General features: G+C 41.0%; 4 protein-coding genes across 4 annotated transcripts in view; 1 reads left to right on the forward strand and 3 right to left on the reverse strand.

Annotated features, from left to right (window-relative positions):
* Window positions 1-67,538, reverse strand: part of LOC123499320 (general transcription factor 3C polypeptide 3-like) — a 414,223-nt gene extending 346,685 nt beyond the window's left edge. Inside the window, 2 exon segments of the mRNA XM_045247142.1 lie at window positions 39,340-39,453; window positions 66,979-67,538. Coding sequence (XP_045103077.1) covers window positions 39,340-39,453 — 114 coding nt within the window. The 5' untranslated portion in view covers window positions 66,979-67,538.
* A 7,400-nt stretch (window positions 67,539-74,938) lies between these two features.
* On the reverse strand, window positions 74,939-76,016 carry LOC123499306. The gene is made up of 2 exons (XM_045247115.1): window positions 75,091-76,016; window positions 74,939-74,983 (listed from the first exon to the last, which is right to left on the reverse strand). The coding sequence occupies exons 1-2, from the start codon at window positions 75,522-75,524 to the stop codon at window positions 74,977-74,979; spliced, it is 441 nt and encodes a 146-aa protein (XP_045103050.1). The 5' UTR covers window positions 75,525-76,016; the 3' UTR covers window positions 74,939-74,976.
* A 19,559-nt stretch (window positions 76,017-95,575) lies between these two features.
* LOC123499068 lies at window positions 95,576-96,031 on the reverse strand. Its single transcript, XM_045246670.1, has one exon. The coding sequence runs from the start codon at window positions 96,029-96,031 to the stop codon at window positions 95,576-95,578; it is 456 nt and encodes a 151-aa protein (XP_045102605.1).
* A 10,449-nt stretch (window positions 96,032-106,480) lies between these two features.
* LOC123499069 (reticulon-4-interacting protein 1 homolog, mitochondrial-like) lies at window positions 106,481-239,770 on the forward strand. Its single transcript, XM_045246671.1, has 10 exons — window positions 106,481-106,686; window positions 160,797-160,942; window positions 171,479-171,662; window positions 172,653-172,748; window positions 173,161-173,300; window positions 181,216-181,413; window positions 229,844-229,953; window positions 230,896-231,043; window positions 231,333-231,458; window positions 239,605-239,770. The coding sequence occupies exons 2-10, from the start codon at window positions 160,808-160,810 to the stop codon at window positions 239,710-239,712; spliced, it is 1,245 nt and encodes a 414-aa protein (XP_045102606.1). The 5' UTR covers window positions 106,481-106,686; window positions 160,797-160,807; the 3' UTR covers window positions 239,713-239,770.
* Window positions 239,771-279,224: the final 39,454 nt, after the last annotated feature.

A 279,224-nucleotide genomic window follows, 5' to 3' on the forward strand; every position in this document is an offset into this window, starting at 1 on the left:
AGGCACACACCACACACCGGAACAACAAGGTCACAACTCCTCGATTTACATCCCGTACCTACTCACTGCTAGGTGAACAGGGCTACACGTGAGGAGACACACCCAAATATCTCCACCGGCCGAGAATCGAACCCCGGTCATCTGGCTTGTGAAGCCAGCGCTCTAACCACTGAGCTACCGGGCCGTATGTGTGTGTGTGTGTGTGTGTGTGTGTGTGTGTGTGTGTGTGTGTGTGTGTGTGTGTGTGTGTGTGTGTGTGTGTGTGTATTTACCTATTTGTATTTACCTATTTGTGTATTACAGGGCCCAAGCTAAGCTCTCTGTGTCCTGTCTCCTTGTCCATTCCTGTCATATCTCTCTTTCATCTGATTGACACACACCGCGTCAACGACATCACTGCTCAGTTTACTCCACTTATCAATGCTACGATGCGGGAAACTGTATTTTCTCACGTCATTTAGACAGATGTCTTTTATTAGCGTTTTTCCATGTCCTCGGAGATGATTACTTGTGGTCACCTTTATCAACTCTCTGTCCAGTATGTCAATCTTGTTCACCAATTTATACATAGTTATCATGTCTCCTCTTGTTCTTCTCTCTTCTAATGTGGTCAGCCCCAGCTTCCTCAGTCTTTCCTCATAGTCTAACTCCCTGAGTCCTGGTACCATCCTTGTTGCCAGCCTCTGTACCCTTTCTACCTTTTTCACATTTTTCTTCATATGCGGTGACCAGACACAAGCTGCATATTCTAACTGGGGTCTTATTAAGGTACATAATATCATCTTCTTCATTCCTTCATCTAGGTAGTGGAACGCAAGGCCAATATTTTGAAGCATGTTATATGTTTTCAAAAAAATGTTGTTAACCCCTTCGCGCCGGATGTTAAAAAAGCCCGCCTGTATGATATACGGGTGGTAATACCACACGCCCGAGCGCGAGAAACTCGTGCAAGCTTGTCATACTTGTCGTCTTTGTGTATTATGCTGCTATATTTTAGTCACTATATCGTCTTCGAAGAGGAAAGTGGACGCTTCTCTCTTCAGAGAGAGAGAGAGAGAGAGAGAGAGAGAGAGAGAGAGAGAGAGAGAGAGAGAGAGAGAGAGAGAGAGAGAGAGAGAGAGAGAGAGAGAGAGAGAGAGAGAGAGAGATGCGAACAGTCTATGCCATTGGGTAATTTTAGACACAAGGCGGGACGCATGTAGCTTATCTTTAGTGATTGGTGGAGACAAGGATGGTGGAAGGAGCACTAGGATTTCAAGGACAGCATACGGCATGTGTAGTTTGTATCCAACACACTATACGGGACAAATGAACTGAAGAAAGCTCAGAAAAGAAATATGACGTCTACGTAGGCATCACCGTATTTGCTACTGGGGCTTCATGACGCCCACATAGGCGTCACCGTAGTGAAGGGGTTAATGTGTTTCTCCGGTGACAAATTGTTTTGCACGGTTACTCCTAAGTCTTTCTCCTCATTGGTCTCTTTAATTTTCTCATCACCCAGCCTGTAATCCCTGTTTGGTCTGTATCTACTTCTTCCCATTTTCATAACATGGGTCTTGTCTATATCAAATTCCATCTGCCACTCCTTACTCCACTCATATATTTTATCAAGATCTTCCTGTAACTTGTTACAATCTTCCACATTCTTTACTCTCCTCATAATTTTAGTATCGTCCGCAAACATGTTCATGTAACTGTCAATTCCTACTGGCATATCATTAACATAAATCAAAAACATGATGGGACCCAGCACTGACCCTTGTGGAACTCCACTGGTTACCTTCTTCCACTCGGACTTCCTTCCTCTCACCACTGTTCTCATTTCTCTTCCCATTAAGTAATTTTCCATCCATTTTGCTAGTTTATCATTTACTCCTCCAATCTTCTTTAGTTTCCACATCAGTCTATTGTGTGGTACTTTATCAAAGGCCTTTCTCAAGTCCAGGTAGATAGCATCCACCCATCCCTCTCTATGTTGTAGTATGTCAGTCACTCTTGAATAAAAACATAATAAATTGGATACGCACGATCTTCCTTTTCTGAAACCAAACTGTCTTTCACTCAGAATGTTTTCACTTTCTAGATACTCACTCCACTTAGCTTTAATTACTTCTTCACATACCTTGCACAATATACTAGTCAACGATACTGGTCTATAATTTAGCGGTTCCATTCTACTACCATTCTTATATATAGGCACAATGTCAGCTCTTTTCCACTCTTTCGGGACTAATCCTGTTCGTATGGAGGTTTCCACAATATCAAATACGGGGTTCAACAATTGATCCTTACATTCATTTAGCAACCTCCCAGATATGCCATCAGGCCCCATTGATTTATTAATATCCAGATTGCTTATAATTTTCCTTACATCTTCCTTAGTAACCATGATGTCCTGCATTTGCTTTATTTCCGTAGGCCTTCCTCCCATAAAATGCTCCTCCTTTGTAAACACTTTGCAAAAGTTGTCGTTCAAAATTTCAGCTATATCTCCAGCATCCTCATATACTTCTTCCCATTTTTACCTTTACTATTGCCTCCCTTATATTTAGTTTTCCATTTATGAATTTGTAAAACATTTTGGGTCACTATCACAGTTTTCCACCACCCTCTGTTCATATTCCTTCTGTGCTGTTCTCCTTACTTCAACATATCTATTCCTTGCTGTTTTGTAAACTTCTCTTGATAATACATCACTGTTTTCTTAAGTTTCTTCCATGCCTTTTCTTTGTTCTTTTTTGCTTCTTCACAATTTCTATTAAACCACTGTTTATTATTTAAAGTCCTCTTTCTGTAATATGGCACAAACTTTTTCACAGCAGAGTTATACAAATCCATAAATTTATCGTATTTCAATTGCATATCCCTTTCCTGGTATACCACGGACCAGTCAATTTCATTAAAGAACTCCCTTATATGGTTATAATTTGCCCTAGTATAATTTAATTTTTCCTCCCTGCGTTCCACAATCTTATTCGTGCTTAATTCCGTATCCAGCTCAAAGCTTAGGACATCATGATCGCTTCTCCCCAAGGGACATTTATGTTCAATTTCCTCTTTTAGAGAGATACCCCTGGTAAATACCAAATCCAACCTTGCTGCAACATCTTGTCCCCTGCACCTTGTTGGTGATCTCACCCACTGTGTCATCAAGTTATTTGTTGCTACCTTTAACAATTCCTCTGCTATAATTAAAGTCTCCGACTATCATCACTCTATCCTTTCTGATGAGTTTTTGCTTCATTCTGTCTAGAGTATTTCTCATCACCATTTGGTACTGTTCATATTCCCAAGCACTGGTTCTGGGTGGTATGTATATTGTTGTAATATTAATGTCCCTCTTGCCATCTGTTATAAGAATACTTATCACTTCCTCATTTCTCTTAGTATAGTTCACCTCCTTCACTATCAGATCTTCCTTAGTAAGAACCATTATACCACCACCTCCTTTAGTTTTTCTATCATTTCTCTATACTTTGTAGTGTTTCACAACAAACTAGTCTAGCTTTATTTCGGGCCTTAACTTTGTTTCCACTGTACACATTATGTCCGGTTCGTTATTTCTTAAGTAATCCATACATTCTAGCCTCTTAGACAGAAATCCATCTATATTCATGTAAGTCACTTTTATTCCATTCCTAGTCTCATTCTTCCATGTAATGTCTATTCCGTCTGTTTTATCCACCACTTCTTTAGCCTTCCATTTCTCATCCTCCAAAAAAACTTGGTCTTTTCCTCCTCTGTTCTTTCGTCATTCCTCTCCTTCACTTCAGTTACAAGCTTTCATTTTCATTCACTCATCCTGTGACAATTTCTTCTTATGTAAATTGTTTTGATTTCCTCAGAGTCCTTAAGTTTCCAAGCCCTCCTCAACAAGGCCTCAGCTGCCACCTGAGACTTTAATTTAAATTTTAATGGTCTATTCTTGCCTTCCTCAAAAGCTCCCAATCTCACACTTTCTTCTACCTCAGCATATAGCTCCTCTTCCTCCACAGAGATCTTATTCAGTAAAGACTTAATCCTGTCATTTTCCTTATCCCTCCTATCCTGCCAGTTTCTGTTAGTTTCCTCCCTCAATCCTGTTATGATCACACATTTTTTTCTTTTCAGCAATATCTCTCACCACCTACTCATTTTCTTTTAGTGCCTTTACCATTTCACTCTGTGTAATCACTTTATTTTCATCTTCCTGCTTTTTCACTATCTCCCTAAAGGACCTTTGTACCTCCTGATGTTCATGGTTCACTTCTTTCATCTTGGCATCAATTAGATTAAGGCATTCCTCCTTCTTCAAGTCCCCTTCGGATATTTTCATCTCCATTTCTAGGAGTTTAGCCTTCATCTCTTCACATTGATTCCGTAGTTGTTGGTTTTCCTTCTCCATCTCTACTTTTTCCTTCAATAGCTCTTTATTCACTATCGTTAAGAAATAGATCTCTTTTTTGAACGAATCATTCTCGGCTATAACTCTATCCAGTTTTTCTTCTATGGACAAAATGTTTAGGAACTTACTTTCCAGTGCCTGGATTCTTGCATCCATATCTAATTTCTCCAGTCCTCTTGGAGTAGTTACAAAACCTTCAAAATCTTTGGGTTGTCTAGGAGTAACCGCCATGTTTGTTATCGTCAGCTGATTACGGCCAAAACAATCACCGCCCACACTCTCATCTCAGGGACCACCCTCCATATCCCTCACTTTCAACACTATGCGACAATAGGACATCAACAGGACACTAACTCAGAGGTACCCGGGCCCTGTAACACCATAGGTATTTTCACTTCTTCCGTCCGCGGCGAGACGAGCCGTCCTCTCAGCGACGGCAGTGTGTGTGTGTGTGTGTGTGTGTGTGTGTGTTGTCTGTGTGTGAGAGAGAGAGAGAGAGAGAGAGAGAGAGAGAGAGAGAGAGAGAGAGAGAGAGAGAGAGAGAGAGAGAGAGAGAGAGAGAGAGAGAGAGAGAGAGAGAGAGATGATACCTACATGTTATTTGCTTGAAACTTGATAAGAAAAGGGTGAAGAATATTCTCTCTCTCTCTCTCATTGAAGTGTACAATTTCTCTTCCAAGATGAGAGAGAGAGAGAGAGAGAGAGAGAGAGAGAGAGAGAGAGAGAGAGAGAGAGAGAGAGAGAGAGAGAGAGAGAGAGAGAGAGAGAGAGAGAGAGAGAGAGAGAGAGAGAGAGAGAGAGAGAGAGAGAGAGAGAGAGAGAGAGAGAGAGAGAGAGAGAGTATGTTTGCGCGGTGTCATCGCTCACCGAGCTGTTTCTGCTTGACGGATCACACAGCGGGTGAAGGAGGAATCCTTGATAAGGCAATAACTAAACTTTCAGAGGTCACATCGAGCTAGAAAGTACATCATTGTATTCAGAAAAACAAAGAGAAAATAATCATTAGTATTCATACAGTCTTCTGACAATTTCTAGGTTTACCATTTTTACCCGTCATGGGATATTGGAAAATAGTTTAATAACCGGAACATAAGGGTTAAAAAAAAAGAATTCCAAATTTTATGAGGTGAAAATGTAGCAGCTTCATTGAGCTTCAAAATGATACCTCAAAATTGAAAATCCGCTGAGAAATGTGGGAGAAGATTCAATTTGAATGACAAAAAGTGGAAACTGAGAAAAAGGCAAAAAACCCCAGAGATGTCATTTTCGTCCTCTATGACCCTGTACATTTATTTGGGTTGGATATTTTGTGCTCATACACCACCATGTGCATCATATATCCTTTTTAGGCATGTTTAGAATATTCTGTACGACTCATATGGCACCTGGCCGCCCCTACAATGATTGTAGTTATTAGTTGCTGGAAGGCGAGGGTGTCTCCCATCCATGCATGTTCGTTACAACTTGTAATTTCCACTTGCACCATTTGTTTAGATATTGTAAGGCAAAAAAGGCAGGTAAAATAGGCTGGATTGTGGCTTGCAAGGTGTGAAATAACGGGCGAGATACTCAATAGATCCTCCTCCCATCGCAGTCACATGGACACTGAGAAGGAAGGGGAGACTCAGGGAGAGGGTGTGTTCCTGTGTACGGCATAGTACTGATTTGCCAGCGCCCACCTTTCCTTACCAAACAAACCACTTTCCATGGCTTTTGCCATGCTTATTATCATCATTTATGGTACAGAGAGTGGGGTGGGGGGAAGCCCCGGGCTGCGGTGGGCGTGGCAGGGGCCCTTTAACCCCTTCCCCAACAATTTCTTAGTTAAAAACATTTCTTTTTCAGACAAATTTTTTTTATTTTGGTTCTATATAGTATTTTTCATGCTGATTATGAAAACAGCTTGTAATTACTGTTGTTCCCCATTTTTGTGGTTAACTTTTTATTTTGAAAATAGCTTTGTAGACATATACGAGTCAACTCGTCTTCCTACAAACTACAAGCTCACCCTTCAACTCCCTCCTCCTCCTCCTCCTCACTTGTCGAGAAATATTCATTGCCTGATGAACTGGCAGTGTCATCAGAAGTATTCAAGCTTCTGAGGGAAGGTTCATATTCGCTATCTTCTTCAGGACTAGACATTTCGAGTGTAAATTATTTGAAAAGGATACAAAAAAATAAGTGGTAATGTGGATGAAAACAACACCCATGTGAAGACAGTGGTTGCCGGAGCAAGTTTAGTAAGAGCTCCACCCTGTCGCCCCTGCCAGGCGTACGATTTGACGAGAATACTCGTTTCACACGTAGAATGGCTTAGAAAGGCTCAGAATCGACGAGTATATACGTCTGTAGCTGGTTTTCGAAGGTCAGGTTTTAGATTTATATACTCGGCACTAAAACGGATCATTTAGTGAAAACGAATATATACGTCTGTAGCTGGTTTTTGAAGGTCAAATTTTAGACGAGTATACTAGTCGACGACTGAAAATGGAACATTTAGTGAGAACGAGTATGTATACTCGTTTCTGCCGAGGAAGGGGTTAAAGTTTAAATACCCCATGTATTTTAGCGTATTTCCCAAAACTACTCCATCACTATGTTGCCATATGTTTGGGGATGCTCTGGTGGTGTTTTCGGGATTTTCAATTTTTTTCAGATTTTTCGATACCATGGCCACCGGACGGTCCCCTTAAACCACTCAACAAATGGCAAAGTATCAAGGCAGTACATGGTGGGATTCAAACCTACACATGGACGTCTGCCCGATCCCATGCTCACCACCTTATCCACTAGGCCACCGCCTCCCTGAGGGGTTCCACTCACACCCTTTTATTAGATAGGGTGGAATCAAAAACTTTTTGTCTCATCAACTCCCTTCCTCTGATTGACTGTCTTCAGCCTCTTTCTCACCACTGAAATGTTGCATCTCCTATCTTTTTATCACTATTTTCATGCTAACTGTTCTACTCATCTTGCTATCTGCATGCCTCCCTTACTCCTGCGGCCTCGATACACAAAGCTTTCTTCTTCCTCTCATCCCTTTTCTGTCCAACTCTCTAATACAAGAGTTAACCAGTACAGGCAACCCCCGCTTAACGAATGGGTTGCCTTCCAAAAAAAACATTCGCTGCATGAATTTTCGTTAAGCGAACCAATTATGACAAGTTTGACTTGAACTTCTGTTGAGAGTAAACAACACGAGAGTGCATCATAATACAGGTAACTCTTGATTTACGCGATAGATGCGTTCCAAGAGGCATCACGTATATCAAAATTTGCATAAAACAAACATGTTATTCTCATAAGAAACAATAGATAATATGGGATGTGATCCAAAAAAATTTGTACAAAATACTTTATTTATTTGGCTAAATGAACATGTTTTTATTATTTACCATTCTAGACACTAGAAGTGTATTTAACCTTTAAAGTATGGGGAGTTGATTTACTTTCCGTCTGTTACAGCGGGGAAAAATCACACCGGACAAAAAATGCTAAAAAAAAAATTTCCTTATAAAAGCATATTTCTTTGTGTTATTCTAAGCACAACGATGTAGTTTTCGACGTGTTATGACTTCCGACAGCAAAGTTATTGCATATCAAAAAATTCTCCCCGAACCCCTGGCAGAACCCACCGCTAAGAAATACCCACCAAGCTCCGATAACACAGCGCACGCACTCCCTCTCTCTCTCTCTCTCTCTCTCTCTCTATATCCTTTCAGGCATTTGAATTTGATGTAAAAGTAGGAACTTTTGCACTTTCATGTCAAGAAAATACAAACTCAGATATATGAAATGATGTGCAAAACAGGAAAAGAAAAAGAAACCACAAATTACAAGTATTGTGGATTTATATAATAACTGGAATCTGGCAGCTCTTATTAGCAATGGGATTCACATGACTTGGCCGACAAGCACAGTCCTGTAGAGGCAACCATGGGTGACACACACCAGCGCATTGCTCGAGGGGAGTACGTGAGGAGGTTTATGAACGTCGCTGTGAGAGTTGGTCTCTGTCTCCCAGATCACTATCAAAATCATTACTGGAGTCTTCACTTTCTTCTGTCTCAATAAAAAAATCACTATCTTCATTTTCATCACTGCCTCAATGTCATTACCGAGTAACACTGACATAACATCACTCGGAGTACCATTTCCTCCCTACGGGTGACGGGGTTGGCCAGATGTCGCCTCGAAATGGGAAAAGATGACCTATTGTGAAGGAACATATGTCTCAAGGCTCGAGGAGGCGAGTAAGAAAAGATGCCAGATACCTCCACTTGCCCCAGAACCAATAGTGAGAGGGAGAGATTCATACGTTTAGTGTGGAAAAATCATGATTCCCGGAACGATCCCTGCCTCTCCGCACGTGACGCTACAATCTGCCCGAAACAATCATCATACATTAAGGGTTAACCCTTAAAGTACGGTGATCGTATATGTGCGATTGTAGCATCCCGCAGGAGAGGCGGATCGACTGCAATCATGATTTATCCGCGCTAAATGTTTGAATCTCTCCCCCTCACTATTGGTCCTGGGGCAAGTGGAGGTATCTGGCATCTTTTCTCGCTCGTCTGCTTGAGCCTTGAGACATATGTTCCCTCACAATAGGTCATCTTTTCCCATTTCGAGGCGACATCTGGCAACCCCCGTCACCTGGAGGGAGGAAACGGTACTCTAAGTGATGTTATGTCAGTGTTACTTGGTAATGACATTGAGGAGTGATGAAAATGAAGACTGATTTTTTTACTGAAACAGAAGAAAGTGAAGACTCCAGTAGTGATTTTGATAGTGATCTGGGAGACAGAGACCAACCCTCACAGCGATGTTCATAAACCTCCTCACGTAGCCTATTCCCCTCAAGCAATGCGCTGGTGTGTGTCACCCATGGTTGCCTCTATAGGACTGTGCTTGTCGGCCAAGTCACGTGAATCCCATTGCTAATAAGAGTTGCCAGATTCCAATTATTATAGAAATCCACAATACTTGTAATATGTGGTTTCTTTTTCTTTTCCTGTTTTACACATCATTTCATATATCTGAGTTAGCATTTTCTTGACATGAAAGTGCAAAAGTTCCTACTTTTACATCAAATTCAAATGCCCAAAAGAGAGAGAGAGAGAGAGAGAGAGAGAGAGAGAGAGAGAGAGAGAGAGAGAGAGAGAGAGAGAGAGAGAGAGAGAGAGAGAGAGAGAGAGAGAGAGAGAGAGAGAGAGAGAGAGAGAGAGAGAGAGAGAGAGAGAGAGAGAGAGAGAGAGAGAGAGAGAAGTGGCCATCTGCCTGAAAGAAGCCTGTGGTTCCGCCCACAAGAAAGACTCCAGGACGGACCCGAGCCACTACCGACCCATCTCCCTGCTGTCGGTTGTTGGCAAGGTGTTTGAGAAGATGTTGGCTGCCGCCCTAGAGAAACACCTTGCAGACAACGGTCTCCTCTCGCCTCACCAATTTGGGTTCAGGCCGGGCCAATCCACCTCAGATCTGCTTCTCCTCCTCTCACAAGAGTGGCAGGACTCCCTCGACGAAGGCCGGGACACACTCGTGGTGGTGCTTGACATCGCGGGCGCCTATGATCGGGTGTGGCACTCCGCCCTGCTGGCAAAGCTGCGTGCCAAAGGCGTAGCCGGAGCCTGCTGTCTCTTCTTGATGACTACCTCCATGGTCGATCTCACGGGTAGTCATCAATGGACGGTCCTCAGCGCCTGCCCCCATAGAAGCCTCAGTTCCACAGGGCTCTGTATTAGGGCCAGTCCTGTGGAACATATATATAGACGATTTACTTCGCCAGCTCCCACAGTCAAAGCCTATGCTGATGACTGCACGGTGGCCGTCTCCTACTGCCGCCAGGACAGTAGGCGCGCTGTTGCTGCAGTCAACAGGCAGCTGAAAACTGCAGAGGAGTGGGGGGCGCTATGGCAGGTCAACTTCGCGCCTGAGAAAACACACGCTATGGTCGTCTCCCGGTCTCCCGCAGCTACCCAGGCCGTGGAGGGATAAATAAGGTTTGGGGGTGTCCACCTTCCCCTCCAAGACGACATCAAGATCCTGGGTGTGGCCATTGACCGGGAGCTGCGCTACGACCAGCACCTCGCGTCTGTGGCCCGCCAGACCTCTCAGCGTGTGTCAGCCCTCCGCAGGGTGGCAAGCAACCTGGATCCCCAAGGCATCCTGACGCTGTACAAGGCACAGATCCGCCCTTGTATGGAATACGGAGCCTTGACGTGGATGTCCAGTGCTGTCACCCACACCAGGCGACTCGATGCGGTGCAGAGGCGCGCTCTCCGACTGCTGGGGGACGATGAGGAGATCGCCGACGGTGTGACATCCCTGGAGCACCGTCGCGATGTGGCAGCTCTGACAGTCTGCCACAAGACACAGGTGCTCCACACTCCCCACCTCACCCGCCTGTACTTGCCGCCTCACCACGCCCAACGCACGACGCAACAGGCAGCGGCCGGAAGACGTGTGATGGTGCCACGTTCACACACGTCACAGCATCTGAGGACGTACAAGGCCAGGGCAGCGCGTCTCTGTAACGGCTTCACGGAGGCCACGCCTGGTGTGGCAGACATGTCAAGTCACCAGGCGAAAGTGGCTGCCAACACCTGGAGAGGCACACTCCCCACACCGTTCCTGTCCAGCTCCTCCTGTACATAATGTATATAAAGTATATATATAGTGTATCATGCTAGCTGGCGCGGTTACCACCTCAGGTACCTGCCACTCACATAAACTTTTAGAATGGTTGCCTAGTGCCCACTAGCAACTTTAAGTTTATTATGTAAATATTGTAGTGGTAACTAAGTTTAAAAAAAAAAAAAAAAGAGAGAGAGAGAGAGAGAGAGAGAGAGAGTGTTATCTGAGCTTTGGGGGGTATTTCTAAGCGGCGGGTTCTGCCATGAATTTTTTTTATATGCAATAACTTTGCTCTCAGAGGTCATAACATGTTAAAAATTACATCGTTGTACTCAGAATAACATAAAGAAATATGTTTTTTATAAGGAAAAACATATTTTTTGTATTTTTGACAGGTGTGATTTTTCCCCATTGTAACAGACGGAAAGTAAATCAACCCCCTGTACTTTAATGGTTAAAGTAAAGGGAAAAGCAAGAAATAATAAGAGAAAGCAAAAAATAATAAGAGAAAACAACAAAATAAAGAATACATAAACACAAACACTCACTGCGTCACTGCCTTCACCACTCACACCACAGTCAGTCACCATCTTCCTTTGAGCTTTTCCACTTTATCAAAAATCCACTTATCAAAAATAACCCCACATACAGAAGATGAAGGACATTTTGGGTCCATCTTGGTGAATTATAGGCAGACTGAAGAGATTCCATCTGTACTCAGTGCTGCCAGACAGCAAATAATGCATGAGAAGAGCGGAGCTCCCACCTATCGACCAGCTGTGGAACTCTCTGGCGTGCAGTTTGAAATTGCGTCTGGTGCTCAGTTTGAAAATGCGGTTGGGCCAAATCGTGTATAAGCAAACCATTCGTGCAAATTAAATTAATTATAATATTTTTTTTGTCGTGTTATAACAAAAACGCGTAAATCAAACAATCATAAATCGAGAGTTGCTTGCACAATAACAGGTTTAACGAAAGTAAAAACTATGAAGTTAAACATTTAAGCAGTTTAATTTAAGACCAAGTCATTATAATGTACACTAATGTATGTATGTAAGTATGTTGATGATCTTAAATTAATGAAGGGAGGGAGTGTGGAGCGGGAAAGACACTAGTCGGCAACCTATGGAATGTAAACAAAGGACGCATCATTGTACCGCATACAAAACCTATGTACCACATTTCCACAAGGCTTTCCATTTTATTCATTGCAGAGTCACGAGTTCGGGTGGTTCTTTTAGCTTGCAAGGAAGATATGGTCTCACCAGCCTTCTTAATAGAGTCTGCTGACTTGAAAATAGTAGAGACAGTAGATGGAGTGAAGATGGTGGTGAGCAATGCTATTAGTTTTCTTGCCTCTCTCATGTCTGTGAATAATATCCAGCTTCACTTCAAGAGTAAGAGACTTCTTGGTCTTCTTAGCAATGCTAGGCAACATTGCATGGCTGGTTGCAGGGCGTTTTGGTGTCATGTTGAGCAAAGGAAGACGAGCTGCTGCTGGACTCTGTTATTGTTTTGAACTAAGAGTAGGGAAGGTAGGGGAGTGAGTGGTGCACGTTTTGTCCACAAGAGGCTCTGGTGTATTTGAAAGCCTGTCAGCTTGCGTGATACGGCAGGGCTTTCAAACTTGGAAAAAATTACCTGGATAAAATTTCGTTAAAGTGAGTTTAGTGTTCGTTATACGAGCAGATGGTAGTAAAAGGAAACGTTCATTGTAGTAAAATTTCATTGTGTGAACGTTCGTTAAGCGGGGGTTGCCTGTACTCTCAATCATTCACACCTTTCACTAGTAAACTCTGGAACTCCCTATCTGCCTCTGAAGGCATTTGCTCCCTAATTTTGGCTAACCCTCTACAGGCAACTCCCGCTTAACCCTTTCCTTCCGGCAATCGTATATATACAATTGCATCAATGCGTCCGTAGCGACAGCGATCATACCGTAATCAAGAATTTTCACGCCTCAATTTTGAGCTCCAAGCGCGGTTTCTCGAGTCAGATGGTTAGTGGAAGTGTCTGGCATGTTTCCACATGTAGTGTTGTCACTATAGCTCTGGAAATTTAGCAGTAATTAAGCTATTTTCCCTTTCTCCGGGCGACACTTGGCAACCCCAGCGACCCACCAGGTGGAAAGCACCAGGATAAGTGCGAAGAGACATCCTGATAAGAGCGAAGGATCTCAGATCATAACTCACCATGGAGCAGGACAGAACATATGTATTTAGCATTGCTTCTGAGTTTGAAGACAGTGACAGTGAATATTTAGAAGAAGAAACTGAAGAAAGTGAAGACATTAGTGAGGACTCGGAAAGTGAAAAAAAATATTACCTATCATTCTTTCATGTTAATTTTTTCATTATCTTCGATTTTATAATAAAATGGTTGAAGGTAACTTGAGAGAGAGAGAGAGAGAGAGAGAGAGAGAGAGAGAGAGAGAGAGAGAGAGAGAGAGAGAGAGAGAGAGAGAGAGAGAGAGAGAGAGAGAGAGAGAGAGAGAGATCAACTAACAGGTTGGCGCATGAAAGCGTGTGTAATTCATCTCGGTCGCCTGCTGGTCACCCAGCCAGTCTTCCCCATTACGTGTGTGTGTGCGTGTGTGTGTGTGTGTGTTTGTGTGTGTGTGTGTATTTACCTAGTTGTATTTACCTAGTTGTAGTTTTACAGGGCCTGGGCTTTATGCTCGTGTGGCCCCGTCTCCATATCTACACTTATCCAATCTTACTTTAAAAGTGTGCACACTCGTTGCAGACACTACTTCTTCATCTAAACTGTTCCACGTCTCAATACATCTCTGCGGAAACTATATTTTTAATATCTCTCAGACATCTTCCTTTCTCAGCTTTTTACTATGCGATCTTGTGCTTCGGATGTCATATTCTTCTCTCAGGATCAGTTTCTCATTATCCACTTGGTCCATTCCGTTGATCAATTTATAGACTTGTATCAGGTCTCCTCTCTCCTTCTTTGTTCCAAGGTTGGTAGATCCATAGCCTTTAGTCTCTCCTCATATGTCATCCCTTCAAGTTCTGGGACCATTCTTGTAGCCATTTTTGTAGCCTCTCCAATTTTCTTATGTGTTTCTTTTATGAGGGGTCCACACTACTCCTGCATATTCCAATCTGGGTCTTATTATAGTATTTATCAATTTCTTCATCATTTCTTTGTCCATGTAGTGAAATGCTACTCCAATATTCCTCAGCAAATTATATGTTTCTCTAAAAATTCTATCAATATGGCTTACTGGTTGATTGTTTTCTTCCATCGTCACTCCTAAGTCCTTTTCCTTTTGACTTTCTCCAGTTCTACTCCATCTCCCATCTTATAGATTCCCACAGGTCGTCTTTCACTCTTTCCCATTTCCATGACATGGCTTTTGTTCACATTGAATTCCATTTCCCACTTCTTACTCCATTCCCAGATCTTATTTAGGTCTTCTTGCAGTATTTCACAATCCTCCTTTTGCTTTATAACTCTGCACAGTTTCGTATCATCCGCAAACAAATTTATGTAGCTGTTCACTCCTTCTGGCATGTCGTTAATATAAATGAGGAAAAGTATTGGTGCCAATACTGACCCCTGTGGCACTCCGCTTTCTACTGCTCTCCACTTGGACTTCATATCTTTAACTACCGTCCTTATTTCTCTCCCCCTCAAATAATTTTCTATCCATCTCAATGTGCTTCCTTTAAGCCACCCTTCTCCTCTAACTTCCACAGTAATCTTGCGTGTGGCACTTTGTCAAACGCCTTTTTAAATCCAAATAGATGCAGTCAACCCATCCTCTCTCTCTTGTACTCTATCAACTATTCTAGAATAGAAACTCAATAAATTAGTTACACAAGACCGTCCTTTTCTAAAACCAAATTGGCTATTTGATATTAATTTGTTGTCTTCAAGGAACTCGATCCATTGTTTCTTTATTATTCTTTCACACATCTTGCATATTACACTAGTTAGTGATACCGGTCTGTAATTTAAAGGTTCTTCTTTCCTTCCGTTCTTATATATGGGAACCACCTCAGCTCTTTTCCATTCTACTGGCACTGTTCCATTTTCTATTGAGCATTTTATGATGTTGTATATAGGACTTGCTAGTTCTTCCCTACATTCTTTCAGTATTCTGCCTGAGACTTCATCTGGTCCCATTGTGTGTGTGTGTGTGTGTAATTGTATTTACCTAATTGTAACATACGGAAAAGAGCTATGCTCGTGTTGTCCCGCCTCCATATCTATTAATGTCCAGCTTTTTCTTAAAATCATGAATATTCCTTGCTGACCACTTCCACGCCTAAACTATTCCATGCTTCCACCCTTCTATGAGGGAAGCTATATTTTTCACATCTCTCCTATAAGTGGCCATTTTAGTTTTTTCCCATGCCCTCTCGACATTCTTCCATTCCACATACACAGATCTTCCCTATCCATTTTTCCATGCCAATCATCACTCTGTATATTGCTATCAGGTCTCCCCTTTCTTCTGTTTTCCAGGGTTGGAAGTTGCATTCTTTTCAGTCTGTCTTCATAAGTCAAATCTCTTAAGTCAGGCACCATTTTCGTTGCAGCCCTCTGTACTTTCTCTAGTTTCCTTATGTGTTTCTTTAAGTTCGAGCCCACTGTATTGTTGCATATTCAAGCCTCGGTCTTATCATTGCAGTAATTATTTTCTTCATCATTTCTTCATCTAGATATACGAACGCCACTCTTATGTTCCTCAATAAGTTGTTAGCTCTTTTCCAGTCTTGGGGCACTACGCCTGTGTGTGTGTGTGTGTGTGTGTGTGTGTGTGTGTGATTCATAGCCTCTGCCATTTCCTGGGAGAGATACTCCATTTACTTCTAAACTTTCAATACTTTCTCTATTTTTGATGTTGTTGTTCAGAGAGAGAGAGAGAGAGAGAGAGAGAGAGAGAGAGAGAGAGAGAGAGAGAGAGAGAGAGAGAGAGAGAGAGAGCCAGTGTCAATAGTGTATTTCCCATGTTGAGAGAATGTTATTTGCCTGAAACTTGATATGAAAGGGATAAAATCTCTCTCTCTCTCTTCATTGAAGTGTACAATTTCCCATCCAAGATGAGAGAGAGAGAGAGAGAGAGAGAGAGAGAGAGAGAGAGAGAGAGAGAGAGAGAGAGAGAGAGAGAGAGAGAGAGAGAGAGAGAGAGAGAGAGAGAGAGAGAGAGAGAGAGAGAGAGAGAGTGTGTGTGTGTGTGTGCGTGCGGTGTCATCGCTCTCTGGGCTGTTTCTGGAAGACGGATCACACAGCAGGAGGAGGAGGAATCCTTGATAAGGCATAAACTGAACTTTCAGGGGTCACATCAAGCTACAAAGTACATCATTGTATTCAGAATAACAAAGAGAAAATAATTATTAGTATTCAAACAGTTTTCTGACAATTTCTAGGTATACCATTTTTAGCCGTCATAGCAAACGGGAAAATAGTTTAAGCGCCGGAAGGAAAGGGTTAACAAAGGTTCACACAATGAAATTTCGCTACAACGAAGGTTTCATTTTACTACCATCTGCTCGTTTAACGAACACCACACTCACTTTAACAAAGTTTTATCCAGGTAATTTTTTCCAAGTTTGAAAGCCCCGCCGTATCACGCAAGCCGACAGGCTTTTGAATACAGCAGCGCCTCTTGTGGACAACACATGCAACATTCACTTCCCCTGATCAAAACAATAAGAGCGTCAGCAGCAGCTCGTCTTCCCTCGCTCAACTTATCACCAAAATGCCCTGCAACGTTGCCTAGCATTGCTAAGAAGACCAGGAAGTCTCTTACTCTCGAAGTGAAGCTGGATATTATTCACAGACACGAGAGAGGTGAGAAAACTAATAGCATTGCTCGCCACCATCTTGACTCCATCTACTGTCTCTACTATTTCCAAGTCAGCAGACTCTATTAAGAAGGCTGGTGAGACCGTATCTTCCTTGCAAGCTAAAAGAACCACCTAAACTCATGGCTCTATAATGGATAAAATGGAAAGCCTTGTGGAAATGTGGTACATAAGTTTTGTATATGATACAATGATGCGCCCTTTCTTTACATTCCACAGGTTGCCGGTTAGTGTCTTTACTATTTCACTCTCCCTCCCTTCATAAATTTAAGATCATCAACATTATAAAGTTACTTACATACATACATTAGTGTACATAATAATGACTTATATTAAACTTTCTAAATGTTTAACTTCATAATTTTTACTTTCATTAAACCTTTCAGTGTACTATGATGCACTCTCGCTTTGTTTACTCTCAATGGAAGTTCAAGTCAGGGGTTAAACTTGTTATAATCGGTTCGCTTAACAAAGTTTCGCTTAACGAAGGTTTTTTTTAGGAACGTAACCCCTTCGTTAAGCGTGGGTTGCCTGTACTTTTCTTATAGAGAACCAGCATTGAAGTGGGCCTTTTTTTTTTTATTTTGTTGCCCTTGGCTGGCCCTCCGTCCTCCATAAAAAAAAAAAAGAAAAGAGCCACATCCCTCCACTAGTAGGTTCACAGGAATCACACCATAAGTTTTCATGGATGGTCACTCGTCCTCCGGCAACCTCCCTCCTCCTCCCTTCCTCTTCTACATTATCCATTTCTTCACTTAAAGCATGTACAAATCAAAATCATAAAAAAGAAAAAAAAAATTGCATTGAAATTTTTTTAAACTTGATATTTTGCTAAGAATAGAACAAATTACCTGATTTATAGATATCAATAGTCAAACTTTTTGATACTCGAACAGCCATTTGGAATGAATTAACCCTTCAATACGGTGACGCCTATGTGGGCGTCATGAAGCCCCAGTAGCATATACGGTGACGCCTACATAGGCGTCATATTTCTTTTCTGAGCTTTCTTCAGTTCAGTCGTCCCGTATAGTGTGTTGGATACCAACTACACACGCCGTATGCTGTCCTTGAAATCCTAATGCTCCTCCCTCCTTGTCTCCACCAATCACTAAAGATAAGCTACATGTGTCCCGCCTTGTGTCTAAAATTACCCAATGGCATAGACTGTTCCCATCTCTCTCTCTCTCTCTCTCTCTCTCTCTCTCTCTCTCTCTCTCTCTCTCTCTCTCTCTCTCTCCTCCCTCCCCATCTCCCTTCCTCCCTCCCCTCTCCCTCTCGAAGATAAGTTACATGCGTCTCGCCTTGTAACATTCGTGGCACACACACACACACACACACACACACACACACACACACACACACACACACACACACACACACACACACACACACACACACACACACACACACACACACACACACACACACACACACACACACACACACACACACACACATAAAAACAACAAATTTTCTAATCTCTCTCTCTCTCTCTCTCTCTCTCTCTCTCTCTCTCTCTCTCTCTCTCTCTCCTCTCCTTCCCTCCTCCCCTCTTCCTCTCGAAAGATAAGCTACATGCGTCCCGCTTCTGTCTAAAATATTAGCAAATGTCACACACTCTCTCTCTCTCTCTCTCTCTCTCTCTCTCTTTCTCCGAAGAGAGAAGCGTCCAATTTCCTCTTCGAAGGCGATATAGTGACTAAAAAATAGCAGCATAATACACAAGGTCGACAAGTATGACAAGCTTGCACGAGTCTCCCGCGCTCGGGCGCGCGGCACTACCACCCATATATCATACAGGCAGGCTTTTTTAACATCCGGCGCGAAGGGGTTAAGTTCAAGTATTGAGCCTCCACTGTACTTGGTATAGTAGAGAATGTTGGTTGGCTCTTTTTCTTGTCTATTGGCTGTTTTCTTGTATCTGTATATGATCTTGTGCTTTTAAATTCTACTGGGACTCATGACTCTATTTAACCCGTACAGCGTCAGAGACGTACGAGATAGAGCCCTTTTATCGAAAGTTAGATCTATTGGTATTGGTGGCCGCGTCCATCAAGTTCTGTCAGAGTTCCTAACGAGTCGAAGGCAGCGTGTGACTGTTGATGGCTGCCTTAGTTCTTTTAGTCCAGTTGTATCCGGTGTTCCGCAGGGAAGTGTTCTGGGACCTCTTCTTTTTATTATTTATACATCTGACATGTGGTGTGGGATTGAATCTAATATGGTTGCTTATGCTGATGACACCACTATATATGCGACAATTTCTTCCCCACAGGATAGGCAGAGAGTCGCTAATGTACTCACTCAAGATGTTTCAAGGATTCTGTCATGGTGTGATCAGTGGGGTATGAAACTGAACCCGAGTAAATCCCATAGTATGGTTATTAGCAGATCAAGGACACCTTTCCCAGTTCACCCTGATATTGTTGTCAACGAAGTACCTATTCCTAATTGTTCGTCTCTGAAGTTACTCGGAGTCACCCTTGATCCCAAACTTACTTTTGAGTTGCACTTGCGTTCACTTGCATCATCAGTCTCATGTAAAGTTGGTTTGTTACGCAAATGTAGGCGGATATATTCCTCTGATGATATTGTAAGAAATTGCTTTTACTCTTTCATACTGCCTCATTTTGAATATTGTCACTCTGTGTGGATCTCTGCAGCAGAGTCTCACTTAAAGCTTTTAGATAGAGCATTCAACCAGATTAAATTTCTTCTTCCTAATCTTGAGATTAATCTTCGGCATCGTCGTTTGGTTGGATCATTGTCCTATTTCTTCAAAATCATGTCTAATTCCAACCACCCGTTGCATTGTCATTTGCCTGCCCCTTCACTACCAGCACGTGCTACAAGACAATCCTTGATCATGAATGACCGTTCCTTGTCTGTGAATCGATGTAATACTTCACAATTTTCCGGTGTTTTATCCCAGTATCTGCTAGACTCTGGAATACAATTCCCAACGAGATTGTTAATTCTAGTAACATTGAAGCATTTAAAAAACGTGTGAATACCTTTCTTCTCTCTGAACTCACTACCTCTTAGATCTCTACCAATCTTCCTATTCTGTTGTTCATTCCTGTTACTTCCTTTCACTTATCGGTGAGGTGCCGCCCACTGGGCCTTTGGGTTTATGCAGTTATTCTTTCCAGTGGGTCGCCTTCATTGACCTCATAATAATAATAATAATAATACATCGGCTACTCTGAGCGAACCGGGCGTCAGAGACGTATGAGATACGTCGGCGAGCTTCCTCGTATTTTCGGAGATATTGCGTCCTCAAAACCTACTATTATACTGCCATCATGCACTGTAGACATTGCTCATGCTGCCTCCTCGTCCCTGCTAATATGAATGTTTCCTGTATTTATTTATTTCATATCTGAACTTTTGCAGTTTCTGCTGCCTTTAGCTCGGTGCAGCATGAAACTGACGCCTCAACTCCGCTAATATGAACGCAGCGTAATTTCCATTACTTACTCTTACCATTTCAGAAGTTTTTGATAACTGTTATATTGTGGTAGTGAAAACTTTGTATGACATAAATAAGAATTTTCTAATCGCTTTGTTATAAGGAAATACAAGTACAGTAAGGTCCCGAGTTACGTCAGAGTTACATTCCTGAAACATGACGTAAGTCGATTTTGTACGTAACTCGAGTTTTTGTACTTTCAAAGCATATTATCGAGTTTTCAACCAATAATTTTTTTATGGTTATTCAGGTAAGTAAAAGGTTATATTGTTATATTGGTATATTATTTACAACTATGTAGGAATATATTGATTAGGGCCACGAACGCGAAGGACTGCAGGTTGCCGAGAGGGGCGGCCTGAGGCCGCCAGGAGGGTGGGCAGGTCGAATGTTGTGACGCCCAGGGCGGACAGCTGGGAGCTTTGTGGAGTGCGGTAGGAGTAGAAGCGTTATATAAGTAAAAGGTTATATTGTTATATTATTTACAAGTATGTAGGAATATGAAACACAAGCTTGTTTTTGTTGTTGATTAAGGCCGCGAACGCGAAGGACTGCATGTTGCCAGAGGGGTGGACGCCTGAGGCTGCCAGGAGGGTGGGCAGGTCGAATGTTGTGACGCCCAGGGCGGACAGCTGGGAGCGTAGTGCAGTGCGGTGGGAGTAGAAGCGTGGGCAGCGGGGCAGGAAATGCAATAGGAAAGAGCAATAGGGATCAGCAGACAGGCGCAGACGGTGCAAGTGAGCTGCGAGTGTCGTGTGGCCCAGGCAAAGGCTCTGGAGTTGTTATTGTTGTGATAGGTGCGTGAGCCCTCAAGGTCGTCAACCTCCCCATTGTCATGGTAACGGGCTTCCCATTTTCATCTTCACTTCCTTACACACAGCTGCTGCCTCCTTTCTCATGTCTTTTAATTATGTCCACTTTTTCTTCTAGCGTAATGGTTTTCCTTTTCTTAACATCACTGCTATCACTCAGGAGTTTTCTTTTTGGTGCCATTGAGCAAGATACTAAGATAGTCAGCAAACGCAGATGTAGGAACACTCTTGCCAGGGGCGACGGCGTGGTGGAACTGAGGTACGTAGAGTGTTATATTGTATTCAAGCATGAGGTGGGCGGTGTGGTGGATAACCACTAGTGACGCCTGGCGGCCAACAATAACAATAAACCCCGCGCTTTACGATTTATAAATTTTCAATTTTTTAAATCTTAAATTCCCTTATAGTGGACTGAAGTAAGTGCGAGTTTGACGTAACTCGAGACCGACGTAACCTGGGACCTTACTGTACATATTACTCGGAAAATATTTGCACCGCGAAAGGCAACACTCTCTCGCGATATCTCGTGTCTATTTTTAGTCACAAGCACTCCCAAACAGCAAAACATGACATGTTTTTCTTTCAACTCAGGAACGATATTATGCATGTGTCCAACTTGGGCATCGACTGGTGAGAAACGAGGAAGCGAATAAACTAGTCACATAAGGCTTTGCTAAGTTGCTAACCTTAGCGCAAAACATCTCTCAACAATTAATACCACTTCCAGTCAGTTCTGGGAGGAATGACTGTCATTTTCATTTGTTTCACATCATTTAAATAAATTTTTAAAAAATCCATGATGTGGCCAGCACTGGCGAAATCACAAAGTCTCAGATCTGCTGATGCTGTATGGGTTAAAGACTAAAGACCCAGAGGAATACAAATTTTCTATCATGCAGTAAAGTTTACTCTCTCCTCAACCCCTGGCAGTTCATGAGTGATAAATCTGTCTTCCAAAATGCTGTAAATCAACACAGATCCATATGATCAGGACATAACAGTCTTTGGGCATAGGTGGTCTACTCCAGTGGAAAATTACTCACAGATTATCAAAACCCTCTTTAAGTGTGTGTCCTTTGTCATAATTGTCCCTTTCTAAAATGTGGCAAGTAGTTCTTTCTCAGCGAGTTGAAGTTACTTTTGACGCATGTGATATCTCCCTGCAGGTAGGTGAAACTGGGCGGCAATCTCATATTTGTTGTATCCTGCACTGAACTATGAAGGAGCTAATCTGAATTGGAGGTAACTGGAGAGGGACAGAACCTGGTATTACAAAAGTTGTTAAGTCCCTACAAGAGAACAAAAGGGCACTGTAAAGTTGACTTAGAGCCATGCCCCAGACTACATAGGTGACAAGCTAAGAAAGCTAGCCAAGTTCAAGGCAATTGTAAGAAGTGTGGAATCTCTGATCATAACAACAAAAAGTATTATTGGAATCTTCTTGTTGAGAGTACTTGCTGCTGTCACCTTCATTATGCCGGCATGCCTCACTATTCGATATTTCAATTTTCTGATTGTTATGAATTATGTCCACTCACTCATTTTTTGTTGTGCAGGCTCATTTATCCATTTTTAACCAATTACCAGAATGTAAACAAACCAAACACTGCAATCGCATCGCCATCCACGCCAGAGCTGCCACCCATCAAAACTCATTATCGCTATAAGCAGGGATAATTAGTGAACAGGATACTGCTTTTTTCATGCTTGTCTTTTGTTTGTCCTCTGTAGGAGCTGCCAATCCAAGGTTCAAGGTTCCACCATAGCTTCTGCAATGGCAGCACTGGATAAAATCGTTTCTTCCTTCATTAATACAAATGGTTCTTCCATATAAATGTTTCATTTTCCTTTCTTTGGTCTCAGATAATTATGCACTATTGTTTTTAGTAATCTTTTATTGGAAAGCTGGAAAGTGATCTCAAGCCACCTAGAGCATCAAGATCAAGATCAAGATCAGGCTTGTGTTCAGTTATGAGTGTTTGTTTTGTTAAAAATTCAGATTTATTGTTGGGTTTTATGAGTGATACAAGCGTGATGTCTTCCAAGCAGCCTGCAATACCTAGTGCTGGTGAATTGAAGACCAAAAGACCAAGGAAAAACTTATCTTAAGAGAAAAAGCTTGAAATTGTTAAGCACCATGAGGGAGCTAGGGAACCAACTTCATCATCCAATGTCTCCACCATCATCCAAACAAGCAGCAAGTGTGAGGAAAGCAGGTGAGACAGTTTCTACATTAATGGTAAAGACACTAATGAGGAAGAGAGAACTAGTAATGGAGGACATGGAGAGACTCTTAAAGCTGCGGATTGATGACCAGACATCCCGCTGAGTGGTACCTGCTATAGTCTGTTCCATCTAAGAAGTCTGCTCAGAGTAGAGCAGGTCACGTCGTTTACCTCCAGCCATACTGCCTAATCAATCTTCTTACATGTGTCTCTCTCCCTTATTTCCAATCCAAGTGCTATTTAAAAAGTTATATTTTATGTATGCTGTATATAGTAAAGGAGGCTACGCAGTACAGTGAGTGTTGATGTTTAGGATTATAACAACAATTTATAAATATTCTGTGACATGTGGCAGAGGTTTTTTTCAAATGTTGCCACGAAGTGGTCGTGGTGGTCAGTGTGTCCCCTTGAGTCCCTATCCTGGTTCCAGTCAGGTCAAGTGTCACAGTTCATGCCTCACTTCCTTTCTGGTTATCAAGCAAGATGGAAGCTACAACCCCAATTTCACTTCACAACATTTAACTGACGTCACTAGTAATAGACGAGATGCTCATATTGCCAGTTCCACGTCAGTTCACTGCTAGACTCCATGTGGTCCACCTGCTCTTCTTTCTGCACTTCAGTTGATGTGGTTTTCACTTCCGGATTTTTCAAGTCGTCCTGGTTAGTTTTCCGGGTGCATGTACATATATGATCCAAGGACATATATGTTAGCGCTGCTATGATGATACACATATATGATCCAAGGACATATATGTTAGCCCTACTATGATACACATATATGATCTAAGGAAATATATGTTAGCACTACTATGATACACATATATGATCCAAGGACATACATGTTAGTGCTAGTAAGATACACATATATAATCCAAGGACATACATGTTAGCACTAGTAAGATACACATATATGATCCAAGGACATATATGTTAGCACTACTATGATACACATATATGATCCAAGGACATTTATGTTAGCGCTACTGTGATTACACACGTGATCCTAGGACACATATGTCAGCCAGCGCTATGGTGATAACACTTTTGTGGATAACACATGGATGATCCAAGTACATATTTTGTTTACCTGTTGTTTTATCCGGCATTTTCTTCATTTTCTTTTCTGGAAGAGTTATGTCGGACCAGGACAAGGGCCATGGAACCCCGCAGCGTCATTCCTCCTCTTTCTCCAAAGGGAAAAGTCGTGAGAAGGACCCCCTGGACGGTACAGCCAAGCGGAGGAAAGCTTCCGGGGAAGGTAACAGTTCCCTGCCTCTGACCGTCTTGGTCGTCTTCCCCCCCTGTGGCTGGCCCAAATAATGTAAACATACCAGCCGCATCTCCACTGCAAGACGCCGAGTTGGGCCGTCTGTCTTCTTTGATTAGTGGCCTCATCGAGAAACTAGACAAGTCAGCAGGTCCTCAGGTGTCCCCGGGACACAGTGCCAACTTTAGTGGTTTCCAAGACGTCTCTTCATCGGAGGATGAGGCCGTTACAGCTCCTGACTGTCTGTCTCAGGCATCTGTGTCTGATCCACTGGATGATCTCGACACGTTCACCACCTCTCAACCTCAAGGTGATCCTGTTGCTGACATCGCCTTCCATAAAGCTCTCGAGGAGTTCACAGGCCATTTCCATGGCGAGGAGTTGGGTGACCTTTTGTCTGAGCACCTGGCCTCCATCCTCAACCTGAGTCTGAGATGCCGGTCCTCTTCTGGCAGTGTTAAACAGACATGTGACAGGATCAAGCTACCTAACAATGTGCTGAACTTAAAGGTGCCAGTCACCAACTCTGCTATCACCAAAGCTATGAGCATTGGGGCTAAGTTAGTGGACACCTGGCTTTCCCTCACTAATGGCCTGCTTGTGAAGGCTTTAGTCCCTATTGCACGTTGCATAAGCAACATTGGTGATAGACATGTTCAGCCCATTACCTGCTACCTTGAGGGCATTAATAACAGCTTCAGACTCCTTGTTTCTACTGTCAACTACATTAATCAGCTGAGGAAAGATGTGGCACGGATTCATGTAAATGACTCTGCTCTTGAAGAGTTCTGCAAATGGGAGTGTGAAGTGGGCCAGGATGACTTGTTCCCTTTCGACATCGTCAAGAAATGTGAGGAAATCCACAAGTCTAGGAAACTTGGGAGGCCCTCCTTCCATCCTCACAAGGGTCCTGGAAAACAGTTTGCCCCACCTTGCCAGATGAGTAGACACCCCTTCAGGCCTTCCTACCCACAACAGGCATGCCCACAGTCCCAGACAAGGCCTATTTTAGGCCAGAGACCTCCCCAGGGGAAGGGGAGGCCTGTGCACAGAACTCTCCAGTGAGCTCACTTTCGGTAAGCCCTCTTGTATCTACTTTGATTAACACTCCTGCAAATTTCCGTGGGGGTAAGATCTTTAATGCTAAGTTACAGTGGTGCCTTTTGTCTTCTGATAAATGGATTTATGGTGTGGTTCATGGGAAACTTCTAGTTTTTGTGAATGTTCCTATACAGAGTAAACCTCTGTATAGGACTCCGTGGCAGTGAGTGATATAACATAACATAAATAACATAACATAAATAATAGGATAACAAAGGGCCATCAGGGCCCATCTAGGTTATCCTGTATCAGTCGCACAGCGACCTCGTCATTAGTATTTAAAGATACACTTACAAGTACACAATACATTATATACTAATTCTAAATATTTGGCCCATTAAGAGGGCTAAGTCCTGCAGCGAAATCCTCTACAATTTGTGGTCCCCATACATGGGGATCATGTCTTTTTTAACTATAGCAAATTTCTTATAAAAACTATCATGCAGCGCTATACATAATTATAAATCTAATAAATTTAAGTACTTATCTAATCTGTTTTTAAACATTGTCAAACTAGTGCTATTTACAACCGTCTCTGGCAGTGAATTAGTAATGAAATACCGCGGTATTTCATTACTAATTCACTATCACTCAGTGTCAGAGAGTCCAGGTTATCCTCATGGCATGAGCATATATGAATACTATGATATGATATCCATTATAGCAGGCAATAGAGGAGTGAAAACAAATTTGATATCGTGGTGAAAGACAACCCGCCAAGCTAAAAAGGTCACAAGAAGAAGAAGAAGCGGCCAAGTCGCTGGAGTCTCCGCCGTCTGTGGCCGATCTCATCATCTCTGCTTTATTTTTTGGTATTCCATGTAAGATTTCACTTTATGCATTACAAAACAATCCTTTCTTGGGGGCAAGGCTTGTAAAAAGCTAATAGAAATGTTTTGTGAACATATACATATGCATATATAAGACAGTAACACCACCTCCAGAGGTGGTGTTCCCAGCAACCTCAGAGCAATCTCGTCACCGTCCCTCAGAGCGTTCATGGAAGCCATTTCACGGCAGGAGGTTGCTCTGAGGTTGTTAAAGAATCTTGGATCCAGCTCCAGGAGTGCTAGAAACAGACGGGGAGCCAGACAATCACAGCGAAGCTGCCGCATTCGGTCCCTCACCCAGCAAATTCAAACCCAGAAAATTTGCTAAAACGGATGTGGTTGTACATTATGCGGACTTTTTGGTCTAACTTTATATAGTACATTAAACCGGAAATTCATTAGACGAACGTTCGTTACCCGAAGTATTACTGTACTGTGTCACACCTATGACTCCTGAACTACCGAAGCACCTATCGCCACCACCACCACTCCTTGCCAGGATCGGAGCTGTGAAGCCGCCGGAGCTCGTATGTCATCAGCCACGTCAGCCACAGCCACGTATACTTCCCCCTCTCCACCCAGTTACTACCCCTCTACCCGAGTCTACTCATAGAGGTGGTTTTGTCGGGTTGAGAGAGAGAGGCTTCAGGCATCACCAGGCGCACCTGTTCTCCATTCCTCCTCTGTTATCGGGTATCATATTTTCTCCAGTGGTGGCTCTTTTATTAATTTGGGTTCTTGTTTACTTATTATGTTATGTGTTAGGACATTGCTGTTGGTATGTGTCACGTTCTGGTTTGGGATATTTAAGTTTTGGGTTGTTGTTTACTTATTATGTTATGTGTTGGGACTTTGCTGTTGGTATAATTTTCAATGTGTCATGTTCTAGTTTGGGATATTTAAGTTTTATTTGTATGTAGATTTATTGTAAGTAAAGTACTTTAAGTGTTTTGCCCCTTTCAACTTCACCTTTACCTGGAAAATTACTAACTTCAAAACCACTATACGATCCATCAGTTCTTTAATGTGTTACATGCCCACCTAGGGGCTCTGATTATGTATCTGGCACATGACATATTAATTTGGTGCCATGACCAGGATAATGACTAGTTGATTGCTTTTCACTACTACTTATATTTCTTTTAGCCAGTACTTTCATGTGTTATATATATATTTTTTGTGTGTGCGTGTTTGGGAATTTTTGTGGCATCTGGGTTTTTTCAGTGATTTTTTTTTCTGTGGAAAATTTTTTTTAATGTGTTTGTTTCAAGTGATTTTTTTTCTAGTGTTCAAGTGACTATTTGTTTGTTTTGCCACCATTTCTACCTTTTGTGTTTTTTTTTCCTCGGTGCTCTAATTCAGGAGTGTTTATAGGAATATATCCGTGGCAGTTGGTGAATTTCCTATCGCTATAGTGTTGTTCTATCCGGATATAATTTGTGTTTTGCCGTAATATGACTCTGTCGTTCATCCAGATTTCTTTTTGTTATGCTGTCCAAACTTCACTATCTAATCAATTGCGTTGTTCACTCCGGTTATCCAGGCCCTTCGAACATCATTATTGACTTATTTTCACTAAATATCGTGCCTGCTCTTTTCCAAGTATCTCTGTGCGTTGCCTTCAGAACTATCTTTTGCTAGGGAGTCTCAAGCTTAAAACTCATTCTCTCAGGAATCGTACCACTGTGTACCTCTCGCCTCTCAAAGACTCGCTAATAGTTCCACGTAACGTATCTGTAGGTGATTTAGGTCACTGATCACTGCCTTAAATATTTTTTTTTAAGCTTGCTGCATTAATCAAGCCTGTGTTCAATCTAAGTGCTTTTTGTACACAGCCAACGGTTCAGGCTCTGATAGGCATCCGGGAACTGGATTGGCTTGACCTCGCTGAACGCTATCAAATCTAGTGTAATCCTCGTGCGAAAAAAGAGGTCATAAAGAATTAGGTAACTGAAAGCTTAGTACAAGTGGGAGTGCTTCCTGGAGAAGCCATAGATGAGTTAACACCCTGTACATCCTCCGGTGATCAGACTCCTGGTGTTTTGACCAGCGAAAGAATCAAATTCAGATTGCCTCTTGCGGAGGGAATTCGAACCCCTCCCGCTATGGAACTTCAAAACCCTTCTAAAGGGGAGACCCAAACAACTCTCCCAGATGACAAACCGGCTGACATAGACAGGTTACAATCAGAATACAAGTTGCAGATAAGATGTTTGGAAGCAGATGAGAGGATAAGGCTTCGTGAACTTGAGGTCAAAGAAATACAAATAAGGCAAGAGCTAGAAATAAAAGGAAAAGAATTTCAAACACAAGAACTGATAAGTAAAACTAAGAATAGGTTCAAAGCTTCTGAAGCCACCACACTTTTACCTCCTTTTGACGAAACCAATGTAGATGGCTATTTCCGAACTTTCGAAAGTCTCGCCGCAATTAATGACTGGCCCGAAGCTCAGTGGCTCAAAATTCTGTACCCAAGGTTCACCAGGAAAGCTCAAAGAGTGTTCAACACCTTGGAGCAATTCGAGGATTACCAAACTGTCAAGAACAGTATAATCAAAGCATATGAAATAATTTCTGAGGCGTATCGACAAAAGTTTCGTGGTTTAACTAAGGTGTTTGCTCATACCTTCATAGAGTTTGCCACCGAGAAGAAAAGATTGTTACAAAAATGGATGGACTCTACAAACACTACAACTTTCAAAGATTTAGTAAATTTAATAGTTCTGGAAGAGATAAAAAATAAGATGTCACAAAACATCCTAAAACATGTGGAGGAGAAGGGAGCCACCACTTGGGAAAATGCTGCAGAGATTGCAGATTCCTATCCACTTTTGATGCGTAATCTTGGGAGGACGGAGAATAGGAGCCAATTTGCTAGGTCTTCCTCTGGCTATAACTTTGAGACTCGGGGTGATACAACTCACGGTTACGAAAACAAAAGTCACAGCTCAACCATCGTGTACACATATTGCAAGAAGCCAATTGCCCAATGTAAACACCCGAATTGTAGGATCGCTAACAAGCCCTCGACTAGTACAAAGCCGTTACAATTGTCAAAATCAAACAAACAAGTTTTCACTTGTAACAGTAAAAACTCCTCCCACCTCTTCAAACCTTTCCTACAGCAAGGACAAGTATCACTAGGAGACACAAGTACCCATTTTGACATTACTATTCTACGAGACACTGCTGCAGCTCTGACCGTTCTCGTTCTGGATGCTTTACCTGACATCAAAACTGTCTTCACAGGTGAAAAAGCTTTACTCACTGATCTGTCCCAAGATCACCCATATCCCCTTGCTAGTATGTACTTGAAGTGTCCTATACTGGTTGGATAGGTTGAAGTAGCGGTAGGAGAAAAACCACTACCTGTTCCGGGAGTACACATGTTGCTCGGTAACGACCTGGCTGGGGAATTGGTGGTTCTTACTCTTCGTGTGTCTGATACACCTTTACCCGCTAACTCCACTGCTAATCCTCTTTACCCCGCTTGTGCTGTTACTCATTCTCAAAGCAAGCTCCAGACTCCTGTTGCCAGCAAAGCTCTTGGGACTTCGCTGGAGAGCCTTAAGGTGGAAATTCGATGACTCGATATCAATATCGGTTTTTTGGCTCTCCCATTCCTATTTTTTCACTGAATTCAATAATATTTATACACAAGGTGTACGTTTATGGTGTACATCTTCAGTGTTAATTTGGTACAGAAATGTGGCATAGTTTTTTTTCAATAAATATTTTTTCGGCGATAAGAAAATAATTCAAAATACCATTATAAAATCAAAACTAATAACAGTGTGGCAATTTCCTCTTAACCACATATAATATACATAACAACAAATAAATGTCAGCATCGGCATACACATAACCTATGTTATAAAAATTTCATTACACGCCAAATTGTTACCTTTTTTTTCATAAAAAAATTTGAGTTTATAAGCCTGTTGTAAATTTATTTGAGTGAGTTCATGCATTATCATGCTGGCATTTGTTAAGATGAGGTTGTTGATCATTTTGCTGCAAAAAGTTTTGAAATTGACCAATTACTGAAAAAGTTATTCAACAATATATGCTGAAAAACTGAAAGTCGAGAAAACGCATTTTTCTGTGAACATCTTCAAAACCCCCACATAACTCACTCCAATATGTACCAAACTCAGATATGTACTTACATAATCCCTTGACAACTGTTTGGAGGCTGGTAGTGGCTGTTTAGATAGTTTCAGGCCATGTTACATCATGGGAATGTCGTCTATATAGCCTCTCTGAATGGTGAGCTCTCACTTGCCTGTCAGCCTTACAGGCTCCTGGTCCCGTTATTATCATATTAGAATATATAACATATCACTGATAGGTTCTGAATGGTGAACAACACTGTCACATTTGTCACACCGAAGATTTATAGTACAATCAAACAAATAACTTGTCACTTTTGCGGTGATTCCGTTGCCACATTCACATTTCACCAAATTGAAAATTGTTTGCAGTCTTTGTAATGATATCACTAACAAGGCACTATCCTCACTAGTTTGGTGAACTTCACTCTCCTCTGGTGGCAGGAGACTATGCCTGTAGCTTGCAGCAGACACGTGAGGGTCGGGAGTGGCAGGGGTGGTGGCGGCGGAGGTGGAAGCCTCGCCAGTACTACCACCACGTGTCTCAGGCTCCTCACTTTCTTCTCTTTTCCACCTTTTCAAGGCTTTCTGGCGGGCTGTTTCAACCTGAGTCTTTCTTTTACCACTTACACGTGGCATTGTCACAATTTGGGGACTCAACACGTGTAAAGTACGATCAACAGGTAGGCTGCAGGCACGCACACTTCCTAAGGCTGTATCAATTAGTACTGAGGATTTAGCATCTTCCTCACCCTCACTCAGGCTCACTGCCTGATCCTAAACTGTCGTACAAGTACATCACGCAAAAAAAAAAAAATAAATAAAACAGCTCAAAAAAGGAAATAAATACAAGCAAAACAAAGACTAGAAGAAAAAGGGCGTGTGCGCTTGGGTATTTAAAGGGCCGGCCCTTTAAACCCGCCATTACCAGGTAAGCAGTGCGTTATGCGCCTGGCAACTTCGGCCATAGCTTCCCTCTCCAGAGACGAACCCAAGTACCAAGTTTCCAATTTTTCAATTTTTTTGACCAAATTAACGAATTTCCCCCTTAACAGCAGATGTATTACAAAGGATGAGCTAGTAAAAGCACAACAAGAGGATGACTCACTAATCAAAATTAGGAACTCTGCTGTAGAAATTAAAGACCGGAACACTCTCCCCTGCTTCTACTATAATGAAGATGTCTTAATGCGAGCGTACAGATCTCCTGAGTTTAGAGATTTGGATTCATGGGCTGAGTTTCACCAAATTGTAGTTCCTCACTCTGTACGCTCTTCCCTGATTAATTTGGCACACGATGGTTTAGCAGGTCACTTTGGGATTAACAAGACCTACAAAAAATTGCTGATGCACTTCTATTGGCCTGGGATGAAACAACAAGTAAAAACTTATATCAAACAGTGTCACACTTGTCAAGTGACCAGGAAACCTTATGAGGTTATTCCACCTGCTCCTTTGAACCCTATACCTGTAACCTCAGAGCCTTTTGAAAAGGTGGTGCTGGATATAGTAGGACCTATTCCTAAAACCCGCAAAGGAAATCAATATCTGTTAACTATTATGGATGTCACCACCAGGTACCCTGAAGCTTTTCCTTTGAAGACTATGAATTCCAAAGCAGTATTAAAGCCTTTACTACACTTTTTTACCACAGTTGGCATTCCTAAGGTAATACAAACAGATCAAGGCAGCAACTTCACCAGCACCATTTTTCAGGAGGTTACGAGGGAGTTAGGGACGACACACATAACCTCGAGTGCCTACCACCCTCAGTCTCAAGGTTGTTTGGAGCGTTTTCACCAACCTTAAAATCTGCTACCAGGAAGTTTTGCTTTGAGCATGAACTGGAGTGGGATGAGTGGTTAGATTTTCTCCTATTTGCTATACAGGAATGCCCACAAGATTCCCTGGGGTATTCTCCTTTTGAGCTGTTGTTCGGGAGACAAATTAGAGGTCCTCTAAAAATCATAAAAGACAAATGATTTGACACTACTTCTACATCTATCTCAGTAGATACCTACATTCAAAATCTTCGAACGAGACTTGATAGCGCTCATTCCTTTGCTCTCAAAAACCTCATTGACTCCCAACAGAGAATAACCAAGCAACAGCCAAAAGTCATTCTAAAACCATTTAAGCCAGGAGATAAAGTTCTACTGTTCCTACCCATTTCAGGCTCACCTCTAAAGGCAAAGTATAGTGGTCCTTATCTAGTCCAGAAGAGACTGGGGAAGGTCAACTATATTATTTCCAATCCCGATAGACATAAAGACACTCAAATGGTTCATGTGAATCTACTAAAGGCATATATTTCCAGAGAGACAGACAAAGACCAAGCAGCCTCTAGTGTTTTAGCGGTGGAGAGAATGAATCACGAACCACATTCACTTGAACCTGAATCCGAAGTCGACACCATTTTGGAAGATTTACCTCCTGTTCTGGGGAACCCTCTCAACTCATCTTGGCTGAGGAACCAGATGGAGTACTTAAAGAATTTATCTATCTCTTAAGTTAATAATATACAGGCAACCCCCGTTTAACGAAGGTTCACACAACAAAATTTCACTACAACGAAGGTTTCATTTTACTACCATCTGCTTGTTTAACGAACACCAAACTCGCTTTAACGAAGTTTTATCCAGGTAATTTTTTTCAAAATTTGAAAGTCCCACCATATCACGCAAGCTGACAGGCTTTTGAATACACCAGGAGCTGCTGGTACTAAGGCCTGCCTCTGGAAAATTCCTGGGATCCCTATAGAATAAAGATCAAGATCAAGCCTCTCGTGGACAACACGCGCAACATTCACTCCCCAGTCAAAACATAACAGCGTCAGCAGCAGCTTGTCTTCCCTAGCTCAACTTACCACCAAAATGCCCTGCAATTGGCCTAATGTTTGTAAGACCAGGAAGTCTCTTACTCTCCAAATGAAGCTAGATATTATTCACAGACACGAGAGAGGCCAGAAAACTATAGCAGTGCTGGCCACTATCTTGACTCCATATTATACTGTCTCTATTTTCAAGTCAGCAGACTCTATTAAAAAGGCTGGTGAGACCGTATCTTCCTTGCAAGCTAAAAGAACCACCTGAACTCGTGACTCTACAATGGATAAAATGGAAAGCCTTGTGGAAATGTGGTACATAAGTTTTGTATGCAGTACAATGATGCGCACTTTGTTTACATTCCACAGGTTGCTGGTTAGTGTCTTTCCCGTTTCACTCTTCCTCCCTTCATAAAGTTAAGATCATCAACATTATAAAGTTACGTACATACATACATTAGTGTACATTATAATGACTTAAATTAAACTACCTAAATGTTTAACTTCATAATTTTTACTTTCATTAAACCTTTTACTGTACTATGATGCACTCTCGCTTTGCTTACTCTCAGTGGAAGTTCAAATCAGGGGTTAAACTTGTTATAATCAGTTCGCTTAATGAAGTTTCGCTTAACGAAGTGTTTTTTAGGAATGTAACCCATTCGTTAAACAGGGGTTGCCTGTATCTTCTCTTCTAGCACAGTTCCCAAAAGTAACAGCTGATCTTCCTAGGACTTGTAACTTCATGCTTCACGACATTGAATTAATTCCTGGTGCTAGACCAATTAAACAAAATGCCTATAAACTCAACTTAGAGAAGAAAGAAATAATGAAAAGAGAAGTAGAGTGTCTTTTAACTAATAATTTGGCTGAACCTAGTTTGTCTCCATGGGCTTCACCCTGTATTTTAACTCCTAAACCTGACGGTTCATACAGGTTCTGTACTGACTACAAGAAGGCGAATTAGGTCACAGTTCGAGATTCATTCCCTCTTTCCCGCATCGATGAGATTGTTGATTCTATAGGTAGGAGTAAATTTATAGATTTATTAAAAGGCTACTATCAAGTGCGCCTCACTCCTTGAGCCACCAAAATCTCCGCATTTGTGACCCCCTTCGGCTTTTTCCAATATAAAGTGCTCAGTTTTGGTTTATGTAACGCTCCTGCAACCTTCCAGAGAATGATTACTGGTATTGTTCAGGATTTGGAGGGTACAGCTGCCTACTTAGACGATATTGTGGTCGTGGCTGACACGTGGCGGGAACACCTGGTACGTCTACAAAGGCTGTTCTGCAAACTACAGGATTCCGGACTCACCATCAACCTGGCCAAGTCCCAGTTCGGTCAGGGCTCAGTGACATGCTTGGGCCACATCATGGGTCGAGGCGAAGTGATTCCCAAGGCAGCCAATGTGGAAGCTCTCCTTGCCCTTCCCACTCCTACCACACATAAGGAGCTCCTGAGGTTCTTGGGAATGGCAGGCTTCTACCGACGGTTCTGCAGTAACTTTTCTACAGTAGCTGCCCCTCTAACTGACCTCACCAGCACCTCGGTCCCGTTCAAGTGGACTCCTGCTTGTGTCCAGTCCTTCAGTCGCCTCAAGACCCTGCTGGCTTCTCATCCTGTAGTCCAAGCTCCCAACTTCAGTCAGCCTTTCCATCTCCAGGTAGACACTAGTGGAGTCAGGGTTGAAGCAGTCCTTCTCCAGCCTGATCATTCCACCAGTGTGCTTCACCTTGTTGCCTACCATACAGCGAAACTGAAGAAGCATCAACGAGGATATTCTACCATCGAGAAGGAAGCTCTCGCTCTGGTGTCAGCCATCCAAAAATTTGACTGCTATCTTCATCTCGCTCCTCACACCACCATGGTATTCTCCGACCACAACACTCTGACCTTCATCCATTCCATGAAGGACAAGAATCAACGCATCTTGAAATGGGCCCTCTACCTCCAACCCTACCACTTGTCAGTCCAGCACATCAAAGGCGTGGATAACGTCCTCGCTGACTTCCTGTCTCGAGCTCCCGTGTAATCGACTGGCAACTCTTACCTCCTTCTCTGCATTACGGAGATCTTTGGCGGTGGGGTGTCACGCCTATGACTCCTGAACTACCGAAGCACCTATAGCCACCACCGCCACTCCTCGCCAGGATCGGAGCTTCGCAGCTCGGAGCTGTGAAGCCACCGGAGCTCGTATGTCATCAGCCACGTCAGCCACAGCCACGTATACTTCCCCCTCTCCACCCGGTTGTCGGGTTGAGAGAGAGAGGCTTCAGGCATCACCAGGCGCACCTGTTCTCCATTCCTCCTCTAACTGCTGAGACTCTGTCATCGGGTATCATATTTTCTCCAGTGGTGGCTTTTTTATTGATTTGTGTTCTTGTTTACTTATTATGTTATGTGTTAGGACTTTGCTGTTGGTATGTGTCACGTTCTGGTTAGGGATATTTAAGTTTTGGGTTGTTGTTTACTTATTATGTTATGTGTTAGGACTTTGCTGTTGGTATAAGTTTCAATGTGTCATGTTCTGGTTTGGGATATTTAAGTTTTGTTTGTATGTAGATTTATTGTAAGTAAAGTACTTTAAGTGTTTTGCCCCTTTCAACTTCACCTTTACCTGGGAAATTATTAACTTCAAAATCACTATACAATCTATCAGTTTTTTAATGTGTTACGTGCCCACCTAGGGGCTCTGATTATATATCTGGCATGTGACAAATGCCAGTCATACTGAATCTAAAAGAACTTGACGATCGTGTTGAACACATTCACTTTAAACTGGACACTCTCAAGGATGTGATACCTCTAATCGTCCCCAATTGTTTTATCATGTCTATAGATTTGACAGATGCCTATTTCTCAGTTTATGTTCGGTCAGAGGACAGGAAATGGCTTCAATTTATCTGGCGTAACAAGAAGTTCCGCTTCACTTGTCTACCGCAGGGTCTGACTTCTGCACCCCACATCTTCACTAAACTGTTAAAACCTGTCCTCTCGCACCTTTGTAAGCTGGGAATAACTATGTTCTGCTATCTGGATGACTGTCTTTTTATTGCTGACTCCACTGAGACTCTGAGGGTTCATATCACTTATGCCTTGCATCTTCTTGACTCCTTAGGGCTCACTGTGAATCTTAATAAATCAATTCTAACACCCACCCAAGAGATAGAATTTCTTGGGGTAATTTTGAACTCTGTAAACATGACTTCCACCCTGACATCCTGTAAGAAAGAACGCATAAAGGCACAAGGTTTGCTCCTTCTGTAAAGGGATGTTTCCTTACTTGCGCTCTCCTCTTTCATAGGTATGGCCGTAGCTTCTGACCCTGCTGTAGAGTTGGCCCCACTCAAATATAAGTAACCTAGAAATATTGCACAAAAGTGAGCTTGCTAACCACCATGGCAATCATAGCTCACCTGTTCTTTTGGACTGTCATGCCCGGGAGTTGGTTGCCTGGTGGGTTAATAACATAAATTCTCAAGTAAAGTCCCTACGATCCTGTCCCTACCAACTTGAAATGTTTTGTGATGCTTCCCTGACTGGTTGGGGTGCTGTGGTCAGGGATGCCAAGACTAGGGGTCACTGGGCTCATGATGAACTGAACCACATCAATTGTTTGGAATTGAAGGCTATCCTCTTGGGTTTACAGTCCCTTTGCAGGGATAGCAAGGACACTCACATCCACATCCGCTCTGATAATACCACCGCAATTGCCTGTTTAGATTCTTGTGGTAGTATCAAGCTTAGTCTTAACATGATAGTCGAACAGATTTTTGCCTGGGCCAAGTCGAGGGGCATTATCCTGTCAATACAACATATACAGGGATTACATAATTCAGAGGCAGACAAGGAATCTCATGTGAAAAACTTAGATGCTATTATCATGGAATCCTTCACTAGTCAAGGCTTATCATCAGACGTTGCCCGATTTTTGCTTAGTTCCTGGAAAGCAAGCACGAGGACTCAATATGGGCCACATATAAAAAAAATGGCAGTCTTTTTGCCTCGGCAGGGAAATTAATCCATTTCAGCCACCTTTAAAGGTTCTCTTAGACTACCTCTTATCTGAATTTAAGAAAGAAACAGGCCGAACTTACAGCTCAATGAATACAATACAGTCAACTATTTTGGCAGTAGCCAGTATCAATCATCAGCCTGTGTGACAGCATCCCTTGGTTGTCAGATTTATGAAGGCAGTCTTCCAAGAGAAATCCCTCACTTGGTCTCAGATTACATTGCAGGTCTTGGACTCAATGAGGAATTATCCAGTCATCGAGAAAATGAACTATTCTAATGCTTCTACTCTCTAGTCAATGTAGTCAAACTTTGCATTTATTAGACATTAGGAACATGACTATCTCAGAGCTTAGAGTCTCTTTCAGAATAGCTGACCCTCTAAAAACATCAAGACCGGGTGACCATATATCAGAATTGGTTTTTGTGGTTTATCCCACTGACAGGAGAATGTGTATAGTCACTTCCATTGTGAGTTACCTCAAGCGCACTTGTCTTTCATAGCTCTCTGATTCTGTGTACCATGCTACCCCTTTGTGGGTTTCCTTGTTCGTTTTGTTACTTTGGTTTTGTTTTGGGAGAAATAGATTGTTACTCCTGTTTTTGGACTCCTATTTTTCCTTATTCCTTTTCACTGGCATAGTAGGTTTGAGGAACCACTCTAAAGCTCTTGTCTACTATCAGTGACATCAGTTAAATGTCATGAAATGAAATTGTAGATTAAACGAATACTTACCAAGTGTGAAGTTTGATCTTGATTTCACGAACATTTAACTGCGTCACTGAGGTAGTAAATGCCCTCCCTGCCCATCCTTTTACTCTTGTTCGATCTGTTTGGAACTATAGCCTCTTTGCACACGTGTATACTGGCTGCTTCCTCAAAACTATGCTCTAAAGGACTGACGTGGAACTGGCGATACAAGCATCTTATTTACTACCTCAGTGATGCAGTTAAATGTTCGTGAAATCAAAATCAAACTTCACACTTGGTAAGTATTCGTTTAATCTAAAATTTTTACCTCATCTAGATGGTGTGGAAAAAAGTACAAAAATGAATATTAAATAAATAATATAAATTATATAGTATACATAAGAGAGAGAGAGAGAGAGAGAGAGAGAGAGAGAGAGAGAGAGAGAGAGAGAGAGAGAGAGAGAGAGAGAGAGAGAGAGAGAGAGAGAGAGAGAGAGAGAGAGAGAGAGAGGCTTACAGATAGGCAGGTAAGGAGACAATTTTAATCTGATAATTGGTGGTCGAAATGACAATGCCACACTCATGGAAGTTCTGGAATCTGCCACACCTAGAACAGACTTCATGGATGGAACAGACTATAACTTAACTGAAGATTGCTTTTTTTTCCTCTTGCCAGTGGATATAGGCCTAAAGGGGAAACCACTATATAAAAAAAAAAAATAATGAGCCTATAACACTACCTCTTTAGCTGGTGCAAAAAAGTGTTCTCTATCTTTCAATACAAGTTAGGCTTAGGTTACTCTCCTCATTAAATTAAATCCTATTGAACCTGAAGTTCACTATTTAATCATCATTACTCAATCTGGTTTTCAGAAACGTAACCCAATTGTAAAACGAGGGAAATCTGTATATTCACCCATTAGCTCCAATACCCATGTGTGTAAAACACAGAAACTAGTTTGACAGTAAATCCCCATCTCCTCTCACTTTGAGTCACAAGCTGCTAACTTCATGATAAGGGAATCTTATGATGGTGATAGCAGAATGGTATAGAACTTGTGTTTGGTTATGTGAACAGTGTAGTGGTGATGGTGATAGTAGTGGTGGTGGTGGTGCATGGAAGATGCAGAGGCTTACAGAGAGGATGTCCCTGTAGTGGTGGCCAGTGCCGCCCCTTCGCCCAATATCTATCATCTCCACCTCCACGTGCTCCATCTTCCCAGCCTCAGAGATCTTGACAGTAGAATTCATCTGGAAGTAGTAAAATTACATTTCATGTTAACAAAAGGCCATTTCTTAATTCTTCAAGAAATAGCACCGTTCCCAAATCAACATGCACTTGACACTCATTTATCCGGATTTCAATTAATCCAGACAGTGTCCAGTTAATAATTTAATAATTCGAGTCCAGACGGTGAATAAATGAATTGAAATATTGCACACCTTGCACACTTCCAGAAACTGCCAATAGATGGCAGCGCTGCTGTGGCAGGCAGTTGTAAATAAGTCTGGCTGATGCTAGTGAACACTGTGTATTGTCTGGTATCAGTGAGTAAGTTTGTGCATTTTCAGTGCCTTAGAACTCTTGATTATGCCTCCCAAGGGTGTTAGTTTTAACTTAAAAGCTGCAATTAATAAGAAAATTACAGGAAGAAGCTAGTGTTTTGATTGTTTGTGAGGAGTATGGTATGGCCAAGCAAACTATGTCAGACTTAAGTAAATCAAAAGATAAACTGGTAGAATATTCCACCAAGTACTGTGAGGATGCATCATCAAGTAAAAGTGGTGAAAATGGACCAAGGAAAAATGTAAGGAGTGGAAAAGATGCTGCATTAGATACTGCCTTTATAAAGTGGTATGTGCAGCAGCCAGAAAGCTGGCATAAAAATAGATAGAGAATTTCAAGGGGGGAACAATGCGGATACACCCAGCATCGCATGGCATGGTTGCATGATGTGGTAGTATATTAATTGTACTTCACGTCTATCTATCTTTTTCTTTTTCTGTGCACTCGGTAATTATTGTATATTGCGACCTATAAGTAGAGTTTTTAAGGTCTTTTTTTTACGGTCAAAACTAAAGGTTGACTTACAGGGTAGGTATAATACAGCAACCTTCAAATATGTATTTGCACCAGTAACATCAGCATACCAGAAAACTGCTACTGAACTTGGCCTAAGGGCTGTGTTTACATGTTATTCTAGTAAGACACGGTAAAAATCAGAAACTGCTACTCATGAGGACTGCACATACAATAATTGCCCGGGTATCCTGACTACAGCAGCAAAGGCCCTGCTGGATACGTGAAATATCCAGATACACAAAATTTCCTCTCCCAACCCCATATAAATTGAGAAAAGCATGTACATAACCCAAATTGGTATGAAAACAATGTATGCAAGCACATTAAATGTATACCATGATGACATATGTCACCATGCAAAGAAACAGTAGGCACTCCAGCCATGCTGGAATGATGAAGAATGCCACAAACTCGCCAAATAGTGTCACCATTACTCAAGCTGTCTGCGGGTGAGAGCGGGAGAGCATGGGAGTAAGTGTCGCTGCCTAGCGAGATCGATGGATCGCGTGCACGGCAGGTTTCAATACCCTTTGGGGGTAGCTCCAGATAGTAGCGTATTCTGGATATTGGCGATTCGGATACGCAGGCAATTACTGTACTGACAATCCGTAGTAAGTAGGAAGAATAACGTACCTACACAATAATGTAGTTTATTACTTTAGAATATCTTATTGATACAAAACACTGTGAACACTGTGTATTGTCTGGTATCAGTGAGTAAGTTTGTGCATTTTCAGTGCCTTAGAACTCTTGATTATGCCTCCCAAGGGTGTTAGTTTTAACTTAAAAGCTGCAATTAATAAGAAAATTACAGGAAGAAGCTAGTGTTTTGATTGTTTGTGAGGAGTATGGTATGGCCAAGCAAACTATGTCAGACTTAAGTAAATCAAAAGATAAACTGGTAGAATATTCCACCAAGTACTGTGAGGATGCATCATCAAGTAAAAGTGGTGAAAATGGACCAAGGAAAAATGTAAGGAGTGGAAAAGATGCTGCATTAGATACTGCCTTTATAAAGTGGTATGTGCAGCAGCCAGAAAGCTGGCATAAAATAGATAGAGAATTTCAAGGGGGAACAATGCGGATACACCCAGCATCGCATGGCATGGTTGCATGATGTGGTAGTATATTAATTGTACTTCACGTCTATCTATCTTTTCTTTTCTGTGCACTCGGTAATTATTGTATATTGCGACCTATAAGTAGAGTTTTTAAGGTCTTTTTTACGGTCAAAACTAAAGGTTGACTTACAGGGTAGGTATAATACAGCAACCTTCAAATATGTATTTGCACCAGTAACATCAGCATACCAGAAAACTGCTACTGAACTTGGCCTAAGGGCTGTGTTTACATGTTATTCTAGTAAGACACGGTAAAAATCAGAAACTGCTACTCATGAGGACTGCACATACAATAATTGCCCGGGTATCCTGACTACAGCAGCAAAGGCCCTGCTGGATACGTGAAATATCCAGATACACAAAATTTCCTCTCCCAACCCCATATAAATTGAGAAAAGCATGTACATAACCCAAATTGGTATGAAAACAATGTATGCAAGCACATTAAATGTATACCATGATGACATATGTCACCATGCAAAGAAACAGTAGGCACTCCAGCCATGCTGGAATGATGAAGAATGCCACAAACTCGCCAAATAGTGTCACCATTACTCAAGCTGTCTGCGGGTGAGAGCGGAGAGCATGGGAGTAAGTGTCGCTGCCTAGCGAGATCGATGGATCGCGTGCACGGCAGGTTTCAATACCCTTTGGGGGTAGCTCCAGATAGTAGCGTATTCTGGATATTGGCGATTCGGATACGCAGGCAATTACTGTACTGACAATCCGTAGTAAGTAGGAAGAATAACGTACCTACACAATAATGTAGTTTATTACTTTAGAATATCTTATTGATACAAAACACTGTGAACACTGTGTATTGTCTGGTATCAGTGAGTAAGTTTGTGCATTTTCAGTGCCTTAGAACTCTTGATTATGCCTCCCAAGGGTGTTAGTTTTAACTTAAAAGCTGCAATTAATAAGAAAATTACAGGAAGAAGCTAGTGTTTTGATTGTTTGTGAGGAGTATGGTATGGCCAAGCAAACTATGTCAGACTTAAGTAAATCAAAAGATAAACTGGTAGAATATTCCACCAAGTACTGTGAGGATGCATCATCAAGTAAAAGTGGTGAAAATGGACCAAGGAAAAATGTAAGGAGTGGAAAAGATGTTGCATTAGATACTGCCTTTATAAAGTGGTATGTGCAGCAGCCAGAAAGCTGGCATAAAAATAGATAGAGAATTTCAAGGGGGAACAATGCGGATACACCCAGCATCGCATGGCATGGTTGCATGATGTGGTAGTATATTAATTGTACTTCACGTCTATCTATCTTTTTCTTTTTCTGTGCACTCGGTAATTATTGTATATTGCGACCTATAAGTAGAGTTTTTAAGGTCTTTTTTACGGTCAAAACTAAAGGTTGACTTACAGGGTAGGTATAATACAGCAACCTTCAAATATGTATTTGCACCAGTAACATCAGCATACCAGAAAACTGCTACTGAACTTGGCCTAAGGGCTGTGTTTACATGTTATTCTAGTAAGACACGGTAAAATCAGAAACTGCTACTCATGAGGACTGCACATACAATAATTGCCCGGGTATCCTGACTACAGCAGCAAAGGCCCTGCTGGATACGTGAAATATCCAGATACACAAAATTTCCTCTCCCAACCCCATATAAATTGAGAAAAGCATGTACATAACCCAAATTGGTATGAAAACAATGTATGCAAGCACATTAATGTATACCATGATGACATATGTCACCATGCAAAGAAACAGTAGGCACTCCAGCCATGCTGGAATGATGAAGAATGCCACAAACTCGCCAAATAGTGTCACCATTACTCAAGCTGTCTGCGGTGAGAGCGGGAGAGCATGGGAGTAAGTGTCGCTGCCTAGCGAGATCGATGGATCGCGTGCACGGCAGGTTTCAATACCCTTTGGGGGTAGCTCCAGATAGTAGCGTATTCTGAATATTGGCGATTCGGATACGCAGGCAATTACTGTACTGACAATCCGTAGTAAGCAGGAAGAATAACGTACCTACACAATAATGTAGTTTATTACTTTAGAATATCTTATTGATACAAAACACTGTGAACACTGTGTATTGTCTGGTATCAGTGAGTAAGTTTGTGCATTTTCAGTGCCTTAGAACTCTTGATTATGCCTCCCAAGGGTGTTAGTTTTAACTTAAAAGCTGCAATTAATAAGAAAATTACAGGAAGAAGCTAGTGTTTTGATTGTTTGTGAGGAGTATGGTATGGCCAAGCAAACTATGTCAGACTTAAGTAAATCAAAAGATAAACTGGTAGAATATTCCACCAAGTACTGTGAGGATGCATCATCAAGTAAAAGTGGTGAAAATGGACCAAGGAAAAATGTAAGGAGTGGAAAAGATGCTGCATTAGATACTGCCTTTATAAAGTGGTATGTGCAGCAGCCAGAAAGCTGGCATAAAAATAGATAGAGAATTTCAAGGGGGAACAATGCGGATACACCCAGCATCGCATGGCATGGTTGCATGATGTGGTAGTATATTAATTGTACTTCACGTCTATCTATCTTTTTCTTTTTCTGTGCACTCGGTAATTATTGTATATTGCGACCTATAAGTAGAGTTTTAAGGTCTTTTACGGTCAAAACTAAAGGTTGACTTACAGGGTAGGTATAATACAGCAACCTTCAAATATGTATTTGCACCAGTAACATCAGCATACCAGAAAACTGCTACTGAACTTGGCCTAAGGGCTGTGTTTACATGTTATTCTAGTAAGACACGGTAAAAATCAGAAACTGCTACTCATGAGGACTGCACATACAATAATTGCCCGGTATCCTGACTACAGCAGCAAAGGCCCTGCTGGATACGTGAAATATCCAGATACACAAAATTTCCTCTCCCAACCCCATATAAATTGAGAAAAGCATGTACATAACCCAAATTGGTATGAAAACAATGTATGCAAGCACATTAATGTATACCATGATGACATATGTCACCATGCAAAGAAACAGTAGGCACTCCAGCCATGCTGGAATGATGAAGAATGCCACAAACTCGCCAAATAGTGTCACCATTACTCAAGCTGTCTGCGGGTGAGAGCGGGAGAGCATGGGAGTAAGTGTCGCTGCCTAGCGAGATCGATGGATCGCGTGCACGGCAGGTTTCAATACCCTTTGGGGGTAGCTCCAGATAGTAGCGTATTCTGGATATTGGCGATTCGGATACGCAGGCAATTACTGTACTGACAATCCGTAGTAAGTAGGAAGAATAACGTACCTACACAATAATGTAGTTTATTACTTTAGAATATCTTATTGATACAAAACACTGTGAACACTGTGTATTGTCTGGTATCAGTGAGTAAGTTTGTGCATTTTCAGTGCCTTAGAACTCTTGATTATGCCTCCCAAGGGTGTTAGTTTTAACTTAAAAGCTGCAATTAATAAGAAAATTACAGGAAGAAGCTAGTGTTTTGATTGTTTGTGAGGAGTATGGTATGGCCAAGCAAACTATGTCAGACTTAAGTAAATCAAAAGATAAACTGGTAGAATATTCCACCAAGTACTGTGAGGATGCATCATCAAGTAAAAGTGGTGAAAATGGACCAAGGAAAAATGTAAGGAGTGGAAAAGATGCTGCATTAGATACTGCCTTTATAAAGTGGTATGTGCAGCAGCCAGAAAGCTGGCATAAAAATAGATAGAGAATTTCAAGGGGGAACAATGCGGATACACCCAGCATCGCATGGCATGGTTGCATGATGTGGTAGTATATTAATTGTACTTCACGTCTATCTATCTTTTTCTTTTTCTGTGCACTCGGTAATTATTGTATATTGCGACCTATAAGTAGAGTTTTAAGGTCTTTTACGGTCAAAACTAAAGGTTGACTTACAGGGTAGGTATAATACAGCAACCTTCAAATATGTATTTGCACCAGTAACATCAGCATACCAGAAAACTGCTACTGAACTTGGCCTAAGGGCTGTGTTTACATGTTATTCTAGTAAGACACGGTAAAAATCAGAAACTGCTACTCATGAGGACTGCACATACAATAATTGCCCGGGTATCCTGACTACAGCAGCAAAGGCCCTGCTGGATACGTGAAATATCCAGATACACAAAATTTCCTCTCCCAACCCCATATAAATTGAGAAAAGCATGTACATAACCCAAATTGGTATGAAAACAATGTATGCAAGCACATTAATGTATACCATGATGACATATGTCACCATGCAAAGAAACAGTAGGCACTCCAGCCATGCTGGAATGATGAAGAATGCCACAAACTCGCCAAATAGTGTCACCATTACTCAAGCTGTCTGCGGGTGAGAGCGGGAGAGCATGGGAGTAAGTGTCGCTGCCTAGCGAGATCGATGGATCGCGTGCACGGCAGGTTTCAATACCCTTTGGGGGTAGCTCCAGATAGTAGCGTATTCTGAATATTGGCGATTCGGATACGCAGGCAATTACTGTACTGACAATCCGTAGTAAGTAGGAAGAATAACGTACCTACACAATAATGTAGTTTATTACTTTAGAATATCTTATTGATACAAAACACTGTGAACACTGTGTATTGTCTGGTATCAGTGAGTAAGTTTGTGCATTTTCAGTGCCTTAGAACTCTTGATTATGCCTCCCAAGGGTGTTAGTTTTAACTTAAAAGCTGCAATTAATAAGAAAATTACAGGAAGAAGCTAGTGTTTTGATTGTTTGTGAGGAGTATGGTATGGCCAAGCAAACTATGTCAGACTTAAGTAAATCAAAAGATAAACTGGTAGAATATTCCACCAAGTACTGTGAGGATGCATCATCAAGTAAAAGTGGTGAAAATGGACCAAGGAAAAATGTAAGGAGTGGAAAAGATGCTGCATTAGATACTGCCTTTATAAAGTGGTATGTGCAGCAGCCAGAAAGCTGGCATAAAAATAGATAGAGAATTTCAAGGGGGAACAATGCGGATACACCCAGCATCGCATGGCATGGTTGCATGATGTGGTAGTATATTAATTGTACTTCACGTCTATCTATCTTTTCTTTTCTGTGCACTCGGTAATTATTGTATATTGCGACCTATAAGTAGAGTTTTTAAGGTCTTTTTTACGGTCAAAACTAAAGGTTGACTTACAGGGTAGGTATAATACAGCAACCTTCAAATATGTATTTGCACCAGTAACATCAGCATACCAGAAAACTGCTACTGAACTTGGCCTAAGGGCTGTGTTTACATGTTATTCTAGTAAGACACGGTAAAAATCAGAAACTGCTACTCATGAGGACTGCACATACAATAATTGCCCGGGTATCCTGACTACAGCAGCAAAGGCCCTGCTGGATACGTGAAATATCCAGATACACAAAATTTCCTCTCCCAACCCCATATAAATTGAGAAAAGCATGTACATAACCCAAATTGGTATGAAAACAATGTATGCAAGCACATTAATGTATACCATGATGACATATGTCACCATGCAAAGAAACAGTAGGCACTCCAGCCATGCTGGAATGATGAAGAATGCCACAAACTCGCCAAATAGTGTCACCATTACTCAAGCTGTCTGCGGGTGAGAGCGGAGAGCATGGGAGTAAGTGTCGCTGCCTAGCGAGATCGATGGATCGCGTGCACGGCAGGTTTCAATACCCTTTGGGGGTAGCTCCAGATAGTAGCGTATTCTGGATATTGGCGATTCGGATACGCAGGCAATTACTGTACTGACAATCCGTAGTAAGTAGGAAGAATAACGTACCTACACAATAATGTAGTTTATTACTTTAGAATATCTTATTGATACAAAACACTGTGAACACTGTGTATTGTCTGGTATCAGTGAGTAAGTTTGTGCATTTTCAGTGCCTTAGAACTCTTGATTATGCCTCCCAAGGGTGTTAGTTTTAACTTAAAAGCTGCAATTAATAAGAAAATTACAGGAAGAAGCTAGTGTTTTGATTGTTTGTGAGGAGTATGGTATGGCCAAGCAAACTATGTCAGACTTAAGTAAATCAAAAGATAAACTGGTAGAATATTCCACCAAGTACTGTGAGGATGCATCATCAAGTAAAAGTGGTGAAAATGGACCAAGGAAAAATGTAAGGAGTGGAAAAGATGCTGCATTAGATACTGCCTTTATAAAGTGGTATGTGCAGCAGCCAGAAAGCTGGCATAAAAATAGATAGAGAATTTCAAGGGGGAACAATGCGGATACACCCAGCATCGCATGGCATGGTTGCATGATGTGGTAGTATATTAATTGTACTTCACGTCTATCTATCTTTTCTTTTCTGTGCACTCGGTAATTATTGTATATTGCGACCTATAAGTAGAGTTTTTAAGGTCTTTTTTACGGTCAAAACTAAAGGTTGACTTACAGGGTAGGTATAATACAGCAACCTTCAAATATGTATTTGCACCAGTAACATCAGCATACCAGAAAACTGCTACTGAACTTGGCCTAAGGGCTGTGTTTACATGTTATTCTAGTAAGACACGGTAAAAATCAGAAACTGCTACTCATGAGGACTGCACATACAATAATTGCCCGGGTATCCTGACTACAGCAGCAAAGGCCCTGCTGGATACGTGAAATATCCAGATACACAAAATTTCCTCTCCCAACCCCATATAAATTGAGAAAAGCATGTACATAACCCAAATTGGTATGAAAACAATGTATGCAAGCACATTAATGTATACCATGATGACATATGTCACCATGCAAAGAAACAGTAGGCACTCCAGCCATGCTGGAATGATGAAGAATGCCACAAACTCGCCAAATAGTGTCACCATTACTCAAGCTGTCTGCGGGTGAGAGCGGAGAGCATGGGAGTAAGTGTCGCTGCCTAGCGAGATCGATGGATCGCGTGCACGGCAGGTTTCAATACCCTTTGGGGGTAGCTCCAGATAGTAGCGTATTCTGAATATTGGCGATTCGGATACGCAGGCAATTACTGTACTGACAATCCGTAGTAAGTAGGAAGAATAACGTACCTACACAATAATGTAGTTTATTACTTTAGAATATCTTATTGATACAAAACACTGTGAACACTGTGTATTGTCTGGTATCAGTGAGTAAGTTTGTGCATTTTCAGTGCCTTAGAACTCTTGATTATGCCTCCCAAGGGTGTTAGTTTTAACTTAAAAGCTGCAATTAATAAGAAAATTACAGGAAGAAGCTAGTGTTTTGATTGTTTGTGAGGAGTATGGTATGGCCAAGCAAACTATGTCAGACTTAAGTAAATCAAAAGATAAACTGGTAGAATATTCCACCAAGTACTGTGAGGATGCATCATCAAGTAAAAGTGGTGAAAATGGACCAAGGAAAAATGTAAGGAGTGGAAAAGATGCTGCATTAGATACTGCCTTTATAAAGTGGTATGTGCAGCAGCCAGAAAGCTGGCATAAAAATAGATAGAGAATTTCAAGGGGGAACAATGCGGATACACCCAGCATCGCATGGCATGGTTGCATGATGTGGTAGTATATTAATTGTACTTCACGTCTATCTTTTTCTTTTTCTGTGCACTCGGTAATTATTGTATATTGCGACCTATAAGTAGAGTTTTTAAGGTCTTTTTTACGGTCAAAACTAAAGGTTGACTTACAGGGTAGGTATAATACAGCAACCTTCAAATATGTATTTGCACCAGTAACATCAGCATACCAGAAAACTGCTACTGAACTTGGCCTAAGGGCTGTGTTTACATGTTATTCTAGTAAGACACGGTAAAAATCAGAAACTGCTACTCATGAGGACTGCACATACAATAATTGCCCGGTATCCTGACTACAGCAGCAAAGGCCCTGCTGGATACGTGAAATATCCAGATACACAAAATTTCCTCTCCCAACCCCATATAAATTGAGAAAAGCATGTACATAACCCAAATTGGTATGAAAACAATGTATGCAAGCACATTAATGTATACCATGATGACATATGTCACCATGCAAAGAAACAGTAGGCACTCCAGCCATGCTGGAATGATGAAGAATGCCACAAACTCGCCAAATAGTGTCACCATTACTCAAGCTGTCTGCGGGTGAGAGCGGGAGAGCATGGGAGTAAGTGTCGCTGCCTAGCGAGATCGATGGATCGCGTGCACGGCAGGTTTCAATACCCTTTGGGGGTAGCTCCAGATAGTAGCGTATTCTGAATATTGGCGATTCGGATACGCAGGCAATTACTGTACTGACAATCCGTAGTAAGTAGGAAGAATAACGCACCTACACAATAATGTAGTTTATTACTTTAGAATATCTTATTGATACAAAACACTGTGAACACTGTGTATTGTCTGGTATCAGTGAGTAAGTTTGTGCATTTTCAGTGCCTTAGAACTCTTGATTATGCCTCCCAAGGGTGTTAGTTTTAACTTAAAAGCTGCAATTAATAAGAAAATTACAGGAAGAAGCTAGTGTTTTGATTGTTTGTGAGGAGTATGGTATGGCCAAGCAAACTATGTCAGACTTAAGTAAATCAAAAGATAAACTGGTAGAATATTCCACCAAGTACTGTGAGGATGCATCATCAAGTAAAAGTGGTGAAAATGGACCAAGGAAAAATGTAAGGAGTGGAAAAGATGCTGCATTAGATACTGCCTTTATAAAGTGGTATGTGCAGCAGCCAGAAAGCTGGCATAAAAATAGATAGAGAATTTCAAGGGGGGAACAATGCGGATACACCCAGCATCGCATGGCATGGTTGCATGATGTGGTAGTATATTAATTGTACTTCACGTCTATCTTTTTCTTTTTCTGTGCACTCGGTAATTATTGTATATTGCGACCTATAAGTAGAGTTTTTAAGGTCTTTTTTTTACGGTCAAAACTAAAGGTTGACTTACAGGGTAGGTATAATACAGCAACCTTCAAATATGTATTTGCACCAGTAACATCAGCATACCAGAAAACTGCTACTGAACTTGGCCTAAGGGCTGTGTTTACATGTTATTCTAGTAAGACACGGTAAAAATCAGAAACTGCTACTCATGAGGACTGCACATACAATAATTGCCCGGGTATCCTGACTACAGCAGCAAAGGCCCTGCTGGATACGTGAAATATCCAGATACACAAAATTTCCTCTCCCAACCCCATATAAATTGAGAAAAGCATGTACATAACCCAAATTGGTATGAAAACAATGTATGCAAGCACATTAATGTATACCATGATGACATATGTCACCATGCAAAGAAACAGTAGGCACTCCAGCCATGCTGGAATGATGAAGAATGCCACAAACTCGCCAAATAGTGTCACCATTACTCAAGCTGTCTGCGGGTGAGAGCGGGAGAGCATGGGAGTAAGTGTCGCTGCCTAGCGAGATCGATGGATCGCGTGCACGGCAGGTTTCAATACCCTTTGGGGGTAGCTCCAGATAGTAGCGTATTCTGGATATTGGCGATTCGGATACGCAGGCAATTACTGTACTGACAATCCGTAGTAAGTAGGAAGAATAACGTACCTACACAATAATGTAGTTTATTACTTTAGAATATCTTATTGATACAAAACACTGTGAACACTGTGTATTGTCTGGTATCAGTGAGTAAGTTTGTGCATTTTCAGTGCCTTAGAACTCTTGATTATGCCTCCCAAGGATGTTAGTTTTAACTTAAAAGCTGCAATTAATAAGAAAATTACAGGAAGAAGCTAGTGTTTTGATTGTTTGTGAGGAGTATGGTATGGCCAAGCAAACTATGTCAGACTTAAGTAAATCAAAAGATAAACTGGTAGAATATTCCACCAAGTACTGTGAGGATGCATCATCAAGTAAAAGTGGTGAAAATGGACCAAGGAAAAATGTAAGGAGTGGAAAAGATGCTGCATTAGATACTGCCTTTATAAAGTGGTATGTGCAGCAGCCAGAAAGCTGACATAAAATAGATAGAGAATTTCAAGGGGGAACAATGCGGATACACCCAGCATCGCATGGCATGGTTGCATGATGTGGTAGTATATTAATTGTACTTCACGTCTATCTATCTTTTCTTTTCTGTGCACTCGGTAATTATTGTATATTGCGACCTATAAGTAGAGTTTTAAGGTCTTTTACGGTCAAAACTAAAGGTTGACTTACAGGGTAGGTATAATACAGCAACCTTCAAATATGTATTTGCACCAGTAACATCAGCATACCAGAAAACTGCTACTGAACTTGGCCTAAGGGCTGTGTTTACATGTTATTCTAGTAAGACACGGTAAAAATCAGAAACTGCTACTCATGAGGACTGCACATACAATAATTGCCCGGGTATCCTGACTACAGCAGCAAAGGCCCTGCTGGATACGTGAAATATCCAGATACACAAAATTTCCTCTCCCAACCCCATATAAATTGAGAAAAGCATGTACATAACCCAAATTGGTATGAAAACAATGTATGCAAGCACATTAAATGTATACCATGATGACATATGTCACCATGCAAAGAAACAGTAGGCACTCCAGCCATGCTGGAATGATGAAGAATGCCACAAACTCGCCAAATAGTGTCACCATTACTCAAGCTGTCTGCGGGTGAGAGCGGGAGAGCATGGGAGTAAGTGTCGCTGCCTAGCGAGATCGATGGATCGCGTGCACGGCAGGTTTCAATACCCTTTGGGGGTAGCTCCAGATAGTAGCGTATTCTGGATATTGGCGATTCGGATACGCAGGCAATTACTGTACTGACAATCCGTAGTAAGTAGGAAGAATAACGTACCTACACAATAATGTAGTTTATTACTTTAGAATATCTTATTGATACAAAACACTGTGAACACTGTGTATTGTCTGGTATCAGTGAGTAAGTTTGTGCATTTTCAGTGCCTTAGAACTCTTGATTATGCCTCCCAAGGGTGTTAGTTTTAACTTAAAAGCTGCAATTAATAAGAAAATTACAGGAAGAAGCTAGTGTTTTGATTGTTTGTGAGGAGTATGGTATGGCCAAGCAAACTATGTCAGACTTAAGTAAATCAAAAGATAAACTGGTAGAATATTCCACCAAGTACTGTGAGGATGCATCATCAAGTAAAAGTGGTGAAAATGGACCAAGGAAAAATGTAAGGAGTGGAAAAGATGTTGCATTAGATACTGCCTTTATAAAGTGGTATGTGCAGCAGCCAGAAAGCTGGCATAAAATAGATAGAGAATTTCAAGGGGGAACAATGCGGATACACCCAGCATCGCATGGCATGGTTGCATGATGTGGTAGTATATTAATTGTACTTCACGTCTATCTATCTTTTTCTTTTTCTGTGCACTCGGTAATTATTGTATATTGCGACCTATAAGTAGAGTTTTTAAGGTCTTTTTTACGGTCAAAACTAAAGGTTGACTTACAGGGTAGGTATAATACAGCAACCTTCAAATATGTATTTGCACCAGTAACATCAGCATACCAGAAAACTGCTACTGAACTTGGCCTAAGGGCTGTGTTTACATGTTATTCTAGTAAGACACGGTAAAATCAGAAACTGCTACTCATGAGGACTGCACATACAATAATTGCCCGGGTATCCTGACTACAGCAGCAAAGGCCCTGCTGGATACGTGAAATATCCAGATACACAAAATTTCCTCTCCCAACCCCATATAAATTGAGAAAAGCATGTACATAACCCAAATTGGTATGAAAACAATGTATGCAAGCACATTAAATGTATACCATGATGACATATGTCACCATGCAAAGAAACAGTAGGCACTCCAGCCATGCTGGAATGATGAAGAATGCCACAAACTTGCCAAATAGTGTCACCATTACTCAAGCTGTCTGCGGGTGAGAGCGGGAGAGCATGGGAGTAAGTGTCGCTGCCTAGCGAGATCGATGGATCGCGTGCACGGCAGGTTTCAATACCCTTTGGGGGTAGCTCCAGATAGTAGCGTATTCTGAATATTGGCGATTCGGATACGCAGGCAATTACTGTACTGACAATCCGTAGTAAGTAGGAAGAATAACGTACCTACACAATAATGTAGTTTATTACTTTAGAATATCTTATTGATACAAAACACTGTGAACACTGTGTATTGTCTGGTATCAGTGAGTAAGTTTGTGCATTTTCAGTGCCTTAGAACTCTTGATTATGCCTCCCAAGGGTGTTAGTTTTAACTTAAAAGCTGCAATTAATAAGAAAATTACAGGAAGAAGCTAGTGTTTTGATTGTTTGTGAGGAGTATGGTATGGCCAAGCAAACTATGTCAGACTTAAGTAAATCAAAAGATAAACTGGTAGAATATTCCGCCAAGTACTGTGAGGATGCATCATCAAGTAAAAGTGGTGAAAATGGACCAAGGAAAAATGTAAGGAGTGGAAAAGATGCTGCATTAGATACTGCCTTTATAAAGTGGTATGTGCAGCAGCCAGAAAGCTGGCATAAAAATAGATAGAGAATTTCAAGGGGGAACAATGCGGATACACTCAGCATCGCATGGCATGGTTGCATGATGTGGTAGTATATTAATTGTACTTCACGTCTATCTTTTTCTTTTTCTGTGCACTCGGTAATTATTGTATATTGCGACCTATAAGTAGAGTTTTTAAGGTCTTTTACGGTCAAAACTAAAGGTTGACTTACAGGGTAGGTATAATACAGCAACCTTCAAATATGTATTTGCACCAGTAACATCAGCATACCAGAAAACTGCTAAAAAACTTGGCCTACGGGCTGTGTTTACATGTTATTCTAGTAAGACACGGTAAAAATCAGAAACTGCTACTCATGAGGACTGCACATACAATAATTGCCCGGGTATCCTGACTACAGCAGCAAAGGCCCTGCTGGATACGTGAAATATCCAGATACACAAAATTTCCTCTCCCAACCCCATATAAATTGAGAAAAGCATGTACATAACCCAAATTGGTATGAAAACAATGTATGCAAGCACATTAAATGTATACCATGATGACATATGTCACCATGCAAAGAAACAGTAGGCACTCCAGCCATGCTGGAATGATGAAGAATGCCACAAACTCGCCAAATAGTGTCACCATTACTCAAGCTGTCTGCGGGTGAGAGCGGGAGAGCATGGGAGTAAGTGTCGCTGCCTAGCGAGATCGATGGATCGCGTGCACGGCAGGTTTCAATACCCTTTGGGGGTAGCTCCAGATAGTAGCTTATTCTGGATATTGGCGATTCGGATACGCAGGCAATTACTGTACTGACAATCCGTAGTAAGTAGGAAGAATAACGTACCTACACAATAATGTAGTTTATTACTTTAGAATATCTTATTGATACAAAACACTGTGAACACTGTGTATTGTCTGGTATCAGTGAGTAAGTTTGTGCATTTTCAGTGCCTTAGAACTCTTGATTATGCCTCCCAAGGGTGTTAGTTTTAACTTAAAAGCTGCAATTAATAAGAAAATTACAGGAAGAAGCTAGTGTTTTGATTGTTTGTGAGGAGTATGGTATGGCCAAGCAAACTATGTCAGACTTAAGTAAATCAAAAGATAAACTGGTAGAATATTCCACCAAGTACTGTGAGGATGCATCATCAAGTAAAAGTGGTGAAAATGGACCAAGGAAAAATGTAAGGAGTGGAAAAGATGCTGCATTAGATACTGCCTTTATAAAGTGGTATGTGCAGCAGCCAGAAAGCTGGCATAAAAATAGATAGAGAATTTCAAGGGGGAACAATGCGGATACACCCAGCATCGCATGGCATGGTTGCATGATGTGGTAGTATATTAATTGTACTTCACGTCTATCTATCTTTTTCTTTTTCTGTGCACTCGGTAATTATTGTATATTGCGACCTATAAGTAGAGTTTTAAGGTCTTTTACGGTCAAAACTAAAGGTTGACTTACAGGGTAGGTATAATACAGCAACCTTCAAATATGTATTTGCACCAGTAACATCAGCATACCAGAAAACTGCTACTGAACTTGGCCTAAGGGCTGTGTTTACATGTTATTCTAGTAAGACACGGTAAAAATCAGAAACTGCTACTCATGAGGACTGCACATACAATAATTGCCCGGGTATCCTGACTACAGCAGCAAAGGCCCTGCTGGATACGTGAAATATCCAGATACACAAAATTTCCTCTCCCAACCCCATATAAATTGAGAAAAGCATGTACATAACCCAAATTGGTATGAAAACAATGTATGCAAGCACATTAAATGTATACCATGATGACATATGTCACCATGCAAAGAAACAGTAGGCACTCCAGCCATGCTGGAATGATGAAGAATGCCACAAACTCGCCAAATAGTGTCACCATTACTCAAGCTGTCTGCGGGTGAGAGCGGGAGAGCATGGGAGTAAGTGTCGCTGCCTAGCGAGATCGATGGATCGCGTGCACGGCAGGTTTCAATACCCTTTGGGGGTAGCTCCAGATAGTAGCGTATTCTGAATATTGGCGATTTGGATACGCAGGCAATTACTGTACTGACATTCCGTAGTAAGTAGGAAGAATAACGTACCTACACAATAATGTAGTTTATTACTTTAGAATATCTTATTGATACAAAACACTGTGAACACTGTGTATTGTCTGGTATCAGTGAGTAAGTTTGTGCATTTTCAGTGCCTTAGAACTCTTGATTATGCCTCCCAAGGATGTTAGTTTTAACTTAAAAGCTGCAATTAATAAGAAAATTACAGGAAGAAGCTAGTGTTTTGAGTGTTTGTGAGGAGTATGGTATGGCCAAGCAAACTATGTCAGACTTAAGTAAATCAAAAGATAAACTGGTAGAATATTCCACCAAGTACTGTGAGGATGCATCATCAAGTAAAAGTGGTGAAAATGGACCAAGGAAAAATGTAAGGAGTGGAAAAGATGCTGCATTAGATACTGCCTTTATAAAGTGGTATGTGCAGCAGCTAGAAAGCTGGCATAAAAATAGATAGAGAATTTCAAGGGGGAACAATGCGTGAAGCTGGCAATGTGGATACACCCAGCATCGCATGGCATGGTTGCATGATGTGGTAGTATATTAATTGTACTTCACATCTATCTTTTTCTTTTTCTGTGCACTCGGTAATTATTGTATATTGCGACCTATAAGTAGAGTTTTTAAGGTCTTTTTTACGGTCAAAACTAAAGGTTGACTTACAGGGTAGGTATAATACAGCAACCTTCAAATATGTATTTCCTCCAGTAACATCAGCATACCAGAAAACTGCTACTGAACTTGGCCTAAGGACTGTGTTTACATGTTATTCTAGTAAGAGACGGTAAAAATCAGAAACTGCTACTCATGAGGACTGCACATACAGTAATTGCCCGTGTATCCTGATTACAGCAGCAAAGGCCCTGCTGGATACGTGAAATATCCAGATACACGAAATTTCCTCTCCCAACCCCACATAAATTGAGAAAAGCATGTACATAACCCAAATTGGTATGAAAACAATGTATGCAAGCACATTAAATATATATCTAATTTTTAATACTAAAATTAATTTCTTCACTTACCTGTTTTTCATACAAAATATAGCAGTTCCACTGCTCCACATACCTTTTCGCCGAGAAACCACCCGCTTTAGCGCTACGCCTGGCAGCGCGGCGCTCATTGCTGCCGCTAGCACACTGCCTGGGCAACCGTCAGTTATTTCTCAAGAACTTGACTGGGGGAGGAAGGGAGGGCAGTGAAGTTTTGTATGAAAAACAGGTAAGTGAAGAAATTAATTTTAGTATTAAAAATTAGATCTCTGTCACAGACACCTGTTTTTCATACAAAATATAGCAGACTCCAACATTGAAGGAGGCAGGAGTCAGAAGAAAGTGCCAGGCGTAGAGGGTGAAAACAAACTGTCCATATGTAGATACTAACCTCTTGGCTGAGGCCGGGCAGCATATGGGTGCCAGCGGGCTCGGCTGAGGGTTTGGGAGGTCCTCCTAACCCATGTGTCTAAAAGGGAGCAGGCCTTAGGGGTCAGGGGATGAGTGTTCCAGGAGCGTGCTCAATACCCTGAGGCAGAGGAGAGAACCCCGGCTACTGACCCAATCAACTAAGACGAGCAGTGTAAGTGAGCACTGGGGTGTTCACCTGAGGGAGCCAAAGCGTTACCCCAGAGCAAGGAGGACCTTGTGGTAGTTGTCAGCCCACAATGTGACCAGCTGCAACAACTGGACCCAGGGAAAAAATGTCGCCTTCCTTCCACACTATATCGCGGAGATAATGGTCGGCAAAGACCGAGTGAGTCCTCCAGCGTGCTGCCTTCAGGATGGTCGGAACCGAGCAGTTTTCCCAGAGGAGCATGGAGGCAGCAATGCCACGGATGTCATGGGCACGGGCATTGACCTCGAGGCAGACAGAGTCAGAAACAGCCTCATGGGCAGACTTCATGGTATCCCTGAGGAAGTATGAGATGGCCGCTTTCGACATAGGTCGAGAAGGGCGTTTAATTGCAACAAACAGATTCCTGGGCTTTGTCTCTGAAGCAGTCCGTTGTAAGTAGTGGCAGAGAGCCCAAACAGGGCACAAAAAGCGCTCCTCATCCATGGAACCGAGAATGGAAGTAAGGCTCTTAATATGGAATTCCCGGGGCGTGCTGTGAACTCCCATATCCATCTTAGCAATGAACTCAGGGAGATAGCAGACCATAAGATTCTGTCCTTGCCAGCTAGTCCGGGAGGAGAGGGCCTGGATCTCCCCTATCCTCTGCGCTGTAGCTAATGCCAGGAGAAAAAGAGTCTTCCTGGTCAGGTCCCTGGAGGACGAAAGCCGAAGGGGCTCGAAGGGGGCCTTGGACAGGTAGCGAAGAACTACATCCAGGTTCCAGGAAGGACTAAGATTCCTAGTAGGTCTGCGGGGTTGAGAAGAGCACGCCTTGACAATAGCACTCAACACCCGGTCATTGTTGAGGTCCACGCCCCTGATTGCAAAGACTCCATTCAGCATGGCCTTATAACCCTTAATGGCAGAGGTAGAGATTGCAATCCTGGCGCAGGTGAACGAGAAAATCTGCGACCTTTTGGACCGTGGGATTGGAGACAGTGTGGCCGTGATCTTTGCACCACTTCCTGTACACCTTCCACTTGTGCTGATAGTTGGAAGCAGAGGAAGGCCTCTTGTCATGAGATAAGAACTGGGCCACCTTAGAGGAGAAACCCCTGTGCCTCAGAAAGCGCTGGATAGTCTCCACCCTGTCAGCTGAAGCCCGGGGAGACCGATGTGGAACTTGTGGATGTGTGGCTGTCTCAATAGATCTTTGTGAAGAGGGAGGCGACGGGGAGGCTCCACCGATGCCGCCAACAGATCTGGAAACCATTCCTTCTGAGGCCAGTAAGGGGCTATGAGGATGAGACAGGTGTTCCAGGAAGCCCGGAGTTTGTTGAGAACTCTCCTGATGAGGGGGAAGGGTGGAAAGGCGTACAGATCCTGGTTGTCCCAATTGTAGAGGAAGGCGTCTGTGGCGATGGCCGCCGGATCCTGAAAGGGGGACACAAAGTTCGGAATCCGGTAATTGAGACGAGTGGCAAACAGGTCGACTGTCGGGTAGCCCCAGACCCGCCACAGCAGGTGACAAACATCCATATGTAAGGTCCACTCTGTGGACAGGGATTGGTGTCGGCGGCTGAGGCAGTCGGCCACCACATTGACTGAGCCCCTCACAAACTGGGGCAAGATCGACACTGCATGCGCTTCTGCCCAGTCGAGGACCTGGCGTGCCTCGAGGTTGAGAAGGATAGAGTGAGTACCCCTCCTGTGCAGGTAAGCGAGGGCCGTGGTGTTGTCCGAGAAGACAGCGACAACTGAGCCCCTCACCACCTCCGTGAAGTGCTGGAGGCCGAGGCGGATCGCACGGAGTTCTAAAACGTTCACGTGGGCGTCTGTTCCTGGATGTTCCACAGGCCACTCACAGAAGCCTGGAGGAGCGACGCACCCCAGCCGACTGTAGAGGCATCCGTGTAGAGAAGGTGGTCCGGAATGGCAACCTGAAGAGGCTGACCCTGCCCCAAGTTCTCGTCCTCCAGCCACCATTCCAGGTCCTGACGTGAAGCACTGTCCCAGCTGACCGGATGGTCGTCTAGCATCGACCACCTGTCCCATTGCTGGTTCAGTTGGATCTGCAGGAGACGTCCCGCCTCCTGGATCCCGGCACTAGATGTATGAGGGAAGACATGTGCCCCAGAAGTCTCAACCAGTGCTCCGCTGGGGGACGGGCAACTGAGGAAGGAGCGGAGTAAATCCTGGAGGCCTCGAATCCTCCCCTGGGTCGGGAAAACCCTCAAAAGAGGGGAGCGAATCACCATCCCGAGGAAGGTCTTCCTGTGCAGGGGTCAGGATGACTTCTCCCAATTTACTCGGATGCCCAGGTCCGAGCAGAGCCTGAGCAGACAAGCTGTGGCGTGTCGAGCTTCTACCGCTGAAGAGGCCAGTACCAACCAGTCGTCGAGGTAGCGAAGGATGCGGAAGCCCGACGATGGAACTCCGCCGAGACAGGAGCCATCAGACGAGTGAAAACCTGCGGAGCAGTGGAGAGACCGAAGCAGAGGACTCAAAACTGAAAGTGGTACCCCTCCCACACAAAGCGCAGGAACTGACGGCTGTGGGGATGAATGGGCACCTGAAGATATGCGTCCTGAAGGTCCAGTGACACCATCCAGTCGTCCTGTCGGATGGCCGACATTACCGTCCGGACAGTCTCCATCCTGAATTTGGTGGTGATGACGTACTTGTTGAGGAGGGAGAGGTCGATGATGGGGCGGAACCCACCTGTGGCCTTTGGAACGACAAACACATGGCTGTAGAAACCTGGGGGAGGGAGGCGCTTCCTCTATAGCCCCTTTTGTCCAGAGACGCTGGAGCTCCATCTCGAGGGGCGAGACGCTTGGGTGACCCTGGGGCATAACCCCTGCGATCCTCAAAGAGAGAGGTCAGGGGTGGAGGGGAAGAGAAGGGGATCTGGTAGCCTTCCCGCAGAACGCTGAGGACCCATTCCTCTGCCCCGATCTTGAGCCAACCTTCCCAGCAAAGGGCCAGACAGCCCCCCACCACCCCATGGTGAGAAAGACTGTCATTTCCGAAATGGCTTACCCCTCCGTCCTCCTGACTGCCCACTAGGGCGGGCAGAGAGCGGTCCGGAAGATCCACCCCGAGGAATCCCAAGACAAGGGTGAACTTGTGCTCGCCGGGGAGGAGCAGCCGGAGGCCTCGAGGCTGAGGGGGCAGGAAGATGAGAACTGTGCTCCACCAAGGGAGTACCGGTGGCCGGACATGGACGAGCCAGGGCCCTGAGAGCAGTCTCATGGAAAGTCATGGCAGCATTACTCTTGGAAGACTGGAATGCCTCCTGCAGCTTGGCCTCATCAAAGAGGAGAGGAGAAAAGATGGCGGACCGTCTAAGGATGCCCTTCTCCACCTGAGAGAAGGTGGGTCTGAGGTGGGCAATGTAGGACTCCCTTCTCCAGGCCAGAAGATTGGCATTGACGTAAGTAGAATCACGGCAGATGTCATTCAAGGCCAAACGAACAGCCTTAAAGAGCTGTCCCTCTAAATCCAACAGGTGTGAGGGGAGATGCAGTACCGTCAGTAGGTGAAGGGCACCTAAGCACCAAAAAGAGTAGTTGAGTGCGTCCAGAGAACGACCAACCACTCCCTCCATCCTGGCGACCTCCTCCTGGTCACGGATAACCCTTGGCTCACGGGAGCCCGAGTTCAAGGCATGGTGCAAGTCCTGGTTAACGGCAGTAGCCTTCCCTGAGCCTTCCTGGTCCAATACTGCGTACATCCTGGCAAACCTGCCTGAAGGATAACCAAGAGAAGCCGGCTTCCTGTCATTGGCCTTCAGGTAAGCATTGTTGGCTTGCTCCCTGAAGAACTGGAGGGGTTGAGCCCTAGCGAGGAGAATTGGCCCTCCCTGTGACTCAGGTGCACCAGCTCCAGGCGCGAGAGGACCCTCTTGCTCAAGCCTTTGGCCCCTCGCATCCTCAAACACTGAATTGATGTAATCCATCATGCGATGGTACATGGAGGCCGATGGGGGCTGGGTCTCATCCTCCTCCAGCACCCCCGGGATGTGGAGGGACGGGGCAGGTCCTGGAGACAAGGAAGCCAGGCCCTGCCACCCCGAACAAGAAGGTCGGGGAGAACCATGGAGTACCTGTCTATCAGTGCTATCCATGAGGAGAAGGTCACTACCCAGGAGACGGGCAGTCCGGGGGGTGCCTCCAGGAGCGGAGACACCAGCCTCAGAGGGGAAGCGCACACCTCGAGGGGAGAGGAGGTCCTGGTGCCTCTCTAGCGTAAGACAGTGGGTTTGGTAGGACATAGGGGGGTCGGCTGACTCTGAGCCCCTAGCGGCCGAAAGGACATAGGTGGCAGCCCGTGGAAAGGGCGTGGGCAAGCCACCTGGTAGGCGAAGGGGCAGAGCATCACCCTTGCCTGGGCCCTCACCCTGGGCCTTGGGGGAGGGGCCAGGAGCAGTGCACTGGTCCACCCTCTCCCTGTCCCCCCCCACCGACCGGGCCTGGGAAGGAGCCAGGGCACCGATCACCACTGAGGTGGGGCAGGACTTCTTGATCCTTCTAGCGTCATCCTTAGGAGGCCACCTCAAGCCCCCGGACGGCCCCCCCATGGCCCCCTGACTTGATGTGACTGCACACACCTTTTTGCGTCAGGACTCTGGGGGGGCAGGACACTGAACTTCATCAGGTCTCTGTCCGAGGACGAGGGGAGAGCTGAAAGAGGTGGGTCAGTAGCCAGGGAAAACACAGGGTTATGTAACTCTCCCAACCGTGAAGACACCAGGCTGTCAACAGAAGCAAGGAGTTGCTCCTGCCAGGATTCCAAAAACAGGGAAAGATCTATAGAGACTGGAGGCTTAGACCCCTGCTGAGAAGCTGAATCATCAGCAGTGAGCTCATCCTGAGAAATTACACTGCCTGCCTGAAGGGCAACACCTCCAACAGAACCAGCAGAGGAGACCTGAGAGCTAGAATCCCCAGACATATGGCTCGTGTCACTGCTGATACCAGACCGGGTAAGAGAGCCCTTAGACTTACCCTTTAAGTTAGCTTTAGCCTCCTGCTTGCGCCTCAACCCACATTGATACTTGTAGGCGGTAAGAATCTTATCCTTGCTCCAGCCAGAACACTCATCACACCTCTTACCTAGGCTGCAGAACTCCCTGCACTTGATACAGACCGAATGAGGATCATGGAGGACACTACCCAAGACCCTGGAACAGTCAGGCCTAGAGCAAATCCGCCTCGTGGGCTGTGGCAAAGGAGACGTAAACACTGCAGAAGGACCGGCAGGGGCGTCCATATGGCTGGCCAAAACACCCTCCAGGACGGGAACAGACAGCCTCGGAGACACAGGAACATCCCTAAAATCTTCCTCCATAGAAACAGGAGGAGAAAAGAAGGCGAAAAAAAGGCGAGGAAGAAAGGAAGCAGCGGCGGAAACGCAGGTCTACTCGCTCTGCGCGCCGAGAAATAACTGACGGTTGCCCACGCAGTGTGCTAGCGGCAGCAATGAGCGCCTCGCTGCCAGGCGTAACGCTAAAGCGAGTGGTTTCTCGGCGAAAAGGTATGTGGAGCAGTGGAACTGCTATATTTTGTATGAAAAACAGGTGTCTGTGACAGAAACCATGATGACATATGTCACCATGCACAGAAACAGTAGGCACTCCAGCCATGCTGGAATGATGAAGAACACCACAAACTCGCCAAATAGCGTCACCATTACTCAAGCTGTCTGCGGGTGAGAGCGGGAGAGCATGGGAGTAAGTGTTGCTGCCTAGCGGGATCGATGGATCGCGTGCACGGCAGGTTTCAATACCCTTTGGGGGTAGCTCCAGATAGTAGCGTATTCTGGATATTGGCGATTCGGATACGCAGGCAATTACTGTACTGACATTCCATAGTAAGTAGGAAGAATAACGTACCTACACAATAATGTAGTTTATTACTTTAAAATATCTTATTGATACAAAACATAAAAACGATCGTTTCATAACAAAATGATCATGGTTGACTGCTCAGTGTTGTCACCTAGTGACGAGCATTCCATTTGAATAACTGTTTACGCACAAAAGTTTAAATATCATTTTATGTTTTTAAATATTTTAGATTATTTTAGGTATCATGTTTTAAGCTTTTGTATCAATAAAATACTCAATAGTAATAAACTATGGTATCTGTGTAGGTACAGTAAGTCCACGATTTACGATAGAAGTACGTTCCTTAAAACCTTATTGTAAAGCAAATTAGCATAAACTGAACCTGACTTTTACATGTATTACCGAAAAAAAAAAATTGAACAACAAGAATACTGTTTTACTTAGCTTTCTTAATGTTAATCTTCTGTATAGGTCCTCTCCGAGGCTAGAGGTCTATTTGTGCCCTTCCTTTGTCCCTCCCGAGGCTAGGGGATAGCAAGGACCTCACCTGCCTTACTCGGAAGGAGGGCTCATGGGAGAATGATCAGCTGATGTGGCAGATGAAGTGGGTAACGCACCGTCCGAGTGTGAAGCAGGTGAATCATATCCTTCAAACTCATCACTTGAAGTTGATAACCCAGCTTTAATTGATAAAGATGAAGGTCCAGTGGGTGAAATGGATGGTCTAGCTACAGGTTTGAAAAAAGCTGAGATTGTGGACTATCTCGCCTTTTTACGTTTCTCGTCATATACAGGCAACCCCTGCTTAACGAAGGGGTTACGTTCCTAAAAAACCCTTCGTTAAGCGAAACTTTGTTAAGCGAACCGATTATAACAAGTTTAACCCCTGACTTAAACTTCCATTGAGAGTAAACAAAGCGAGAGTGCATCATAGTACAGTGAAAGGTTTAATGAAAGTAAAATAAAACTGAAAGCTTTTTGCAGTCTTAATGTCTTCACCACAATCTAAACTATGTTTCTGTGACATTTTGGACAGGGATTGGTATTAAATGCGAAGAATAATGTAAGTATATCACCGAACACAAGGTTTCAGTGTGTTTGTAGTGGCGGTGTGAAAGTGACTAGTTCGTAGTTGACCATGGTGCGGCACCACAATCACAGCAACAAGTTTGGCAAAAATTTTAAATACCGTAACAGTTAATTTCTTATTGTAAATTGAAAAAATGGTAGTAATTGTCAACTATCGTTTCTGCAAATTTATCGTAAACCAAACTATTATAAAATGAGGACTTACTGTACGTTGTTGTTCCTCCTTACTACAGAGTGTCAGTCCCCAGCACAACATAGCGGAGAAAGAAACAGTCTCCCTGAACCAGGAGTCCTATCTGGCCTCCCTGAGTCCCTTGCCTATGAAATATTCACATCACCCTTGAACATATTCCTTTTGAGAATATGTGCAGTCCCAATGAGTAGTAGTTATTTTCGTTTCTTTTGTTCCAGTGTTTGAAGCAGGACTGTAGGTGGTTGGACACTTACCATTAGCTTAAAAACATGAATGTTTGTCTGATATCATAGTGAAACAGGTGAGTAGTGAAAAAAAGTAGAAACTGACAGTTCGTTTATGTTGAAATGTTTGAAGTTGATGTTTTCAATATGTTTGAAATGCTTTATTTAATTTACTGTTGATAAAACTTAATTTACCATCAAGTACATAGTGATTCAGGACAACTTTGGGCCAGGCTAAGTAATAGCTTAGGAGGGTCGACTTATCTGCAAGGTAAATCTATAGTACAATATCATATGAGGTCGACTTATGTGCCAGATTGACTTATAAGTCACAATATTCGGCACTGTTAGGTTGGTTTTAGTGTTAGGTTAACTTAGATTAAATCTATTTTGGTTTGATTGGTCAGGGAAACCAAAATAAATAAAATTTCACATTTTCCACAAAAGTCTAAGGTGTCAATATCCACATTTGTTAAAACAAAGGAACCATTTGCATTATCCAGACTGGTTCCTGCACCATTTAGTTCAGAAAAATGAAGGTTGAGTGTATTTGGTATATTCAAGGCAAACTAAATAGATAATATAGAAAGATCAGCCTTCACTTTTTTTAAGCATTTACCTAAACTGAACATATGGTCTTCAAAGTATGCCACTATCCACAGCTTTAAGCCTGAAAAAGTTAAAATTTTAAAAAGACAAGAAGGAATAATATTAAAATAAAATGGTTAATGAATAGAGTAGAATTAGTAATTAGGTTGTTAATGTTGAGTGATAAGAGATTTTAAAAGAAAATCAGATAAAACTATGGAAAGAAATGATAAGTTAAGTAGGTAAGCATGTTTCATACAGGAACTGCCATGTGTAGGCTTGATGGCTTCTTGTAGTTTCCCTTATTTTCTTCTATTCTTATGATTATTATTCAGAATATCTGCCAACCCTAAGTTACTGTAAGAGGTGTTGATTGACAATAAATGTATAGGCAAAAGCAATTATGCACAACTCCCAATATTCTCTTTAAAATGTGTAGCGAACTGTGGCATCATGAACAATATAAGACCTGCTGTCTCATCATATGGTGTGTCAATAAGGTTGGTAAGCATGGCTTGATGTAAAGCTGATATGTTGATCAATTTCCCAGGTCCTAATATATAGCAACCATCATAGTATGTACTGTGCAGGGCTGCCAACCTTCACTGTAAACAACAAACATGTCAAATAATATCGTCCACTGTGTCAGAACATAATCTTTTATAAATGATAGGGAGCTACTGTACACAAGTAATTTACATAATATAGTCTCTTACCTATAACAGAAGCATGGAACTACATTTTGAAACCAAAGTTCCCAACACCTTCATATCAGAAACGATTCTTATTCTCTAGCATGGCAGACAAAATTTTTCATTACTTACACAGTTAAAATATTCACTAATGATATGATTTATTCTATAAAACTAATTGTACTACATTAAACCTAATCCAATCAAACAAAACATACTTACATTTTTTTTTTCCTATTCACATAACATTTGACATGAATATGACGTCCCTTAATTATAAGTGTTAATCAAATTCTAAGATCACCACAGAAACTCCTGCATTTTACCATATTTTGTACATTAGAATAAGCCTTTAAGAAATACCTAAGAGCCTGCATGCAATGATCCAGTCATGGGTTAGCCTCAAAGCCACATTGTGCACCTCACTAACCTGTTCAAAACTGCATACTGTCTGTTGGTTAATAGAGAGAATGCAATCAAAGTAGCACCACCATTTTCAGGACAGCAGGCAGGCATAGGCTTACTGGAATTACTTCACGAGCCACAGTATTTCTCAAATATCAGATTGCACGCTGTCAATTCTGCTGCCCCAAGACTGTACAATAAACTCCCTCTTTGTATTAAATTGTGGAGCTCTCTAAATTCAAGAAAGACAAAAACTTTCCTGTTTTCCGACTGTTATGACATGCAAACACAGAAGATCAACATGGCATACAAAGTGTGATCAATATATTATAAAGTTAATTCATTAAATTGTGGGTCCTGCAGAGCGCCTTGGCGGAAATGGAGCCAGATAAAACAGAAAACACAAGTAACAAGTAAATACCTACCTATGTTACTCCTTCTTTTCTGATTAAATTACACAGAATGATATGGTAAATTTTTAGTTACACCAACACAAGATGAGAAGGGTAACATAAGCCATGTTGCTGTTGGTGTAAGTAAAATAATATGATAGTATCTAAATGATGAAATAAACTAGTGTTAGTATCTGAATGATGTTTACCTCACCTGCAGCAATTAGGTCGGCGAGCGCCTGAAAACACTGCATAATACAATCCCTGTATCCCTCAGATCCACATCTTCTCTGTGTGATCTTTTTCCTGCTGTGCGTTTGATGGACCCAGCACAGCGCCGGCTTAGATACTTTTTGTGTCCTTTTGGTTTCATACGTTTTGAATCAACTGTTGTTGTTCAGGCCGCAAAGATCTATAGATTTATCCTTATGAGCCCTGGGGTAGTCCTGTGTGGGTATCACAGGCGTGGGAACTGGCCAGTGTTCCTCAAGAAGGCACAGGACAGCAAATTGCCAGGAGGGATGGGCAGCTGGACGCCTGAGGCCACCAGAAGCGTGGGCAGGTAGTGTTGTGATGCTCAGGGCGGAGAGCCGAGACCGTAATGCAGGAAATCCAAAATGCTCGATGGTCTCTAGGGCAAGAGTGGATCAGGAGAAAGACATAGGGAGTGCAAGACTTTTTTTTTTTTATTTGAGCTGGTTGATCTTGATCTTGATCTTGATGGTACAGGTGACGCAGAATTTCTTCTGGGTCAGGCCTTTGTATCGGCAGCTCCTGTAGGGAACATAAAGAACACCAGACAACAAAGAGGGCAATCACCATCTTTCACACCACTAGTTCCTGCATCTGACACGCCACATTCTCTCCAGGAACTCTTTCACAGCCTCAATCATCCTTGTTTTGTTTGTTTTGTTTTGCTTCATTAAACTTGATCTTGATCTTAATGTTACAGGTCTTGATCTTGATCTTGATGCTAAAGGTGACGCAGAATTTCTTTTGAGTCGTCAGCGCCTGTAGGGAAAATAAGAAAAAAAAAAACAAAGAGGGCAATCACCATCTTTCACACCACTAGTTCCTGCATTTAGCACGCCACATTCTCTCCAGGAACTCTTTTACAGCCTCAATCATCCTTCCATTCGTCTCCCCACAGAGTCCCAGCAGCACCACCATCCATTCCCTTCCTGTCATCTCCACTCTGTCCTGCCCCAGCTCCCTCAGCACCACTTGCATCATCTCATACCTGTCTCTGGCATACTTCACACACTCCAGCACCACATGCTCCACTGTCTCATCCTCTCCCATGTCACACATCTGGTACACTTTGCTGCGGGACTCAAACCATCTATAATTCCTTGCATTCACATCCATGTACTGTGCCCTAGCACGGAAGAGAAGGACCCCACCCAGGCTTCCATCATAACCACTTTTCATACATTGGGGCCTCTTTCTCTCTCTATACCATTCCAAGGTACTCTTTTGCTCAATCCTATTTCTCCAGTCACTCAGTCCCACTCCTTTCACTACTCTGTCTATCTCACTCCTCTTCCTTACACCCCATTCTCTACCCTCTCCATTTCTAACTATCATACTTCAGTCCTTCTCTAAGTGCCTTCCTTCTACCTGCTGGAAAGCCCAACTAGCTATTAGACCACTCTTCACCACCATCCTGACACACTTTTTTCCCAACTTGCTACTCCTGACATTCCACAGAAACACTTTTCTCACTATTCTAGCGTCATTCATTCGCTCTAACCTAGCCTTATACCGTAGGGTCGCTTTTACATACCTTTCTCTAAAAGTGCTCCAACCCATGTCTCCCCTAAGAGCCTCTACTGCTGCATATCTAGGTGCATTAAGTGCCATTCTTGCAACTCTATTCTGCCCTATTTCTAACTTTTCTAGTTCACTTTCATTCCATGCAATCACATCCATACCATACATGATGCTCGGAACAGCCACGCTCTTCCAAACTTCTCGCAGCACGTCATATTTACTCGCTCTCATCCTTGCTGCACTTCCTAGCCGACCTACCCACTGACTCACCATGCTTATCTTCTCATTCTTTGTCTTACACGCAGCCAACCGGACTCATCCACATCCCCAGGTACTTGTATTCATCTGTCTGTTGCATCTCATTCTCACCTAGTCTCCACACTGAGTTCCTCTCATCCTCTGACCCATTCACAACCATTACCTTGTTCTTTTCACTGATAAACCTCACTCCAAAGTCTCTTCCATACCCATCTACATCAAGCAAACTCTGAAGCTCTTCTGCCGACTCACTCATAACAACATCATCTGCATACAAGAGCACACATATCTTATCATTCCCCACATTTACACCTGCATTCATTCTCCTCAATCTAGCAGCCAGTTCCTCTGTATATAAGCTAAAGAGGGTTAGTGATAATATGCAACCCTGCCTAACTCCTCTTTCACTCTTCACCCAGTCTGTCTCTACATCTCCTAGTTTATACTTAGCTCTTGTATCCACATACATACTTCACACTATGTTAACTATCTTTGCACTTCACCCAATCTTTTCTAGCACTCTACCTAGCATTTCTCTGTTCACCCTATCATATGCTTTCTCTATGTCTAGAAAACCTAAGTATAACTTGCTATCATCTTTTTTCTTTCTCTCAATCAATTCATTCATCACAAACATATTGTCTTCAGCTCTCCTGTCCACACGGAACCCATTCTGCTCTTCACCTAACACTCCATCTCTCTCAATCCACTTACACAATCTTTTATTCAAAACTGCACTGAACACTTTTCCTACTGTGTTAACTAACACAATCGGCCTGTAGGTGACTCTGGACAGCTTCTTGACAGGCCTTTGTAACGGCCTCACCTGTTAGAATGATAATGATGATGATGATGATGCTACACTTATTGTTGCATTAATAAATAAATACAACAAAGTAGGAGGATGGACCTTGCCACCTACCCCCTAGGCAAAGACTTAAGGTTAAAGTATCAAAAATATATAAATAGACAGTATACATAACAAGAGTACAAGTACTTAAATAAATAAATACACATATTGCACACCTTATTGCATAAACATCCTACAGTCTGGGAGCAAACTGAGGATATTCCTTGAGTATATCCCTAAGAGTGGTGGAGTCTAGGAGGTGGTCGATGAGGCACCTGTTAGGAAAAAGAGAAAAATGGCAAACAGAAAATAATCACCAAAATTCACCTTATTGATTCACATATCTAGCACACCATATTCTCTCCAAGAATTCCTTCACAGCTTCATTCATCATGTCATTCATCTCTCCATACAATCCCAGCAGCAACACCATCCATTCCGGCCCTTAATTCCTATCATTTCCACACTAACATTCCCCAATTCCCTCAGCACCACTTGCATAATTTCATTCCTGTCTCTCGCATACTTCACACACTCCAACACCACATGTTCCACTGTCTCGTCCTCTCCCATGTCACACATCTGGCGCACCTTGCTGCAGGACTCTGACCATCTGCAACTCCTTGCATTCACATCCATACACTGTGCCCTCACTCGGAAGAGGTCACCACCCAGGTTTCCCTCATACCACTTTTCATACATCGGGGCCTCTTTCTCTCTGTACCACTCTAAAGTACTCTTTTTGTTCCATCTTATATTCTTCCATTCACTCAATCAATCCCACATGTTTCACTACTCTGTCAATCTCACTCTCTTACATCCCACTCTCGGCCTTCCCCATTTCTAATAACCATGCTCCAGTCACTCTCAACATACCTCCCCTCAACCCGCTGAAAAGCCCAACTAGTTTCCAAACCTTTTTTTACTGCCATCTTGACACACTTCTTCCCCCACCTGCTACTCTTAACATTCCATAGAAACACTTCTCACTAGTCTTGCAGCCGAACATTGTCCATTCGCTCTAAATCTACCTTGTACCTCAACATTGCCTTTACATGTCTCTTTAAAAGTACTCCAGCCCGTGTCTCCCCTCAGAGCTTCTACCGCTGCATACCTTGGTGCATTCAATGCCATTCTTGTTGCTCTATTCTGTCCTACTTCTAACTTCTCTAGTTTATTTTCATTCCACACAATCACATCCATACCATACATAATGCTTGGAACAGCTACGCTCTTACAAACTTCTCGCAGCACATCATATTTGTTTGCTCTCATCCTTGCTGCATTTCCTAGTCGACCTACTCACTGGTTTACCTTGCTTATCTTTTCATTCTTTTCCTATACATAGCCATTTGAACTCATCCTAATCCCCAGATACTTGTATTCATCAGTCTGTTGCACCTCATTCTCCCCCAGTCTCCACACTGACTCTCTTTCATTCTCTGACCTATTAACAATCATTACCTTGCTCTTCTCACTGCTAGATCTTACCCCCAAAGTCTCTCCCACACCCATCTACGGGATTCAACAAGCTTTGAAACTCATTTGCTGATTCATTCATAATTACAATGTCATCTGCCTACAAGAGCACGCATATCTTATCATTCCCCACATTCAGCCGAACTGGTACTAGCTATAGCAAACAGAGGTCTCAAATATAGTGGACGGCTTGGAGAGACTTCCTGATTGATTGATTGATACATTTATTGTTGAATTAATAAATAATTACAACAAAGGAGGAGGATGGGCCTTGCCAACCCCTCCTGGGCAAAGACTTAAGGTTAAAGTATCAAAAAAATAACTCTGGACTATATACACAACAAGAATACAAATATTTCAATAAATAAATACACATATTGCACACCTTATTGCCTAAGACATCCTACAGTCTGGGAGCAAACTGAGGATATTCCCTGAGTATATCCCTGAGGGTGGCAGAGTCTAGGAGATGGTCAATGAGGCTGTACAAGTCATGCTGACCTTGTGGCCTAAATTTAGCAATGAGAGGACATTCCATGATATAGTGACGCAGAGTGTGTCCCCTTGGTGTAGCACACAGCACACACCAGGAGAAGCACTGACTTCCCAAAAGTATTTGTAGCCTAATCTGAGCCTCATTGCCACCCTGTCATGTGATGCAGTGTGTCTCCTGTAGGTGTAAGCACAGCTCTGGGAGACATGTGCATAGTGAAGACTAGTGCTACTGCCCCTATGGCAACAAAGCTCCAACTGATCACTAATGCTACTTTGTACAAAGTCCTTGATGCTACTCTTAACATAACCCAGAGTGTACTCAGTGCCAGGGTCCACTGTGTCATCTTGTAGGGCACACTGAGCAAGGTGGTCTGCTTTTTCATTTAACGGGATACCCACATGAGAGGGTATTCAGATGAAATGGACCGTGGCACCAGCACCTTCTAGGGCGTAGATGAGATCAAGACACTTATCAACTAGATCACAGTCCATGGGGGAGGTGGATTGAAGGGCGTACAATGCAGCCTGACTGTCAATAAAGAAATATACATTCTTATGGAGAGGTGCCACAATGTGGAGTGCCTCCAGTACAGCATACAGTTCTGCTCTAGTGGAAGACATGGGTGCAGGGAGCCGCCTGGAAACCTCAGTGTCAGTGTAGAGACTGGCAGAGATGTAGTCACGGATGAACAGCCCACATCCAGACCTGCTGCCATTGACTGACCCATCACAATAAACATGAATAGCCTGAACGTGGGGGTACTTGGACAATTTAGTCATGAACATGTCTTGCAGCACATGGGGGAGCCAGTCCCTCTTGGGCTGATGCAGTGAGTGAATATCAACACTGACACGGTGAGGGTTCCAGGCGGGTTGTAGCGGTGACATAACAACGTTAATACAAGCCTCGACTACACCTACACTTGTCAGTACTCCCAAGATCTTCCTGAGGTATGGTGTTGTAGGAGTGCGAGGATCATGAAACAGGGGGTCAGTGATCCCTTTAGAGAGTCAGAGCCTGTGCATAGCATCCGACTAATTGTGCGACAAGTAATTTCCTGTACCCTACACATAACATAATATTCGGTAGGTGCAGTTCAGCTCTGAGGACTTCAATCCGTGCAGTCCTGGGACATCCCAAGATTATCCGCATGACTTCATTCTGAACAAGCTCCAGGGGACGGAGTTGAGGGGCACTAAACTGTATTAAAACAGGGACGGCATAATCAATACGGGACCGTATGACAAATATATAGAACATTCTTAGGACTGGAATGCCCACCCCCAGGCCCCTGTTGGCTAGCAGCCGAAGTGGTGCTAGCCGTGGTAGACAGAGGTCTCGAACATAGTGGACGGCTTGAAGAGACCTCCTAAAGCTCATCTGAACACACAGGTACTTGTGTATATGAACTCTAGGGATGGGAATGTTATTTACAGTGGGCAGCCGAAAGACATTCCCTCTAGCTTGAAATTTTGTTATACATTCATTAATCACTAGTCCCATTTGGACACACAACACTGCCAGTTGTGACAAAGCAACCTGGAGAATCCTGGGTGTGAGGCATTGGAGGAGTATGTCATCAGCATAGATGAGGACCTGGGTGCCCTGGAAAGGAACAGCGTGCAATTTTGTCCATTAAAACATTGAAAAGCATTGGACTAAGGACTCCACCCTGTGGTGTTCCAAGCTCAAAACTTCCTCAGAGGAGACTGCACCTTGAAACCAAACCTGTGCTGTTCTATTGTACAAATAGTCCCTGATCCATCCTAATAATCTACCTTTGACACCTTTGAGAATGAGTTCCTCCATAATAACATCTTTGTTGGCCCTGTCGAAGGCACCCTTGAGATCAACGAAAGCTCTGCAGGTAGCATCCTTATTTATAAGACACTCAACAAAACAATGACTTGTAGAGTGACCTTTTAGGAAGCCATGTACATTGCCAGAGAGTACATGGCCCACCTTGTATATAAGCCTGTTCAATATTACCCGTTCCATCATCTTACACAGACAGCTGGTGAGAGAAATAGGCGAAAAGTGCCATCACCTTTGGGTATTGGGATGACGATGGCTGTTTTCCAAGAGCGGGAAGCTTGCCTGCAGTGAAAGACATGTTAAATAAATCCAAGATAGGGTTGTCTACCTTTACCTCCAGGAGAGCATTGAGGATATCATAGGTGATGCCATCCTTGCCAGGAGCTGTTGACTTGCCCAACTTGACTGCCGAGAGGAGTTCGTCATGCGTGATAGGCACACAGGTGTCGTCCAGCAGAGGAACACTGTGGCAAAGCAACTCCATCCTTCGTGGTCTTTGCTGATCAAGCGCCTCCTGGTGTTCCACAGGAAGGCCAGAGAAGGATGAGGCTTCCTTCCACTGCAAGACGAGTTCTTGTGCCCTGCCTGCAGGATCAGGGTCACACACCTGCCGTCTGGACTTGCCCCGGACGCTGTTGACATGGTGCCACACCTCCCGGAGGGACTGGGTCCTGCGCACCTTGTCCAGGAAGGAGACCCAGTACTTCTTCCTTTCCTGCTGCCGCAGATCCATGAAGTGTCGAGCCACGGTAACCATGGCATCCTGTGACTCTGTGTCTGCTGGGTTGAGCTACCAACGTCTCTGGTAGGCAGCGAGCATCTGTTGGCAGTTCAGAATGACAGGGTCGGTAGCGTAAGTCCAGCAGCGTGGAGCATGGGCCCTTGCTGGAACCCTTGGAGTCGCGATGAATCCCTCGATGGTGTGCAGGAGTCCGTCATACAGTGCCTCTGCATCAGCAAAGGAGCCCTTCACGGCAGCGTACCATGCCACCACATGGACGACGTGATCCATCATCCTGGATGGTGGCACTGTCAAGCGCTTCCTGGGCACTGCCGGGGTGGACTGCACCGGGAGGGTCGTCTCCAGGGCGAAGTGGTCGCTCAGCTATGACCTGACAAGATAAGTTTGGGCAGTATATGTTGGCATATTGATAAGGGCTACATAATCAAGTCTGCCTCCTTGAACATGTGTGGGTGTGTGGTCTTCCAGCGCACACCATTAGCATTGGTGGTGAGGTGGCTTCCTAATTCCTTATGCCTGGCATTAAGGTCACCCATGATAACATTTTGCTCTTCAAGAACATGTTCAGGAAAATTTGCAATATTTAAGGCACCAGCATGAATGTACATGTTTACAAAGTAAATAATTTCACCCACAGTGTGCAAGCAAACAGTAATAAATTCAATACCCTCAGTGACCCCCATTTCCATGAAGTTAACTAGAATCCCATGTTTAATGTAAGTGGCCATCCCCCGACTACTGCCGTCACCACAACTGAGGGTGTGGGAGGCATAACCCCGCAGCTCAGGCACCCTTGGCCCTACCTCCTGTAAGGAAGTAATGTCAGGCTTATGGAGAAGGACATGAGAGTGTAGGTCAGTGAAACGGGCATGTAGACCATTGACATTCCATGTTAGGGTGCGGAAAGTCTTACCGTTCATCGTGATGGTGTTGCATCTGTGTCTTCAGGCCATCCACTTCCTGTGTCAGGCGAGACATCTGGTCCATCAGCATCTGCATGGCTGCCATCAGATGTCCCTGGTCTGGCTCGGGGCTGGCAGTCTTCAGATGTCCCTGGTCTGGCTCGGAGCTGGCAGTCTTCAGATCTCCCTGGTCTAGCTTGGAGCTGGCAGTCTTCAGATGTCCCTGGTCTGGCTTGAAGCTGGCAGTCTTCAGATGTCCCTGGTCTGGCTCGGGGCTGGCAGTCTTCAGGTGTCCCTGGTCCGGCTCGGGGTTGGCAGTCCGGGCTGGGATTGGGCTGTAGCACCGCTTCTTCTTTCGGTTGACCAGTGTCCATTCACCTGCAGCATCCTCCTCACAGTCTGCCACAGGTGACTTGCTCTCTGAAGCAGGGGGAGCAGGGGCCATCTCTGAGAGGCTCCGGAGCTGTCCACACTACTGACAGTGGGAAACCTGAATGTCCACTTGTGTCTGATGGTACACAGAAATCAATTCCCTACCCAGTGTTACTAGTTGTCACTTCATCACCACCATGAATTTCGGAATGAATCCAGGGGAAATTGAGGACGAGGAGGTCAAGATTGTCGACCCCAGTAGAGCAATTAAATTAAAACAAGAAGTCCAGCAGCTAAGAACTTTGCTAAACACAACTTCCTTATCCTCAGCACCATCAACGTCTAGCTCACTCGCGAAATCCACCCAACTGAGCCTGACCAAACCACAGGACGTTCCCATGCTTGGATTAGATTAGTTACAAGGCTTAGATGCAGAAGCACAACTCCAAATTTTTGTTGAGTTAGTAGAGCAGTGTAGTAACCAAGATGATGATCGAGTCAGGATCGCGAAAAGTAGAGTGAGTTCAGATCTAGCCATCCTCATCCATAACAATCAAGCTAACAAAAAGATTAGTTCGTGGCCAACACTCAAAACCTTCCTGAGGGAAGAATTCAATGTTGAATTTAATGTAGATTGTGCCTGGCAAGAGCTTGAGTTTATGAAGTATGATTGGATGGAATCCCCTCAGGCATTCACTCAGCGATTCAAATGTCAACACGCAGTGGTAGAAACAAGATTCCCCAAAGAAAAATTTCCAAACCATGACCGTACGATTAAGAGGAGACTGGCATGGACTACCGAGAGAGTCACGAGAAAAACTGGAAGGATTCCTGGATGAGGGATATCCCCTAAATAAGTTCCTTGAGCGCTTAGAACATGAGAGACAAATAATGGAAGCCCAAAGCTATGATCAGGTGAATTTGATACCCCGAGAAAATAAGAAGTCAAGTCAGGAAGGAGCCGAAGTTCTCGTTAAGAGTAAATCATCTGAATTAGAGGAGCTAAGAGAAAACATCCAACAGTTAAAAGCACAGGTAGCCCAGGGAAGGCATGATTCACCTAGACCTCACGAACCTCAAAAACGTAACTATTGTGAGTACTGTAGATCAAACACTCACCAGCTAAGGGAGTGCTGGAGAAAACCTCCTCAAGGTCATTGCTTTGATTGTATAAGACCAGGTTGCTACAGAGGAGAGAAGAATTGCCCATCTATAGTCAAACCACGCTGTGGAGTCACTTTGGGTGGGGTCGGAAAAGAGGAAAAGGGGACATCCCAGCTACAGCGTTGCCAAATCTCTCCCACTACTAGGGCAATTAAAAAGGATTAGAGATCGCCTGACCCTTTTAAGCCTACACCACCCCACCACCTCTCCTCTCTCTCTCTCTCTCTCTCTCTGCATAATTTTGTAGAAAAGGGTAAAGAAAACTCCCAAAAAAACTTTCTAAATAGTATAACATACCTATTCTGCTTTCGACTTATTTTCCACACCACCACTGAGGTATAAGTCAAGGTTCTAAGAAGTAGTTATATACGTTGTATATAAGTTCCTTCTCTCGGCTTTGTATTGGTCCACCACGATTCGTGACGCTTCCTTCCATCTTGCTGGGTGGGTGGCCAGGTGATAAATGAATGACCCTGACCCACCTTAATCCCCGACCCCTGACCTGCCTGCCTTCCCAGACCTACCTGACAACCCCGCAAAATAGCGTTGCCACGTGTCGTGTTATTTATGTATGTATACTAATTGTTATTATCTATATTACAATACTACTGCATTCATAACACTACAAACCCTTATTGAATCTAAAAAAGTATTTAATGGGAAATAAAACATAAGAATAATTAGTAAATAGGTGACAAATGACATGAAGTGATGTGTGTTGGGGATGATTTGGCATAGTGGCGAGCCGGGGATTTACCGCAGCGTCCACACCCAAAGTGACTCCAGAGCTGGTTTGACTATAGGGACAGGGGATTTGCACCTCAACAACGATCACAAAAAAAATATGACTAGCAGGAGACTCTTCCTCTCCCATCATCAATGTGCAAATTGGCGGCAAAGTAATGACAGCTCTGATAGACACGGGAAGCAGTTACACACTCCTGACTGAAAAGGCCACAAAGCGAATCGGAGGTGAAGTCAACACTCGCAAGAACCCTCCAAGATTACAGGGAGTTATAGGTGCGCCCTTACGAATTCTAGGCATGGTGAAGACTGAGATTAATGTCGGAAATGAAAAAGTTTGTAGACAATGGTTTCCAGTAGTACCAGACACATATGTCTCAGTAGATGTATTGTTAGGGTGTGATGTATTAAATCAAGCAAAATTTTGTTGGGACGCCACGAAGAATGTCATGTCCTGGGGAGGTGCTTCTTACATAGTTAGTCACATCTCACTTAACAAGAAGAAAGTGTGTCATGTGCGACAGGATCCCGTCACGCTGGGAGACGCTCCCCAAGATTATACCCAAATTATAGTCCGACACAAATATGAAGGCCGCTGAGGGGGGGGGGAGACCCATCAGGGATTCCCCGGTTGCGGCGTCGCCAAACGTCGCAGCCCCAATTATAGGATTAACACTGAAGTGTGGAGAAATGCCCATCTCTCTCTCTCTCTCTCTCTCTCTCTCTCTCTCTCTCTCTCTCTCTAAAATAGACAAGTAGACATGCATCTTTTTTGTTGTTTTATTTTACTCTTTTTCCACACCACCCATGAGGTAAGAGTTAAGGTGCGGTTTTTTTTTTTTTCATGGAGGTTTTACCCTGTAGGCATAATCCTCTCTCAGCTATTTAATCAAACAGTTCTTCGTCAGAAGTGTCCTCCACATTGATAATAAAAGAATCCTCTAAGCAGAACTTGTTGATGCTGTAAATAATTAATTTCTCTTGACTATGAAGGTTACGATGGCGAGTAGCGCGGACGAGATATTCACCTTCCATCCTGAGCGACAGGGAGGGGAGGAGTGACTCGATTTGACCTGGGGATTATCAGCGGTCAGGGAGGTTAACCTCACCCATGTCCAACCTTGAGAAGTAGCAACGCTGGAGAGCAGTGGTGCTACATTTTGTGGTATCTATACAAAATTATTGTCTTCATTTCACTAAAACAATATTCAAAATCCTTATTAGAAATTTAGAGGAATACACTTTTATGACGGTTCATTAAGATGTAAGTTAATAATGAGATCGAAACATGAGATTAAAGGAGAAGGAACTCGTGAGCAAAGACTATTAAAGAAAATTGATGAGCAAAATTGGTCACACTTATCCAGCTCTGAACAGTTGGGATTGAAAGAAGTTATTCTCCAACACGACCCACTTTTCATTCTCAGTGACAAAGAATTAGGTTTAATCAAAGGTCCTCCAGCACACATTAAAATCACTGATCCTCAACCTAGCCGTGCACCAATGTACAGATATCCAGAACAGGCGAAGGCTCAAATTGCTGAAATACTTCAGGACATGGAAGAGAGGGAAATTATAGAACCATCAACGGCATCCTGGTTGTCCCCTATAGTTTTAGTTAATAAACCAGATGGGAGTAAAAGCATGTGTCTCGACTACTGTCATGTAAACAAACATCTAGCCACTGACATCTACCCACTCCCTCGCTTACAAGAGCTAGTAGAACAGGCCGCAGGTCACAAATACTATGTCACTCTCGATATGCGGGAAGCATATTTCCAAGTTCTCTTAGATGAAGAAAGTCGTTATCTCACCACCTTCAGTGATGGAGTCACCTTGTACAGATTCCGTCGATTATCATTTGGATTCAAGTGTTCGCCAGCCATTTTTTCTCGGCAAATAGCTTCGGTTTTGGCTCCTCTTTTGAAAAAGGGCTGGGTGAAAAATTATCTGGATGATCTGATTCTCTGGGCCACTAACTTTAATGAATTGCTGAGCCGCCTCAAAGAACTTTTCGGCCTCTTAACTGACCAAGTTAAACCTTAGTAAATGCAGTTTTGGATTAGAAGAAGTAACTTTTCTCGGCCACTTAATCTCAGAGGTAGGCAGTAAACCTTTACCAAAGAATGTAGAAGCTGTAATGAAAATGAACGCCCCAACCACTGTGAAACAAGTGCGTAGATTCTTGGGTATGGTAGGCTTTTACCGTAAACACATCCCCTCATTTGCAAAAATTGCAGCCCCTCTTACCAACCTTACCAAAATCAAAATAGGTTTCTCCTGAACACCGACATGTCAAGAAGCTTTCGAATGTCTAAAAAGTCACCTAATTAAGGCCCCTATCTTGGTTAAGGCACAAACAGATCAGCCATTCTTCCTAGCGACCGACGCAAGCGACACTCATGTCGGCAGGGTCTTGAGCCAGATACAACCCAACAGTAACAACTGCGCCGTAGGTTATTTTTCAAAGAAGTTGAATCCTTGTGAGACCCGTTACTCAGTCACTGACAAAGAAGCCCTAGCTATTGTTCTTGCTTGCCAAAATTTTCATCACTACCTTTGGGGGACCAGAGTCACGGTTATTAATGATCATCAACCTCTAACCAGTGTATTCAAAAGAAAGACAAAATCGCCGAGAATGAACCAGTGGATTCTGGAAATGAGAGAGTACAACTATGACATTCAGTACATAAGGGGCAAGGATAATTTCGTGGCTGACCATCTCTCTCGACCCATAAGAGTAGTAACACGAACACCCGTGGCCACCTGGCTCGGTTATGATCAAAAGGAATACAAAGTAAAACAGAGGGAGGATCCAGTATGGCAAGAATTGACAGAATATTTAGAGGGTGGCCGAATTCCAACTAAACGCTTACCAAAAGCCACTCTAGATCAGTTTGCAATAGTGGAGGAGATTCTCTATTTCATGAAATTAAAGTCAGATGGCAGTCTCCACTATACTCTCATTGTTCCTCGACAGTTAATCCGAGATGCTATTCGTCATGATCATGAGCTGTCTGGTCACTTAGGACAGAAAAAGACTATTCAAAAGGCTGAGGAACTGTTCTACTGGGCAAATCTCAAAGTTGATGTCTGTAACTATGTAAAACAATGTATTACCTGCCAAAGATTCAAGGATACTCAAGGTCTTTCACAGCAGTACAAAGAGTTTCCCCCTGTACATAAACCTTTGGAGAGGATAGGTATAGACCTCACAGATATGGTATCCGGATCTCAAGGTTACCGATATGTTCTCACAGTCATTGATCACTACAGTTGATTCGTTAGATTTTTTCCCCCTAAGAACAAAACACACTACACATGTTGTTGACGTTCTGAGACAGTACCTGGCCGACTACGGAGCCCCGACTGGCATCGTGTTGGACAATGGAGGAGAGTTCACGAGCCAAGAGTTCCAGAAGTTCTGCCAACATTACCAGATCACACTCTACTATACTACTCCCTATCATCCGCAAGGCAACGGAGAGACAGAGAGGATGCACAGGACGCTGAGGTCGGTTCTCTCAGCCTTGTGTCAGGGGCACCTGCTTCGCTGGCCCACACTTCTCCAACCCTGTCAGAGCATCATGAACCAGGCGGTTCACACCTCTACTGGACAACAACTGTTCTTTAGTTTCTTCTCAAGGTATCCATCCCGCCTGGTTGGATCAGGGCTGCGTTCCGTTGGAGGTTAGCACGCTGCCCCCCCCCCCGCAACCCCCAACGGAATCAGTGTTGCCAACCGTAGGGCAATTGCCCTACGCGTAGGGCAATTTAGCCTCATATCCTGGTCTGTAGGGCGGTAGGGCAATTTTACAAAATTTGAGCAAAACGTAGGGCAATTACGATTTCTTGGTATGAGTGATAATTATTTTGCATCAAAAGATTAATTATGTAAACGGAAAGGAAATATGCTAAAAAAAAGGTACTAATTTTTAAAAAATTCTATTACCCTCTACTATGTAACAAAAAAAACTTCTTCAACAATAAATAATAAGTCACAAGTCATAACATAAAATGCTTCTCATAAGTCTGACAGCCCCTTGTGATTGGCCCGTTTAAAGGAGAGAGCCAATCACAAGCCAGACGAGTCTGAGACGACGAATATATCCCTTGATAAACAGGAGCAGGACAGGTCTACTGTGTACATGTGAGCATGCTGCCGTCTTCTTTGGAACTGGACTGTATTAACGGCATTATGCATGTGTAGCCCCTTTATTTAGGACTGTGTTAACAGGAAAACATAGTGATAGTATGGCTGATTCCCCTTCTACGCCCAAAAAGAAAAGACAGTACCGCGGGGAGCTAGATAAACAAGAAAAGGAGACTCCCAGGAAGCAAAAGTTTAGAGATGTATGGCTACAGGTAAGAATTATAAGCTAGCCCATTTTTAACTTATCATTGTACTATGTTCAATTATATATTTTTATTAGGCCTACATTTCATTTAGGGTTCATTATGCTTCACCAGTCTATCTATATTATATATTCAATTTTTTTTCAAGAAAGATAAGATGTAGGTCTATTCCTGCACTAAACAAGAGAAAACATATTATTTTTGTTGTTGCTATATAGCAGTATATAAATAAAAAAACTACCAACTAATATCGAGATATTTTCATGATTCATCCTGAATCGTAGGGCAATGAAGGAAAATGTAGGGCAATTTCAGTGTCTGTGTAGGGCGAAGTAGTCTGTAGGGGTTGGCAACACTGAACGGAATGCAAGGGAACGCGTATAGCCATACGGGTATGGTTGACAAGATGGCCGTCCAAGCTGGCTCTCCTCCTCCTCGCTCAAGAGCTCACAGAAGACCCTCTGTTGGACGCTGCAGAGCTCCTCGTAGCACGAGAGGAGGAAATATTGCTGAGGCAAGAGGAAGAGGGAGAAGAGAGGCTGCCAAGGCAAGGAGAAGAGGGAGAGGATAGGCCGCCAAGTCCTGTGAGGGTCAAGGACTATGCAGAGACTATAGTGCCTCTTTACTCCGGGAAAGACTTCAAGAAACACTTTCGAATGCAAAGGGAAACTGTCCCTGCAGCCACAGGTGCTGGAGGGGCCTCTGCAGCAGCTACCATGGCAGTAGAGGCTGTCTCTTCTGCCTCAGAGGCTGTGGGAAGAAATGCGACACATATAACACCGTCTTTTATTGCTATAAATACTAATATTTTGGTCATATTGCCTTATTCCAGCATTCTACAAGGGATAACAGACTTACCACATTGTTTTTGATGCTCTGTGACGTCGCATAAGCTGTCAAAATAGCATTTACATCCCCCACACTGAAAATATAGTGGTGAAGCGGCGGCCATCTGCGGTTTGTTGATAAACGATGGTTGCCAGACACTGCCAAGCATTCACCTCCGAGGAGCGCAAGGTCCCGCAAGCTACCGCAAGCCGAGTAGTATGATGGTCCCCCCCAATTCGGGGGAAGTATGCCATACTGTAAGCCTTACCGTCCCCAACGGAACCTGCGATTGATGGAGAAGAGGATGAAATGGCGGCTGTCCATGCCCTCATACATGAGACCCACCAGAAAATGACCCGTAAGTACCGAGACAATGCAAACAAAAAGCGGAAAAATCAAAGTGTGGAGATCAGTACCTTGGTGTGGGTTAAGAAAGAAACCACCTTATCAGGTACGTGCCGCAAACTGAACTTGAAGTGGGACAGCCCATACCGGGTATGTGACATCAAATCAGAACATAGTATCTACGTAGTGGAAAATGTATTCACGGGTAAGCGAACACAGAGGGCAGCGGGCCAAGTGAAACCGTATTACGGAAGTGAAGGGTGGTTGCTGGAACTTTTTTTTTTTTTTTTTTTTTTTTTTTTATACCAGAGACAGTTCGATCCTGATCCGGTGGATGAACAATTACCACCCAGAGTCCGGCAGCCTCCACGTCGACTCATCGAAGAGTGTTGACAGACTTGGTTACTCGTCACCTCCAGAGGAAAGAATGATGGTGATTAGGTGTCCCTATATTGATATGTAATATGGTGTGCAAGTGTTGAGTCTTTCTGGTGGGCGAGCCGGGGCTGGCTGAGTGCTGGGAGTAACGACGCTTCAGTCAGTGTCTCTGGTCATATTTCTCTCGAGTGCAGTGAGTAAGACTCTAAGTTCTTTCGATGTCTGGAATTCAGAGGCTCTTTAACTCGAAGGAAGGGTGAATAACGCCTTCCTCACCTCTACAATCAGTACGCTTGTTTGTGTGGCAGTTATTCCAGGACCTGGTTAGCGCTCACTATCTGCCCAGGGGATAACATTGGGATGCGAAAGGTAGTGTGAAAGAGAGTGTGAATGTGAGAGTGAGAGGTAGCATGTACGGGAAGTGTTTCCTTGGGAGTGATCTAACCGGCGAGAATACAGGTTTAGCCCGGTCGTGGCGACCACGTCAGCGCCCAAGGACTGAGACCGGTTGGGGAGTCCTCACCAGCATCTCTTCATCTTCAGGAATTCAGGAAAACTGCAACCTCCCGAGGTATGCAGGCCAACTGGTGGACTGACAGGTGCCATCTCAAGAATCAGAATATAGTGTTTGCACAACCAGCCCAACATGTCGGCTCCCGTTCAGCACACCGGAGACTCCTCATTTTAATGAAGTGGAGATAGTATTGTGTTGGAACTTTGGTTCACAGTGATGCTTAAAATTTTTTCTCCGGAGGAGGGACGCGTGTAATGCCATGATTATTCCCCGTAGTATTAATATGTAAATTGTATATATAACATGGATTCCCCCCCTTTATAATACAAGTACATATGACACCCCCACTACACCAATATACAGACATACAGATATACAGACATACTCCGCACAGCAGGTAGTTGTGGATCAAGGGATTGGCAGAGGAAAAACGTTTCCTATTGGCTGATCGCCGCAGCTCCCCAAATCTAAATTTCTATGTTCGGACGCTGTTCCCCAGAATGGTGAAATCCTAAGTGTTTTGTTAAACTTTCTATCAAATTTTAAGCATCCCTGGTTCCCAAAATTCAAGTCTTATAATTAGCTTCTTTATCGGTAATTCTTTTGACATCATTAGTATCATAACATTAAGTAAATTAATCCCCACTTTTAAACTTAATATCATAAAGAGACCATTCAAACACTTTCCTTCGTCTTGGCGTCCCAGTTTCCCCCACGCGATGTCAGTCGCTGTCCATCTCTCAGCTTTCACAGGTATGTGAGAGTCATCTTCTCCATCCCCCTTATCTGAACTCTTTCCTCAAGTACTAAAAACTGACCATACAGTGTTAAGAAGTGAATACATTAAATTGAGAGTAATTAGTGTAATAATATTGAGTCGCCGTCCATCTCTCATCTTTCACAGATAAGCCAGTCTCTCGCTCTCAGCCTCGTGGCATCACATGAACACACATACACTAACATAACACACCCCCCATTCAGGGAGAAACGAGTGTCATTTTTCATGTCTTTTTTCTTGAGTAGTGTGTCCTCCCGAGTCCTCTATCTCATCATTTTTTTTGGTGATTAGAAGTTTTTTTTTCTCATTTGAGTTTTTTTTTTTTTTTTTTTCTGTGTGGCATTTTCTCGGAACTGTACTCCCGGATCGGTGTTTTGTTCTGATGGCCGGACAACCGATAGAAGTGTTATATTTACCCTAGTCTCCTCCGAAGAAAGCGTTACCTCAATATAAATAAATAAATATATATATATATATATATATATATATATATATATATATATATATATATATATATATATATATTTATTTATTTATTTTTTTTCAAAATTTGTTCATTTATTTATTTACTTATTTAATCTTTTTTTTTTTAACCTGTGGTTCCTCTCATCCCCGTGAAAGAACTATCAGGACCTGGTGGCAGCCTATCATTACTCTCCCCCACCATCAGTCATCAGTCAATAAAATCGTTTTTTTTTTTTTTTTTTTTTTCTCATTAACAACCATAGTTTTCTTCCAATCCTAATAAAAATCAACCTTCCTTTAAAAGTAAGTAAAATAATAATAATTCTTTTGTGCATGAGCTTAAATTTATCATAAACACTACACTTGTGGTGGGAGCATTACACTGGTGTGCAGCGGCGGAATTTTGAACCATTACATTCACGCGTACTCGGCAACCTCGCTAGCCAAACTTTATCCCAAAACTCCTGACACCACTTGTTACAAACCGCCGCCCACACAGCACAGCAGGGGCACCCACCGGGCAAGGCAGGGCACCCAAGGTCCTTACTTCAGCTTCCAACGCCACAACCGTAAACCACTTACTCTCAGCGGTAGAGACCAGGACAGCATTCAGGATGGGGCGGCACAGGGATAAGTTGATGAGGATCCGTGGCTAGCAGGGAATGCGAGGCACACAACTCATAGACAGGTACTCACTCAGACAGGCAGGACTGGCAGGAAACACTTAGTAAAGCTTCTTACGTTTACTTTGGTGATCACAGTACAAAAGGAAATCCAAGGTAGTACACAGGGTGAATGCGGGTTACGAGAACGAAGAGCAGGGCGGGATAGCGGGGCAAGACATCTGCAACTACTCGCGCGAGCAGTAGTGCTGGGCAGGATCCGAGTACTGGATCCGGATCCAATGGATCTGACAAGGCAAGAGGGATCCGATTACCAGCCTCTGGTACTCAAATCCAATGACGATTACTTGCCAGCTGAGGTAAATCCTGACGAATCCGGTACTTGGATATCAACTGACGATTACTTGCTGGCTGAGGCAAATCCTGATGAATCCAGTACTCAGATCCAATGACAATTACTTTCCTGGCAGAGGTGAATCCTGATGGATCTGGCGATCATTCATTATTGTTTTTCGCTTTTTGGGCTTCATGATTTAATTATTGGTAAAAAAAAAAAAAAGCAGTATTGACTAGAAATATATCTATATAAATTAGTCAGCGAGAGACATTTAGAATATGAATTTAATGTTACCATTCATGCCTCAATTTCTCCGAAGGGTGATTGGCTGATACGCTGTGACGTCAGAACGTACCATATAAATAGTCCCGCGTAGAGGGTGGAGCTTTCGATAAAGTATGGCATAATGGCCTTAAATATAATATATTAAGATTGAGATTACCAGACATACTTGAAAAAATCTTGTGTAATTTTTTGGAATATCGAACTGCAAAAATAAATATAGGTAACAAATTCAGTAAAATTTTAAATCTTCTAAGTGGTGTTCCACAACGTAGCGTACTGTCTCCAACACTATATACTCTGTTTAGCAACGATCTTACTCCACCCGCGTATGGTTGTCTTGACACTATGTACGCTGATGATGTAACACAAATAATCACTTCTCCAAGCAAGTCAAAGCTAATGATGAAAGCTAAAGTGGAACGTGAGATTGAAAGAATAAGTAAATTTGAGAGAACTTGGAAAATTAAAAACTAGTGAAAAATTCAAAATAATACTTATTGCACAACTTAAAACAAAAATCGTCAAAGTAAATGGAAAAGAAATCGAAACAAGCAAAAACGGGAAACTTCTTGGTCTAAATATAACAACACATGGATTCGTTAACCACATTACAAACACAATAAAAAGGGGTAATGGAGTTCATTCACAATTAAGAAGATTTAGCAGCCTAACTCCTAAAATAAAGACAACATTAATAAAAACCCTCTTAATTCCTGTAATCACATATCCTTCAATACCGCTATGCATGGCCTCTAACTCTCAAAAAAGGAAAATGCAAAGAGTACTCAATAAAGCATTAAGATTTATTCACTGCAATGAACAGCAACAACTAAATACTGCTGAATTACATATTAAATACGGCATAACCCCTCTAAATATAGTAAATCATCAAAGGGCACTAAATACATGGGAAACTATAAAAATAAGTGAGAATGAACAATATAAAACATTAATAACTCCACACAATAATACGCATTCCTGGTTTTCCAAATGCAGTAAGATAATTACAATGGAAACACCTGAAGCGATTATAACCTAAAATACTTCTAAAATACGAAAATCATGGAAGAAACTATAAAATGTTGCGAGAAACACTCCGAAAAATCGTTACAATCACTATAAAACACACGTGTCTCCCACGAGTAGGAACACATTTAGCTGGGAAACACTATAGGCAACATCACCAGACGGGATTATTGTTCTTTTTAGTTTCCACAGATTGAATTGCAGAGGACGAGCGACGAGGACGACCCGGACCACCGACGACGACGGATCTTTCAACACCATCACATACATGAAATAATTGATAACAAGTCTATTAAAAGAATGTAGCACTAGGGGCCGCAGTACTTTACAGTCTGTTTTTGTTAGGGCTAGCTGTGTCTCTTCTGGGGGAAGCTGTCCTACAAAGAAAATGCACAAGGAAAAAAAAAAAAAAAACAGGCAAACTCTCTCGTAGAACGTGGGACAGAACTCACTTCCCTCAGGAGTCTGAGTCATAGGGACAGCTGGGTTCCTGTATGTACAATTGCAGTCCCTATGTCACTTAAAACAATAAATTATATAACTATTTTTATACTGTCTGCACTCTGGAGTGCAAACTAGATAATAGAAATAAGAAAATGAAAATAAATACAAATAATAAAATAAAACAAAAACAGTAACGTGGTCAATCCCACTCTCTATCCTTCTCTAACTTTTTTCATCCCTTCTCTTCCCACCACTTTCTCTTTAGCTAGATGTCCTTTTCTTCAACCCCCGTAAAGAAAAAAAAAAAAAAAAAAAAAGGAGCTCAGACTCGGCCTAGACACCGTGCTACAAATACATGTCCTGCGCTCTGTCCTTCAGCCACCTCTGTGTGGATTTTTTGTACGCCTCTCAGGCCTAGGATTAGTTAAATAAAGGTAGGAATCCCATTGTCCCATGTTTTTAGCTTTGCTTTTTCACTGTCCTCTCCTTAGCGGCAACAGAAGGTGCCTGTTGTCAGATTGTCTTTCCTCTCACACCTATGGAGGATCCGCCTCAGTGAGCGTCCTTTGGGGTGAATTAACACCGTCCGGCACCCCCTAGAGTGGTTTGGCAGGACAATCTGACGCTAGGAAACTCCTCCCTGACTTCCTCCCACTTGTGTCCCGTTTCCCTCCTGCAGGAGGGGGGGGGTGTACCCCGCTCCATGCCTGACGGACCTTCCTGCCCTCCCCCCGCAAGGGGGAGGGAGGACACTGATCAACGACCCCCGACTGCCAGACTGTCTTTTGACCCCTCCAATGCGACTTATGTGACTCTCCACTCTAAGACGAACACCCGCCTGTCTACGGTTAATTCTTTTATAATAAAGAAGGTCATCGATTGTAATATTGGAAATGTTGCTAATGTTAAAAAACTTGCCAGTGGTGATTTACTTGTCCAGACCATTAACGTAAATCAAGTCAAATCATTGTTGAAGCTCCGGTTCATTCATGATATCGAGATTGAGGCTTCGATTCCAGTATCCATGAACTCGTGTCGGGGAGTCGCTTCCCACCGCGATTTTGTGGATATGGAACCGACCGAGATCGTCGATTGTATGACTGATCAGGATGTCATTGAGGATAGAAAGATTACTAAGATGGTTGACGGTACCAGAAGGAGCACAGCTTCAGTTATTCTCACCTTCAGTGCTGCTAAGTTGCCAGAGAGGGTTCCCGTTCGTCTTTACATTCCAAATCCTCTCCGTTGTTTCAAGTGCCAGCTTTATGGTCACCATGGCAACGCTTGTCGGTCATCTCATACTTACTGCAGTAGATGCGCAGGAGAGGGCCACTCGGTGGACCAGTGCACATCTTTGGTAGAGAAAAACCGTAATTGTGAGGGTGCTCACTCCACTTTGTCACGCGTTAAAGCTACTGAGGGAATTTCTTACTATGAAGCAAGGATGCGAATGAAGCAGATGCAGTCCGCGCCTGCTTCAAACGTCTCCTACGCTTCAACAGTAAGGGCTCCACCTAAGATGTGTACTGTTGCCATCCAGACTGACCTCAGCGACCTGCTGCCTGCTCCATCTACCACCACTGATTCCCCTTCAACCTCTGCCTCATCATCTGCTAAAACTACTACTACTACTAAAACTTCTACTCCTATAACTTCCTCTGCTCCATACCTGTCTGCTTTTACTCCTATTCCCAGTAAGGGTGAGAAGACAGACAAGTCTAATAAATTAAATTTAACAAAACTTGAATGTCAACGCCCTTCTCATGTCGTCGCCGCTTCCGCGCCGTCGAGGAGGGGATCACACGCTCGCTCCCTCTCGACCAGCTCCGGGGAGTTAACAATTGATGAAACAATGGATGTCATCATTAGTAAGGGCCGGGAGAGGTCCCCCGGCAGCGCCTCTGAGCGCAAAAGGACTAAGAAAAACGGCCGCCACCACAACTCTTAAACCATAATGTTCAAGGTGTTACAGTGGAACTGCAGAAGTATTCGGAATAAAGATCCATATTTGTCACTTTTAGTGAACATACACAGGCCTTCCGTGATTTGTCTACAGGAGACGAGACTGCAGGATCAGCCTGATCCTGCAGTGCTAAAACACTACCATCCGTATAGAAGATATGAGGGACACGGCGTTGCCATATACATACACAAAACACTGACACAAACAGAAGTGACGTTGAATACACCTCTGGAAGCGGTCGCGTGCAGGGTGAGATTCAACGACACGTATCTGGCTATCAGTTCCCTCTACTTGCCTCCCAATACCTCCATTGTTGATGATGATATTACTTCTTTAATTAGCCAGCTTCCGGGCAACAGGCTAGTTGTTGGCGACTTTAACGCCCATCATCAACAATGGGGAAGTGAGAGGTCAAGTGTATATGGGGAGCAGATAGTAAACATTTTATTACAGACAAACCTTTGTCTTCTGAACGATGGAAGTGCGACTCGTGTAAATGATCGGACTGGTAACGCGTCTGCCAATGATCTGTCGTTGCTCTCGTCAAATATACTCCCTGACTTCTCCTGGGAAGTCATCGACGACTACCATGGAAGTGACCATCTGCCCATCTGCATCTCTTATGCACGCAACATCCCACCCACCCCCCGCCCTCCCAAGTTCAATTGCAAGAGAGCAGATTGGGCAACCTTCTGTGGGGTTGCCGACGTGGATATATCTGGCGAGGACATTGACACGATGGTCAGCAACGCAATACAATCCATATTACACGCCGCTGAGGCTTGTATTCCGAAGACTTCTGCAGTTCACACTAAGCATGGAGTCTCATGGTGGACAACAGATTGCCGACAAGCACTTCGTGAGCACAATAGACGATACAGGTACTTCAGCCAGCAGCCCCGTCAAACAAATTTCATAGCCTACAAAAAGGCAAGGGGTCAGGCAAGGAAAGTCATGCGTAATGCAAAGAAAAACTCATTTCGTGAATTTATATCTACAGTGAGCCACACAACCCCCTCACACAAGTATGGAAGACAATACACATATTGAACAATAAAAATCCATACACTCCCATTACAACGCTAAAAATAAATAATAATGTAATAGACAACAGAGCTGACATAGCCAATACAATAGCCCAGTATTTTCATCAGGCAAGCAGCTCAACCTACTATGACCCTGCCTTCCTCCCTTGTAAGGAGGCAGCTGAACTCACTGTCCCAAACTTTGCCATGGGAGGCATAAACTCGGATTACAACACAGAGTTTACATTGGATGAACTCCTCTTTGCCCTGAAATCCTGTAAAGGCTCCAGTCCCGGTCCAGACAATATTTCATACATTATGTTACAGCATCTCGGCCACCATTCCCTTTTTAAATTATTAACACTCTACAATACTATCTGGACCTCCCACATTTTCCCTCAGTCCTTACGGACCCCAGTGCGTTTTGTCCTATTGCGCTCACGAGCTGTCTATGTAAGGTCATGGAACGTATGATAAAATGAAGGCTACTTTTTTGTTTTAGAAGCGAAGGGTCTGTTAGGTGATTAGCAGTTGGGCTTTCAGAAGTACCGAGGCACGATGGATCACCTAACACATCTGGAGCATTGCATTTCAGAGGCTTTTGCCAAAAAAGAATTCATAATAGGGGTGTTTCTGGACATCCACAAAGCCTTCGACATGACATGGCGACACGGTATCCTCATGAAACTCTACGCTCATGGCTTCAGAGGTAACTTGCCTATTTTTGTTTATAATTTTCTTCAGGACAGAACATTCTCTGTCAAGCTTCCTGGTAACGTAATCTCGGACATTTTCGTCCAGGAGAACGGGGTGCCACAGGATAGTGTTCTTAGTCCCATTTTATTTTGTATAATGATTAATGATATTCTGTCAACAACTCCCGTCCCCAGGAATCTTAAATTTTTTTTTTTTTTTTTTTTTTTTTGACATTACAAGGGCACTGGCCAAGGGCAAACACAGTGTTGGAAAAAAAAAATCCCGCTGGTTGCCAGGCCCTGTTAAAAGAAAAGTAGAAAGAGAAAAAACAGAAAAATCTAAAAGGAGGGTCCAGTTAACGTAAGAGGTGTCTTGACACTCCTCTTTTGAAAGAGTTTAAGTCATAGGCAGGTGGAAATACAGACACAGGTAGAGAGTTCCAGAGTTTACCAGTGTAGGGAATGAAGGAGTGAAGATACTGGTTAACTCTTGCATTAGGAAGATGGACAGAATAGGGATGAGAAGAAGTAGAGAGTCTTGTGCAGCGAGGCCGCAGGAGGGGAAGGCCTGCAGTTAGCAAGTTCAGAAGAGCAGACAGCATGAAAACAGCGGTAGAAGACAGATAAAGATGCAACATTGCGGCGGTGACTTAAAGAATCAAGACAGTCAGTTAGAGGAGAAGAGTTGATAAGACGAAAAGCTTTAGATTCCGGAAAGAGTACCAACTATTGGAGCTAATGCTAATTGAGGAAACTGAATTAAAAGCATTCAGTGGAGGGTTAGTTTATTACAAAAATAGTTGGGTACATATATAAATAATATTTAACAATAATAATTTTAATAAGTTTGTATGTGATTGTGTATGTATGAATGTATGTATGAATGAGTGAATGTGTGTGAATGTGTAGTGTTTTGTGTTGCATATTATACAAATATAAATAAAATGAATAATATAATAATATGAGAGTAAGACAAATATACTATAAAAAAAGTAAATAATTAATTAGTATGCCATGAAATGGTGAGACAGGAAATGTATGGTGATAACAGAAAATGCAATGATTGTAGGGCAGACTTAAGTAAACGGCCGCTACAATACTCCCCCCCTAGTTTCGAGGGAGGAGAAACGAGATTTTCCTGGTGCGGCTGGGTGAGTCAGGACCGTCCAGGGACGTTGTGGCGACCACCTGAGGTTGAGCAGGGTCAAGCAGGTAGGCCGGTTTGACCCGGTCCATGGACACAGCGTCCTGAGTGCCGTTCCGGTCGATGGTCACAGTCTTGCGTGTCCGCCGCAAGACACGATAGGGCCCTTGGTATGGTTGTGAGAGGGGGCGCTGAACAGCATCGACGCGGACGAAGACGTGTGTACAGGTGTCCAGGTCCTGGCTCACAAAAATCTTCTTAGGAGAGGAGCGAGGCTGGACTGGCTGTAGGTTGCGCATGGCACTGTGGAGGCGGGTGGCGAAATCTCGGGCACTGCACAGGTCTGGCTCTTGTGAGGGCACCAGCATCTCGCCGGGAAGCCTGAGGTTGGCGCCATACACCAACTCGGACGAGGAATGCTGGAGGTCTTCCTTGAGAGAGGACCTGATGCCGAGGAGGACAAGAGGAAGAGCCAGGGACCAGTGTTCGCGCTGTGAGGCGGCCATCAGGGAGGACTTGAGCTGGCGATGGAATCTCTCAACCATCCCATTTGACTGGGGATGGTAGCTCGAAGTCCTGTAGCGCCGTATGCCGAGAAATACCATGATCCTATTCCAGACATTAGCCTCGAACTGGCCACCACGGTCTGAGGTGAGGCTCAGAGGAACACCGAACCTTGAGACCCAAGTGGCGATGAAGGCGTTGGCGACGGTGTCGGTGGTGATGTCTGGAATAGGTGTAGCCTCAGGCCAGCGTGTAAACCGGTCCACGCACGTAAGGATGTAGCGGTGGCCGGCAGAGGGCGGCAGCGGCCCGACCAAGTCAATGTGGATATGGTCGAACCGTCTGGAGACTGGAGGAAAGGTGCCAGGCGGAGAGTGTGTGTGACGAGTCACCTTGGAGGCTTGGCAGGCGGTACAGGTGCGGGTCCACAGTCTGACATCTCTGTTGATGCCCTCCCAGATGAAGCGAGAAGTCAGCAGGCGCTGGGAGGCACGGATACCAGGGTGAGAGAGGTCATGTAGCTGACGGAAGGCCTTGACGCGATGCTGCTGAGGCAAGTAAGGGCGGACGGCCTCTGTGGAGACGTCAGCATACAGAGAGACCTTGGTACCTGGGAGTGTGACTTTCTTCATCTGGAGCGCCGAGTTCTGCAGGAGGTTTTCCAGCTCGGGGTCGCCGGACTGGTCGGCAGCTATGGCAGTGTAGTCGATGGAGGACACAGCAGAGATACCACGGGAGAGAGCGTCAGCTGGGGCGTTGTCGACACCTTTGATGTACCGGATGTCGGTGGTGAACTGAGAAACGAAGTCCATATGGCGAAGTTGCCGAGGAGAGTAGGTTGCCTTGTTTCTCAGGAAAATGGTGGTGAGTGGCTTGTGGTCGGTGTAGATGTGGAAGCGGCGGCCTTCTATGTAGTACCGGAAGCGCTTGACGGCCTTGTAGATTGCGAGGAGCTCACGGTCGTAGGCACTGTAGTTGGCTTCGGCAGTGTTGAGCTTCTGGGAAAAGAAGGCGAGCGGCTTCCAGGCACTGTCCACGAGCTGCTGGAGGACAGCACCAGTCCCATTGCCAGAGGCGTCAGTTGCGATGCTCACCTCTGCGTCGGGGACAGGGAAGGACAGCAAAGTTGCGTCGCTGAGGGCCTTCTTGGCAGCGAGGAAGGCAGCGTCAGTGTCCGGTGTCCAGGTGAGCATGACCGACTGACCACGCTTGCACGGCTTGATCATGGCGTGTAGAGGCTGCAGCAGGAGAGAGCAGTGTGGAATGAAGCGGTTGTAGTAGTTCACCATGCCCAAGAACTCTTTGAGCTGGCGCTGGGTAGATGGCTTCGGGAACTGCTGGATGGCTTCACATTTAGTGGCAAGTGGAGTGATGCCTGCTGGAGTGACGGTATGACCAAGGAAGGTGAGCGAGGCCACGCCGAACTCTGACTTGTCGGCGTTGATCTGGACACCGTAGTCCTGGAGGCGGCGGAAGACTTGTTCGAGGTGCTGTCTGTGCGAGGCTTCGTCGGGGCTCGCGATGAGAAGATCGTCGATGTAGGCGAAACAGAAGGGAAGACCGCGGAGGACCTCGTCGATGAACCTCTGGAACGTCTGTGCCGCATTCCTGAGGCCAAAGGGCATCCTAACGTATTCGAACAGACCGAAGGGAGTGATGATGGCAGTCTTCGGTATGTCGTCAGGATGAACAGGAATCTGGTGGAAGGCCTTGATGAGGTCGATGCGGGAGAAGATGGTGGAACCAGAGAGTTGCGACGAGAACTCCTGCAAGTTAGGCACAGGATAACGGTCTTCCTTGGTGCAAGAGTTGAGAGCTCTGTAGTCTCCGCAGGGTCGGATGTCGCCGTTTTTCTTCGGGACGACGTGAAGAGCTGATGACCAGTTGCTGCTGCTGGGCCGCACAATACCTTGCCGCATCAGAGACTCGAACTCGGCCTTGGCCTGGCGGTAGCGTTCGGGAGCAAGACGGCGGGCCTTGGCGTGTACAGGCGGTCCTGAAGTCTCTATGTGATGCTGCACATGGTGTTTAGCGGGCACGCTGGCTGAGTAGGGTTGAGTCAGCGTGGGGAAGGACTTGAGTAAAACAGCGAACTGGTGGTCCCCTTTGATGACAGAGAGGAGAGTGCTGTCTCCTGGTGCTGGTCGAGCAAAGGAGGAGACAGAGGTCAGAGGGTCGACTAACCTGCGGCCTTTAACGTCGACCAGCAGGTTGAAGTGCTTGAGGAAGTCTGCTCCGAGAATTGCCTGGCTGACATCCCCGACGTAGAAGGTCCATTCGAAGCGACGTCGGAGGTAGAGATTCACTTGCATGGTGCGCCGTGAGTAGACGGGAATCTTGGTCCCATTGGCGGCGTGGAGATGCAAGAGAGGCGGCAAGGTGCGTAGACTGGCGGGCGCGGGGATAATACTGACATCGGCGCCGGTGTCTATGAGAAACCTTGTGTTGGAGCGGCAGTCTCGTAGGTGGAGCAGCGCTGAGAAACACTGGCGGGCAATTGGCTGCATCACTGCTCGCCGTTGGTGTTTGACGTGTTGTAGGTGCATGGGGAAACGCACTTGTTGGCCTTGGCACCAAACTTGTTGTGGTACCAACACAGACCTGGGCTCCTAGAACGGGAGCGGCGCTGGAGGCGGCGAGGAGTGGAGGAACGTGAGCGACGGCCATCATGCAGTTGCTTCTTCAAGTAGTTAACCTCGGTGGTAAGCTGAGAGATGAGCTTGGTAAGGTGAGACAACTGGGTGTCATTCTGTGTGGTAGTGACAGAAGACACAGGAGAAGCAGGTGTTGCAGGAAGAATCGCCAGGAAGTCGTCTGCCAACTTAGCGATGGCGTCAGGTTTCAAAGTGTCCTTGACGCTGAAGAGGCTACGCTGGATGGCAGGAGGAAGGCGCTGGTAGAACAGTTGCTTGAAGAGATCAGCGTCGAAGGCTTGGTACTTGTCACCAAGCAGTTGCTTCATGCGACTCAGCAACTGTGACGGCTTCTCATCACCTAATTCCTCACTAGAGAGGAGCTCACGGAGACGGTGGCGACGGAAGATTGTAGACTCGTTAGTAGGGCAGTCTTCAAATCTTCATAGGGAGTGTCAGAGGAGGCAGCAGTGGAGATGACGACAGAGATATGTGTAAGCACGTCGGATGGCAAGAAGCTAACAGCATGGTTGAATTTGGTGAGGCTGTTAGTGATCTTGGATGCCTTGAAGCTGCACTCCAAGAGACAGAACCACAAGGATGGGTCCTGCGAGTAGAAGGGAGGTGCCTTAAAAGACACCGCCGTCGCAGCAAGGTCTTCCTGAGACATGGCTGGTGGTGGTGATGGGCACTAGGCTCTGGCGTGAAGATCCTATGGGTCACAGCAGGTCTTAGGGAGCTGCTGTTGTACACAATAGTGTCACTGTCACTGGCGTGTGTCACTGGAGTGTGTCACTAGTGTGTGTCACTGGCGTGTGTCACTGGAGTGTGTCACTGGCGTGTGTTACTGGAGTGTGTCACTAGTGTGTGTCACTGGCGTGTGTCACTGGAGTGTGTCACTAGTGTGTCACTGGTGTGTGCTTGCACAGGGGGATGGGGATTCACGCCGTATCCACGTGGCGGGTCGAGAAAAGGGTAACACTCAAGCCGTAATCCAGGTGGCGGGTAAGCACAGTAACACGCCGTAATCCAGGTGGCGGGTAAGCACAATATCACGCCGTAATCCAGGTGGCGGGTGCAAAGGTGAAAATTGGAAGGTGGGCGGGACAGAGGGACGCAGAAGGTGTCGCTGTGGCACAGAAGGTGCTGAAGGTGCTGTAGGAGGCACAGAAGGTGCTGTAGGAGGCACAGAAGGTGCTGTAGGAGGCACAGAAGGTGCTGTAGGAGGCACAGAAGGTGCTGTAGGAGGCGCAGAAGGGTGGGCGCAGAAGGCGCTGAAGGGTGGGCGCAGAAGGCGCTGAAAGGTGGGCGCAGAAGGCGCAGCAGGAAGGGGAGGGAGCACAAAGGTGCTAGGAGGGGGGGTATAGTTAACCCTTACTATGCCTAAGGCATAATATTTCTCCCGGCCTAACCGTCAACTCCACGAACACCACATATGGAGGTGGAGCTTTTTCGGGTAGGAGCCCTCCAACGAATACCCCAGGCGGAGCTGGCGCAGGTCTTTGGGCTAGGAGACAGTGGCTCTTATACAGCCACGGTTCCTTCCTCTTAGCTAGCTCATGGGGTCACCATTTGTTGGTATGGAAAGAGTACCAACTATTGGAGCTAATGCTAATTGAGGAAACTGAATTAAAAGCATTCAGTGGAGGGTTAGTTTATTACAAAAATAGTTGGGTACATATATAAATAATATTTAACAATAATAATTTTAATAAGTTTGTATGTGATTGTGTATGTATGAATGTATGTATGAATGAGTGAATGTGTGTGAATGTGTAGTGTTTTGTGTTGCATATTATACAAATATAAATAAAATGAATAATATAATAATATGAGAGTAAGACAAATATACTATAAAAAAAAGTAAATAATTAATTAGTATGCCATGAAATGGTGAGACAGGAAATGTATGGTGATAACAGAAAATGCAATGATTGTAGGGCAGACTTAAGTAAACGGCCGCTACATACCCTGAGGCCATGGAACATTTCCTGCTTCAATGCCCACGCCTCCTCTCTCAACATTATGCTCCCGGCTCTCCACCCTGGCCATCACAACACTCGACCTGCCCACCCTCTTGGCGGCCTCAGGCGTCCACCTTTCCTAGCAACCTGCTGTCCTTTGCCTTTCTTGTGCCTTCTTGAAGAAGACCGGCCAGCTACCACGCCTGTGATACCCACACAGGAGTACCCCAGGACTCATAAGGATCCATAGATTTTCGTGGCCTCTTTTGAATCCTTATGAGCCCTGGGGTAGTCTTGTGTGGGTATCACAGGCGTGGTAGCTGGCTGGTCTCCCTCAAGAAGGCACAAGTAAGGCGAAGGACAGCAAGTTGCTAGGAAAGGTGGACGCCTGAGGCCGCCAAGAGGGTGGCAGGTCGAGTGTTGTGATGGCCAGGGCGGAGAGCCGGGAGCGTAATGCAGTATGTTGAGAGAGGAGGCGTGGGCATTGAAGCAGAAAATGTTCCATGGCCTCAGGATAGTCCTACACCAAGGGCAGAAGTGGTTACAAGACAGACGTAGGCAATACAAGTAATGAGTATGGTGTGGCCCAGGCGGAGGTGAGCAGATATATATATATATATATATATATATATATATATATATATATATATATATATATATATATATATATATATATATATATATATATATATATATATATATATAATTCATAAATTCATAACCACGAGAGAATGCAGGAAAAAATAAGGGGAGAGGGGGGAGGAATTAAGCATGGGAGAAATTTTAAGTTACTCCTAATAACGTTTTCTATGAAATTACTCGCTTCCAACAGATGGCAGCACCGTCGCTGTCCTCCAAACTTTAACACACACCAAAACTTCCTCTCTGTATATTCCTTGGTCGGAACCAACACTGAGGAGGCTGTGGATGTACTGCAGAATGAATGTGTGCGAATGTGTCTTGGAGCCTTGCGCTGCACTCGTGTGGCGCAGATGGAGGTTGAGGCCAACATACCACCGCTGTAGATACGACGCGACGCCTTACTTTTATCCTATGGGATAAAGGCAGCCCGGAAGGCTCCTCTTGGTAACACAGCAAACAAGATCGTCTGGCAGCACCACCACCTCCACAACGCGGTCCGCCGTCCAGTCTCAGTCAGACTACATATGCTCTGCCAGCAAACGGGAGTGAGACTGGACTATGTGAACCTCCTCATGCTGCCCACCCTTCCCCCATGGAAGCAACATCCCACCACCTTTATCTACAATTGGTTGCCGGGGAAGAAGGCTGTTGTTGCCAAGGCGGAACTCCACCAACACTTCATGGCCCTCGTCGCTGGCCTCCCTCCATCCCTACATCTTTACACCGATGGCTCCAAGACAGATGAATGTGTGGGTGCAAGTGTGTGGTCGTGTGAATGTACCCTCAGGTTCCGACTGCCTACCCGTACATCGATGTTTTTTGCTGAAATTTTTGCAATTGATAAAGCCATAGACTATGCTTTAAATTCACCTCATAATTCAATCATAATTTTTACGGACTCTATGTCAGCCCTTCAGGCAATAGAGTCCGGCCGCACGGATACAAATGAAATCTAGGGCAACATCATTAATAAGCTGAATTCATGTCATAAATCCTTCTCGCTGGTTTGGGTGCCTGGACATTCCAGTATATGCAGGAATGAACAGGCTGACATGCTATAGTCTTTCCACTCTATGTAGTCCGTTCAGGGCAGGGCACATTTTGGAATTCCCATGAGTGCGACGTTGCCAGTTCGACTCCCAATTATCAGATTAAGTACCGACCCAACACCCATCTGTTAATCTCTCTCTGTCTCTCTCTCTCTCTCTCTCTCTCTCTCTCTCTCTCTCTCTCTCTCTCTCTCTGCAATTATTATTATTATTATTATTATTATTATTATTATTATTATTATTATCATTATTATTATTTAGGTAGTGTGGAAAAAAGTCGAAATGAATAATAATAAATAATACTCCGGCGTCTTAGTTTTTGGTCTATTTTCTCTTAAACTTTCAGAAAACCACTTTTGTGTGTATTCACCTAGTTGTATTCACCTAGTTTTAATTTTACAGGGCCTGGGTATCATACTCGTGTGGCCCCATCTCCATATCTACACACATCCAACTTTCCTTTAAAACTATGCACACTCCTCGCTGACACCACCTCCTCACTCAAACCATTCCACACCTCCACACATCTTTGTGGGAAACTATTATTATTATTATTATTATTATTATTATTATTATTATTATTATTATTATTATTATTATCATTATTATTATTTAGGTAGTGTGGAAAAAAGTCGAAATGAATAATAATAAATAATACTCCGGCGTCTTAGTTTTTGGTCTGTTTTCTCTTAAACTTTCAGAAAACCCTTTTTGTGTGTATTCACCTAGTTGTATTCACCTAGTTGTAATTTTACAGGGCCTGGGTATCATACTCGTGTGGCCCCATCTCCATATCTACACACATCCAACTTTCCTTTAAAACTATGCACACTCCTCGCTGACACCACCTCCTCACTCAAATCATTCCACACCTCCACACATCTTTGTGGGAAACTATATTTCTTCACATCCTTCAAGCATATTCCCTTGGCTATCTTTTTACTATGCGATCTCGTAGTTCTATTTAAGTTTTCCTCTCTCAACATCATTTGCTCATTATCCACTTCATTCAGTCCGTTCAACAGTTTATAAACCTGTATTAAATCTCCTCTTTCTCTTCTTTGTTCCAAGGTAAGCAAATTCATTTCTTTTAATCTCTCCTCAGGTCATTTCTGCCAATTCCGGAACCATTTTTGTTGCCATTCTCTGCAATCTCTCCAACTTCCTTATATGCTTCTTTTTTATAAGGGGACCAAACCACTCCAGCATATTCCAATCTTGGTCTAATTACCGTACTAATTAATTAATTCATCATATCTTTATCCATATAATGGAAGGCTAATCCAATATTTCTTATCAAATTATACGTTTCTCCAAACATCTTATCAATATGAGCCTCAAACTGCCCATGGTCTTGTATTATCACTCCCAAATCCTTTTCCTTTTCCACCTTTTTCAACACTACTTCTTCACCCATCTTATATGACCCTCTTGGCCGTCTTCCACTCTTCCCCATCTCCATCACATGACTTTTGCTCAGATTAAATTCCATTTCCCACCTCTTGCTCCACTCCCAAATCTTATCCAGATCTGCCTGTAAAATTTCACAATCTTCTTCACTCTTCACACACCTACACAACTTCGCATCATCCGCAAACAAATTAATATAACTGTTTACTCCCTCTGGCATGTCATTAATATATACAAGGAAAAGTATTGGTGCCAGCACTGAGCCTTGTGGGACTCCACTCTCCACCACCAACCAGTCCGACTTTGCATCCCTTATTACCGTTCTCATCTCCCTCCATCTCAAGTAGTTTTCCATCCACTTTAACACTTTTCCTTTCAGTCCTCCATAAATCTCTACTTTCCATAACAGTCTCTCGTGAGGTACCTTGTCAAAAGCTTTCTTTAAATCCAAATATACACAGTCCATCCATCCCTCTCTCTCCTGTATTTTGTCAACCACTCTTGAATAAAAGCTCAGTAGATTTGTTACACATGACCTCCCTTTCCTGAAGCCAAATTGATGATCCGATAATAACTTATGATCCTCCAGGAACCGTATCCAATATTTCTTTATCACCCTCTCACAAATCTTACCGACCACACTTGTTAGAGACACAGGTCTATAGTTAAGAGGCTCTTCCTTACTGCCTCCCTTATAAATGGGCACCACTTCAGCTCTCTTCCACTCTACTGGTACTTCCCCTGTTTCTAATGAGCACCTTATAATATCATATAGTGGATCAATCAATTCTTCTCTACACTCCTTCAATAATTTTCCTGAAACTTCATCTGGTCCCATCGCTTTATCATCTTTAAGTTCCTCCAACATTTTATATAACTCCTTTTTAGGTATCTTAATGTCCTCCATGTGCACATTTCCTTGTACATTCTGTGGCTTTACAAACATTGTTTCTTTAGTAAATACTTGCTGAAACCTATTATTTAGCAATTCCGCTATATTCTTAGGGTCATCTTTAAACACTTTAAACACTTTAAACACTTTATTATATCTACCTGTATACAAGTATACACTGGCAGAAGGCCCATATTAAGCATAGCTTTTTGGGCAAGATCTTAATAACTAACAAAGTGTGCAAAAAAACATAAAACAAAGTAAGAACTAAAAATAATTAAACTAAGAAGTGGGAGAGTGTAATTACAAGGAAATATTGCACAAGAACTATACTATAAGTTATACTAAACTATGAGATCACAAATACGATTTGCTATAATATACTCTGTACATACATATGAGAATACTATTTAGGAACTAACATAATGAGATAATAGAAAAAAAAAAAAAAAAAAAAAAAAGAGTAGTGTTATTAGTAGCAGCAACAGCAGATACAGCAGCAGCAAAAGAAATCATAAAAAAAAAGAAAATAATATAGATCCTGATGGTAACACAAATAGTGAGGATAACTAAATAATGACAGTAAAACAATAAAGATTATAGTAGTAATAATAATGACAATGACAATGACAAAGATAATAGTAATAGTTCTAATAACATATACAATAATAATAATACTATTTATAATAAAATAATAATAATAAAAACAATAGTAATAAAATGTGACACTAGACATAGCAAAACAAGGATATCAGTATTAGGAGAATTTGTGATGGATTTACATATAGCAAAATTATGAATTGTTGTCAGTACATAGATAAGAACATTTGTTTCAGTTTATTTTTGAAAGTTGATACACTGTTACATTCTTTAACACATTGTGGTAGTGTATTCCAAATTGTAGGACCTTTGTACATCAATGATTGTCTAAAAGTGGTTAAATTGTGTCGAGGAACATTTAAAGTGTGGTTGTTTCGGGTAGAATAGCGATGCGATAGCGTTGCAGGCGTGTGGTTATTTTTTAAGTGTTTGAACATGTGAGTGGCAATCCCTTGCTCTCCTTTTAATCTTTCAATGGACTCTCTCTTTTTAAGTTTACCATTTATGAACCTGTAAAACAATTTTGGATGTTCCTTACTCTTGTCTACAATATTTTTTTCAAATTTTCTTTCTTCCTCCCTCCTTACCCTCACATACTCATTTCTTGCCACTCTATAATTCTCCTTATTTAGTATATTCCTGCTCTTTTTCCATCTTTTCCAAGCCACATCTCTCTTTTCCTTAGCCTTAACACAAGTTGCATTAAACCAATCCTTTCTTCCTTCCTCTCTTGGTTTATACTTTGGTACAAATTTCATAACTCCTTCTTTATAATATTTCATAAAAATCTCATATTTCAAAATCTCATATATATTTTGTGTGTGTGTGTGTGTGTGTGTGTGTGGGTGGGTGGGTGGGTCTATATATATATATATATATATATATATATATATATATATATATATATATATATATATATATATATATATATATATATATATATATATATATATATATATATATATATATATATATATATATATATATATATATATATATATATATATATATATATATATATATATATATATATATATATATATATATATATATATATATATATATATATATATATATATATATATATATATATATATATATATATATATATATATATATATATATATATATATATATATATATATATATATATATATATATATATATATATATATATATATATATATATATATATATATATATATATATATATATATATATATATATATATATATATATATATATATATATATATATATATATATATATATATATATATATATATATATATATATATATATATATATATATATATATATATATATATATATATATATATATTATATATATATATATATATATATATATATATATATATATATATATATATATATATATATATATATATATATATATATATATATATATATATATATATATATATATATATATATATATATATATATATATATATATATATATATATATATATATATATATATCCACATTTGGCGGGAAACCCGCCAACCTGGTAACTCTGGCCTGGCCCAGCGGAGAGATGAAAGGGGACACCACCACCACCACCACCAACGTGGCAACATGGGAAAAAAAACGATGCCACATGCCATAGAATTTATGCAAATCGTCGTTATCATCGTAAACATAGACACTCATTGTACTATGTAACTTCCTTTACTATACATGCAATGCATAAAATATCACTTTCAAACAGCACATGGATGATAAATAAGAGAGAGACGCATGTATACGAAGGTTGATTTGGCAGAATGGCTAGTTGTAAACGACCATACTTACTCCACCCTGAACGAACTTCATAGAGTGGAAAGACTATAGCTTGGTCTGCTGCAGAGCTCGAGGGAGCATGGAACCTCCATCGGGATCTACAGTCATGTCTCTCAGTTGTTAAATCATCAGCAAAACTCCTGTGGCAGAGTCACTGGGACAACCTCCACCTCCACACCACCAAACCCATCCTGGGCGTGTGGGCCTCCTCCAATCGCCCTACAAGGCGAGCACTCCTCAGGATGGGCTGCACCCTCCCCGCCCACATGCTCCCCTACATCGCCAACACCTTTCCACCACAGTGTTCCACATGTAATATCACCGTATCTATCGAGCACATCCTGCTTCACTGTGAGTTATCGTGAGGAAAGGCAGCCTTTGGCGGCGTATTGCCGGGGTCGCGGCCTCCCGCTAACGCAGAGTCGCAGACCACCCTTCTGGGTGACGAACATCCGGATGTGGTCGATAGACTGATGATTTATCTGACTGAGACCAATTTAATCAGAGAGCTGTGATTTATGTGTATATATTATGTCATTCATTCTACATTCTGTAAATATTTGAAAATGTATATATGTATGTAAATAAAAGTATGAAAGCGTGCATGATTCCAATTTTGCGTGATCTAATGTGAATGTTTTCCCTTTCATGTATATATGCAATACGTAGTGATACTACGTAGCCACCTTGTGTGCTTGTGAGTTATCCCTCCCTTCCCCATGCCCTGACAAAGGACAATAGTTTTGAGATAAGTATAGGTTCCTTGTGTGAATGAAGCGTGCATGAGAATGTGTGTGGATATTTAATGTTAACATATTAAAATAAATAAACAAAAAAAGGTTAAATTAAAATAACTATATAAATAGAAATAAATAAACGAATAAAACCAATAAAAACTGTATATAAGTTCAAATAGAATAAAAGGCCTAATTTTAAAGAAATATAAAAGTCACATAAAAACAATAAAATAAATAATTGGCCTAATACCCAAGACAGGGTGATGCCCCCACAAAAAAAAAAAAAAAAAAAAAGGTGAAGCTTCAGTTCAGTTGCAGCCTTGACATCAGAGACGGGGAGAACGCGACAGTTGTCTTCATAGCCATATGGCCATAGAATTATGTAATTGTGCAGAGCGAAATAAATTGTAGTAAATCTACCATCCTTCCTCTATTAAACTACGTGTTAATAAGCGACTTGTGAAGCTGTGTCGCCATATGGCATCACGTGTCTAAGCGCCACAGAGCGAATTTCTCTGAAAAAAATAACCATAAATGCTCTGCGTTCTTTCTTGGAAAACTTTAAATACAAATCAATACAGAAACTGTTACTGCTTGTATAAAAAATGTAGTCGATATGTATCTACATCTAAACAAAACGAAAATAATGACGATATATAGTAGTTGAGAGCTCGAGTAAAAATCCTTATATCCTTATGTGAAAGTAATGCAGATTTAAGCAGGAAAAGGCGTCGAAGAAAAAAAAAATCTGCTTGCATTTCTGCGTGTCCTGAGTAACTGCATTGGGTATGTCCCTGACATTTGTCAGAGACAAATGTCTTGAAACCTCTTCCTTAAAATAATCAAGTCGTAGGATGGTGGAATTATTATTACAGAAGCAGGCAGGGAAATTACCAGAGGAAGGTATAAATGATTGAGAAAACTAGTGAACTCTTGCGCATTAGAGAGTTGGACAGAATAGGGGGTGAGAGGAAGAACAAAGTCTTGTGCAGAGAAGCCGCAGGTGGAGGAGAGGCATGCAGTTAGCAAGATCAATAGAGCAATTAGCATGAAAATAGCGATAAAAGACCGCAAGAAATGCAACATTCCGGCGGTGAGAAAGTCTGTCATGCAGAGGGAGGCTGTTTGTCCTTGTCTGGAAGAGGATAATTAAGACGGGTCAGTTGTCATAAAGATGGTCAATTCCACCTATCACCCCCCTGCACTACTGTCTGTGTGGAGACAACTTTTGTGCCATTCTTTATTTCCATCTGTTTGTGCATGTCCCACTGCTGCAAACTCTCTTCCAGTTTTCTTCTTTTCATCCTTTAAAGCTAGCTGATGGATACTGATCTCTAGCTACTTTCTCAAAAATTTGCATATTGTACATAGAGTCATAGACTAAAAAGCATCTGCTCTACAAGATAGTGTTCTTCATTATTTTTTCTACTTTCTTCATGCTGCCCAAGCGGAGGCGGGCGATGGTGACATCTAACACATGGGAGTGTTGCCGCACCCAAGGCTGTGGGGAAGAGTCCGTCCGATATTGGCTCATGGAGGTGGTGCGCAGGGCATCACCGAGCATGTTGTTCCAAGTGGAGTGGCAAACGTGGGTAATGATGGTCTTGGCGGTGGAGAGCGGGAGAGGCAGTAGTGAGATGTTTACTGCGGAGAGGGCCATCTTGGCTACAGCGTCAGCGACCTCCTTACCACCACCCGGTACCGACATGGCGATCTTTCTGAAACTTGCGTAACCAAAGTGAAAATTCAGGAGTACGGAAGAGAGTACAGATTTAATAAAACAGAAACTCAAGACTCGAGAGGAAGTAAAAGTCAGGAGCATCAAAGCTGCAGAAAGAAGAAATACATCATTCATTAGTGGCCTCTTGCCCGAGACCTAACCAGCAGGTAAATTATCCTTGTTCTACATGTGCTCTTGATGTGCCTGACTCTAGTGCCATTGCCTGTGATCAATGCAAGAAGTGGTCTCATTCCTCCCTAAGATGTACTTGTGTCCAGGAGAAACTGTTAGATTTTTGTGACCATGGTTTTGTGAGGCCCCCTGCCCTCCCCCCTGAGAACCAGAGGCTGACTAAACTTAGTGACACTGTCTCCTTGCTGTTGTATACTGTAGCTAATCATAGCAGTCAGCTTGCTGTTATGGGTGTGGAGTTTAAAGAATTACAGCATGTAAGACATGATACTGATGTGACATTTGGTGGTGCGTTAAGTTGTGCTGAAACTAATGAGAGAATCGGCCTGATGGCTGGTACTATCACCTTGGCTTCTAGCGAGTACACTTTTAGAGTGTAAAAATATGGGAAGATGAAGATGCATTTTGAATGCTCAAAATGGCTGAGACACAGGTAGAAAAAGGATCACCTCTTATCTCCCCTTCCTTCTCCTTTCCCTGCCCCTCGTGTGTGTGTGTGTGTGTGTGTGTGTGAGACCCTGTGGAATTTTAATCACTGCCCCACCCTCCACTAACCTGACTTGTCTGCCGTTTCCCTTCCTCTACTTAGCCTTGTTTGTTCCATTCCTTTCACTTTCTGGATATGGTGCATGAGAATGAGGAGAAAATCCATGAATAATATATATAGGTATATATATATATATATATATATATATATATATATATATATATATATATATATATATATATATATATATATATATATATATATATATATATATATATATATATATATATATACACACACACACACACACTAGTAGTTGTAGTAACAGTAATATCATTATCATTATCATCATCGTCATTGATATCATCATCATCATTATCAGTAATATAATACTAATAGATATTTTTACTACCTTTTCTTATCAACTTATCCTCTTCATGTATCATTGTCTTCTTTCCGAGAGAGAGAGAGAGAGAGAGAGAGAGATTTTTACCAAGGGTATTGGAAGATGAGGTATACGATATAGGGACTGTCAGAGATAAAGGTAAGAACGCAGTTATTTACAAATTGTTACTGTGATGGAGGTATCATGATGGACCACCTCTGTGTGAAGTTTTCCTGAGTGATAGTGACATAGAGGTGTCATGACTGATCATTCCTATGAGAAGTTTCCTCGATTAGCAGTTCCTACTTGTCAAGTTAGTCTTGACTGAGCTGCAACCATGAACAGACGCGACAGTGCAATAGTTCTTCGTGGGAACATAGTTTTCCTGCGAGAGCAAGGATACAGCATCCGGGCAATTGTGGAGGAGATGGGTGTGGCAACTTCTACAGTGATACGCTGGCATAAATGCAATCAAGAGAGCGGAGATTTGATGAAATTACGTAAGTAATATATTTTATATTTATATTTTTAACACACACACACACACACACACACACACACACACACACACACACACACACACATACACACACACACACACACACACAGTGACAATGGAAGAAAATAATCAACCGGTAAGCTATATTGATAGATTTTTCAGAGAGACTTATAATTTGCTAAGGAATATTGGAGTAGCATTTCACTATATGGACAAGGAAATGATGAAGAAATTGATAAGTACTAAAATAAGACCTAGATTGGAATATGCAGGAGTTGTGTGGACTCCCCATAAAAAGAAACACATAAGAAAATTAGAGACTACAAAAATGGCTACAAGAATGGTTCCAGAATTTAAAGGGATGGCATATGAGGAGAGACTAAAGGCAATGGATCTACCAACCTTGGAGCAGAGAAGAGAGAGGGATCTGATACAAGTTTATAAATTGATTAACGGAATGGATGAAGTGGATAATGAGAAACTGATCCTGAGAGAAGAATGTGACTTTAGAAGCACAAGATCGCATAGTAAGAAACTAAGGAAGGGACGATGTCTTAGAGATGTTAAAAAATTTAGTTTCCAGCAAAGATGTGTTGAGACTTGGAACAGTTTGAGTGAGGAAGTGGTATCAGCAAAGAGTGTACATAGTTTTAAAGAAAAATTGGATAAGTGTAGATATGGAAACGGGACCACACGAGCATAAAGCCCAGGCCCTGTAAAACTACAACTAGGTAAATACACACACACACACACAAGATCGCATAGTAAAAAGCTGAGAAAAGGAAGATGTCTGAGAGATATTAAAAAATATAGTTTCCCGCAGAGATGTATTGAGACGTGGAACAGTTTAAATGAAGAAGTAGTGTCTGCAACGAGTGTGCATACTTTTAAAGTGAGATTGGATAAGTGTAGATATGGACACGGGGCCACACGAGAATAAAGCCCAGGCCCTGTAAAACTACAACTAGGTAAATACACACACACACTTCGCAGTGTAGTGGTTAGCACACTCGACTAACAATCGAGAGGGCTTGGTTCGAGTCCCAGTAAGCAGCGAGGCAAATGGGAAAGCCTCTTAATGTTTAGCCCCTGTTCACCTAGCAGTAAAATAGGTACGGGATGTAACTCGAGGGGTTGTGGCCTCGCTTTCCCAGTGTGTGTTGTGTGTTGATGTGGTCTCAGTCCTACCCAAAGATTGGTCTATGAGCTCTGAGCTCGCTCCGTAATGGCTGGGTGACCAGCAGGCGACCGAGGTGAATTACACACACACACACCGGGTTTTGAATGAGCAGATAGTGGTAGTGGTGGATGAGGTGATAGTAGTAGTGGTGGGGGTGGATGAGGTGATGGTGGTGCATGAGGTGATAATAGTAAAGATGGTGGTAGTGGTGGTGGATGATGTGATGGTGGTGGTGGTAGTGGTGGTGAATGAAGTGGTGGTGGTGGTGGATGAGATGATAGTAGTGGTGGTGGTAGTGGTGGTGGTGGTGGTGGTGGAGATGATGGTAGTAGTGGTGATGGTGAATGAAATGGTGGTGGTGTTGGATGAAGTGATGGTAGTGGGGTTGGTGGATGAGGTAATCGTAGTGGTGGATGAGATGATATTAGTGGTGATGGTAGTGGTGGTGGTGGTGGTAGTGGTGGATAAGGTGATGGTGGTGGTGGTAGATGACGTGATGGTGGTGGTGGAAGTGATAGTACTGGTGGTGGTGGATGAGGTAATAGTAGTAGTGGTGGTGGATGAGGTGATGGTAGTAGTGGTGGTAGTGGTGGTGGTGGATGAGGTGATACCGTAGTAGTAGTAGTGGTGGTGCTGGTGGATGAAACGATGGTGGTGGTGGTGGTGGTGGATGAGATTATATTAGTAGTGGTTGTGGTGGATGAGATGATAGTAGTAGTGGTGGTGGTGGATGAAATGATATTAGTATTGGTGGTGGTGGATGAGATGATAGTAGTGGTGGTGGTGGTGGATGAGATGATAGTAGTAGCGGTGGTGGTGGATGAGATGATAGTAGTGGTGGTGGTGGATGAGATGATAGTAGTAGTGGTGGGGGTGGTGGATGAGATAATAGTAGTAGCGGTGGTGGTGGATGAGATGATAGTAGTAGCGGTGGTGGTGGATGAGATGATAGTAGTAGTGGTGGGGGTGGTGGATGGGATAATAGTAGTAGCAGTGGTGGTGGATGAGATGATAGTGGTAGTGGTGGGGGTGGTGGATGAGGTGATGGTGGTGGTGGTGGTAGTGGATGAGGTGATAGCAGTAGTGGTGGTGGTGGATGAGATGATGTTAGTAGTGGTGGTGGTGGATGAGATGATAACAGTAGTGGTGGAGTGGTGGATGAGGTGATGGTGGTGGTGGTGGTAGTTGATGAGGTGATAGTAGTAGTCGTGGTGGTGGTGAATGAGGTGGTGGTGGTGGTGGATGTGGGGATGGTGGTGATAATGGTAGGGTAGTGGTGGTTGTGGGTGATGGTGGTGGAGGTGATAGTGGTAGTGACAGTCGTGGTTGTTGGGGGTGGTGGTGGTAGTGGATGTGTTGGCGGTAGTGGTGGATATGAGCTCTGAGCTCGCTTTGTGATGGGGAAGGCTAGCAGGGTGACCAGAACACCGTGGTGATTTACACATCATCTTTTTTAAATGTAGTAAAGATAAAAAAAAAAATATTGTGTATTCATATTGACATTTAGCATTTGATTTTATCAACAAAGCGACCACGCTCTCGTGTCACAACTGCCGAGGAGAATCAACAAATTGTGCTGCTGGCGGATGGTGAAGGAGCTCTTAAAAATGCCATGGAGATAAAGCGGAGACTCCAACTCGACGCATCAGTTACCACTATAAGAAAGCGCCTTCATGATGCTGGCATCCACTGCAGGGTGCCTGCAAAAAAGGAATTCTTAACAGAGGCTCATCGGGCAATAAGACTACAGTTTGCCCGCCTGCACGAACACCGTGGTCTTGATTTTTGGTCAAACGTTTTCGTGGACGAAAAAACGTTTCGCTCTTCAGATCATGGCCAGGTGCGAGTCTGGGGGAGAAACAACACAAGCTATGATGTGTAATGTTTTTGTAGCACGTCATTTTTTATTTATTTATTTTTTCATGACCCTATGAAATATAAATAACGTAATGCTCACATCACATATCAATACGTTTATAAGATACTTAAAAATCACCTTATTATATATACATTGGTGTGTGTGTGTGTGTGTGTGTGTGTGTGTGTGTGTGTGTGTGTGTGTGTGTGTGTATTTACCTAGTATTTACCTAGTTGTAGTTTTACAGGGCCTGGGCTTTATGCTCGTGTGGCCCCGTCTCCATATCTACACTTATCCAATCTTACTTTAAAAGTGTGCACACTCGTAGCAGACACTACTTCTTCATCTAAACTGTTCCACGTCTCAATACATCTCTGCGGGAAACTATATTTTTTTATATCTCTCAGACATCTTCCCTTTCTCAGCTTTTTACTATGCGATCTTGTGCTTGGTGTCATATTCTTCTCTCAGGATCAGTTTCTCATTATCCACTTGGTCCATTCGTTCATCAATTTATAGACTTGTATCAGGTCTCCTCTCTCCTTCTTTGTTCCAAGGTTGGTAGATCCATAGCCTTTAGTCTCTCCTCATATGTCATCCCTTCAAGTTCTGGGACCATTCTTGTAGCCATTTTTTGTAGCTCTCCAATTTTCTTATGTGTTTCTTTTATGAGGGTCCACACTACTCCTGCATATTCCAATCTGGGTCTTATTATAGTATTTATCAATTTCTTCATCATTTCTTTGTCCATGTAGTGAAATGCTACTCCAATATTCCTTAGCAAATTATGTTTCTCTAAAAATTCTATCAATATGGCTTACTGGTTGATTGTTTTCTTCCATCATCACTCCTAAGTCCTTTTCCTTTTTGACTTTCTCCAGTTCTACTCCATCTCCCATCTTATAGATTCCCACAGGTTGTCTTTCACTCTTTCCCATTTCCATGACATGGCTTTTGTTCACATTGAATTCCATTTCCCACTTCTTACTCCATTCCCAGATCTTATTTAGGTCTTCTTGCAGTATTTCACAATCCTCCTTTTGCTTTATAACTCTGCACAGTTTCGTATCATCCAAAACAAATTTATGTAGCTGTTCACTCCTTCTGGCATGTTGTTAATATAAATGAGGAAAAGTACTGGTGCCAATACTGACCCCTGTGGCACTCCGCTTTCTACTGCTCTCCACTTGGACTTCATATCTTTAACTACCGTCCTTATTTCTCTCCCCCTCAAATAATTTTCTATCCATCTCAATGTGCTTCCTTTTAAGCCACCCTTCTCCTCTAACTTCCACAGTAATCTTGCGTGTGGCACTTTGTCAAACACCTTTTTTAAATCCAAATAGATGCAGTCAACCCATCCCTCTCTCTTGTACTCTATCAACTATTCTAGAATAGAAACTCAATAAATTAGTTACACAAGACCGTCCTTTTCTAAAACCAAATTGGCTATTTGATATTAATTTGTTGTCTTCAAGGAACTCGATCCATTGTTTCTTTATTATTCTTTCACACATCTTGCATATTACACTAGTTAGTGATACCGGTCTGTAATTTAAAGGTTCTTCTTTCCTTCCGCTCTTATATATGGGAACCACCTCAGCTCTTTTCCATTCTACTGGCACTGTTCCATTTTCTATTGAGCATTTTATGATGTATATTGGACTTGCTAGTTCTTCCCTACATTCTTTCAGTATTCTGCCTGAGACTTCATCCGGTCCCATTGCCTTCTCTTCATCCAGTTCCTTCATTAACTCTTTTATTTCAAGCTTGGTTACTTTAATCTCTTTCATATAGATTGTCTCTCTATTACCCTGTGGCCTCTCAAATTTGGATTCTTTAGTAAAGACCTCCTGGAATTTTTATTTAATAGTTCTGCCATACTTTTGGGTCTTCCACCATCTCGTTCTCTCCTTTTAACCTTTCTATTGTTTCTTTTTGCCTAATTTTTCCATTTATGAATCTATAGAACAATTTTGGTTGCTCCTTACATTTTTCGACAATATCTTTTCAAGTTCTTTTCCTCTTCCTTCCTCACCTTAACATATTCATTTCTCGCTGCCTTGAAGTTTTCCTTGTTTGTTGGATTCCTATTTCTCCTCCACCTTTTCCATGCTCCATCTCTTTTCTCCTTTGCCCTAGCACACCTTGCATTAAACCAATCTTTCTTTCCTTCTTCTTTTGGTCTATATTTTGGGACATATTCCTGACTCCTGTTTTGTATATTTCCAAAAATAAGTTATATTTGTCTTGCATTGTCTCTGAGTTTTCCATCTCCTCCCAGTCTACGTTTTAAAATAGTTCTTGAGATTCTCAATATCAGCCTTTCTGTAATTTAATCGGTCTCCTTTGTATGAATCATCTCTATCTTCCTTTCCTTCTTCTATATCTATTTCTAATATTGCATGGTCACTCTTTCCCAATGGGCACTTATATCTTATATCATCATTCATTTGTATACCCCTTGTAAAAACTAGGTCCAATCTCGCTCGTCGCTTCCTCTGAATCTTGTGCATTCCTTTACTCTCTGGTCCATCATATTGTCTATCATTAGGTTCAAGAATCTTTCTCCCAGGCTTCTTCCCCATACCACTTTCATAATTTTCCCAGTCCACTTCTTTACAGTTGAAATCTCCTACTAATATCACTTTTCTCCTTTCTTTAACGATTCTCATTAAACTCCTTATTGTGTCATCTATCATGTCTTTATATTCTTGATTGGTCCATGAATTTGTTTTTGGTGGCACATATGTTACAATGATTGTTAACTCTTTTTTATTAATATGCATCTTAATATACAATACTTCTGCTTTTCCTTCCCCACATTCCACTTGGTTGATCACTATCTCCTTCCTTAACATTATCATGACTCCTCCTCCTCCTTTACCCACTCTGTCTATTCTCCATACATTATAACTATTATCCAAATCTATTATGATTGCCTCATTTAGTTTTGTTTCAGCCAGGCATACAATATCTGGATTTTCTTTCCTTATGTAATCTCTTAATTCTAATTTACTTGATAAAACCCCGTCTGTGTTCGTATACATCATTTTTAACTAACTTTTGCCTTCATCATTTTTAGTTAAACTTGTTCCACTTTTTTCTCTTCCTTCTTGTTTATATACGATTTCCTTATCCTGTCTCCTAGAATTCTCCAAAAAAATGCCGCCTTCTCCTCTTCTGACCTTTCATTATTCTTTTCCCTTACTGCTGCTGCCAGTTCATTGTATCTCTTCCTTTCTTCCTCATTTCTATTTTTCTTTATATAGATATCCTTACAGCCTTCTGTTTCTCTAAGTTTTGTTGTTCTATATAATATTTCTTCTGTTGCTGCTTGTGATTTTAGTAGTATTTTAATTGGTCTCGATTTTCCTCTTGATATGGTCCCATTCTGTTTATTTCTTCTACTTCCTCTTCCAAGTTCTGCCTATCTTCATCATTAAGATTCTTCAGTAGGTCTTTGACTGATTTCATTTCTTCTTTTCTCTTTTGGTCTATATTTTATATTTTTTTTTTATTCCAAATACGACTACACTCTTCTTTTTTCTGCAATTTCTCTAACTAGATTTTCTTTTGTCTTGAGGACTCCTATCATTTTGTTTGTCATATTTTCTTCTTTTCTTTAAGTTGTTCTTGAATCACCTCCTGAAAATCGGCCTTATCTTTCTTATCTTGGACTCTCCATGCTTGTACTTCTTTTTAATCACGTTCTGTACTCTTTCCTCTTCCTTGTTTACTAGATCTTTCAGCTTCTCCTTTTCTTTCTCGGCTTTACCAGTCTTTCTTCCATCTGCTTCTTGTAGTTAGCTACTTCCTTTTTAGTTCTTCGTTTTCCGCTCTTAGCCTAGCTTCATTTTCTTCCACTTTTCTTATCCTTTCTCTCAGTCTTATAAACTCCATTTCCTGTTCTTTATTCTCTTTCATTTCCATCTTCTCCTTCAGTTTATCTAGTTTACATTCAATATTGAACACTCTCTTAAGTAGTGAAGTTGTCGTATCGAACCCTTGAATACGTTTCTCCCTCACCACATGGTCATCATCAGCTTCTCTATTTTCATGTCTGCATTTGGATGGAATATCTTTTTCACTCATTATTCCTTACTAATTGATTTCATGAAGAGAAAAAAAAAAAATGAGTCCACACTACCTGCCCAGGCCACTGTAAATACTATACAACAGGTGTAGTGAAGATCAGCTGATCGTCGGAACTGCGCCAGTGCGTCCGCTCTCAACCGTGTCTCTCGAATGTGTGTGTGTGTGTGTGTATTTACCTAATTGTATTTACCTAATTGTAACATACGGGAAAAGAGCTATGCTCGTGTTGTCCCGTCTCCATATCTATTAATGTCCAGCTTTTTCTTAAAATCATGAATATTCCTTGCATTTACCACTTCCACGTCTAAACTATTCCATGCTTCCACCCTTCTATGAGGGAAGCTATATTTTTTCACATCTCTCCTATAAGTGGCCATTTTTAGTTTTTTCCCATGCCCTCTCGACATTCTTTCATTCCACATACACAGATCTTCCTATCCATTTTTTCCATGTTAATCATCACTCTGTATATTGCTATCAGGTCTCCCCTTTCTCTTCTGTTTTCCAGAAGAGAAAGGGGAGACCTGATAGCAATATACAGAGTGATGAGTGTGTGTGTGTGTGTGTGTGTGTGTGTGTGTGTGTGTGTGTGTGTTTACCTAGTTGTATTTACCTAGTTGTAGTTTTACAGGGCCTGGGCTTTATGCTCGTGTGGCCCCATCTCCATATCTACACTTATCCATTCTTACTTTAAAAGTATGCACACTCGTTGCAGACACTACTTCTTCATTTAAACTGTTCCACGTCTCAATACATCTCTGCGGGAAACTATATTTTTTAATATCTCTCAGACATCTTCCTTTTCTCAGCTTTTTACTATGCGATCTTGTGCTTTGGATGTCATATTCTTCTCTCAGGATCAGTTTCTCATTATCCACTTGGTCCATTCCGTTGATCAATTTATAAACTTGTATCAGGTCTCTTCTCTCCCTTCTTTGTTCCAGGGTCGGTAGATCCATAGCCTCTAGTCTCTCCTCATATGTCATCCCTTCAAATTCTGGAACCATTCTTGTAGCTATTTTTTGTAGCCTCTCCAATTTCCATATGTGTTTCTTTTTATGAGGGGTCCACACTACTCCTACATATTCTAATCTGGGTCTTATTAAAGTACTTATCAATTTCTTCATCATTTCTTTGTCCATGTAATGAAATGCTACTCCTATATTCCTTAGCAAATTATATGTTTCTCTAAAAATTCTATCAATATGGCTTACTGGTTGATTATTTTCTTCCATCGTCATTCCTAAGTCCATTTCCTTTTTAACTTTCTCCAGTTCTACTCCATCTCCCATCTTATAGGTTCCCACAGGTCGTCTTTCACTCTTTCCCATTTCCATGACATGGCTTTTGTTCACATTGAATTCCATTTCCCACTTTTAACTCCATTCCCAGATCTTATTTAGGTCTTCTTGCAGTATTTCACAATCCTCTTTTTGCTTTATAACTCTGCACAGTTTCGTATCATCTGCAAACAGATTTATGTAGCTGTTCACTCCTTCTGGCATGTCGTTAATATAAATGAGGAAAAGTATTGGTGCCAATACTGACCCCTGTGGCACTCCGCTTTCTACTGCTCTCCATTTGGACTTCATATCTTTAACTACCATCCTTATTTCTCTCTCCATCAAATAATTTTCTATCCATCTGTGTGTATTTACCTAGTTGTATTTACCTAGTTGTAGTTTTACAGGGCCTGGGCTTTATGCTTGTGTAGTGCCATCTCCATATCTACACTTATCCAATTTTTCTTTAAAACTATGTACACTCTTTGCTGACACCACTTCCTCACTCAAACTGTTCCAAGTCTCAACACATCTTTATGGAAACTAAATTTTTAACATCTCTCAGACATCGTCCTTCCTTAGTTTCTTACAATGTGATCTTGTGCTTCTAAAGTCATATTCTTCTCTCAGGATCAGTTTCTCATTATCCACTTCATCCATTCCGTTAATCAATTTATAAACTTGTATCAGATCCCTCTCTCTCTCTGCTCCAAGGTTGGTAGATCCATTGCCTTTAGTCTCTCCTCATATGCTATCCCTTTAAATTCTGGAACCATTCTTGTAGCCATTTTTGTAGTCTCTAATTTTCTTATGTGTTTCTTTTATGGGAGTCCACACAACTCCTGCATATTCCAATCTAGGTCTTATTTTAGTACTTATCAATTTCTTCATCATTTCCTTGTCCATATAGTGAAATGCTACTCCAATATTCCTTAGCAAATTATACGCCTCTGAAAATTCTATCAATATGGCTTACTGGTTGATTATTTTCTTCCATTGTCACTCCCAAGTCCTTTTCCTTTTTACTTTTTCTAGTTCTACTCCATCTCCCATCTTATAGATTCCCACTGGTCGTCTTTCACTTTTTCCCATTTCCATGACATGGCTTTTGTCCACATTGAATTCCATCTCCATTTTTGCTCCATTTCCAGATCTTGTTTAAGTCTTCCTGTAGTATTTCACAATCCTCTTTTGTTTAATGACTCTGCACAGTTTCGCATCGTCCGCAAACAGATTTATGTAGCTGTTCACCCTCTGGCATGTCATTTATATATACGAGAAAAGTATTGGTGCCAATACTGACCCCTGTGGCACTCCGCTGTCTACTGTTCTCCACTTGAACTTCATATCTTTAACTATCGTCCTTATTTCTCTTCCCATTAAGTAATTCTTCATCCATCTCAATGTGCTTCCTTTAAGCCACCCTTCTCCTCTAACTTCCATAGTAATCTTTCATGTGGCACTTTATCAAAAGCCTTTTTTAGATCTAAATAAATACAGTCAACCCATCCCTCTCTCTTGTACTTTATCAACTATTCTAGAGTAGAAACTCAATAAATTTGTCACACATGACCGACCTTTTCTAAAACCAAATTGGCTATTTGATAATATTTTGTTGTCTTCAAGAAACTCGATCCATTGCTTCTTTATTACTTTTTCACACATCTTGCATATTACACTAGTTAGTGATACTGGTCTGTAATTTAAAGGTTCTTCCTTCCTTCTGCTCTTATATATGGGAACCACCTCAGCTCTTTTCCACTCCACTGGCACTGTTCCATATTCTATTGAGCATTTTATGATGTTGTATATTGGACTTGCTAGTTCTTCCCTACATTCTTTCAGTATTCTGCCTGAGACTTCATCCGGTCCCATTGCCTTTTCCTCATCCAATTCCGTCATCAACTTTTTTATTTCAAGCTTGGTTACTTTAATCTCTTTCATATAGACAGTCTCTATTACCCTGTGGTCTTTCTTTTTTGGATTCCTTAGTAAAGACCTCATGAAATAGAGAGACTGTCTATATGAAAGAGATTAAAGTAACCAAGCTTGAAATAAAAAAGCTTAAAAACTAAGGAAGGGACGATGTCTGAGAGATGTTAAAAAATTTAGTTTCCCGCAAAGATGTGTTGAGACTTGGAACAGTTTGAGTGAGGAAGTGGTGTCAGCAAAGAGTGTACATAGTTTTAAAGAAAAATTGGATAAGTGTAGATATGGAGACGGGACCACACGAGCATAAAGCCCAGGCCCTGTAAAACTACAACTAGGTAAATACAACTAGGTAAATAGAACTAGGTAAATACACACACACACACACACACACACACACACACACACACACACACACACACACACACACACACACACACACACGGGACACCGTCGATGGCGGATGTGGTCGCTGAGCTCCAGAGCAATCATCTCTAATTCTACAGTTACCATTGCCTAAGAGTAACCAAGGTGGGAAAGGAGCTTGTAATTTTTGTCCCGTCTCCATATAGTCATGTTAACTGTTGATTAGCAAAATAATGTCCAGGAAGGTGAATATAAACTGTAGCCTGCGTTTGAGCCATCAGCTGAAGTTTGTTTACATCTGCGCAACATGGCGGCCGTGAACTCGAAGGATGAATCAGACTTCACAGGATTTCAAGGAATAATGGAGAAGAGCGTTTATGTGAAGAAAATTCTGGAGTTGGAAGGTAAAATTGAAAACTGTTTGAAAAGTATGGGGCCTGGAAACGAGTTATGACAATGTAATGAAAGAGTGCCCGATATGAAGAAAGAAAATGCAGTACTGAAAGAGGAAGTTAAGTTAATTAAAGTGAATTGCGACAAATGTGGAGAATCTTTAGGAAAAGTGATGGAGAAGCAGGCTGAATGGAAAAAAGTCAGGAAGTGGAAAGAAAGGAGGTAAATTACAAAGTTGCAAGTCTGGAAAAGGAAATCAAAGAGTCTGGGAGAAAACTTTGGGCCTTGCTGAAATTATAGATCAACAGATCATAGAAGAGAAGATTGCTGAGAAAGTGGTGAAGGTTATTAAGTCAAATGAGACATTGGTGAGGGAAACTGTAGACAAAAAGAGATGTGTGGTGATATTTGGTGTGGAGGAGGATAAGACACCGAGTAAAATGGAGAGAGAGAAAACATAAAAAGGTGATAAATAATATCATTAATGTGGTGCAGGAGGAGGAAAAGACCTAGTACAAGAAATAGAGGACTTCCATAGAATTGGAAAGTTCACAGGAGAAGGTATGAGGCCAATAAGAATCAAACTTAAGTCACAAAAGGATGTAGATGAATTGGTGGAGAAGTCATGGAGGCTAGCCCAGCAGGAAACAACAAGGAAGATTTGGTTGAGAAGAGATCTCGGTGAAAAGGAAAGAGAAATGTTAAATGAGTTGAGAAAGGAGGCTTTGAAAAAATGAAGAGAGGACAGAAGAGGAGAAGAAAGAGTTTTTCTGGAGAATCTTGGATATGAGACTGAGGAAGTGGTTCATAACCCAGAAAAGTACAGCAAGAAAGGACTAAAGAAACTTACGTATGAGCGGAATGTAATGTATTCCAACATAAATGGAGTGATATCGGGATTTTAGAACTCAACGATTACTTGAGGACAAGAACCCAGATATTGTGGGTCTTACTGAAACAAAACTGAGAGAGGAGAAGACCTGATGATGGTTGGAGAAGGAAATATAATGTTTGGAAAAGAAATAGAGTAGGTAAGATGGGAGGAGGAGTGATGTTGCTGGTTAAAAAGATATAAAGGTGGATCAAGTGAAAGAAGGTATGGGAAAGGCAGAAGTGCTAAAGATCAGAGCAGAAACTAATGAAGGAAAAAGAGGCACTACATAGTGGTGTACGTACCACCTAAGACAAATGCATGGTCAGTACAGGAATATGAAGAAATGATAAGTGATACAGGAACATGTCTGGAAGAAATGTTGGGTGGCTGTGAACGAACTATAATGATGGGAGATTTTAATTGTAAAGAGGTGTGTTGGGAGGACTGGTCAATGGAAGGATCAGAGACAACATGGGAAATACACTATTGACACTGGCAATGGAAAATGTGTTAACTCAGTGGGTCAAAGAAGATACTAGGTTTGGAGGAGAGGAGCATCGTCAAGACTGGACTTGGTCTTTAGTACAGAGCCAATGGTCATTGAGGAGATGAGGGTGGAGTGCCCTTTAGCAAAGAGTGATCATGCAGTTTTGGAGTTCAAGGTGATAGATGAAGAGAAATCTAGAAGAAATGAAGAATATAAAGTGGGAAGATGGAATTATGCCAAGACAGATTTTGGAAACCTAAAGAAATTCTTTCAAGAGACAAATTGGATGAAATTCAAGAGTGCTAAGGAGCAAATGAAAAGTGGAAGGAATTTATAAAAATATACAAAGAAGGTGAGAAAAATTTGTACCAATAAGACAACATAGAGAAGTTGGAAAGCAGGACTGGTTTAACGATAGATGTGAAAAGGCTAGAACAAGAAAAGAGGATGCATGGAAGAGGTGGAGAAGGAAAAGACGGATTAAGCAGTGGGAAAGTTACAAAAGAGCAAGAAATGAATATGTGTTGATTAGAAGAGAAGAAAGAAAGAAACAAGAAAAGGATATAATTGATAAATGTAAAGACCAACCAAGGCTTTTTACAGACATGTGAACAACAACATCAAAAATAGAGAAAGTATTGAAAGTTTAGAAGTAAATGGAGTATGCAGTGAGGATCCCAGGAAATGGCAGAGGCTATGAATGGATGCTTTGGAAGGTATTCACAAAGGAGACTGCTTTTGACAAACCACTGGTAATGGAACAGAAAGGGATTATGAAGGAGTTTCAAGTAACTGTGGAGGAGATCAAGAATATGATGGGAGTTTAGAAGTGAGAAAAGCTGTGGGACCTGATGGGGTATCAGGATGGATTTTAAGAGAATGCAGGGAGCAACTGGCAGAAAAAGTTTGTGAAGTAATTGATGCCTCATTAAGGGAAGGTGTAGTGCCCCAAGACTGGAAAAGAGCTAACATTGTCCCAATTTATAAATCAGGTAACAAGAGAGACCCATTGAACTATAGACCAGTGTCACTTACAAGTGTGGTAGCTAAGATGTGTGAGAGGGTGGTGAAGAATAGATGGACAGACTTCTTGGAGAAAATGACATACTTTGTGAGTGTCAATTTGGTTTTAGAAAAGGGCGTTCATGCACGACAAACCTGATATGTTACTATTCGAGGGTGATAGATGTAATACAGGAAAGAGATGGTTGGGCTGATGGAATATATCTGGATTTAAAAAAGGCCTTTGATAAGGTACCACACCGGAGACTGATCTGGAAACTTGAAATGGTAGGAGGAGTGCATGGCAGTTTACTAAAATGGATGGAAGACTTTTGGTAGGAAGAGAAATGAGAACAATAATTAAGGACAGACCATCAGAATGGGGCTTGGTGGAGAGTGGAGTTCCACAGGATCAGTGTTGGCACCAGTAATGTTCGCGGTCTACATAAATGACATGGTGGATGGGGTGTCCAGTTATGTGAGCCTATTTGCAGACGATGCAAAATTGTTAAGAAAAGTGAGATGTGACAAAGATTGCGAACTACTCCAGGAAGACTTGGACAGAATATGGAAATGGAGCTGTACATGGCAAATGGAGTTCAACACGACAAAATGCAAGAAATTAGAGTTTGGCAAGAGTGAAAGAAGAATCAGGAGTATGTACAAGATAGGAAATGAAGACATAAAACCAGTCATGAAGAAAAGACCTTGGGGTGACAATTACCAATGACCTATCGCCAGAGAGACATATAAACAAAATAATTGGAGAAGTATTGAACTTATTGAGGAACATAAGAGTGGCGTTCGATATTTAGATGAAGAAATGATGAAGAAAATAATTACTGCAATGATAAGACCGAGGCTTGAATATGCAACAATACAGTGGGCTCGAACTTAAAGAAACACATAAGGAAACTAGAGAAAGTACAGAGGGCTGCAACAAAATGGTGCCTGACTTAAGAGATTTGACTTATGAAGACAGACTGAACAGAATGCAACTTCCGACCCTGGAAAACAGAAGAGAAAGGGGAGACCTGATAGCAATATACAGAGTGATGATTGGCATGGAAAAATGGATAGGGAAGATCTGTGTATGTGGAATGAAAGAATGTCGAGAGGGCATGGGAAAAACTAAAATGGCCACTTATAGGAGAGATGTGAAAAATATAGCTTCCTCATAGAAGGGTGGAAGCATGGAATAGTTTAGACGTGGAAGTGGTCAACGCAAGGAATATTCATGATTTTAAGAAAAAGCTGGACATTAGTAGATATGGAGACGGGACAGTACGAGCATAGCTCTTTTCCCCTAAGTTACAATTAGGTAAATACACACACACACACACACACACACACACACACACACACACACACACACACACACACACACACACACACACACACACACACACGGTAGTTAAAGATATGAAGTCCAAGTGGAGAGCAGTAGAAAGCGGAGTGCCACAGGGGTCAGTATTGGCACCAGTACTTTTCCTCATTTATATTAACGACATGCCAGAAGGAGTGAACAGCTACATAAATTTGTTTGTGGATGATACGAAACTGTACAGAGTTATAAACCAAAAGGAGGATTGTGAAATACTGCAAGAAGACCTAAATAAGATCTGGGAATGGAGTAAGAAGTGGGAAATGGAATTCAATGTGAACAAAAGCCATGTCATGGAAATGAGAAAGAGTGAAAGACGACCTGTGGGAATCTATAAGATGGGAGATGGAGTAGAACTGGAGAAAGTCAAAAAGGAAAAGGACTTAGGAGTGACGATGGAAGAAAACAATCAACCAATAAGCCATATTGATAGAATTTTTAGAGAAACATATAATTTGCTGAGGAATATTGGAGTAGCATTTCACTACATGGACAAAGAAATGATGAAGAAATTGATAAATACTATAATAAGACCCAGATTGGAATATGCAGGAGTAGTGTGGACCCCTCATAAAAGAAACACATAAGGAAATTGAGAGGCTACAAATAATGGCTACAAGAATGGTCCCAGAACTTGAAGGGATGACATATGAGGAGAGACTAAAGGCTATGGATCTACCAACCTTGGAACAAAGAAGGAGAGAGGAGACCTGATACAAGTCTATAAATTGATCAACGGAATGGACCAAGTGAATAATGAGAAACTGATCCTGAGAGAAGAATATGACACCAAGCACAAGATCGCATAGTAAAAACTGAGAAAGGGAAGATGTCTGAGAGATATTAAAAAATATAGTTTCCCGCAGAGATGTATTGAGACGTGGAACAGTTTAGATGAAGAAGTAGTGTCTGCAACGAGTGTGCACACTTTTAAAGTAAGATTGGATAAGTGTAGATATGGAGACGGGGCCACACGAGCATAAAGCCCAGGCCCTGTAAAACTACAACTAGGTAAATACAACTAGGTAAATACACACACACACACACACACACTTGGAACTTGGAAGAGTTTGAGTGAGGAAGTGGTGTCAGCAAAGAGTGTACATAGTTTTAAAGAAAAATTGGATAAGAGTAGATATGGAGACGGGACCACACGAGCATAAAGCCCAGGCCCTGTAAAACTACAACTAGGTAAATACAACTAGGTAAATACATTCGCTGTCGCTGAGAGAGGACGGCTAGTCTCCGGCTGCGGACGGGAAGAAGTGAAAATACCTATGGTGTTACTGGGCGCGGGTACCTCTGAGTTAGTGTCCTGTTGATGTCCTACTGTTGCATAGTATTGAAAGTGAGGGATATGGAGAGTGGTCCCTGAGAGGAGAGTGTGGCGGTGATTGTTTTGGCCGTAATCAGCTGATAATAGCAAACATGGCAGCTACTCCTAGACAACCCAAAGATTTTGAAGGTTTTGTAACTACTCCAAGAGGACTGGAGAAATTAGACATGGATGGAAGAATCCAGGCACTGGAAAGTAAGTTCCTAAATATTTTGTCCATAGAAGAAAAACTGGATAGAGTTATAGCCAAGAATGATTAGTTAAAAAAAGAGATATATATGTTAACGATAGCGAATAAAGAGCTATTGAAGGAAAAAGTAGAGATGGAGAAGGAAAACCAATAACTAAGGAAGCAATGTGAAGAGATGAAGGCTAAACTCTTAGAAATGGAGATGAAAATATCCGAAGGGGACTTAAGGAAGGAGGAATGCCTTAATCTAATTGATGCCAGGATGAAAGAAGTGAACCATGAACATCAGGAGGTACAAAGGTCCTTTAGGGAGATAGTGAAAAAGCAGGAAGATGAAAATAAAGTGATTACGGAGAGTGAAATGGTAAAGGCACTAAAGGAAAATGAGTATGTGGTGAGAGATATTGCTGAAAAGAAAAAATGTGTGATTATAACAGGATTGAGGGAGGAAACTAATAGAAACTGGCAGGATAGGAGGAATAAGGAAAATGACAGGATTAAGTCTTTACTGAATAAGATCTCTGTGGAGGAAGAGGACCTATATGCTGAGGTAGAAGAAAGTGTGAGATTGGGAGCTTTTGAGGAAGGCAAGAATAGACCATTAAAATTGAAATTAAAGTCTCAGGTGGCAGCTGAGGCCTTGTTGAGGAGGGCTTGGAAACTTAAGGACTCTGAGGAAACCAAAACAATTTACATAAGAAGAAATATGTCACAGGATGAGAGAATGAAAATGAAAGAGCTTGTAACTGAAGTGAAAGAGAGGAATGACAAAAGAACAGAGGAGGAAAAGACCAAGTTTTTTTGGAGGATGAGAAATGGAAGGCTAAAGAAGTGGTGGATAAAACAGGCAGAATAGACATTACATGGAAGAAAGAGACTAGGAATGGAATACAAGTGACTTACATGAATATAGATGGATTTCTGTCTAAGAGGCTAGAATGTATGGATTACCTAAGAAATAACGAACCGGACATAATGTGTGTAGTGGAAACAAAGCTAAGGCCGAAATAAAGCTAGACTGGTTTGTTGTAAAACACTACAAAGTATGGAGAAATGATAGAAAAATAAAGGAGGTGGTGGTATAATGGTTCTTACTAAGGAAGATCTGATAGTGAAGGAGGTGAACTATAGTAAGAGAAATGAGGAAGTGATAAGTATGCTTATAACAGATGGCAAGAGGGACATTAATATTATAACAGTATACATACCACCCAGAACCAGTGCTTGGGAATATGAACAGTACCAAATGGTGATGAAAAATACTCTAGACAGAATGAAGCAAGAACTCATCAGAAAGGATAGAGTGATGATAGTTGGAGACTTTAATTGTAAAGAAATAGTGTGGAAGACTACAAGTGGTGAACGGTGGTGAGTGGGCAGAGGAATTGTTAAAGGTAGCAACAAATAACTTGATGACACAGTGGGTGAGATCACCAACAAGGTGCAGGGGACAAGATGTTGCATCAAGGTTGGATTTGGTATTTACCAGGGCATCTCTAAAAGAGGAAATTGAACATAAATGTCCCTTGGAGAGAAGCGATCATGATGTCCTAAGCTTTGAGCTGGATACGGAATTAAGCACGAATAAGATTGTGGAACGCAGGGAGGAAAAATTAAATCATATTAGGGCAAATTATAACCATATAAGGGAGTTCGTTAATGAAATTGACTGGTCCGTGGTATACCAGGAAAGAGATATGCAATTGAAGTACGATAAATTTATAGATTTGTATAACTCTGCTGTGAAAAAGTTTGTGCCATATTACAGAAAGAGGACTTTAAATAATAAACAGTGGTTTAATAGAAATTGTGAAGAAGCAAAAAAGAACAAAGAAAAGGCATGGAAGAAACTTAAGAAAAACAGTGATGTATTATCAAGAGAAGTTTACAAAACAGCAAGGAGTAAGGAGAACAGCACAGAAGGAATATGAACAGAGGGTGGTGGAAAACTGTGATAGTGACCCAAAATTGTTTTACAAATTCATAAATGGAAAACTAGATATAAGGGAGGCAATAGAAAAGGTAAAAATGGGAAGAAGTATATGAGGATGCTGGAGATATAGCTGAAATTTTGAACGACAACTTTTGCAAAGTGTTTACAAAGGAGGAGCATTTTATGGGAGGAAGGCCTACGGAAATAAAGCAAATGCAGGACATCATGGTTACTAAGGAAGATGTAAGGAAAATTATAAGCAATCTGGATATTAATAAATCAATGGGGCCTGATGGCATATCTGGGAGGTTGCTAAATGAATGTAAGGATCAATTGTTGAACCCCGTATTTGATATTGTGGAAACCTCCATACGAACAGGATTAGTCCCGAAAGAATGGAAAAGAGCTGACATTGTGCCTATATATAAGAATGGTAGTAAAATGGAACCGCTAAATTATAGATCAGTATCGTTGACTAGTATATTGTGCAAGGTATGTGAAGAAGTAATGAAAGCTAAGTGGAGTGAGTATCTAGAAAGTGAAAACATTCTGAGTGAAAGACAGTTTGGTTTCAGAAGAGGAAGATTGTGCATATCCAATTTATTATGTTTTTATTCAAGAACGACTGACATACTACAACATAGAGAGGGATGGGTGGATGCTATCTACCTGGACTTGAGAAAGGCCTTTGATAAAGTACCACACAATAGACTGATGTGGAAACTAAAGAAGATTGGAGGAGTAAATGATAAACTAGCAAGATGGATGGAAAACTACTTAATGAGAAGAGAAATGAGAACAGTGGTGAGAGAAAGGAAGTCCGAGTGGAAGAAGGTAACCAGTGGAGTTCCACAAGGGTCAGTGCTTGGTCCCATCATGTTTTTGATTTATGTTAATGATATGCCAGTAGGAATTGACAGTTACATGAACATGTTTGTGGACGATACTAAAATTATGAGGAGAGTAAGGAATGTGGAAGATTGTAACAAGTTACAGGAAGATCTTGATAAAATATATGAGTGGAGTAAGGAGTGGCAGATGGAATTTAATATAGACAAGACCCATGTTATGAAAATGGGAAGAAGTAGATACAGACCAAACTGGGATTACAGGCTGGGTGATGAGAAAATTAAAGAGACCAATGAGGAGAAAGACTTAGGAGTAACTGCAAAACACTTTGTCACTGGAGAAACACATTAACAAGATTTTTTTGAAAACATATAACATGCTTCAAAATATTGGCCTTGCATTCCACTACCTAGATGAAGGAATGATGAAGAAGATATTATGTACCTTAATAAGACCCCAGTTAGAATATGCAGCTTGTGTCTGGTCACCGCATATGAAGAAAAATGTGAAGAAGGTAGAAAGGGTACAGAGGCTGGCAACAAGGATGGTACCAGGACTCAGGAGTTAGACTATGAGGAAAGACTGAGGAAGCTGGGGCTGACCACATTAGAAGAGAGAAGAACAAGAGGAGACATGATAACTATGTATAAATTGGTGAACAAGATTGACATACTGGACAGAGAGTTGATAAAGGTGACCACTAGTAATCATCTCCGAGGACATGGAAAAAAGCTAATAAAAGACATCTGTCTAAATGACGTGAGAAAATACAGTTTCCCGCATCGTAGCATTTATAAGTGGAATAAACTGAGCAGTGATGTTGTTGACGCGGTGTGTGTCAATCAGATGAAAGAGAGATATGACAGGAATGGACAAGGAGACAGGACACAGAGAGCTTAGCTCGGGCCCTGTAATACACAAATAGGTAAATACACACACACGAGGGAACAGTGAGACCAATTAAGATATTACTAAAATCACAAGCAACAACAGAAGAAGCACTATATAGAAAAACAAAACTCAGAGAAACAGAAGGTTGCAAAGATATATATATATATATATATATATATATATATATATATATATATATATATATATATATATATATATATATAAAAAAATAGAAACGAAGAGGAAAGGAAGAGACACAACGAACTGGTGGCAGAAGCAAGAGAAAAAAATAATGGAAGATCAGAGGAGAAGACATTTTTTTGGAGAATTACGTATAGGAGACAGTATAAGGAAATGGTATATAAAAGAGAATTAAGAGAAAAAAATTTAACAAGTTTAACTAAAAATGATAAGAACAATAGATTAAAAATTATTTATACAAACAGAGATGGGATTTTATCTGGTAAATTAGAATTAAGAGATTACATAAAGAAAGAAGAACCAGATATTGTATGCCCGGTGGAAACAAAGTTAAATGAGGCAATAAAAATAGACATAGATAAAAGATATAATATATGGAGGAGAGATAGAGTGGGTAAAGGAGGTGGAGGAGTCATGATGATATTACGGAAAGAGGTGGTGGTAAATGAAGTGGGGTGTGGGGATGGAAAATCAGAAATACTGTACATTAAGATACATATTAATAAAAAAGAGTTAACAATCATTGGAACATATGTGCCACCAAAAACAAATTCATGGACCAATCAAGAATATAAAGACATGATAGATGACACAATAACGAGTCTTACAAGAATCATTAAAGAAAGGAGAAAAGTTATATTAGTAGGAGATTTCAACTGTAAAGAGTTGGACTGGGAAAATTATGAAAGTGGTATGGAGGAAGAAGCCTGGGGAGATAGATTCCTGAACCTAATGATAGATAATTTGATGGTCCAAAGAGTAAAGGAATGCACAAGATTCAGAGGAAATGATGAGCCGGCAAGATTAGACCTGGTTTTTACAAGGGATATACAAATTAACGATGACATAAGATATAAGTGCCCATTGGGAAAGAGTGACCATATAATATTAGAAATGGATATAGAAGAGGGAAAGGAAGATAGGGATAAATCATACAAAGGAGACCGATTAAATTATAGAAAGGCTGATATTGAGAACCTCAAGAGCTATTTTAAAAACGTAAACTCGGAGGAAATGGAAAACTCAGAAACGGTTCAAGAGAAATATAACTTGTTTTTGGAAATATACAAAACAGGAGTCAAGGAATATGTCCCGAAATATAGACCTAAAGAAGAAGGAAAGAAAGATTGGTTTAATGCAAGGTGTGCTAGGGCAAAGGAGAAACGAGATGGAGCATGGAAAAGGTCGAGAAAAAACAGAAATCCAGAAAATAAGGAAAACTTCAAAACAGCAAGAAATGAATATGCTAAGGTTAGAAAGGAAGAAGAAAGGAACTATGAAAAGGACATTGTTGAAAAATGTAAGGAACAACCAAAATTGTTCTACAGATTCATAAATGGAAAAATAAGACAAAAAGAAACAATAGAAAGGTTAAAATGAGAGAACGGAATGGTGAAAGACCCAAAATGTATGGCAGAACTGTTAAATGGTAAATTTCAGGAGGTCTTTACTAAGGAATCCAAATTTGAAAGACCACAGGGTAATAGAGAGACAGTCCATATGAAAGAGATTAAAGTAACCAAGCTTGAAATAAAAAAGTTGATAACGGAACTGGATGAGGTAAAGGCAATGGGATCGGATGAAGTCTCAGGCAGAATACTGAAAGAATGTAGGGAAGAACTAGCAAGTCCTGTATACAACATCATAAAATGCTCATTAGAAAATGGAACAGTACCAGTGGAGTGGAAAAGAGCTGAGGTGGTTCCCATATATAAGAGCAAGGAAGGAAGAACCTTTAAATTACAGACAGATCACTAACTAGTGTTATCAAAGAATAGTGAAACTGAGTTGGTTGGATGAAAACCTTGACACTTAAATGTTCTTCAAGTACATTTATTTTTCTTCACGTAACTCAATAGATATACAAGTTTATAGCTTGAAGAAAATTTAAGTGTCGGGAAGGTTTAGTGGCATAGGCTGCCAACTGAACTAGCAGTTTCGGCCTTGATTCTTTGGATGAACGGACTATAGTGTAATATGTAAGATGTGTGAAAGAATAATAAAGAAACAATGGATCGAGTTCCTTGAAGACAACAAATTATTGTCAAATAGCCAATTTGGTTTTAGAAAAGATCGGTCATGTGTAACAAATCTTTTGAGTTTCTACTCCAGAATAGTTGATAAAGTACAAGAGAGAGAAGGATGGATTGACAGTATTTATTTAGATTTAAAAAAGGCGTTTGATAAAGTGCCACATGAAAGATTACTATGGAAGTTAGAGGAGAATGGTGGCTTAAAAGGAAGTACATTGAGATGGATGAAAAATTACTTGAAGGGGGAGAGAAATAAGGACGATAGTTAAAGATATGAAGTCCAAGTGGAGAACAGTAGACAGCGGAGTGCCACAAGGGTCGGTATTGGCGCCAATACTTTTTCTCGTATACATAAACGACATGCCAGAGGGAGTGAACAGCTAAATAAATCTGTTTGCGGACGATGCGAAACTGTGCAGAGTCATTAAACAAAAAGAGGATTGTGAAATACTACAGGAAGACTTAAACAAGATCTGGAAATGGAGTAAAAAATGGGAAATGGAATTCAATGTGCACAAAAGCCATGTCATGGAAATGGGAAAAAGTGAAAGACGACCAGTGGGAATCTATAAGATGGGAGATGGAGTAGAACTAGAAAAAGTAAAAAAGGAAAAGGATTTGGGAGTGACAGTGGAAGAAAACAATCAACCGGTAAGCGATATTGATAGAATTTTCAGAGAGACGTATAATTTGCTAAGGAATATTTGATTAGCATTTCACTATATGGACAAAGAAATGACGAAGAAATTGATAAGTACTAAAATAAGACCTAGATTGAAATATGCAGGAGTTGTGGGGACCTCCCATAAAAAGAAACTCATAAGGAAATTGGAGAGACTGCAAAAAATGGCTACAAGAATGGTTCCAGAATTTAAAGGGATGACATATGAGGAGAGACTAAAAGTTATGGATCTACCAACCCTGGAACAGAGAAGAGAGAGAGGGGATCTGATACAAGTTTATAAATTGATTAATGGAATGGATCAAGTGGATAATGAGAAACTAATCCTGAGAGAAGAATATGACATTAGAAGCACAAGATCACTTAGTAAGAAATTGAGGAAGGGAAGTTGTCCGAGAGATGTTAAGAAATTTAGTTTCCCGCAAAGATGTGTTGAGACTTGGAACAGTTTGAGTGAGGAAGTGGTGTCAGCAAAGAGTGTACATAGTTTTAAAGAAAAATTGGATAAGTGTAGATATGGAGACGGGGCCACACGACCATAAAGCCCAGGCCCTGTAAAACTACAACTAGGTAAATACACACACACAAATGGAGCAGTACCAGTAGAATGGAAAAGAGCTGATGTGGTTCCTATATATAAGAGCGGAAGGAAGGAAGAACCTTTAAATTGCAGACCAGTATCACTAACTAGTGTAATATGCATGATGTGTGAAAGAATATTAAAGAAACAATTGATCGAGTTCCTTGAAGACAACAAATTAATATCAAATAGCCAATTTGGTTTTAGAAAAAGACATTGGTGTGTAACTAATTTATTGAGTTTCTATTCTAGAATAGTTGATAGAGTACAAGAGAGAGAGGGATGGGTTGACTGTATTTATTTGGATTTAAAAAAGGCGTTTGACAAAGTGCCACATGCAAGATTACTATGAAAGTTAGAGGAGAAGGGTGGCTTAAAAGGAAGCACATTGAGATGTATGGAAAATTATTTGAGGGGAAGAGAAATATGGACGGTACTTAAAGATATGAAGTTCAAGTGGAGAGCAGTAGAAAGCGGAGTGCCACTAGGGTCAGTATTGGCACCAATACTTTTCCTCATTTATATTTATGACATGCTAGAAGGAGTGAACAGCAACATAAATCTGTTTGCAGATGATACAAAACTGTGCAGAGTTATAAAGCAAAAAGAGGATTGTGAAATAATGCAAGAAGACCTAAATAAAATCTGGAATGGAGTAAAAAGTGGGAAATGGAATTCAATGTGGACAAAAGCCATGTCATGGAAATGGGGAAGAGTGAAAGACGATCTGAGGGAATCTATAAGATGGGTGATGGAGTAAAACTGGAGAAAGTAAAAAAGGAAAAGGACTTAGGAAATTGATAAGTACTATAATAAGACCCAGATTGGAATATGCAGAAGTAGTGTGGACCCCTCATAAAAAGAAACACACAAAGAAGTTGGAGAGACTGCAAAAAAATGGCTACAAGAATGGTTCCAGAATTTGAAGGAATGACATATGAGGAGAGACTAAAGGCTGTTGATCTACCAACCCTGGAACAAAGAAGGGAGAGAGGAGATCTGATACAAGTTTATAAATTGATCAACAGAATGGACCAAGTGGATAATGAGAAACTGATCCTGAGAGAAGAATATGACATTCGAAGGACAAGATTGCATAGTAAAAAGCTGAGAAGGGGAAGATGTCTGAGAGATGTTAAAAAATATAGTTTCCCGCAAAGATGTATTGAGACATGGAACAGTTTTAATGAAGAAGTAGTGTCTGCAACGAGTGTGCATACTTTTAAAGTAAGATTGGATAAATGTAGATATGAAGACGGGGCCATACGAGCATAAAGCCCAGGCCCTGTAAAACTACAACTAGGTAAATACACACACAAAATGTTTGTAGTCAAGGAAGGATGCACTGGCATCGCTCAGGCAATCAGCTGATCTTCACTACCTATTGCAATAGTATTTACAGTGGCCTGGGCAAATAGTGTGGACACATTTTTCATGAAATCAACTGTTAAAGAATCATGAGTAAAGAAGAGATTCCATCAAAATGCAGGTATGAGACTAGGGAAAGAATGAAAGATGATGGCTTATGTTGATCAGAGAGAGAGCCCATTCGAAGGTTTTGATATGGCGAATACTTCACTATTTAAGAGAGTGTTAACTATTCATGGTAAACTAGATAAATGGATAAAGGAGAGTATGGGAATAAAAGAGAATGAAGAACAGGAAAAAGAGTTTCAAAAACTGAGAGAAAGGATAAAAAAAGTAGAAGAAAACGAAGCTAGGCTAAGAGCGGAAAACAAAGAACTTAAAAAGGAAGTAGCTAACTACAAGAAACAGATGGAAGAAGGACTCAGTAAAGCTGAAGAAGAAGAGATGCTGAAAGATCTATTAAACAAAGAAGAGGAAAGAGTACAGAATGTGATTAAAAAAGAAGTACAAGCATGGAGAGTCCAAGATAAGAAAGATAGGGATGTTTTTCAGGAGGTGATTCAAGAACAACTAAAAGAAAAAGAAGAAAATATGACAAACAAAATGATACGAGTCCTCAAGAAAAAAGAAAATCTAGTTAGAGATATTTCAGAAAAAAAGAAGAGTGTAATCGTATTTGGAATAAAAGAAAAAAATATAAAATATAGACCAAGAAGAGAAAAAGAAATGAAATCAGTCAAAGATCTACTAAAAAATCTAAACGACAAAGATAGGCAGAACTTAGAAGAGGAAGTAGAAGAAATAAACAGAATGGGACCATATCAAGAAGGAAAAACAAGACCAATTAAAATACTACTAAAATCACAAGCAGCAACAGAAGAAATATTATATAGAACAACAAAACTTAGAAAAACAGAAGGCTGCAAGGATATCTATATAAAGAAAAATAGAAATGAGGAAGAAAGGAAGAGATACAACGAACTGGTGGCAGCAGTAAGGGAAACAAAATAATGAAAGGTCAGAAGAGGAAAAAAAAGGCATTTTTTTGGAGAATTCTAGGAATTAGGATAAGGAAATGGTATATAAACGAGAAGAAAGAGAAAAAAGTGGAACAAGTTTAACTAAAAATGATAAAGGCAATAGACTAAAAATGATGTATACGAACATAGACGGGGTTTTATCAAGTAAATTAGAATTAAGAGATTACATAAAGAAAGAAAATCCAGATATTGTATGCCTGGCTGAAACAAAACTAAATGAGGCAATCAAAATAGACTTGGATAATAGGTATAATGTATGGAGAAGAGACAGAGTGGGTAAAGGAAGAGGAGGAATCATGATAATGTTAAGGAAGGAGATAGTGATAAACCAAGTGGAATGTCGGAAAGGAAAAGCAGAAGTACTGTATGGTAAGATACATATTAATAGAAAAGAGTTAACAATTATTGTAACATATGTGCCACCAAAAACAAATTCATGGACCAATCAAGAATATAAAGACATGATAGATGACACAATAAGGAGTCTAACGAGAATCGTTAAAGAAAGGAGAAAAGTGATATTAGTAGGAGATTTCAACTGTAAAGAAGTGAACTGGGAAAATTATGAAAGTGGTATGGGGGAAGAAGCCTGGGGAGAAAGATTCCTGAACCTAATGATAGACAATATGATGGACCAGAGTAAAGGAATGCACAAGATTCAGAGAAACGATGAGCTGGTGAGATTGGACCTAGTTTTTACAAGGGGTATACAAATGAATGATGATATAAGATATAAGTGCCCATTGGGAAAGAGTGACCATGTAATATCAAAAATGGATATAGAAGAGGGAAAGGAAGATAGAGACGATTCATACAAAGGAGACCGATTAAATTACAGAAAGGCTGATATTGAGAATCTCAAGAACTATTTTAAAGACGTAAACTGGGAGGAGATTGAAAACTCAGAGACGATGCAAGAGAAGTATAACTTATTTTTGTAAATATACAAAACAGGAGTCAGGGAATATGTCCCGAAATATAGACCTAAAGAAGAAGGAAAGAAAGATTGGTTTAACGCAAGGTGTGCTAGGGCAAAGGAGAAACGAGATGGAGCATGGAAAAGGTGGAGGAGAAATAGAAATCCAGTAAATAAGGAAAACTTCAAGGCAGCAAGAAATGAATATGTTAAGGTGAGAAAGGAAGAGGAAAAGAACTTTGAAAAGGACATTTTCGAAAAATGTAAGGAGCAACCAAAATTGTTCTACAGATTCATAAATGGAAAAATTATGCAAAAAGAAACAATAGAAAGGTTAAAAAGAGAGAACGGATGGTGGAAGACCCAAAAGTATGGCAGAACTATTAAATAATAAATTCCAGGAGGTCTTTACTAAGGAATCCAAATTTGAAAGGCCACAGGGTAATAGAGAGACAGTCTATATGGAAGAGATTAAAGTAACCAAGCTTGAAATAAAAGAGTTAATGAAGGAACTGGATGAAGAGAAGGCAATGGGACCGGATGAAATCTCAGGCAGAATACTGAAAGAATGTAGGGAAGAACTAGCAAGTCCTATATACAACATCATAAAATGCTCAATAGAAAATGGAACAGTTCCAGTAGAAAGGAAAAGAGCTGAGGTGGTTCCCATATATAAGAGCAGAGGGAAGGAAGAACCTTTAAATTACAGACCGGTATCACTAACTAGTGTAATATGCAAGACGTGTGAAAAAATAATAAAGAAACAATGGATCGAGTTCCTTGAAGACAACAAATTAATATCAAATAGCCAATTTGGTTTTAGGAAGAGACGGTCGTGTGTAACTAATTTATTGAGTTTCCATTCTAGAATAATTAATAGAGTACAAGAGAGAGAGAGGATGGGTTGACTGTATTTATTTGGATTTAATAAAGGCATTTGACAAAGTGCCACATGCAAGATTACTATGGAAGTTAGAGGAAAAGGGTGGCTTAAAATGAAGCACATTGAGATGGATAGAAAATAATTTGAGGGGGAGAGAAATAAGGACGGTAGTTAAAGATATGAAGTCCAAGTGGAGAGCAGTAGAAAGTGGAGTGCCACAGGGGTCAGTATAGGCACCAATACTTTCCCTCATTTATATTAACGACATGCCAGAAGGAGTGAACAGCTACATTAATCTGTTTGCAGATGATACGAAACTGTGCAGTTATAAAGCAAAAAGAGGATTGTGAAATACTGCAAGAAGACCTAAATAAGATCTGGAAATGGAGTAAAAAGTGGGAAATGGAATTCAATGTGAACAAAAGCCATGTCATGGAAATGGGAAAGAGTGAAAGACAACCCGTGGGAATCTATAAGATGGGAGATGGAGTAGAACTGGAGAAAGTAAAAAAGGAAAAGGATTTAAGAGTGACGATGGAAGAAATCAATCAACCGGTATGCCTTATTGGTAGAATTTTTAGAGAAACATATAATTTGCTAAGGAATATTGGAGTAGCATTTCACTACTTGGACAAAGAAATGATGAAGAAATTGATAAGTACTAAAATAAGACCTAGATTGGAATATGCAGGAGTTGTGTGGACTCCCCATAAAAAGAAACACATAAGGAAATTGGAGAGGCTACAAAAAATGGCTACATGAATGGTTCTAGAATTTGAAGGGATTACATATGAGGAGAGACTAAAGGCTATGGATCTACCAACGCTGGAACAAAGAAGGGAGAGGGGATCTGATACAAGTTTATAAATTGATCAACGGAATGGACCAAGTGGATAATGAGAAACTGATCCTGAGAGAAGAATATGACATTCGAAGCACAAGATTGCATAGTAAAAAGCTGAGAAAAGGAAGATGTCAGAGAGATGTTAAAAAATGTAGTTTCCCGCAAGGGTGTATTGAGACGTGAAGAAATAGTGTCTGCAACGAGTGTGCATACTTTTAAAGTAAGATTGGATAAGTGTAGATATGGAGACGGGGCCACACGAGCATAAAGCCCAGGCTCTGTAAAACTACAACTAGATAAATACACCCACACCCACACACACACACACACACACTAGACGCGGTCGAGGAAGGACGCAGTACCGTCGCTCCTGAGAATCAGCTGATCTCCACTACCTGCTGTTTGGGTTTGCAGTGGCCTGGGTGAGTAGTGTACACTCATTTTTCATGAAATTGAATACAGTGTTACAAAATCATGAGTAAGGAAGAGATTCCATCTAAATGCAGGTATGAGACACAGGAAAGAATGAAAGCTGATGATGACTATGTTGGTGAGGGTGAAAGAGCATTTGAAGGCTTTGACATGGCACATACTTCGCTATTTAATAGAGTGTTGACTATTGAACGTAAATTAGATAAACGGATAAAGGAGAGTATGGGAATGAAAGAGAATGAAGGACAGGAAAAAGAGCTCTAGAAATTGAAAGAAAGGACAAAAAAAGTGGAAGAAAACGAAACTAGGCTAAGAACCGAAAATGAAGAATAATAAAGGAAGTAGCTAACTACAAGAAATTGATGGAAGAAGGACTCGGTAAAGCCGAGAAAGAAAAAGAGAAGCTGAAAGATCTAGTTAACAAAGAAGAGGAAAGAGTACAAGACGTGATTAAAAAAGAAGTGCAGGCATGGAGAATCCAAGATAAGAAAGACAAGGAATTATTTCAGGAAGTATTTCAAGAACAGTTAAAAGAAAGAGATGAAAATATGACAAACAAAATGATAGGAGTCCTGAAGAAAAAAGAAAATTTAGTAAAATAAATTGGAAAAAAAAGAGCATAATTATTTTTTGGCCTGAAAGAAAAAAAATGTTAAATATAATAGACCAAGAAGGGAAAAGGACAAAATGAAATCAGTAAAAGACTTACTAAAACATCTAAATGACGAGGATAGACAGAACTTAGAAGAGGAAGTAGAAGAAATCCATACATAGAATGGGATCATATCAAGAAGGAACAGAGAGACCAATTAAGATATTACTAAAATCACAAGCAGCAGCAGCAGGAGAAGTACTATATAGAAAAACAAAACTCAGAGAAACAGAAGGTTGCAATATATATATATATATATATATATATATATATATATATATATATATATATATATATATATATATATATATATAAAGAAAAATAGAAACGAGGAGGAAAGGAAGAGACAAATGAACTGGTGGCAGAAGCAAGAGAAAAAATAATGAAAGGTCAGAGGAGGAGAAGGCATTTTTTGGAGAATTATAGGAGACAGGATAAGGAAATGGTATATAAAAGAGAAGGAAGAGAAAAAAATGGAGCAAGTTTAACTAAAATGATAAGAACAAGAGATTAAAAATGATGTATACAAACATAGATGGGGTTTTATCAAGTAAATTAGAATTAAGAGATTACATAAAGAAAGAAGAACCAGATATTGTATGCCTGGTGGAAACAAAGTTAAATGAGGCAATAAAAATAGACATAGATAAAAGGTATAATATATGGAGGAGAGACAGAGTGGGTAAAAGTGGAGGAGGAGTCATGATGATGTTAAGGAAAGAGATGGTGGTAAATCAAGTGGAATTTGGGGAAGGAAAATCAGAAATACTGTATATTAATATACATATTAATAAAAAGGAGTTAACAATCATTGGAACATATGTACCACCCAAAACAAATTCATGGAACCAATCAAGAATATAAAGACATGATAAATGACACAATCATTAGTCTTACAAGAATCATTAAAGAAAGGAGAAAAGTGATATTAGTAGGTGATTTCAACTGTAAGGAGGTGGATTGGGAAAATATTGAAAGTGGTATGGGGGAAGAAGCCTGGGGAGAAAGATTCCTGAACCTAATGATAGATAATATGATGGTCTAAAGAGTAAAGGAAAACACAAGATTCAGAGGAAAAGATGAGCCGTCGAGATTGGACCTAGTTTTTGCAAGGGATATACAAATGAACGATGATATAAGACATAAGTGCCCATTGGGAAAGAGTGACCATGTAATATTAGAAATGGATATAGAAGAGGGAAAGGAAGATAGAGACGAATCATACAAAGGAGACTGATTGAATTACAGAAAGGCTGATATTGAGAACCTCAAGAGCTATTTTAAAAACGTAAACTGGGAGGAGATGGAAAACTCAGAGATGGTGCAAGAGAAGTATAACTTATTTTTGGAAATATACAAAACAGGAGTCAGGAAATATGTTCCAAAGTATAGACCTAAAGAAGAAAGAAAGATTGGTTTATTTCAAGGTGTGCTAGGGCAAACGATAAAAGAGATGGAGCATGGAAAAGGTGGAGAAGAAACAGAAATCCAGAAAATAAGGAAAACTTCAAAACAGCAAGAAATGAATATGCTAAGGTAAGAAAGGAAGAAGAAAGAACTATGAAATGGACATTGTTGAAAAATGTAAGGAACAACCGAGATTGTTCTACAGATTCATAAATGGAAAAATAAGGCAAAAAGAAACAATAGAAAGGTTAAAAGGAGAGAATGGGATGGTGGAAGACCCAAAAAGTATGGCAGAACTGTTAAATAGTAAATTTCAGGAGGTCTTTACTAATAGAGAGACTGTCCATATGAAAGAGATTAAAGTAACTAAGCTTGAAATAAAAGAGTTGATGACGGAATTAGATGAGGAGAAGGCAATGGGACTGGATGAAGTCTCAGGCAGAATATTAAAAGAATGTAGAGAAGAACTAGCAAATTCTATATACATCATCATAAAATGCTCAATAGAAAATGGAACAGTACCAGTAGAATGGAAAAGAACTGGGGTGGTTCCCATATACTGTATAAGAGTGGAAGCAAGGAAGAACCTTTAAATTACAGATAGGTATCACTAACTAGTGTAAGATGCAAGATTTGTGAAAGAGTAATAAAGAAACAATAGATTGAGTTTCTTGAAGACAACAAATTATTATCAAATAGGCAATTTGGTTTTAGAAAAGGTCGGTCGTGTGTAACAAATTTGTTGAGTTTCTACTCTAGAATAGTTGATAAAGTACAAGAGAGAGAGAGATGGATTGATTTTATTTATTTAGATTTAAAAAAGGCGTTTGGTAAAGTGCCATATGAAAGATTACTATGGAAGTTAGAGTGGAGAGCAGTAGATAGCGGAGTGCCACAGGGGTCAGTATTGGCGCCAATACTTTTTCTCATGTATATAAATGACATGCCAGAGGGAGTGAACAGCTACATAAATATGTTTGTGGATGATGCGAAACTGTGCAGAGTCATAAAACAAAAAGAGGATTGTGAAATATTGCAGGAAGACTTAAACAAGATCTGGAAATGGAGAAAAATATGGGAGATGGAATTCAATGAATACAATAGCCATGTCATGGAAATGGGAAAAAGTGAAAGACGACCAGTGGGAATCTATAAGATGGGAGATGGAGTAGAATTATAAAAAGTAAAAAAGCAAAAGGACTTGAGAGTGACGATGGAAGAAAACAATCAACCGGTAAGCCATATAGATAGAATTTTCAGAGACATATAATTTGCTAAGGAATATTGGAGTAACATTTCACTATATGGACAAAGAAATGACGAAGAAATTGATAAGTACTAAAATAAGACCTAGATTGAAATGTGCAGGAGTTGTGTGGACCCCACATAAAAAGAAACATAAGGAAATTGGAGAGACTACAAAAAATGGCTACAAGAATGGTTCCCGAATTTAAAGGGATGACATATGAGGAGAGACTAAAAGCTATGGATCTACCAACCCTGGAACAGAGGAGAGAGAGAGGGGATCTGATACAAGTTTTAAATTGATTAACGGAATGGATCTAGTGGATAATGAGAAACTAATCCAGAGAGAAGAATATGACATTAGAAGCACAAGATCTCATAGTAAGAAACTGAGGAAGGGACAATGTCTGAGAGATGTTAAAAAATATAGTTTCCCGCAAAGATGTGTTGAGACTTGGAACAGTTTGAGTGAGGAAGTGGTGTCAGCAATGAGTGTGCATAATTTTAAAGAAAAATTAATGAAGTACATGAGACTTACCGCAGGTCAGTTGAGATGTGCTTCAATTTTTACGAAGCGGATCACGTCTGCCGAAGGAGAGGTTTCACATGAGACACACCGTGCTGCTGTACCCACCAGACTTTAAAGAGTACGACACCCACATGAAACACTCTAGAATTCACCCGTCATACATGGGAAGTTCAGAGGACACAGCAGTGTAGGGAGGGAGTGGAGGGCATGTGAAAGCTCTCCTTCGGCAGATGTGATCCGCTTCGTAAAATTTGAAGCACATCTCAACTGACCTGCGGTAAGTCTCATGTACTTCATTAATTTTACATCACGAATCACTTGTCTGCCGAAGCAAGCATTCACATGAGATTTTGAAGCCATGTGGGTTCGTAATTAAATAACTGAGTTTAAACAATAAAGGAAACTAAAAAGAGAAATTTATCAAATTTAATAAACACAGGAAATAATTCAACTTTTTGTGCCATACATTCTAACCTACATTAGAACAGCTTCCTGAAATGTATCACAACTTGAGACAATTTCTTTGTCATAATATTTAGCAAAGGTGGTTTCTCTTGACCACCCAGCCTTCGCCATGATGTGCGTAATGGGCACATTCATGGCTTTTGGCTTTGGATGCCGCAGCAGACCGAACACTACCAGCTGAATACTTAGCTGTGTCTATGCCAGATAAATGAGGTACCGACCTGATCCAACGGGTAATGGTGTCCCAGGACACCTTCTTGTGGGGCTTGATAAAACTAATAAGTAGGCTTTCACTGCCATTCTCAACACCGCATAGTCGTTCAGTCTGCGCAATATAGAACTTCAATGTTTCACAGACACAAAGCCTTCTATCACTTGAGTATGCATGGAAAGGAACAATTCTGACATTGAAGGCAGGCCTGCATTGTTTAATGTTTCCTTTTAACAAAACTGAAATAGAGTCCTTCTTAATTTGGATGCCACTCAACAACAATAGGTGCAACATTTGCATCCGAGCAGCTTGCGTGAGTGCCATTAATATGACAAGTTTAAACGTTAAGTCCTTTAGTGAAAGAGAAGATAATGGATCCATGGTTCTCAGGTGCTGGAGCACTGGCTGGACATCCCAGGTCTCTGCAAATCTGGGTAAAGGTGGCCTTAAGTTAAAAACTCCTCTCAACAACCTCTTAACAAGCGGATGGTTACCAGCTTGACAACCATCCACTACTATTCCCAGTGAGGAAAGAGCCTCTCTAGCTGTATTAACAGAATCATAGCCCACTCCTCTATGGAAGGTATCAGACAAAACATTGACAATATCAGCTACAGAGGGATTAAAGGGATTGATGCATTTCCTACCACAAAATTGTAGTCACCTAGTAATGTGTGGCCGATACTGCTTTGCAGTTGCGGATCTCCATGAGGCCATGATGATGTCTGTGCCTGCCGAAGATACTCTGCGTTCTCGCAAGTGTTCCTGGACAAGAGGCAGGCCAGCAGCCTTGTGTGAGTCATGATGGGGTGCTCCTCCAGTGTTGACGGCTGACGCAGTACATTCCTTCTCCTCGGTATCAGAAGTGGCTCCCTGATGAGCATCTTGATTAACACACCCATCCATGGTTGTGACTGCCAGAGTGGCACAATCATCCATCCTCGTGCCATCTCTGCCTGAATTTTCTGGAGGCATCTTGTGATTAAAGCAAATGGGGGGAAAAGCGTAAATTATCTCAAATTGTGACCAATTAATTGAAAATGCATAAGAAAATTCAGCTTCTGGGTCAGGTAGCCACGAACAAAAGCAAGGCACCTGTTTGTTGAGCCTGGATGCAAAAAGATCAATACTTGGAACCCCAAATCTTTTGCAAAGTTCTTGAAAGATGTCCTCATTAAATTTCCATTCATGCCTATCATTGAATTTCCTGGATGCAGCGTCAGCCAAGAGATTAACTGCACCTGGCACATGAGAACACGTAATCCAAGCCTCATTCTTCACACACCAATCCCAAATTTGTAAACTAATGTCATTACACACAGCAGATCTTGTGCCACCCATTTCATTGACATAGCGAACAGCTGTCATGTTGTCACAAAACACCCGAATATGTTTGCCTTTGATATAACTTGTAAATGACTGCAATGTCAAAAATATGGCTGTAAGTTCTTTGGCATTAATATGCAAATCCAATTCTAGAAAGGTCCACCTTCCATTAATCTGTTTTCCATTCAGAGAGCCTCCCCAACCTAAGTTCGAGGCATCAGTATACGTACAGGTCTAATTCCATGCCACTCCGAGAGATTCTTCTGTTTTGTATTGTAATGTTGTTCAACCACCAAAAGAGATCTGTTTTCATGTCATCAGTGATGTCCATCCATTTATTAAAGTTTCCTTTAACTTTTTTCAGTGCAGAAATCTTTGCAGATTCTAATTTCCTATAATGAAGTTTACCCATCTCAACAGCAGGAATGGCAGCAACAAGCAAACCTATTACTTGGGCCACATCCCTGATTCGAGCTCTACCACAACTATATAATTCCTCACAGCTGTGAATAAGTTTATGTTTCCTTCGTTCAGGTAACATGACCGTCATTGACTCAGAGTCAGCGACATTACCCAGATATTCCAAACGTGTGGTGGGTATTAAAATAGATTTACTCTCATTAATGCAGAAACCTAGCCTTCTGAGCATTTGTACTGTGGCATTTATACTCTCAAAACAGACACTTAAGTGGACAATAAGAGTGTCATCGATAAAACTAGTGATGACATGACCCATCTCCCTCAATTTAGCATAGACCGGTTTCATAAGTTTGGTGAACAAGCGTGGACCTTCAGCAATCCCATTAGGAAGACAGGTAAACTGATAAATTCTCCCCTGCCATTTGAAGCACAGAAAACGCTGCTGCTCCTCAGCTATTTTGATAGTATAATAGGCATGCCTGAGATCAACTGAAGCCATGTAATCACCCTTGTTAATCAACCTGATGGCTTGTTCAAAATTTTCCATTTTGAAATGCAGATAGGGAATGTGTGCATTAAGCTTCTAGGTTGAAAACCATTCTAACACCACCATCTTTTTTCTTACGCAAGAAAATGGGAGAAAGAATTTGCCCCTCTAACCTTTGGGTTTCCCTGATGACTTTAAGATCTAACAGTTGAGATATTTCTTGGCAAATAATGCCTTTTTCCTCCTCATTAAAAATATATTCAACATTTTCATTAAATAAAAGACCAATATCATCAACATTAATGTTAAGATGGCAATGTGCAACAATGTCCATAATATGAGAATCATTGGTTAGTTTGCTCCATTCATTCACAAAATATTGAAGCCTACCAGCTTCAAAATGCTGACTTACTTTATTTATTGCCGGGGCATGGAGCGTCCCCGGCCTCTGGAGTTTTTTGCATCCGAACTCAGTCGAAAGGAAGACTGCCGTTGTTCACCCTTGAATCCATACATATGCTGCCCATAAGGGTGGAACCTGGATGTAAAACCTTTGAAAGCAGAGTTACCCTGGGAGCCTCTTGATCTCCAACCACCAACTCTTGACGTAGAGGGCAGCTGTTTCTTATTGATGAACTTGCTCTTCAATTTCTCCGATTCCTCAATGTGCTTCGCAGCCTGAGAAACGTCATCCCCAAATAAAAATCGAGTCATGGGGACTTTATCTGAGCAGAGGTGCGCGTATTTCTGGTTTATCTCTCTCTTAATGATAAACCAGCGCGTCAGGTTATTCTTATGGTGAGCATTGCCCAGCAAGCTGAGAGCACCATTAAGCAACCCAACTTCCTGGGCCACTTGTGGATGTCCGTTCTGAGCAAAATTGTCCAACACCGTGAGAGACTTTGTCAAAATAGTGGCTGCCATAACAATGTCCTTACCAACGCTCTTCATACGGAAGTCAGTCTTTTTCGCGTCAGGTTTTAGAGCATCCAAGACCTGAGCGTTACATTCCACTGGAGACAACGCTTCACAGTTACTGGGTCTCTTGGTAGCGTCATCCTCGAGAATTTCCTTGTACTCCTCCTCTCTCAGTCCATTATCAAAAACATGATTCACCATGTCAGCCACCCGTCCATCAATCTCGGCCGCCACGGCATCTACAGGACCGTACACCTTGGTACACTGCTGAAGGACACTTACAGACCGCTGATCTGTCACTGTGTCCCCTTCATCATCCTCATTAGAGGAGGAGTGATCATTAGCAGTAAATCCAGAGAACTCAGCGGTCGAGGGAGAGGCAGAATGAAACATAGGTCTTCCGGTGTTTACATTGTTGGTGGGGACATCGTCATCTTCACCACCATCAGTGCCCGAACATTTACCTTCTTTCAACTTGTTCATATCCCTCCGTAATTCAGCAATAGCATCCATAACCACGTTCCAGGGTGGAGCAGGAGAAGCATCACGGTGGCCATCAGCCCGTGAAGTGGAAAGGAATGAAGTAGCAACATGGACCGGCATGCCCGTCTCGCCACCACCATGCGAACGGTTGTGTTCATGTCGCCTAGAACTTCTAGAACGTTCCCACTGAGAAGAACCACTACGAGAACTGCTGGAGCCCTTGCTGGAGTGCTTACGGGATGAGGAAGCCTTCGAATGTGAACTGGCATGTCCAGAACTGTCTTCCATGCCCGAAAGTTGAGAATCGAGCAAACCAGAAGTCAAAGACATGATGACAGCGGCAGGCAGAAGAGGAGGCTGGTCAACATCAAGAGCCGTAAGCTCCAAAAAATGCACCAATTGGGCATGCACCGACTCCTAAACGGATTACGGGTGTAGAATCAGTCAGCTCCTAAACGGATAACAGACTGCGGCCAGCCTTTCTGCTCCGAAATGAATAACGGGAAGAAGGCTGCCAGGCTTGATCGCCGGAACAACAAGGGACGTCTGGTAAGCATGACAACAATGAAGCAACTGGTGGGTACAGCAGCGCGGTGTGTCTCATGTGAATGCTTGCTTCGGCAGACGAGTGATTCGTGATGTAAAATTGGATAAGTGTAGGTATGGAGACGGGGCCACACGAGTATAAAGCCAGGCCCTATAAAACTACAACTAGGTAAAATACAACTAGGTAAATACACACATCTCAAGAACTATTTCAAATATGCTAACTGGGAGGAAATGGAAAACTCTGAGCAGGTGCAAGAGAAATATAACTTATTTTTGGAAATATACAAAACAGGAGTCAGGGAATATGTTCTGAAATATAGACCTAAGGAAGAAGGAAAGAAAGATTGGTTTAACGCAAAGTGTGCCAGGGCAAAGGAGAAAAGGGATGGAGCATGGAAAAGGTGGAGGAGAAATAGAAATGCAGTAAATAAGGTAAACTTCAAGATAGCAAGAAATGAACATGTTAAAGTGAGGAAGGAAGAGGAGAGGATCTATGAAAAGGACATAGTCGAAAAATGTAAGGAGCAACCAAAATTGTTCTACAGATTTAGAAACGGAAAAATAAGACAAAAAGAAACAATAGGAAGGTTAAAAGGAGAAAATGGGATGGTGGAAGACCCAAAAAGTATGGCAGAACTGTTGAATAATAAGTTCCAGGAGGTCTTTACTAAGGAATCCAAATTTGAAACCACAGGGTAATAGAAAGACCATCTATATGGAAGAGATTAAAGTAACCAAGCTTGAAATAAAAGAATTAATGAAGGAACTGGATGAAGAAAAGGCTAAGGGACTGGATGAAATCTCAGGCAGAATACTGAAAGAATGTAGGGAAGAACTAACAAGTCCTATATACAACATCATAAAATGCTCAATAGAAAATGGAACAGTACCAGTGGAATGGAAAAGAGCTGAGGTGGTTCCCATATATAAGAGCGGAAGGAAGGAAGAACCTCTAAATTACAGACCGGTATCACTAACTAGTGTAATATGCAAGATGTGTGAAAGAATAATAAAGAAACAATGGATCGAGTTCCTTGAAGACAACAAATTATTATCAAATAGCCAATTTGGCTTTAGAAAAGGTCGGTTGTGTGTAACAAATTTTCTGAGTTTCTACACTAGAAAGTTGATAGGGTACAAGAGAGAGGGATGGGTTGATTGTATTTACTTGGATTTAGAAAAGGCATTTGATAAAGTGCCACATGCAAGGTTACTGTGGAAATTAGAGGAGAAAGGTGGTTTAAAAGGAAACACATTGAGATGGATGGAAAATTATTTGAGGGGGAGAGAAATAAGGATGGTAGTCAATGATATGGAGTCCAAGTGGAGAGCAGTAGAAAGCGGAGTGCCACTGGGGTCACTTGGCGCCAATACTTTTTCTCATTTATATAAACGACATGCCAGAAGGAGTGAACAGCTACATAAATCTGTTTGTGGACGATGCGAAACTGTGCAGAGTCATAAAGCAAAAAGAGGATTGTGAAATACTGCAAGGACACCTAAATAAGATCTGGGAATGGAGTGAAAAGTGGGAGATGGAATTCAATGTGGACAAAAGCCATGTTATGGAAATGGGAAAGAGTGAAAGACAACCAGTGGGAATCTATAAGATGGGGAGATGGAGTAGAACTGGAGAAAGTAAAAAAGGAAAAGGATTTGGGAGTGACGATGGAAGAAAATAGTCAACCGGTAAGCCATATTGATAGAATTTTCAGAGAGACATATAATTTGCTAAGGAATATTGGAATAGCATTTCACTACATGGACAAAGAAATGATGAAGAAACTGATAAGTACTATAATAAGACCCAGATTGGAATATGGTGGAGTAGTGTGGACCCCTCACAAAAAGAAACACATAAGGAAGGTGGAGAGACTACAAAAAATGGGTACAAGAATGGTCCCAGAACTTGTAGGGATGACATGTGAGGAGAGACTAAAGGCTATGGATCTTCCAAGATTGGAGCTTTAGAGACGGAAGAGGTGGCAGTGGTGCCATCAGGATGAAGTAAAGGAGGGAAAGATGAAGAAGTGAAGTTATTGGAGATTTTTTTGGCTAGATGCCAGAAGTCTCGAGGGTAGTTTGTGTTTGAAATTGAAAGATTTGGTAGGAGTCTTATAATTTTTTGCCTTGTTTCTTGTCACTCATATCCATTCAAATGGCAATACGACAACAACAGGTGAATTATTCACTTGTACATCTACTATTCATGTCTTGGCCTTATAGTCCAAGCTTTTGAGATAGGATAGTTGAGAATAGTACATTGCTAAAATTTCTGAAAATTCAGTGTTTATGAACTCTTGTGGTCTGCTTCCTTCCAAAGTTTTGGACTTTTACTGTACTATAAAATCTTGTGTTTGGTCCTGCTTGTAACAACTGACAGGCATTTCTTGTCATTTAATCATTAATCATTTACTTGTTACAGTATTGCCCCGTCATGAATTCAGCTAAAAAAAAAAAAAAAAAAAAAAAAAAATGCATCGTTGGGTGCAGAGGAGTGCAAGGTGCTAAAAATTTTCATTTGCTTTTCATTTAGTGTTAATTTTCTTCTTTTATAGCACTGTACAGGTAGTCCATTTATTTTAGATATGGCATATGCAGGTTGAATCTCCCAAATCCGGCAACTTCCAGACCTACACAGTTATCCTTAGGTCTCACAGAATTCCAGACTGTCACTCCACTGACTGTTTTAACCCCTTCAACTTGAGTACACATATTTTGCGTCCTCGGAGCGCTTGCTTTCCAAGGATGCCCATACTGCTGTCATGGCTCTATTCTAGTAAAAATTTTTTTTTTTGGATACTGTAAGAGATCTTTCAGAATGCAGGTCATATATGATACGATGGCTTCCTTGACTTTCATGGTTATTATAAAGATGTATGATTCACTTATACCAGGATAAGTACTGATGTGCCATGCTGGCAATAATTTTTCTTTATTTTAGTGATTCTTATGGAACTAGTTAGATTAGTTTACCTAAAAATAACTTTTTCTATTGTTTGTCATCTTCAGAAAAGGGCTAAGAGCTGGCAAACTATAATTTTTTCTTTAAAATTTTGGTGGATTTATTTCATATTGTTTGTATTTAGTACGAAAATCACTTACTATTATCATTTTTACTACCATAGAGAGAGAGAGAGAGAGAGAGAGAGAGAGAGAGAGAGAGAGAGAGAGAGAGAGAGAGAGAGAGAGATTTCTCCCACCACCTCCAAGCCCAGATACCATGCTAGGAGCCATTTTCTACTGCCCGGTATGAAGAGGTTAAATCTCACAATTTGTGAACTTTTAGTTTATAGAAAGAAATGTGTTCTTGACATAATTTTCTTGATTTGAATTATTTTGATATCATATCACTATTTTTGAGAATAGGTTAAAAGTGTATCCAAGGAAATCAAACATGATAAATAGAAGATTACATCCAACAGCTTGACAAAAGCAGGCTGCATGGGGCAAAGTTTGTTTGAATGTAGGGAAAAGTGATAGTACCTTTTCTGGCATGCATTTATAATAATAAACTATTGCATCAAAGAAGGACATTATTTAGTCATTATTACTGATATTTATTGTTAAGTTAATGATATAAACTGTTGGGGATTGTGTTATATATGGCCATGTTTCCATGATGTTGACAAGATTTGAGACGGTCATTGGTGGTGCTACAACAGTGCTATAACAGCGTCTTAGCACTAGTCATAAGGTTAGACCCTGTCATAGATGAACTTGTGTCCAAATCACACCATTTTGTCTCACTATGACCACTTCATTAACTATGACAGTTTGTAAAACATGGCCCTGGATTTGCTCCTATTTCAGAGCTAAGAAAGTGGTGTTCACACTAGCTGTCGCCTCACATGATCGCTACCTACATCCAAGCTCATATTGAGGTGCTGTGGATTTCTCACTTGAACACAGCAAGGCTAAGATATACCCAGACAGTGTAAGAATGATCTATTTCATTAGGAAACATAACTTGGAAACTATTCACCTTGTTTCCATAGACAAGACTATCCCACCACTAGGCAGCTCTGCACACCTGGTGGTGCAGTGGTAGCACGCTCGACTCATAAATCGAGAAGGCCCAAGTTCGATTCCCAAGACAAGTCAGAGGTCATTTAGGCAAGACTTCTATTCAAGTGTGTGACCCCTGTTCACCTAGCAGTGATTAGGTACCTGGTGTAAGACGGAAGTTGTGACATGCTGCTGGGTAGGAGAAACAAACTCCGAACAAAACAAATGCACATGGGGGTGGCATCACCCGGGGCCTAGGTTGCTAGGCTTATCTGGTGCTATAAATATCTGCTCCGCATCTTATGTCAGATGGCACCTTGGGGGTTGTGTAGACTTAAGATGTATGAATGTTAGTATATAAGAATATACGCATAAGTAAGTTTAATATGTAGGAATTTTCAGCTTTGTACCTGTACTCCCTGCTATTCAAATAAACCAAATATTATTATTATTATTAGTGCTCATCACAGCAGGACTTATCCACAGTTGAGCTGAGTATTGTACTAGTCCCCTCACCAATACAAATCATAGTTACTTCTATAAAGCACTTTTACTTCACCAAGTCACTCACTGCAGAGTGGAGCTTCCCTATGAGATACGCTTTGCCACATCACGCAGTCAGTAGCTTGCACGCTGTCGTGCTGGGCAGATGTTCGTTGCACGGTAACTTGGTTTGGTATATTTACTCTTCAGGTAAGGCCACGTCGCCCATAATGTGTTGACAGTGCCTTCTACCTGTTATCCAGTTCTTGGAGTGGGTAGAGCCATTCAAGTGGCTATATTTCATTGTGTGGCAGATGTACTGAGCTTACAGCTCTTGTTGTTGTACCACAGGGTGACAGCCATGTCTTCCTCTGGAGAGGAGTCCGCTGGTCCTTCCTTGTGCTCCCCCATGGGTTCCAGAACCAGCAGGAATGTCCACAGTCAGGTTAAGGGAGGTGGTTCTGCCAGTGGTCTCCCCTGGCCTGGAAGTTTGTGGGAGGCTCACCACTCTCCGGGCCTTGGGATGCTTGGTCCTGCAGGTGTAAACAAGCTCTCCGCTTTGCCACTCATATCTATCTCACAGGATGCCGCCCCTTGGGATGTGGTTTTGACAGCTCTGGTAGAGTATGTTAGCAGGGAATGGTTGTCTAGAGCCATTGGTGTGAATGATCGGGTAAAAGGGATGTGTAAGGATGTGGGTGTCAGCTTTGTGGATGTATGGGATAGGTTCTATGGGCGAAGGGATTTGTATGCTAGGGATGGTGTGCATCTGAGTAGGAAGGGTGTGGATGTGCTGAGTGGATGTCTGGAGGGGGGAGTTGGGATGGAGTGTAGGGGGGTGAGGTAGCAAATGCATTCCAGAAGAAAGATGCTAGACATAAATTAAATAGGATAAACAGAGATAGTGAAAAGGTTAGGAAAGATTTCCAGGTGCAAATAGGAGAGAATAAGATTAGGATTCCAAATAAGGAGACAGCATCTAGGAAGGTAGCTGGACTTAAATGTTTTTATGTAAATGCCAGGAGTCTTAGGAACAAGAAGGACGAGTTATCTAGTTATATAGTTGAGGAGGATTTAGATGTTGTATGTGTCACAGAGGCATGGGTAAATGAGGAAAAGTTTAGGAAAATAGGAAAGAATATGAAGTAGATGGATACATTATGTATTTACACCAGAGAATTGGTAGGATAGGTGGAGGAGTAGTTATTTATGTAAAAAAATCCTTCATTTCCAGTCAGGTTAATGGTATTAAGGTAGATCACAGAGTAGAGTCCTTATGGCTGGATGTTAGAGTAAACAAAAGTAAGGTTATTAGAGTAGGAGCTTTTATAGACCACCTAACCAGTCAGCAGAGGTAGACAACCTTATGGTAGATGAGATAAATAGGGGGTGTACTAGTCAGACAATTATCTTAGGGATTTTAATCTTAAGTCAGTAAACTGGGAGAGGATGGTAGGAGATGCTAGTGAAAATAAGTTTATGGAAAGTTTTCAGGATAACTATTTAGTGCAGATGGTAGATAAACCTACTAGGGGAGGAAGGTTTTAGACATAGTACTAACAAATATTGAGCATTGTTTAAAGGAAGTTGAGGTAGGAGAGACTTTAGCAAACAGTGACCATCATATAATTAGATTTATCATTAATTCCAGTAGGGATAATATAGTGAATAAGACTAGAGTCCCAAACTATCAGAAAGGCAATTATGGTAGGTTACGTCAGTTATTAGGAGAGGTAAACTGGGAAGATAGTTTTGGAAATAAAACTGCACAGGAGATGTGGGATATTTTTAAGGTTGTAGTAAAGGGTATAGTGATGCAGTGTATCCCTTATAAAGATATAAGGCAGAGAAACAGGAAGCCATTATGGTGGACTCATGAGATAGGTAGCCAGATCAGAGAGAAGAAGAGGGCATACAGAGAGTTGCAGAAAAGTGGGAAGATGTAGATTTGATTAGGTACAGACAGGTCAGAGATGATTTGAGTAAGGTTATAAAAAAAGTAAAAGGCAGGCAGAGATAAAACTAGCTAGAGCTGGGAGTAAAGATCCCAAAAATTATATAGTTATTACAAGGTCAGTGATAAAAGAAATAAGGATAGGATTGGACCACTCAGAAAAGATGGTGTAGTAGTGGATCAAAATGAAGACATAGTAGAATTATTGAATGAACAATTTTCTTCAGTATTTACTAGGAAAGAATAGGAAATCCTGTTACAAACAGTGCGACGAGTAGTTTAAGAGCTTTAGAAAATATTGATATAAAACCGGGAATTGTTAGGAAATTTATTCTTGAACTAGACGATAGGAAAGCTAGTGGTCCTGATGAGCTACATGCCAGAGTACTTAGGGAGGGTGTAGACAGTATTTCTGAAGCACTTAAGTTAATCTTTGAAAGATCACTTAGGTTTGCTGAGATACCACAGGACTGGAAGTTAGCTAATGTTACTCCAATATTTAAAAAAGGTAGGAAGGATGATGCGAATAATTATAGACCGATCAGTTTAACTAGTATAGTATGTAAGATCCTAGAGAAAATCATTAAGGGTAGTATTTGGGAGCATTTAAATGAGAATAGATTAATTAGAGATACCCAACATGGCTTTAGATCAGGGAGGTCCTGTCTTACAAATTTGCTCGATATCTTAGAATATATTACCAAGGAGTTAGATGATGGAAATAGCATAGATGTTATATATCTAGATTTTAGCAAGGTGTTTGATAAGGTACCGCATAGGAGGCTAGTGTACAAATTGAGACTACATGGGATAGGGGGTAGGTTAGTTGATTGGATTAGTGAATGGCTTTCTGATAGGAAACAGAGAGTAGTATTAAATGGGGCAATGTCTGAGTGGAAGGAAGTGGTTAGTGGGGTACCCCAAGGATCAGTGCTAGGACCTCTTCTTTTCTTGGTGTACATTAACGATTTAGATATAGGAATTAGTAGCAAAGTATCAAAGTTTGCAGATGATACTAAGATAGCATGTGCAGTACAGGGTGAAAAGGACAATTACAGAATACAACGAGACCTGGACAGGCTGATAGCATGGGCAGACAGGTGGCAGATGGAGTTTAATTCTAAAAGTGTCAGGTTATGCATTTAGGTAAAGACAACACAAACTTTAACTATGAGATGGAGGGATGTTGGCTAGAGGCAGTAGAGGAAGGAAAGGATTTAGGAGTAGTGATAGACAGGACTATGAAATTTTCAAAGCAATGTTTAGAAGCAAGAAATAGGGCAAATAGGATCCTGGGTTTTATAAATAGAAATGTTAGTTATAAAAGTAAGGAAGTGGTGCGTAGCTTATATAATTCCTATGTTAGGCCCCATTTAGAGTATTGCATACAGGCCTGGTCACCCCACTATAGGCAGGATATCAACATGTTAGAAGCAGTTCAGAGAAGAGCAACTAGGATGATACCAGCTTTGAAGCGCCTGGAGTATAGAGATAGATTAAAGGCATTAAACATGTTTTCATTTGAGAGGAGATGTATAAGAGGGATATGATAGAGTTATTTAAAATGTTCTCAGATACAAACTACATAGATGTGAGATCTTTCTTTACCTTAGAGGAGGAAGTAGGACTAGAAATCATGGCAGGAAGATTAGAAAGCAAGGCTGCAGGTTAGATATAAGAAAATATTTCTTTAGTCATAGGGTGGTAGACTTCTGGAATGCATTGCCAGAGACGGTTGTAAATAGCACTAGTTTGACAATGTTTAAAAACAGATTAGATAAGCACTTAAATTTATTAGATTTATAATTATGTATAGCGCTGCATGATAGTTTTATAAGAAATTTACTATAGTTAAACAAGACATGATCCCCATGTATGGGGATTACAGATTGTAGAGGAATTCGATGCAGGACTTAGCCCTGTTAATGGGCCAAATATTTAGAATTAGTATATAATGTATTGTGTACTTGTAAGTGTATCTTTAAGTACTGATGACGAGGTCGCTGTGCGACTGATACAGGATAACCTAGATGGGCCCTGGTGGCCCTTTGTTATCCTATTATTTATGTTATGTTATGTTAGTGAAGGGATGAGGTTGACAAGTTGAAAAGGGACAGACTGCCCCTGCCCCCAAGACCGATAGGGTGAATGAGGGAGCCAGTACTTCTCAAGGCACACAGCACAATGGTTCACCAGATCCCAATTTCTCTGGATTCCCTGATCCTATCTGTGAAGCTGGTGCTCTCACTGAGCAGAACTTTAGTGACAGTGTATTAATGCATAATGCTAAGGTTTTTGGGCCTCTGGATATGGCCTGTGAGGACATTGACCAACAGGTAGCAGAAATGGTGAACTTTCTGTTTACTGATGGCATGCTTGGTGAAGATTACAAGCTTATTTGTGGAGATGATATTACTAAGAGGCCAAAGAATTGCCACACCTTAGCTGCAGTGGATTGCAATCCAGAGGTTTTGGATGCACTTAGAAGTGACACAAAGAAGACAGATCACTGTTTAAAGGATGTTAGCAAGGACATTCTGCAGGCAGCTACAATTGTCATGAAGTCACTTCTGGCACTGGATAAGGTTGCTCAAGACAAAGACTTGCCAGAGATAGCTCGAGAAGTGGGCATGCTTAACGGAGCGGAGCATTGATCTTGTTGGGTAATGCTAATTACAAAACAACTTAGCAAGGCGTTTCGCCATGAAACATGAGATCAACCACAAGTATGCGCACCTCTTTTCCAGCAAGGTGCCAGTTACTCGTTTCCTGTTCAGTGATGATGTTTCCCAGTCTTTCAAACAAATTGAAGACTCCGTAAAATTGAAGAACAAGTTCATAACCAAGAAGCTCACCTCTACATGGCCTTTCACGGGGACCAGAACAGGAGGTTACCGGGGTTCACCTTCGCACAAGAATTTCTCTGGGTACCAGCCTTGTGGTCAGCTGCGGCAGTGGACTAGAGGTGCTCAGTGGCATTACACCATATGCCAGGACTCCATTCCAAAACACACCAGGAGCCAGGCCAGCACAGGCCCCAGCCACAGTAGAGGCAAGTAAGGTTTTTGAGGCTGGCAGGCTTCATTACTTTATTAATGAATGGCGTAAAATTACCATTGACCCAACCATTTTGGATATTGTTGCCGGTTGTCACCTGGACATTAAGGGTGATGAAATTAACCATTTATTTTCAAGAGAATTGGAATACATTTTCAATGACACTGAGACACATATAATTTTGAGGAAATTAACATGCTTCTTAAACTTAAGGTCATTCAAGTTACGCAGAGAATGGAGGGCCAAGTTATTTCACCAATTTTTTTAGGACAAGAATGGTGAATATAGGTTGGTGCTCAATTTTGAAAAATTAAATAAACACATACCATACAAACATTTTAAAATGGAGAATTTTGAACAGGCTATCCGGCTCATTAATGAAAATAATTTTTTAGCTTCAATTGACCTTAGGCATGCCTACTATTCTATCAAGATTGCAGAAGAGCACCAATATTTTTTATGTGTCACTTGGCAAGGAAATAAGTTTATCAGTTTACATGCCTTCTTAATGGTATTGCTGAGGGTCCTAGGCTTTTCACCAAATTAATGAAACCTGTTTTTGCAGCTTCGAGAGTGTCCTGGTACCGCTGGCACCATCAATATGTTCTGGTGTGGCTGAAGAGAAACATTGGGGGAGCTTCCCTGTGTTTATTGTAGGATACAAAATGTACTGGAGGCTTGGTAGCTTGGTAGCGAGCGGCCGTGGAAAGGCTTGAGAAGTAGCTGGCGACGAGAGAGACTTGTAGTCGGTAGCGGCTAGACGGAGCTTGTAGCAAGCGTGATGATGTATAATTACAGTCTACACACTGGAGTGTGACTGTAGACAGTAGACTGTAGAACTTGACTGGCTGTGCAGGACAGGAAGACCAGTCAAAGAAGGAAGGCAAGTGGATTGCCAAACGGAGCGGGAGCCTGTTCCTTAAGCTGCATTAGGAACCAGACTGAGCGTGGCATCCCTTGGGGTAGCGGAACAATACACAGCCCCAGTACACTATATACAGAACATTACATTACCCCGTGCATAAAAGTAGTCTGTCTATGATAAGAGAGAGGGGTTTTACAATTACCAGTTACATTGATGATTCTCTTATTTGTAACAGTTCTTTGCAAGGCTGCCTCATAGTCATTAAGGACACTATTGATGCCCTGAGTCGGTTGGGTTTTAGTATTAATGAAGGAAAGTTGGTCTTGGTTCGTACTAAGCAGATTGAATACCTGGGTAACATGATTGACACGAAGACTATGACTGTTTCATTACCAGCACGCAGAGTGGATACCATAATCAACAGTTGTCAAGCACTTCTGTGTAAAAGTAGGGAAAAAATCTGAGAGGTGGCCAGGGTCATTGGTCTGCTGGTGGCAGTTGAATTAGGGAGTGTTACGGCCCGCCCGTAACATGCATTACTACCATCACCACCTCCGCTTGTTACCTCGTTCGCCACCACTCCGCCACCCCTTCCACGTCACCGTCTCGTGAACCTTCCACGCCACCGTCTCGTGAACCTTCCACGTCACCGTTTCATGAAGCCCGGCTACTGTCCCGAAGTTGGATTCACGCGGCCTTCGACTCAACCGAAAGTGTTGAGCCAGCTCTTGGTTTTCTGGATTGGGAGTTGAGATCCAAGCCTCAACCAGTGAACACAACGCCTCTTGGTTCTGCCGTGGGATCAACCATCACCCAGCATTTCACCACTGCGACACTGCATAAGTATCACTTCCCCTCGTCCGTGTTTTCCACATTGCCTCTATATAGGATTAGGATTATTGTTAGGTATTAAGTTGGGTTCTTTATTGTTGTATTTATTACTGTGTTATATGTATATGTATATGTCATTTTCCTGTGTTTCATGTTATATATCTGTGTTTCATGTTTCTTGTTATATATGTGTCAATTTCATTATGGGTTATTAAAATAGCTTTTTAAAGTGACCCCCATTTGCATTTCCTCACTATTTGAACCTGCAGTGTTTTTTTTTATTGTTATTGTTCACCGGCTGTCCGATGCCAATCTTACCAGTTTAACCGGTGAACGTAACAGGAGACTTCACTACAAGACGCTGGAGGCAGCTAAAATTGCAGCATTGTATCAGATGAATGGGGACTTTGATCAATTTATGGTTCTTATGGATGAAATGAAATCAGACCTTAACTGGTGGCTACACAACGTGTCTGGAAAATGTAGGAAGATTTTTTGGACAGCTGCCGACATTCACTTGTTCACTAATGCTTCTAACATCGGTTGGAATGGCCAACTCCACCATATGACTGTGGGTGGGAGTTGGTCATCTGAGGAGAAATTGCTGCACATCTATGAGTTAGAACTCAAAGCTATCCTGCCTGCTCTTCAAGCATTCACTCGTGAACTCTGTGGGAAACATATTAAAGTCTTTTGTGATAAAACTACTGCTGTCAATGTGAATGAGATGGATGGTACAAAATCACTTATGTATAACTATCTTTCCACTTTGATTTGGGATTAGTATTTACCTAGTTGTATTTTTACCTAGTTGTAGTTTTACAGGGCCTGGGCTTTATGCTTGTGTGGTCCCGTCTCCATATCTACACTTATCCAATTTTTCTTTAAAGCTATGCACATTCTTTGCTGGCACCACTTCCTCACTCAAACTGTTCCAAGTCTCAACACATCTTTGTGGGAAACTATATTTTTAACATCTCTCAGACATCTTCCCTCCCTCAGTTTTTTACTATGCGATCTTGTGCTTCGAATGTCATATTCTTCTCTCAGGATTAGTTTCTCAATATCCACTTGATCCATTCCTTTAATCAATTTATAAACTTGTTTCAGATCCCCTCTCTCCCTTCTCTGTTCCATGGTTGGTAGATCCATAGCCTTTAGTCTCTCTTCATATGTCATCCTTTTAAATTCTGGAACCATTCTTGTAGCCATTTTTTGTAGTCTCTCTAATTTTCTTATGTGTTTCTTTTTATGGGGGTCCACACAATCAGGAATCAGGCATGGGTCACTTGTTCACACATTCGAGGCAGAGAATACCTTTTAGTGGATTGTGCCACTCACACGTTTAATGATAGGCACGAATGGAAACTCGATGAGCACATTTTTCGTAGGATTTCTTCGGCTTTAGGTACACCTTCCATTGACTTATTTGCGTCCAGGCTGAATAAACAAGTGGCCACGTTTTGTTCATGGAAACCAGATCCAGAAGCAAAATTCTTTGATGCTTTCACTTAACTCTGGGCACCATTCTCTCTAATTGCTTGCTCCAGAAGATCTGTGCAGAACAAGCAAGGGTGTGTATGGTGGTGCCATTATGGTCATCTCAACCCTGGATGGGAACTCTCTTAGGGCTGTTAGTGGACTTCCCCAGGCTCCTTTTGAGCAGGGGCGATGTATTGATGCACCCATCTCTTGCCAGGTCACACCCAGTCATGTGACACACACGGCTCATGGCATGCTTACTATCCGGGAGACCTTACGAGAACGAGGTGTTTCTGCAGCAGGCGCGGAAATATTGCTTGCTTCCTGAAAGCCAAGCACGGCTAAACAGTACCGACTGCATGTCGCTAGGTGGCACCAGTTTTGTACTAGATGGGGCGTCAGTCCCCTTAGTCCTTCTGCCTCCCACATCATTAACTTCTTGACCCAGACGTTTCATTGTAATGTGGACTGTGACAGCGTTAACATTGTAATCGATGGATGCAGAACGGGGAATCACCCACTGATTTGCAGGTTCATGATAGGGGTCTTCAACCTCAGACCACCTACACCCAGGTATATGGCAACATGAGATGTACAACCAGTCTTACAAAAACTTTGATCCATGCATCCCTTGCAGAACCTATCATTAAAAGATCTCACCCTAAAACTTGTCATGTTGATGGCAGTCACTCAAGAAGTAAGGGTTCAGATCTTACATTTATTAGTGCTTCAAGGCATGAACATTAGCAGTGATTATATTTCCATATCACTGGGTGGGACCGTCAAGCAATGTATACCTAACTTCAATATTTCTAGGGTGAAATTTCAGGCTTACTCTCAGGATGATAGTTTGTGTGTTTGCAAAACTTTGTTGGAATACATGGCAAAGACCAAGGACCTTAGGCATGGTGACCAGCACAAGAATTCCAAATTGTTTATTAGCTTTAACAAACCGCACACTGCTTTATCCAAAGCCACAATTGCTCGGTGGGTAAAGTCAATGCTTTGTATGTCTGGACACAAAAATCTTCAAGGCAGGTAGTGTACAGCTGGCTGCAGCATCAAAGGACAAGGCTATGGCAGTGCCACTGACATGCATCATGCAAAAAGCTGGTTGGTCTAGGGCGACCACGTTTGCAAAATTTTATGATAAGCCCATTGTAACAGCCTCTGATCTGTTTCAGGATGCAGTCCTTCAATAGGCAGGGGTTGGTGACATGTGTCATATGCTTACATTTCATAGTGTCTTCTGTTACCAGGCATCATTAGTAGGTCTGTGGAATGTACTACTTGTCAGTATCCATGTTTGTTTTGTCTGTGGTCATGTTTGTCCCATGAGTTCCATGTGTATGTTTTTGTAATTAACTTTTCGGTTAATTAAAATTCTGTTCACAGTTGGGATTGGTTGTTTTTTATTGATTCAGATTCTATACATCATCCGAGCCCGACACACACATGGCTTCAAAGCCTCATGGGGAAGCTCCACTCCGCAGAGGGTGACTTGGTGAAATAAAATTAATAAAGTACACAAAACTTACCTTGGTCAGTTGAAGTGTGCTTGTAATTTTACAAGGTAAGTCATCTCTGCTGGAGGGGAGCTTTCACATGCCCACTGCTCCCTCCCTGTCTAGTATGTTATGATAATTCCTGGTACTTTTAATTTTATATCATGTGGGTGGTCGCCTACTTTGAAGTCTGACTGCGTGACGTAGCAAAGTGTATCTCATGTGAAAGCTCCCTTCCAGCAGAGGTGACTTGCCTCGTAAAATTACAAGCACACTTCAACTGACCAAGGTAAGTCTCATGTACTTTATTAGTATTTCCCAGCATTTGTGAATCACTATCACACCAGAGAACAGGAAAGGCAGAGAGGAATGAGCAGATCCCTAGCCCAGTACTATCCATGGGTAGAAGAGAGATCAAAGAAGAATGTAATTTTGTCAAGCTGAAACACTACTTTTTGCCCTTGGCAAACTACTGACTATTAGAATCTTGTCTGCCTTTCCCTTTTTATATCCTTGGATATAATATAGAAGATCAAAGAGTGTTACAACTTTATCAAGCTCAAACACATTACATTTTTTGCCTTCACCTGACTTCTGACCATAAGAACCTTTGTCTGTCTTTTCTTATACTCATACCTCTGAAACTCTAGAACTACCTGCTTGTTTATGTCAAGACACTTACCCTCCAATTTAGGTGATCCATTTCACTTTTCTCTATTGTTGTTCTTGGCCAATGTTCTTTTTCACATTAAGAATAAAATAATAAAATGATTGAATGAAATAGCTCTGATGTGTTATGTTTCAGGCTTGTAGAAGATGGTGTGTGTGGGCTTGTTGAATAAGGGAGGCTTAATAGGGGGCACAAGACTCCTGAGACAGAAGCAAGTATCCCTCACTGCCTCCCTGTTCCAAGGTTCACAACTGTGTCAGAAATGCAGCAGTAAGATTAAGGTAGGAATACTGGTACACTAAGAGTTAACTATGTACTGGTATCAAGAACAGTTCAGTTTCCTATGCTGCCCTATCATACACCATACCTGCTTTGTCCCTCCCTTCCCAGCAACCAAACACTACATTCCTGTTCCCCTAGTGAATTAGCAAATATAAGCTATTTGAAGGATTGAACTACACTGCAATCATAATAATGATCATAACATGAAAAAAATGCTTCTTACTGTCGCCAGACACTTACCATTTTTCATAGGTGGTGGCCAAAAACCCCTTACTGCTGCTCTATTGCCATGTTCCTTGGCATAATCTACCACTTGCATTTTGTAGGAGATTGTGTAGCCCGATTTTTTTTCTCCTACTATAACAGTGATGGTGTTAATGTGTTTTGTTATAATTATGAATTTGGTGTTACTCCTAACCGCTAGATGGCAGTGAGTCAGAATGATGATGAGCTGATATTTATAAACATGCACCATAGTCTCACATGTTAGATTTCTTTAATTTTCCCTGATAATTCGTTTTTAAAGTAATAATACTGGTAATGATAACTGTAGGAGATACTCAGGCAAACTTGACAAAAATGAGCTTGCTCAAAGGGACTTATAATAAAGGCTCAGCCATGATGGGTGTCTGTGCATTTCGAAACAAAGGCTTTACAAACATACAAATAAGTTCCTTCTCACATCATTGTAATGCAAAAAAAAAACATAATAATAAATCACATAATACTTTTCCATTTAATACTTCTGTACAAAAAGGCTAGAGAAACAATACTGAAAATTACTTATAGTACTATAGCTGAAAAATACAAGTCACCCATTAAATTTAATTGAGACTTATAGAAGAATTTAAATGAAAGGGAGACTAAGCAATAAATTATACCTTGAGGTAACTTACAAGATTTAAAGACTCAGGTACATATATATTCTTAACAATGATAATACTACCAATGAAATATTAATACATGCAATTAGGGTAGGTAAAAGTACTGGAAGAAGTTGTAACCTATATGCCATCAAATATGGTACTTCACTGTGGATGATTAGGAGCTGAGGTGGATGGGTGATTGGGGAAATATGTGAAGAACTATTTCTCAATGAAAATATATACACTCAACTCTCATTTTTCTGGACTAAATGGTGCAGGCACCAGTCTGGATAATGCAAATGGATCTTTCATTTTACTAAATGTGGAATTTTGCCACCTTAGATTTTTTAAAGAAAATTTGTTTATTTTGGTTTCCCTGAACAACCAAACCAAAACAAAGTTAATCTAAGTTTACCTAACACTAAATTAACCTTACAGTACTGTATATTGCAGCTTCATAAGTCAATTTGGCACATAAGTCAACCTCTATAATTTGACTCAGTTTACCTTGCAGAAAAGTCGACCCCTTTAAACAATTACTTAGTCTGGCCCTATGTTGCCCTGAGTCACAAAGTATTGTATTGTAAAATTGGAAAGTACATTAGACTTACCTTTGGTTAGTTGAAGTGTGCTTGTAATTTTGCGAGGCAAATCACCTCTGCTTGAGGGGAGCTTTCACATTAGATATGCTATGCCGCACTGCACCGTCAGACTTCAAAGCCACGATCATCCAAATGAGAAAACACTAAAAACTGCACAAAGAAACACCAGACCTGGTACACAGAAAGTAAACAGGGGAGGAGAGGAGGGCATGTGAAAGCTCCCCTCAAGCAGAGGTGATTTGCCTCGCAAAATTACAAGTACACTTCAACTGACCAAAGGTAAGTCTCGTGTACTTTCCAATTTTACTTTGGCAAATCAGCCTCTGCTGAGGTGAGCTAACCCATGAGGCTTTAAAGCCATGTGGGTGACGTGCCAAAAGGACAATGTTGGATGAGGAAAAGAACGTCTCCCAGCCAGAACATTCATTGTGTATAGAAACATATACATACATACATACATACATATGTAAAACCCCCTTTATAATCCATAACACCATATACCCCATTACAAACCATGAATCATATAGGAACATAAAGGCAACAGCCACTTATGCCAAAATCACATCCTGAAAAGTGTCCCCCACCTCAGTAAGAGGCCTATCATAATAACGAGCAAATGTACTCTCTTGAGACCACCCTGCCCTCGCCATAATGCAGGCAATGGGGACTGCCATAGCCTTAGCTTTTGACACAGCTGCTGACCTAACACTGCCAGCCGTGAACCTGCTAGTTTCCACCCCTGACCTACGCAGCATCATCTTAATCCAATGGACAATAGTATCCTTACCAACTGGTTTGTGTGGCCTAATAAAACTGAGCAACAAACTTTCTGCCCCATGCAAAATCCCTTGTCTAAGGACCTCAGTCCTCTCCAGATAATGCCGTAAAGTGGCACACACACATAAACTAGCATCCTGAGAATAAGCCTGAAACCGAACCGCACACACATTGAAACCCGGCCTGGCTTGCTTAAGAGTACCACGCAATCTCAGAGTAATATAGGACTGAGCAACACTAATATCAGTAAGAATTAACAAATGCAAAGTCTGCACCCTCGCCACACGGGTCAGCGCCATCAACATAACAAGCTTAAGGTTAAGGTCCTTAAGGGACAAGGTGTGCAAGGGATACATAGATTTAAGTTCCGCAAGAACCGGCTGAACATCCCAAGTGGCAGTATACCTGGGCATAGGGGGCCTAAGGTTAAAAACTCCTTTCATAAAGCGGATAACCAACGGGTGATTACCAGCTCGGCAACCATCTACCACAATGCCCAGTGAAGAGAGAGCACTCCTCGCAGTGTTGACCACCTCATAACCCAGGTCCCTGTGGAAAGTGGCGGACAAAAAGTTTATAACGTCTGATAGAGAGGGAGCAAGGGGATTGACATCCCATCTACCACAAAATTGCGACCACCTCGTGATATGTGGCTTGTATTGCCTGGCTGTACCTGGTTTTCACGTGGCCAGGATGATCTCTGCACCCGCCTCAGAAATGCCTCATGCTCGCAATTGTTGCCCGACAACAAGCATGCCATCAGCTGAGTGTGCTTCATGACCGGGTGCACCCCCGCGGAGGACGGGTGACTCAGAACCCCCTTCCTCAGCATAATAAGACGGGGAGGAGCCATCAGCAGGCGAAGCAGCTGGCCCATCCAGGGTTGCGACATCCATAACGGCAGAACCATCCATGCACGTGCCACCTCCGCCTTCAACTTCTGCAGGCACCTAGTAATTAAAGCAAATGGAGGGAAGATATAAGATAGCTCAAATTGTGCCCAGTTCAGAGAGAATGCATCAAAGTGTGCCACCCCCGGGTCTGGCCTCCAGGAACAGAACAAAGGCACTTGGTTGTTAAGCCTAGACGCGAATAAATCTATAACAGGGGTGCCGAAGACGCCACATAGCTGCCTGAAAATATGCACATTGAGCCGCCACTCATGCCTATCATTGACAATACGCGACGCGGTGTCAGCCGCCGTGTTCTCCTTTCCAGGTATATGAGAGCAGGTGACCCAGGTACCATTAGCTACACACCAATCCCAGATCTGAATCGCAATGTCTTTACACACGGCTAATTTTATACCCCCCATCTCATTGACATAGGAAAGGGCAGTGGTGTTATCACAAAATATCTGCACGTTTCCCGTTGAGTTCAAGACGGAAAGCCTGAAGGGCAAATAAAATAGCCTTAAGTTCCAGAGCATTAATATGCAGGGACTGTTCAACCACTGACCAACTGCCAGATGTAGACCTATGGTGGAGATGGCCACCCCAACCTAGATTGGAGGCATCAGTATACAAATCAATCTCAGTACCAGAAGTAAAAATTCTCTGAAGCTGTGTAGCAACATTATCCAGCCACCATTGTAGGTCAGCCTTCATAGCATCCAATATGGGCATCCAGAGCTCAAAGTCCCCAAAGCCTGTCTGTAAAGCTGCAATTTTCTCTTTCTCTAACTGTCTGTAATGCAACTTACCAAGTTCCATAGCCGGGAAGGCAGCCACCAGGAGACCAATAACCGTAGCTACCTCCCGGATCCTAGCGGAGGACTTATTTATAAGATCCCTACAAGCAGTCACAGCCTTGAGAATCCTGCATTCAGGTAAAGAAACTGTCATTGAAGTAGTATCAATAACGTTTCCTAAGTACTCAATACACCTCGTAGGGACCAACACAGACTTCTTACTGTTGACACAGAAACCTAACTTCTGCAATAGAGCAATGGTGTCATTAATGCAAGCAATGCAACCTGCCCTAGACTGATTACACAGCATAGTGTCATCTATAAAGCTAGTAATGGTGTAACCCATGCCCCTGAGCGCAGCAAACACGGGCTTCATCAACTTAGTGAAAATCCTCGGGCCCTCTGAAAAGCCGTTAGGGAGACACGTGAACTGATAAAAAATACCATCACACTTAAAGCATAAATACCTCTGCTGCTCTTTCGTAATCCTAACAGAGTAATAGGCATGTCTAAGGTCCACGGAAGCAAGATAATCCCCAGCATTCACCAGTCTAATGGCCTGCTCAAAGTGTTTATAAGGGACAAATTTGTTAAGCTCCTTTAAGTTTAGAACCATCCTATAACCACCATCCTTCTTTGGTCTGAGAAAAATGGGAGAAATAACCTGTTCTGGGTGTCTCTGTAATCACAAGAACCCCAAGGTCCAAAAGGCTGTCAATCTCCTCCCTAACAATAAGTTGCTCCTCTAAATTCAATTTATAGGACAGCTCACCAAAAAATAGATTCTCAATATCAGATTTCTGAATATCAAGATGACAGTGCTGTACAATGTCCAAAATCACAGGGTCATTAGTGATCTTCCACTCCTGCGCGTAGTGACGCAGCCTGCCAGCTAAAAATGAGTCACTAACCTCCTTTACTGCCGGGGCCGGTAGAAACCCCGGCTCCTGGCGTTTTTTGAGTCCGGCTCCTGACGTGGCAAAGGGTGTCGCTGACCACCCCTGAAACCCTGTCGCTGTGCACTGTAGGGCTGTAACCTCGAAGAAAAACTTCTGCGGGCGGACCTCCCCCAGAAACCCCGAGAGCGTCCAATGGTGAACTTCCATGTCGAGGGAGCTGACTTGTTACTGAACTTGTTCCGCAGCCTCTCCATCTCCTCAATCTGTCTAGCAGACTGAGAAATATCGTCCCCAAACAAAAAACGTGACATTGGGACCTTATCAGAACACAGGTGTGAGTATTTCTGATTTATCTCCCTTCTCATAATGAAGGGCCTAGCCAAATTGGTGCGATGGTTGGCATGACCCAGCAGGGCCAAGGCACCATTAAGAAGAGTAACCTCCCGTTCTACCACCGGGTTACCTTCCACTTGAGCAAGTTGGTCCAGAGCTAGGAGTGATATAGTGAGAATAGTACCTGCCATCTGTATGTCACCACTTACGTCCTTGAGCCAGAAGTCAGCCTTCTTGGCGTCAGTTTTCAAGTCCCCCAAAATGTGCGGGTTACACTCCACAGGGGCGAGAGCAGGACAGTTGCTGGGGCGTCTGGTAACCACATCCTCGGAGACGGCTTTGTAGTCCTTGTCCTGCATGCCTTTTTCAAACAGGAAATTCACCATGCTTGCCACCTGCTGCTCAGTGTCCTCTGAAACACTGTCAGGAGGCCCCAAACCCTTAGCACTTTGTAGCAACACACTACCCCGAGGGGGAGTGGGCCGTAACTCACCATCCTCACCACTGGAAGAATCAAATCCAGAAAAGTTAGGAGTGACAGTACGTGAATCAGCAGAGCCATGTCCTGGCGTCAGACAACCCTGAGTGCGTTGGGCCCCGAGAAGAGCCGGGCTGACTGTCCACATCAGAGGGAGGGGCCAGGCGGGGCACTGGCACGCAATTTCAGCACGGGCAGTAACAGTGGGCCGAATCCGCGTGTTTTCATGTGACGTGCCCACCGAGGAGCAGCGCGCCGGCGATGTCGATGCGTCCCGGAGCCGCCTGTGCCACTTCCACGATGTGAATATCCCCCAGGACTCTCCCTCGAAGAACTGCTGTCACTCCGCCGCTCCTCAACACGACGGGAAGCCTCAGGAAGAGGGGCAGGCTGGTCGTCAGGGCTGGACATGACTGCCACTCTGCACAAAAATGAAAACTTCGGTGTCCCAAACACGGCAAAGGCAGTATCATGGTAGACCGAACCCATACCATATCAGATGGCAGGCCCATACCCATACCATAGTCCAGTGGTAGGCCTATCCCATACCACATATCCAGCTTGTAGAAATACCTGGGGAACAGGTGACATGGCAAAAGCCGACAGAGCAAGCCGAGCGAGTGGAGGAACGTTCGACTGGTCCTGGAACGCGCAAGCAACTGACGGTGCGGTGTGGCATAGCATATCTCATGGGTTAGCTCACCACAGCAGAGGCTGATTTGCCGAAGTAAAATTAAGTTTTATCTATAGTAAAGTAAGCAAAACAGTTCAAACAGATTGAAAATACCACCAACTTCAAGTATTTCAACAAAATCAAATTGTCAGTTTTTACTTTTTTTTCTCTACTCATTTTACAACTATATCAGATGAATATTTACTTTTAAAACTCTAATGGTAAATATCCAACTACCTACAATCCTGCTTCAAATGTTGGAACCAAAAAAACGAAAGTAACAACTACTCATGGGGACTGCACATACTCCCAAAAGGAATATGTTCAAGGATGATGTGAATATTTCATAGGCAAGGGACTCAGGGAGGCCTGATAGGACTTCTGGCTCTGAGAGATGCTTCTTCTTCCAACGTGTTGTGCAGGGGACTGAAGCTCTGTAGTAAGTAGGAACAACAATGTACCCACACACTGCTGACGCCGCTTGGAGAGGATGTGCCGAACAGCCTCCAGGGAACAAGCTACAACAGACATTGGAGCCTGACCTAGATGTATGTACAAGGGGGTAGGGGGCCATATGGTTCTCCTGTCTTCATAATGAATAAGTTTTTGGATCGTACAGACGGAAAAAAATGGAGAGAGAAATGGAACTGAGTGGTGCAGCAAGATGTATGTCACAATGAAAACAAACGCCACTGAGTGAAAATCTGCGATTTATTGAAACACCTGTATGACTCAGGAGATTCACTGAGGATAATATGGCTAAAGACTTTTCTGGATTTAGAAACGAAAGAGGAAATATGAGGAGGTTGATCAACATAGAAAGAGAGTGATGTCGAGTTTAATGGACAAGCAGGACAGACTTGCAACGGAAAACACAGAGCTGAGATTGAGGTTAGTCGAATGTGAGATCAGTGTAATCAATCAAGGATTAAAGGAGGAGATACAGTAGATAAACAAAATGATATACTAAAAATTACATGTCATGACAACGAAAACTCCTCAAGGACCTTACAGAAAAAGTACAGGATAGGATTAAGGACCAGGGTGGATTGGGTGAAAACAAGCTGAAGGAATTACGAAAGGCATGGAAACAAGAACAAGAAGAGGAAAAAGTTAAATTTTCTGAGGTAAAGAGGCAAATTCAGGAAAAAAGAAAAGATGCTGTATTACAAGTAATTAAGGAGAAAGAAGATCTAGTGCGTGATACAGTGGATAAAAAGAAATGGTGCGTGATTTTTGGGATGAAGGAAAAAAAATCCAAATAATTTCATGAGAGAACGTGAAGACACAGAATTAGCCAGAACGGTACACAGGAGCTGGACCAGGAGGTGGAGGAAGTGATTAGGTTGGGAAGATTCAGTGAGGGGGGTAGGAGACCAATGAAAGGGTGAATAAAATCCCAAGTGGTAGTGGAGGAAATTACGACAAGGAAAGTGAAGTTCTCCGATGATGCTGAACATAAAGATATTTGGATAAGAAACATGAACCTGGGAGAGGGAAAAAGAGAAGATGCTAAGAAATGAAGCTAAGGAAAAATACGAGAAAAGAACGGAGATTGAGAAAATTTTTTTTTATTGGACGGTTCTGGATATGAGACTAAAGAAGTGGTATCTGTGGAAGAAGGAAGAGGTTGTGGAGGAGGCAAGAAATTAAGAATGACTTCTACAAATATAGATGGGTTGTTATCCAATGTGTTGGAGGTTAAAAATTATTTGAAAGAGAAAAACCTGAATGTTATGTGCACTGTTGAAACAAAACTAAGAGCAGAGATCCATGTAAATTTTAAGGAAGAAGGATATAATAGCTGAAGAAGAGACAGGAAGGGTAAAGGGGGAGGAGGAGTGCTAATAATAGTTTGTGATAATATATGTGTGGAGGATGTGCAATATGGTGAGGACAAGGTGGAAGTAATGGGAGTAACAATTATAAAAAAGGAATTGGGAAAAAGGAAAATCATAGTTACATATGTGCCACCTAAGACAAATACATGGGGAACTCATGAACATAAAGATATGCAAAGAGAAGCAATTAAGTACTTAGATAATATGTTGAGAAGAGATGGTAGAATACTTTTAGTTGGAGACTTTAACTGTAAAAATATAAAGTGGAGAGAGATGAAAGTAATGGAAAATGCTGGACAGTGGAGCAAAGAAGTGTTACAGTTGACTATGGTAAATACAATGGACCAGTGGGTGGAGGAGTCAACAAGATATAGGGGGAGAAGAAGAACCATCGTTACTTGACCTAGTATTCACAAAGAAACGAGAGCCCCCTCCCAGCATACAATACCTCAGTCCAATGGCAAGAAGTGATCATGTGACATTAGAGCTGGAAATGCAGGAGGAGGATGGGATAAGTTACAGAGATGACTAGAAAGGAGAGAGATTAAATTATGCAAGAGTGGATTTTGAAAAATTAAGGACCTTTTTTGCTGATATTGAGTGGAGAAACATTATGTATGGAAAGACAGTACAAGAGAAATATGAAATATTCTGACATAAATATAATGAAGGAGTAAAACAATATGTACCTTTTTATAGAGTTAAGAAAAAAATTCACGCTTGGTACAATGCTAGATGCACAGACGACGCAAAAAAAGGCAAAAGATAAAGTTTGGAAGAAACTCATAAAGCAGAGAAATGACAATAACAGACAGCAGTATAAGGATGTGAGAAATTAATATATTAGAGTAAGGAGAGAGGAAGAATGAAACTTTGAGAAAGATGTGGTGAGTAAAATCAAAGCTGAATCCAAGCTTTTCTACAAATTCATAAATGGCAAACTGAAGAATAAGGAAACAATAGAAAAAATAATTAAAGGAGCGAAGACATACCAAACAGAGAAGGAAATGTGTGAAATAATGAATGAGAGCATCAGAATTGTGTTTACTGTAGAAGATCTTACAGAACCAAATAGAACATTGCATTGCCAAGGATTATAGGAAATCAGCATGCACAAAGAAGATATTAGAAGATTATTGAATAATTTGGATGTCTGAAAAGCAATGGGGCAAGATTGTGATTCAGGCTGGGTGCCAGAAGAATGTTAAGAGCAACTACTGGATCCAATTTGGGAAATAATTGCAAGTTCAATAAATGAAGGGAAAGTTCCACTAGAATGGAAAACAGCCAATGTAATACCAATATTTAAAGGGGGAAAGGCAACTGAGCCATGAAATTACAGCCCAGTGTCACCTATCTTTTGATTTACTAATGTCTGATACAGTTTGCTTGGTTATACCATGCTACTCACAAACACTCATAACACTAGCTTTTTTCTCTAGTTTTCTTATTAATTCCATCTTTTAAGTCACAACTATGGGCACTCACTTATGCCTAACACCCTTGGGTGACATAATTTGAGAGTTCTGTAGTACTGAAAAGTGCACAGACTTGCTCACTGATACAGGACAATACATAGTGGTCACTTGCATTGGCCAGACTTGTTTATAACCACCTGCTGCAGCAGCGCCATCCTCTATTACCCGTTTCTGGAAGTGTGCAAGGCACGCATTGTTTTAATTCATTTGTTGGCTCTTTGGACTCAAGTTATTAAATTATTAACTGGACACTGTCCGTATTAACCAAAATCCAGATAAACGAGGGTTGAGTGTATATTTTTTTTATTCCTGCTGCCATAATGGTGATGGTGTTGATGTGTCTTGTTATAATTATGAACTTGATGTTACTTCTCACTGCTAGATGGTTATAAGTCAGAGTGGTGATCAGCTAATATTTATAAACATGCATCACAGCCTCACAGGTTAGATTTCTTTCATATTTATGATAATTCATTTTTAAAGTGATAATACTGGTAATGATAATAAAATGACAATAAAATAGTGATGCGTGCTGGAAAAAGGGATATTCTATATGCAGTACCTCATTGTAGATGACTAGAAGCTAAGGTGGATGGGTAGAATGGGGAAATCCGTAAAAAACATTTTTTTCAATAAGAGTATTTAGAGAAACTCAACTATCACGTGACATCATAATGTGCAGTAATTTTGTGTGCGATATAGAAATATGTATAGCTTTTTATGTATGCTCAATAGCAGTAAAACATGATAGCTTAATGCACAATACCAGAGGGTTAAGTGTATATATTTTGAAATCTATACTCTTCATCTTCATTGACTCTTGTAACTGTAGGAGGAAAATGAGCATAAATCTGATGCTTATGCCTACATAACACTTCAGTATACATTGCTGATATAGACTGTGCATCAGAAGGTGGAGGTGGCACCCAACCTGCGGATGCATGCATGGCAGACCTATGGCTACGACAGTGTGGAGGGCCTGGTGTTGGAGCAGGTGCGGGTGCCTCCTGTACTGCGGCCATTAGATCTGCTGGTTAAGATTCACGCAGCTTCCATCAACCCCATCGACACAGCCATCTTTGGTGAGCAGCCATCAAGTTTATACAATGGTGTTCATCTTTGTCACTGTTAGAGAAGAAACTGCATATATATATATATATATATATATATATATATATATATATATATATATATATATATATATATATATATATATATATACATACATACAGTAGTACCTTGAGATACGAGTTTAATTTGTTCCGCAACAGAGATCATATCTCAAAAAGCTCATATCTCAAAACAATTTTTCCTATTGAATTGCATTGAAATGCCATTAATCCATAACAGCCTCTCCAAAAAAGAACACCCCTATTTTTTTTTTACCTGTTTTCAGGTAAGTAAAAAGGTATTTATAAATAATAATTATTGCATAGAAACATAATAAAACATAAAAAAATTAATATAAATAGATAAACTACTCTTATAAAGTATATTTATCTCAGGAGGGTGCATTCCACAGGACATTACCTTACCACATTCCCAACCAACCCTCACTGGCTGATTTAATAATCATAGAAGAGCTCGTTGACAATTCTGTAAACATTATTCTTTGAATAAGTGAAGTTTTAAGTAGGAGAGAGAGAGAGAGAGAGAGAGAGAGAGAGAGAGAGAGAGAGAGAGAGAGAGAGAGAGAGAGAACCATCTGACTTATTTCCTAAAGAAATAATTTATAATAACAAAGTATACAATTTCTTTTGTGAGAGTGACATAGGTGTTATTCTGTGATCATAAAACATATTTCTTGTACTGCTTATATTATAAAACAGTTTCAACTCCTTCAATAGTCTTATTTAAATCTAACACATATAAAAGGATGTGAGCAATGAAAGGCTGGCACATGAGTACCATAGGTGGGAACATGTCGAGGAACATTGTTATTTTCCTACTATTCAGTGTTTAATAAGTAATGCCAGGTAAGCAAACATGTGTGAAGACTTTCAATGTAATGACCAAGACTTAGATGAGAGGATGTGGGGACTGATTTTTCACTCGTCATTGTTTCCCTTTAGGCGGGTATGGCCGAGATGTGCTGAACATGATGAGGATGATTAGACAGCTGGAGCGTGGCACTGCTACCATTACACCCACAGACTTCCCCCTCACTGGTAAGGAAAGAATACATGACACTAACTTTAATTTTGCTTAAGACATTTTGCTACTTGTTTTATGTTTAATAAAGTAAAACAAAGCTGTTGTATAAGAGCCAGTTTTCCATTCTAGTGATGTATCTCCTTTTAAACTTCATATAATGTTGTGGCACAGGTTCAGAGTGTGACATTGAAAGGCACCATTCACATCATAAGGAGACTGAGCAGTTTCAGTCTTTTAGTGCCTGTGGCTATACTTAAGCTTAATGAAATTGTATAGTTACTCAGATGAGGAAACAAACTTCATACTTTCATTACCTAGCAGCCTAATGGTTCAAAATTTAAATTTTTGGGTACCCAAGATATGCATGAGGCCTGTAGTTGAACATGCTCAACTGTTTTTGTAAGAAAGTTTGCTATTTCCTGGCAGTGGGGCGAGACTTTGCAGGGGAGGTGGTGAGTGTGGGCCATAAGGTGCAAGGCGTTGGTGTTGGGGATAAGGTGCTGGGGGTGGTGAGTCCCCAGGCCCAGGGAACACATGCTGAGTATGCCATCACTTCAGTGTCCAATGTGAGTTTGTTGTGTTTCATTACATTTGTGCATCTTTATAATATATTGGATGTTGGGACAGTGTGTAGATAGAAAATATCTATGACTAAGTTTGCAGAACTAAATATGATTTATGCTGTTAATAAGCTATATTTTTGTTAAACTTTCTATCAAATTGAGGAACAGCTTTAGTTTCAGTTGCATTAACTTGAGGCTCTCTAGAGTAAATTACTTGGAAAAATAGTTTTTAAAAGTAAAACCTTTTTTGTAATTACATATGGGTAAGTACCCATATGTAATTACATATGCCTATATGCCATTATTCCCACACTCAGCACAGAAAATCAACCAACACCTCTATATAGAGATTGTGCCTATAAAAGTACCATGTCACCTCCATGTTCATGCGTGCCAGGAACCACCAGTCCAGCTGGCCAACCATACCTCAGCTCCTTTCTGCCAAAATTGACAGAAACACAGAGGGGAGGGAGGAAGGAAACCTCTTACTATGTAATTACATATGGGTAAGTATATTAAAAAAAAGTTTTTACTTAAAAAAAAAATATTTTGTTGCTACATATACTAATTACCCATATGTAATTACATGTGCCAGATTCCCAAGTATAGGTGGGAGGGTGTAACAGAAACCCAAAGATGGAAGACACGATCTCCAAAATTGCCAAAACCCCAAAAACAGAAAAATAATGTATCAGTAAATCCTGTTGCTGACAACAAGGGAAAACCAGAATGAAACTAAACCAGCATCAGTGAATAATCCTCAGCGCCGAAACTATCGGCCCAAGGGAAAAGGTATCTAAATACCTATGAGTAACATCCCTTAGGTAAAAGGAGGCAAAGGTGGTCATACTCTTCTGTGTACCAGCCTTGAGGACCAAGTCCAGGGCCCGTATTTATAAAACTATGATTCGACATAAGGGAAACATAAGTCCACAAGATGGCGGACACCATGACATACATAAAACATAAGTCTTATGTTTCACGTTAGGTCATCATAAACTCGCATTCCTGTTATGTTTGGGTGGAAGCAATGTCGAATCATAAAGTCAACATGGCGGAGGCAGCGGGACAGAGACTATGCCACCTGAGAAGTTTTCGTGATCATAGAGACGTGTTGGCTGAACTAAGTGACTCAGAACTGATAAGAGGTATCAGTTAGAGCGTGCAGCCAAGATATATGGGGCTGACATGCAAGCATTCTTAGGGAAAGTGAACTCTAGCAGGGGTGTGAGGGAGACGGTGACAGCTGGATGCTGTCTTGAGGGGGACAGTGGTTATCCCAGTAAAAAGTGGCTTCTGACACTATATCTACGACCTCTGCCTGCCCCACACTCCAACTACAAGAGGTAAGTTTTGCAACATTAATATTTTTCATATTAGACAGTTTGTTTCATTCATTCCATATTGCACATATACTCTTTAGTCTTAGTGAGTTTAGTGGGTTAGATTAGGGTGCTATTACATCTCATGGCATAAAGAAAAAGTTCTCAGCAAACTACTGGGTCACATTATAATACAGTGTTACCTACATATCTTTACCACTGGAAATTGTTAGCTCCTAAGACATTAGTTTTACCAAATTTATCATTGAGGTAAATCAGGTTAGGTTTAGTTAAGTTAGTTTAGATTAGGGAAGTATATAGTTGGTTTGATTAGATTTTGTTCATTGTTAAGGTAGATTTAGTTATGCTTAGTTTGGTTACATTAGGTTGAATTTATTTTCTTACCAAACTTGCCATCAATGCTAGGTAAGGTTTAGTTAATTTCCTGTCAGTTTGTTAAGATGGGTTAGGTTAGGTTTAGTTAAGGGGAGGCACAACAACTGGATGAAAAATATTCATAAAAAAAAAGTTTTCAATATTTTTGTTTGAAACTTTTGCAATGTGCAATGGCACCATTTTCTGATATTATGGTAGTAGGTAGAACATTTTAGTTCATGACGTCGTGACGTCATGACGTCACAGCTTAAAAAATTCACGTAAATTTTAATTTTCACTCTAGAGTTACCAAATTTTGCATGGTATTAGTAGAATAACATATTAACCTACCCAAGACAGTTTTTTGCTAAATTCGTTTTAGTTCGTGAGAAACCGCTTTCGCAATTTCATGAAATAATGACGTCACTATTTTTTAGCTATATAACGTATCCAGAACAAGACTTTTCGAATTTCTTAAAACCCTGTCTTGGAAATGTAGACATACCCATTATGTACAAGTATGGTGAGTTTCATTTAGATCCATCAAGTTTTTTGTGCACAGCTACTCATTGAAGTTAAAATTTGACGTTTTGAGATAAATGAGTTTAAAGTTTTGAGTATGACATATTATGTGGTAATTATCGAGGGATTCGATTTCTTTTAATGCATATGTACAACAAATATGTACTACACATGTTTAATATGTACTGCAAAAAATCGCCAATGAAATGTACTTACAGTAGCGAAGTCATTATCCATAACTCAGGGACGTAACAGGCCCCCTCCCCCCAGCCAGCGAGATGTTTATTCCTCCCGCGACTGATGTCGGTCTCTTCTTGCGCTTTTAGCGGCAGTATTGCCTCACTGCTGGGGTGTACACAGTGGCATATCACTGTACAGGGTTTTTACCAGCAATGAGCGCCTTCCCTGTACTCAATGCCACTGCTCACCAAACACGTAGGTAGGTTACTCTGTAGGGGCTATACCGGCGCCGTAGGTTTTGCCCTCTGCTGCTACCTTCTCTTCTTCTTCTTGTATCTTCTGTTGCCACCCGGTGTTCGTTATTTACTGACTACGGCTTCATTCTTGAAGCTTTTTTCTATCTAGATATGCGAAATACTAAAAAATGATTTTTTGACCTAATTTTATCATCTCAGCTGTTGTGCCTCCCCTTAAGTTAGGTATAGCCAAGTTTGGTTTATTTATTTATTCATTTATTGTTATTGTCATGTGTGAGAATTTTTATTTTGATAATTTTGATGTGCTTTGAATGAATCTAGTAACTATTTTCATTGCAAATCAATGTTTTACATCTTTGGAGTGGTTAAGAAAATAGAAAAAAGATATTCCTCCCCAAAAAGTAGTTTCATTACAAAATGTTAGATAGGTGCACCTATATATATATATATATATATATATATATATATATATATATATATATATATATATATATATATATATATATATATTATTTTACTTGTTTTTTTTTTATTTATTAACTTTCTTTATTTCACAGATGGTGCTCAATATCTACAACCCGTTGCTACATCATCATGGATGTCTCGGCACCAGCAGGAGGTTCAGCCGTGTTAGGCGTTGGAAGTGCTGCGGTAGCATTTCCATCTGTACTGTTATGAACAATGACAACAAATGTTAGTTAAACCATCACAAGCATTTTATTGCAGATCTATCTCACTATCTATATAAGAGGTAAATAATCCTTTCAAGCAGGAAGTATCTTCCTGCCCCCATACTCCTCATACACAGTGTAAGTGTATATGGTATGTGTGGTTGCCTCATTTTTGCTGTCCTCCTCCTGGAGGAGGATGTTGGCTTTGTCTATACATAGATAGATAGATAATGTCCTTACACTTCAGTTTTAAGGATATTTTGTATGCTCGTATTGATATTTTTAGCAGTAGGGTAATGTACTGTTATTGTGTTGCAGACAGGTACTGAGTGCACTTGTCATTAAGACACATTCATGTCTGGATGCATTTCTTGTGAGCTGCCATTTCCAACCTTCCATAATTGAATATCAGCATAGGAAATTCTTCATATCAATGAGACCCATCAATTTGATTAGGTTAAGTTACTGGAAGTTATACTCAGTTAGTTTAGGGTTAAAGTTAGTTATGTGTAATGTGGCAGAAGTTGTCCTTTATACCTGGAAGCATTAAATACAATAAATGGATAGTTTGTTGCCTATATAAGAGGTAAACAATCCTTTCAAGCAGGAAGTATCTTCCTGCCCCCATACTCCTCATACACAGTGTAAGTGTATATGGTATGTGTGGTTGTCTATAGTTTGTTGCCTATGTTTCTCCAAACCTAAGCAGGGTGTTTATAAAGGAAGGCAGGTGGGCATTACTGAATGTTTGAGGGAGAGTGAATGTGAGGTATGAAAGAAGTGGTGTGGTGTGCGGCAAATGATAAAAGCAAAGGAGTGAAAAAAAAAAGGGTGTGTTCTCTTAATGTCACCTAGAATGTGGGAGGATATAGATATACAAGGATGGAATGGTTAATACTTTTCAAAACCAAGATGATCCATATGTGTATGGAATGATTTACTCACTCAAATTCTTGTCTATGTCATCAAGGGGCTTGGGAGGTGGACCACCTCCTACATCAAATAGATCCATTAGTAAAGTGGCCACTAATATTCAATGCTTCACTACTAGCTTTCATAAAGCATAGCAATGTAGGCTTTCCTATCCAAAAATGGGGGGAAAAATAATGATTAGTTTGTTAATTAACACTGCTGCTTATTGTGCTTGCCTAAATATCTCTTTACTTAAGTACCCTAAATAAGGTTGTGCAAGAAATGCCAGTATTACAAGTGCACATTACAAGTGCCAATACAGATTGTTACACCTTATCATTGTGAATATTTCTATCCCTAGACACACCTTCCATACTTGAATATCAACACTGGAAATCATTCTTCAAATCAGTGTATCTTAAGTGACATTGTTAGTTTAGGATAAGTTAGGTCATTGGAAATTATTCCTCAAATCAATGTATCTTAAGTGACATTGTTAGTTTAGGATAAGTTACGTCATTGGAAATTATTCTTCAAATCAATGTATCTTAAGTGACATTGTTAGTTTAGGATGTTGGGTCACTTAAGGTTGCTAGGTTGAAGTTAACAATGCAAATTGCTTGCTGAGACAACAGTTGCTGCTTCGTTTCCTCATCTGTGGTGGGTGTGGTACATCCATCATGTCAGTAGCAACCAACAACAAAACGAAGTAGCAGTATATGCGACTACGTGTGTGTGGATCATGTGCTGTTTGTTTACATCGGCGGGTGAAGTGGAGTCAGTGGACAGAGACACTATTATTGATTATGTTCGCCTTCAAATATACCTAAATTTCATATATTGTTAATCTTATTAATACAAAAAAAGCCTCAGACATGTCTATTTGTTCAAATCATCGTAACTGGATTAGTTTCAGTTACCGAGCCATAACTTTGCCATGTCACATCATAGCTACGATCGCTTATGTCATGACTTATGTCGCGCTAACGAAAGTTTTATAAATACGGGCCCAGACTCTTAACTTTTCTAAAGAGAACACTGGTCGCAATAGCCCAAACCTCATGGTGTTCACTTTCAGAAGGTGTGACTCCTCCTCCGAGACACTTGCATAGGCCCTCTGAATCACCTGATAAATTCACTTAGACAAGGTATGAGGGTGGACAGCTCATCTGGGATCTTAAACCGTGACCAACAACCTAGAGCAGGCCAGCCGACAATCCCTAATCCTGCAAAGATACTCACAGATTGCCCGAACCTGACAAAGAAGGCAGTCTACCTTGTCCTCTGGCTGGGAGACAGATCGGATTTGGCCCAGTTGACCTGAATCCCCACTCGAGAACACAGAAGCAGAAGAGACCAGGCATTGTTGAGGCATGAAGCCCAAGAAGGACCGGAAACTAGCTAATCATCCAGATAGTGACGCAAGGGTATGCCGAGGCAATGGGCCCAAGCCGACACGGGAGCCATCACCTTGGTAAAGACCTGAGGAGCCATGGCAAGGCTGAAGCACAAAGTCCAAAACTGGTAAACTCTGCCCTGCCAGACGAACCGCATATACTTGTGTGACTGAGGGTGGACAGGAACCTGATAATAAGTGTCCCACAGGTCCAAGGACACCATCCGCTTGCCTTTGGCCATTGACTCTAGCACTGACGAAACTCTCCATACGGAAGTGGGTCACCACCAGGAAACGATTTAAGACCGAAAGGTCGCAAATTGGCCTCCAGTCTCCTGTGGTCTTGGGCACAAGGAAGACGTGAGAATAGAACCCAGCCTGAGGATCTACCACCGGTTCTATAGCTCCCTTTACCAGCATCTCGGAAACCACGGCCTCCAGAGCCAAATGACGGTCTGAGCCCTCCCTGTACGCCGGAAACTCTACAGGCACGCTCGAGAGGGGAGGATCCCTGAGGAAGGGGAGAATGTAACCAAACCGAAGGGTCTTGACCACCCACTCGTAGGCCCCGATGTTCTCCCACTCTTGCCAGTGCTGCTGCAGACAAGCCCCAACTTGCAGCGGCACCTCCGCAGTGTCCCTAGCGAGATCCCTGATGGCCCCTAGAGTGGCCACGGAAGAATCCTTGAGAGCGAAAGGAACCACTCGCCTTAGAAGCAGTAAGGGGCTGAACTGAAGGAGGCGCAACCGGTGCAAGGTGTCAGGAACCAACGGCACGACCAGCCTTAGCCCTGATGCCTCATGAGGTCTTACCAGAGAGAGGAGTTGGGCGTAGACTCAATCCATTAACCCCAGGCTACGGAAGAAACAGGATCAGCAGGAGCCTGCAAACCACTCAATCCCGGAGCCACACCGGGGAGTGGGGCTGCACGCAAGCTCATTCAACCGAGACCAGAAAACTCCCTGGAAGCACCTGACACAGCGGAAGTCTGCACCACACTCATTCCTGGGGCCACACTAGGGAGAGGGGCTGCACTGAAGCTCACACCCCCGAAACCATAGAAGTCCGCCGAAGAGCCTGAAACAGCGGGTGACTGGACCCCCTTCATTCCCAGAGCCAGATTAGGGAGAGGGGCTGCACACACGCTAACTCCACGGAGCCCCGAAAATTCCGTGGAAGGGCCAGAAACAGCAGGAGAAAGCACACCACTCACTACCAGTGGCGGGGCAGAGTGCAGGACTACACACAAACTCACTCCCCCGACCACCAACTCTGGGGCAAGGCTTGGAGCAGAAGCCTGCCCCCCACTCACTCCAGGAGCCTAACCAGGGAGAAGGGACACACTGAGACTTGCTCCACTACTACCAGCAGCCACCACCAAAGGACCTGAACCGGGGAGAGACTGGGGCCCCCTTACACCCGGCACCAACCCGGGGGACGGACGCACACTCGCTCCGCCGTCCGCAAACCCTGAAAACGCAGAACCGGAGGCAGGGGGCAACAAGACCGCTGACAACTGGGCAATAAAAGCCTTGATAGCAGCCAGATCAGACTCTACAACGACAAACCTGCTGGCCCAAGGGGCCTCAGAAGCCGGCTCCTGCCGGCGAGAACGTTTCTCACTGGAACCGTCAGATGACTTGGCCCGCTTCTTCTCTTTAGCAGAACACTTCTCAGTATCCTTCATAAACGCTTGGAACTGGAGAAGGGAGAGGTGGGAACACTCACTACACCGGTCTTCGGCTGAACACATGGCAGGCCAACAAGACACACAGCGGGAATGCAGCTCTGAAGCCTCACCCAGCAACCACCTCTTGCACCCAACACAACTCTGAGTGGCCATGGAACTTGGGAGAAGTAGAAATGGAAGTGGCAAGGAAGTGGGTACCAAAAATTAGCAGGAAGAAGCAAGAAGAAGCACAGGTGAACATTGTGCCAAGTACAGAAAGGATCTGAGGTATGGTTGGCCAGTAGGGCTGGTGGTTCCCAGCGCACATGCGTGCAGAGGTGACGTGGTACTTTTATAGGCATGATCTCTATATAGAGGAGATAGTTGATTTTCTGTGCTGAGTGTGGGAATAATGGCATATAGGCATATGTGATTACATATGGGTAATTAGTATATGTAGCAACAAAAGAATTTTAAATCAATGGTGACTGGAAGAAACTGAGTAAGCACAGCGATAAAAGATATTCTGATATACTTAGAATAATTTTTTTTTTCTTTTTTTTTTTTATTAAGGAAACTGGTAGATTAAAACAGAATGTTGTATTTACCTCAGGTGTGTTTGATGCCAGACACAGTCACTCTCGAGGAGGCAGCAAGTGTACCTTATGCAGGTCTCACTGCCTGGAGTGCTGTAGTGGTGTCAGGGCTGGTGACGCCTGCTACAGCCCCGAGGAAAAGGGTCGTGGTGCTAGGGGCCTCAGGAGGGGTGGGCACATTGCTCTGTCAACTACTGACTGCTTGGGGGGCCCAGGTAAGGCTTGATCATACTTCAGAGAGCATAGTGCAGTGGCAGGACAGCCAGGACCAACTGATAGTCACTTTATTCTTGATGATTGCATGTAGCATGGTAGCCTTGCAGTGTTCTATCAGTTACTCCCTCTTATGTCTAGCCTTTAGGTTAATTGTCAGTACAATAAACCCTGCTTAGGGTTGTACCCAAATAGACTGGATATCTGATGAGTCAAACATTTTTTTTTTCTGCTTTTTTTTCTTTATACATTCTATCTTGAGTCCACTAGTAGGTATTTTTTCCTTTTGATTCAGTAGTTTTAGGCCACTAGGCTATTGTACTGACTAGAATACCACTATTAGCTCTTACATTGTCCATGTCATTTGAGGAGTTGTGCAAGCTATTAGAGATGTAAAACAGTCATGTGTGCTGCTCCACTACACAGCTGACTTAGCAACCGTAAGGCAGTGTTTACATCAGCTTTTGCTCACATACGAGGTATTTTTTCAATGTGTGTGTGTGTGTGTGTGTGTATTTACCTAGTTGCATTTACCTAGTTGTAGTTTTACAGGGCCTGGGCTTTATGCTCGTGTGGCCCCGTCTCCATATCTACACTTAAACAATTTTTCTTTAAAACTATGCACACTCGTTGCTGACACCACTTCTTCACACAAACTGTTCCACGTCTCAACTCATCTTTGTTAGAAACTATATTTTTTAACATCTCTCAGACATCTTCCCTTTCTCAGCTTTTTACTATGCGATCTTGTGCTTCAAATGTCATATTCTTCTCTCAGGATCAGTTTCTCATTATCCACTTGGTCCATTCCGTTGATCAATTTATAAACTTGTATCAGATCCCCTCTCTCCCTTCTCTGTTCCAGGGTTGGTAGATCCATAGCCTTTAGTCTCTCCTCATATGTCATCCCTTCAAATTTTGGAACCATTCTTATTGCCATTTTTTGTAGTCTCTCCAACTTCCTTATGTGTTTCTTTTTATGAGGGGTCCACTCTACTCCTGCATATTCCAATCTGGGTCTTAATATAGTACTTATCAATTTCTTCATCATTTCTTTGTCTATGTTGTGAAATGCTAATCCAATATTCCTTAGCTAATTATAGCCTTTAGTCTCTCCTCATATGTCATCCCTTCAAATTTTGGAACCATTCTTATTGCCATTTTTTGTAGTCTCTCCAACTTCCTTATGTGTTTCTTTTTATGAGGGGTCCACTCTACTCCTGCATATTCCAATCTGGGTCTTAATATAGTACTTATCAATTTCTTCATCATTTTTTTGTCTGTGTTGTGAAATGCTAATCCAATATTCCTTAGCTAATTATATGTCTGAAAATTTTATCAATATGGCTTACCGGTTGATTGTCTTCTTCCATCGTCACTCCTAAGTCCTTTTCCTTTTTTACTTTCTCCAGTTCTACTCCATCTCCCATCTTATAGATTCCCAAGGGTCGTCTTTCACTCTTTCCCATTTCCATGACATGGCTTTTGTCCACATTGAATTCCATTTCCCACATTTTTCTCCATTTCCAGATCTTATTGAGGTCTTCCTGCAATATTTCACAATCCTCTTTTTGCTTTATAACTCTGCACAATTTTGTATCGTCCGCAAACAGATTTATGTAGCTGTTCATTCCTTCTGGTATGTCGTTTATATATATATGAGGAAAAGTATTGGCGCTAATACTGACCCCTGGGGCACTCCGCTTTCTACTGCTCTCCACTTAAACTTCATATCTTTAACTACTGTCCTTATTTCTCTCCCCCTCAAATAATTTTCTATCCATCTCAATGTGCTTCCTTTTAAGCCATCCTTCTCCTCTAACTTCCACAGTAATCTTGCATGTGGCACTTTATCAAACGCCTTTTTTAAATCCAAATAAATACAGTCAACCCATCCTTTTCTCTCTTGTACTCTATCAACTATTCTAGAGTAGAAACTCAGTAAATTAATTACACACGATCGTCTTTTTCTAAAACCAAATTGGCTATTTAATATTAATTTGTTGTCTTCAAGGAACTCGATCCATTGTTTCTTTATTACTCTTTCACACATCTTGCATATTACACTAGTTAGTGATACTGGTCTGTAATTTAAAGGTTCTTCCTTCCTTCCGCTCTTATATATGGGAACCACCTCAGCTCTTTTCCATTCTACTGGTACTGTTCCATTTTTTATTAAGCATTTTATGATGTATATAGGACTTGCTAGTTCTTCCCTACATTCTTTCAGTATTCTGCCTAAGACTTCATCCGGTCCCATTGCCTTCTCTTCATCCAATTCCTTCATTAACTCTTTTATTTCAAGCTTGGTTACTTTAGTCTCTTTCATATAGACGGGGTCTCTCTATTACCCTGTGGCCTTTCAAATTTGGATTCCTTAGTAAAGACCTGGAATTTATTATTTAATAGTTCTTCCATACTTTTTGGGTCTTCCACCATCTCATTCTCTCCATTTAACCATTCTCTTATTTTTTTTGCCTAATTTTTCCATTTATGAATCTGTAGAACAATTTCGGTAGCTCCTTACATTTTTCGACAATGTCCTTTTCATAGTTCTTTTCCTCATCCTTCCTTACCTTAATATATTCATTTCTCACTACCTTGAAGGTTTCCTTATTTACTGGATTTCTATTTCACCTCCACCTTTTCCATGCTCCATCTCTTTTCTCCTTTGCCCTAGCACACCTTGCATTAAACCAATCTTTCTTTCCTTCTTCTTTAGGTCTATATTTCGGGACATATTCCCTGACTCCTGTTTTGTATATTTCCAAAAATAAGTTATACTTCTCTTGCACTGTCTCTGAGTTTTCCACCTCCTCCCAGTTAACGTATTTGAAGTAGTTCTTGAGATTCTCAATATCAGCCTTTCTGTAATTTAATTGGTCTCCTTTGTATGATTCGTCTCTAACTTCCTTTCCCTTTTCTATATCCATTTCTAATGCTACATGGTCATGATATTACATTCTCAATATCAGCTTTTCTGTAATTCAATCGGTCTCCTTTGTATGATTCCATAATATTACATTCTCAATATCAGCCTTTCTGTAATTTAATCGGTCTCCTTTGTATGATTCGTCTCTAACTTTTTTTCCCTTTTCTATATCCATTTTTAATATTGCATGGTCACTCTTTCCCAATGGGCACTTATATCTTATATCATAATTCATTTGTATACCCCTTGTAAAAACTAGGTCCAATTTCGCCGGATCGTCGTTTCCTCTGAATCTTGTGTTTGCCTTTACTCTTTGGTCCATCATATTATCTATCATTAGGTTCAGGAATCTTTCTCCCCAGGCTTCTTCCCCCATACCACTTTCATAATTTTTCCAGTCCATTTCTTTACAGTTGAAATCTACTAATATCACTTTTCTCCTTTCTTTAATTATTCTCATTAGACTCCTTATTGTGTCATCTATCATGTCTTTATATTCTTGATTCGTCCATGAATTTGTTTTTGGTGGCACATATGTTACAATGATTGTTAACTCTTTTTTTATTAATATGCATCTTAACATACAGTACTTCTGCTTTTCCTTCCCCACATTCCACTTAGTTTATCACCATCTCCTTCCTTAACATTATCATGACTTCTCCTCCTCCTTTACCCCCTCTTTCTCTCCTCCATACATTATACCTATTATCCAAGTCTATTTTGATTGCATCATATAGTTTTGTTTCAGCCAGGCATACAATATCCGGTTCTTTCTTTATGTAATCTCTTAATTCTAATTTACACTTAACCCTCGGCTATCGCGCCCAATTGGGACCGAAATAGCAGCGCCATAGCCGAAAACGCGATAGACAAATTGATCTTGGCGGGAAGGCGGTTTTGGCCAATGAGCGCTCAGATATTCCATGACGTCATGGCGGGGCGCGGGATAGCAGGCATCTGAGGTCGCGATAATGAAATTTTAGCAGCTTTTTATGGGTGCGCGATAGCAATGAAACGCGATAGCCGAAGTCGCGATAGCCGAGGGTTGACTGTACTTGATAAAACCCCGTCTATATTCGTATACATCATTTTTAGTCTTTTGCCTTTATCACTTTTAGTTAAACTTGTTCCACTTTTTCCTCTTCCTTCTCTTTTATATACCATTTCCTTATCCTGTGTCCTAGAATTCTCCAAAAAAATGCCTTTTTTTCCTCTTCTGATCTTGCATTATTTTTTTCCCTTACTGCTGCCGCCAGTTTGTTGTATCTCTTCCTTTCTTCCTCATTTCTGTTTTTTCTTTATATATATATCCTTGCAACATTCTGTTTCTCTGAGTTTAGTTGTTCTATATAATATTTCTTCTGTTGTTGCTTGTGATTTTAGTAGTATTTTAATTGGTCTCTTTGTTCCTTCTTGATATGGTCCCATTCTGTGTATTTCTTCTACTTCCTCTTCTAAATTCTACCTATCTTTGTTGTTTAGATCTTTTAGTAGGTCTTTGACTGATTTCATTTCTTCTTTTTCTCTTCTTGGTTTATATTTTATTTTTTTTTTCTTTTAGTTAAAAAACGATTACACTTTTTTTTCTGCAATTTCCCTAACGATTTTCTTTTTCCTTGAGGACTCCTATAATTTTGTTTGTCATATTTTCATCTCTTTCTTTTAGTTGTTCTTGAATCACCTCCTGAAAATCATCCTTATCTTTTTTGTCTTGGACTCTCCATGCTTGTACTTCTTTTATAATCACGTTCTGTACTCTTTCCTCTTCCTTGTTTACTAGATCTTTCAGCTTCTCTTTTTCTTTCTCGGCTTTACCGAGTCCTTCTTCCATCTGCTTCTTGTTGTTAGCTACTTCCTTTTTCAGTTCTTCGTTTTCCGCTCTTAGTCTAGCTTCGTTTTCTTCCACTTTTTTTTCATCCTTTCTCTCAGTTTTTTAAACTCTTTCCTGTTCTTCATTCTCTTTCATTCCCATACTCTCCTTTATGCATTTATCTAGTTTTCGTTCAATAGTCAAAACTCTTAAGTAGTGAAGTATTTGCCATATCAAAGCCTTCGAATGCGCTTACTCCCTCATCAATATATTCATCTTCTTCTTTCATTCTTTCCCTAGTCTCATACCTGCATTTACCTAGTTGTAGTTTTACAGGGCTTAGGCTTTATGCTCGTGTGGCCCCATCTCCATATCTACAGTTATCCAATTTTTCTTTAAAACTATGCACACTCGTTGCTGTGTGTGTGTGTGTGTGGTTGTGTGTATTTATCTAATTGTATTTATCTAGTTGTAACATACAGGAAAAGCGCTAAGCTTGTGCTGTCATGTCTCCATATCTATGCAAATCCAACATTTCTGAACATATTGATTGTTTTTGCTTCAACAACTCTCTTATCTAAATATATCCACACCTCCACATCTTTGTGGATAACTAAACTTCTTGATATCTCCTGCAGTTGTCCTTTCTTAATTTCTTTCCATGTCCTGTTGTCTCAGATTAGTATCTAATTTTTCCAGTCCATTCATTGCTCTGTACACTGCTATTAGATCTCCTCTCTCCCTTTTCTGTTCTAAGGTTTCTTCATATGACTGTTCACTTAAACTTGGGGAAAGCTTTGTTGCTGCCCTCTTTATTCTCTCTAGTTTCCTTATGTGTTTCTTTTGGTTCGGTGACCATATTGTAGCTGCATATTCTAATTTTGGGCATATTAGAGTCATTAACAGTTTCTTTATCATATCGTTGTCTATGTAAGTGAATCCCATCTTTATATTTCTCAGAAGTTCATAGGTATTTCCTGTAATTCTATTTATGTGCTTTTCTGGTGACAAGTTATCCACAATTGTTACTTCTTGGTTTTTTTCTTCTGACTTTTTAATTTCTTCATTCCTCATTGAGTAAATTCTCTTTGGTCTTTTTTGCTCATTCCAAATTCTAATATGCTGCACTTTTTTGCACTTTTTTACTGCGCACCTCGGTTAATGCATTTCCTGCTTTATGTGCACCCTCACTTTGTTTCCATCACTTGTACAATGTGCAAAATAATTTATAATAGCTTCATTTGAGAACGAAATTCATTTGCCGAAAAATATTTTTTTCCACCAAAACCCAATAAAATAAATGAAAATAAATTAAGAAATGATATTTTAACAACAAAAGTAATAATTAAATGTCAAAATATATAAATTAAACTTTACTTAACAAAGAACCAACATGACAGTTCTATGCTGTGTTTATGTTTTGGTCCAGGCACATTGTTCAAGCTTGCCTGTGTTTCATATTTCACATTTGCTTACCATTTTGATACAGGCAACCCCCGCTTAATGAAGGGGTTACATTCCTAAAAAACCCTTTGTTAAGCGAAATTTCGTTAAGCGAACCAATTATAACAAGTTTAACCCCTGACTTGAACTTCCATTGAGAGTAAACAAAGCGAGAGTGCATCATAGTACAGTGAAAGGTTTAATGAAGGTAAAAATTATGAAGTTAAACATTTAGACAGTTTGATTTAAGTCATCATAATGTACACTAATGTATGTATGTATGTAACTTTGTAATGTTAATGATCTTAAATTTATGAAGGGAGGAAGAGTGAAACGGGAAAGACACTAACCAGCAACCTGTGAAATGTAAACAAAGGGCGCATCATTGTATCACATACAAAACTTATGTACCACATTTCCACAAGGCTTTCCATTTTATCCATTGTAGAGTCATGAGTTCAGGTGGTTCTTTTAGCTTGCCAAGGAAGATATGGTCTCACCAGCCTTCTTAACCCATTCGTTACCGACCCGTCAACCTTATGTAAACAAGACGTTTCGCTGTTGAACCGACTGCCCACGCACTCCTCCGCATCGTCCGTGCGGTAGTCTTCAGCTTCTCACAAACACCCTGTTCACATTATATTATTTATTTTTTATGTTTTCTATCAGAGAAACCCCACAACATGTCATTTGAGTAAAAAAAAATATGCAGCACATGTGTTGGTCCAGAGACACAGAGCAGCAATCACATCTTTCCCAATGAATAACTGAAAACAGTCTAGATCACTCATAGCACTAGCTTCATGATGTAAAATAATACTAGGATGTACATCAGGAAAATCAGTGTTACTTGTAGGTAGAGGGTTAGGTCTGGTGTCAGAGAATGGGTCTGAAAGAAGTGTGAAATCTGTTTGTCTACCAGCAGCTGTGGGGGGTGAGGCAGGAGGGCTGCATGACAGGCCACTGCTGGCGGACAACGTCTCAATACTCTCGTTGCCGCTGCTAGCATCACTCTCTACATCACTGATAGCTTCAGGATCAAACAAAGTATCATCACCTTCCATTGAGACATCAGACCCCTCAAATTCCCTTTTTGTTCCACCATCGTATTCATCTTCACTGTCAGTTGTAGAGATATCCATAATTGCGGTAAATCGCGTGCTACCACAAAAAAACTTCAGGCAGCACTGAACAGAAGCTAGAGAATATCGCATTGCGGCACTCGAAAAGCATGTGTTGCTATACGTAGGTCAGAAAATATGATGTATAAAAGAATATAATATGATGATTGGTCTTCACAAATTACGTCACAGCACTGACAATAACTTATTGGTCAAAGTTTATGAAGTTTCAAACCGTCCCACGAATGGCTGCAGCCTTATGTTTATAAACACAGACACTTGCCACCACGTGGGTAGAAATAACCCAGAAACCAAGGCCTTGAGAGCCTCAATACATACAGCTTATAACCGTGGCATGTGCGTGTCACGGGGAGCACCCTCGGTTCCTGGCGCGTGAACTCAGCTGTGACACGCACGTGTCACAAAACACACATCTGGTACTGAAGGGGTTAATAGAGTCTGCTGACTTGAAAATAGTAGAGACAGTAGATGGAGTCAAGATGGTGGCGAGCAATGCTATTAGTTTTCTCACCTCTCATGTCTGTGAATAATATCCAGCTTCACTTTGAGAGTAAGAGACTTCCTGATCTTAGCAACGCTAGGCGACATTGCAGGGCGTTTTGGTGGTAAGTTGAGCGAGGGAAGACGAGCTGCTGCTGACGCTGTTATTGTTTTGAACAGTGGGAGTGAGTGGTGCGTGTGTTGTCTATGAGAGGTGCTGGTGTATTCAAAAGCTTTTTGGCTTGTTTGATACAGCAGAGCTTTCAAACTTGGAAAAAATTACCTGGATAAAACTTCGTTAAAGCGAGTTTGGTGTTCGTTAAACGAGCAGATGGTAGTAAAATGAAACCTTCATTGTAGTAAAATTTTGTTGTGTGAACCTTTATTAAGTGGGGGTTGCCTGTATTTTTTACTTCCCTTGCAAGCTCACTGTCCAACCACTATATGTAAATACAGCAGGCCCTCAACATTTGCGAGTTCCACTTTTGCAAGGTTCACACATTCACAAGTTTCTAGCAGCACAAACATATTTACCAAAATTCAGTTAAGTTAGCAGGTGCTACTTGGCGGCAAGTCTGAACAACTAAAAGGCTGATCCTGATCTTAATCTCGATGCTACAGGTGGCTCAAAATTTCCAGCTTTCAGACAAAAAGTTCCTAAAAACAACTGTAAATGATTATCTGTGGCCAGAGAAAGAAAAATGAAACGTTTAGATGAAAGAACCAATTGTTGTGAGTGTAGAAAGAAACTGATTCTATCCAGCGCTGCCCTTGCAAAAGTTATACTGTAATCTTGAACCTTGGATTGACAGCTCCTGTAGAGGACAAACAAAAGACAAACAGAAAAAAAGAGCAGTATCCTGTTCATTAATTATCCCTACTTATAGCGATAGTGAATTTTGATGGGTGGCAGCTCCAGTTTGGATGGCGACGCAATCATGATGCACTTTGTTTGTTTACATCCTGGTGATTGGTTAAAAATCTGATAAGTGAGCACACACAATGGAAAACGAGCTAGTAGACATAATTCATAACGATCAGAAAATCAAAATATTGAATAATGATGATGACATGAAGAGGAAACAGTCTCAGTTGGCAATCAGAAAGTATTATACAAGGAAGCTTGCTGCTGCCCCTATTGTCCCACCTGAACCTCAACCCAGGCACTAGACTCCTCATCCCATGCAGTTACACTCCACATCATCTCATCCAGTTATTCATCATCAGTAACTGCATGGCTAACTATCATCACAATAGTGCACTGAAACTTACACGAATGGTGATTGTTTTGTTTTTCCTACAGGTATTTATTATGTTATTAAACCATAACATGTGCAATATTTCATTCTGATTTTGGGGGTTATAAGTCAATAGGTTTATTTGATGAAGGAATCCTTATTGGTAGGTAAAGGAAACCCTATTGTTATGCTAAGTAAACATTATTGTTTCATATGTGTACATGTAATATGAGCAACAAACATTCATGAATTTTCAACTTTCACAAGGTTTTCGATCCCGTAACCTACTGTATGAGCTTTGTTGTATGTGGAATAATAATGTTTTAAGCTTCAGGAATGATCGATTTGGTGGCAATTATGGAGGTCTTGGGGGTCATTCTGGGTGGGTCTTGGTCCCAATCTTATTTATAACATAGGGTTCTATTATTTGATTAGTGCATTTTTGATAAATATGCACTTTCTCCCAGTCCCTCTCCTGTGCATTAAGGGAGGACCCCTGTATTAAGTTCCATTTCCCATGTGAGTGACCATTCAACTATTTTATTCAAGTCATGTAGCACCTCATAATCTTCTTTTCTATTCACTCTCCTCATCATCAGAGATGCGCTTGGGTTGTAATATGGGTACCACTATAGATAAAATTACCTGTGCCACTAATGGGTGGAAGCTGAATAGCGCTTCCCACATATACTCTTCAAGTTTGCCTACAGGTGCTATAAGCCATAGCAGAAAAAAAAACTGACCCCTGCAGAACTCCACTTAAGACTTTTCCAGGCCAATTTTTTATCTCTTATAATTGTTCTCATTTCTCTGTCTTTTAGAAAGTCAGCCATCCATTTCAGAGGTCCTCTCTTTAGTCTTCCATTTTGTTCAAGTTTCTACAGTAACCTTTTGTGTAGGATCATGTCAAATGCCTTCTTTAGATCTAGGTATATGCATTCCACCCAGCCATCACTCCTCCTCCTTTTTTTGTTTCTCTGGTCTTCTTCCATATATTATAGCCATTTTCCCCGATATCCAATGCTTCAAGTCCTCCATACAATTTTGTTTCAGTTAATCCCATGATGTCAGGCTTGTTTTTTTCTTACATAATTATTCAATTATATTTGCTAAGGCTTGTTTTTTTCTTACATAATTATTCAATTATATTTGCTGTTAAAATACCATTTACGTTTGTGTATGCAACTTTTAATACTCTTCCTCTTCTACAGTGATACATATTTCCCTTTTGTTCTCCCTCCTTGTGTACCACTTCCTCAGTCTCATGTCCTTGATCTTCCAGTAGTAGCTCATCCTCTCCTCTGCTGCTCTATTTAAGTTTTTTCTTTGGCTGTTTCCCCATAACTGCCTGAGTTTAGCTCTTTCCTCTTGATTTAGATTGCATCTGACCCATACAATTTATATACTTCTATCCTTCCCAGCCTCCACGAGCCTGCCAGGATTTTCTCAGTGCCTGGGTGGAAGCTGAATAGCGCTTCCCACATATACTCTTCAAGTTTGCCTACAGGTGCTATAAGCCATAGCAGAAAAAAAAACTGACCCCTGCAGAACTCCACTTAAGACTTTTCCAGGCCAATTTTTTTATCTCTTATAATTGTTCTCATTTCTCTGTCTTTAGAAAGTCAGCCATCCATTTCAGAGGTCCTCTTTAGTCTTCCATTTTGTTCAAGTTTCTACAGTAACCTTTTGTGTAGGATCATGTCAAATGCCTTCTTTAGATCTAGGTATATGCATTCCACCCAGCCATCACTCCTCCTCCTTTTTTTGTTTCTCTGGTCTTCTTCCATATATTATAGCCATTTTCCCGATATCCAATGCTTCAAGTCCTCCATACAATTTTGTTTCAGTTAATCCCATGATGTCAGGCTTGTTTTTTTCTTACATAATTATTCAATTATATTTGCTAAGGCTTGTTTTTTTCTTACATAATTATTCAATTATATTTGCTGTTAAAATACCATTTACGTTTGTGTATGCAACTTTTAATACTCTTCCTCTTCTACAGTGATACATATTTCCCTTTTGTTCTCCCTCCTTGTGTACCACTTCCTCAGTCTCATGTCCTTGATCTTCCAGTAGTAGCTCATCCTCTCCTCTGCTGCTCTATTTAAGTTTTTTCTTTGGCTGTTTCCCCATAACTGCCTGAGTTTAGCTCTTTCCTCTTGATTTAGATTGCATCTGACCCATACAATTTTATATACTTCTATCCTTCCCAGCCTCCACGAGCCTGCCAGGATTTTCTCAGTGCCTGGGTGGAAGCTGAATAGCGCTTCCCACATATACTCTTCAAGTTTGCCTACAGGTGCTATAAGCCATAGCAGAAAAAAAAACTGACCCCTGCAGAACTCCACTTAAGACTTTTCCAGGCCAATTTTTTTATCTCTTATAATTGTTCTCATTTCTCTGTCTTTTAGAAAGTCAGCCATCCATTTCAGAGGTCCTCTCTTTAGTCTTCCATTTTGTTCAAGTTTCTACAGTAACCTTTTGTGTAGGATCATGTCAAATGCCTTCTTTAGATCTAGGTATATGCATTCCACCCAGCCATCACTCCTCCTCCTTTTTTTGTTTCTCTGGTCTTCTTCCATATATTATAGCCATTTTCCCCGATATCCAATGCTTCAAGTCCTCCATACAATTTTGTTTCAGTTAATCCCATGATGTCAGGCTTGTTTTTTTCTTACATAATTATTCAATTATATTTGCTGTTAAAATACCATTTACGTTTGTGTATGCAACTTTTAATACTCTTCCTCTTCTACAGTGATACATATTTCCCTTTTGTTCTCCCTCCTTGTGTACCACTTCCTCAGTCTCATGTCCTTGATCTTCCAGTAGTAGCTCATCCTCTCCTCTGCTGCTCTATTTAAGTTTTTTCTTTGGCTGTTTCCCCATAACTGCCTGAGTTTAGCTCTTTCCTCTTGATTTAGATTGCATCTGACCCATACAATTTTATATGCTTCTATCCTTCCCAGCTTCCACGAGCCTGCCAGGATTTTCTCAGTGCCTGCTTGTAATCTTATTCTAATGTTTAGCAGACATGTTTTTCCCTCCTCGTATTTACCCAGTCTATAGACTTCTTCAGTTTCTTCACTCAGTCTCTTGCCTTCTTCATCATCCTTCACCTCAATTACTACTTTCTCAGCCTGCTTTTTCTCATATTCTTCTCTTTTGTTTCTAATTGGCATAAGTTTTTTTCTTTTAATCCAGAGATAATAATGCACTTTTTCTTTTGCACAGTTTCCCTAACCAAATTTTCTTTTTCCTTAATTACCTTTACTACAGTTTTGGCAACCTCTTGTTCCCTTTCCTTGGCTGATTCTTCTATAATCTTTTTAAAACTAACTTTCTGCTGATCCTGGTCTATCTTCCAATGATTTTCCTTTTCACTTATTTTTCTCACTTGATCTTCATTATCTTCTATTTTCTATTCACTAGCACAAACTATGTTCTTCAGGTCATCATAGCTTTTCTTTAGCACTTTCGTGTTTACCTTCATGATCTCATTGTCTTTTTCATCCCATCTGTTTGTGTGTGTGTGTGTGTGTGTGTATTTACCTATTTGTATTTACCTATTTGTGTATTACAGGGCCCGAGCTAAGCTCTCTCTGTCCTGTCTCCTTGTCCATTCCTGTCATATCTCTCTTTCATCTGATTGACACACACCGCATCAACGACATGACTGCTCAGTTTATTCTACTTATCAATGCTACGATACGGGAAACTGTATTTTCTTACGTCATTTAGACAGATGTCCTTTATTAGCTTTTTTCCATGTCCTCGGAGATGATTACTTGTGGTCACCTTTATCAACTCTCTATCCAGTATGTCAATCTTGTTCACCAATTTATACATAGTTATCATGTCTTCTCTTGTTCTTCTCTCTTCTAATGTGGTCAGCCCCAGCTTCCTCGGTCTTTCCTCATAGTCTAACTCCTGAGTCCTGGTACCATCCTTGTTGCCAGCCTCTGTACCCTTTCTACCTTCTTCACATTTTCTTCATATGCGGTGACCAGACACATGCTGCATATTCTAGCTGGGGTCTTATTAAGGTACATAATATCTTCATCATTCCTTCATCTAGGTAGTGGAATGCAAGGCCAATATTTTGAAGCATGTTGTATGTTTTCCAAAAAATCTTGTTAATGTGTTTCTCCGGTGACAAAGTGTTTTGCACGGTTACTCCTAAGTCTTTCTCCTCATTGGTCTCTTTAATTTTCTCATCACCCAGTCTGTAATCCCAGTTTGGTCTGTATCTACTTCTTCCCATTTTCATAACATGGGTCTTGTCTATATTAAATTCCATCTGCCACTCTTTACTCCACTCATATATTTTATCAAGATCTTCCTGTAACTTGTTACAATCTTCCACATTCTTTACTCTCCTCATAATTTTAGTATTGTCCGCAAACATGTTCATGTAACTGTCAATTCCTACTGGCATATCATTAACATAAATAAAAAACATGATGGGACCCAGCACTGACCCTTGTGGAACTCCACTGGTTACCTTCTTCCACTCGGACTTCCTTCCTCTCACCACTGTTCTCATTTCTCTTCCCATTAAGTAATTTTCCATCCATTTTGCTAGTTTATCATTTACTCCTCCAGTCATCTTTAGTTTCCACATCAGTCTATTGTGTGGTACTTTATCAAAGGCCTTTCTCAAGTCCAGGTAGATAGCATCCACCCATCCCTCTCTATGTTGTAGTATGTCAGTCACTCTTGAATAAAACATAATAAATTGGATACACACGATCTTCCTTTTCTGAAACCAAACTGCCTTTCACTCAGAATGTTTTCACTTTCTAAATACTCACTCCACTTAGCTTTAATTACTTCTTCACATACCTTGCACAATATACTAGTTAACGATACTGGTCTATAATTTAGCGGTTCCATTCTACTACCATTCTTATACAGTATATAGGCAGAATGTCAGCTCTTTTCCACTCTTTCGGGACTAATCCTGTTCGTATGGAGGTTTCCACAATATCAAATATGGAGTTCAACAATTGATCCTTACATTCTTTTAGCAACCTCCCAGATATGCCATCAGGCCCCATTGATTTATTAATATCCAGATTGCTTATAATTTTCCTTACATCTTCCTTAGTAACCATGATGTCCTGCATTTGCTTTATTTCTGTAGGCCTTCCTCCCATAAAATGCTCCTCCTTTGTAAACACTTTGCAAAAGTTGTCGTTCAAAATTTCAGCTATCTCTCCAGCATCTTCATATACTTCTTCCCGTTTTTACCTTTCTATTGCCTCCCTTTTATTTAGTTTTCCATTTATGAATTTGTAAAACATTTTGGGTCACTATCACAGTTTTCCACCACCCTCTGTTCATATTCCTTCTGTGCTGTTCTCCTTACTTCAACATATCTATTCCTTGCTGTTTTGTAGCCTTCCCTTGATAATACATCACTGTTTTTCTTAAGTTTCTTCCATGCCTTTTCTTTGTTCTTTTTTGCTTCTTCACAATTTCTATTAAACCACTGTTTATTATTTAAAGTCTCTTTCTGTAATATGGCACAAACTTTTCACAGCAGAGTTATACAAATCCATAAATTTATCGTATTTCAATTGCATATCTCTTTCCTGGTATACCACGGACCAGTCAATTTCATTAAAGAACTCCCTTATATGGTTATAATTTGCCCTAGTATAATTTAATTTTTCCTCCCTGCGTTCCACAATCTTATTCGTGCTTAATTCTGTATCCAGCTCAAAGCTTAGGACATCATGATCGCTTTTCCCCAAGGGACTTTCATGTTCAATTTCCTCTTTTAGAGATTCCCTGGTAAATACCAAATCCAACCTTGCTGCAACATCTTGTCCCCTGCACATTGTTGGTGATCTCACCCACTGTGTCATCAAGTTATTTGTTGCTACCTTTAACAATTCTTCTGCCCACTCACCACCATCCACCACTTCGTAGTCTTCCCACACTATTTCTTTGCAATTAAAGTCTCCAACTATCATCACTCAAACCTTTCTGTTGAGTTCTTGCTTCATTCTGTCTAGAGTATTTCTCATCACCATTTGGTACTGTTAATATTCCCAACCACTGGTTCTGGATGGTATGTATACTGTTATAATATTAATGTCCCTCTTGCCATCTGTTATAAGCATACTTATCACTTCCTCATTTCTCTTACTATAGTTCACCTCCTTCACTATCAGATCTTCCTTAGTAAGAACCATTATACCACCACCTTTATTTTTTCTATCATTTCTCCATACTTTGTAGTGTTTTACAACAAACCAGTCTAGCTTTATTTCGGGGCCTTAGCTTTGTTTCCACTACACACATTATGTCCGGTTCGTTATTTCTTAGGTAATCCATACATTCTAGCCTCTTAGACAGAAATCCATCTATGTTCGTGTAAGTCACTTTTATTCCATTCCTAGTCTCGTTCTTCCATGTAATGCCTATTCCATCTGTTTTATCCACCACTTCTTTAGCCTCCCATTTCTCATCCTCCAAAAAAAAACTTGATCTTTTCCTCCTCTGTTCTTTCATCATTCCTCTCTTTCACTTCAGATACTAGCTCCTTCATCTTCATTCTCTCATCTTGTGACATATTTCTTCTTATGTAAATTGTTTTGGTTTCCTCAGAGTCCTTAAGTTTCCAAGCTCTCCTCAACAAGGCCTCCGCTGCCACCTGAGACTTTAATTTCAATTTTAATAGTCTATTCTTGCCTTCCTCAAAAGCTCCCAATCTCACACTTTCTTCTACCTCAGCATATAGGTCCTCTTCTTCCACAGAGATCTTGTTCAGTAAAGACTTAATCTTGTCATTTTCCTTATCCCTCCTGTCCTGCCAGTTCCTGTTAGTTTCCTCCCACAATCCTATAATGATCACACGTTTGTGTATTTACCTAGTTGTATTTACCTAGTTCTAGTTTTACAGGGCCTGGGCTTTATGCTCGTGTGGTCCCGTCTCCATATCTACACTTATCCAATTTTTCTTTAAAACTATGTACACTCTTTGCTGACACTACTTCCTCACTCAAACTGTTCCAAGTCTCAACACATCTTTGCGGGAAACTAAATTTTTTAACAACTCTCAGACATTGTCCCTTCCTTAGTTTCTTACTATGCGATCTTGTGCTTCTAAAGTCATATTCTTCTCTCAGGATCAGTTTCTCATTATCCACTTCATCCATTCCGTTAATCAATTTATAAACTTGTATCAGATCCCTCTCTCTCTCTGCTCCAAGGTTGGTAGATCCATAGCCTTTAGTCTCTCCTCATATATCATCCCTTTAAATTCTGGAACCATTCTTGTAGCCATTTTTGTAGTCTCTAATTTTCTTATGTGTTTCTTTTTATGGGAGTCCACACAACTCCTGCATATTCCAATCTAGGTCTTATTTTAGTACTTATCAATTTCTTCATCATTTCCTTGTCCATATAGTGAAATGCTACTCCAATATTCCTTAGCAAATTATACGTCTCTGAAAATTCTATCAATATGGCTTACCGGTTGATTGTTTTCTTCCATTGTCACTCCCAAGTCCTTTTCCTTTTTTACTTTTTCTAGTTCTACTCCATCTCCCATCTTATAGATTCCCACTGGTCGTCTTTCACTTTTTCCCATTTCCATGACATGGCTTTTGTCCAAATTGAATTCCATCTCCCATTTTTTGCTCCATTTCCAGATCTTGTTTAAGTCTTCCTGTAGTATTTCACAATCCTCTTTTTGTTTAATGACTCTGCACAGTGTCGCATCGTCCGCAAACAGATTTATGTAGCTGTTCACTCCTTCTGGCATGTCATTTATATATACGAGAAAAAGTATTGGCGCCAATACTGACCCCTGTGGCACTCCGCTGTCTACTGTTCTCCGCTTGGACTTCATATCTTTAACTATCATCTTTATTTCTCTCCCCCTTAAGTAATTCTTCATCCATCTCAATGTGCTTCCTTTTAAGCCACCCTTCTCCTCTAACTTCCATAGTAATCGTTCATGTGGCACTTTATCAAACGCCTTTTTTAGGTCTAAATAAATATAGTCATCCCATCCCTCTCTCTCTTGTACTGTATCAACTATTCTAGAGTAGAAACTCAATAAATTTGTCACACATGACCGACCTTTTCTAAAACCAAATTGGCTATTTGATTATATTTTGTTGTCTTCAAGAAACTCAATCCATTGCTTCTTTATTACTTTTTCACACATCTTGCATATTACACTAGTTAGTGATACCGGTCTGTAATATAAAGGTTCTTCCTTCTTTCTGCTCTTATATATGGGAATCACCTCAGCTCTTTTCCACTCCACTGGCACTGTACCATTTTCTATTGAGCATTTTATGATGTTGTATATTGGACTTGCTAGTTCTTCCCTACATTCTTTCAGTATTCTGCCTGAGACTTCATCCGGTCCCATTGCCTTTTCCTCATCTAGTTCCGTCATCAACTTTTTATTTCAAGCTTGGTTACTTTAATCTCTTTCATATAGACAGTCTCTATTACCCTGTGGTCTTTCAAATTTGGATTCCTTAGTAAAGACCTCATGAAATTTATTATTTAACAGTTCTGCCATACTTTTGGGTCTTCCACCATTCCGTTTTCTCCTTTTAACCTTTCTATTGTTTCTTTGTCTTATTTTTCCATTTATGAATCTGTAGAACAATTTTGGTTGTTCCTTACATTTTCGACAATGTCCTTTTCATAGTTCCTTTCTTCTTCCTTTCTCACCTTAGCATATTCATTTCTTGCTGTTTTGAAGTTTTCCTTATTTTCTGGATTTCTGTTTCTTCACCTTTTCCATGCTCCATCTCGTTTCTCCTTTGCCCTAGCACATCTTGCATTAAACCAATCTTTCTTTCCTTCTTCTTTAGGTCTATATTTCGGACATATTCCTGACCACAGTTTTGTATATTTCCAAAATAAGTTATATTTCTCTTGAACCGTTAATGAGTTTTCCATCTCCTCCCAGTTTACGTTTTTAAAATAGTTCTTGAGATTCTCAACATCAGCCTTTCTGTAATTTAATCGGTCTCCTTTGTATGATTCATCTCTATCTTCCTTTCCTTCTTCTATATCCATTTCTAATATTACATTTTCACTCTTTCCCAATGGGCACTTGTATCTTATATCATCGTTAATTGGTATATCCCTTGTAAAAACTAGGTCTAATCTTGCCGGCTCATCGTTTCTTCTGAATCTTGTGTTTTCCTTTACTCTTTGTACCATCAAATTATCTATCATTATGTTCAGGAATCTATCTCCCCAGGCATCTTCCCCCATACCACTTTCATAATTTTCCCAGTCTACCTCCTTACAGTTGAAATCTCCTACCAATATCACTTTTCTCCTTTCCTTAATGATTCTTGTAAGACTCCTTATTGTGTCATCTATCATGTCTATATTCTTGGTTAGTCCATGAGTTTGTTTTTGGTGGCACATATGTTCCAATGATTGTTAACTCCTTTTTGTTAATATGCATCTTAACATACAGTATTTCTGATTTTCCTTCCCGAAACTCCACTTGATTTACCACTATCTCCTTCCTTAACATCATCATGACTCCTCCTCCTCCTTTACCCACTCTGTCTCTCCTCCATATATTATACCTTTTATCTATGTCTATTTTATTGCCTCATTTAACTTTGTTTCCACCAGGCATACAATATCTGGTTCTTCTTTCTTTATGTAATCTCTTAATTCTAATTTACTAGATAAAATCCCATCTATGTTTGTATACATCATTTTAATCTCTTGTTCTTATAATTTTAGTTAAACTTGCTCCATTTTTTCTCTTCTTTCTCTTTTATATACCATTTCCTTATCCTGTCTCCTATAATTCTCCAAAAATGCCTTCTTCTCCTCCTCTGACCTTTCATTATTTTTTTCTCTTGCTTCTGCCACCAGTTCATTGTGTCTCTTCCTTTCCTCCTCGTTTCTATTTTTATATATATATATATATATATATATATATATATATATATATATATATATATATATATATATATCTTTGCAACCTTCTGTTTCTCTGAGTTTTGTTTTTCTATATAGTACTTCTTCTGCTGCTGCTTGTGATTTTAGTAATATCTTAATTGGTCTCACTGTTCCTTCTTGATATGGTCCCATTCTATGGATTTCTTCTACTTCCTCTTCTAAGTTCTGTCTATCCTCGTCATTCAGATGTTTTAGTAGGTCTTTTACTGATTTCATTTCGTCTTTTTCCCTTCTTGGTCTATATTTAACATTTTTTTTCTTTCAGTCCAAAAATAATTACACTTCTTTTTTTCCACAATTTCTCTTACTAAATTTTCTTTTTCTTGAGGACTCCTATCATTTTGCTTGTCATATTTTCATCTCTTTCTTTTAACTGTTCTTGAAATACTTCTTGAAATGATTTCTTGTCTTTCTTATCTTGATTCTCCATGCTTGTACTTCTTTTTAATCACGTCTTGTACTCTTTCTTCTTCTTTGTTAACTAGATCTTTTAGCTTCTCTTTTCTTTCTCGGCTTTACTTCTCCTTCTTCCATCAATTTCTTGTAGTTCGCTATTTGGACTTTTAATTCTTCATTTTCGGTTCTTAGCCTAGTTTCGTTTTCTTCCACTCTTTTATCCTTTCTTTCAATTTCTGGAGCTCTTTATCCTGTTCTTCATTCTCTTTCATTCCCATACTCTCCTTTATCAATTTATCTAATTTACGTTCGATAGTCAAGACTCTATCAAATAGTGAAGTTTGCGCCGTATCAAAGCCTTCAAATTCTCTTTCTCCCTCACCAACATTGTCATCATCAGCTTTCATTCTTTCCTTGTCACATACCTGCATTTAGATGGAATGTCTTTCTCACTCATTATTATTTAACACTGTATTCATGAAAAAAATGAGTCCACACTTTTCGCCCAGGCCACTGTAAACCCAAACAAAGGTAGTGAAGATCAGCTGATTCTCGGGAGCGACGGTATTGCGTGTGTGTGTGTGTGTATTATTACCTAGTTGTATTTACCTAGTTGTAGTTTTACAGGGCCTGGGCTTTATGCTCGTGTGGCCCCGTCTCCATATCTACACTTATCCAATCTTACTTTAAAAGTGTGCACACTCTTTGCAGACACTACTTCTTCATCTAAACTGTTCCACGTCTCAATACATCTCTGGGAAACTATATTTTTAATATCTCTCAGACATCTTCCTTTCTCAGCTTTTTACTATGCGATCTTGTGCTTGGTGTCATATTCTTCTCTCAAGATCAGTTTCTCATTATCCACTTGGTCCATTCCGTTGATCAATTTATAGACTTGTATCAGGTCTCCTCTCTCCTTCTTTGTTCCAAGGTTGGTAGATCCATAGCCTTTAGTCTCTCCTCATATGTCATCCCTTCAAGTTCTGGGACCATTCTTGTAGCCATTTTTGTAGCCTCCAATTTTCTTATGTGTTTCTTTTTATGAGGGGTCCACACTACTCCTGCATATTCCAATCTAGGTCTTATTATAGTATTTATCAATTTCTTCATCATTTCTTTGTCCATGTAGTGAAATGCTACTCCAATATTCCTCAGCAAATTATATGTTTCTCTAAAAATTCTATCAATATGGCTTACTGGTTGATTGTTTTCTTCCATCGTCACTCCTAAGTCCTTTTCCTTTTGACTTTCTCCAGTTCTACTCCATCTCCCATCTTATAGATTCCCACAGGTCGTCTTTCACTCTTTCCCATTTCCATGACATGGCTTTTGTTCACATTGAATTCCATTTCCCACTTCTTACTCCATTCCCAGATCTTATTTAGGTCTTCTTGCAGTATTTCACAATCCTCCTTTTGCTTTATAACTCTGCACAGTTTCGTATCATCCACAAACAAATTTATGTAGCTGTTCACTCCTTCTGGCATGTCGTTAATATAAATGAGGAAAAGTATTGGTGCCAATACTGACCCCTGTGGCACTCCGCTTTCTACTGCTCTCCACTTGACTTCATATCTTTAACTACCGTCCTTATTTCTCTCCCCCTCAAATAATTTTCTATCCATCTCAATGTGCTTCCTTTTAAGCCACCCTTCTCCTCTAACTTCCACAGTAATCTTGCATGTGGCACTTTGTCAAACGCCTTTTTTAAATCCAAGTAGATGCAGTCAACCCATCCTCTCTCTCTTGTACTCTATCAACTATTCTAGAATAGAAACTCAATAAATTAGTTACACAAGACCGTCCTTTTCTAAAACCAAATTGGCTATTTGATATTAATTTGTTGTCTTCAAGGAACTCGATCCATTGTTTCTTTATTATTCTTTCACACATCTTGCATATTACACTAGTTAGTGATACCGGTCTGTAATTTAAAGGTTCTTCTTTCCTTCCACTCTTATATATGGGAACCACCTCAGCTCTTTTCCATTCTACTGGCACTGTTCCATTTTCTATTGAGCATTTTATGATGTTGTATATAGGACTTGCTAGTTCTTCCCTACATTCTTTCAGTATTCTGCCTGAGACTTCATCCGGTCCCATTGCCTTCTCTTCATCCAGTTCCTTCATTAACTCTTTTATTTCAAGCTTGGTTACTTTAATCTCTTTCATATAGATTGTCTCTATTACCCTGTGGCCTCTCAAATTTGGATTCTTTAGTAAAGACCTCCTGGAATTTTTTATTTAATAGTTCTGCCATACTTTTGGGTCTTCCACCATCCTGTTCTCTCCTTTTAACCTTTCTATTGTTTCTTTTGCCTAATTTTTCCATTTATGAATCTATAGAACAATTTTGGTTGCTCCTTACATTTTTCGACAATATCTTTTTCAAGTTCTTTTCCTCTTCCTTCCTCACCTTAACATATTCATTTCTCGCTGCCTTGAAGTTTTCCTTGTTTGTTGGATTCCTATTTCTCCTCCACCTTTTCCATGCTCCATCTCTTTTCTCCTTTGCCCTAGCACACCTTGCATTAAACCAATCTTTCTTTCCTTCTTCTTTTGGTCTATATTTTGGGACATATTCCCTGACTCCTGTTTTGTATATTTCCAAAAATAAGTTATATTTGTCTTGCATTGTCTCTGAGTTTTCCATCTCTTCCCAGTCTACGTTTTAAAATAGTTCTTGAGATTCTCAATATCAGCCTTTCTGTAATTTAATCGGTCTCCTTTGTATGAATCATCTCTATCTTCCTTTCCTTCTTCTATATCTATTTCTAATATTACATGGTCACTCTTTCCCAATGGGCACTTATATCTTATATCGTCATTCATTTGTATACCCTTGTAAAACTAGGTCCAATCTGGCTCGTCGTTTCCTCTGAATCTTGTGTATTCCTTTACTCTCTGGTCCATCATATTGTCTATCATTAGGTTTAAGAATCTTTCTCCCCAGGCTTCTTCCCCATACCACTTTCATAATTTTCCCAGTCCACTTCTTTACAGTTGAAATCTCCTACTAATATCACTTTTCTCCTTTCTTTAACGATTCTCATTAGACTCCTTATTGTGTCATCTATCATGTCTTTATATTCTTGATTGGTCCATGAATTTGTTTTGGTGGCACATATGTTACAATGATTGTTATCTCTTTTTATTAATATGCATCTTAATATACAATACTTCTGCTTTTCCTTCCCACATTCCACTTGATTGATCACTATCTCCTTCCTTAACATTATCATGACTCCTCCTCCTCCTTTACCCACTCTGTCTCTTCTCCATACATTATACCTATTATCCAAGACTATTTTGATTTCCTCATTTAGTTTTGTTTCAGCCAGGCATATAATATCTGGATTTTCTTTCCTTATGTAATCTCTTAATTCTAATTTACTTGATAAAACCCCATCTATGTTCGTATACATCATTTTTAGTCTTTTGCCTTTATCATTTTTAGTTAAACTTGTTCCACTTTTTTCTCTTCCTTCTCGTTTATATACCATTTCCTTATCCTGTCTCCTAGAATTCTCCAAAAAAATGCCTTCTTCTCCTCTTCTGACCTTTCATTATTCTTTTCCTTACTGCTGCTGCCAGTTCATTGTATCTCTTCCTTTCTTCCTCATTTCTATTTTTCTTTATATAGATATCCTTGCAGCCTTCTGTTTCTCTAAGTTTTGTTGTTCTATATAATATTTCTTCTGTTGCTGCTTGTGATTTTAGTAATATTTTAATTGGTCTCGTTTTTCCTTCTTGATATGGTCCCATTCTGTTTATTTCTTCTACTTCCTCTTCCAAGTTCTGCCTATCTTCGTCATTAAGATTCTTCAGTAGGTCTTTGACTGATTTCATTTCTTCTTTTCTCTTTTGGTCTATATTTTATATTTTTTCTTTTATTCCAAATACGACTACACTCTTCTTTTTTCTGCAATTTCTCTAACTAGATTTTCTTTTGTCTTGAGGACTCCTATCATTTTGTTTGTCATATTTTCTTCTTTTTCTTTAAGTTGTTCTTGAATCACCTCCTGAAAATCGGCCTTATCTTTCTTATCTTGGACTCTCCATGCTTGTACTTTTTTTAATCACGTTCTGTACTCTTTCCTCTTCCTTGTTTACTAGATCTTTCAGCTTCTCCTTTTCTTTCTCGGCTTTACCGAGTCCTTCTTCCATCTGCTTCTTGTAGTTAGCTACTTCCTTTTTTAGTTCTTCGTTTTCCGCTCTTAGCCTAGCTTCATTTTCTTCCACTTTTCTTATCCTTTCTCTCAGTCTTATAAACTCCATTTCCTGTTCTTTATTCTCTTTCATTTCCATCTTCTCCTTTATCAGTTTATCTAGTTTACATTCAATATTGAACACTCTCTTAAGTAGTGAAGTTGTCGTCGATCGAACCCTTCAATCTGTTCTCCCTCACCGTCATAGTCATCATCAGCCCCTTCTCAATTCTCATGTCTGCATTTGGATAGATTATCTTTTTCACTCATTATTCTTTAATAATTGATTTCATGAAGAGAGAAAAAAAAAAAATGAGTCCACACTACCTGCCCAGGCCACTGTAAATACTATACAACAGGTGTAGTGAAGATCAGCTGATCGTCGGAACTGCGCCAGTGCGTCTGCTCTCAACTGTGTCTCTCGAATGAGTGTGTGTGTGTATTTACCTAGTTGTAGTTTTACAGGGCCTGGGCTTTATGCTCGTGTGGTCCCGTCTCCATATCTACACTTATCCAATTTTTTCTTAAAACTATGTACACTCTTTGCTGATACCACTTCCTCACTCAAACTGTTCCAAGTCTTAACACATCTTTGCGGGAAACTAAATTTTTTAACATCTCTCAGACATCGTCCCTTCCTTAGTTTCTTACTATGCGATCTTGTGCTTCTAAAGTGTGTGTGTGTGTGTGTATTTACCTAGTTGTATTTACCTAGTTGTAGTTTTACAGGTCCTGGGCTTTATGCTCGTGTGGTCCCGTCTCCATATCTACACTTATCCAATTTTTCTTTAAAACTATGTACACTCTTTGCTGATACCACTTCCTCACTCAAACTGTTCCAAGTCTCAACACATCTTTGCGGGAAACTAAATTTTTTAACATCTCTCAGACATCGTCCCTTCCTTAGTTTCTTACTATGCGATCTTGTGCTTCTAAAGTCATATTCTTCTCTCAGGATCAGTTTCTCATTATCCACTTCATCCATTCCGTTAATCAATTTATAAACTTGTATCAGATCCCCTCTCTCTTCTCTGCTCCAAGGTTGGTAGATCCATTGCCTTTAGTCTCTCCTCATATGCCATCCCTTTAAATTCTGGAACCATTCTTGTAGCCATTTTTGTAGTCTCTAATTTTCTTATGTGTTTCTTTTATGGGAGTCCACACAACTCCTGCATATTCCAATCTAGGTCTTATTTTAGTACTTATCAATTTCTTCATCATTTCCTTGTCCATATAGTGAAATGCTACTCCAATATTCCTTAGCAAATTATACGTCTCTGAAAATTCTATCAATATGGCTAACCGGTTGATTATTTTCTTCCATTGTCACTCCCAAGTCCTTTTCCTTTTTACTTTTTCTAGTTCTACTCCATCTCCCATCTTATAGATTCCCACTGGTCGTCTTTCACTTTTTCCCATTTCCATGACATGGCTTTTGTCCACATTGAATTCCATCTCCCATTTTTTGCTCCATTTCCAGATCTTGTTTAAGTCTTCCTGTAGTATTTCACAATCCTCTTTTTGTTTAATGACTCTGCACAGTTTCGCATCGTCCGCAAACAGATTTATGTAGCTGTTCACTCCTCTGGCATGTCATTTATATATACGAGAAAAGTATTGGTGCCAATACTGACCCCTGTGGCACTCCGCTGTCTACTGTTCTCCACTTGGACTTCATATCTTTAACTATCGTCCTTATTTCTCTCCCCCTTAAGTAATTCTTCATCCATCTCAATGTGCTTCCTTTTAAGCCACCCTTCTCCTCTAACTTCCATAGTAATCTTTCATGTGGCACTTTATCAAAAGCCTTTTTTAGATCTAAATAAATACAGTCAACCCATCCTCTCTCTCTTGTACTTTATCAACTATTCTAGAGTAGAAACTCAATAAATTTGTCACACATGACCGACCTTTTCTAAAACCAAATTGGCTATTTGATAATATTTTGTTGTCTTCAAGAAACTCAATCCATTGCTTCTTTATTACTTTTTCACACATCTTGCATATTACACTAGTTAGTGATACCGGTCTGTAATTTAAAGGTTCTTCCTTCCTTCCGCTCTTATATATGGGAACCACCTCAGCTCTTTTCCACTCCACTGGCACTGTTCCATTTTCTATTGAGCATTTTATGATGTTGTATATTGGACTTGCTAGTTCTTCCCTACATTCTTTCAGTATTCTGCCTGAGACTTCATCCGGTCCCATTGCCTTTTCCTCATCCAATTCCGTCATCAACTTTTTATTTCAAGCTTGGTTACTTTAATCTCTTTCATATAGACAGTCTCTCTATTACCCTGTGGTCTTTCAAATTTGGATTCCTTAGTAAAGACCTCATGAAATTTACTATTTAACAGTTCTGCCATACTTTTGGGTCTTCCACCATTCCGTTTTCTCCTTTTAACCTTTCTATTGTTTCTTTTTGTCTTATTTTTCCATTTATGAATCTGTAGAACAATTTTGGTTGTTCCTTACATTTTCGACAATGTCCTTTTCATAGTTCTTTTCTTCTTCCTTTCTCACCTTAGCATATTCATTTCTTGCTGTTTTGAAGTTTTCCTTATTTTCTGGATTTCTGTTTCTTCTCCACCTTTTCCATGCTCCATCTCGTTTCTCCTTTGCCCTAGCACATCTTGCATTAAACCAATCTTTCTTTCCTTCTTCTTTAGGTCTATATTTGAACATATTCCCTGACCCCAGTTTTGTATATTTCCAAAAATAAGTTATATTTCTCTTGAACCGTTAATGAGTTTTCCATCTCCTCCCAGTTTACGTTTTAAAATAGTTCTTGAGATTCTCAATATCAGCCTTTCTGTAATTTAATCGGTCTCCTTTGTATGATTCATCTCTATCTTCCTTTCCTTCTTCTATATCCATTTCTAATATTACATGGTCACTCTTTCCCAATGGGCACTTGTATCTTATATCATCGTTAATTGGTATATCCCTTGTAAAAACTAGGTCTAATCTTGCCGGCTCATCGTTTCCTCTGAATCTTGTGTTTTCCTTTACTCTTTGGACCATCAAATTATCTATCATTAGGTTCAGGAATCTATCTCCCAGGCATCTTCCCCATACCACTTTCATAATTTTCCCAGTCTACCTCCTTACAGTTGAAATCTCCTATCAATATCACTTTTCTCCTTTCCTTAATGATTCTTGTAAGACTCCTTATTGTGTCATCTATCATGTCTCTATATTCTTGGTTAGTCCATGAGTTTGTTTTGGTGGCACATATGTTCCAATGATTGTTAACTCCTTTTGTTAATATGCATCTTAACATACAGTATTTCTGATTTTCCTTCCCAAACTCCACTTGATTTACCACTATCTCCTTCCTTAACATCATCATGACTCCTCCTCCTCCTTTACCCACTCTGTCTCTCCTCCATATATTATACCTTTTATCTATGTCTATTTTTATTGCCTCATTTAACTTTGTTTCCACCAGGCATACAATATCTGGTTCTTCTTTCTTTATGTAATCTCTTAATTCTAATTTACTAGATAAAATCCCATCTATGTTTGTATACATCATTTTTAATCTCTTGTTCTTATCATTTTTAGTTAAACTTGCTCCATTTTTTTCTCTTCTTTCTCTTTTATATACCATTTCCTTATCGTGTCTCCTATAATTCTCCAAAAAATGCCTTCTTCTCCTCCTCTGACCTTTCATTATTTTTTCTCTTGCTTCTGCCACCAGTTCATTGTGTCTCTTTCTTTCCTCCTCGTTTCTATTTTTCTTTATATATTTATATCTTTGCAACCTTCTGTTTCTCTGAGTTTTGTTTTCTATATAGTACTTCTGCTGCTGCTTTTGATTTTAGTAATATCTTAATTGGTCTCGCTGTTCCTTCTTGATATGGTCCCATTCTATGGATTTCTTCTACTTCCTCTTCTAAGTTCTGTCTATCCTCGTCATTCAGATGTTTTAGTAGGTCTTTTACTGATTTCATTTTGTCTTTTTCCCTTCTTGGTCTATATTTAATATTTTTTTCTTTCAGTCCAAAAATAATTACACTTTTTTTTTCTGCAATTTCTCTTACTAAATTTTCTTTTTTCTTGAGGACTCCTATCATTTTGCTTGTCATATTTTCATTTCTTTCTTTTAACTGTTCTTGAAATACTTCTTGAAATGATTCCTTGTCTTTCTTATCTTGGATTCTCCTCCATGCTTGTACTTCTTTTTTAATCACGTCTTGTACTCTTTCTTCTTCTTTATTAATTAGATCTTTTAGCTTCTCTTTTTCTTTCTCGGCTTTACCGAGTCCTTCTTCCATCAATTTCTTGTATTTCGCTATTTGAACTTAATTCTTCATTTTCGGTTCTTAGCCTTGTTTCGTTTTCTTCCACTCGTTTTATCCTTTCTGGATGTGTGTGTAATTCACTGTTTGATCTGCTGAAGTCTCTGACGAGACAGCCAGACGTTACCCTACAGAACGAGCTCAGAGCTCATTATTTCCGATCTTGGGATAGGTCTGAGACCAGGCACACACCACACACCGGGACAACAAGGTCACAACTCCTCGATTTACATCCCGTACCTACTCACTGCTAGGTGAACAGGGGCTACACGTCAAAGGAGACACACCCAAATATCTCCACCCGGCCGGGGAATCGAACCACGGTCATCTGGCTTGTGAAACCAGCGCTCTAACCACTGAGCTACCGGGCCGTGTGTGTGTGTGTGTGTATGTTTCTGCGTATCCTACATGATACAAGTCTTCTGTACAGATGTTTTTGTACATATATATGTATGATAGAACTTTATCTGTGTGTGTGTGTGTGTGTGTGTGTCATGAATCCTCTGTACAGATGTTTTGTACGTATTGGGTATATTTGATTGAGTTTTTTATGTATGTGTGTGTGTGTGTATTTACCTATTTGTGTATTACAGGGCCCGAGCTAAGCTCTCTGTGACCTGTCTCCTTGTCCATTCCTGTCATATCTCTCTTTCATTTGATTGACACACATCGCATCAACGACATCACTGCTCAGTTTATTCCACTTATCAATGCTGTGATGCGGGAAACTGTATTTTCTCACGTCATTTAGACAGATGTCCTTTATTAGCTTTTTTCCATGTCCTCGGAGATGATTACTTGTGGTCACCTTTATCAACTCTCTATCCAGAACGTCAATCTTGTTCACCAATTTATACATAGTTATCATGTCTCCTCTTGTTCTTCTCTTCTAATGTGGTCAGCCCCAGCTTCCTCAGTCTTTCCTCATAGTCTAACTCCCTGAGTCCTGGTACCATCCTTGTTGCCAGCCTCTGTACCCTTTCCACCTTCTTCACATTTCTGTCACAGACACCTGTTTTTCATACAAAATATAGCAGTTCCACTGCTCCACATACCTTTTTCGCCGATAAATCGCTTGCTTTAGCGCTACGCCTGGCAGCGCAGCGCTCATTGCTGTCGCCAGCACACTGCGTGGACAACCGTTGAACCGTCAGTTATTTCTCGGCGCGCAGAGCGAGTAGACCTGCATTTCCGCTGCTGCTTCCTTTCTTCCTTGCCTTTTTTCGCTTTCTTTTCTCCTCCTGTTTCTATGGAGGAAGATTCTAGTGATGTTCCTGTGTCTCCGGAGCTGTATGTTCCCGTCCTGGAGGGTGTTTTGGCCAGCCATATGGACGCCCCTGCCGGTCCTTCTGCAGTGTTTACGTCTCCTTCGCCACAGCCCATGAGGCGGATTTGCTCTAGGCCTGACTGTTCCAGGATCTTGGGTAGTGTCCTCCATGATCCTCATTCGGTCTGTATCAAGTGCAGGGAGTTCTGTAGTCTAGGTAAGAGGTGTGATGAGTGTTCTGGCTGGAGCAAGGATAAGATTCTTACCGCCTACAAGTATCAATGCGGGTTGAGGCGCAAGCGGGAGGCTAAAGCTAACTTAAAGGGTAAGTCTAAGGGCTCTCTTACCTGGTCTGGTATCAGCAGTGACACGAGCCATATGTCTGGGGATTCTAGCTCTCAGGTCTCCTATGCTGGTTCTGTTGGAGGTGTTGTCCTTCAGGCAGGCAGTGTAATTTCTCAGGATGATCTCACTGCTGATGATTCAGCTTCTCAGCAGGGGTCTAAGCCTCCAGTCTCTATAGATCTTTCCCTGTTTTTGGAATCCTGGCAGGAGCAACTCCTTGCTTCTGTTGACAGCCTGGTGTCTTCACGGTTGGGAGAGTTAAATAACCCTGTGTCTTCCCTGGCTACTGACCCACCTCTTTCAGCTCTCCCCTCGTCCTCGGACAGACCTGATGAAGTTCAGTGTCCTGCCCCCCCAGAGTCCTGACGCAAAAAGGTGTGTGCAGTCACATCAAGTCAGGGGGCCAGGGGGGGCCATCCGGGGGCTTGAGGTGGCTTCCAAGCATTCTCATCCTCCTAAGGATGATGCTAGAAGGATCAAGAAGTCCTGCCCCACCTCAGTGGTGACCGGTGCCCTGGTTCCTTCCCAGGCCCGGTCGGTGGGGACAGGAGAGGTGGACCAGTGCACTGCTCCTGGCCCCTCCCCCAAGGCCCACGGTGAGGGCCCAGGCAAGGGTGATGCTCTGCCCCTTCGCCTACCAGGTGGCTTGCCCACGCCCTTTCCACAGGCTGCCACCTATGTCCTTTCGGCCGCTAGGGGCTCAGAGTTAGCCGACCCCCCTACGTCCTACCAAACCCACTGTCTTATGCCAGAGAGGCGCCAGGACCTCCTGTCCCCTCGAGGTGTGCGCTTCCCCTCTGAGGCTGGCGTCTCCACTCCTGGAGACCTCCCCCGGACTGCCCGTCTCCGGGGTAGTGACCTTCTCATGGATAGCAGTGATAGACAGGTACTCCATGGTTCCCCCCGGCCTTCTTGTTTGGGGTGGCAGGACTCGGCCTCCTTGTCTCCAGGACCTGCCCCATCCCTCCACATCCCCGGGGGGCTGGAGGAGGATGAGACCCAGCCCCCATCGGCCTCCATGTACCATCGCATGATGGATTACATCAATTCAGTGTTTGAGGACGCGAGGGGCCAAAGGCTTGAGCAAGAGGGTCCTCTCGCGCCCGGAGCTGGTGCACCTGAGTCACAGGGAGGGCCGATTCTCCTCGCTAGGGCTCAACCCCTCTAGTTCTTCAGGGAGCAAGCCAACAATGCTTACCTGAAGGCCAATGACAGGAAGCCGGCTTCTCTTGGTTATCCTTCAGGCAGGTTTGCCAGGATGTACGCAGTATTGGACCAGGAAGGCTACTGCCGTTAACCAGGACTTGCACCATGCCTTGAACTCGGGTTCCCGTGAGCTGAGGGTTATCCGTGACCAGCAGGAGGTCGCCAGGATGGAGGGAGTGGTTGGTCGTTCTCTGGACGCACTCAACTACTCTTTTTGGTACTTAGGTGCCCTTGCACCTGTTGGATTTAGAGGGACAGCTCTTTAAGGCTGTTCGTATGGCCTTGAATGACATCTGCCGTGATTCTACATATGTCAATGCCAATCTTTGGGCCTGGAGAAGGGAGTCCTACATTGCCCACCTCAGACCCACCTTCTCTCAGGTGGAGAAGGGCATCCTTAGACAGTCCCCCATCTTTTCTCCTCTCCTCTTTGATGAGGCCAAGCTGCAGGAGGCATTCCATTCTTCCAAGAGTAATGCTGCCATGACTCTCCATGAGACTGCTCTCAGGGCCCTGGCTCGTCCACGTCCTGCTCCCTTGGTGGAGCGCGGTTCTCATCTTCCTGCCCCCTCAGCCTCGAGGCCTCCGGCTGCTCCTCCCTGGCAAATACAAGTTCGCCCTCATCCTGGGAATCCTCGGGTTGGATCTTCCGGACCGCTCTCTGCCCGCCCTAGTGGGCAGTCAGGAGGACGGAGGGGTAAGCCCTTTCGGAAATGACAGTCTTTCTCACCATGGGGTGGTGGGGGGCTGTCTGGCCCTTTGCTGGGAAGATTGGCTCAAGATCAGGGCAGAGGAATGGGTCCTCAGCATTCTGCAGGAAGGCTACCAGATCCCTTTCTCTTCCCCTCCACCCCTGACCACTCTCTTCGAGGATCGCAGGGGTTATGCCCCAGGATCACCCAAGGATCTCGCCCTAGAGATGGAGCTCCAGCTCTCCGGACAAAAGGGGCTATAGAGGAAGCGCCTTCCTCCCCAGGTTTCTACAGCCATCTGTTTGTCATTCCAAAGGCCACAGGCGGGTTCCGCCTCATCATCAACCTCTCCCTCTTCAACAAGTACGTCGTCACCACCAAATTCAGGATGGAGACTGTCCGGACGGTAATGTCGGCCATCCGACAGGACAACTGGATGGTGTCACTGGACCTTCAGGACGCATATCTTCAGGTGCCCATTCATCCCCACAGCTGTCAGTTCCTGCGCTTTGTGTGGGAGGGGTACCACTTTCAGTTTTGAGTCCTCTGCTTCGGTCTCTCCACTGCTCCGCGGGTTTTCACTCATTTGATGGCTCCTGTCTCGGCGGAGTTCCATCGTCGGGGCTTCCGCATCCTTCGCTACAGCGACGACTGGTTGGTACTGGCCTCTTCAGTGGTAGAAGCTCGACACACCACAGCTTGTCTGCTCAGGCTCTGCTCGGACCTGGGCATCCGAGTAAATTGGGAGAAGTCATCCCTGACACCTGCACAGGAGAAGACCTTCCTCGGGATGGTGATTCGCTCCCCTCTTTTGAGGGTTTTCCCAACCCAGGGGAGGATTTGAGGCCTCCAGGATCTACTCCGCTCCTTCCTCAGTTGCCCGTTCCCCCCAGCGGAGCACTGGTTGAGACTTCTGGGGCACATGTCTTCCCTCATACATCTAGTGCTGGGATCCAGGAGGCGGACGCGTCTCCCGCAGATCCAACTGAACCAGCAATGGGACAAGTGGTCGATGCTAGACGACCATCCGGTCAGCTGGGACAGTGCTTCACGTCAGGACCTGGAATGGTGGCTGGAGGACGAGAACTTGAGGCAGGGTCAGCCTCTTCAGGTTGCCCTTCCGGACCACCTTCTCTACACAGATGCCCCTACAGTCGGCTGGGGTGTGTCGCTCCTCCAGGCTTCTGTGAGTGGCCTGTGGAACATCCAGGAACAGACGCTCCATGTGAACGTTTTAGAACTCTGTGCGATCCGCCTCAGCCTCCAGCACTTCACGGAGGTGGTGAGGGGCTCAGTTGTCGCTGTCTTCTCGGACAACATCACGGCCCTCGCTTACCTGCACAGGGAGGGGGGTACTCACTCTATCCTTCTCAACCTCGAGGCATGCCAGGTCCTCGACTGGGCAGAAGCGCATGCAGTGTCGATCTTGCCCCAGTTTGTGAGGGGCTCAGTCAATGTGGTGGCCGACTGCCTCAGCCGCCGACACCAATCCCTGTCCACAGAGTGGACCTTACATATGGATGTTTGTCACCTGCTGTGGCGGGTCTGGGGCTACCCGACAGTCGACCTGTTCGCCACTCGTCTCAATTACCGGATTCCAAACTTTGTGTCCCCCTTTCAGGATCCGGCGGCCATCGCCACAGACGCCTTCCTCTACAATTGGGACAACCAGGATCTGTACACCTTTCCACCCTTCCCCCTCATCAGGAGAGTTCTCAACCAGCTCTGGGGTTCCCGGAACACCCTTCTCATCCTCATAGCCCCTTACTGGCCTTAGAAGGAATGGTTTCCAGATCTGTTGGCGGTGGAGCCTCCCCGCCGCCTTCCTCTTCGCAAAGATCTATTGAGACAGCCACACATCCACAAGTTCCACATCGGTCTCCCCGGGCTTCAGCTGACAGGGTGGAGACTATCCAGCGCTTTCTGAGGCACAGGGGTTTCTCCTCTAAGGTGGCCCAGTTCTTATCTCACGATAAGAGGCCTTCCTCTGCTTCCAACTATCAGCACAAGTGGAAGGTGTACAGGAATTGGTGCAAAGATCATGGCCACACTGTCTCCAATCCCACGGTCCAAAAGGTCACAGATTTTCTCGTTCACCTGCGCCAGGATTGCAATCTCTCTACCTCTGCCATTAAGGGTTATAAGGCCATGCTGAATGGAGTCTTTTCAATCAGGGGCGTGGACCTCAACAATGACCGGGTGTTGAGTGCTATTGTCAAGACATGCTCTTCTCAACCCTGCAGACCTACTAGGAATCTTAGTCCTTCATGGAACCTGGATGTAGTTCTTCGCTACCTGTCCAAGGCCCCCTTCGAGCCCCTTCGGCTCTCGTCCTCCAGGGACCTGACCAGGAAGACTCTTTTTCTCCTGGCATTAACTACAGCGCAGAGGATAGGGGAGATCCAGGCCCTCTCCTCCCGGACTAGCTGGCAAGGACAGGATCTTATGGTCTGCTATCTCCCTGAGTTCATTGCTAAGACGGATACGGGAGTTCACAGCACGCCCCGGGAATTCCGTATTAAGAGCCTTACTTCCATTCTCGGTTCCATGGATGAGGAGCGCTTTTTGTGCCCTGTTCGGGCTCTCTGTCACTACTTACGACGGACTGCTTCAGAGACAAGGCCCAGGAATCTGTTTGTTGCAGTTAAACGCCCTTCTCGACCTATGTTGAAAGTGGCCATCTCATACTTCCTCAGGAATACCATGAAGTCTGCCCATGAGGCTGTTTCTGACTCTGTCTGCCTCGAGGTCAATGCTCGTGCCCATGACATCCGTGGCATTGCATCCTCCATGCTCCTCTGGGAAAACTGCTCTGTTCCGACCATCCTGAAGGCAGCACACTGGAGGACTCACTCGGTCTTTGCCGACCATTATCTCCGCGATATAGTGCGGAAGGAAGGCGACGTTTTTTCTCTGGGTCTAGTTGTTGCAGCCGGTCACATTGTGGGCTGACAACTACCACAAGGACCTCCTTGCTCTGGGGTAATGCTTCGGCTCCCTCAGGTGAACACCCCAGTGCTCACTTACACTGTTCGTCTTAGTTGATTGGGTCAGTAGCCGGGGTTCTCTCCTCTGCGTCAGGGTATTGAGCACGGTCCTGGAACACTCATCCCCTGACCCCTAAGGCCTGCTCCCTTTTAGACACATGGGTTAGGAGGACCTCCCAAACCCTCAGCCGAGCCCGCTGGCACCCATATGCTGCCCGGCCTCAGCCAAGAGGTTAGTATCTACATATGGACAGTTTGTTTTCACCCTCTACGCCTGGCACTTTCTTCTGACTCCTGCCTCCTTCAATGTTGGAGTCTGCTATATTTTGTATGAAAAACAGGTGTCTGTGACAGAAATCTAATTTTTAATACTAAAATTAATTTCTTCACTTACCTGTTTTTCATACAAAACTTCACTGCCCTCCCTTCCTCCCCCAGTCAGGTTCTCTTCCTTGAGAAATAACTGACGGTTGTCCACACAGTGTGCTGGTGGCAGCAATGAGCGCCGCGCTGCCAGGCGTAGTGCCAAAGCGGGCGGTTTCTCAGCGAAAAAAGTATGTGGAGCAGTGGAACTGCTATATTTTGTATAAAAACAGGTAAGTGAAGAAATTAATTTAAGTATTAAAAATTAGATTTTTCTTCATATGCGGTGACCAGACACATGCTGCATATTCTAACTGGGGTACATAATATCTTCTTCATCATTCCTTCATCTAGGTAGTGGAACGCAAGGCCAATATTTTGAAGCATGTTATATGTTTTCCAAAAAATCTTGTTAATGTGTTTCTCCGGTGACAAGGTGTTTTGCACGGTTACTCCTAAGTCTTTCTCCTCATTGGTCTCATTAATTTTCTCATCACCCAGCCTGTAATCCCTGTTTGGTCTGTATCTACTTCCCATTTTCATAATATGGGTCTTGTCTATATTAAATTCCATCTGCCATTCTTTACTCCACTCATATATTTTATCAAGATCTTCCTGTAACTTGTTACAATCTTCCACATTCTTTACTCTCCTCATAATTTTAGTATCGTCCGCAAACATGTTCATGTAACTGTCAATTCCTACTGGCATATCATAACATAAATCAAAAACATGATAGGACCCAGCACTGACCCTTGTGGAACTCCACTGGTTACCTTCTTCTACTTGGACTTCCTTCCTCTCACCACTATTCTCATTTCTCTTCCCATTAAGTAATTTTCCATCCATTTTGCTAGTTTATCATTTACTCCTCCAATCTTCTTTAGTTTCCACATCAGTCTATTGTGTGGTACTTTATCAAAGGCCTTTCTCAAGTCCAGGTAGATAGCATCCACCCATCCCTCTCTATGTTGTAGTATGTCAGTCACTCTTGAATAAAAACATAATAAATTGGATACACACGATCTTCCTTTTCTGAAACCAAACTGCCTTTCACTCAGAATGTTTTCACTTTCTAGATACTCACTCCACTTAGCTTTAATTACTTCTTCACATACCTTGCACAATATACTAGTCAACGATACTGGTCTACAATTTAGCGGTTCCATTCTACTACCATTCTTATATATAGGCACAATGTCAGCTCTTTTCCACTCTTTCGGGACTAATCCTGTTCGTATGGAGATTTCCACAATATCAAATACGGGGTTCAACAATTGATCCTTACTTTCATTTAGCAACCTCCCAGATATTCCATCAGGCCCCATTGATTTATTAATATCCAGATTGCTTATAATTTTCCTTACATCTTCCTTAGTAACCATGATGTCCTGCATTTGCTTTATTTCCATAGGCCTTCCTCCCATAAAATGCTCATCCTTTGTAAACACTTTACAAAAGTTGTCGTTCAAAATTTCAGCTATATCTCCAGCATCTTCATATACTTCTTCCCGGTTTTTTACCTTTTCTATTGCCTCCCTTTATTTAGTTTTCCATTTATGAATTTGTAAAACATTTTTGGGTCACTATCACAGTTTTCCACCACCTTCTGTTCGTATTCCTTCTGTGCTATTCTCTTTACTTCAACATATCTATTCCTTGCTGTTTTGTAGACTTCCCTTGATAATACATCACTGTTTTTCTTAAGTTTCTTCCATGCCTTTTCTTTGTTCTTTTTTGCTTCTTCACAATTTCTATTAAACTACTGTTTATTATTTAAGGTCCTCTTTCTGTGATATGGCACAAACTTTCACAGCAGAGTTATACAAATCCATAAATTTATCGTATTTCAATTGCATATCCCTTTCCTGGTATACCACGGACCAGTCAATTTCATTAAAGAACTCGCTTATATGGTTATAATTTGCCTTAGTATAATTTAGTTTTTCCTCCCTGCGTTCCACAATCTTATTCGTGCTTAATTCCGTATCCAGCTCAAAGCTTAGGACATCATGATCGCTTTTCCCCAAGGGACATTCATGTTCAATTTCCTCTTTTAGAGAGATTTCCCTGGTAAATACCAAATCCAACCTTGCTGCAACATCTTGTCCCCTGCACATTGTTGGTGATCTCACCCACTGTGTTATCAAGTTATTTGTTGCTACCTTTAACAATTCCTCTGCCCACTCACCATCATTCACCACTTCGTAGTCTTCCCACACTATTTCTTTGCAATTAAAGTCTCCAACGATCATCAATCTATCCTTTCTGATGAGTTCTTGCTTCATTCTGTCAAGAGTATTTCTCATCACCATTTTGTACTGTTCATATTCCCAAGCACTGGTTCTGGGTGGTATGTATACTGTTATAATATTAATGTCCCTCTTGCCATCTGTCATAAGCATACTTATCACTTCATTTCTCTTACTATAATTCACCTCCTTCACTATCAAATCTTCCTTAGTAAGAACCATTATACCACCACCTCCATTATTTTTTCTATCATTTCTCCATACTTTGTAGTGTTTTACAACAAACCAGTCTAGCTTTATTTTGGGCCTTAGCTTTGTTTCCACTACACACAATCCGGTTCGTTATTTCTTAGGTAATCCATATATTCTAGCCTCTTAGACAGAAATCCATCTATATTCATGTAAGTCAAAGTGTGTGTGTGTGTGTGTATTTACCTAGTTGTATTTACCTAGTAATAGTTTTACAGGGCCTGGGCTTTATGCTCGTGTGGCCCCGTCTCCATATCTACACTTATCCAATCTTACTTTAAAAGTGTGCACACTCGTTGCAGACACTACTTCTTCATCTAAACTGTTCCACGTCTCAATACATCTCTGCGGGAAACTATATTTTTTAATATCTCTCAGACATCTTCCCTTTCTCAGTTTTTTACTATGCGATCTTGTACTTCGGGTGTCATATTCTTCTCTTAGGATCAGTTTCTCATTATCCACTTGGTCCATTCCGTTGATCAATTTATAGACTTGTATCAGGTCTCCTCTCTCCCTTCTTTGTTCCAAGGTTGGTAGATCCATAGCCTTTAGTCTCTCCTCATATGTCATCCCTTCAAGTTCTGGAACCATTCTTGTAGCCATTTTTTGTAGCCTCTCCAATTTCCTCATGTGTTTCTTTTATGTGTGTGTGTGTGTGTGTGTGTGTATTTACCTAGTTGTATTTACCTAGTTGTAGTTTTACAGGGCCTGGGCTTTATGCTCGTGTGGCCCCTTCTCCATATCTACACTTATCCAATCTTACTTTAAAAGTGTGCACACTCGTTGCAGACACTACTTCTTCATCTAAACTGTTCCACGTCTCAATACATCTCTGGGGAAAAATATATTTTTTAATATCTCTCAGACATCTTCCTTTTCTCAGCTTTTTTCTATGCGATCTTGTGCTTCTGATGTCATATTCTTCTCTCAGGATCAGTTTCTCATTATCCACTTGGTCCATTCCGTTGATCAATTTATATACTTATATCAGGTCTCCTCTCTCCCTTCTTTGTTACAGGGTTGGTAGATCCATAGCCTTTAGTCTCTCCTCATGTCATCCCTTCAAATTCTGGAACCATTCTTGTAACTATTTTTTGTAGCCTTTCCAATTTCCTTATGTGTTTCTTTTTATGAGGGGTCCACACTACTCCTGCATATTCCAATATGGGTCTTATTATAGTACTTATCAATTTCTTCATTTCTTTGTCCATGTAGTGAAATGCTACTCCAATATTCCTTAGCAAATTATATGTTTCTCTAAAAATTCTATCAATATGGCTTACTGGTTGATTGTTTTCTTCCATGGTCACTCCTAAGTCCTTTTCCTTTTTGACTTTCTCCAGTTCTACTCCATCTCCCAACTTATAGATTCCCACAGGTCGTCTTTCACTCTTTCCCATTTCTATGACATGGCTTTTGTTCACATTGAATTCCATTTCCCACTTCTTACTCCATTCCCAGATCTTATTTAGGTCTTCTTGCAGTATTTCACAATCCTCCTTTTGCTTTATAACTCTGCACAGTTTCATATCATCCGCAAACAAATTTATGTAGCTGTTCACTCCTGGCATGTCGTTAATATAAATGAGGAAAAGTATTGGTGCCAATATTGACCCCTGTGGCACTCCGCTTTCTGCTTCTCTCCACTTGGACTTCATATATTTAACTACCGTCCTTATTTCTCTCCCCCTCAAATAATTTTCTATCCATCTCAATCTGCTTCCTTTTAAGCCACCATCCTCCTCTAACTTCCACAGTAATCTTGCGTGTGGCACTTTGTCAAATGCCTTTTTTAAATCCAATTAAATGCAGTCAACCCATCCCTCTCTCTCTGGTACTCTATCAACTATTCTAGAATAGAAACTCAATAAATTAGTTACACAAGACCGTCCTTTTCTAAAACCAAATTGGCTATTTGATATTAATTTGTTGTCTTCAAGGAACTTGATCCATTGTTTCTTTATTATTCTTTCACACATCTTGCATATTACACTAGTTAGTGATACCGGTCTGTAATTTAAAGGTTCTTCCTTCCTTCCGCTCTCATATATGGGAACCACCTCAGCTCTTTTCCATTCTACTGGCACTGTTCCATTTTCTATTGAGCATTTTATGATGTTGTATATAGGACTTGCTAGTTCTTCCCTACATTCTTTCAGTATTCTGCCTGAGACTTCATCTGGTCCCATTGCCTTCTCTTCATCCAGTTCCTTCATTAACTCTTTTATTTCAAGCTTGGTTACTTTAATCTCTTTCATATAGATTGTCTCTCTATTACTCCGTGGCCTCTCAAATTTGGATTCCTTAGCAAAGACCTCCTGGAATTTTTTTGTATAATAGTTCTGCCATACTTTTTGGGTCTTCCACCATCCCGTTCTCTCCTTTTAACCTTTCTATTGTTTTTTATTGCCTAATTTTTCCATTTATGAATCTATAGAACTATTTTGGTTGCTCCTTACATTTTTCGACAATATCTTTTTCAAAGTTCTTTTCCTCTTCCTTCCTCACCTTAACATATTCATTTCTTGCTGCTTTGAAGTTTTCCTTATTTGCTGGATTCCTATTTCTCCACCTTTTCCATGCTCCATCTCTTTTCTCCTTTGCCTTGGCACACCTTGCATTAAACCAATCTTTCTTTCTTTCTTCTTTAGGTCTATATTTTGGGACATATTCTCTTACTCCTGTTTTGTATATTTCCAAAAATAAGTTATATTTGTCTTGCATTGTCTCTGAGTTTTCCATCTCCTCCCAGTCTACGTTTTTAAAATAGTTCTTGAGATTCTCAATATCAGCCTTTCTGTAATTTAATCGGTCTCCTTTGTATGAATCGTCTCTATCTTCCTTTCCCTCTTCTATATCTATTTCTAATATTGCATGGTCACTCTTTCCCAATGGGCATTTATATCTTATATCATCATTCATTTGTATACCCCTTGTAAAAACTAGGTCCAATCTCGCCGGCTCGTCGTTTCCTCTGAATCTTGTGCATTCCTTTACTCTCTGGTCCATCATATTGTCTATCATTAGGTTCAAGAATCTTTCTCCCCCAGGCTTCTTCCCCCATACCACTTTCATAATTTTCCCAGTCCACTTCTTTACAGTTGAAATCTCCTACTAATATAACTTTTTTCCTTTATTTATCGATTCTCGTTAGACTCCTTATTGTGCCATCTATCATGTCTTTATATTCTTGATTGGTCCATGAATTTGTTTTTGGTGGCACATATGTTACAATGATTTTTATCTCTTTTTTATTAATATGCATCTTAATATACAATACTTCTGCTTTTCCTTCCCCACATTTCATTTCGTTTATCACTATCTCCTTCCTTAACATAATCATGACTCCTCCTCCTCCTTTACCCACTGTGTCTCTACTCCATTTATTATACCTATTGTCCAAGTCTATTTTGATTGCCTTATTTAGTTTTGTTTCAGCCAGGCATACAATATCTGGATTATCTCTTCTTATGTAATCTCTTAATTCTAATTTACTTGATAAAACCCCGTCTATGTTCGTATACATCATTTTTAGTCTTTTGCCTTTATCACTTTTAGTTAAACATGTTCCACTTTTTTCTCTTCCTTCTCGTTTATATACCATTTCCTTATCCTGTCTCCTAAAATTCTCCAAAAAATGCCTTCTTGTCCTCTTTTGACCTTTGATTATTCTTTTCCCTTACTGCTGCTGCCAGTTCATTGTATCTCTTCCTTTCTTCCTCATTTCTATTTTTCTTTATATAGATATATTGCAGCCTTTTTTTTCTCTAAGTTTTGTTGTTCTATATAATATTTCTTCTGTTGCTGCTTGTGATTTTAGTAGTATTTTAATTGGTCTCGTTTTTCCTTCTTGATATGGTCCCATTCTGTTTATTTCTTCTACTTTCTTTTCGAAGTTTTGCCTATCTTTGTCGTTTAGATTCTTCAGTAGGTTTTTGACTGATTTCATTTCTTTTTTTTTTTTTGTCTTTTTGGTCTATTTTTTATATTTTTTTCTTTTAGTCCAAATATGAGTACACTCTTCTTTTTTCTGCAATTTCTCTAACTAAATTTTCTTTTGTCTTGAGGACTCCTATCATTTTGCTTGTCATATTTTCTTCTTTTTCTTTAAGTTGTTCTTGAATCACCTCCTGAAAATCGGCCTTATCTTTCTTATCTTGGACTCTCCATGCTTGTACTTCTTTTTTAATCACGTTCTGTACTCTTTCCTCTTCCTTCTCCTTTATCAGTTTATCTAGTTTATATTAAATATTTGACACTCTTTTTAGTAGTGAAGTAGTCGTCTTATCGAAACCTTCGAATACACGCTCACCCACATCATCATAGTCATCATCAGCTTTCCTACCTTCTCCAATCTCACGTTTGCATTTTGATGGTATCTCTTTTTATGCTCATCATTCCTTAATAATTGATTACATGTAGAAAAATGAGACCATACTACCTGCCCAGGCCCCTGTAAAAACTGTACAACCGGTATGTAGTGAAGATCAGCTGCTTGTCGGAACCGTGCCAGTGCGTCCTTCCTCTACCGTGTCTCGTGTGTGTGTATTTACCTAGTTGTATTTACCTAGTTGTAGTTTTACAGGGCCTCTGAAAATTCTATCAATATGGCATACCGGTTGATTATTTTCTTCCATTGTCACTCCCAATTCCTTTTCCTTTTTTACTTTTTCTAGTTCTACTCCATCTCCCATCTTATAGATTCCCACTGGTCGTCTTTCACTTTTTTCCCATTTCCAAGACATGGCTTTTGTCCACATTGAATTCCATCTCCCATTTTTTGCTCCATTTCCAGATCTTGTTTGTCTTCCTGTAGTATTTCACAATCCTCTTTTTGTTTAATGACTCTGCACAGTTTTGCATCGTCCGCAAACAGATTTATGTAGCTGTTCACTCCCTCTGGCATGTCATTTATATATACGAGAAAAAGTATTGGCGCCAATACTGACCCCTGTGGCACTCCGCTGTGTACTGTTCTCCACTTGGACTTTCTATCTTTAACTATCGTTCTTATTTCTCTCCCCCTTAAGTAATTCTTCATCCATCTCAATGTGCTTCCTTTTAAGCCACCCTTCTCCTCTAACTTCCATAGTAATCTTTCATGTGGCACTTTATCAAACACCTTTTTAGATCTAAATAAATACAGTCAACCCATCCCTCTCTCTCTTTTACTTTATCAACTATTCTAGAGTAGAAACTCAATAAATTTGTTACACATGACCGACCTTTTCTAAAACCAAATTGGCTATTTGATAATATTTTGTTGTCTTCAAGAAACTCAATCCATTGCTTCTTTATTACTTTTTCACACATCTTGCATATTACACTAATTAGTGATACCGGTCTGTAATTTAAAGGTTCTTCCTTCCTTCCGCTCTTATATGTGGGAACCACCTCAGCTCTTTTCCACTCCACTGGCACTGTTCCATTTTCAATTGAGCATTTTATGATGTTGTATATTGGACTTGCTAGTTCTTCCCTACATTCTTTCAGTATTCTGCCTGAGACTTCATCCGGTCCCATTGCCTTTTCCTCATCTAGTTCCGTCATCAACTTTTTTATTTCAAGCTTGGTTACTTTAATCTCTTTCATATAGACAGTCTCTCTATTACCCTGTGGTCTTTCAAATTTGGATTCCTTAGTAAAGACCTCATGAAATTTACTATTTAACAGTTCTGCCATGCTTTTTGGGTCTTCCACCATTCCGTTTTCTCCTTTTAACCTTCTTCTCCTCCTCTGACTTTTCATTATTTTTATTCTCTTGCTTCTGCCACCAGTTCATTGTGTCTTTTCCTTTCCTTCTCGTTTTTATTTTTCTTTATGTAATATATATATATATATATATATATATATATATATATATATATATATATATATATATATATATATATATATATATATATGTGTGTGTATATTTGCAACCTTCTGTTTCTCTGAGTTTTGTTTTTCTATATAGTATTTCTTCTGCTGCTGCTTGTGATTTTAGTAATATCTTAATTGGTCTCACTGTTCCTTCTTGATATGGTCCCATTCTATGGATTTCTTCTACTTCCTCTTCTAAGTTCTGTCTATCCTCGTCATTCAGATGTTTTAATAGGTCTTTTACTGATTTCATTTCGTCTTTTTCCCTTCTTGGTCTATATTTAACATTTTTTTCTTTCAGTCCAAAAATAATTACACTCTTCTTTTTTTCCGTAATTTCTCTTACTAAATTTTCTTTTTTCTTGAGGACTCCTATCATTTTGCTTGTCATATTTTCATTTCTTTTTAACTGTTCTTGAAATACTTCTTGAAATGATTCCTTGTCTTTCTTATCTTGGATTCTCCATGCTTGTACTTCTTTTTTAATCACGTCTTGTACTCTTTCTTATTCTTTGTTAACTAGATCTTTTAGCTTCTCTTTTTCTTTCTCGGCTTTACCGAGTCCTTCTTCCATCAATTTCTTGTAGTTCGCTATTTGGACTTTTAATTCTTCATTTTCGGTTCTTAGCCTAGTTTCGTTTTCTTCTACTCTTTTTATCCTTTCTTTCAATTTCTGGAGCTCTTTATCCTGCTCTTCATTCTCTTTCATTCCCATACTTTCCTTTATCAATTTATCTAATTTACGTTCGATAGTTAAGACTCTATCAAATATTGAAGTTTGCGCCATATCAAAGCCTTCAAATTCTCTTTCTCCCTCACCAACATTGTCATCATCAACTTTCATTCTTTCCCTTGTCACATACCTGCATTTAGATGGAATCTCTTTCTCACTCATTATTATTTAACACTGTATTCATGAAAAAAAAATGAGTCCACACTTTTCGCCCAGGCCACTGCAAACCCAAACAAAGGTAGTGAAGATCAGCTGATTCTCAGGAGCGACGGTATTGCGTGCTTCCTCTACCGCGTCTCGTGTGTGTGTGTATTTACCTAGTTGTAGTTTTACAGGGCCTGGGCTTTATGCTCGTGTGGTCCCGTCTCCATATCTACACTTATCCAATTTTTCTTTAAAACTATGTACACTCTTTGCTGATACCACTTCCTCACTCAAACTGTTCCAAGTCTCAACACATCTTTGCGGGAAACTAAATTTTTTTAACATCTCTCAGACATCGTCCCTTCCTTAGTTTCTTACTATGCGATCTTGTGCTTCTAAAGTCATATTCTTCTCTCAGGATCAGTTTCTCATTATCCACTTCATCCATTCCGTTAATCAATTTATAAACTTGTATCATATCCCCTCTCTCTCTTCTCTGCTCCAAGGTTGGTAGATCCATTGCCTTTAGTCTCTCCTCATATGCCATCCCTTTAAATTCTGGAACCATTCTTGTAGCCATTTTTTTGTAGTCTCTCTAATTTTCTTATGTGTTTCTTTTTATGGGGAGTCCACACAACTCCTGCATATTCCAATCTAGGTCTTATTTTAGTACTTATCAATTTCTTCATCATTTCCTTGTCCATATAGTGAAATGGTACTCCAATATTCCTTAGCAAATTATACGTCTCTCTGAAAATTCTATCAATATGGCTAACCGGTTGATTATTTTCTTCCATTGTGTGTTTCTGTGTGTCCTCCATGACACAAGTCCTCTGTACAATACCACAGCTCAAAATGCTACTAGGATTGTTGCCCCTATGTCGTAAGAAGCTGATATAATAACAATAATCTCTTGATTGAGATAGAAGTAATAAACTATAGCATAATTTGGTCTCCCCTATAAAGTTTTCTACGTTTTCTATGATACCCGACGAGTCGAGGAGTTGCCAGGTGTCTCCTACTTTTCCGTAAAAACTCAAGTGAAGCCCTTGTTATAGTATCTGGAGCCCTCATGATGACAATACTAAGTGGGGAGGAGTCACAAGAGCAGGTCTGAAGGGAAATGCGCCACGAAAATTCAAAACATTCCCCGCGAAAATTCATGATTACATAAGCGATCACCACGTCACAGTACTCGAGAGGCTTGATTATATAAGCGATCACCGCAGTTTAAGGGTTAAACAATACATTACACAAACTATAAACTATTAGAGGTAATAGGTGTGCAAAATATGAAAAAAAAAGAATAAATAAATAGGTAAATAATCCCTCTGGCAACTTTGGTTTTTGGATAAGTTGGATCAGCTCTCCTCTCAATTGGTCCAACTTATGTGGATTACCATGCTTCTAAATTTTGAAATTTTACAGTTGATGGATGGCTGTAGACTGCTGAGCTATTATCTTAAAACTGTTGTCATTTAAGATTTATGGGTCTGAATCTTAATCACCTATTAAAATACAGGCAAGCCCCGCTTAATGAAGGGGTTACGTTCCTAAAAACCCTTCGTTAAGCGAAACTCTGTTAAGCGAACCAATTATAACAAGTTTAACCCCTGACTTGAACTTCCATTGAGAGTAAACAAAGCGAGAGTGCATCATAGTACAGTGAAAGGTTTAATGAAAGTAAAAATTATGAAGTTAAACATTTAGGCAGTTTAAGTCATTATAATGTACACTAATGCATGTATGTACAGGTAGTCCTTGATTTATATGGATTTACTTTATATGAATTCAGAATTATATGGTGTCCAAAAAATAGGGGTTATTCATCACATTGTACGAATTCCTCAGAATTATATGGTTTCAAGAAAGTTAAAATTCGACTGGCGATTTCTGCCCGCCAGTTGTTTCCCGCCGCCCGCATCCCTCTCACCGTGGCTGCGCGCCAAGCAGGCTCATTGTTCACCAACGCGTGGTTGTGGCAACATCTCACTCTCTTCTGCCCAGTGTTTACCATGGCTACCAAGCGCCCTTCTGTATCTCCAGCTGGCGGTGATATGCTGGAGGAAAGGCTGGAAGTCTTGGACAGGGCAGAAAAAAGCCAGCGAAATAGTGTTATTCAGGCCGCATTGGGCATGAACGATGCCATGGTAAGGTGCATAAAACGTAACGCAACGAAGATCCGAGAATCAACTATGAGATTCTTCTCAAAGAAAAACAACAAAAGAAAAAACAGCAATCGATAACAAGCTTCTTAATATCGCACACACCAAATCAAGTAGTAACAGAATCGGAGACAGACGACGACAATGGTGACACATCAGAGGAGGAAGTAGCAAAATAGAGAAAGAAGGTAGCTACTGTACTAATAAGATAATTTTGTGTTTAAACATTTCCCATTTTCATAGTCATTTTTATGTCTTTGTAAGTTTATTAATAAAGGCATTAATAAGCATAATACAAATGTGTTTAATGCAAAATGTATACGTACAGTGAAAGATTATTTTATTTTGAACACATCCTTCAAAGTTTAGTGGTGGTGGCAGTGGTGGTGATGGTGGTGGTAGTGGTAGTGGTGCGAGGACGCCCCTGAGCCTCGCCCTGGAGGGCGAGGCTGTTCAACCAAGGGAAGAAGTGGATGTGCTGGGAGTGATGCTCATGAGGATTGCGTGGCTGCTTGATGGAAAGGGGCTGGGGGTACTGTACAAAGCTCAGGTCCGCTCTTTTATACTAAAAAAAAGTCTAGAGTTGGTATTCATTCCTTACTTTATATGGTTCCTTCTGGAATGCATCTACCATATAAATTGAGGAATACCTGTACGTAACTTTATAATGTTGGTGATCTTAAATTTATGAAGGGAGGCAGAGTGAAACGGGAAAGACTAACCGACAACCTGTGGAATGTAAACATAGGGTGCATCATTGTATCACATACAAAACTTATGTACCACATTTCCATAAGGCTTTCCATTTTATCCCTTGTAGAGTCACGAGTTCAGGTGGTTCTTTTAGCTTGCAAGGAAGATACGGTCTCACCAGCCTTCTAAATAGTCTGCTGACTTAAAAATAGTAGAGACAGTAAGTAGATGGAGTCAAGATGGTGGCGAGCAATGCTATTAGTTTTCTCACCTCTCTTAGTGTCTGTGAATAAGAGTTTGAGAGTAAGATACTTCCTGGTCTTCTTAGCAACACTAGGTGACATTGCAGGGCATTTTGGTGGTAAGTTGAGCGAGGGAAGATGAGCTGCTGCTAACGCTGTTATTGTTTTGAACAGGGGGAGTGAGTGGTGCGCGTGTTGTCCACGAGAGGCGCTGGTGTATTCAAAAGCCTGTCGGCTTGCGTGATACGGCAGGGCTTTCAAACTTGGAAAAAATTTCTTGGATAAAACTTCGTTAAAGCAAGTTTGGTATTCATTAAACGAGCAGATGGTAGTAAAATGAAACCGTTGTAGAGAAATTTCGTTGTGTGAACCTTCGTTAAGCAGGGGTTGCCTGTACAGTGAACTCCCAATTAACGCGAGGGTTACGTTCCCAGAGACATTGCATCATTCAATATCGCATTATTCAAACATAATTTACCCATAAGAACAATGGTAATAGCAGGGGGGGGATTACATTCCTGGCGACTGGGAAAGTCTGCCTATTTTAGGGATTTTGTTACTCAGACCTTAAAAAAAACTATTAATACATAACTAGATCATAGAAACTGTAAAAATACACATTCTTACACTCACCATCACTTTGTTGATGCATCTCTGGTCATCATCTGCTGAATCTTCACCCCACTCTCCCTCGCTCATGTCTTCTCCCTCTTCCTTCGGCTCCTCTTCTATGATTGTTTGGAAGAATTGATCTAGTGTGATATATTTGATCATCTTTTTTCTTCTGATCTAATATGATTTATAGCAGTTTAGTTCTGCCATCACTTCATGCAACTGTTACACTTCTGTTTACATTAGGATCCTTGGCCCCCAGTAAGTCTGATCCTTCCCTTATTTAATTAAGCAAGTGCTTCCTGTATGTCTTTTTAGTTAAAATTCTCTCTGGTTCTGGGATTTCTGATGCAGACCGTGCTTTTCATGCTTCTAATTCTGCTGTTCCCATCTTCTTCTCTAACAATTTGCATGGCATGATGTCATCGAGTCAAGTTAACCAACATTAAATCAAATAAATCGCGTTATTTAATCATATCTCCTTAAATATCAAGTTATGTTAAATCAAAATTGCCTTATTCAAACCTTCATTAATCAAAAGTTGACTGTACTTATCACAAAGGATCCTGTAGTATAGAAAACTTATACTACTGTATTTTATTATTTTCTTGCATAAGAAACAAAAATTTTTTTTAAGAATGATGCATTTATTTGTGGGTTGTAGTGTGATGCACATTATGTTGGTACAGGTGGTGGGTGTTTGCAGCAATGATGCCTTAGGCTTGGTGACCAGCCTTGGGGCAGATGCTCTGGACTACACAGACCCAGCCACCAAGGATGTGCTAAGAACTGATGGAAGGTCAGAAAGAATCTCCTGCTGTGGCTTGCTTAAAAAGTTCTTTACATTTGTTGATAACTTTTGTAATCTTTTTCTCTCAGCTCATTGGAGACTGATTATATTTAGTTTGAAGACATTTTGTAATTGTTGATGAAAGGTCTTGGTCACTACTTCACTAGTAGAGTTTACCATGTTGTGCCAATATTTGAAAAAAATAAGTAAATAAAATAAATAAAATAGTGACATATTATTTGGAACATGGGTTTGTAGGTAAAGCCATTGTGGTCCATGAAGACTTAAATGAAGATAAGTCATGAATTTAAAGCACTCAGTTGAAAGTGACACTACTAGTAATTGCTTGCCTGAATGGCAATGTTACTCGTAAATCATCACATCATTGTCCTTTACAACTTTAATAGGCATGTATTTAGAGACCTTCCCTTATTTTACATTTTAATAATATAATATAATTTGAGGAATAAGGTAGCAAAATGGATTGCCATATTTCTGAGAACCTTCTTTATGTTATCTACCAGTAATTAAGTGTTAGGTAGGAGTTATTATGAGGAGTGACCCTCTCCTATATATGTATCTATCACCAAAACACTCATGTGTGGCACTTTAGTGTGGGGAAGGCTTACCTCTAAGGGAATGTCATACCAGCAAATATCACCTGAAAAGATGTTTATAAGTATAAAACAGACATCTTGCTTCTTTTAAATCCTTAAGCATCTTTTAATCTTGGATTGCAAGTTATTTGTCATCTCTTGGCTAGTCACAGTTCTTGCTGCCTTTGTGAAATGTACACTGCAATTTTAACACATGAACTAGAAAGCATTGAAACTCTTGACTTACATCATGTGTGAGATCAAGTCAGCTATTAGATGATAGTGCAGCTATGAGCAACATTAGTCCCTTTGCCAATAATAACTTTATTCACAATATTCATATCAAATCTCTTAGATTTGATTTGGTCATCAATGCTGCTGGAGCTGATGATCTGGACTACCTGGATGCCCTAAGACCCTGGATGGGGTCCTCATTTGTCACACTTTCTCCACCACTGCTACGAAACATTGACAGTGATGGGATGATACTGGGACTTTTGAAGGTAATATCTAATCAATAATGTTTTTTTTTCACTAGTTTATTATGATATAGGGGCCACATGAAATAGGGAGAGAGTAAACCTTTACACATTCTTATCCTACCATCATTTAATGAATTTTTAACTTCAAAATATTGATTTTTTATTCACTTGTGCCAAAACTTTGATTCTTTTCTCTTTATGTACTTGAAATATTTAAGGATTGTTACTTTTTCTTTGCTGTGTGAAGGATGCAATTTAATCATATAAACTTTCTCTTTCTTACATTTAGATAATTTTCTCTTTCCCATAGAGTGTGAAGGAAGTAGTTTGCCGCAACACTTCATCTCTGTCTGAGGGCCGAGCCTATAAGTGGGCTTTCTACATGCCCAATCCATGGGCTCTCAATCAGATTACTAAAATGTTATCAACATATAAGGTGAGGTATCTGACTGACAGTATTTAAAAAAAGTATTTCAGCATAATATCTCTTCTGTGTATCTGATAATTTGTCATTCTATATCAGTGTACAAGGCTGACATTTCCCTTGAAAGTGAATCAATAAGACAAGATATATACATCTGAGCATATACAGTAAGTCCTCATTAAACGGTAGTTCTTTATTCAGTAAATTCACAGTTATGGTATTTGGAAATTACTACCCTCAATTCGATATACGGTAAGAAAAATTCACAGATATGGTATCTGCTCATGTCATCCGAGATGGCCCAGCACGGGGGAGCAGGGGTGATGACGTCATCCACGCCACACCTCCCCGCCACTCACAGTACTGACTTCAACTTGACCACCCTTGGAGCCTCTTATCTCTTCCTCTCCCCCCCCCTTTATTTTTGTTTTTAACTGCATTACTTATTACTTACATGCATTACTAATTAGATGAATAAATGAAATATTAAAGGGTCTATTGTAAACACAAATATATTCATAATAATTATGGCAAACATTAAAAGCCTACTACCAGCGGCAAACCATGCAGCAACTGATAAAGGGCACAGATGGGCCTGGCAAGCCCACTATCAAAGAATGGTGGAAGTCGTATAACATCAAGCACACCTTAGATAACATCAAGTCATCTTGGGATGAAGTGAAGATGTCTACCATGAACTTGGCATGGAATAAAGTATGGCCAGAATGCGGGCATGACTTCCCAGGCTTTGCTGAAGACGACATCGATGCTATCAGAAATGACATAGTAAATCTGTGCCATAGGGCTAGCTTCGATGAAGTTGATGATGATGATGATTAAGATCTTTTGGAAAGTCATGCTGAACCTCTCTCTCAAATTAATTTATAGAGCAAGACAAGGCATCACAGGAGACAGAAAAAGAGGTAGACAAGGAAGAAGAACCTGTGCGTGGCTTGGACATCAAAACTCTTAGAGAATGTCTCGGTGGTATCGAAAAAGCTCTGGAAACCCTGAAGGATTATGACCCAAATCCTGCCAGGATTAGCAAAGTGGCTCATGATGTAGAGAAATGTGTCAAGATTTATCAAGAAATCTATGATGATAAAACAAGAAAAACCAAACAGTCCTCCATCTACTCGTTCTTCAACCCAGTCAGACATGCCGTCCCTGTCACACCTGCCGACCCTGCTACAGCTGGCCCTTCCACATCCGCTGCTGACAGTTTTACAGCTGGCCCTTCCTCCATATCCTCTTTCTTCAAAGCAGTGAAATGTTCTGACTCTACTACAGCTTGCCCTTCCTCCATATCCTCTTTCTTCAAATCAGTGAAACATGCCAACCCTGCTACAGCTGACCCTTCCACATCTTCTTCTGACAGTGCAGACGACGATATCTTATCCTCGTCTGCACACTCAGCGGAAGATGAGTAAGGGCTGAAATCCTTATTGTCCCATAGCCTCGGGAGGGACATCATCTGATAGAATACATGGCGAGTGAAAGGTAAATAAAAATGTTTTGTTTATTTCTTCTGCACAGTACAGGCAACCCCCGCGTAACGAAGGGGTTACATTCTAAAAAAACCCGTCGTTAAGCGAAACTTCGTTAAGCGAACCAATCATAAGTTTAACCCCTGACTTGAACTTCCATTGAGAGTAAAAAAATAAGTACAGTGAAAGGTTTAATGAAAGTAAAAATTATGAAGTTAAACATTTAACCCTTTCCTTCCGGTGCTATTTTCCCGTTTGCTATGACGGCTAAAAATGGTAAACCTAGAAATTGTCAGAAGACTGTTTGAATACTAATAATTATTTTCTCTTTGTTATTCTGAATACAATGATGTACTTTGTAGCTCGATGTGACCTCTGAAAGTTCAGTTTATGCCTTATCAAGGATTCCTCCTCCTCCTGCTGTGTGATCCGTCTTTCAGAAACAGCCCAGAGAGCGATGACACCGCACGCGCACACACACACACACACACACACACACACACACACACACACACACACACACACACACACACACACACACACACATAGACGATTCATACAAAGGAGACCGATTAAATTACAGAAAGGCTGATATTGAGAATCTCAAGAACTATTTTAAAAACGTAGACTGGGAAGAGATGGAAAACTCAGAGACAATGCAAGACAAATATAACTTATATTTGGAAAAATACAAATCAGGAGTCAGGGAATATGTCCCAAAATATAGACCAAAAGAAGAAGAAAAGAAAGATTGGTTTAATGCAAGGTGTGCTAGGGCAAAGGAGAAAAGAGATGGAGCATGGAAAAGGTGGAGGAGAAATAGGAATCCAACAAACAAGGAAAACTTCAAGGCAGCGAGAAATGAATATGTTAAGGTGAGGAAGGAAGAGGAAAAGAATTTCGAAAAAGATATTGTCGAAAAATGTAAGGAGCAACCAAAATTGTTCTATAAATTCATAAATGGAAAAATTAGGCAAAAAGAAACAATACAAAGGTTAAAAGGAGAGAACGGGATGGTGGAAGACCCAAAAAGTATGGCAGAACTATTAAATAAAAAATTCCAGGAGGTCTTTACTAAAGAATCCAAATTTGAGAGGCCACAGGGTAATAGAGAGACAATCTATATGAAAGAGATTAAAGTAACCAAGCTTGAAATAAAAGAGTTAATGAAGGAACTGGATGAAGAGAAGGCAATGGGACCGGATGAAGTCTCAGGCAGAATACTGAAAGAATGTAGGGAAAAACTAGCAAGTCCTATATACAACATCATAAAATGCTCAATAGAAAATGGAACAGTGCCAGTAGAATGGAAAAGAGCTGAGGTGGTTCCCATATATAAGAGTGGAAGGAAGGAAGAACCTTTAAATTACAGAGCGGTATCACTAACTAGTGTAATATGCAAGATGTGTGAAAGAATAATAAAGAAACAATGGATCGAGTTCCTTGAAGACAACAAATTAATATAAAATAGCCAATTTGGTTTTAGAAAAGGACGGTCTTGTGTAACTAATTTATTGAGTTTCTATTCTAGAATAGTTGATAGAGTACAAGAAAGAGAGGGATGGGTTGACTGCATCTACTTGGATTTAAAAAAGGCGTTTGACAAAGTGCCACACGCAAGATTACTGTGGAAGTTAGAGGAGAAGGGTGGCTTAAAAGGAAGCACATTGAGATGGATAGAAAATTATGTGAGGGGGAGAGAAATAAGGACGGTAGTTAAAGATATGAAGTCCAAGTGGAGAGCAGTAGAAAGCGGAGTGCCACAGGGGTCAGTATTGGCACCAATACTTTTCCTCATTTATATTAACGACATGCCAGAAGGAGTGAACAGCTACATAAATTTGTTTGCGGATGATACGAAACTGTGCAGAGTTATAAAGCAAAAGGAGGATTGTGAAATACTGCAAGAAGACCTAAATAAGATCTGGGAATGGAGTAAGAAGTGAGAAATGGAATTCAATGTGAACAAAAGCCATGTCATGGAAATGGGAAAGAGTGAAAGACGACCTGTGGGAATCTATAAGATGGGAGATGGTGTAGAACTGGAGAAAGTCAAAAAGGAAAAGGACTTAGGAGTGACGATGGAAGAAAACAATCAACCAGTAAGCCATATTGATAGAATTTTTAGAGAAACATAATTTGCTGAGGAATATTGGAGTAGCATTTCACTACATGGACAAAGAAATGATGAAGAAATTGATAAATACTATAATAAGACCTGGATTGGAATATGCAGGAGTAGTGTGGACCCCTCATAAAAAGAAACACATAAGAAAATTGGAGAGGCTACAAAAAATGGCTACAAGAATGGTCCCATAACTTGAAGGGATGACATATGAGGAGAGACTAAAGGCTATGGATCTACCAACCCTGGAACAAAGAAGGGAGAGAGGAGACCTGATACAAGTTTATAAATTGATCAACGGAATGGACCAAGTGGATAATGAGAAACTGATCTTGAGAGAAGAATATGACATCCGAAGCACAAGATCGCATAGTAAAAAGCTGAGAAAGGCAAGATGTCTGAAAGATATTAAAAAATATAGTTTCCCGCAGAGATGTATTGAGACGTGGAACAGTTTAGATGAAGAAGTAGTGTCTGCAAAGAGTGTGCACACTTTTAAAGTAAGATTGGATAAGTGTAGATATGGAGACGGGGCCACACGAGCATAAAGCCCAGGCCCTGTAAAACTATAACTAGGTAAATATAACTAGGTAAATACACACACACACACACACACACATATGAGGAGAGACTAAAGGCTATGGATCTATCAACCTTGGAACAAAGAAGGGAGAGAGGAGACCTGATACAAGTCTATAAATTGATCAACGGAATGGACCAAGTGGATAATGAGAAACTGATCCTAAGAGAAGAATATGACACCCGAAGCACAAGATCGCATAGTAAAAAGCTGAGAAAGGGAAGATGTCTGAGAGATATTAAAAAATATAGTTTCCCGCAGAGATGTATTGAGACGTGGAACAGTTTAGATGAAGAAGTAGTGTCTGCAAAGAGTGTGCACACTTTTAAAGTAAGATTGGATAAGTGAAGATATGGAGACGAGGCCACACGAGCATAAAGCCCAGGCCCTGTAAAACTACAACTAGGTAAATACAACTAGGTAAATACACACACACACACACACACACACACACACACACACACACACACACACACACACACACACATATGAGGAGAGACTAAAGGCTATGGATCTACCAACCTTGGAACAAAGAAGGGAGAGAGGAGACCTGATACAAGTCTATAAATTGATCAACGGAATGGACCAAGTGGATAATGAGAAACTGATCCTAAGAGAAGAATATGACACCCGAAGCACAAGATCGCATAGTAAAAAGCTGAGAAAGGGAAGATGTCTGAGAGCGCTGGCTTCACAAGCCAGAGGACCAGGGTTCGATTCCCCGGCCGGGTGGAGATATTTGGGTGTGTCTCCTTTCACGTGTAGCCCCTGTTCACCTAGCAGTGAGTAGGTACGGGATGTAAATCGAGGAGTTGTGACCTTGTTGTCCCGGTGTGTGGTGTGTGCCTGGTCTCAGGCCTATCCCAAGATCGGAAATAATGAGCTCTGAGCTCGTTCCGTAGGGTAACGTCTGGCTTTCTCGTCAGAGACTGCAGCAGATCAAACAGTGAAACACACACACACACTCTCTCTCTCTCTCTCTCTCTCTCTCTCTCTCTCTCTCTCTCTCTCTCTCTCTCTCTCTCTCTCTCTCTCTCTCTCTCATCTCTCTCTCTCATCTTGGGAAATTGTACACTTCAATGAGAGAGAGAGAGAGAGATAGATTTCATCCCTTTTCATATTAAGTTTCAGGCAAATAACATTATCTCTCTCTCTCTCTCTCTCTCTCTCTCTCTCTCTCTCTCTCTCTCTCTCTCTCTCTCTCTCTCTCTCTCACTCTGACAAGTTACCTTCTACCATTTTATTATAAAATCGAAGATAATGAAAAAATTAACATGAAAGAATGATAGGTAATATTTTTTTTCACTTTCCGAGTCCTCACTAATGTCTTCACTTTCTTCAGTTTCTTCTTCTAAATATTCACTGTCACTGTCTTCAAACTCAGAAGCACTGCTAAATACATATGTTCTGTCCTGCTCCATGGTGAGTTATGATCCGAGATCCTTCGCTCTTATCAGGATGTCTCTTCGCACTTATCATGGTGCTTTCCACCCGGCGGTCGCTGGGGTTGCCAAGTGTCGCCCGGAGAAAGGGAAAATAACTTAGTTACCGCTAAATTCCCAGATTTATAGTGACAACACTACATGTGGAAACATGCCAGACACTTCCACTCACCATCTGACTCGAGAAACCGCGCTTGGAGCTCAAAATTGAGGCGCGAAAATTCTTGATTACGGGTATGAACGCCGTCTCTACGGACGCATTGATGCAATTGTATATATACGATTGCCGGAAGGAAAGGGTTAAGCAGTTTTATTTAAGACTAAGTCATTATAATGTACACTAATGTATGTATGTACGTAACTTTATAATGTTGATGATCTTAAATTTAAGAAGGAAGGGAGAGTGAAACGGGAAAGACACTAACCGGCAACCTGTGGAATGTAAACAAAGGGCGCATCATTGTATCACATACAAAATTTATGTACCACATTTCCACAAGGCTTTCCATTTTATCAATTGTAGTCACGAATTCAGGTGGTTCTTTTAGCTTGCAAGGAAGATACGGTCTCACCAGCCTTCTTAATAGAGTCTGCTGACTTGAAAATAGTAGAGACAGTAGATGGAGTCAAGATGGTGGCGAGCAATGCTATTAGTTTTCTCGCCTCTCTCGTGTCTGTAAATAATATCCAGCTTCACTTCGAGAGTAAGAGACTTCCTGGTCTTCTTAGCAACGCTAGGTGACATTGCAGGGCGTTTTTGTGGTAAGTTGAGCGAGGGAAGACGAGCTGCAGCTGACGCTGTTATTGTTTCAAACAGGGGCAATGAGTAGTGCATGTTTTGTCCACGAGAGGCGCTGGTGTATTCAAAAGCCTGTCATCTTGCATGATATGGCGGGGCTTTCAAGCTTGGAAAAAATTACCTGGATAAAACTTCGTTAAAGCGAGTTTGGTGTTCATTAAATGAGCAGATGGTAGTAAAATGAAAACTTCGTTGTAGCAAAATTTCGTTGTGTGAACCTTTGTTAAACGGGGTTGCCTGTACTTTACATTTTTTTTTTTTTATGACGATTTTCATGTACAGGCAACCCCTGCTTAACGAAGGTTCACACAACGAAATTTCGTTACAATGAAGGTTTCATTTTACTACCTACTACTATCTGTTTGTTTAACGAACACCAAACTCACTTTAACGAAATTTTATCCAGGTAATTTTTTCCAAGTTTGAAAGCCCCGCCGTATCACTCAAGCTGACAGGCTTTTGAATACACCAGCGCTTCTCATGGACAACACACGCACCACTCACTCCCCTGTGCAAAACAATAACAGCGTCAGCAGCAGCTCGTCTTCCCTCGCTCAACTTACCACCAAAACATCCTGCAATGTTGCCTAGCGTTGCTAAGAAGACCAGGAAGTCTCTTACTCTCGAAGTGAAGTTGGATTTTATTCACAGACACGAGAGAGGCGAGAAAACTAAAAGCATTGACCACTGCCACCATCTTGACTCCATCTACTGCCTCTACTATTTTCAAGTCAGCAGACTCTATTAACCCTTTCAGTACCATGACGTGTTTCCATATTCATTTTGGTTACTATTTGGCGATTTTACACAACTTCAAACACTTACTTGGGGATTAAAATAGTGAAGCCTCTAGCCATTAATCATTTGACCTTCAAAGACCCTTCCTAATGTAAATAAAATCGTCTAATCATGATTTAAAAACATGGTAAAAATGCGCTCCGGTACTGAAGGGGTTAAGAAGGCTGGTGATACCGCATCTTCCTTGCATGCTAAAATAACCACTTCAACTCGTGACTCTACAATGGATAAAATGGAAAATCTTGTGGAAATGTGGTACATAAGTTTTGTATGTGATACAATGATGCACCCTTTGTTTACATTCTACAGGTTGCCGGTTAGTGTCTTTCCCATTTCACTCTCCCTCCCTTCATTTAAGATCATCAACATTATAAAGTTACGTACATACATACATTAGTGTACATTATAATGACTTAAATTAAACTGCCTAAATGTTTAATTTCATAATTTTTACTTTCATTAAACCTTTCACTGTACTATGATGCACTCTCGCTTTGTTTACTCTCAATGGAAGTTCAAGTCAGGGGTTATACTTCGTTATAATCGTTTCGCTTAACGAAGGTTTTTTTTTTTAGGAACGTAACCCCTTCGTTAAGCGGGGGTTGCCTGTATTTTAATTTCTGTAGGGGTAACTTTTGACATGCTAAAACACATTCCCTATTATTACATGTTATAATGGGTTTGGTATACGGTAATTTCGATTTACGGTAAGGTCTCCAGGAATGCATATGTACTGTATAACGAGGACTTACTGTACGTTCATGATTACATTTATAAGTACTCCCTGGGGTGTCATACTCACAACTTTGTGGGGAAGGCTTTCATTCTGAAAGGTGATACTCACAGTAGATGTATAGCAAATGGGACAAAAGGAATAGAGATTTTAGAGATACAAATAAACAAATTAAATATGTATTGTTTTTACAGATTCGCCCTATCATTGACAAAGTGTTCCCCTTTACTGAGGCCCCAGCAGCCTACCAACATGTACTGAAGGGACACGCACGAGGCAAGACTGTGATCACCATGACATGAGGAGGCATGCAGTATTTTTTTTTTTTTTTTTTTTTTTTTTTTTTTTTTTATTATTATTAGAAAGATCACATCAAACTTTTGTTCTTCATGAGTTTTGCTTATAGCTGTACATAATAAAAGCTTATTAACAAAATGAAAATTTCATCTCAAGATGTTTTCCTTTTATATTTTTTTTCATTTATTTTTCATTTCATTTATTTATTTTTTTAACCAAAGGTTAAAAAAATAAATAAGTAAATGAAAAATGAATAAAATAAAGAATCCACCAAGGTGCTGATCCCAAAAGAAATGTCAAGGGAATCATTGAAAATTGAAAGATTAGTGAAGGGGTGAGAAAAATTGACAGATTACCTGTAACTTAACTTCATAGAAGCTATTTTACTTAGAGGTTAGATGTGGTTTTCAGCTTTAGATTAAGAATAAAGGATAGACATAAGATGTGTTAGTGTAGAAGAGTTGAGTGCCATTGAAGAAGAGGGTATAGTCTGAAAGGTGTCAAGTTAATAGATAGAATAAATAAATTTGCTCTGACCCAATCAGAAATTCTAGAGACATGAAGTTAGGTGTTCTTTGGCATTGCTGCATGAACTGTTTAATTCCTGATGGGTTGGACGTCTATGAAAAGATGTGAAAAGTGCTGGGTGGTATCATTATTGTAGTAATGAATAAGGAAAGGTCTGGTTTGATATATCACTGATAGGAAGAGATTGTGTGACAGGGTTGAACCCTGAGGAACATCACTCAATAAATCTATAAGAACAGTGATCATTTATCACAGCAACAATGGAAAAATGAGAAAGAAAAAGAAATGAAGCTGTAGAGAGAAGGATAGAAGTCGTAGGAGGGTAGTTTGGAAACTAAAGCTTTGACAGACTCAATTAAAACTTTTTGATAAGTCTAAAGCAACAGCAGAAATTCACCAAAATTTCTAAAAAGAGGATGACCAAAACTTGGTAAGGAAAGCCAGATTACCGGTAGAACGACGCTGACGGAAGGCAAACTAGTGATCAGAGAAAAGATTGTGAAGAGATAGATGTTTAAGAATCTTCCTGTTGAGGATAAATTCAAACACTTAAGTAGGAGAATTTGAATGACCACACTTTTTAGGAACAGACTAAATGTAGGCAAACTTCCAGCAAGAAGGATAGGAAGAAGTCAATAGACAGAATTGAAAAAGTTTGACCAGGCAAGGTGAAAGCACAGAGCCACAGTTTCTGAGAACAATAGGAGGAACCCCATCATATCCATAAGCCTTCTGAGGGTTTAGGCCAGCAAAGATACTGAAAACACCATTGTAAATGATATTACATAATAGGTAGCATGAAGTAGTCAAATAGGGGAGAAGAGTGAGGAGCAAGCCCTGAATCATCCAAAGTAGAGTTTTCAGCAAAGATTTGAGGTAAGAATTCAGTTTTAGAAATAGATGAGATGGCAGTGGTGTCATCAAGATGAAATATAGAAACGAAAGATGAGGATACAAAATAATGGGAGAAGTTTTTGGTTAGCTTCCAGAAGTTTTGAGTTGAGTTAGATCTTGAAAGATTTTGACACTTTCCATTAATGAAGGAATTTTTGGGTAGTTGGAGAACAGACATGGTATGATTTTGGGCAGAAATATAAGGAACATGAGATTCAGATGATGGAAGACTCAAGTACCTTTTGTGGGCCATCTTTATTATGTATAGCATGAAAACAGGTTATGTTAAACCAATGTTTAGAAAGTTTAGGTCAAGAGAAAGGAGGAGGAATACACACCTCCATGCTAGACACTATCACCTCTGTTATGTGTTCAGCACACAGATGGGTCTCTGACATGGAATTGTAATTGTAATATGTAAGAGGGGTAAATGTGCCAGGCAGAAGGCCATATAATACTATTGGATAAGCATGGTTTAAGATAGAAGCAGTAGTCATTCCAAGGAAAATCAGTATAAAACTTCCATAGGTCCCTCCCAACTAGCAGAGGCAAATTGCCAGAGGCACCTTTGCTAAATTTAGGGGATCTTGAAGAGGGACTGGAGTTATAAGATAATGTGCAAATATGAGATTGTGATCAGAGGATCCCAATGGAGAAGATAGGTTAACAGCATAAGCAAGATTAGAACTTAGGAAAAGATCAAGAATGTTGGGCATATCTCCACAACAGTCAGGAATATAAGTAGGGTGTTGCACCAATTGCTCTAGGACTCTAGGTCATGGTAGATAGCAAAGTTAAAGGGTAGCTCGCCAGTATGGTCAGTGAAAGGAGAGGATAGCTAAAGCTTGTGGTAAACATTGAAGTCTCCAAAAAACAGATATCTCTGCAAAAAGAAAAAGTCAGAATGTGCTCTATTTTGAAGTTAAATAGTCATGGAATTTCTTCTAGTCAGAGACGTTAGATGAGAGGTAGAAAACACAGGCAAATCTAGTTTGAGAGTGATTCTGAATTTATAGTCAGGTGGTGGAAAACTCAGAAGATTCAAAAGTAACATCCAGCTGTGGATGGAAAGTGAGAACAGAAAATAGCAGGGAACAGAAAAAGGGTTACTGTCGGATGCATCAGAGTCCTATGTTTCAATGAGGAAAAGAAGATGAGGTTTTTAAGGTTAAGGTTCGTTGGTTTTAGTTCCGGTGTCCACCACATCTGGTTCTCTCCAGAACATCAGCCAGGGGAACTCAACTCTCTACTGTGGCACTCCAACCACAGCAATAATCTCCCAGTAAACAGCTTAAACTCACAAGCCAGAGCAAGACTTGATCTGCTGACCTTAGCGATGCCAGGCCAGCACGTTACTATTGTCCTAACCAGTATTAGTGGAGAAGTGGTATTCTACAGGTTGATAAATTCTAATGTCATGTATTTTTCTCATATATCATCCCTACATCATCAAAAAGTTATTTGTTTTTGCATAGCATGCCTCTTTTGGTATCTATTTTTCTTGTGTTATTAGTTTCACCAGGGAGCAGGTATCTATGAAATGCTGGCTGCTATGTACCACTGGCTACTATGTACCATCCATGGCTGGTACTTACCTGGCTGCTATCTACCATCAGCAACCAAATAGGGTATACATATGTATTATAATGTCTTAAAAACAAAATATAGCTACATTAACAACAACTCAAAAAGAAGAAAGAGAGAATCTTCAATAGAAAAATGGAAATTATGTAAGCACCAAAAAATAGACAACATTGTTACATATGTTCCTTGGCAGGCAGTTCAACATTACGTACTTCAAAACTAACAGTGGAACTGCTCAATATTTACTTAAAAACTCCAGCTAGTAGACCTGCTCATTATTTTCCAAGACTCCAGTGGACTTATCAAGTCTAGAACAATTCCTATGATTGTGAAAGGATACTAGCTGTTATGTACCTTCGGCTGCTATGTACCACTATTTTGGGTTATATGTACAATGGAGACTGACTCAATACTCAAACGTCTTATTAGTTGAACTTTACAATACTTGAATGCAAAAGTTAGATTTAATACTAAAAAAAAATACCTGATAGCCGTTCATTCTGCCTCTAGTTATTCATTTATAACTTACATTAACACCAAAGGCTTATTAGTGGTGAAAATATCTGTTAATTGAATGGCTGCAGACATGGTAGTAAACAAAGCACCGGCCTTTCCCTTGCCACTGCCACCATTGTCCCGTACTGATACCTCATTACCGTTTTTTTAACTGTTTTTACACAGGAGAACACACAGGAAAATCCAGAAAGCAAACAGATGTTTAGGGCAGAGGAGAGTGAGAAGCTGACAGATATTCATATAACTAAGGAGATGGCAGAACAGGAGATAGATAGACTAAAGAAATTCAAGTCACCAGTACCTGACGAAGTGTACCTAAGGGTACCTAGGAAATGCAAAGAAGTTGTAGGTGAGCCTTTAGCAGTGTTTTTAGAATGTCACTAGAGTCAGTTCCGATATTGTGGAGGCAAACTTATTTGGTACCCATATTTAAGTAAAGAGATAAAACCCTAACGTCTAATTACAAACCTGTCAGCTGGACTTCAATTGTGAGTAAATAAATGGAATCAATAATTGCAAAAAAAATCAGGGCGCACCGAGATAAACATGGTTCGATAAATCTAGAAGTCATAGTTAGCTCCAATCTCGGTCAAAGGAAGCAATGCATAGAGGCTAGAAATAAAGGAAATAGGGTACTAGGATTAATTTTTAGGAGTGTTAAAAGCAAAAGTCAGACTACATCTTAACTATGTGGTACAATTCTGGTCCCCACATTTTAAGAAGGATATAGGTCTATTGGAGTCAGTGGAAAGGAGGATGTCTAAAGAGATACAGGGATAAGAGACAACCTCTTATGAAGCAAGATTGAGGAAACTCAATTTGCATTCCTTAAGGTGACATAGGTTAAGAGGAGACCTGATAAGAAGTATTTAAGTAGTATGGGACAGAACCAGAAATTAATGGTTTAAGCTTGAAAGCTGAGTCAATGAGGAGCTTTAAAAGAAGATTTGATAAATTTATGGATGGGGATGTTAGATGGAATTAAGTGGCTTTTCTCATACTGGGACTGCCATGTGTAGGCCTGAAAGCCTCTTGCAGATTTCCTCTTTTCTTATATTCTTATGTTAGCTATCAGGTAGGAAGATAAAGTAATGTAAGAACATTTTCAACAATCAATTGAGAAACCTTTAATTCAATCTTCTATTAAAATATGCCAACAAATAATTTCAGTAAAGTGAAATTTACTCCAACTTAATCATCTTTTTTTCAAGGAATGAGAAGATCACTCTCACCCTCTTTAATAAATTCATCATACCATTAACAATACTACTTATATGTTTGTCTGTAGTCAAGTCATCTGTAACAGTCACTCCCAAATCTATTTCTTCTTTTGATATCTCCAATTTGACATCATTCATATTATAGTCGTATAGTATACTCTATTCACTCTTACAAAACTCCATTACCTTACACTTAATCAATTTAAAATCCATTTGCCATGTTCTACTCCAATTACTAATCTTATCTAAATCACTTTGCAGCACTAAACAGTCATTCACATTTTCGGCCTTCCTCATCAGTTTTGCATCATCAGCAAACAGGTTTATATAACTTTAAACTTCTTCACTCAAGTCATTAAGGTAGATAACAAACATTAGTGTTCCCAACACAGATCCCTGTGGGACACCACTAGTTACCTTAATCCATGATGAACACTGGTCACGTATTACTGTTCTCATTTCTCTGTCATTAAGATAATCCTTCATCCACTCAAGTAATCTTCCACCAATGCCTCCATATGCCTTTATCTTCCATAACAATCTTCAATGTGGTACCTTATCAAATGCTTTTTTTAAGTCAAGATATACTGCATTCACCCATCCATCTCTTTCTTGAATGACATCAATCACTCTTGAGTAAAATAATAGCAAATTTGTGGAACATGACCTACCTTTTCTAAAACCAAACTGACAGTTTGTTATTAAATTTTGTCTCTCCAAGTGCTCCATCCATTTCTTTTTAACCACACTCTCGCACAACTTCCCCACCACACTGGTCAATGACATTGGTCTATAGTTTGAAGTATTTTCTTTACCACCTCCTTTAAATATCAGTGTGATATTTGCTCTTTTCCAATCCTAAGGCACTAAACCTTTTGTCAAGGATGTTACCACCAAACTATGAACTTTTCCAGCTATTTGTTCTCTATATTCCTTCAAAATCCAGTTTGACACTCCATCTGGTCCCCATTGATTTCTTTACATCAAGCTCCTTTAACATTTAAAAAATTTCATCATATGTCACAGAGATAGTGCTCAATGAGCTACATCTAATAATTTCACCATCAGGGTTGATTTTTCTTTCCTCAGTGAAGACAGAACTAAAACATTCATCCAGCACTTCTGCCATATCTTGCACTTCCTCATAAACTGTATCTTCAACTTTAAGCCTAGTTATCCCTTCTCTCTGTTTCATTTTACTGTTTATGTGTCTAAAAAATAACTTGGGTTCATCTATGCACTTGTCAATTATATCACTCTCATATTTCTTTCTCTCCAGCCTTATCGTCTTGACATATTTATTACTAACTTTAATGTATTCATCACATCTGTGTGTGTATTTACCTAGCTGTAGTTTTACAGGGCCTGGGCTTTACACTCATGTGGCCCCATCTCCATATCTACACTTATCCAATTTTTCTTTAAAGCTATGCACACTCTTTACTGACACCAGTTCCTCACTCAAACTGTTCCTAGTCTAAACACATCTTTGCGGGAAACTATATTTTTTAACATCTCTCAGACATCTTCTCTTCCTCAGTTTTTTACTATGCGATCTTGTGCTTCGAGTATCATATTCTTCTCTCAGGATCAGTTTCTCATTATCTACTTGATCCATTCCATTAATCAATTTATAAACTTGTATCAGATCCTCTCTCTCCCTTCTCTGTTCCAGAGTTGGTAGATGTGTGTGTGTGTGTGTATTTACCTAGTTGTATTTACCTAGTTGTAGTTTTAAAAGGCCTGGGGTTTATGCTCGTATGGTTCCGTATCCATATCTACACTTATCCAATTTCTCTTTAAAACTATGCACACTCTTTGCTGACACCACTTCCTCACTCAAACTGTTCCAAGTCTTAACACATCTTTGCAGGAAACTGTATTTTTTAACATCTCTCAGACATCTTCCCTTCCTCAGTTTCTTACTATGCGATCTTGTGCTTCTAATGTTATATTCTTCTCTCAGGATTAATTTCTCATTATCCACTTGATCCATTCCGTTAATCAATTTATAAACTTGTGTCAGATCCCCTCTCTCTCTTCTCTGTTCCAGGGTTGGTAGATCCATAGCTTTTAGTCTCTCCTCATATGTCATCCCTTTAAATTCTGGAACCATTCTTGTAGCCATTTTTTGTAGTCTCAACAATTTCCTTGTGTTTCTTTTTATGGGAGGTCCACACAACTCCTGCATATTCCAATCTAGGTCTTATTTTAGTACTTATCAATTTCTTCATCATATCCTTGTCCATATAGTGAAATGCTAATCCAATATTCCTTAGCAAATTATATGTCTCTCTGAAAATTCTATCAATATGGCTTACCGGTTGATTGTTTTCTTCCATCGTCACTCCCAAGTACTTATCCTTTTTTACTTTTTCTAGTTCTACTCCATCTCCCATCTTATAGATTCCCACTGGTCATCTTTCACTTTTTCCTATTTCCATGACATGGCTTTTGTCCACATTGAATTCCATCTCCCATTTTTTACTCCATTTGCAGATCTTCTTTAAGTCTTCCTGCAGTATTTCACAATCCTCTTTTTGTTTTATGACTCTGCGCAGTTTCACATTGTCCGCAAACAGATTTATGTAGCTATTCACTCCCTCTGGCATGTCGTTTATATATATATACGAGAAAAAGTATTAGCGCCAATACTGACCCCTGTGGCACTCCGCTGTCTACTGCTCTCCACTTGGACTTCATATTTTTTACTACTGTCCTTATTTCTCTCCCCCTCAAATAATTTTCCATCCATCTCAATGTGCTTCCTTTTAATTAAGCCACTCTTCTCTAACTTCCATAGTAATCTTTCATGTGGCACTTTATCAAACGCCTTTTTTAAATCTAAATAAATACAGTCAATCCATCCATCTCTCTCTTGTACTTTATCAACTATTCTAGAGTAGAAACTCAATAAATTTGTTACACACGACCGACCTTTTCTAAAATCAAATTGGCTATTTGATAATAATTTGTTGTCTTCAAGGAATTCGATCCATTGTTTCTTTATTATTCTTTCACACATCTTGCATATTACACTAGTTAGTGATACCGGTCTGTAATTTAAAGGTTCTTCCTTCCTTCCACTCTTATATATGGGAACCACCTCAGCTCTTTTCCATTCTACTGGTACAGTTCCATTTTCTATTGAGCATTTAATGATGTTGTATATAGGACTTGCTAGTTCTTCTCTACATTCTTTTAATATTTTGCCTGAGACTTCATCCGGTCCCATTGTCTTTTCCTCATCTAATTCCGTCATCAACTCTTTTATTTCAAGCTTGGTTACTTTAATGTCTTTCATATGGACAGTCTGTCTATTACCCTGTGGTCTTTCAAATATGGATTCCTTAGTAAAGACCTCTTGAAATTTACTATTTAACAGTTCTGCCATACTTTTTGGGTCTTCCACCATCCCGTTCTCTCCTTTTAACCTTTCTATTGTGTGTGTGTGTGTGTGTGTGTGTGTGTGTGTGTGTGTGTGTGTGTGTGTGTGTGTGTGTGTGTGTATTTACCTAGTTGTAGTTTTACAGGGCCTGGGCTTTATGCTTGTGTGGCCCCGTCTCCATATCTACACTTATCCAGTCTTTCTTTAAAACTATGCACACTCGTTGCAGACACTACTTCTTCATTCAAACTGTTTCACGTCTCAATACATCTTTGTGGGAAACTATACTTTTTAATATCTCGTACACATCTTCCCTTCCTCAGCTTCTTACTATGCGATCTTGTGCTTCGACTGGCATATTCTTCTCAGGATCAGATACTCATTGTCCACTTGGTCCATTCCATTTATCAATTTATAAACTTGTATGAGATCCCCTCTCTCCCTTCTCTTCAATGTTGGAAGATCCATAGCCTTTAGTCTCTCCTCATATGTCATCCCTTCAAGTTCTGGGACCATTCTTGTAGCCATTTTTTGTAGTCTATCCAGATTCCATTTGTGTTTCTTTTTGTGAGGGGTCCACACTACTCCTGCATGTTCCAATCTGGGTCTTATTATAGTGCTTGTCAGTTTCTTCATCATTTCTTTGTCCATGAAGTGAAATGCTATTCCAATATTCCTTAGCAAATTATATGTCTCTCTGAAAATTCTATCAATATGGCTTGCCGGATGATTATTTTCTTCCATCGTCACTCCCAAATCCTTTTCCTTTTTTACTTTCTCCAGTTCTACTCCATCTCCCATCTTATAGATTCTCACTGGTCGTCTTTCACTCTTTCCCATTTCCATGACATGGCTTTTGTCCACATTGAATTCCATCTCCCACTTTTTACTCCATTCCCAGATCTTATTTAGGTCTTCTTGCAGTATTTCACAATCCTCTTTTTGCTTTATAACTCTGCACAGTTTCGCATCTGCAAACAGATTTATGTAGCTCTTCACTCCTTCTGGCATGTCATTTATATAAATGAGAAAAAGTATTACATATAACATAACATAACATAAATAATAGGATAACAAAGGGCCACAGCGACCTCATCATCAGTACTTAAAGATACACTTACACGTACACAATACATTATATACTAATTCTAAATATTTGGCCCATTAACAGGGCTAAGTCCTGCAGCGAATTCCTCTACAATCTGTGATCCCCATACATGGGGATCATATCTTGTTTAACTATAGTAAATTTTTTATAAAAACTATCATGCAGCGCTATACATAATTATAAATCTAATAAATTTAAGTGCTTATCTAATCTGTTTTTAAACATTGTCAAACTAGTGCTATTTACAACCCTCTCTGGCAATGCATTCCAGAAATCTACCACCCTATGACTAAAGAAATATTTTCTTATATCTAACCTGCAGCCTTGCTTTCTAATCTTCCTGCCATGATTTATAGTCCTACTTCCCTCCTCTAAGGTAAAGAAAGATCTCACATCTATGTAGTTTGTATCTGAGAACATTTTAAATAACTCTATCATATCCCCTCTTATACATCTCCTCTCAAATGAAAACATGTTTAATTCCTTTAATCTATCTCTATACTCCAGGTACTTTAATGCTGGTATCATCCTAGTTGCTCTTCTCTGAACTGCTTCTAACATGTTGATATCCTGCCTATAATGGGGTGACCAGGCCTGTATGCAATACTCTAAATGGGGCTTAACATAGGAATTATATAAGCTACGCACCACTTCCTTACTTTTATAACTAACATTTCTATTTATAAAACCCAGGATCCTATTTACCCTATTTCTTGCTTCTAAACATTGCTTTGAAAATTTCATAGTCCTGTCTATCACTACTCCTAAATCCTTTCCCTCCTCTACTGCCTCTAGCCAACATCCCTCCATCTCATAGCTAAAGTTTGTGTTGTCTTTACCTAAATGCATAACCTGACACTTTTTAGAATTAAACTCCATCTGCCACCTGTCTGCCCATGCTATCAGCCTGTCCAGGTCTCGTTGTATTCTGTAATTGTCCTTTTCACCCTGTACTGCACATGCTATCTTAGTATCATCTGCAAACTTTGATACTTTGCTACTAATTCCTATATCTAAATTGTTAATGTACACCAAGAAAAGAAGAGGTCCTAGCACTGATCCTTGGGGTACCCCACTAACCACTTCCTTCCACTCAGACATTGCCCCATTTAATACTACTCTCTGTTTCCTATCAGAAAGCCATTCACTAATCCAATCAACTAACCTACCCCTATCCCATGTAGTCTCAATTTGTACACTAGCCTCCTATGCGGTACCTTATCAAACGCCTTGCTAAAATCTAGATATATAACATCTATGCTATTTCCATCATCTAACTCCTTGGTAATATATTCTAAGATATCGAGCAAATTTGTAAGACAGGACCTCCCTGATCTAAAGCCATGTTGGGTATCTCTAATTAATCTATTCTCATTTAAATGCTCCCAAATACTACCCTTAATGATTTTCTCTAGTATCTTACATACTATACTAGTTAAACTGATCGGTCTATAATTATTTGCATCATCCTTCCTACCTTTTTTAAATATTGGAGTAACATTAGCTAACTTCCAGTCCTGAGGTATCTCAGCAAACCTAAGTGATCTTTCAAAGATTAACTTAAGTGCTTCAGAAATACTGTCTACACCCTCCCTAAGTACTCTGGCATGTAGCTCATCAGGACCACTAGCTTTCCTATCGTCTAGTTCAAGAATAAATTTCCTAATAATTCCTGGTTTTATATCAATATTTTCTAAAGCTCTTAAACTACTCGTCGCACTGTTTGTAACAGGATTTCCTATTCTTTCCTAGTAAATACTGAAGAAAATTGTTCATTCAATAATTCTACTATGTCTTCATTTTGATCCACTACTACACCATCTTTTCTGAGTGGTCCAATCCTATCCTTATTTCTTTTATCACTGACCTTGTAATAACTATATAATTTTTGGGATCTTTACTCCCAGCTCTAGCTAGTTTTATCTCTGCCTGCCTTTTACTTTTTTTTATAACCTTACTCAAATCATCCCTGACCTGTCTGTACCTAATCAAATCTACATCTTCCCCACTTTTCTGCAACTCTCTATATGCCCTCTTCTCTCTGATCTGTCTACCTATCTCATGAGTCCACCATAATGGCTTCCTGTTTCTCTGCCTTATATCTTTGTAAGGGATACACTGCATCACTATACCCTTTACTACAACCTTAAAAATATCCCACATCTCCTGTGCAGTTTTATTTCCAAAACTATCTTCCCAGTTTACCTCTCCTAATAACTGACGTAACCTACCATAATTGCCTTTCTGATAGTTTGGGACTCTAGTCTTATTCACTATATTATCCCTACTGGAATTAATGATAAATCTAATTATATGATGGTCACTGTTTGCTAAAGTCTCTCCTACCTCAACTTCCTTTAAACAATGCTCAATATTTGTTAGTACTATGTCTAAAACCTTCCTCCCCCTAGTAGGTTTATCTACCATCTGCACTAAATAGTTATCCTGAAAACTTTCCATAAACTTATTTTCACTAGCATCTCCTACCATCCTCTCCCAGTTTACTGACTTAAGATTAAAATCCCTAAGATAATTGTCTGACTAGTACACCCCCTATTTATCTCATCTACCATAAGGTTGTCTACATCTGCTGACTGGTTAGGTGGTCTATAAAAAGCTCCTACTCTAATAACCTTACTTTTGTTTACTCTAACATCCAGCCATAAGGACTCTACTCTGTTATCTACCTTAATACCATTAACCTGACTGGAAATGAAGGATTTTTTTACATAAATAACTACTCCTCCACCTATCCTACCAATTCTCTGGTGTAAATACATAATGTATCCATCTACTTCATATTCTTTCCTATTTTCCTAAACTTTTCCTCATTTACCCATGCCTCTGTGACACATACAACATCTAAGTCCTCCTCAACTATATAACTAGATAACTCGTCCTTGTTCCTAAGACTCCTGGCATTTACATAAAAACATTTAAGTCCTGCTACCTTCCTAGATGCTGTCTCCTTATTTGGAATCCTAATCTTATTCTCTCCTATTTGCACCTGGAAATCTTTCCTAATCTTTTCACTATCTCTGTTTATCCTATCTAATTTATGTCTAACATCTTTCTTCTGGAATGCATTTGCTACCTCACCCCCTACACTCCATCCCAACTCCCCCCTCCAGACATCCACTCAGCACATCCACACCCTTCCTACTCAGATGCACACCATCCCTAGCATATAAATCCCTTCGGCCATAGAACCTATCCCATACATCCACAAAGCTGACACCCACATCTCTTAATGGAGAAGAGCGTTTATGTGAAGAAAATTCTGGAGTTGGAAGGTAAAATTGAAAAACTGTTTGAAAAGTATGGGGGCCTGGAAACGAGTTATGACAATGTAATGAAAGAGTGCGCTGAAATGAAGAAAGAAAATGCAGTACTGAAAGAGGAAGTTAAGCTAATAAAAGTGAATTGCGACAAATGTGGAGAATCTTTAGGAAAAGTGATGGAGAGGCAGGCTGAATGGAAAAAAAGTCAGGAAGTGGAAAGAAAGGAGGTAAATTACAAAGTTGCAAGTCTGGAAAAGGAAATCAAAGAGTCTGGGGAGAAAACTTTGGGCCTTGCTGAAATTATAGATCAATAGATCATAGAAGAGAAGATTGCTGAGAAAGTTGTGAAGGTTATTAAGTCAAATGAGACATTGGTGAGAAACTGTAGACAAAAAGAGATGTGTGGTGATATTTGGTGTGGAGGAGGATAAGACACCAAGTAAAATGGAGAGAGAAAAACATAAAAAGGTGATAAATAATATCATTAATGTGGTGCAGGAGGAGGGAAAAGACCTAGTACAAGAAATAGAGGACTTCCATAGAATTGGAAAGTTCACAGGAGAAGGTATGAGGCCAATAAGAATCAAACTTAAGTCACAAAAGGATGTAGATGAATTGATGGAGAAGTCATGGAGGCTAGCCCAGCAGGAAACAACAAGGAAGATTTGGTTGAGAAGAGATCTCAGTGAAAAGGAAAGAGAAATGTTAAATGAGTTAAGAAAGGAGGCTTTGAAAAAAAATGAAGAGAGGACAGAAGAGGAGAAGAAAGAGTTTTTCTGGAGAATCTTGGATATGAGACTGAGGAAGTGGTTCATAACCCAGAAAAGTACAGTAAGAAAGGACTAAAGAAACTTACGTATGAGCGGAATGTAATGTATTCCAACATAAATGGAGTGATATCGGGGATTCTAGAACTCAACGATTACTTGAGGGACAAGAACCCAGATATTGTGGGTCTTACTGAAACAAAACTGAGAGAGGGAGAAGACCTGATGATGGTTGGAGAAGGAAATATAATGTTTGGAAAAGAAATAGAGTAGGTAAGATGGGAGGAGGAGTGATGTTGCTGGTTAAAAAGATATAAAGGTGGATCAAGTGAAAGAAGGTATGGGAAAGGCAGAAGTGCTAAAGATCAGAGCAGAAACTAATGAAGGAAAAAGAGGCACTACATAGTGGTGTACGTACCACCTAAGACAAATGCATGGTCAGTACAGGAATATGAAGAAATGATATGAGATACAGGAACATGTCTGGAAGAAATGTTGGGTGGCTGTGAACGAACTATAATGATGGGAGATTTTAATTGTAAAGAGGTGTGTTGGGAGGACTGGTCAATGGAAGGATCAGAGACAACATGTGGAAATACACTATTGACACTGGCAATGGAAAATGTGTTAACTCAGTGGGTCAAAGAAGATACTAGGTTTGGAGGAGAGGGAGCATCGTCAAGACTGGACTTGGTCTTTAGTACAGAGCCAATGGTCATTGAGGAGATGAGGGTGGAGTGCCCTTTAGCAAAGAGTGATCATGCAGTTTTGGAGTTCAAGGTGATAGATGAAGAGAAATCTAGAAGAAATGAAGAATATAAAGTGGGAAGATGGAATTATGCCAAGACAGATTTTGGAAACCTAAAGAAATTCTTTCAAGAGACAAATTGGATGAAATTCAAGAGTGCTAAGGGAGCAAATGAAAAGTGGAAGGAATTTATAAAAATATACAAAGAAGGTGAAAAAAAATTTGTACCAATAAGACAACATAGAGAAGTTGGAAAGCAGGACTGGTTTAACGATAGATGTGAAAAGGCTAGAACAAGAAAAGAGGATGCATGGAAGAGGTGGAGAAGGAAAAGACGGATTAAGCAGTGGGAAAGTTACAAAAGAGCAAGAAATGAATATGTGTTGATTAGAAGAGAAGAAAGAAAGAAACAAGAAAAGGATATAATTGATAAATATAAAGACCAACCAAGGCTTTTTTACAGACATGTGAACAACAACATCAAAAATAGAGAAAGTATTGAAAGTTTAGAAGTAAATGGAGTATGCAGTGAGGATCCCAGGAAATGGCAGAGGCTATGAATGGATGCTTTCGGAAGGTATTCACAAAGGAGACTGCTTTTGACAAACCACTGGTAATGGAACAGAAAGGGATTATGAAGAAGTTTCAAGTAACTGTGGAGGAGATCAAGAATATGATGGGGAGTTTAGAAGTGAGAAAAGCTGTGGGACCTGATGGGGTATCAGGATGGATTTTAAGAGAATGCAGGGAGCAACTGGCAGAAAAAGTTTGTGAAGTAATTGATGCCTCATTAAGGGAAGGTGTAATGCCCCAAGACTGGAAAAGAGCTAACATTGTCCCAATTTATAAATGAAGTAACAAGAGAGACCCATTGAACTATAGACCAGTGTCACTTACAAGTGTGGTAGCTAAGATGTGTGAGAGGGTGGTGAAGAATAGATGGACAGACTTCTTGGAGAATAATGACATACTTTGTGAGTGTCAATTTGGTTTTAGAAAAGGGTGTTCATGCACGACAAACCTGATATGTTACTATTCGAGGGTGATAGATGTAATACAGGAAAGAGATGGTTGGGCTGATGGAATATATCTGGATTTAAAAAAGGCCTTTGATAAGGTAGTGCACACCGGAGACTGATCTGGAAACTTGAAATGGTAGGAGGAGTGCATGGCAGTTTACTAAAATGGATGGAAGACTTTTGGTAGGAAGAGAAATGAGAACAATAATTAAGGACAGACCATCAGAATGGGGCTTGGTGGAGAGTGGAGTTCCACAGGGATCAGTGTTGGCACCAGTAATGTTTGCAGTCTACATAAATGACATGGTGGATGGGGTGTCCAGTTATGTGAGCCTATTTGCAGACGATGCAAAATTGTTAAGAAAAGTGAGATGTGACAAAGATTGCGAACTACTCCAGGAAGACTTGGACAGAATATAGAAATGGAGCTGTACATGGCAAATGGAGTTCAACACGACAAAATGTAAAAAATTAGAGTTTGGCAAGAGTGAAAGAAGAATCAGGAGTATGTACAAGATAGGAAATGAAGACATAAAAACCAGTCATGAAGAAAAGACCTTGGGGTGACAATTACCAATGACCTATCGCCAGAGAGACATATAAACAAAATAATTGGAGAAGTATTGAACTTATTGAGGAACATAAGAGTGGCGTTCGTATATTTAGATGAAGAAATGATGAAGAAAATAATTACTGCAATGATAAGACCAAGGCTTGAATATGCAACAATACAGTGGGCTCCAAACTTAAAGAAACACATAAGGAAACTAGAGAAAGTACAGAGGGCTGCAACAAAAATGGTGCCTGACTTAAGAGATTTGACTTATGAAGACAGACTGAACAGAATGCAACTTCCGACCCTGGAAAACAGAAGAGAAAGGGAGACCTGATAGCAATATACAGAGTGATGATTGGCATGGAAAAATGGATAGGGAAGATCTGTGTATGTGGAATGAAAGAATGTCGAGAGGGCATGGGAAAAACTAAAATGGCCACTTGTTGGAGAGATGTGAAAAATATAGCTTCCTCATAGAAGGGTGGAAGCATGGAATAGTTTAGACGTGGAAGTGGTCAACGCAAGGAATATTCATGATTTTAAGAAAAAGCTGGACATTAATAGATATGGAGACGGGACAACACGAGCATAGCTCTTTTTCCGTATGTTACAATTAGGTAAATACAATTAGGTAAATACATCCCTTTTACCCGATCATTCACACCAATGGCCCTAGACAACCATTCCCTGCTAACATACACAAGAGGCAAGATTCCTGACACTACACACCTCCTACCACTCTCCCTTATCTTGCCTAACATTTCCTGAAATCTTGCCACTAACTCCTCCGACCCACCTGCTCTGACATCGTTCCCACCTACGTGCAAAACTACTACACCCTCCCTCTCCATCCCCCCAACTCTCTTCTGCACCTCCTCACTCACTGCCTTCACACCTGCACCAGGCATACACACGTTCGTCCTCCTATCCCTGTCTTTCCCACAGAAAGTGCTATCTAAGTACCTAACCTGAGAGTCACCCACCACACACACCTGAAGTGTGCTAGGCACAACCCTCCTCCTCCTCTCCTCTACCCCCTTCTCTCTCCTTTCACTCACCACAACCACCTCATTCACTCCACTCTCACTCTCCCCCTCCAACAAACCGAACCTATTTTCACACTCAACAGGTTTAGTCCTATCCTCCCTAACTGTCTCCGCTTTCCTTCCCCTCGCAACCTGCCATCTCTGCCCATCCTGACTACTATCTTTCCCAGTCTGGCTTGCCTGCTCCCTCTTCCCCACTCTGCTCTTCCCGACAGAGGGCCAAGCCACCCTGTTGCCCTCAGAAGGTCCAACCCTCGGCCTAACACTGATCTCCTGCCTAATTTTTCCACTGCCTCCCCAAGCCTCTTAACCTCCTCTTTCAACTCAAAGATGAGAACTTTGTTCGCACTTTTCCCCTCACTTAGCTTTCTCATTTCCTCACGCAATTCTCGGTGCTCAAGAGAAAGAACTAAATTCTCGCTCTTGAGCCTACACACCATACACTCAGAAAAGTCAACGACCTTCCTGTCATGCCCACACATCTCACACCACACACAACAAACTCGCCCAATCCCACCTCAACACTCTTTCACGCACTCAATCACACTCTGATATACGAGTACCTCAGTAGCTACTACCATACTAATTTACAATCTGTTAACTCACAAGAACACTATACGTAGCTTACAAACAAATAAAAATACTTGGTGACGGCAGGGTGGGGGAACCGCGGTGGTGGGGGGCCTAAGTGAGGTCAACTAATCCTCTTTCAAGGTCAACTTGACGGTTACAAGCCTAGTCTCCTCGCTCTACCAATATACTTTTAACTCACAAACACTGATTCTAACCACTATTTCACTCTAATCTAACACTTGCAGTACACACTTTCACTTCACTAACACTCAACAGCACCACGCACAGACACCAAGCACAAACACCACTCGCTAACTATAAAAACAACAGCCAAAAACGGAGCACATACACAACACGTCCATTCGCCACCGCAGTGAATATTTTTGGCGCCAATACAGACCCCTGTGGCACTCCGCTTTCTACTGCTCTCCACTTGGACTTCATATCTTTGACTACCGTCCTTATTTCTCTCCCCCTCAAATAATTTTCCATTCATCTCAATGTGTTTCCACCCTTCTCCTTTAATTTCCACAGTAACCTTGCATGTGGCACTTTGTCAAGTGCCTTTTTTAAATCCAAGTAATACAATCAACCCATCCCTCTCTCTCTTGTACCCTATCAACTATTCTAGAGTAGAAACTCAATAAATTTGATACACACGACCGACCTTTTCTAAAGCCAAATTGGCTATTTGATAATAATTTGTTGTCTTCAAGGAACTCTTTCACACATCTTACATATTACACTAGTTAGTGATACTGGTCTGTAATTTAGAGGTTCTTCCTTCCTTCCGCTCTTATATATGGGAACCACCTCAGTTCTTTTCCATTCCACTGGTACTGTTCCATTTTCTATTGAGCATTTTATGATGTTGTATATAGGACTTGCTAGTTCTTCCCTACATTCTTTCAGTATTCTGCCTGAGACTTCATCCGGTCCCATTGCCTTTTCTTTATCCAATTCCTTCATTAATTCTTTTATTTCAAGCTTGGTTACTTTAATCTCTTCCATATAGATGGTCTCTATTACCCTGTAGTCTTTCAAATATGGATTCCTTAGTAAAGACCTCCTGGAACTTATTATTCAACAGTTCTGCCATATTTTTTGGGTCTTCCACCATCCCATTTTCTCCTTTTAACCTTTTTATTGTTTCTTTTTGTCTTATTTTTCTGTTTATGAATCTGTAGATCAATTTCGGTTGCTCCTTGCATTTTTCGATTATGTCCTTTTCATAGATCCTCTCTTCTTCCTTCCTCACTTTAACATATTCATTTCTTGCTATCTTGAAGTTTACCTTATTTACTGCATTTCTATTTCTCCTCCACCTTTTCCATGCTCCATCTCTTTTCTCCTTTCCCCTAGCACACTTTGCGCTAAACCAATCTTCCCTTCTTCCTTAGGTCTATATTTCTGGACATATTCCCTGACTCCTGTTTTGTATATTTCCAAAAATAAGTTATATTTCTCTTGCACTTCCTTAGAGTTTTCTATTTCCTCCCAGTTAGCATATTTGAAATAGTTCTTAAGATTTTCAATATTAGCCTTTCTATAATTTATTCGGTCATGTCTTTATATTCTTGATTGGTCCATGAATTTGTTTTTGGTGGCACATATGTTACAATGATTGTTAACTCTTTTTTTTTATTAATATGCATCTTAACATACAATACTTCTGCTTTTCCTTCCCCACATTCCACTTGGTTTATCACATTCTCCTTCTTTAACATTATCATGACTCCTCCTCCTCCTTTACCCACTCTGTCTCTTCTCCATACATTATACCTATTATCCAAGTTTATTTTGATTGCCTCATTTAGTTTTGTTTCAGCCAGGCATACAGTAGATCAGGTTCTTCTTTCTTTATGTAATCTCTTAATTCTAATTTACTTGATAAAATCCCGTCTATGTTCATATACATCATTTTTAGTCTCATGCCTTTATCACTTTAGTTAAACTTGTTCCACTTTTTCCTCATCCTTCTCTTTTATATACCATTTCCTTATCCTGTCTCCTAGAATTCTCCAAAAAAATGCCTGTTTTTCCTCTTCTGACCTTTCATTATTTTTCTCCCGTACTGCTGCCGCCAGTTCGTTGTATCTCTTCCTTTCTTCCTCATTTCTATTTTTCTTTATATATATATATATATATATATATATATATATATATATATATATATATATATATATATATATATATATATATATATATATCCTTGCAACCTTCTGTTTCTCTGAGTTTAGTTGTTCTATATAATATTTCTTCTGTTGTTGCTTGTGATTTTAGTAGTATTTTAATTGGTCTCCTTTTTCCTTCTTGATATGGTCCCATTCTGTTTATTTTTTCTACTTCCTCTTCTAAGTTCTGCCTATCTTTGTCGTTTAGATTTCTTACTCTTTGACTGATTTCAATTCTTCTTTTTCTCTTCTTGGTTTATGTAGGAGTTTTAGTTTCTTGAGAGAGCTGGCAACTGCAAGCCAGGCTCAAGGACGCATTCAGTCAGGGTTGCCATTCGTACGATAATTATCGTACAAGTACGATTATTTTGCCCCAAGTACGATATACGATAGTGATTCTCATTATCGTACGTTTTGTACCATAATTTGGTGAAATTGTACGATAAAGTACGATAGTTTTGAGAAAATCACTAGAAAATAATAGTAAACTGTCAACAGTCAGCTCTCCCTGCAATTGTCCCACCAGACAATAATTCAGTAATTCAGAAAATTGATGATCAGTGGAGAATTCTGCCAGCATTCAAAAATGAACTAAACATCAATGAGACAATGCATGCTGATAAGTTTTGGGTAAACATTTTCCAGAGAGACACTAACTTTTTGGAGCTATCAGATTTTGCCCTTTCAGTACTTTGCTTACCCCACTCCAATGCAGAGTGCGAAAGAGTGTTTAGCAAAATCAATTTGTTCAAGACAAAAATCAGATGCAAGTTAAACACTGATACTGTAAATGGTGCTTTGTTGTCAGCAGAGTGTGTCAAAAGTGAAGAATCATGTGTTAAATTTACACCATCTAAAGACATGCTAAATCGGGTAAGAAACAGTAAGCTGTTATATGATAATGTACAGTTGGATGATACAACACAATAATATTTTAGTAGCCTAATTCTTTGTATGTACACTTAATGAAGATTGAGGTGGTTTGGTCATGTGAGGAGAAGAGGAAATGACAATATACTTAGAATAGCAGCAGAGATGGAGGTGCAGCGTATGGAATTTTATTATTATGATGATGATGATGATAATTCTTTCATTTCCATTATTTGTATTTTCCCTAAAGTTTAAAGCATAACGCTTATAATTTTTGTTATGCTTTCTTGATTTTTTGATCTTATTTCTAAGAGAAATGTCAATGTTTAACCATAATAAATGTTCATGACTTCACTATTTTTTCAAGTTTTCACCTTATTATAATCATCAGTCTAAATGAAATTACTTTAGCATTTCAGCATGTGTAATTCTAGTAGTAAAAATACATGCGATAATTTAGGCAAAAAAAACGATATAAGTGTACGATAAATTGAAGGGAAAAACGATAATTTTGAGGAAAAAATACGATAATTCCACTAAGGAAATCTGGCAACCCTGCATTCAGTGGAGGCGGCAGTGAGACGCCGGCCAGCTTACTGTACACTTGCTGTCATTATACCCACGTCCAGCCGCTCTGTGTTTCTCTTCAATCCCACATGGCGCAGTGAATAGCAGTCTTCCTACGTCCACGATGACCACTCCAAGACGCCCGCGGTTCCCTGCCGCTTCTGGAAGAAGGAGGGAGGGAGCAGGCTTCCTAGCACAGGCTCAGACGTTCCTGCTATCCCAGCAGGGAGCCATTGCAGCCTTGCAACGAGATGTTGCAACAATGGGAACGCCAAGACGCAAGGTCTTCAGTACGGCTGGGCTGGACAAGTGTGACCTAGACATGTCTGCAGCAGACTTTAGGACCTGGCGTCGATCCTTAGAAGACTGGATCGAACTCAACGCTGTCGGCAAAGGAGACGCCGCACGTTACATCCGCCTTTTGTGCGCCCCTGAGCTACAGAAAGCGCTCGACGCCAGGTACCCTAAGGCTCAGTGGGACGCCACTTCCGCTGATGAGGCCCTGGAAAACGTCAGCAGGTTGGTACTACGTACAGCGAACCAGGCAGTGCAGTGGTCAAATTTTTTTGGTGTTAAGCAGGCCCTGGGAGAATCAGTGAGTGATTACTTTACCAAGTGCTCCCAGATGGTGCTTGACTGTGTTTTTCAGTGCCCGGACTGTGACAAGGATCTGAGTGATTTTATGCTAGTGCGAAAGCTCATCGCTGGGCTGCGTGACCCAGCCCTACGACGCGAGGTCTTTCAGTGCCACGTAAAGCTTAGAGACGTCGACAGTCTTCGGTCATATTGTGTGGCGTTTGAGGCGGCTCAGAGACGCTCACGCTTTCCCGCCAAACCGCCACCCGAGGCTGCTGCTAGTGACGCCTCGCTTGGCGCCACGAGTGAGGATGACGTCATCGCCGCGGCTGGCCCCAGAGAAGCCCGCCATCGCCTTTGTGGTTACTGCGGCAAGCGGCACCAACCTGGCAGGGCATCCTGCCCCGCAGCTGACGCCACGTGCCGTGCCTGTGGAAAGCTGGGCCACTTCCAAGCAGTGTGCAAAGGGGGAAGGAAGCCTGCAAGGAAGGACGCAGTGGCCAGTGCGGTGGTGGCAACCGCCAGAATAACGCGCCAGCCAAAGCTTCAGGTCCTCGTCTCTGGACCGGAGGGCGGCCCACAGCCATCGCGGACACAGGTGCGCAGGTGTGTGTGGCTGGCCCCACGCTGTTGAAGACTCTGGGCCTCGCACCCAGGCAGTTGCGGGGGCGCGCCGGCTTGCGCGACCTCGCCGGCATTAACCTGCCCACCTTGGGTGCCACGACATGCCACTTTAGCATCCCTGGCCACTCTACCCAGCAGGATGTGTACTTCGTGAAGTCGGTGGAAAAGATCTACTTGTCTCTCGACGCCTGCAGGGATCTGGGTCTGGTACACGCGGACTTCCCGCAGCCTCCACTCAGGGAGGTGGCGAGCGTGGGCGGCGAGAGCGGCAGCGGTGCCAGCCCGCCACCACCCAGACCGCCTGCCGCGCCACCCAGACCAGCCACCATGCCGCTTTCGCCTCTGGAGGAGAACGTGCCAATGCTACAGGAGTGGCTTCTCGGGCATTTCTCGACATCGACCTTCGACACCGACCAGTATCCCCTGCCAGTCATGGCGGGACCCCCTCATCACATCTACCTGTCCCCTGACGCAACCCCTATGCCTGCCACACCCCCGCCTCCGTTCCGAAGCACTGGGAAGCGGAGGTCAAGCGGCAGCTGGATGAGGACGTTCGGAAAGGCGTTATCCGTCCTGTCCCTGCAGGAGAGGCCACAGAGTGGTGTGCCAGGATGGTAGTGGTCGCGAAGAAGTCTGGTAAGCCACGCCGCACTGTAGACTTCCAGAAGCTCAACGCGTGCTGCCAGCGGAGACTCACCACACGCCTGCACCATTCGATATGGCCTCTGGGATCCCGGCCCACACCTACAAAACTGTGGCAGACGCACACTGGGGGTTCCACCAGGTGGAGCTGGATGAGGAGAGTAGACGCCTCACTACCTTCATTACACCGTGGGGCAGGTACCAATACTGCAGGACGCCCATGGGACACTGCGCAGCGGGGGATGCATACACCAAAAGGTTCGATGATGCCATCATCGACCTGCCACGGAAGTACAAGTGTGTCGACGACACGCTCCTCTACGACACAGGCGTGGAGGGTGCCTTCTGGCACGTCTACGATTTTTTGGAGGTGTGTGCCAAGGCCGGAGTAACACTGAAACCGGAGAAGTTTCGCTTCTGCCAGAGGGAGGTCGACTTCGTCGGTTACCACTTGGCCTGGGACACGTACAAGCCGACTGAAGAGCGCCTCTCCGCCGTCAGGGACTTCAAGATGCCCGACAAGCCATCGATCACAGACGTGCGCTCCTGGTTTGGCTTCATAAACCAGCTGGCGCCTTTTCTGGCCACTGCCCCACTCATGTCGCCTTTCAGGGACCTGCTCAAGAAGCCAGCAGGTAAGGGCGTCTACTGGGACGAGTGCCTTCACAAGACATTCACGCAAGTGAAAGAGGTCGTCTGTCAGCTAGCCAAGCAGGGGCTGGCATATTACGACAAGACCCGGCCCACTATCGCCATCACGGACTGGTGCAAGGACGGCATTGGGTTCGTGGTGATGCAACAGTACTGCTCTTGCCCGCCAGCCGACGCTCCCCTCTGCTGCAAGGGAGGGTGGCGCCTGGCGTTATGTGGCAGTCGGCACCTCACTCAGGCCGAGGCAGGATACGCGCCAGTGGAGGGAGAGGCCTTGGCGGTGGCGTGGTGCCTGCGTAAGGCCCGGCTTTTCCTCCTGGGATGCCCCAACCTGGTCATCGCCACGGATCACCGTCCCCTGGTTAAGTTATTTGGTGACAGGGCCCTAAAGGACATCGCCAATCCCCGGCTCTTCAGGCTTAAGGAACGGACCCTGCAATATAAGTTCACCATGCGCTTCCTGCCAGGTAAAAACAACGCAGCAGCCGACTTCCTATCCAGGTATCCCTCAGCCAAGGCTGCCCCGGACGAGGTGGATGAGGATCAAGACGTCGCTATCGCCGCAGCTATGTCCGCAGCTGCGGTAGCCGCCCTGACTTGAGCGGGTGTACCACCATCGATGAAGAGATGGTGTTGCAAGTGGCGCTTGAGGACCCCACATACCAGTCGCTGGTTTCAAGAGTGTGCAGCGGCGACTGGCGGCCCCACAAGTCACAGGAGCTCGCCTGCTTACGCCCCTTTACAGCGTACGGGACAGACTGGCAGTGTCCCGTGGCCTAGTCACCTATACCTATGACCAGGGATGTGTGCGACTCGTCATCCCTGATGTTCTACGTCAACGAGTAGCCACCAGTCTTCATGCCAGCCATCAAGGCCTCGACTCCATGCTGAGGAGGGCCAGGCAAACAGTGTATTGGCCTGGGATAGAGGGTGATCTGCAGCATCATCGGGCCATGTGCTACACCTGTGACGCCAACGCGCCTTCACAACCGCCTGAGCCCCTTATCCTCACGCCATCTCCCGATTACCCCTTCCAGCAGACGGTGGCAGACTTATTCCAACTGGGAGGTCAAACTTACCTGGTATACGCTGACAGACTCACGGGGTGGCTGGAGGTGGCGCATCTACCCTCGGGTGCCCATTCCGGTAAAATCATGAAGCACCTGAGGCACTTCTTCACCAGATGGGGGGCCCCAGAGCAGCTCTCTACTGATGGAGGTACAAACCTAGTGAGTGGGGAAATGACTGCATTCCTCAAGAGGTGGGGAGTCGCGACCCGTCTCTCATCCGCTCAGTACCCCAATCTAATGGCTGCGCCGAGGCGGCCGTGAAGACAGCCAAGAGGATGTTGCGAGACAACACGGGGACCAGCGGCAGCCTAGACAACGACAAAGTGTCGCTGGCTCTCCTCCAATACCTCAACACCCCGCTGCGGGGGGTAAACATGTCCCCCGCACAGTTAACGACAGGCAGACAGCTGAGAGACGGAGTCCCCACAGCCAAGCAGAGACTACAAGGTCAAGCAAGACTGGCAGCAGACCCTGGAAGAGAGGGAGACTCAGATGGCGCAGCGTCACGAGGAAATACGCCAACAGAGCCCGGGCCAGCGCCGTCGACGACGTCGTCTGCAGCCAGGAGCCCGTGTGTGGGTTCAAAACCAGACTAGCAAGGTATGGAGCAAGTCTGGTACCGTCGTCGAGGTCCACCCTTACCGCCAGTACGCGGTAAGAATGGACGGGAGTGGTCGCATATCCATACGCACGCGCGGCCACTTGAAAGAGGCCCCACCACAGCAAGAGCCGCCCGCCTCACCGCGAGAGCCGCTCGCCCCGGTAGGAACACTCGAGCCGCAACCACTCACACCAGAAGCACCTTCACCCCCGCCGCCATGACGGCCAAGGCACAGGGTTCGACCGAGGTGGTTAGAGGACTATGTGACACCATAATTACTTTTTGTTTTGTTCTGTGGACTGGTCAGTTTAGTTTTTTTTTTTTTTTTCCATTGTCTTAAGATTATGTTTGTTATCCTTACAATCTTGAGGGGGAGATGTAGGAGTTTTAGTTTCTTGAGAGAGCTGGCAACTGCGAGCCAGGCTCAAGGACGCATTCAGTGGAGGCGGCAGTGAGACGCCGGCCAGCTTACTGTACACTTGCTGTCATTATACCCACGTCCAGCCGCTCTGTGTTTCTCTTCAATCCCACAGTTTATATTTTATATTTTTTTCTTTTAATCCAAATACGATCACACTTTTTTCCGCAATTTCTCTAACTAGATTTTCTTTTGTCTTGAGGACTCCTATCATTTTGTTTGTCATATTTTCTTCTTTTTCTTTTAGTTGTTCTTGAATCACCTGAAAATCTTCCTCATCTTTCTTATCTTAGACTCTCCATGCTTGTACTTCTTTTTTTAATCACGTTCTGTACTCTTTCCTCTTCTTTGTTTACTAGATCTTTCAGCTTCGCTTTTTCTTTCTTGGCTTTACCGAGTCCTTCTTGAGGCTTCTTCCATCTGCTTCTTGTAGTTAGCTACTTCCTTTTTCAGTTCTTCGTTTTCCGCTCTTAGCTTAGCTTCGTTTTTTTCCACTTTTTTTTTTTTATCCTTTCTCTCAGTTTTTGAAACTTTTTTCCTATTCTTCATTCTCTTTCATTCCCATACTCTCCTTTATCATTTATCTAGTTTACGTTCAATAGTCAACACTCTCTTAAGTAGTGAAGTATTCGCCATATCAAACCTTCGAATGCGCTTACTCCCTCATCAACATAGTCATCATCTTCTTTCATTCTTTCCCTAGTGTTACAGTACGCTATAGTTTCCCCTAAATTTGTAAGTCTTCTCTTTATTTTGTTTCTTTCGGTTTTAACTTGTATACACTGATATGGGTATTTATTAGATTTAAGTACATTGTTATATACATTGGTATGGACATTGGGTATGATATATATATATATATATATATATATATATATATATATATATATATATATATATATATATATATATATATATATATATATATATATATATATATATATATATATATATATATATATATATATATATATATATATATATATATATATATATATATATATATATATATATATATATATATATATATATATATATATTTATTTATTTATTTATATTTATTATTTTTTTTTTTATATTATTGTTTCGATTGAAGTGTCACGAACCATGGAATTGGCTGACGTGTCGGTCGGTGATGTGTCCCTAGGATACGTGTTAGCTGGAGCCCTGGGACAAGTCAGATTCGCTTTGGCAGTTGCCTCGTCTACACTTCCTTCCCCGTGGTTCCAGGTAACTTAACCCATACAGCGTCAGCAGATCTGAGACTTTGTGATTTCGCCAGTGCTGGCCACATCATGGATTTTTTTTTTTTTTTGCTAAACCAGTCTTAAATGATGTGAAACAAATGAAAATGACAGTCATTCCTCCCAGAACTGACTGGATGTGGTATTAATTGGTGCGAGATGTTTTGCGCTAAAGTTAGCAAAGCCTTATGTGACTAGTTTATTCGCTTCCTCGTTTCTCACCAGTCGATCCCCGAGTTGGACACATGCATAATATCGTTCCTGAGTTGAAAGAAAAACAACATGTCATGTTTTGCTGTTTGGGAGTGTTTATAGCTAAAAATAGACACAAGATATCGCAAGGGAGTGTTGCCTTTCATGGTGCAAATATTTTCCGAGTAATATGTACTTGTTTTTCCTTATAACAAAGCGATTGGAAAATTCTTATTTATGCCATACAAAGTTTTCACTACCACAATATAACAGTTACCATAAACATCTGAAAACGTAAGAGTAAGTAATGGAAATTACGCTTTGTTCATATTAGCGGAGTTGAGGCGTCAGTTTCCCACTACACCGAGCTGAAGGCAGCAAAAATTGCTAAAGTTCAAATATGTAATAAATAAATAATGGAAGCATTGATGTTAGCAAGGACGAGGAGGCAGCATGGGCAATTTCTACAGTGCATGATGGCAGTATAATGGTAGGTTTTGAGGACGCAATACCTCCGAAAACACGAGGAAGCTCGCCGACGTATCTCAAACATCTCTGACGCCCGTTTCGTATCTCGTATGTCTCTGACGCTGTACGGGTTAAGTATTGTTCCAGGATTATTTAGGATATTTTTGACATGTTGAGCTCGCACAACTGTAGATATTGTATATGTGCCATGTGGTGATGGGTATATGTGGTTTGTGGTGATGATATGTGGGTTGTGGTGATGGTGAAATGTCTTCATTAAATGCATTAGCAAGCCCGGCTTAACTGGAAGTTTCTGTGTGCCTTGACCCCTAGACAAGTTACTATTGCTGGCATAACAGAGTATGGGGGCCTGTCGAGATGCGTTAGTAACGTAACGTACATTGCTCTTCCCCTTAAGTGAAACTGGTGGTATTGTGGCAAGTTACAGGGATGTTCTGGTCCTCTGATTGATTATTTTGTGAGTTTGCCAGACCTGTACATCACTAGCAGCCATGCCTTTTGATGTGAGTGAATTTATTTCTGAGCCATCCACTGATCTCTTGATTGAGAGTGAAGTAAGGAAGGATGATTGGGTCAAGTTGGCTTCTCATTACAAGGTCAATGTTAAAACTTCATGGAGGAAAACCGAGATCAAAAGTGCAGTGATTAATGGCCTTGTGAATAAGGGGGTACTGACATCAGATGCCTTAAATCTATGTGAGTCTCAGTCAGCTGATAACCTTAAACTTATGGAAATACAGTTAAAAAGAGAAAAACTACAGGACCGTGAGCGGGAAAGGGAATTCCAGTTGACAATGTTAGACAAGAAGGCTCAGGTAGATATGAAGCTAAAGGATGATTTTGATGCGACACGAGTTACTAAATGGAATCCTCTCTTTAATGAAAATGACCCAGAAGAGTTTTTCCTTCAATTTGAGCATGTTGCACAAACCCTGAAATGGCCTAATCAGTTCTGGGGTGTTTTGGTTCAGACTACACTAACGGGAAAAGGTTTATCGACTTACTTATCTCTTGAAAGTAGTCAACAGTCTGATTATGAAGCCATGAAAACTGCAGTGCTTTGGTCCTATGAACTTACTGAGGAATTCTACAGAGCAAAGTTTAGAAACAGTTTCAAGGACCCAAATAAGTCATATGTGGAGTATGCTCCTGCCTTAACTAAACTAAAAAACAGATCGCTGTCTGCTAGTGGTGTAAAGACTTATGAACAGTTGTGTGAGCTCATTGTTTTGGAACAATACTTAAGAGGTGTGCCACAGGAAGTGAGGTTGTATTTGTTAGAGAAGGAAGTGAAGATTTTAGATAAGGCTGCATCTCTTGCAGAGAACTATAGTCTTATTTGCAAATCTCGTAAGAAGGGTTATGATAAACCCAGTTCCGACCAAAGCAAATCTCAACTGTATGGTAAGCCTGTAGGTAACGGTAATTATCATAGCAAGAATTTTGCTTATCAGTCCACATATGCAAAAAATAGTGGAGGAGGTTTGGGTAAAGCTGAGATATGTAATTTTTGTAGAAAAATAGGGTCACTACAAATTCACGTGCCCAAAGTTGGGAAAAAGAACTCCTGGTAAAAATGACGGTGGTGCTGTTGCTAATTGTATGTTTGGCCCAGCAGATTTATCACTACTTAGTAATGAAGTGTCTGCAGTTGTGAAAGATCCTCAAGAGTTGTTTCAGCCATTTACATTTCGAGGCTTCATCTCGGTTGATGAAGATGGTCAGGTGGTTCCAGTTAATGTATTACGGGATACAGGAGCGTCTCGTAGTGTAGTAGTGAAGGAGTCGGTTCCTTTTGTTGATGACATTTACACAGGTGAGCATGTTCTGTTGAAAGGAGTAGGTGGAACCACTACTGTGCCATTGGCAAAATTCTATCTCAAGACAGAGTTGATTTCTCAGCCCGTTACGGTTGCTGTACAAGATTCTTTACCAGTAGAAGGAGTCACTTTTTTGTTGGGTAACGATGTCGCAGGTAGTCTGGTAGTGCCTGACCCTGTTGTTTGCTCTTCTCCATTAGAAAATTATCCTGTTGCTGATGTTAGCAAAGATTTTCCAGAGCTGTTTCCTGCATGCGCCGTTACTCGCAGCCAAGCCAGTGAGAACACGAACAAGGATGGTGGTGGTACTGCAAGTGATGACCCGGAAGATGATGGACTTGACAAAATATTGTACGAGGGAGAACCCATACAAGCACCCCTACATGAAGAGACTTGTGTGGCTACTGACCCTGATGCTACTGAAGTTAGTCCTGAGCCAGTGAGTATGGATGAAGGTGTAATCACAAGAAAAATGTTAGTAGAGGCTCAAAAGGCAGATGTAACACTAACCTCACTGTTTAACAAGGTAGTCACCATGAATGAAATTGAAGGCGAACCTGTCTGCTATTACGTTGTCTGATGTGCTGATGAGAAAGTTTAGACCTCCTGATGCCCCAGCAGGTGAAACATGGCACGAAGTGAGACAAGTTGTAGTACCATGCTGTTACCGGTCTTTGGTGTTGGGTTTAGCTCATGACCACTTAGGGGGTCATTTGGGAGTAAAGAAAACTCTAGATAAAGTTTTGAAGTATTTCTATTAGCCTGGCATTAACTCGGATATTTCAAAATACTGTAAATCTTGTCACATATGCCAGATTGCTGGTAAACCCAACCAGGTTATTCCCCGAACACCATTGTATCCAGTTCCTGCTGCTGGTGAACCTTTTTCTGAAGTTATTATTGACTGTGTGGGTTCTCTCCCTAAAACAAGAAAAGGCTATCAGCACATCTTAACCCTCATGTGCAGGTCCACTCGTTATCCAGAGGCAATTCCTCTAAGAGGAATAACTATTAGACCAATAATCCCCGTCCTACTCCGAATATTCACTCAGTTTAGATTACCTAAGGTAGTCCAATCAGATCAAGGTAGCAACTTTACCTCCAAGATATTTAAGCAAGTTATGTCTACCGTAGATATACAACATCACTCATCAGCATATCATCCCCAGAGTCAAGGTGTGCTGGAGCAGTGGCATCAAACCATGAAGTCAATGCTTACCAAATACTGCCTTGAGACAGGTAAAGACTGGGATGAAGGTTTGCCTCTAGTCTTGTATACTATAAGGAGTTCTAGACAAGAAGCTCTTGGATATTCACCCAATGAAATGATGTTTGGCAGGGATATACGTGGACCTCTGAAACTCTTACAAGAGTTGGGTGGATGAAGAAAGTGAGGACTTAAGTGAATATGTGAGGAAGGTGAGGGAATGACTGAAACGCGTACATGCTTTTGCAAAGAGTAACCTTATGAAAGCTCAAAAGCAAATGAAGCTCAGCTATGAGCTTTTATTCTTGCCAGATAAAAAAGTACCCTTTACAAGCCAAATACCAAGGACCCTTTACAGTAATGAAGAAGGAAGGGAACCTAAACTATGTCATTGACACCCCAGGAAGGAGAAAAGATAAAAGATTAGTACATATCAACCTACTCAAAGAATACCACGGCAGAGAGCAGGAGGCCAGGAGTGAGGTGGTGCAGATCATTACGAGCCTGGAGAGTCAAGATAAGGAGGATGCTGATAATGATTTCACGCTAAAGGTAGATGTAAAGCTAAAGAATTCTGACATCTTAACTTCACTAGATTCAAAATTATGTCATTTGGAGGCTCAGCAAAAGTCAGAATTGGTTTCACTTATAAATAAGTATAGTGATATATATGCAGATGTTCCTAAGCCAACCTCAGCAGTGGAACATGTTATTGTTTTAACTGATGGTGTGGTTCCTGTGAAACAAGCTCCCTATCGTGTGTCACCAGAAAAGAGGCAGATTTTGAAAGATGAGGTAAAATTTCTACTAGCTAATGGATTGATTGAGCCTAGTGAGAGTGAGTGGGCATCTCCTTGTGTCTTGATACCTAAGCCGGATGGTTCATTCCGGATGTGTACTGATTATAGATGAGTTAATGCTTTAACCAAAGGAGATTCTTACCCGCTTCCACGGGTTGATGACATAATTGATTCTGTTGGCAGTGCTAAGTTTATGTATAAAATTGATATGTTGCGAGGTTATTACCAGGTCCCATTAACTAATAGAGCTAAAATAATAAGTGCCTTCACTACTCCAGATGGATTGTTTCAATATTGTGTCATGCCCTTTGGGCTCAGAAATGCCCCATGTACCTATCAACGGTTAACTCCTAGGTTGGTAGAGGGATTAGAAAACGTTCACTGTTACATTGATGATCTTATAATACAATCAAATGATTGGAAAACCCATATAAATACTCTTGGTGCCTTGTTTGAGAGAATAAGACAATTTTCACTAACCATAAATCTAGTAAAGAGTGAGTTTGGCCACACAACACTTAGGTTTCTAGGTCATGAAGTTTGTTTTGGTAATGTTTCCCCTCTGTCAGCAAAGATTGATGCTATTTATAATATGCCTGTACCCAAAACTCGCAAGGATGTCCAGCAATTTCTTGGAATAACTGGATATTATAGAAAGTTTTGCCCCAATTTTGCAGAAGTTGTAAATCCTTTGACTGATCTAGTTAGCCCTAAGAAACCTATGAGATGGGATGAAAAGTGTCAAAATTCATTTGAAAAAATTAAATCCTATTAATGTGTAAACCGGTTTTGAAAGGGCCAAATTTCAGCAAACCTTTTGTTTTGCATGTTGATGCCAGTGAAATTGCAGCTGGAGCAGTATTAATGCAAGAAGACAGAGACTGTGTATTACATCCTGTTTGTTTTATGTCAACTAAATTCAAGCCTCATCAAAGAAACTATTCTACAATTGAAAAGGAGGCCTTATCATTGTTTGCTCTAGAGAAATTTGATGTATATCTAGGTTCTGGTGGTAAAATAACTGTTTACAGTGGCCATAATCCTCTGGTATTTGTGACGAAAATGAAGAACAAAAACCAAAGGTTAACTAGATGGGTTTTGATATTGCAGCCATGATATTCAAATAAAACACATTAGAGGGAGCGATAATTTTCTTGCCGATGCCCTATCCCGTCCATCTGCATAACTTTTGGCTTTGCTAAAAAAAACATCTACATTGTATTTTTATCTTAAAGGGGAGGATGTTACGGTACGCTATAGTTTCCCCTAAATTTGTAAGTCTTCTCTTTATTTTGTTTCTTTTTTATGTTTTAACTTATATACATTGATATGGGTATTTATTAGATTTAAGTACATTGTTATATACATTGGTATGGATATTGGGTATAATATATATATTGTTGGATATTATTGTTTCGAATGAAGGGTCACGAACCATGGAATTGGCTGACGTGTCGGTTGGTGATGTGTCCCTAGGATATGTGTTAGCTGGAGCCCTGGGACAGGTCAGATTCGCTTTGGCAGTTGCCTCGTCCACACTTCCTTCCCCGTGGTTCCAGGTAACACTTAAGTATTGTTCCACGATTATTTAGGATATTTTTGATGTGTCGAGCTCACACAACTGTAGATATTGTATATGTGCCATGTGGTGATGGGTATATGTGGTTTGTGGTGATGATATGTGGGTTGTGGTGATGGTGAAATGTCTTCATTAAATGCATTAGCAAGCCCAGCTTAACTGGAAGTTTGTTTGCCTTAACCCCTAAACAAGTTACTATTGCTGGCATAACACTAGTCTCATACCTGCATTTAGATGGAATCTCTTCTTTACTCATGATTCTCTAACACTTGATTTAATGAAAAACGAGTCTACACTACTCGTCCAGGCCACTGCAAATACTATACAACAGATAATGAAGATCAGCTGAGAGCGACGCCACTGCATCCTTCCTAGAACGCATCTGGTGTATTTACCTAGTTGTAGTTTTACAGGGCCTGGGCTTTATGCTCGTGTGGCCCTGTCTCCATATCTACACTTATCCAATCTTACTTTAAAAGTGTGCACACTCGTTGCAGACACTACTTCTTCATTTAAACTGTTCCACGTCTCAATACATCTTTACGGGAAACTATATTTTTTAACATCTCTCAGACATCTTCCTTTTCTTGGCTTTTTACTATGCGATCTTGTGCTTCAGATGTCATATTCTTCTCTCAGGATCAGTTTCTCATTACCCACTTGGCCCATTCCGTTGATCAATTTATAAACTTGTATCAGATCTCCTCTCTCCCTTCTTTGTTCCAGGGTTGGTAGATCCATAGCCTTTAGTCTCTCCTCATATGTCATCCCTTCAAATTCTGGAACCATTTTTGTAGCCATTTTTTGTAGTCTCTCCAACTTTCTTATGTGTTTCTTTTTATGAGGGGTCCACATTACTCCTGCATATTCCAATCTGGGTCTTATTATAGTACTTATCAATTTCTTCATCATTTCTTTGTCCATGTAGGGAAATGCTACTCCAATATTCTTTAGCAAATTATATGTTTCTCTAAAAATTCTATCAATATGATTGTTTTCTTCCATCGTCACTCCTAAGTCCTTTTCCTTTTTTACTTTCTCCAGTTCTACTCCATCTCCCATCTTATAGATTCCCACGGGTCGTCTATCGCTCTTTCCCATTTCCATGACATGGCTTTTGTGTACATTGAATTCCATTTCCCACTTTTTACTCCATTCCCAGATCTTATTTAGGTCTTCTTGCTGTATTTCTCATTCCTCTTTTTGCTTTATAACTCTGCACAGTTACGTATCATCCGCAAACAAATTTATGTAGCTGTTCACTCCTTCTGGCATGTCGTTAATATAAATGAGGAAAAGTATTGGTGCAAATACTGACCCTTGTGGCACTCCGCTTTCTACTGCTCTCCACTTGGACTTCATATCTTTAACTACCGTCCTTATTTCTCTCCCCCTCTAATAATTTTCTATTCATCTCAATGTGCTTCCTTTTAAGCCACCCTTCTCCTCTAACTTCCAAAGTAATCTTGCGTGTGGCACTTTGTCAAACGCCTTTTTTTAAATCCAAATAAATGCAGTCAACCCATCCCTCTCTCTCTTGTACTCTATCAACTATTCTAGAATAGAAACTCAATAAATTAGTTACACAAGACCGTCCTTTTCTAAAACCAAATTAGCTATTTGATATTAATTTGTTGTCTTCAAGAAACTCAATCCATTGTTTCTTTATTATTCTTACACACATCTTGCATATTACACTAGTTAGTGATACCAGTCTGTAATTTAAAGGTTCTTCTTTTCTTCCACTTTGTATCATCTGCAAACAGATTTATGTAGCTGTTCACAGCTTCTGGCATGTCGTTAATATAAATGAGGAAAAGTATTAGTGCCAATATTAACCCCTGTGGCACTCCACTGTCTACTGCTCTCCACTTGGACATCATATCTTTAACTACCATCCTTATTTCTCTCCCCCTCAAATAATTTTCTATCCATCTCAATGTGCTTCCTTTTAAGCCACCCTTCTCCTCTAACTTCCATAGTAATCTTGCATGTGGCACTTTGTCAAATGCCTTTTTTAAATCCAAATAAATATAGTCAACCCATCCCTCTCTCTCTTGTATTCTATCAACTATTCTAGAATAGAAACTCAATAAATTAGTTAAACACGACAGTCTTTTTTTTAAACCAAATTGGCTATTTGATATTAATTTGTTGTCTTCAAGGAACTCGATCCATTGTTTCTTTATTATTCTTTCACACATCTTGCATATTACACTAGTTAGTGATACTAGTCTGTAATTTAAAGGTTCTTCCTTCCTTCCGCTCTTATATATGGGAACCATCTCAGCTCTTTTCCATTCTACTGGTACTGTTCCATTTTCTATTGAGCATTTTATGATGTTGTATATAGGACTTGCTAGTTCTTCCCTACATTCTTTCAGTATTCTGCCTGAGACTTCATCCGGTCCCATTGCCTTCTTTTCATCCAGTTCCTTTATTAACTCTTTTATTTCAAGCTTGGTTACTTTAATCTCTTTCATATAGATTGTCTCTATTACCCTGTGGCCTTTCAAATTTGGATTCCTTAGTAAAGACCTCCTGGAATTTATTATTTAATAGTTCTGCTATACTTTTGGGGTCTTCCACTATCCCGTTTTCTCCCTTTAACCTTTCTATTGTTTCTTTTTGCTTAATTTTTCCATTTATGAATCTGTAGAACAATTTTGGTTGCTCCTTACATTTTTCGACAATGTCCTTTTCAAAGTTCTTTTCCTCTTCCTTCCTCACCTTAACTTATTCATTTCTCGCTGCCTTGAAGTTTTCCTTATTTGCTGGATTTCTATTTCTCCTCCACTTTTTCCATGCTCCATCTCTTTTCTCCTTTGCCCTAGCACACCTTGCATTAAACCAATCTTTCTTTCCTTCTTCTTTAGGTCTATATTTCGGGACATATTCCGTGACTCCTGTTTTGTATATTTCCAAAATTTAAGTTATACTTCTCTTGCATCGTCTCTGAGTTTTCCATCTCCTCCCAGTTTACGTTTTTAAAATAGTTCTTGAGATTCTCAATATCAGTTTTTCTGTAATTTAATCGATCTCCTTTGTATGAATCGTCTCTATCTTCCTTTCCCTCTTCTATATCCATTTCTAATATTACATGGTCACTCTTTCCTAATGGGGACTTATATCTTATATCATTCATTTTTATACCCCTTGTAAAAACTAGGTCCAATCTCGCCGGCTCGTCGTTTCCTCTGAATCTTGTGCATTCCTTTACTCTCTGGTGTGTGTGTATTAACCTAGTTGTATTCACCTATAGTCCTGCTCGTCTAAGAATGTGGATTGGGTGCGGCCCCCATGGGAAATAGCGGGAGTACAGTGCTGCCATACCTTTAATCCCTCGTTGGCTACCCCCCCTCTCCCTCTTCCTCCCTCTCTCTTACCCCTCCCTCTTCCTCCCCCTCTCTTTCTTCCTGGTCAAGGACACCAGCTGACCTCCCATCACCTGTATGGATGGCGGGCGTGATTGGTCTTGCTGCCGTGAGGATTTGAATGTAGTTTTTTTCTTACTTATGTCAGCTTATTTTAAAGTACTTTCCTTCACGATATAATCTAATTATAACTATGGAACTATTTACCCATCCCAAACTGCAAGGAAAGTATATTATTTTTTTTTAGCAACACTGTAAAATATGTATGCCACGTTTCTTGCCAGGCTTATGAATATATTATCAATAATAAGTTTACTGTTCTCTCATACGTTGTAATACTAAGGTTAAATGCGTATGTATATTTGCTGACCATATTTGCTTAAGTTTTACTAATATTAGAACTCTCCTGCATCGCTGGCTATGAGACATGCGGCACCACTGTACAGCGGGAATTCCCCAACACAGCCGCACGCAATCCACATTGTTGGAGGAGCAGGACTATAGTTGTAATTTTACAGGGCCTGGGTATCATACTCGTGTGGCCCCATCTCCATATCTACACACATCCAACCTTCCTTTAAAACTATGCACACTCCTCGCTGACACCACCTCCTCACTCAAACTATTTCACACCTCCACACATCTTTGTGGGAAACTATATTTCTTCACATCCTTCAAGCATATTCTCTTGGCTATCTTTTTACTATGTGATCTCGTAGTTTGATTTAAATTTTCCTCTCTCAACATCATTTGCTCATTATCCACTTCATCCAGACTGTTCAACAGTTTATAAACCTGTATTAAATCTCCTCTTTCTCTTCTTTGTTCCAAGGTAAGCAAATTAATTTCTTTTAATCTCTCCTCATAGGTCATTTCTGCCAATTCTGGAACCATTTTTGTTGCCATTCTCTGCAATCTCTCCAACTTCCTTATATGCTTCTTTTTATAAGGGGACCAAACCACCCCAGCATATTCCAATCTTGGTCTAATTACCATACTAATTAATTTCTTCATCATATCTTTATCCATATAATGAAAAGCTAATCCAATATTTCTAATTCGATTATATGTTTCTCCAAACATCTTGTCAATATGAGCCTCAAACTGCCCATGGTCTTGTATTATCACTCCCAAATCCTTTTCCTTTTCCACCTTTTTCAACACTACTCCTTCACCCATCTTATATGACCCTCTTGGCCATCTTCCACTCTTCCCCATCTCCATCACATGACTTTTGCTTAGATTAAATTCCATCTCCCTCCTCTTTCTCCACTCCCAAATCCTATCCAGATCTGCCTGTAAAATTTCACAATCTTCTTCACTCCACACACCTACACAACTTCGCATCATCCGCAAACAAATTAATATAACTGTTTACTCTCTCTGGCATATCATTAATATAGACAAGGAAAAGTATTGGTGCCAGCACTGAACCTTGTGGGACTCCACTCTCCACCACCAACCAATCCGACTTTGCATCCCTTATAACCGTTCTCATCTCCTTCCATCTCAAGTAGTTTTCCATCCACTTTAACACTTTTCCCTTCAGTCCTCCATAAATCTCTAATTTCCATAGCAGTCTCATGTGCAGTACCTTGTCAAAAGCTTTTTAAATCCAAACATACATAGTCCATCCATCCCTCTCTCTCTTGTATTTTGTCAACCACCCTCGAATAAAAGCTCAGTAGATTTGTTACACATGACCTCCCTTTCCTAAAGCCAAATTGATGATCCGATAATAACTTATGATCCTCCGGGAACCGTATTCAATATTTCTTTATCACCCTCTCACAAATCTTACCGACCACACTTGTTAAAGACACAGGTCTAGTGCTACTGCCCCTAGGGCAACAAAGCTCCAACTGATCACTAATGCTCCTACGTACAAAGTCCTTAATGCTACTCTTAAAATAACCCAGAGTGTACTCAGTGCCAGGGTCCACTGTGTCGTCTTGTAGGGCAAGGTGGTCTGTTTTTTCATTTAGTGAGATACCCACATGAGAGGGTATCCAGGTGAAATGGACCGTGGCACCGGCACCTTCTAGGGCGTGGATGAGATCAAGACACTTATTAACTAGATCACAGTCCATGGGGAGGTGGATTGAAGGGCATACAATGCAGCCTGACTGTCAATAAAGAAATATACATTCTTATGGAGAGGTGCCACAAAATGGAGTACCTCCAGTACAGCATACAGTTCTGCTCTAGTGGAAGACATGGGTACAGGGAGCCGCCTGGAAACCTCAGTGTCAGTGTAGAGACTGGCAGAGATGTAGTCACGGGTGAACAGCTCACATCCAGACCTGCTGCCATTGACTGACCCATCACAATAAACATGAATAGTCTGAATGTGTGGGTACTTGGACAATTTAGTCATGAACATGTCTTGCAGCAGATGAGGGAGCCAGTCCCTCTTGGGGTGATGCAGAGAGTGAATATCAACACTGACATGATGAGGGTTCCAGGCGGGTTATAACAGTGACATAACAACGTTAATACAAGCCTACACTTGTCAGTACTCCCAAGATCTTCCTGAGGTATGGTGTTGTAGGAGTGTGAGGATCATGATACAGGAGTGTCAGTGATCCCTTTAGAGAGTCAGAGCCCGTGCATAGCATCCGACTAATTGTGTGACAAGTAATTTCCTGTACCCTACACATAATACTCGGCAGGTGCAGTTCAGCTCTGAGGACTTCAATCTGTGCAGTCCTGGGGCATCCCAAGGTTATCCGCATGGCTTCATTCTGAACAAGCTCCAGGGAATGGAGTTGGGTGGCACTAAACTCTATTAAAACAGGGGCGGCATCACTTCCCTTATAAAGAATACATCCTTTTCTAATGTTGCTACCTTAATATTGTACCTTCTTTCATCCCTCTAAAACCTGAGAAGGCTCCATTTTCACTTGACCCGACATCTCTTAAACCTTATGGTGTCTCACAGATGTCCCTCCTTGTTGTCGTCAGCTTATCGCCACCGCTATCCATGGACCCTTCCCTCCCTCTCGTTGCCATTTTCCACTTGTTTCATTGTTTTCCTTTCACTTTTAGAGATGGGACACCTGCAACGATATCTCCCCTCCCAAAGTATACAACCAGGCTGGTCAGAAGTCTTCTACGCTTCAATTCTGGGGTTGATAACATTGCAGCATGAACGTCGTTGTGTTTACTACACCGCCATGACAGTGTGTGTATTTACCTAGTTGTATTTACCTAGATGTATTTTACGGGAAGAGAGCCTATGCTCATGTTGTCCCGTCTCTGTATCTCCCAGTGTCTAATTTTCTCTTAAACTCATGTATAGACTTTGCACACACCATATCTCTGTCCAGTCCATTCCATATATCTATCACTCTACAGGGGAAGCTGTTTTTCTTGAAGTCTCTTCTGTAGT

Source organism: Portunus trituberculatus, chromosome 49, assembly GCF_017591435.1.
Source record: "Portunus trituberculatus isolate SZX2019 chromosome 49, ASM1759143v1, whole genome shotgun sequence".
NCBI classification, from domain to species: Eukaryota; Metazoa; Arthropoda; class Malacostraca; order Decapoda; family Portunidae; genus Portunus; species Portunus trituberculatus.

Excerpts from the sequence above, each read along its gene's own strand:
- LOC123499068 (XM_045246670.1), bottom strand. The coding sequence starts at position 96,031 with ATGAAGCAACTGCTTGGTGACAAGTACCAAGCCTTCGACGCTGATCTC.
- LOC123499069 (XM_045246671.1), top strand. The coding sequence starts at position 160,808 with ATGGTGTGTGTGGGCTTGTTGAATAAGGGAGGCTTAATAGGGGGCACA. Across the intron at positions 160,943-171,478 it reads AATGCAGCAGTAAGATTAAG|ACTGTGCATCAGAAGGTGGA; the intron begins GTAGGAATACTG and ends TTGCTGATATAG. Across the intron at positions 173,301-181,215 it reads CCATCACTTCAGTGTCCAAT|GTGTGTTTGATGCCAGACAC; the intron begins GTGAGTTTGTTG and ends TATTTACCTCAG.
- LOC123499306 (XM_045247115.1), bottom strand. The coding sequence starts at position 75,524 with ATGGCCCCTGCTCCCCCTGCTTCAGAGAGCAAGTCACCTGTGGCAGAC.